The following is a 288,358-nucleotide window of genomic DNA, read 5'->3' on the forward strand; positions in this document are numbered from 1 at the left end:
TCCCGTATTTCGTGCACAAAACATATCTCATATCTCGCAAAATTCAATCCCATATAATCCCAACTAAAGCTATAAATACTCATGTTCTCCGTGAGGCGAATAGGAAGCCAAGAATACCCAGATATTTTCTAACAGGGGCGGCCAATGAATTTAGGGGCCCTGTTCCGAATATTAAGTTGAGGCCCTAAACTAAAATTAAATTACCATTTATTTGAGGATTAACCCAAAATTATTGTTCACCGTTCATCGAGCTCATAGTAATTGACGATCGTCGTACATTTATACGAAGTAAAAGAAAAAAAAAAGAAAAACAATAAAATTTTGAAAAAAAAATGTTAACAAATATGAAAAAAGGGAAATGCTAAGATATATTTTCAATTTGTCATTCTTAAGACGAATATATAAAACGTGTCAAGTAATATACCACTTGTATGGTCGTATGGACAAGACAAATATTTTCTTAAGCCCTAGATATCATACTTTTGTCTCATTTAGCATATTTATTACTCGTATTAAGCTTAAGACAAATACTTCCGTCTTAAATAAGAATTTATAACATATTTTAGACATATGTAAAACACAAATTATCAAATAATATGGTTTTACAACATGAAACAGTCGACTTTTATAAAATAACTGCTCATTTAGTTTTAATAAATGAGTTATCTTTTAATACAACAAAACTGTCTCATAATACAAACCCTCTCATACAATAATTATTGTAAAATGTTTAAAGATAAAGATTTGAATGTCACAAGAAAAGAACCACGGATGTAAAATTGCCTTTTAAATACTCTTGAGTCTCTGAGTGATGTGTACTAGTGCGTACTTTTACTGTGAAGTTACCAATTAAATAACAAAAAAAATACAAAAAATTTGGGGAAACAAATAAAGTGTAGACTGTTGACGTATATAGCACACTCTATATTGTTTGCACAGGCCTTAGAAAAATATGGACTGGGCTAAGAATTTTGAGGCCCTATTTTTCTTTGGGCCCCGGTGCAGATAACTGAATTGCACTATGTCTTGACCGCCCCTGTTTTCTAGATATTGAGCAATATAGAGTGACGATTTGAGACCTAATTGGGTCGTGAGAACCGTAGGAGACTGTACCTGGACGGAGTGTTAGTACACGGTCGAGTAAGGGCGAGTTTGTGGCGGATCCTGAGGTGCGACAATCCGAAGTTCCGACTACAAATTCCGGGCAGTAATTAAGTTCTCTCTACCTCTCTTGTATTCAATTTATGGTTCATTTTCGTTGATTAATTTTAGTATTGGAATCGTTTGTTGTTTATTGTTAATCTTTCAGTTATTTGTATCCGAAATTTTACTCGTTCTTAATTGAAAGTTGCAATTTCAGTTTGTAATTTGTTATCTTATTATGGCCTGAGATTGTTAACTATGCTAATTGTGTGATTCTGGCTTAGTTCGAGTTACATAATCCGAGTAGCAATTAGTTTAGATTAATCTCTGCAATTGGGGCTTGTTTAAGTTAGGAGTAAATTTTGGTCAGTTAATCTTTAGGTAGTGACGACACTGAAGGGATTAATTGGGTTAATGACGTCTTCTTGATTCGATAATGCTTCTATTCCGGTCTTTTGTAGGGTGAGACAAACTTACATTGGTTGGTTAGTTTAGAACTGGTCTAGGCTTAGTTCAGGTCGGTTGTAATCTAAGAGAGGATAGGGAGTTATTGTTATCTTTAATTCCGCAATTAATCTATAAATAAACTCGAGATTTGACGTAAACAATAATCGGTTCACAAACTAGAATTACCAGTAGAATATGTGCTTAATGGGGTATTTAACTTCGCGTCTAGTTTTAGTATTTAGTCCTGTTAGTTTAGTTCAAAACTACAAACAAACTCCCCCTAATCGTACATAATGTTAATAGCCGTAAATATGTAAAATAAATGGTATATATGTAAGTTAGTGAATAAAAGTACTCAATAGTTAATTAGTTTTTCCAGTCTCTCCGTGGGATCGACCCTACTTATCCTTTCCTATGTTTATATTTTTGAGGTTAAGATATGTTTATAAATTATTAATTTATATACGCTAAACGACACGTATCATTTATACAAGTCGAATCGCCCTCATCAAGACTTGAAAATATAGCCACAATCACTAGTGCATCCCAAGCAACGTCGGGCCAAAAAAACTAGTATGTTGAAAATTTTGTGGTTTTTTTAATGAACCCATATTGGTTAGTTAATTGTATGATACTTCTATATTACTACATTCAGGTACAACTAGATGAATCGAGCAACATTTATCTACCGACTAATGAACCCTCTTCAACCTAGGCCACCTCTATCAATTCCACACTACGGATTATCTTTTGGTTGATGTGATCAGGTTGATGACACTTTCGGCAAATCCTCGAGCCCTTGACCTTAATAGCAGTAATTGAAAACAAAGACAAAGGCAAAGGGAGAAAACGTGTACTTCAAAGAGCTACACTTGACATTATTGTTGTCCTAGCATTAACACCTTTGAAACATTGCAATTTAATCATGTTGAGCTCACAAATGCGATTGATGCACTACTTTTGTTCTTTTATTTATTATTAAGTGCTGCATAATGGCCAAATGCCTAATGAAATAGTTAACCTAGGCCTAATGCACTGCAGGTCTGCAGTACTGCACTGGCTCAAAATCTTGTTCAAATTGATTAACATTGTGAAGATTTTAAAATCTCAGCTCCGTAAAATTTCGGCTCAAGCTTGTACAAAGAGAATGAATTGAAAACATTACGAGCTCATGTGTACTATTGGAGTATATTGACGGTATGTCGGTAGATATTAGTGCCCCTTCATGAATCAATGTGTCCCTTGGTGAAAATATAACTACCTCTTGTATTGTGTAGTATATAGATAAATTATGCAATTCATTAATAATATTTACACTTGTATAATTTACATTTGTGTAATTTATCATGTACTGTCACAACAGAAGATCACAACCACAAGAGCACAGAAACGAAAACAGGTCGAAATGCAGAAATTAGCAGTAGCAGTAATGTAAAAACAACATACTAATAAAAAATCAAAACTTTTTATACGGAGACAGAGCTTATCTCAGATCAAGCCCTCTGCATTTTGGAGTCATCATTCATGTCACTTCACTCCTTGATTGATAAGATGAGTATATATTCATCTCCTCTGTGTACTCAGCCGCCTAATGAACTTGATTATCAAACTCTTCATCATCATGGACAAACGGCAAACCGACATCGCCTACTAATGACCATCATCTTTCTCTACTTTGGGTATTCTAGGCGCTTGAACCCAACCCCCATCAATAGAATCAGGAACTCCACCATCATCCATAAAATCCCCAACCCTTTTGACCTTCAACTCGGTAGGCTCAATCGGGTATTTCCCTGAAAAACACGCGTAAAATAATAATAATAATAAATTTTTCAAACTATCAACATGTAAAAAGGCGAGTGAATCACACCCAATAAAATCCCTAATCTCCTCCATATTCATCCTATTAGAAATAAGCTCCTCAGAGCTAGGAGTATCCACTCCATAATCAAAGTGTCTTCTTACAGCCAAGGCACTCTCACAAAAAGAGAGAGGAGACAAGGCAAAAGACTACGCTGTCTTCCCATTTCACCTCTCATGAAAGATTTTGTGAGAGGAAATGGTCAGATAAATCGCGAAAGCTCGTGACGGATATCGCCGTCTTCAATGAGATTTTGTGCTCCATAATAACCACAACCAATGATAGGTGAGTGACATGCCTAAAACATCGCTATAATTACTAGTTAATACTAATTATAATTATAAAACAAGTAGGTAGCAAGTAATGGGATCGAACCCAAGAGAAAGGGGGTTCGCAATGGTGTAATCAAAAGAGGAATTAGAACAATTGTAACAAATTAACAACAAGTATGTAAATAAAAGGGGGAGTTGGTTTGGTTTGGTTTTCTAGCAACAAATTGGAATTCAAATAAGAGTAACAAGCAAGTAAGCAATTGAAGATGATTATCAAATATGAGAGGAAACTTAACCCAACCCAATTAGTGAACCACTTTGGTCGATCCTAGACACAATTAATCCCTTAATTATATTTTATCACCTTATTGTGAAGATTACTCTCCTAAATCTCCTTAATAATGGTTAAATGACAAGGAAATCAAACTTAATCAATTAACCCAACTTATCAATCCTACCAAGTAGAAATCACATACATTGATTAAATTAATAAGAAGATAAAAGCATGAGAGATTCAATAAGGGTAATTAGACACAATGAAAACACGATTAATACCTAATTACAAGTTAATCTTTTACTAGATGATTAAGCCAAGACGAAATCACATTCATTAGCATAATAACAAGGTGTTGCAAAAATGAGATTACAAGGAAATCACACTTAATAATCCCAACAACAATAAATTAAGGAACTTGATTTAATTAAGCAACAAGGAAATCACACTTAATTACTCAAATCAAACAAGGTTTCCAAAATTCAAACAATAAACACAAAAGATTAACAATAATAATAACAATTAGGGAAAGATTAGAGTGTCTTACAACCAAAGTTTACACCTTTTGGATTGGATTAAGAGAGGAGATTAGTTCTCCATAATAGATCTAAAAATTCAATTAAGATGATATATCCCCAATTACAACTTGATTAACAAAATAAAGCATAAGATGATGAATCCCTAATGATATTCACCTATATATAGTCCTATGTTAAAGAGGAAATGATGGGCTTAAGTTGGATGGAAGTCCGTAATCAAAACGCGTAATCCCCAGAAAAGCGCATGGTGCGCCTTATTGCTTTGGGAAAGGCGCACGGTGCGCCTTTTGTGCTGAACTCCGCCTTGAATATTTTCCTTTGCTTCTTCTCTTGGATGGTTCCTTCGTTGATCTCTTGTAGCTTTTGCTTCCAGACTTCCTTTGGGACTTAGAACCACCCAGAATTTCCTCTAAAACATGATCAAATCCTCCTTAATAACTTAACACTCGAAATTGGTTAATAAAGACATAAGTCAAGAAAAACCGCTCCCTAATGTCGCTTTATTATGCACAAAATGGACTAATTAGATGGTAAAGATGTGAGCTTATCAAATACCCCACACTTGAGCCTTTGCTCGTCCCGAGCAAACTATCAACAACTCAATCTATCAATGTAAAGACTCACAAGGAAAGCATGGGGTGGCTCACAAGGCAATGCTCTCTTCTCTCACACCCAAACCTTCTTTTATCACCCTCATCATTTTACCTCATGGTCACTATTCCGTCTTAACATGTTCCACAATAAGATAAGTGACCTAAATCCTCCATAAAGAGTCGCTCTTCACTCACGCGCCCTCCTTATACCTTCCCTCTTCTAAAATTTTTTCCTAAATCCACCAATTCAACCTTCACATTTCCTTCACAACTCATCACCATTCTACTTATTAATCCTCCTTATCACTCCACTTGGTTCAACACAAGGTCACCATACTCATCATAGCATCTCCTGGCTCAACAAGTAGGCAAACCTCAATTTCCTCCACATTTCACACAATTCCAACAATTAACAAATCAATTTCCTCAACAAAACCATCAATGCATACAACAAGCCAAAGCAATCCAACTTCTTTCACCAAGTATACCAAGCACTAGTTACAAGTAAGCTTACAAATCCCCTTCCTAGTCTTGGCACACTTCTAACCTACCCTTCCAACCTTCTTTGTCACCTCTACTTATGTCACCAACATCATGTAGGAAGTAGTAAAATATGTGACACGAAATCAATATTTCATCATTTTTCTTTTTCATTCCTTTTTCCTAGCTCTCTCATTTTGCCTAAACTGCCCTTTCGGGTTTTCAGTTTAGCTTTCTCCTCACTTCTACTCTCGTGGCTCGCACTCATTTCTTCATTTTGCCCGGAGTGCCCTTTCAGGTTTTCACTCCGACCTCGACCATTTTCCCATTTTTGCCTAGGATGCCCTTTCGGGTTTTCATCCTAGCCGGGTTCCTTTTTTTTTTTTTTTTTTTTTTTTTTTTTTTTTTTTGAAATGAAGTACAATGCATGAAATGAAATATATTACAATTTCCCAACTCGTGCCCACCCCACACTTTGTTTTTCACTTTGTCCTCAAAGTGAAGGTGAACACTCAATTTTGCTTTCAAGAATGTGAACTTAAGGCACTTCCACTACCCGGGTGTCCTCTTCCTCTTCTTCCTTGTCTTCAGTTTGAGAAACGTGTCATTGTGGCATTGTTTTCTTCCACACGAGCTTGATCATAGCCTTGATATGTTTGAAGGAAGTTTTGAAGATGAAGATTGTTGAGAGCCACCAACATATCAAAGTTAGCTCGTTGGACATAGCGTTGTTCTTCCAAGTCTTCTTGATATTGTTGGTAGCGTTGCTCATGAATGTTCCATCTTACATTGGTCTCTTTCCTCAATTGGGTCACATTTTGATTAAGGGTGGTCAATTGAGAATCAACTACCACTCGCCATTGGTGAAAATCAAAAGGCATCTCCGGTTGTTGGGAAGAGAATGGAGGAGGTGGTTGTTGTTGTTCTTGTTGGACATTTGGCATTGGTTGATCAAAGGAAGCTCCACCAAATGGCATTCCACCATAAGGTAATGCTCCACCAAATTGTGGAATTTCCACCCCACCTTCACCCTCTCTCACTCCCACTTCCGAGTCAAGATATGCTCGGTCAATGCACAAGGAAACAAAATCGTCATCCGGAGGCATGTAGAAATCGGAGGCTATCCCCCCCCCCCCCAAAGGAGAGTCATGGGGATGGGGAAGGTACATGTACCGCTTAGCCTTGAAGACTCCACCCATTTTCCATATGACTTGGAGGGGGTGTTTCTCCAAAATTTCAATCATACCCATTTTCTCATAGCATCGGGCATCCATCAATCTACTCCCACAAGTGCCGAAGTGCCCTCCATAAGTGGGACCTCCAACTCACAAACTGTAAATACCTCATTTCTGCACCTCCCGCAAGCCACTCGGTGATGATTGGGCCGCATGTTTGGTACGCGGAACTATTTATGACAATTCGTAAGTTTATCGTCAAGTGATAGCTCAAATATACTTGTGTCTACCCCCTTGGTCGTCATCTACACGCCGTTACAGTTGTTTTGACAGTAGTTAGAGTACATTTGGAGTCCGGGTCAAAAATCGTCTTCATTTTCTAATAACCGTTTAAAATGTTGAGTCAAAATATTCTGGAATGTTCCGGATATTTCTATTCCATATTTCAATCTTTTAATCTTTTGGCAAAATATTTCCCGAAATTATATTTTGAACAATAAGGAAGTTGAGATCTACCGCAATTCCATAACAGAAACGCGGAAAATCTTTCTTCTGCAGGAGGAAACTCATGGGGAAAGGACGCAGCACCTGCTGTGCCTCTTCCAAGAGCCGCAGTGGTTGCTGCGCCTCTTCCCCATTTCCTTTCTGTGTATTTTAAGATCTTTTCGAGATTTGTTTCCAAAGTTTTATCGAAACCCTAATTCCTCCGTGTGATTAGTATAAATAGGGACTTCGTTCCCCATATTTCTCACGCGAGTGTCCGCCCTTCTCTTCTCTCTTTGCATTCTAAGACCGTGCTCTTTGCTTATTGGCGTCTACGTGCTTGAACTTTCGACCACGTAAGCTCGGTTCCTTCTGAGTACCAGCCTCGTTTTGCATGACCGACCAATTTGACCAACTCCACTCAATCAACTTAATCAATTTAGTTTAATTCCTCTTACGAGGGCACTTTCGTCGTACATTCGAGTCGAGCAATCACTAATCGTTAACTTAGTCAATCTCGTTTCGTCAAACATGTAAGTCTGAGGGTGCAAATCCCATCTTTTATTATTGTATTTTTCTTTTGTACTGAAATTATTGTAAGATTTACGTCGAAAGCATATTTAAAACCGATTTATAAAACCTTTTATTCAAACCTTTTTACGGATTAACGGGAGACAGATGTCGAGAAGAAACGCAAAGAATCGCCGCACCTCTTCGAAGAGCCGCAAAGATCTCGCCGCGCCTCTTCAGAGGCATCGCCGCATTCTCGCTTTTCTTCTTCTTCCTTCGTCCTCTGTTAACTCGTCTACTTTCTTTCGTCTTTTCTTATTTTTCCTTTATTTCGTTCGTATACTAATTTTAATACATAGTTCATTAATAATTTATCACTCTTAATTTCCGACTTAAATCCCTTATAATTAATATTTGCGGGTTTTCGTCATTAAAATCAAATCCGGGTTTTAGAGATTCGATTCATCCATATCAAGTCTCTGGAATTCCACCTTTGTATATGTTCGTCTGTTCTTTATCACTTAATAATTTGTAAATAAACCTAATTCAATCGTATTAACAAACCTAATTAATTTTTTTTTAATAAACTTAGTTCATAATTAATTTGTAATTAGTCTTTAATTTATTCTAATTAATTTGAGTCCGTCCTTTATTGTTTTTATGACCCTCTCATATGTAAATAACCTGTTAAATTACTTATACCCGAGTCAAATATCAATAATCAATCATTAAATTACCAAAGAACATTATTGATATGTTCGGCTTCTTTTTCACAAGCCTTAACTCACCTTAGAATGTAGCGGTGACCACTGCGCCTCTTCCAAGGGACGCAGCTCTGCTGCGCCTGTTCCGGGTTGAGTTCTGTCTCTGAACTTTCGTTGTTGCTTTGACCTAGTTCATTAGTTTACGTATTAATCAATTATTACCTATATTATCATTACTAATCTGTTCGTTTTCTACCCTTAACTTATTTTTCTTCTTTTTCTCAAATTATCCGTTTTAAATGTACTTTTGACATAAATCATTAATCATTGTAATTATTGTAATTTTAATTATCGTATTTCATTTATTATACTCTTTGTTATCATTTGTTTGCCTCCACATGTAATCAACCTTAATTTCTACTTTGACCCATTGTTTGCTAAATTATATGATTCACCGACGTAGTTAACTCTCACATGCTAGGATTAAAACGTTGGATGTTGCATTGCATGCATATAATCGACAACATATCAAGTATAGATGATTTTCCCTAATCATTAGTGGAGGCCGCTATCGAGGCGGGCGGGACTAGGTGTTCGATCAAAAGAGCTTCCTAATACGTACCCTCACCCCTTACTCCAGATCTCTGTGAACATCCATGTTCATTGACATCCACGAGAGTCATTCTAGACATAGAATGCTATTGGTAACGAGTTCTTAGTGTTCATGTCTTGACATGACACGAGGTATTCGAACGGTTTCCAATTTTCCACAATAAATTGGTGGCGCCTCCACAAATGCAAACGATTGTTTTCCCAAGCGACCCCGTGGCCCCCCCGTGTCCACAGTTTGGCGACTCCGCTGGGGAGTAATACACTTACGTGTTGCCAAGGGTGAAATTTGAACAAGGTTAGAGAATAGTTTATATGAGACAGTTGTCGGTTTTCATTACTCGGTCTTCTTATATCGTTTTATTCGGCCTTCCTAGGCCCAACCCAACCCATTCGACCAATCGTCCCGTCTGGACGGTCCAAATTCTTATCTTGGCCTAAGGATGGATAGCGATTGACGTCAACCATACCATGATGCTTACTCATGTTTGTATCAAGGGCCTTCACTACTCGAGGGAATGGACTAGGAATCGGCCTTACTCCTGTTTGGTACGAGCCTCTCCACAGACCCCGGGTTTGATTGCTCGGTATGGCAACCCACCCTTTAAGCCAAAACCCTTTAAATGCACTCAGCATACCGTTATAATGCCTGTTTAAATGCTTGTATCATATGTGATCACCATTTATAAACTAAACCATGACGAATTTTGTAAAATCAAAACCTCTTTTAAAACATAAATATTTTCGAAAAAAGGCCTAAATTAGCGCAAAACCAGTCAAAACTCGGTCCAAAAAGCGAGTCAAAATTCGGGCCTCAAAGCCCATTTCAAAGCCTCACTTCGAGTCCACTCCTACAACTACACTATAGTTGACTAGGACCAACATTTCAAAACTTTGTCATTTTCAAACCTCACTTACACAAGTGGCACACTCCCACTTCACAGTTCGAGTCTTTTCTTTGAGTAAGTGTGCTAGAATGGTCGATCGTGTTTTGATTCGTCGTCAATCTCCTATCTAGTTTCCAAGATGCCCGGAACTAGTCACGCAAGTGTCAATGGACAACCACCGAATGGTAATGATCTGATCCTAGCTGCACTCGCTCGTCTCCAAACAAATCAAGAACAAGCTAATGAACGCCTTAATGCCATCGAGAACCGAATTGTTGCGGTAGAAACTTGTTGGGGCTGGTGTCCTTTACAGTTAGTGCAAGGACTTATAAATCTCTAAAAGGATCAAAGGGTATACTTTTGTATTATAATCAGTTGGTCCACGTTTATCAATAACGGTTGGCTTGCTAGATAAGTTTGACGTTATTGTCATACAGATGGCGGTGATCAACTGGTCCCTAAAAGTCACACCTATAGGATACGTTTGAGAGATGTGACGGTATGAAAATACAGTCATGTTGATGCCAATAATTGACTAAGCAGTTAGTCCGAGTTATTTGACTAGTAATTAGTCAAAATGCGATGTTGAGATATTTTATTTAATACAGATTAAATAAAATGGGTTAAGGCGAATTAAACAGTTAATTCGTAAATTAAATATAAACGATTATATTTAATTAATGTATATTGAATTAATTATACAATATTGTCTTTGTCGGACATGTATTAATATTTCAACTAACCCGAGTTATTAGTTGATGTTTTAATAACCGATAACCGATGACGATTTATAATAAAACCGCGTCATATACATTTAGCATTTTACGAGCCGGACCACGAGTTAAAATTAAGAGGAAGTGGAAGCCCACTTCCCCATGTAGGGCTCGGCTGGCCGAATGAAAGAAACAAAAAGGAGAGCTTCTCCTCTTTGTAACCGAATTTCATTTGCAAAACAAAATTAGGGTTTTGAGAAAAATTCTTTCTCAAAATTCAGATCTCACATCTAAAGAAAACTCACATCAAGTTCTCTCAATATTGCAAGGCAATTAGAGAACACATTTCTAGCACAAGGGCATATTCTCAGATGATCTTGGGTGCAACGATTAGGAGGAGGTCTACTTTGATCTCTCATTGCCGAATTGCACTAGGACCGAAGGTTAATTCTTGTGCTTTATCGTTTTTCATTGTTTTTCGTTTATGACAATAAATCACGTATTAAATTTGCGTTATAGTCCTATAATTTAAGGGTTTTATACGGATATTACCCCACAAAACTAGACTACCTCCTGTAGAAGATGACATTCCCAGCCAATGTGTGAATAACAACCTTCCACCGTATGTTGGACAACCAGAAACCAACCCTCCAGTAGGTCTTACTGAAGCTGAGAAGCGACTCCAATACTTGGAGGAACAATTGATGTACCTCAAAGGAGATGATATTTATAGAGAGAACAATTGCAAGTATGAGGTCGTGAGTGCCAAATTACCAACCAACTTCAACATGACTGATATCCCAAAATTCAAGGGACATGAAAACCCCTTTAACCACATTCGTGCTTTCAAAGACTACATGTCTATCAAAGGCATCAAACCCGAGATGTTCTTAAGGATCTTTCCTTTATCTCTCGACACCATCCCTAAGCCATTGTTCTATTCCTTAGAGCACAAAAAAATTGCCACCTGGGATGACGCCACGATCGAGTTCGCTAAACAATACGTGGATAACGCCGAAATCCAAGTCAATATGCGCACTTTAGAGGTTCTTACCCAGAATGAGAAAGAAGGTTTCACCGACTTCCTAAGTAGGTGGAGGAAGACTAGTACCCAACTTGTCGAACGTCCAGATGAAGCTACTCTCGTGGAAAAATTCGTGGACAACTTGAAGCCCATTTATGCAAGTCACTTGAGGTGCCAAAACATTAAGACCTTCAAGGATTTAACTGTACTAGGGACAAGAATTGAAGATGACATCCGTAAAGGACTCTTGTCCAAAACGGTAGGTCGGGGATATCAAGGCTTAACAAGTCGTTCTTACGGCTCTACTAGCAAGACTGATGAGGTTAACCTTCTCGAATCATCAAAGAAAAATAACCCACAATGGCCACAAAGGAAATTCACGAACATTGGCGATACATACTCCAATGCTTTGAAGAGATTGATGAAACAGGGTAAGCTCCAACCCATAGGGCCTACACCTGATCCAGAAAAGAAGTCCAAGTGCTGGGACGAGAATTCGTACTGTGAATATCATAGAGGGAAGGGACACAATACAGAAAAATATTACAAGCTAAGACATGTACTTCAGGACATGATTGAAGACGGTCGCCTACCAATACCGCCTGGAGGTAAGCCTAACAATACTCAGAATCCTCTTGGAGTTCTGATGATTACAAGTGACGAATCTACCTTAGATTACTCACATCTTATCTCCCCAAAAGAGGAGGTAATCAACGGGATATGGACAGATAGCGAGGAAGACGTCTACCTCCAGGATCTTCCCTTAATCAAAGAAGCCGAAAGCATCATAGATGAGATCATTTCCACGCTAGGCACCGCAACAAATTCGAATCAGCAAAAAGGATGGAGAAAGTTGATTAAATGGACCAATAACCAAGGAAGACTCTTCAAGCTCACCACTGGAGAAGGAGAGATGTTCAAAGGAGAACCAGAAGACAACTAATTCGAGTCAGAGTCAGAGTCGGAATCAGAGTCGGAGTCTAGAGAAGTCCCTAGAGAGTCTCCTCCTGTCGTCATTCCCACTCCCCTTGTTTCTCCTAGCATAACATCAAGTAGTAACAGTAGTTTGGGAAATGTCCCGACAGCTGTCCCTTTGCCGCCACTGACTGCTGAACAGATGGCTTCTTTATTTCAACTCTTTTCAAATTTTAATATGAATAAATCAGATTCTGCTTACTCTTTGTGTTATTCTGAATGCAATTCTGTTTACGATGATAATGAGGATGACCCAGACCCAGACTCAATCGAACTACCTCCATACATAGCTAAAGAAATACTACAAGAGGGGGAAGGGGTACCAGTTATAGAGAACACTGAACCCATCAACGTAGGAACCGAACTAGAACCCTAAGAACTTAGGATAGGGACAACCATGAGCCCCACTGAAAGGGCCAATTTATAGATCTCCTACACGAGTTCAAAGACGTTTTTGCTTGGTCCTACAAAAACATGCCAGGGATCGACAAGGATATTGCCGAACACAGAATTCCAATCAAACCAGATTTCAAACCTGTAAAACAGAAGCTTCGTCGAATGAGGACGAAATGGGCTCTTAAGATCAAAGAAGAAGTCGATAAGCAATTCAAAGCCGGGTTCATCAAAGTTTCCGAGTACTCAGACTGGGTAGCCAACATAATACCCGTGCCCAAAAAGGATGAGAGAATTCGTGTTTGTGTTGATTTCAGAGACTTGAACAAAGCGAGTCCCAAAGATGACTTTCCTCTACCACATATCGACATATTGGTGGATAATACAGCAGATCACGCGTTGTTGTCCTTCATGGATGGGTATGCAGGATATAATCAGATAAAAATGGCCATAGAAGACATGCATAAGACTGCCTTTGTTACTCAATGGGGTACCTATTGCTATACTATTATGCCATTTGGGTTAATCAATGCTGGAGCTACATATCAACGCACCGCAACTACACTCCTACATGACATGATGCATAAAGAAGTCGAGGTGTATGTAGACGATATGATTGTCAAGTCCAAGGATAGAGAGGGGCACATTAATAACCTTCGCAAGTTCTTCTTAAGACTACGAAAGTACAACTTGAGGCTCAACCCTCAGAAATGCGTATTTGGAGTGACATCAGGCAAGCTTCTGGGATATGTCGTCAGTTAACGAGGGATATAAATTGACCCTTCCAAAATCAAAGCTCTAATTGAAATGCCACAGCCTCAGACAAAGAAGGAGATTAGAGGATTTTTAGGCAAGGTGCAATATATCAGTCGATTCATATCGAAACTCACCATGATCTGTGAACCCATCTTCAAAAAGCTGAAGTAAACAGATCACACCATGTGGGATGACGACTGTCAAAAGGCGTTCGACAAAATCAAGGAGATACTAGCCAAACCGCCAGTGCTCATGCCTCCCCAACGAGATCAACCTCTTGGTTTTTTATCTCATAGTAACCGAAACAGCCATGGGGGCTATGCTAGCACAAACCGTTGGGAAAGAAGAAAGAGCTATCTACTACCTTGGTAAGAAGTTCTTGGAGTATGAATGCAAGTACACACCACTCGAAAAGACATGCCTCGCTCTTGTGTGGGCAACGAAGAAACTACGCCATTACATGCTTAGCTATCCAGTCAAGGTTTACTCAAAAATGGATCCTGTCAAGTACCTCTTCGAAAAACCCGTTCTCAATGGACGCTTAGCAAGATGGACCTTGATGGTCTCAGAGTTAGACCTCAAGTATGTACCTCTGAAAGTCATAAAAGGGCATGCCGTCGCCGAATTCTTCGCAGAAAATCCCATCAACGATACCCAAACAATAGATACCTGGTCGTTTCCAGATGAGGATATACTCCAAACTGATGTAGACTCCTGGGACCTTTATTTTGATGGAGCGTCAAACCTAAGAGGATTTGGAATAGGAGTGTTGCTCATTTCTCCTGAAGGTGAGCATACACCACTCTCTGTCAAGCTCGACTTCGAGGTGACAAATAACGCAGCAGAATACAAAGCTTGCCTCATTGGGCTACAAGCGGCAGTAGGCTTAGGCATCAAGAAACTTCGAGTACATGGAGATTCATCCCTGATCATCAACCAAATTACGGGGTCTTGGAAAATTTGATGTGAAAGTCTAGCACCCTATCAGGCCAGAATAGACCAAGTTGCCCAATTCTTTAATTAAGTGACTTATCTACACCTACCTCGAGAAGAGAATCAATTTGCAGATGCTCTTGCAAAACTTGCATCTTTGATTAATATGCCAGATGATATGGCAGAAATGCCTTTATGCATCAAACGACGATCAGAACCAGCTTATGTGCACCAAATCACAGACGAAGAAGAAAACCCAGAGGAGCCCTGGTTCCAAGCAATTCTAAACTTAAAGCTCAATGACACCTATCCACCAGATATGGATAAAAGAGGACAACATGCTATACGCTTACTAGCCTCCCAATACGTCCTCATGCAAGGAGAACTGTATAAAAGAACACCTCTTGATGTAGTCTTGCGTTGCCTTGATCGTTCACAGGCACAGAAAGTGATGGAAGAAGTTCATGATGGAGAATGTGGCCCTCACATGAGTGGACCAATGATGGCAAAGAAAATCACGCGTTTGGGATATTACTGGACCACAATGGAATCTGATTGCATCAAATATGTCAGACATTGTCACAACTGCCAAATCTTCGGGAATGTGCAACACGTCCCTCCTTCATTACTCTACACCATGACATCTCCTTGGCCATTTTATGCTTGGGGGATCGACATCATTGGGAAGATCACCCCAACCGGAACAGGAGGTCACTTTTTCATTTTGGTGGCAATCGATTATTTTACCAAATGGGTAGAAGCAGCGTCCTACACTAGTCTCACAGCCAAAAACGTGGCAAAGTTCATACAAACCAATATCATCAGTCGATATGGTTGCCCACATGAGATCATCAGTGACAATGGATCACATTTCCAGGCTGAGACTGAACAATTGCTAGCCAAGTACAATATCAAACACCACCATTCCTCGCCATACAGACCATAAACTAATGGTGCGGTAGAGGCAGCCAACAAGAACGTTGTCACCATCCTCACGAAAATGATTGAGAATTATCGAGATTGGCCAAGTAAGATACCATTTGCCTTATGGGGATATCGCACATCCGTTAGGACACCCACTAGGGCTACTCCTTTCTATTTGACTTACGGCATGGACGCCGTGCAACCAGTTGAACTGGAAATCCCATCCTTGCGTATTCTACTCAAAAGTCAAATCCCAGAAGCTGATTGGAAGAGAGATAGATAGGAAGAACTCGTCCTCTTGGATGAACGGAGATTGCGTGCATTACACAATGTGCAAACATATCAGGCACGTATCAAACGAGCCTTCAACAAAAGGGTTAAGCCTAGAAACATCCAAGAAGGAGACTTAGTCCTCAAATTAGTCAGAGCTCTTTTACCTGTCGATCCACGAGGCAAGTTCAAACCCAACTGGGCCGGACCATTCTTGGTCAAGTCCATACTCCCGGGGAGTGCGGTTAGAACACAGACCTAGATGGGAATGAATTTGCCAACCCAACTAACCTCGACCAACTGAAACGATATTATGCCTAGAAATGCGCCTCGCGTGACACTACGTGTCACTCATGCGGCACGAAATAAAAAACGGCTCATGGCCCCACTGAAATAAAGCTTGTGTCACTTTGCTCTTGCATTCTGACAATTCGTCATCCTCATATCATCAAATAAATTGAATTGTGCTTTAGGAGTAAGTAAAGCTCATGCTCATTTCTAGTTCGTTACAAGCTCTTGCTTAGAACAATTATTCTTTTACATTTACTCGAACTACGCGCAAGGATTTGATTTCATTTTCAAAATGAATACGTAGGCAATCCTTCACGGGATACAACCATTATTTTAAATGTAAATAGAAGGACATTTGCATGTGCATTTGGAATTCGACAAGAATAATAAATGAAAATCACAATGGTTTCATAACTAATTAATCTTTTATTCATTTACTTCCATAAATAATAATAGTACGCCACATAATATAAAAATGCTAAAATAAATAGGCTAGGATTCTAAAAATCCCACCATGCATTACAAATGATAATAATAATAAATAATACTACGACTTAGGCTATTCTTCCATCTTCCCCTTGCCTTTGTCATTTTTGTCATATTTCTTATCTTGGCCACGAGCCGGGCGCTCCTGTGTTATCTCGGACCTAATCACCAACGGTCTCTCTCGCGGTCTAGCCTTACCATTTCGATCAACCACCATTTCGACGGCAGGAGAAGTCTTCGGTTTCTTTGATGGATGAACAACTCGGAATCCGACTTCTTCCTCTCCCTCGGTCAAATACTTCTCTTTCTCCTTTGCTACATCACGAATCTTGTAATCAACGGGCTCGCACTTCCTTAGCCTCTCACGCTCCTTAGGAGTAGTAGCCTTCCTCCACTGCAAGTAGGAATCCGATACCCATAATGAACTAACCGAAGAGTTTAGGAACCACATGTTTCTCTGAGCCCATTTGAGAGCCCACTCTCTACGACTCTCTGCGGTAAGTGCCACTGCAGTCTGAGGAACAGTATCGAGCTTAGGAATCTTCTGTTTTAAGCCAACCTGCCTCATCAGTCTCTCCGGGAAGATGCATATCATGAATTCCAAGCCAGGAATACGCACCGATCGAGTAGGATCCAAAGACGATACTCCAAGTAACTGATCTGAGATGCCACCATGGCACAATCCATCTGATCAAGGGACCATCCTCATTCTTCAACTTGTTCTCCCAATAGTTGCAAACCCGGGTGAAGTCCACCATATAAAGTTTGGTCCTCATTGCAATCGACCGAGCATGGTACGCAGGAACATTTAACTGGGGGCTCAATCAACCGCAGGCGCTCCATGAGCCAAACCTACCAAGGTAGGAATTAGTATCCAACAAAAAAAAAAAAAAACAAAGCAAAAAAAAAGAAAAAAAAAGCAAAAAAAAAAAACGAAACAAAAAAAAGAAGAAGAGAAAAAAAAGGTTGCACTTTTTACCTGCAGAATGATAGGACTTCCTAAGTAAGGGAGGTCGCAGTTAGCTTTCCTGTTATCCAATCCCAATATGATCTCCCCTAAGCATAGACAAGTTGGGCTCCTGCGCAGCTCCATTTGCTTAACCAAGCTCAGATAACGGGGAGCACCTCTCATCTCCTCATCAACATGCCCTTGGAGGACATAACCATGCAATAGGCAAAACTGGAATGCCCTACGCCTCGCAACATAAGAAATCGAAGGGTCTACCCTGTTTATAAATCAATCAATGAAATCAAGCATTCAGACTCCTTTTGAGGTCACAAGAAGGTGAACCTCAGCTTTAGTGAGTCTAAGCAAGTCTCTAAACTTGTTTTTGTACCCTTGAGAGCTAGAAGGTATAGCAGCCATATGTTCAGGGTCCCAACCACCAATTGCAGCAATTTTTTCAGGAAAAGGACAGATATCACCTCCAGGGAAGGCAAACACGTGGAAATTAGGGTCCCAATATTCGAGACAAGCATCCAAGAGCGGTTTCACAACCTTCACCAATTTCAAGCTCAAAATTGACCCCAAATTGAAAGCACCCATATCATGCTTCTCGACATTTGTAAATTCGTTTGTCCATTCTTTGAGACGGTTTTCCAAGGCATCCATAATGTGTAAATTTTTCTATAATTGAAGAGTTTTTATGTAATAGACGGAAGAAATATGGAAGAATTGTGTGAATAAAAACTCCATCGACGTCTATATTTATACTAAAAGTTGTTTCCTAAAACCTGTCAGAACAGACAAGCTTGGGTGCTGCGCCTCTTCGAAGGGTCGCAGCTCATGCTGCGCCTCTTCCTCAGAGGGTTTCTGTGGTTTTTCCGCGTTGGATCTTTCCTAATTCCTTTAAACATAATTTCCTATTCGTATAGGTTATTATTTTTGGTAATTTCGTCAAATTACCATATTTTTATGTTTCCTAATCTTACGGGTACGCTTTTCGAGGCGAAATCGACATTTTCGTAAAATAAGCACTCTTACCCATTTCTTTTTATTTTCTTTTTTTGGGGGAATCATTTCACTCCCATTTCACATTTCATTTCAAACTTATACGTTTCTTTTTTTAGTTTTTTTAGGGGGTAGCCCTCCCTACCGTCCGGTCATTTTCGGCATTTGCATTTTCAGGTCTTTTCTTTGTTTTGCGCTAGTTAGGCCATGTGTACAAAAACGTGTTTTATGTGCAATTTCTATGTAAATTTCGGCAGCATGACGGCGTAAACCGTCATCTACCAAACCTGTTCAAAGCTAACCTACAGGTACAAACAAGACAACCCAGCAGCGAAGGCACTCAGGCCGCCATATATACAATCAAAAGGTCATATGTGCATCAAACTGGGGGCTCTTGCCCGAAACAAAGTCCAAAAGTCCAAAAGTCCAAAATGAAAGTCCTAAAATGTACAAAATGTGTGCGGTACAGCCGACAACAGAAGCAATAAAAAACAAAAGCAACTACTACGGGTCGCCACCTAGCTCGGTAACTTTCACCTCGAGATCAGCAATCTCGGCGTTTCAGACCTCCAACTCCCTCATCAGGCGAGCCGTCTCCTCCTGGGACCGCGGTAGCTCACGCTCCAGGTCGCGCTCCCTCTACAAATGACAGAGAAATGACTCATGTCAATCATTTCAAATGCAAATAAAGATTCAAAATTCAAAAATGAAGTAAACGAAGGGTTCGTACCTGTCGTCCTCGACCGCCAGCAAGTGCCTCGATGGCAGTAGCCCAAAGCCGGTTGCCTACCCTCCACAAAGCCACGAACAGGGATGGCGCCACCTGTATTTAAAAGATTCTCAGTAAATGGACAAAAATGGACAAATGTATTCTTATACAAAAGCTAACTGAGTTGGGAACTTACCCTCCGAATCAAATGCTGCCACTCATCCAGGCCAGCATCTGTCACCGCCTCGCCAAAGTCACGAAGCTCGGAGATCATCGTCATCCCCGCCGCGTCAGTGTACTCGAGGGTCTCAGGGTACGCTGGGGGCTCGTCGCCCGCCTCCTCAACCTCCTGCAAAAATTCAAATGGTTTCTTTATTCGATGATCATTCATCATTTCAACAAATCAACTCGTAAGGGAAAAACGAAGCACTTACCACGACCGGCCAGTACGCTAGCCTCCGGCGAGTGAACGCAGAGTAATCCTCGCCAGGAAGAAGGAGAGCGTCGCCACCGACGTATGCCAGGTCAGCCTCCCTCTCAGCCTCGGAAGGCTCCCTAAACATCGTCTAAGGAGGATCGATGGGAACCGTGAAGACATCACGAGAGCACTGACGAGTCAAACGCTCGCCCAAGTACCACACTGGACCCATCGACATCCTTAGCAGCAACCGGCTCGAGCTCCTAGGTCGAAGGACCTTAGCCACGAAAGGAGGAGCGCCAGCATAGTCCGCCCAAGGCCTGGGCTTCCACTGAGACAAGAAAACAAGAGGTCATTCCTATGATCGTTTCTAAAAAGTGATGAATAAGTAAGTAAAAAGAAAGTGATTAAGAAATACTCACGTCACTCAGCTTCAGGGCATTCACGCCCTGTCGACAGACATCGTAAGAAGAGCGCTGGCTCTTCCTACGACACATCACCCAATCCCTCACAACGGGATAAGCTCTCGCCCCCGGCTCCGTCCTCTTGGGCGCAAAGCCCGGAAAGTAGAAGTACACCCATGCCTACAAAACAAGATAATCAATGACGATCTTTCGCGATTCGACAAGAAGAAAGAAATGATCTTTCATGATACAAAATGAAGGTTTGTACCTCCAACAGCAGTCCAGGGCCAACAGTGGCAGGAGAAGTCCCCTTCTCCAGCAGCTCAGGACAAACCATGGCCCTCATGTAGCGAGTGAGGACCGCAAAGTCAGGAGTGACCCAGTCCCAACGACCTAGGTCACTCAAGTTAGAAAGGAAGGGAAGAAGCTTCCTCGATAGCCTCTCCTCATTGTCTCCAAGGTAGAGTGAAAACAAGAACCACCAGAGCCACAGACGAGCTCTCTGCTCCGCAGTGCAAGGAGGAGGAGCCTCCTCCCTCCCGTCAATCATCACCACCGTCGGGATCCGACCAGCAAAGTAATACCTGACGTAAGTGCTCGACACTAACCCGAGAACCGTAGCAGCACTCGCCGCTAGGTTCCAGCCGATCAACCTCCTAGCCTCGGCCGAGTCCACCCTCATGGCCGTCGACGGCCACACCACAACCTCTGCTCCACACGGCAAACCAGTAATCATGCCGTAGTCCTCCAACGTGACCCCAACCTCGCCGAAAGGCATGTGAAAGGTCGAGGTCGTGTCCCAGAATCGATCAAGAAAGGCTCGAATCAAGCTAATGTTAGCCCGAAGCTTCCTCTCCTTGATCTTCCTCCACACTCCCACCAAGGCTCCAAAAGCTCCAAGCTTGATGATGGCCTGCTCCTCTGCCGACAGAGTCCTGTAAGCCTCCATCATCGTCGTGTAGCCAGAATAGGACTTCATGTTCCCGACCTCCTATTTTGATTCAATGCAAAGCTATCTTTAGCTCGAGTGAAAGAAAAATGAAATGACAAATGAATGACAAAAGAAAGATGATGAAAGAATGATGAATTCGAGATTTACCAAGCTCTTCACCGTCCTATAAGACAGGCGACTCTCCGCTGCCCAGATGAGATGTCGGCTATCCCATCTCTCAGCCCACTCAGGTGCTCCTCTCAGCTGACGACCACCTCGTCCGACGTTGGCCCGTCTCAGGGCCTCCTCTCAGCAACCTCCTCCTCGGCGGCCTCCTCCTCGGCAGCCACCGCAGCAAAAGCCTCCTCTAACGCCTCCTCAAACGTAAGAGAAGGGTCAAAACCAACATCCACGTCCTTGGGAGCTCTCCCTGACGTAGAAGCCTCATCACCTGCAAAATTAGAGTGAATTAGGCCGCGTCAAGTGACGGCGAGCCTTAGTCAAAGGATTTTCAAGCTTTCAAGATCCGAAATCGCTCTTTTCTCGCCATTTTTGGCCGTTTCTCTCGAAACCTAACCACTCATGTGGTAATATGGGTCGAGTCAAGTCTAAGTTCAAGCCTAATCATGGGTTTAAGTTGAAATTTCGGCAGCATTTCGTTATAACGGCGATTATGCCCTATAAAAGTGTCCTGAAAAAGCCGTCGCAAATCAAAAATCTGAGATGGTAGGAAGTTTACCCATCACACAAGGATTCCAAATATCAAGTTTTGTCACAAATGGGCAATCCTAATGCTATTTTCGAAGCAATTTACGACACAGATGTGAAACCGTCTCAATTCTACTCAAATGCTCAATGCTCGATGAAAATTCGAAATGAACGCATGGTTATGATCCTTATGCTACAAATTATCCATTTCTAAAGTCAATTTCACAAGAGAGATTCATTTGGGGGAAAAGCCCCAAATTTTCGACAATTAGGGTTGAAAACCCCAAATTTGTGGACTCAAATTAAGCAAATGCGAATGTTTAATGCGAGAATAGGACACATACCTCGATTAGGCATAATTAATGCAAGATTTTGATCAAATTTTGGCGAAATATCGACGGAATTTGAGAGGCTTTTTGACGAATTTGTGTTTTGTTATTAGGAAACAATACACGGTTCTGTCGAGTTTTTACTCGGACAGGGACGAACCCAAGAAAGGACGCAGCAGGTGCTGCGCCTCTTCCAAGAGTCGTAGCTCTTGCCGCGCCTCTTTGTGGACGTGGGCCCACGGGGTCGCTTGGGAGGAAAAGCGAGCAAGCTTTTGCATTTGTGAAGTCGCCACCAATTTATTGTGGAAAATTGGAAACCGTTCGAATACCTTGTGTCATGTCAAGACACAAAGTAGTGACGTGAACACCAAGAACTCGTTACCCTTAGCATTCTATGTCTAGAATGACTCTCGTGGATGCCAATGAACACGGATGTTCACAGAGATCTAGAGTAAGGGGTGAGGGTAGTATTAGGAAGCTCTTTTGATCGAACACCTAATCCCGCCCGCCTCGATAGCGGCCTCTACTAATGATTAGGGAAAATTGTATATACTCGATATGTTGTCGGTTATATGCATGCAATGCAACATCCAATAGATTAATCCTAACATGTGAGAATTTAGACTAAGTCGGTAAACACGTAATTTAACATGCATTAATGTCGAGGTAGAGATTTAGGTTAATTGAATGTGAGAGCAAACAAACAATAAATAATGAAGAATAGAATAAAATACAATAAAGAAAATTACAATAATTACAACGGGTTAATTGATCTACGTCAAAAATACATTTAAAACTGATAATTTGGGAAAAGAAAGAATAAATAAATAGACGAATAGGTTATTATGTGATAATACGAATAATAGTTAATTAAAACGTAATTAATAAACTAGGTCAAAGCAGAAACGGGAGTTCAGGGACAGAACTCAACCCAGAACAGGCGCAACAGAGCTGCGTCCTTTGGAAGAGGCGCAGCAGTTGCTGCGTCTATTCCTGAGTTTAGTTCTGGCTGTGAAGCCGGAATTGCTTGTTGTTAATCTTCGTTGGTAATTTTAATGCTTGATTATTGATAGTTGACTCCGATAGAAGTTATTTAGCGTATTATTTACATATGATTGAGTCATAAAAACAATAAAACATGGATAGAACTAATTAGAACGAATTATTTACAAGATTAAAAGATTAATTATGAGAATTAATGATACAAATTAAACTAACTAATCGAATTAATTATTGAACAGGTTATTAATGACGAACTAATGATAGCGACGATAAACAAAACGATGAAAATATATTAATGATGAATTCCAGAGACTCAATATGGATAAATCGAACCTCTAAAAACCCGAATTGATTTTATGACGAAAACCCGTAAATATGAATTATAAGGGATTTAAGTCGGGATTTTGAAAGATGAATTAATTACTAATGATTAATGATTTACATGTTAAAATTATCATGCTAAAAATATCGTGTTAATGAAAAATGAACAATTGAAAACAAAGACAAAAACAAACAGACAAACAAAAGACGAAGGAAGAAGAAAGGATGCAGGAACTGCGGCAGCCTCAGGAAGAGGCGCAGCAGTTGCTGCGTCCTTTCTCGACGGTTGTCTCCTGATAATCCGTAAAAAGGATTTAAAGTAAGGTTTTATAAATTGGTTTTAAGTGTATTTTCAACATAAATCTTACAATAATGATTACAAAATAAAATAGGGATTTACACCCTCAGACTTACATGTTTGACGAAACGAGATTGACTAAGTTAACGTTTAGTGATGCTCGACTCGAATGAACAGTAAAAGTGCTCTCTAAGAGGAAAACGAACAAAGTTGATTAAGTTGATTGATGTAGAGTTGGTCAAATTGGTCGGTCATGCAAAAGGAGGCTGGTACTCAAGAAGATCCGAGCATACGTGGTCGAAAGTTCAAGCACGTAGACACCAAAAAGTAAGAGCGTGGTCTTAGAATGCAAAGGGAGAAGAGAAGGGGGGGCACTCGCGTGAGAAATATGAGGACCGAAGGTCTCTATTTATACTAATCACACAGAGGCATTAGGGTTTCGGAGAAACTTTGGAAGTGAATCTCGAAAAGATTTGAAAACACGCAGAAAAGAACTGGGGAAGAGGCGCAACAGCTACTGCGTCTCTTGGAAGAGGCGCAGCATCTGCTGCGTCCTTTCCCAAGTGGTTTCCTCATGCGGGAGAAAGATTTCCGCGTTTCAATTATGGAATTGCGGTTTGATCTCAATTTCCTTAATATTTTTTATAATATTTCCGGGATATAATTTGCCAAAGAGATTAAAAGATTGAAAATATGGAATAGAAGTATCCGGAACATTCCAGAATATTCCGACTCGGCATTTTAAAACGGTTATTAGAAAATGAAGACGGGTTTTGACCCGGACTCCAAATGTACTCTAATTACTGCCAAAACGACCGTATCGGCGCGTAGATGACAACTATGAGGTAGACACAAGTGTTTGAGCTATCACTTGATGATAAACTTACGAACTATCATAAATCGTTTCCCGTACCAAACATGCGGCCCAATCATCACCGGGTGGCTTGTGGGAGGTGCAGAAATGAGGTATCTACAGAGCCCCCACTTTGACTGAGGCTTGAACAAGGCGAAAGTCAAAGTATAGCCATCAGGTCAATCGAAGATTATAACCTGACGACTATGGCGACGCGAGACGGCTCAAGGGGTCTGAGCCAATGACCTGTCATCGGGAACATTTTATAGTCTGTCGACTTCCGGGGAGGGTCGTTTAAAGTCCATTAGACTATGTAAGGAAGCTCCCCGGCCATAAGAAGAGACCATACCTGAGATTCCTTGAGACTCCAAAGGAAGGCAAAACGTGAAATCGAAGAGGCAGTAGGACGTCGGCAGGAACTGCTGGGGAAATCTGCTCGGGTCGGTTCTCAAACATCTCAAGGTGTTGAGAGGGACAATTGGTTGTTCGGAACTCTCGCTGGGGGAATGTAATCGAGACTGATATCCACGTCTTGAGAGGGACGATTGTTTGTCCAGAACTCTCGATGGGGAACACAATAGAGGTGTGTCGAAACACTCGTCAGATGGTACTCGCTCGTTGTGGCAAGCGAGGTCTTGATAACGTACCGCGACAGTTCGCAGTCGGTTTGAAAATACGGGTCCGGATGAAGGATAACATCAAATGGACCAAATATATGGTATATGGCATTGAGGAAGAGGCGCACCAAAAATGGCCCACAAATAACGAACTTATGACGAATCTTCGAAAATTAATTTGGAGGGAAACTGAGGAAGAGGCGCAGCAAGAGCTGTGTCTCTTGGAAGAGGCGCAACACCTGCTGCGTCTTCTCCTGAGCGTGGCTCTGTCTGGGTAAAAATTCGATAAAACACGAGTTTTGTTCATAATTTCGAAACACAAATTCATCAAATACTCTCAAATTTCAACCATTTCTCGCCAAAATTTGATCAAAAGCTTGCATTTGCCATGACTAATCAAGGTATGTGTATTATCTTTGCATTAATCTTTCGCATTTGATCAATTTGGATCGACAAATTATGGTTTCCAACCCTAAAAATGTCGAAAATTTGGGGCTTTTCCCCCAAATGATTTTGCCTTGCAAAATTGACTTTGTATATGGATAATTGGCAATATAAGGATCATAACCATATGTTCATTTTGAATTTTCATTGAGTTTTGAGCATTTGAGTGAAATTGAGACGGTCTCACAGCTGAACCGTAAACTGCTTCGAAAATAGCCTTAGGATTGCCTGTTTGTGATGAAACTTGATTTTTAAAATCCTTGTATGATGGGTAAACTTCCTACCATTTCGTAATTTTGATTTGTGACGGCTTTTTCAGGACACTTTTCTAGGGCATAATCATCGTTAAAACGAAATGCTGTCGAAATTCTGACTCGAATACCATGACTAGGATTCAATTTAGACTTGACTTGACCCATATCACCATATGAGCGGTCGGGTTTTTGGGAAAGAGGCCAAAGATGGCGAGAAAAGAGCGATTTCGGAGCTTTGAAAGCACGAAAATCCTCTAACTAAGGCTTGTCGTCATTTGACGCGGCCTAAATTCACTTTAATTTTGTAGGTGATGAGGCTTCTACGTCAGGGAAGGGTCCCATGGATGTGGACACGGCTCTTGACCCTTCTCTTACGCTTGAAAAGGCGTTAGAGCAGGCTTTCACTGCTGCAGTGGCAACTACTGAGGACGAGGTCGTCGAGGAGGAGGTTGTTGAGGAGGAGGAGGCCCCGAGGCGAGCCAACGCCGGACGAGGTGGTCACTAGCTGAGGGGAGCACCCGAGTGGGCTGAGAGCTGGGACAGCAGACACCTCATCTGGGCTGCGGAGGGTCACTTGTCCTACAACACGGTGAAGAGGTTGGTAATTTGAACTCATCACTCTTCCATTTATCTTCTTCTATTCTTATTTGCTATTCCTTTTCTCTTTCATTCGAGATAAAGATAGCTCTTGCTTTGAATCCAAATAGGAGGCCGGAAACATCAGGTCTTTCTCGGGCTATATGACGATGATGGAGTCTTACGGGAAGTTGTCGTCGGAGGAGCGGGCCATCATTGAGCAGGGAGCGTTTGGTGCCTTGGTACAAGCTTGGAGGGACATCAAGGGAAGGAAGATTCGGGCTAACCTTAGCCTGGTTCGAGCTTTCCTTGATCGGTTTTGGGACACGACCTCTACTGTTCACATGCCTTTTGGCGAGGTTGGGGTCACGTTGGAGGATTACGGCATAATTTCTGGCTTGGCGTGTGGGACTGAGGCTGTGGTGTGGCCGGAGACATCCATGAGGGTGGACTCGGCTGAGGCTAGAAGCTTGATCGGTTGGAATCTGATGCCGAAGGCTGCTGCGGTTCCCGGGTTGGTGCCTAGTTCCTATGTTCGGGATTACTTTGCTGGGAAGAGACCGGCGATGGTGGTGATCGATGGGAGGGAGACGGCTCCTTCTCCTGGCACTACCGAGCAGAGAGGTCGTTTGTGGCTCTGGTGGTTCTTGTCTTTGATCTACCTCAGAGACAAGGGAGAGAGGCTGTCGACGAAGCTTCTTCCCTTCCTTTCTGACCTGAGTGGCCTAGGCCGTTGGGACTGGGTCACTGCTGGTTTTGCGGTCCTCATTCGCTATATGAGGGCCATGGTTCATCCAGAGTTGATAGAGAAGGGGATTTCTCCTGCCACTGTTGGCCCTAGACTGTTGCTGGATGTACGAATCTTTCATTTCGTATCATGAAAGATCATTTCCTTTTCGAATCACGAAAGATCATTATTGATTATCTTGTCTTGCAGGCGTGTGTGTACTCCTACTTCCCGAGTCTCGCGCCCAAGAGGACAGAGCCAGTGGAGAGAGCCTATCCCGTTGTGAGGGATTGGGTGATGTGTCGCATGAAGAGCTAGCATTCGTTTCACGACGTCTGTCAACGGGACGTGCCTTCGACTCATCCTTCGTTGCCTGCTTCTTCATTGCTTTCTTTTAGAACTAATCATAAGAATGACTTCTTGTTTACTTTTCATAGTGGGTGCCCAGGCCTTGGGCGGACTACACTGGCGTCCCTCCTTTTGTGGCTGAGGTCCTTCGACCCAAGAGCTTGAGCCGGTTGCTGCTGAGGACGTCGATGGGTCCCGTGTGGTACTTGGGCGAGCGCTTGACTCGTCAGTGCTCTCGTGATGTCCTGACGGCCCCCATCGATCCTCCTTGGACGATGTTCAGGGAGCCTTCGGATGCTGAGAGGGAGGCAGACTTGGAAGACGTTGGTGGCGACGCCCTCCTTCTTCCTGGTGAGGACTACTTAACGTTCCTTTACCAGAGGTTAGCGTACTGGCCAGTTGTGGTAAGTGCTTTATTCTTTTTCGATTGACATGAAAACATGATGAATGATCATCAATTAATGAAAACCATTTGAATCTTTGCAGGAAGTTGAGGTGGCGGGCATCGAGCCCCCAGTGTACCCCGAGACCCTCGATTACACTGATGCGACGGGGATGACGACGATCTTCGAGCTTCGCGACTTTGATGCGGCGATGAGAGATGCTGGTCTAGACGAGTGGCAGCATCTGATTCGAAGGGTATGCTCCCCAATTTAATCAGCTTTTGTATAAGAATACACTTGTTTAAACTTATCCCATTATTGAGAATCCTTGTTTATTGAAATGTAGGATGTGCCATCCCGGTTCGTGGCTTTGTGGAGGGTAGCCAACCGGCTACGGGTTACTGCCATCGAGGCACTTGCTGGCGGTCGAGGACGTCAGGTATGAACCTTCCGTTTACTTCATTTTTGAATTTTCTAACTTTCTTTATGTTTGAAATGATTGACATGAGCCAATTCTTGTTGTTTGCAGAGGGAGCGTGACTTGGAGCGAGAGCTAGCTCAGTCCCGAGAGGAGACAACTCGCCTGCTGAGGGAGCTAGAGGTCCGCGACGCCGAGATTGTTGCTCTCGAGGCGAGAGTTACCGAGTTGGGTGGCGACCAGCAGTAGTTTGTTGCTTTTTGGCGTTTTTGTTGTTGGCTGTACTTCACAGACTTTTGTACATTTAAGGACCTTCAGTTTGCACTTTTGGAATTATTTCGAGCTCGAGCCCCCAGTTTGGTGTACATATACCTTTTGGTTGTATATATGATGGCCTGAGTGCCTTTGCTATTGGGTTGTTTGTTTGTACCTGCAGGTTAGCTTTGAACAGGTTTGATAGATAACGGTTTATGCCGCCATGCTGCCGACATTTACAGAGAAATTGCACATAAAACACATATTTGTACACATGGTCTAAATTAGCGCAAGACAAAGACTCGAGAAAATGCAAAAAAATTATAAAAAATGACCGGACAGTAGGGAGGGTTACCCCCTAAAAAAAGACGAAAATAGAAACATATAAGTTTGAAATGTGATATGAAACGGGAGTGAAATGATTCCCCAAAAAAGAAAATTAAAAAGAAAATAAGTAATTAAATTGGTGAAATGATTCCCCAAAAAACAAAATTAAAAAAATGGGTAAGTGTGCTGAAATGACGAAAATGTCGATGTCGCCTCAAAATGCGTGCCCGTGGAATTAGGAAACTTGAAAACATGGTAATTTGACGGAATTACCAAAAATAATAACCCATGCGAATAGGAAATTATGCTTTAAGGATTTAGGAAATATTTAACGCGGAAAATCACAGAAGTACAGCTGAGGAAGAGGCGCAGCAGGAGCTGCGTCTCTTTGAAGAGGCGCAGCAAATGCTGCGCCCTTTCCTAAGTGTGTCCGTCCTGACAGATTTTAGGAAACAACTTTTAGTATAAATATAGACGTCGATGGAGGTTTTATTCACATAATATTTCCGTCTTTCTCCGTCGTATTACATAAAAACTCTCTAATTAGTTATATACCATGAATACTTTAGAAATCCGTCTCAAAGAATGGACAAACGAGTTCTCAAATGTAGAGAAACATGATATGTGCCTACAACTTTGGATAAATTTTGAGCTTGAAGCTAATTAAGGTTGTTAAACCGTTCTTGGATGCCTGTCTCGAGTATTGGGACCTGAACTATCACGTATTTGCCTTTCCTGGAGGCGATATCTGCCCATTCCCTGAAGAAATTGCTGCAATTGGTGGTTGGGACCCGGAACATTTACCTGCTATACCCTCTACTTCTCAAGGGTATAAAAACAAATTTAGGGATTTGCTTGGATTGACAAGAGATGAGGTTGACCGTCTTGTGATCTCAAAAGGAGTCTGAATGCTGGATTTCATTGATCGATTCATAAATAGGGCAGATCCTACTATCTCCTATGTTGCGAGGCGGAGGGCATTCGGGTTTTGCCTATTGCATGTTTATGTCCTTCAAGGGCATGTTAATGAGGATATGAGAGGTGACCCTCGCTATTTGAGCCTAGTTGAGCAAATGGAGCTGCGCAGGAGCCCAGCTTGCCTATGTTTAGGAGAGATCCTGTTGGGGTTAGATAACAGGAAAGCCAACCGTGACCTTCCTTATTTGGGAAGTCCCATCATTTTGCAGGTAAAAGAACACATTTTTCTTTCTTTCTTTTTTCGTTTTTTTATTTTCGTTTTTTTTTTTTGTTTTTTTTTTGTTTTTCGAATACTAATACCTGCTTTTGGTAGGTTTGGCTTATGGAGCACTTACGATTGATCGAGCCCCCAGTTAATGTTCCTGCTTATCATGCTCGCTCAATTGCAATGAGGACTAGACATTACATGGTGGACTTTACTCGAGTCTACAACTACTGGGAGAACAAGATGAAGAGCGAGGATGGTCCCTTGATTAGATGGATCGTACCACGGTGGCATCTTAAGTCTGTTACTGGAGTATCATCCTTGGACCCTACCCGATCTGTGCGCATTCCTGGCTTGGAATTCATGGTATGCATCTTCCCAGAGAGGCTGATGAGGCAGGTTGGATTGAAGCAGACGATTCCGAAGCTTGATACTGTTCCTCAGACTGCCATGGCGCTTACTACTGAGTGCCGAAGAGAGTGGGCCCTCAAATGGGCTCAAAGAAACACGTGGTTCCTAAACTCTTCTGTTAGTACACTATGGGTATCAGATTCCTACTTGCAGTGGAGGAAAGCTACTACTCATAAGGAGCACGAGAGACTAAGGAAACACGAGCCTGTTGACTACAAGGTTCGTGATGTAGAGAAGGAGAAAGAGAAGCACTTGACCGAGGGAGAGGTAGAAGCCGGATTTCGAGTTGTTCATCCATCGAAGAAACCAAAGACCTCTCATGTCGTGGAAAAGGTGGTAGATAAGAATGGCAAGGCTAGACCACGAGAGAGACCGTTGGTGATTAGGTTTGAGATAGCACAGGAGCGTCCGGCTCGTGGTCGAGACAAGAAATATGATAAGAATGACAAAGGCAAAGGGAAAATGGAAGAATAGCCTAAATCTTTGATATTATTTATTATTATTATTATTATTATCATTTGCAATATGGTGAGGTTTTTAGAATCCTAGCCTATTTATTTTAGCATTTATTTAGTATATGGCATATTATTATTATTATGGAAAGAAATGAAATAAAAGGTTAAATGGTTATGAAACCGTTGTGATTTTCTTTCTATTATTCTTGTCGAATTCGAAATGCATACGCAAATGTCCTTCTATTTACATTAATAAAATAATGAGTTGTATCCTGTGAAGGATTGCCTACGTATTCATTTTAAAAAAAAAATGAAATCAAACCCTTGCGCGTAGTTCAAGTAGATGTAAAAGAATAATTGTTCTAAGCAAGAGCTTGTAATGAACTAGAAAATAAGCATGAGCTTTACTTACTCTTAAAGCACAATTCAGTTTATTTGATGATATGAGGATGACGATTTGTCAAAATGCAAGAGCAAGGTAACATTAGCTTATTTCAGCTGGCCAGGGGCCGTTTATATTCCGTGCCACAGGGGCGACACGTGAGGTTACGCGAGGCGCGTTTTGTTCCTATTCTAGGCATAGTAACGTTTTAGTTGGTCGAGGTTTGTTAGGTTGGGGAATTAATTCCCATCTAAGTCTGTGATCCTAACCGCACCCCCCGGGAGTATGGATTTGACCATAAACGGTCCGGCTCAGTTGGGTTTAAACTTTCCTCGCGGATCGACAGGTAAAAGAGCTCTAACTGATTTGAGAACCAAGTCTCCTTCTTTGATGTTCCTTGGCTTAACCCTTTTGTTGAAGGCTCGTTTGATACGTGCCTGATACGTTTGCACATTATGTAATGCGCGCAATCTACGTTCATCCAGGAGGATGAGTTCTTCATACCAATCACTCTTCCAATCGGCTTCCGGGATTTGACTTTCGAGTAAAATACGCAAGGATAGTATTTCGAGCTAGACTGGTTGAACGACATCCATGCCATAGGTCAAATATAAAGGGGTGGCCCCATTGGGCGTCCTAACAGATGTGCGATATCGCCATAAGGCAAATGGTATCTTGCTTGGCCAATCTCGATAATTGTCAATCATTTTCTTGAGGATTGTGAAAACGTTTTTGTTTGCTGCCTCTACTGCACCATTAGTTTGTGGCCTATATGGCGAGGAATGGTGATGTTTGATCTTGTATTTGGCTAGCAATTGCTCAGTCTCGGCCTGAAAATGGGATCCATTATCACTGATGATCTCATGTGGGCAACCGTATCAACAAATGATATTAGTTTATATGAATTTTGCCACGTTCTTGGCTATGAGACTAGTATAAGAAGTCGCTTCTACCCATTTGGTGAAATAGTCGATAGCCAAAATGAAACAGTGACCTTCTGTTCCGGCTGGGGTGATCTTTCCGATGATGTCAATTCCCCAAGCAGAAAAAGGCCAAGGAGATGTCATGGTGTAGAGTAATGAAGGAGGGACATGTTGCACATTCCCGAAAATTTGGCAGTTATGACAATGTCTGACATACTTGATGCAATCGGATTCCATTGTGGTCCAATAGTATCCTAAACGCGTGATTTTCTTTGCCATCATTGGTCCACTCATGTGAGGGCCACATTCTCCATCATGGATTTCTTCCATCACTTTCCGTGCCTGTGAATGATCATGGCAGCGTGGGATTACGCCAAGAGGTATTCTTTTATATAATTCTCCTTGCATGAGGACATATTGGGAAGCTAGTAGGCGTATAGCATGTTGTTCCTTTTTGTTCATATCTGGTGGATAGGTGCCATTGAGTTTGAAGTTCAGGATTGCTTGGAACCAAGGTTCCCCTAGGTTTTCTTCTTCATCTGTAATTTGGTGCACATAAGCCGGTTCTGACCGTCGTTCGATGCATAAAGGCATTTCTACCATATTATCCGGCATGTTATTCAAAGATGCAAGTTTTGCAAGAGCATCTGCAAATTGATTCTCTTCTCGAGGTAAGTGTAGGTAGGTTACTTGATCGAAGAATTGGGCAACTTGGTCTATCCTTGCTTGATAGGGTGCTAGGCTTTCACACCGAATTTTCCAAGATCCCATAATTTGGTTGATGATCAAAGATGAATCTCCATGTACCCGAAGATTCTTGATGCCTAAACCTACTGCTGCTTGTAGTCCAATGAGGCAAGCCTCATATTCTGCCGCATTGTTTGTCACCTCGAAGTCGAGTTTGACAGAGAGTGGTGTATGCTCGCCTTCAGGAGAAATGAGCAACACTCATATTCCGAATCCTCTTAAGTTCGACGCTCCATCAAAATAGAGGTCCAAGGAGTCTACATCTGTTTGGAGTATATCCTCATCTGGAAATGACCAGGTGTCTATTGTTTGCGCATCATTGATGGGATTTTCTGCGAAGAACTCGACGACGGCGCGCCCTTTTATAACTTTCAGAGGCACATACTTGAGATCGAACTCTGAGAGCATCAAAGTCCATCTTGCTAGGTGCCCATTGAGAACGGGTTTCTTGAAGAGGTATTTGATAGGACCCATTTTGGAGTATATTTTGGCGGAGTAGCTGAGCATGTAATGGCGTAGCTTCTTTGTTGCCCACACAAGAGCGAGGCATGTCTTCTCGAGTGGTGTGTATTTGCACTCGTACTCCAAGAATTTCTTATTGAGGTAGTAGATAACCCTTTCTTCTTTTCCAACTGTTTGGGCCAGCATGGCACCCATGGCTGTTTCAGTTACCGTGAGATATAAACCAAGAGGTTGATCTCGTTGGGGTGGCATGAGCACTGGTGGTTTGGCTAGTATCTCCTTGATTCGGTCGAATGCCTTTTGACAGTTATCATCCCACATGATGTGATCCGTTTTCTTTAGCTTTTTGAAGATAGGTTCACAGATCATGGTTAGTTTCGATATGAATCGACTTATGTACTGCACCTTACCCAAGAATCCTCTAACTTCCTTCTCTGTTTGAGGTTGCGGCATTTCGATTAGAGATTTGATATTGGAAGGGTCTATTTCTATACCTCGTTGGCTAACAATGTATCCCAGGAGCATGCCGGATGCTACCCCGTATGCACACTTCTGAGGATTGAGCCTCATGTTGCACCTTCGTAATCTGGAGAAGAATTTGAGAAGGTTCGCAATGTGCCCCTCTCTGTCCTTGGACTTGACAATCATGTCATCTACGTATACCTGAAATTCTTTATGCATCATGTCATGCAAGAGTGTAGTTGCGGTGCGTTGATATGTAGCTCCGGCATTGATTAACCCAAACGGCATGACCGTGTAACAATAGGTACCCCATTGAGTTACGAAGGCGGTCTTATGCATATCTTCTATGGCCATCTTGATTTGGTTATACCCTGCATATCCGTCCATGAAGGATAGCAATGCGTGATCCACTGTATTATCCACCAATATGTCAATATGTGGTAGAGGAAAGTCATCCTTGGGACTTGCTTTGTTTAAGTCTCTGAAATCAACACAAACACGGATTCTCCCATCCTTTTTGGGTACGGGTACTATGTTGGCTACCAGTCTGAATACTCGGAAACTTTGATGAACCCGACTTTGAATTGCTTATCGACTTCTTCTTTGATCTTAAGATCCCATTCTGTCCTCATTCGACGAAGCTTCTGTTTTACGGGCTTGAAACCTGGTTTGATTGGGATTCTGTGCTCTGCGATATCCCTGTCGATCCTTGGCATGTCTTTGTAGGACCAAACAAAAATGTCCTTGAACTCGTGTACGAGGTCTATGAAACTGGCCCTCTCGGCGGGGCTTAAGGTCGTCCCTATCCTAAGTTCTTGGGGTTCTAGTTCAGTTCCTACGTTGATGGGTTTAGTGTTTTCTATAACTGGTCCCCCTTCTCCCTCTTGTAATATTTCTTTGGCTATGTAGGGAGGTATTTCGATTGAGTCTGGGTCTGGGTTACCCTCGTTATCATCGTAAACAGAATTGCATTCAGAATAACACAAAGAGTAAGCAGAACCTGATTTATTCATATTAAAATTTGAGAAAAGTTGAAACAAAGAAGCCATCTATTCGGTAGTCAGTGGCGGTAAAGGGACAGCTTTTGGGACATTTCCCGAACTACTGTTAGTATTTGATGCTAAGCTAGGAGAGACAAGGGGAGTGTGAGTGACGACAGGAGGAGACTCACTAGGGACTTCTCTAAACTCTGACTCTGACTCTGACTCTGACTCTGACTTGAATTCATCGTCTTCTGGTTCTCCTTTGAACATCTCTCCTTCTCCCGTAGTGAGCTTGAAGAGTCTTCCTTGGTTGTTTGTCCACTTGATCGACTTTCTCCATCCTTTATGTTGATTCGAGCTAGTTTCTGTGATAAATGTGGTAGGGTTGAAGTGATCGTCTTGAAGTATCATGGTAACGATCTCGTCCTGCGCGGCTCTACCAAATCGATCTTCCCCAAACAGTAAGCTAACAGCTTGCTCGTCTAAACAAGGTGCTTGACGAGTTTTGACGGTAGGAACCATTTCTCTGGGAATAAAGTAGCAATCGTGAAAGATCTCGATTCCAGCCAGTTGCTTTCCTATGTAGTGCCAAGGCTCGGGAAACCCATGGAAGAGTTCTTGGCTTCCCTCCCTAACGAAGTATCCATTTAGGGTAGGGAGATAGGGTCGTATTTGGATTCCCACGTTCTTGCGGTTTTGGAATTGAGTGAGCATTTCTAGGGCTTCCTCCTTGGTGGGTTTTTATCCTAGTCTTAGTGGTATCCTTTGTGAATTGCCTTCTTTGTTGGGTGTAAAGGTGTTTCTTTGGATAGGATTCAAAGGCATTCCCGGGAAGTATCCCTGAGATTTGAGTATGTGGCTGACCACTAAATTGGCGTAAGGATTGAAAAACAAGGGTGTCAACTCGCTTTCTATGACGCTTATGCTATGAAAGCCCCCAAGTTCATGTACTAGATCCGCGAGTACTTGGTTACTTGATCTCTTTTCTATTACCGCTTTGATGGGTGACGAAGTGATCGTCACCACTTTCCCATCTAGTGGGATCTTGATTTTCTGGTGGAGAGTGGATGTTACTGCTTTGGAAGCGTGAATCCAAGGTCTTCCCAGAAGTATATTAAAGGATGCTTCAATGTCTACTATTTGGAAGTTAACTTTTCGTTCAATCGGCCCTGTGGCTATGGTAAGGTTAACTAGTCCTACCACTTTTCGTCGTGTACCATCATATGCGCGAACACCTTGGTTGGTAGGGGTCCAATCCGACTCTTTCATGCCTAATTTGTATGCCGCTTTTAATGGTATGACGTTGACTGCTGAGCCATCATCTACCAAAGTCATTGGCACATTCTTCTTCAAGCAAATGATAGTGATGTAAAGAGCCAAGTTGTGATTAGCGCCAAAAGGTGGTAAATCTTCATCCGAGAAAGTAACAAGGTTACTTAGCTTAGGTGACTCTTGGAAGACCAAGTTGACCACGTCATCGGGTGTGTAGTTATGTGCCACATTTAGTTTGGCCAAGGCTTGCAGTAAAGCTTGGCGATGTGGGAACGAGCTTGCAACTAGTTGCCAGACTGAAAGATCAGCCTTTGTCTTCTGTAGTTGCTTTAACAAATGGTCAGTAGAGGTATCTTCGTTATCATTTGGCGTGGCAACGTTGGTATTGGTGATTGGACCAATGGCTATGGGCCCATTTTGAGAAACATTTTGGTATGGACTCCCTGAACGAGTAAGATGGTCCACATCTTGATCCTCACTGTTTTGGACTATTTCCTCACTGACTTTAACAAGGTAGTGTTCAGTGAGGTATTCATCCTCATCATCGTCGGCCCATATTCTATTGACAGTAGCAAGTTCTCTCAATCTCATAATTTCGGCCTCCAATTGGATGATTTGGTCGATTAGTTCATCAACCACGGCTATTACTTCTTGCATTGTAGCATTTCGAGAGAGATTTAGTGGCGCACGTTCTTCGTGTGTTGCACTTGGATCACGTAAGGTTGCCACTACGCTTTCTAATTCTCAGACTTGCCTATTTACACTCTTTGCCCATGCTATAAAGTCAGTGATGGTAGGGGAAATGGTAGAGTAGTTCCCTTCTTCTTCTATTGCATAGATCTCATCTTCGAATGGAGAAATGAGGTGTGAACAATCTAAGGTAGATTCATCACTTGTAATAATCAGAACTCCAAGAGGATTCTGAGTATTGTTAGGTTTACCTCCATGCGGTATTAGTAGGCGACCGTCTTCAATCATGTCTTGAAGCACATGTTTTAGCTTGTAAAATTTTTCTGTATCGTGTCCCTTACCTCTATGATATTCGCAGTACGAATTCTCGTCCCAGGACTTGGATTTCTTTTCTGGTTTAGGTGTAGGGCCTATGGGTTGAAGCTTACCCTGGTTCATCAATCTCTTCAGAGTGTTGGAGTAGGTATCCCCAATATTTGTGAACTTTCTTTGTGGGATACTCTTATTTGATGGTTCAAGAAGGTTAACCTCATCAGTCTTGCTAGTAGAGCCGTAAGAACGACTTGTTGAACCTTGATATCCATGACCTACCGTTTTGGACAAGAGCCCTTTACGGATGTCATCTTCTATCCTTGTTCCTAGTACGGTTAAGTACTTGAAGGTCTTAATGTTTTGGTATCTAAAATGATTTGCATAAATGGGCTTTAAATTGTCCACAAACTTTTCAACGAGGGTAGCTTCATCTGGACGCTCGACAAGTTGGGTACTAGTCTTCCTCCACTTACTTAGGAAGTCGGTGAAGCCTTCTTTATCGTTTTGGGTAAGAACCTCTAAGGTGCGCATATTGACTTGGATCTCGGCATTATCCGCATATTGCTTAGCAAACTCGATCGCGGCATCATCCCAAGTGGCAATCTTCTTGCGCTCTAGAGAATAAAACCATTGTTTAGGAATGGTGTTGAGAGATGAAGGAAAGATACTTAGGAACATCTGGGGTTTAATGCCTTTGATAGACATGTAATCCTTGAAAGCACGGATATGGTTCAAAGGGTTTTCGTGTCCCTTGAATTTCGGGATATCCGTCATGTTGAAGTTGGTTGGCAATTTGGAGCTCACGGCCTCATACTTGCGATTGTTTTCCCTATAGATATCATCCCCTTTGATAAACATCAGTTGTTCCTCCAAGTATTGGAGTCGCTTCTCAGTTGAAGTCGGAGCTATGGGAGGGTTGACCTCTTGTGCTCCCACAAAAGGTGGTGGATTTTCATGCGCGAAGTCATTCATAAAATCATGAAGTATTTCATTTCCTGCAGGAGGCAACCTAGTTTCTACAGCAACAATTCGGCCCTCGATTGTGTTGAGGCGATTATTCACTTGGTCTTGGCTAGTTTGGAAACGAGCGAGCGTGGCTAGGATTAGATCATTACCATTCGGTGGTTGTCCATTGACACTTGCGTGACTCATTCCAGGCATCTTGAAAACTGGATAAGAGATCGACGACGAATCAAAACACGATCGACCATTCTAGCACACTTAATCAAAGAAAAGGTTTGACTTGTGAAGTGGGAGTGTGCCATTTGTGTTAAGTGAGGTTTGAAGAAATGACAAGGTTTGGAAATATTGGTCCTAGTCAACTATAGTGTAGTTGTAGGAGTGGACTCGAAGCGAGTTTTTAAAATCGGCTTTGAGGCCCGAATTTTGACTCGACAATTGGACAGAGTTTCGGCTAGTTTTGCGCTAATATTGGCCTATTTTTTCGAAAATTTGCATTTTAAAAGAGATTTTGGTTTTACAAAATTCGTCATGGTTTCGTTTAGAAAATGGTGATCACATATAGTACAAGCATTTATACGGGCATTATAACGGGATGGTGAGTGCATTTAAAAGGGTTTTGGTTTAAAGGGCGGGTTGCCATACCGAACAATCAAACCTGGGGTCTGTGGAGAGGCTCGTACCAAACAGGAGTGAGGCCGATTCCTAGTCAATTTCCTCAAGTAGTGAAAGTCCTTAATACAAACAAGAGTAAGTACCATGGTATGGTTGACGTCAATCGCTATCCATCCTTAGGCCCAAATAAGAATTTCGACCGTCTAGATGGGACGATTGGTCGAATAGGTTGGGTTGGGCCTAGGAAGGCCGAATAAACGATCTAGGAAGACCGAGTTATGAAAACCAACAACTGTCTTGTATAAACTATTCCCTAACCTTGTTCAAGTTTCACCCTAGCTACACGTAAGTGTATTAATCCCCAGCGGAGTCGCCAAACTGTGGACGCGGGCCCACGGGGGTCGCTCGGGAGGAAAAGCGAGCAAGCTTTTGCATTTGTGGAGTCGCCACCAATTTATTGTGGAAAATTGGAAACCGTTCGAATACCTTGTGTCATGTCAAGACACAAAGTAGTGACATGAACACCAAGAACTCGTTACCCTTAGCATTCTATGTCTAGAATGACTCTCGTGGATGCCAATGAACACGGATGTTCACAGAGATCTGGAGTAAGGGGTGAGGGTACGTATTAGGAAGCTCTTTTGATCGAACACCTAATCCCGCCCGCCTCGATAGCGGCCTCTACTAATGATTAGGGAAAATTGTCTATACTCGATATGTTGTCGGTTATATGCATGCAATGCAACATCCAATAGATTAATCCTAACATGTGAGAATTTAGACTAAGTCGGTAAACACGTAATTTAACATGCATTAATGTCGAGGTAGAGATTTAGGTTAATTTCATGTGAGAGCATACAAACAATAAATAATAAAGAAGAAAATAAAATACAATAAAGAAAATTACAATAATTACAACGGGTTAATTGATCTACGTCGAAAATACATTTAAAACGGATAATTTGGGAAAAGAAAGAATAAATAAATAGACGAATAGGTTATTAGGTGATAATACGAATAATAGTTAATTAAAACGTAATTAATAAACTAGGTCAAAGCAGAAACGGGAGTTCAGGGACATAACTCAACCCGGAACAGGCGCACCAGAGCTGCGTCCTTTGGAAGAGGCGCAGCAGTTGCTGCGTCTGTTCCTGAGTTCAGTTCTGGCTGTGAAGCCGGAATTGCGTGTTGTTAATCTTCGTGGGTGATTTTAATGCTTGATTATTGATAGTTGATGTAACACCCCGATTTATGAAGGAGCCTTTAGCAAGACATTCCCTAATAAACCGAACTATTACCATCTCGGTTTCACGAGGTAGTGAATAACAAATTAAACTCCAAGGCAAATTATATAATTACTTTAACTTAATTATTACAAAACCTCTTTTACATCAAATTACAAAGAACTAACATAAATGAAAGTGAAAGTCTTCTAAATGATGATCTAGCTACTAAGTCTTTTGATCCAGTGTCTCACGCCCATCAAGCTCCCGTCCTATCTCCTAAACCTGTCAAGTCTGCTCGCCAATATTTGGGTCATCACAGGTGTTCACGAATACACAGGGTCAACCACGAGGTTGAGTAGGGTAATACAATGCAACAAGTATGTATGATATGCTTGCTCCTCCATCACCACCACCATCTCATCGCGACTCATAACCCGTACAACCCAGCCATACCGATCCCCGGTAGACTATATATCGACCGTAGCCGATCTGCCAGCTCGCAGGTGAGGACACCAGGGCAAGTCCTGCAGAGCCCGCCTGGGCCTTATCACAACATCATCATTACCACACCACGTCACCACAACCTCCTCCATCTCCAATGCATATGAATGCTCAAGAAATTAATGCAACACAATATGTATATCATTGGACTGGTAAATCATAAAATCATGCCGGTTACCGAATGTTGTGATAATATACTCAATACGATTAATTCAGTCAAGCACATTCCAGGATATGAATCATAACATGAATCAACAACCACGAATCAAGTCAACGTTCACAGTTTGGTCATATGAAACACAAACAAGTCAACACAATTCAACAACAACGATAATAAGTCAAGTGTATTTCCCTACCTTTTCGCAATCCAAGCACGCACAAGCAATCAGTTATGATCCTTCACATATCCATCACCTACATAACATAATTATGTATAATTACCACCTACTCAGTCAATTAATCATGCACATAACCTAGACTCATCATAACTTAGTAGGAATATCAACTTAAGGAACAAACACGATTTTTCCTGATTTTTCAGCACATGACAGACTCGGAATAAAATACATAACTAATTCCAGAAAAATCAAATTGATACAAGGCCAATTGGATTGGAACCCCATGAGGCTTAGCTACAAATTATATCCAACGTGTTTTTCTCGAATTTCAAACTTATCAAGGGTTTTCAGACTGATTTCCAAAAACTGACAGAAACCGTCGCATAAAAAGTATTAATTCATAAAACGCGTTTAAAACATCATTTTGCAGTAATTCCAAATCCTATTATCATCTAGACTATACAAAGATGATGTATGAAGAAGCCTCATAACTGAATCGACATAAAAATTAGGGTTTCAAATCATTTTCCACAACCAAATCAGATTCGCGGACTTTTCAGCGACATGTTCATAAATAAATCACCTAGGACAAACCATAAAGAATTTGACTATGAGATTTTATATGCATAAACTATACATCAAATAAACAGGACTCTCTTTTCAAACTTTTTGAAGACGAACACTTTAAAACAGTATAAACAATGGAATGAAATTGACTTACAAACTGGGAAATCGAATTAGGTTGAAATCGATGAGAAATCTTCAATCAAATGAAAGGCTCGACAATTCTTCTTCTTCTCCCTCTCTCTAGGTTTAGAAATGGTTTTATGAATGATAAAATGAAATTAGAAATGACTCAACTGTTAAAAGAGGGGAAAGGGAGAGCGGCTCTTAGATTAGGTTTAGGGTAAATGATGGTTACATGTTCCGGGTAAGGCAAATGGTTTAAACGGGTATGGTAATTGGGTAAATGTAGATGGGTAGATGGGTGATACGATTCTTGACCCAAAAGACAAAATGTGATGTAGCCCGACTCAACATATACGATATAAACCCGACTTAATAACATTCACGATATTACGATGCAACCAATATGAAATGTATAATAACTAATATATAATAATATCCGTTTACTCGATTATATAAAATATGGGGTATTACAGTTGACTCGGATAGAAGTTATTTAGCGTATTATTTACGTATGATTGAGTCATAAAAACAATAAAACATGGATAGAACTAATTAGAACGAATTATTTACAAGATTAATAGATTAATTATGAGAATTAATGATACAAATTAAACTAACTAATCGAATTAATTATTAAACAGGTTATTAATGACGAACTAATGATAGCGCGATAAACAAAAGATGAAAATATATCAATGATGAATTCCAGAGACTCAATATGGATAAATCGAACCTCTAAAAACCCGAATTGATTTTATGACGAAAACCCGCAAATATGAATTATAAGGCATTTAAGTCGGGATTTTAAAAGATGAATTAATTACTAATGATTAATGATTTACATGTTAAAATTATGATGCTAAAAATATCATGTTAATGAACAATGAACAATTGAAAACAAAGACGAAAACGAACAGACAAACAAAAGACGAAGGAAGAATAAAGGAAGCAGGAACTGCGGCAGCCTCAGGAAGAGGCGCAACAGTTGCTGCGTCCTTTCTCGACGTTTGTCTCCTGATAATCCGTAAAAAGGATTTAAAGTAAGGTTTTATAAATCAGTTTTAAGTGTTTTTCGACATAAATCTTACAAAAATGATTACAAAAAATAAAGAACAATAATAAAATAGGGATTTACACCCTCAGACTTACAAGTTTGAAAAAATGAGATTGACTAAGTTAACGTTTAGTGATGCTCGACTCGAATGTACGACGAAAGTGCCCTCTAAGACGAAAACGAACAAAGTTGATTAAGTTGATTGATGTGGAGTTGGTCAAATTGGTCGGTCATGCAAAACGAGGCTGGTACTCAGAAAGATCCGAGCTTACGTGGTCGAAAGTTCAAGCACGTAGACGCCAAAAAGCAAGAGAGTGGTCTTAGAATGCAAAGGGAGAAGAGAAGGGCGTGTTGGAATATGTGTCCTCCGACAATAATGCGATCACAACTGTCGATCATGATGATCACATGTTTAAATCTTATTTTAAAAATACATGTGGGATGTAATATTTTACAGTCAACTGGTCCACACATATCGGTAATGATTGGCTGACTAGAGTTTGACATTACTGTCGTGCGACGGTGGTGATCAGTTGATCCCCTTAGGTCATACCTAAAGGGTAACACTCTTAATTGATTATTTAATTGATCGTATGTCGATATGGGTTAGTTAAATTGCTTAAAATTGACGGACGATTTTGTGAGTATTATTGACGTATCTTATTGTAATTCGATTTAATAAGATACGGTCTAAGTAATCAAATTGTTTTATTACTTAGATAAAATTATTGTTTACGAAACTATTGAAACTGAATGAATAATTCATTATAAATACAAGACGTTGTGATTTATAATTGATAAACCGTTTTGGTACAAGTAATTATGAATTACTAAGTCGATTTTGTACATGACGTATTTTTATTAATACGTTGATTTTTAATATGTTAAAAATACATGACAATTTCACATGACTAGTAACATGTGACAATTGACAAATAACAAATATAAAATGGACCTCCCATTTTATGTAAGTGACGAAAATTGGAGGGAGTATTAGGTTTAAATTGTGTTAATTATATTTAAGTGGAAAGCATGATGATTGCAACCTAATATAGCCATGCATACCTATTCTTTCTTGGGTAGAATAACAAGCTCATGCATTGGCTCTACTCTCCCTATGCCAACCGGTTTTTGGAGGTCTAAAATGCCAATTGTTTTTCCTCTAATCATTCACTTCTACATAACATAATTTCTAGTGTAAGAAATTATAAAAACTCTCTCTATCTCTTATGAAAATTAGAGAAATAAAATCTCCAAAAATCCTTCCTCTTGGCCGAAATTACAAGAGACAAAAACAAATGTTTTGGGTCAATTTTTAGTAAGATTAATATTGTTCTAGTTCTAATAATATTAGTCTTTTAAGAGGTTACCTTGGGTATTCACTTTTGGGAGGGATTCTTCTTTGGATCCTTTGTCCATCCATATAAGGAAAGCTCAAGAACAAGTGAGAAGGAGAACTCATTTGTGCCCAAAATCCGAAACTCCCATAGTAAGAAAGATGATTTCTTCTCTATTCTTATTCAAGTTTGCATGCATAAGATCTAGTTTTAATTTTATGACTAAATTAAAATGTGACATATATGAATATGTTAAATAATGAGATTAATATTAAACTAACAAGCGATATCATGAGTCTTAGGTTGTTTGCATGCAAATCGGTTTATAGTTTTTCCGAGTAATATGATTAACATACAAAACAAATTAAATTGGTTTTATGAAGATAAACCTTAAAATAAATTTGCATGTTAAAAGTTTCTAGTCCTAAGTGATTTTTAGGACATTTTGGTTTGTTTATGGATTTTATTGTTCATTTTATATAATATTGGCATTAAAATGTGATTTTTATGATAAAAATGTCATTTTTGGACGAAAAATAGCTAAACTTTGATTTTTTCAGTGGTTTTGGATATGTTTTCACATATATTATCTACTGATGGCCTGTAAATTTTCATGATAAAATGAGTTGTATTGCTCAAAATATGGATTTTTCAAGTTAAAATCGTATTTAAATGGGTAAATAGGTTAATATGAGTTATATTTCGAATCTGGTCATGGAAATATAGTATGTTGTCACATGTAATTTTACAAGATGTGTGTAAAATATTTGGCTATAATGAAGTCTTAATGCATGATTTATGAATTTTTGATGAAAAATCACATAAATAGTGACTAAAATTAGTAATGCTAAAACATACTTCATCACTTAAGGAAAAACGTCACATGTTGCATTTTATCATATATTTCAGATCTAAAAGTGAAAAGTTGATAAAAATATTTTTCTCATATTTTTATGGTCATATTTGTTAAAACCGATAAACCGCAACAATGTTTTTCTCGATAAATTTTCGAAATTTTTAACCTAAGTTTTTGAACATTATGAGTGTCATGGTATTTTTTCAAAATGTTCATGAGTTTAAATTTCAAATTTTGAAATTATTTGAAATTTTTATGATTTAATTTGAAGTTTATAGCATAATTTTGTATTTTAGGTCCATTTATGAACAATATTTAGAAAACAAGTTTAATTATTGTCAAAATGTTAGTAGAGACTAATTTTGAGTCCTAAGATGGTTAGGGTAATTAACTTGTACATAAATATGAATTTATGTAATTATTGTGATTTTTAAAAGAGTTAAATCACGCAAATCCGTAAAAACCGATTAATATACGATATTGGCTCTTTAAAGGCGATTTAGCATAAAATTGAGCATGTTCATACATATTATAATGCTTTATTTTATTTATGATTGTCATATTTTAATTTTATGTAATTTTTGAATTATGTAATTTTACTTAGTATGGCCTTAGTTTTAATTGATATTACCCGAAATGTATGGGAATATCGATTCGGTTGTAATTTATTGTGATCTCGTATCACTGTTTTGTAATTTAATAGATTTATTTTATTTTAATTACAAATGTATAATAGGAAATTAAGTAATTCATTTTATAATTTAATTATTCCGGAGTTCCTTGAAGACGGTGCCACTCAAGAAGGCGATCCATTAAAGAAAATGTTGCCTTGAAATGCGTGCCAAGACCGAAGTTCAAGGGACCAAAGGAGTTGGTTTCCGAATTTGTAATATTTATTATATTTACTATTTTAGAAAGGCCATACTAGGATTTTATTTATGCTTTGCATTTTATTTATATGTTGCATGCATCGCTAAATCGCCAAAACTAAAACATGCATTATCATTTAATCGAGTAAATCGACCGTGTCAATTACAATTATCGTAGTTCACCGCTTTAGTTCACTTAAAACATGATAAATAATAAATTGACATGACCTCTCGCTAAAATAAACAATTGAGACTTAGCCTTACCAAAAATTAGAAACCATGAAAACCTATTTCGTGAGGGAGTGCACTCGGCTTTACAGGGTACAAACCTTGCTACGTAGGAGAAGTGGGTGATAAATGTCTACCCACCGAATTTATAAAGATGAGGGTTGTATTCGGCTTTACCGATGCCCAAGTTGATGTAAATTTGGATCATGGACACATTTATTCGAAATTTGGGTTGAACTCAACGAAAGTATTCTCGACGGTTGACGGTGTTTCGGGCTAAAGATAAATTATAATGTAAATTTATCGACCAAGAGTTCTAAGAGTAGAATCGATTAAAGAGTTAATCCACCGAGTTATATTGATAAGGGTTGTATCCGGCTTTACCGATGCCTAAGTTAATATGAATTTGGGTCTTGGAATCATTTATCAAGTTGGGTAGAGGTCACTAGATAAATGCAATAAAACTTGTTTAAATAAAAAATTACGAGTATTATTATTATTTTAAAAACGACAAATGTTTTATTCCTTCTATTTTGTTTTGTAGACCACTTTTATTTCTCATAACAAATGGCCGCACCAAACACCAACGCCGCACCTCTCACTAATATTTCATGGCTCCGATCCTTCATGGATCGTTGTAAACTTGAAAAGAATGGGTCAAATTTCTCCGATTGGGATGCCCAACTCAAATTAGCCGCCCAATGTGACGACAAGCTTCGTTACCTAACCGAGGCCTCTCCACCCGAACCTAATGCTAGGTTGAGTGCCGCCACTAGGGAAGCATATGAGGCTTACCACAAAGAGTCCGCCGCTATGAAAAATGTGTTGATTTTTGCTATGGAGGCGGATCTCAAAAGGAGAGCCTTTAAAATGGGCACCGCTTATGAAATCTATTCCAAACTTGTGACAATGTTTTCGCAAGCACCGAGGATCGTCCAATATGAGGCGGCCTCGGCATTCTTTGATCTCGATTTTAAGGAGGGCCAAAAGGTTAGCCCTCACGTGCTCAAATTGTCGGAGTTAGTCGAGACATTGAAACTTCAAAAGGTTGAAATCCCCAAAGAGCTCATTGTAGATAGGATTCTACACTCCTTATCCAAAGTCAAAGCGTATGTTCAATTTCGGGTGAATTTTAACATGCAAGACAAGGACGTGTCTCTTGAAGAGTTGCACAAGTTACTTGTGCAAACCGAAAGAGACATGGGGTTAAATGTTAACCCACCTAAGGATGTGCTTAATATAAGTGCTAAGAGCAAAGGGAAGTTCAAAAAGAATGGGAAAAAGGGTAAGAGGCAAGCTCCCATGTCCACCAAGGCTAAGACTTTTGAAGCTAGCACTTCCAAACAAACAAGGGTCCTCTTGACAAATGCCATTATTGTAATGGTGTTGCACATTGGAAGAGGAATTGTTCCAAGTACCTTGGTGACATCAAAGCTAGAAAAATCACTCCAGTAGGTAAATGACTATCCTTTCTTTTATGTTTCTAATTCAACTATGGTATTTTGATACAAAGTTGTGATAATGTATCCCCTTTTTATTGTAAATAGGGCCTCCTCCAAGCAAAGACAAAGGAAAGGAAAAGCAAGCTTGAGAAATCATCAAGGAGCTAGGAGTAGCTACCAATGAAGCTTGGCTTTTTTTATTATTGTCTTATTTTAAGTTGTATTTCGGATTTTTAAAACTATTTTGATTTCCGTGTTCGACATGGAAATGGTTGATCCTTTCTAAACAACGGTTGTATTTTGGATCATGGTGGTTTGGTTTGCAACCCAAGTCACCCCTTTTATCGTATTTCTTTGTTCTAAAAATTCATCTTTATATGCTTGCACATAGAAACATATGATCATCTACTTAAAGTGATCCAATAGACAACTATAATGATGGGATTCATTATATGTCCACAAGCTTAAGGCTTGTGTAAGATCAATTATAAAGTGATGTTGAATTGATGAACTCTCCTAAAGAAATGTCAATTACCAAGTACACTCATCAAATTTAAAATCTATTAGTCAATCTATGAGATAGTCCTCCTTCTACTTCAAAATTATTATTTGTGTCTCATAAGCTATCTTTGAATATCTAGTGTATTTATTCTAAAGATAGAGTGGGAGAAAAATGAAGAGACACAAAGAATACAAAGAATAATTTGTATGCTTGAGCAAATGAGATCTACGAAAGAAAGAATGATTTGTATACCTAAATTGATAGTATACATGAATAGATGAGATCTATGGTCTCGAATATATGAGATCTACATGACAAAAGAGACCAAGTGAAGTAATCAAAAGAATATGTTCTTAAGATAACTACACGAGGAGACCAAAAGAAAGTTTTGAAAGGAAATGACTAAAGAAAAGTGTCAACAAGAGATTTTGTTAGTTTATGAACTACATATGAATAAGAGTTTCAATATTGATATTTACTTAAGAGCCTAAATGAAACAAAGTTGCATCCTTGAATATAAATGAGATTTATGCTTAAAAGTTACAAAGAAAGATATGCCGATATCTACAAAAGCTAAGTTAATTGTTAACCACGCAAGTGTCATTACTTAACCTCATTATGAAAATGAAATGGTTAAACCTTCTTCCGAAAAGGGTATTTTGAGAAGGACATATATTAAATGGGATTTCACTTTTAAATAATGAGATTGCTACGCATCATCATAAAAATGAATGAGTTAGAGATTAAAATCTCTTTCCATAAGTTTAAGACTGAAACCTTTTCAAAATAGGTATTTTGAAAGGATATGTTGGGAACATATATGGTTTTAATCTTAATAACTTGGCAAAGCAAAATGTATTTCAATTCTTGAAATGTTTCGATTGAGAAGTCAATTACGAAACATGTGGAATTGAGTGGGAGTTTGAAATTATCATGTGAAGACATGAAATTTAGTGGGAGCAATCATCTTGTAAAATTTATAACTCATTACTCATTGAGAATGACGAGCTAGTACTACCTTTCACAAAGAAGTATTTGAGTTTTCAATTCTGGATGAAAATGGACTATGATGAATCCAATCACATCATGGGATGTTGGATAGGTATTGAGATATATACATCAAATCAACGAGAAACGTAGGTTATTCATGTCGATGAAAATGGAATTACCATAAGCAATCATGGTCATTCATTGAACCTAAGAATGGTTGATCACATGATTAAAGATTACTAATGTTTCCGCCATTAGAATAATCATGCACATGTCCAATAATGAATCATATGCTTAAGAGCATGATGAGTCATTGATAAGACAGAGAAGAATCGTCATGAATTCTCGAGGAGAACTAATGAGCTATTCTAGCGTTTAACAGAACACTCTATTATGTGACAAGAAGTTGCACATATTGAAGTTTTCAAAAACCATATAAGGATTTATAAAGATCCTAAGCTAATTAAACTTAATGAGAAATACGAAGTTGGAAAGATACTTAGTTATAGTAAGAAGTTACTCAAAACTAGTATTTTCTAATATGCTAGGACTTATGAGAAGTGCTAGGCTAATCATCTTGTAAATTGTCGCAAGACCCTACAAAACGTATACCTAGTGCATTGCGAGTTGGTAGAACACTTGACCAGTGCAAGTTATATCATCCACCACAATTCGTTGGTTATGTGATAAACAACAAGAAAGTTCTTTCAAGATAAAGAACCTAAACCTAGGTTGGGAACCTAGATGTGTACTTGGTAAGGTTCATGCTATGTGAGACAAACATGAAAATAAAGGAAAATGCAATTCAAGAGTTTGAACACATGGACACATGGTATGTTAAACTCATGTTGCAAACGACTAGTGTTTACACACTTACGATATACATCACAAGGTTGTAATATGGTATTGACTACCCGAATGTGATGTCGACATTCGTCGTTTGAGTTATTATTAACTCACCTTATACTTTGTTACATCCAAACGGGTTGTAGAGACAATTGAACCCCGTTAAAGTGAACACGGATTAGCATTGTATTCGCCCATAGTCACTTACATGAGGTGATGTCGCGAAGTGACTAGAGTGTGATGCGATTGATGGCAAGTTCAAGTGCCATGGAGTCATGTGAGATGACTAGTCGATCACATAGGCAGACTGTTAGGAACACTTTGTTGGGCCTTATGACCGCTTATAGAGTTCTGGCAAATTTATATAGCATGGTCGTGGCGAGAGCTACTATAGTATTCTAATTAGTTGATTCTTTTGACTAAAGACTGTTCGCCTAAGGTGGCACAGTTTCAGATTAACTTTGATTTATGTTACTACGACCTTCGTAAATGGGGTCAAATGGGCATATTTTGGGTTATGATGGCTGTGGCTAGTCGAAGGGAATAAGTGCGATAGGAATTATCCACCCCTTTTCAGGGTTATAACAATATCTCAGGGCCACTCGAGGAGTAATGAACTGGAAATGCGTGGCCACGCTAGGAAGGTATCTATGGTAGAAAATTCCGGTCAATCAGTTATTCTCCAGATCGAGGAAACCACTCTCGATATGATCACTTGCAAGTACGACCTGAAAGACACCTTGCATTGAGTGAGAGATAGTAATAGGACAAGAGAATTGGTGACGCACACTTGTCGAGGACAAGTGGGAGATTGTTGGAATATGTGTCCTCCGACAATAATGCGATCACAACTGTCGATCATGATGATCACATGTTTAAATCTCATTTTAAGAATACATGTGGGATGTAATATTTTACAGTCAACTGGTCCACACAAATCGGTAATGATTGGCTGACTAGAGTTTGACATTACTGTCGTGTGACGGTGGTGATCAGTTGATCCCCTCAGGTCATACCTAAAGGGTAACACTCTTAATTGATTATTTAATTGATCGTATGTCGATACGGGTTAATTAAATTGCTTAAAATTGACGGACGATTTTGTGAGTATTATTGACGTATCATATTGTAATTCGATTAAATAAGATACGGTCTAAGTAATCAAATTGTTTTATTACTTAGATAAAATTATTGTTTACGAAACGATTGAAACTGAATGAATAATTCATTATAAATACAAGACGTTATGATTTATAATTCATAAACCATTTTGGTACAAGTAATTATGAATTACTAAGTAGATTTTGTACATGACGCATTTTTATTAATACGTTGATTTTTAATATGTTAAAAATACATGACAATTTTACATGACTAGTAACATGTGACAATTGACAAATGACAAATATAAAATGGACCTCCCATTTTATGTAAGTGCCAAAAATTGGAGGGAGTATTAGGTTTAAATTGTGTTAATTATGTTTAAGTGGAAAGCATGATGATTGCAACCTAATATAGCCATGCATACCTATTCTTTCTTGGGTAGAATAACAAGCTCATGCATTGGCTCTACTCTCCCTATGCCAACCGGTTTTTGAAGGTCTAAAATGCCAATTGTTTTTCCTATAATCATTCACTTCTACACAACATAATTTCTAGTGTAAGAAATTATAAAAACTCTCTCTATCTCTTATGAAAATTAGAGAAATAAAATCTCCAAAAATCCTTCCTCTTGGCCGAAATTACAAGAGACAAAAACAAATGTTTTGGGTCAATTTTTAGTAAGATTAATATTGTTCTAGTTCTAATAATATTAGTCTTTTAAGAGGTTACCTTGGGTATTCACTTTTGGGAGGGATTCTTCTTTGGATCCTTTGTTCATCCATATAAGGAAGGCTCAAGAACAAGTGAGAAGGAGAACTCATTTGTGCCCAAAATCCAAAACTCCCATAGTAAGAAAGACGATTTCTTCTCTATTCTTATTCAAGTTTGCATGCATAAGATCTAGTTTTAATTTTATGACTAAACTAAAATGTCACATATATGAATATGTTAAATAATGAGATTAATATTAAACTAACAGGGCTGACAGTCGCGTGCGAAATATGAGGACCGAAGGTCTCTATTTATACTAATCACACGGAGGCATTAGGGTTTCGGAGAAACTTTGGAAGTGAATCTCGAAAAGATTTTAAAACACGCAGAAAGGAACTGGGGAAGAGGCGCAGCAGCTACTGCGTCTCTTGGAAGAGGCGCAACAGCTACTGCATCTCTTGGAAGAGGCGCAGCACCTGCTGCGTCCTTTCCCAAGTGGATTCCTCCCGTGGAAGAAAGATTTCCGCGTTTCTATTATGGAATTGCGGTTTGATCTCAATTTCTTTAATATTTTATATAACTTTTCCGGGATATAATTTGCCAAATAGATTAAAAGATTGAAAATATGGAATAGAAGTATCCGGAATATTCCAGAATATTCCGACTCGGCATTTTAAAACGGTTATTAGAAAATGAAGACGGTTCTTGACCCGGACTCCAAATGTACTCTAATTACTGCAAAAACGACCGTATCGGCGCGTAGATGACAACTATGAGGTAGACACAAGTGTTTGAGCTATCACTTGACGATAAACTTACGAACTGTCATAAATCGTTCCGCGTACCAAATATGCGGCCCAATCATCACCGGGTGGCTTGCGGGAGGTGCAGAAATGAGGTATCTACTCTCTTCCTCAGCTTCCCTCCAATTCGATTTTCAAAAATTCATTACAAGTTCGTTATTCGTGGGCCCATCTTTGGTGCGCCTCTTCTCCAACGCCATATATCGTATATTTGGTCCATTTGATGTTTATTCTTAGTCCGGACCCGTACTTCCGAGTAGACTGTGAATTGTCGCAGTACTTTATCAAGACTTCGCTTGCAATAACGAGCGGATTTTCTCTGACAGGTGTTTCGACACGCCTCAATTAATCCCCCAGCGAGAGTTCATGACAGCCGATTGTTCCTCTCGAGACATGGAGATTTAACCTCAAGTTTTGCCGAAGTTCGCTTGAGACCGACGCAAGCGGATTCCACCCAGCAGTTCAACCAACGTCCTGCTACCCCTTCAACATTACGTTTTATTTCCCCTCAAAGAAAGAAGTCTTAGGTATGATCTCTTCTTATGGCTGGCGAGCCTCCTTACGTAGTCTAATGGACTTTAAACGACCCTCCCCAATAGTCGACAGACTCTAAAATGTTCCCGACGACAGGTCCTTGACTCAGACCCTTGAGCCGCCTCGCGTCGCCATAGTCGTCTGGTTGTAATCTTCGATTGACCTGATGGCTATACTTTGACTTTCGCCTTGTCCAAGCCTCAGTCAAAGTGGGGGCTCTGTAGATACCTCATTTCTGCACCTCCCGCAAGCCACCCGGTGATGATTGGGCCGCATGTTTGGTACGCGGAACGATTTATGACAATTCATAAGTTTATCGTCAAGTGATAGCTCAAATACTTGTGTCTACCCCCTTGGCCGTCATCTACGCGCCGTTACAATCGTTTTGACAGTAATTAGAGTACATTTGGAGTCCGGGTCAAAAACCGTCTTCATTTTCTAATAACCGTTTAAAATGTTAAGTCAGAATATTCTGGAATGTTCCGGATATTTCTATTCTATATTTCAATATTTTAATCTTTTGGCAAAATATTTCCCGAAATTATATTTTAAACAATAAGGAAGTTGAGATCTATCGCAATTCTATAACAAAAACGCGGAAAATCTTTCTTCCGCAGGAGGAAACTCCTGGGGAAAGGACGCAACACCTGCCACGCCTCTTCCAAGAGCCGCAGTGGTTGCTGCGCTTCTTCCCCAGCTCATTTCTGCGTATTTTAAGATCTTTTCGAGATTTGTTTCCAAAGTTTTACCGAAACCCTAATTCCTCCGTGTGATTAGTATAAATAGGGACCTTCGTTCCTCATATTTCTCACGCGACTATGCGCCCTTTTCTTCTCCCTTTGCATTCTAAGACTGTGCTCTTTGCTTATTGGCGTCTACGTGCTTGAACTTTCGACCACGTAAGCTCCGATACTTTTGAGTACCAGCCTCGTTTTGCATGACCGACCAATTTGACCAACTCCACTCAATCAACTTAATCACTTTAGTTTAATTCCTCTTACGAGGGCACTTTTGTCGTACATTCGAGTCGAGCAATCACTAATCGTTAACTTAGTCAATCTCGTTTCGTCAAATATGTAAGTCTGAGGGTGTAAATCCCATCTTTTGTTATTGTATTTTTCTTTTGTACTCAAATTATTGTAAGATTTATGTCGAAAGCAAATTTAAAACCGATCTATAAAACCTTTTATTCAAACCTTTTTACGGATTAATGGGAGACAGATGTCGAGAAGAAACGCAGCAACTGCTGCGCCTCTTCGAAGAGCCATAGCATCTGCTGCGCCTCTTCCTGAGGCTGCCGCAGTTCCTGCTTTTCTTCTTCTTCCTTCGTCCTCTGTTAACTCGTCTACTTTCTTTCGTCTTTTCTTATTTTTCCTTTATTTCGTTCGTATACTAATTTTAATACATAGTTCATTAATAATTTATCACTCTTAATTTCCGACTTAAAGCCCTTATAATTAATATTTGCGGGTTTTCGTCATTAAAATCAAATCCGGCTTTTAGATATTCGATTCATCCATATCAAGTCTCTGGAATTCACCTTTGTATATTTTCGTCTGTTCTTTACCACTTAATAATTTGTAAATAAACCTAATTCAATCGTATTAACAAACCTAATTAATTTGTTTTAATAAACTTAGTTCATAATTAATTTGTAATTAGTCTTTAATTCATTCTAATTAATTTGAGTCCGTCCTTATTGTTTTTATGACCCTCTCATATGTAAATAACCTGTTAAATTACTTCTACCCGAGTCAAGTATCAATAATCAATCATTAAGTTACCAACGAACATTAACGATATGCAGTTCCGGCTTCACAGCCCGAACTCACCTCAGGAACAGACGCAGTGACCACTACGCCTCTTCCAAGGGACGCAGCTCTGCTGCGACTGTTCCGGGTTGAGTTCTGTCTCTGAACTTCCGTTGTTGCTTTGACCTAGTTCATTAGTTTACGTATTAATCAACTATTACCCGTATTATCATTACTAATCTGTTCGTTTTCTACCCTTAACTTATTTTTCTCAAATTGTCCGTTTTAAATGTACTTTTGACGTAAATCATTAATCATTGTAATTATTGTAATTTTAATTATCGTATTTCATTTATTATACTCTTTATTATCGTTTGTTTGCCTCCACATGTAATCAACCTTAATTTCTACTTTGATCCATTGTTTGCTAAATTATATGATTCACCGACGTAGTTAACTCTCACATGCTAGGATTAAAACGTTGGATGTTGCATTGCATGCATATAATCGACAACATATCAAGTATAGATGATTTTCCCTAATCATTAGTATAGGCCGCTGTCGAGGCAGGCGGGATTAGGTGTTCGATCAAAAGAGCTTCCTAATACGTACCCTCACCCCTTACTCCAGATCTCTGTGAACGTCCGTGTTCATTGGCATCCACGAGAGTCATTCTGGACATAGAATGCTAAGGGTAACGAGTACTTAGTGTTCATGTCACTACTTTATGTCTTGACATGACACGAGGTATTCGAACGGTTTCCAATTTTCCACAATAAATTGGTGGCGACTCCACAAATGCAAACGCTTGTTTTCCCAAGCGACCCCGTGGGCCCCCCGTGTCCACACAAACCAACTTCTCAATCATTCCACCAATATAGATAGTGTCCGTGGGATTCTTTTGAAGGTCTAAGCATCCTTCAACAAATAAGACGACCCAATCCGGAACCCCACTCCCCTTCGGAGTCATTGCCCACAAACATTGCAAATTTGATACGGTCATCTTTGTGGGTTCGGTTTGCGCAAGGTAGTTTGTGTTTATGTAGCGACTCACGTTCCGAAGTACGGGATAAGGAATATTGGTGTTCTTACTATTCTTATCATTAGCATCGCCCGTGATAGCTAGCCAAAAGGCATTCATCCCGACTTTGTTATTGGGAATTGGTTCGGGAAGTTTGGTGATGTGAAGAGCTTTCCTTATTTGATCATAAGTCATTGTGTGAAGTGTTTTACAAGCCCGGGATTTGATGCCCGGAACTTGATTCCTCCCTAACATGACTTTCTCTAAAGAGGCAAGGAACTCAAGTGTTGTGCTCCTCCTAGTGACTATATCCTCATCAATACAAGTTTTCAACCCAACCTTTTCCAATAAAAGCCTTGTCATAGGTAACATACTCAAGTCCCGAAGGGTGTCAGCATAAAGGAATCTAGTGACCACAACCGAGGCCTTAGAGTCAAGTGCTTTAAAGTTTGTAAGAGCCTTTCCCGACAACCCCTTCCGACCTAAGTACTCTTGAGGTTGTTGAGAACTCGGGGCTCTTTTCGTCCCCCTTGACGAAGAAGCCTCAGATCCCTTTGTTTTCATCATACCGACTCAAATATTTTTCAGAAAACACAAGCTTTTGACAAGAATTTTGGTTGGGGAATTTCAACAAACACCTAGTATGCACTACTTTGAATAGAGTGCTAACTAGTTATTTTCTATGGTAAATTCACCCCACAAGTTTAAAAAATGATTAAGAACTTATAACAACAACAATTTGATAACAAATTCCGAAATTTTCGAATCTTTGAATTGACAAGAATAAGAATAAGGTGTTATACCTCCCTTTGATCCTTGTGGTTGTTATTGAATGATGATATTGTTGAAATAACGCCCCAATAAGCTCCCTACCCCAATTGCAAACCACAATCCTTCACAAAATTGGATGAAATCGAAACCCTAGGGCGAATTTCGAGTGACCTATGCAACGATTTTTTGCAAATTCTCGCCTAAATAGATGTTGAATTAAGCTTGTTGATGATTCCTTGATGATTTTGTGCTTGAATTTGTTGATTTTGATGGAGATTTGAAGGAGGTAGAGAGATTAGGGTTTGGGTGTGAGTTGGGGAAGATGAATATGTGAAGAAATGGGGAAGAACAACTGAGAGTATCGTGTTTTCTGAAAATTTGACGGGTATTTTGGGAAAAAGCGCACGGTGCGCTTTTGGGGGTGAGAAAGGCGCACGGTGCGCCTTTTGTGCTGAAGTGCGACTTTTCTCATCTCCAATTTTTCCATACTTGGCCAATTTTTTTAGCTCTCATGCTTCCATTCTTCACTTAATCACCTTGGGTTGGTAACCTACACACTAAAACACGCATTAACCTATTCTAAAATGACATGAACGGTAATTAAAATGCAAGCAAATTAATTTAAAATGCAATTAATTTAAATATGCAAATACAGAATTAAAATGCAATGAAATGCGATATATAAATATGCAAGGGAAATAAATATTTACAAAGGGTTTCCGTTTATTTAACGTCGATGGCTCGACAAGGTTACGAGTTCCAATTAATCTTCATAAATAGGATTATCGAGGTGTAGCGTTACCACTTCACCCACTTTAATACCTTCATAATAGGGCTTGAGTCGTTGCCCATTCACCTTGAGCTCCCTTCCGGTCTTGCGACATTTGATGTCAATTGCTCCATAGGCATACACTTTAACCACTTCGTAAGGCCCCATCCACCTTGAACTCAATTTTCCCGAAAATAAGCGGAAACGACTTTGAAAAAGCAAGACACTTTGGCCCACCTCAAAAGTCTTCCGAAAGATCATATTATCATGCCAAGCTTGAGTCCTTGTTTTGTAAATTGTCGCATTCTCATAAGCATCATTACGGATTTCCTCAAGCTCTTGAAGTTGGAGCTTTCTATGCAATCCCGCCTCATCAATTTGCAAATTAAAAGATTTAATGCCCAATATGCCTTATGTTCAACTTCCACGGGCAAGTGACAAGGTTTACCAAAGATCAAGCGGTAGGGAGATATACCAATTGGTGTTTTGTATGCCGTCCTATATGCCCACAAAGCATCTTCCAATCTACCGCTTCAATCTTTTCTATCGGGATTGATGGTCTTTTCAAAAATAGCTTTAATCTCCCTATTTGAAACTTCGGCTTGGTTGTTGGTTTGAGGGTGATAAGCCGTGAACACCTTGTGAAGAACCCTGTATTTCTTTAACAAATCACCAATTACCTTATTGCAAAAGTGCGTGCCTCGGTCACTAATCAAAGCTTTAGGAAATCCGAAATGGGAAAGGATGTTTGTAACATCCCCATACACCAAGGTGCCTTACCAAGACCACCCTAGTACATAGAGATGCTACCATCTCGATTACCCGAGGCATGGTAATCAAAGTAGACCATAAAGAAACGTATTTTAAATAAAAAAGTTTAATGTGCGTACATCACAAAATAAAATTGAAATGTAATACCCTGTCTCAAAACTGAAAACCAACTGAAATAAAACTGTCTTAACAAAATACATCGGAAGACTAAGACTCGACATGTGATGACTCCATCCCCAGGTAGATCCCGCGCGTACTCCAAAGTAAAACCTGTTAATCAACTGCTCATCATCCTCGAATAGATCACCACAATTTTTAAAACATTTAAACGGGGCCAGTTACTGAATAAATAAGATAAGCAATAACAACAACAGCATCCAAGTACACAATCACATTCCTCCAACTCCATCTCATCACCAATCATCTGACTACACACTAAAGTGTGTAGTCCTGCCAAAATATCCATCGCAACAGATATTTCCACACCGCCGCTGGGGGACCGCAGCCTTGCCCACCTAAGCCCCACTCAACACCATAGATGGAATAACCTCTGTCCATTAGTGTGCACATCCCCTTGTGATGGGAACCACAAGGGGCGAATCAAGGGCCTGGAGCCACTCCCGCAAGTGACTCAACTCAGCCGAGGGCGCACCTCGCGAACCGCTGAAAATTACAACCAAAACCACAATACCAATACAACACGCCAATTCCAATTAACAATAACACTAATCATGCCAACATCACAATTATGCCATATTATACTTATTTAAACAGTCAACTAAGTAGGGAGATCCTACCTTTTCGCAATCCACTATAACTGCAGCCAAATATACAATTGTACAAGAGTACCACATCGTCACCTACAACAACAATCAACAACTATACATCATAATCCGATTTTTACCCAGAACCCCTAAATCACCCAATTAGGGTTTAACGAATATTAACAAACTAACATAAAAACAACAAAAAAATCCTACCAAAGATGGTGGACGCAACGGTATGGAAATCCCCAAAAGTTAAGAACTCTAGCCCTTGATTTGATATGAAAGAGAGGAGAGAATCGAACGTCGTAATGTTTTTATTTGAGAAAGCTTTGGGAATGAAAAGTAAAGCAAAAAGAATTGACGACTCAAGTTATAAATACCTCTCCGTCCTTTATTATCAAACCGGACGAAAAACCCGTAAAACACAAGCACTCGATTGAGTAACTAATGTACTTGATCGAGTACCGCCTACTCGTTCGAGCTGCCTCCACTCGATCGAGTACATTTAAAGCAGAACGTACTCCAGATTTTGTAAACGACTTATTCGACAGAGTACCCAACAGCTCAAATATCTAAGGTACTAGCTTAAGACCCGTGCAAATTGCACGGGCATATTTAGATGATATATAAAACAAATCTTCTAAATTTTAGTTACAAATATTGTATAAGTTTGAGTATATAACATCTTTATACAAATGATTGAGAATTCAGAACTATATGAGGGAGCCATAACATTAATTATAATAATTTTATTTTATAATGAGTAAACTAATCGCCGTAACAAAATTATCAAACAAAAAAACCCTTGAACTTTTGAAAACTTTTGAAGTCATTAAATCACCATTATATGTAGAGGCATCCTTATACTCGTGTGTTGAATACTTTGTGCCATGTTTAATTTATGAAAATTTCTAACATGTGCCCTAATGAGTTAATTAGAAAAAATTTGTTGAGAATATTTCACTAAGACCATCTACAACAACAAAAACATCTATGTCTATAAATGATATTTTTAGACTCATCATCCCACAACAACAATAACATTTTATCACAAGATGACTTTTTGTCTAACTCATCCAAAGTTGATGAGTTTGACAATGAGTTTGGCATACAATTTTGGATTTTTTTGGGAGTATTTTATTCTCTTTGGTGGGCCCAATTCAATGGTTATTGGGTGAAATTTTTGAGAAAAACTTATTGTTGTTGTATAAAGTTTTTGAAAAAAAAATCATTTTAGGATAAAATGTGGTGGATGACTTGAGGACCCACAAAAAACAACAAAAAGTATTTGTTGTTGTGGATGGTCTAAATATGGTTTAAGTGTAAGTTTGTACATGTATTTTTCATGCTTTATTCTCAACAAACTTTCTCTAATTAACTTATTAACATGTGAACTAAGGGCACATGTTAGAAAAACCCTTAATTTATACCCGTATGACTATGTCTTACGGCCCAAGCATTCATATGACCAGCATGCTAAAGAAATAACAATAGGTCTATCCACTAAATAATGTATATATACTTCTTTCTCCTTTACATATTCGTCAATATGACTCATGGTCAAAAATCAAAGTAATTATAGATAAATTACATCTTGTACACAAAACTAAAATACAATGAAGAGATGAAAAGTGAGAGTACATCTGGAGGAACATATTCTTGTAAATTATCAGCCACATCTTCTAGGATTTAAGCGCGACAAACTCCTATCTCTGTTGTGCACGGAACTTGATCAGTTGGTCATGATCGATATAATGTTACATTTACACCCAAGAGAATTCTCTATATTGAACTCTAAACTAAACTCTTGTAGTCCAGTTTGACAGGTTCCCCATCCTTGTGACGGCTTGCTTATTTGCTACTAACATGGCTTACTTATTACTACTCCGTAAAAGGTAACTGATTTGGTTTTAATCACAAATAATCAGTACATTAAGGGCATGGGGAGATATCTGATAATGTCAAACAATCACAATACATAAGAAAAATTAGACTAACTAATGTGAAGTAAATGTATATATATTGTATATATATTATATAACATATATAAAAGATTATTTGCCAATCAATCATTGATAGCTTTTCTTTCTTAACATTTGAATGTACGCACGTGGAATACTACATTGAGTTCATATTTTCATTACAACAATTCAATCAAGATGGATACTACTCAACAATCATCTTTTGACTAAAATACGCAATGAATTTTGGGAGCAATAACATAAAAAAAGAAACTAAGAAAATTACTTCTCCCGTCACGGTCATTTGTTTGCTTTAAAGAATAAAAAAGGCAAACAAATGATTGAGACAACGGGAGTAAATATTAGAGTTTTAAAACTATATTTAGAACCCCGTAGGAAGACCTTCTTGTTATCATGCCTAACAATTAGATGACGTTAAGGCTCTGACTAAAGCAAGAACCATAAAACTATAAATGACTTAAATGTGTGATTTAAAAAAGGAACAAAACAGAAGATGAATTACCTGCTGAAGTTTGTGTAATCTCAGTAGCAGCCATGGGAATGTAAAAACTGAGATGAAATACTTAGCTCCCTCTGATCGATATATAAATGGAACTAAAATAATAACAATGTACATCAAAATGTGTAAGTTCATGGACGATAACCATGTTGAAGAATTGAACGATACAACTCGGGGGTGACCCATTCCAATATAACACCTAAATCCATAAACCAAAAGACGATAATAATTCAAAGTTATAATGCAACTAGCTTAGCACCCGTGCAAAATTGCACGGGCATATATAAAAAAGATTTTATAATTTTATATTTATATAATTGTAGTAGCTTGAGTGTATAACATTTTATGCAAACGATCTACATTAGATAAATATATATTTATTCTAAATCAAGACAATAACTATAATGGACAAATGCAAACAAATATTTTTCTAACACCAACTCTCCTATAGGACCGTCCAATAGCATAGGACTGACCCAAAAGGAGAAAAACCCAAAGTTAACATATAATTACATTCATATTTCATTTTTATTTTGATTACCCAATATCTTATAATGAATACCGACATATTTAAATATGCAAGTTATCAAGATAAAATATTATATTACCAAAATAAACAATTTTTTTACACATTTATTAACTTACTTAGTTGGGCTTTGTGCCATTAGGCTAGTCTTTTACTAAAAATGGTCTTATAGAACAATTTGTGTTCTTCTAAAGTCACCATGTTATGCTTACACTCATGTTAAATATCATGTTTGTATATGTGTCTACTGTCTAGCATCGTTGATACATGTATTAATAAGCCACAAGTCCACAACGTCATCATGCCTCTGCTCCATGTATCTCATATCATGTTGTTGATTTCAAAATTGTGAATCTACTTGTGAAGTTCTAAAAATAAAGAGAAAATGCACATGGTGCCCTTGAGGTTTGCCCTTTTACACGATATACCCAAAATTTTGATCCGGAAAACTTTAAGAGATTATAACTCGTGTTTAAGAAATCGAAATGTGACGAGGTTTTTTTTCAAATCGATCGTCTTTTCGAGAACTACGATTTGAAAAAAAAAATCAAATTTGTAATTCGTTACCAAGAGATATGGTTGCTCAAAGTTAGTTCGGTCAAAAAAACTTTGACATACTAAAACTCCTAGCCACGGGATCCAAATACGACTAATTTTTTTTCCAAATCGTAGTTCTCGAAAAGACGATCGATATGAAAAAAAAACCCGTCACATTTTGATTTTTTAAACACGAATTATGACCTCTTAAGGTTTTCCGGATCAAAATTTTGGGTATATCGTGCAAAATGGCAAACCTCAAGGGCACCATGTGCATTCTCCCAAAAATAAATGTGTGAAAAATAGGGCAAAAATAAGGAGGATTTCGCCTAGGAGACATAAATAGAAATGAAAGGACTCCCATCACCGATAATGTGCGCGACCCACCACCCTCCTAACGCCATCAGTCCACCACACTATGACCCATCTCTCACACTCCCTCTGTCGCGCGGTCCACCATCACTCGACCACCCTAACAAAACCCCGCCTCTACCATAAGCTGGTCTTCACAACCCGTGTGTTCCAATCATTTGTTTATGAGAAGTATTTTAATGAAAGATAAATAAAAATATTACTATTGTACAAAAATGGATTATATAAATAAATGGTTGTGATAATAATCTTATAAAAAAATTTATGAATTGTATGTGTAATCGAGTGATTTCGTAAACAACTCGTTAGAAACTTATTCGGTTAGTTTCTTGTAAGGTTGTAAAATGGATCTATTAGTACATATACACAATTTTTTTTGAAAAATGGATCTATTAGTAGAAATATATAATGACTTGTTCAAATGAAAAATACTCTCTCCATACCACACTAATGGTAACATGGACTCACTTTTCTCCTCACAAAAAGTGGTCCATGTTACCATTGGTGTGGTATGAAGGGAGTAAGTTATTAGAAAATTTCGTTTTTCAATTTTAGGTAGGACCACAATACACAAAAAATTGGAAAAATAATTAACTCAATTTTCGTTGAACTATCGCTAATCATTGTGTTTAAGCAATAAAAAAAATGCAAGAATCACAACAAAGAATAACCTGCTAAGTTGATATAATTACACAAATTCTTGATTAAGACTGATATATCCGTCTTAAACTTAAAACGGGTCAAGTAGTTAAAATAAAATAAAAGTAAAATATATGGGAAAAAATAACAAATTTGTTTTTATGAATATGGAAAATGATACTTAACCCATTTAAATGTTAAAAGGAGTACAAAATTAATATGAAGCACATTTGTATAAAATTTGGAGTCGAAAATATTTAGCTAGTGCCTAGTGGACAAATCTAGGTGGCTGAAGGGATAGGACACGCGTGTAGATCAATGTTGGGCCGCTCAACTGCAACAGTAGAGTCCAATAGTCCATAAGGAATAGTGCAGACTGCTTTGGCGGGAATAGAATGCACCATGTTAAGACACGTGTCCAATGGTTTTTCTATTATAGTTATATATAGATATGATAATCAAATTAAGCATAAAAAGTTGCCACTTGAGAGTTACAATTCATTCTTAAATATCCACATATGAAAGTTGTGATAAGAACTTCGACCAAAGATGAAACTAATTGAGTAGACATAGAGGCTAGAGAAGATTACCAACAAAGGGGCAAAAAAATTCTAAAATTTGAGTAGAGAAATCTAAATTTCGTGAGAATAGTTCTGAGACGGAGAGTGAGAAATATGGGCTGCGCCACGCCACACCGCTGCGACGAAGAAAGACACATCTAGACGCCAGTGTATAAATCTTTTGTGAAATAAATCGAAGATAGTTTGGAGAAATTACCTCAAATAACACCGTCATTTTGAAATTGCATCAACTACGGAGTATTATTTATAAAAGATCACAGATACTAATCACTTCTTTAATTATAGCTTGTAATTTATAGCAACTTGGTAAAGTCGTTGCTAATTGCTTCCTCAACCAATAAATCGTAAGGAGTAGTAAAATCTGAAGGATCCAGATGACAGGGAGATGGGAGGAAGAATATGAAGAGGATAGAAACAATTGAATGAATGATGTGTGATGGAGAAGAGGGAGCGATGATAGCAGGATAAAAATAAGAAAAACCTTAAGCGTCATATCTTTAGGGTTAAGAGGAATGTTTAGTATAGAAATTTAGAAAATATGTTTTAGGGTTTGTAGAGTGATGACGGCTAATTAGTCAGTAAAGAAAATGTTTTTAGGGTTGTGTGGAGTGAGCGGGAAAAAAATTAACGTGAGAGTGACATGTGTCATAGGATGATGTCAGCGGTTATTTTTTTATAGTTTTAATATAGATTACAATGTTAGACTTGATGAATTTACTAACGACCTTTGCATCATCGGTCTTGGTGGCCTTAGCCTCCACCCACTTAGAGACCTAACCCACCGCCAAGAGAATGTAAGTATACCCATTAGACACGGGAAATGGCCCAATGAAGTCAATACCCCACACATCAAAGATTTCATAATAGAGCAAGGGGTTTTGAGGCATTTCTCCCCTCTTTGAAATGTTGCCCATCTGTTTGCATCTATCATAAGCTTTCACCAAGGTGTGTGCATCTCTAAAAAGCGTTGGCCAAAAGAATCCACTTTTCAACACCTTCTTAGCCGAAACTGGTAAGAAACATCAATAAATAAAACAACCGTCTATATGTCCAAACCGAAACTCACAAGAAATAGCAGTAAACAAAACAACAATCTATAAAACTGGTATACACTTTCGAAAACTCGTCTTATAAGTATCCCGCCTACTCCACCACAACCGATGACGGCATCGTAATACCATTACCAACAGCCACACCACATCGCGAAAGTACCCGCATCGTAACACTGAGTACCGTGCCTGGATCGCACCCGAAACACAACAACCACATCATCTCAAAACTAGACTCTCGACGCAACAATCATCACATGACTCCTCCAACCGCCATTACCCTTTCTAAAAACCGTCCTATTAGGTTACCATACACAACATATAACACAGAACACTCATATAACAACATTATGACTATCACACTATACCACTGCTCGTGAGGTCCGATCCTCACAAACACTTACACATATCATAGACCCATAATCAAATCTAACTAGCCAATCCTGATCACGTAAGTTACCACCTGATAAAGGTTACCTCTCGCCCGAGCTTAACTCGTATGCCCCTCATAACACATTCTCCCATTCGCATAACTATCATCTCCTGACAAATGTAACCATACCATTAATACCCAACTACTAACAGACGCCTTCCATATCCACATCTTATACTCCCTCGGAACCATATATTCCAATCCGGCCTCCACAAAATCAACCTCTCTAGGACGGCTATCTTCTCTATTTAACGTCATCCTTAACTACTAGTGTTAACATCACGACACCACCATCTTTTGTATAAAAAATCTCTTACACTCACCTCTAAACATAACAGTTCATTTCTATTTCGGTTAACATCCCAATTAACAAACAACAAATCTGTCAACAAAATTTACCTCAGCATTCATTCCAATTCTATCCTTAATTGTATCGTCACCTAACTAACATGTAGTCCTGAAATTCCTATATAACCATTAACTGACACCCTCATGATAATATCATACATCTCGACGATTCCTTACTTCCATATCGCATAACTCCGGTCAACATTCTCTTAGTTTACTCCCCTCATTCGTTTCCCTTTACACTCAACAAAATCAATTAACAATTTCAGCTCCTTATTCCTACTACCTAACTCTTTAGTGCTCCGATTACCTTCTCATTGCTCGAAAACTCAAATTCCCTTAATTCATATCAGTACCTTCTCACTCTTTCTTACCATGGGTCCTCTCTCATCATGCTACTCACTCACACTTGCCACCAATCAGTCCACACAATCAACGTTTACTCTTCAATTAATTGCATCTCCCTTTTACATCTCTAGAAACAAAAATTCGTTTCATACCGTTAATTGCCCAAGGAAATTACACACTAGGCTCAGCTCTTAATAATCCAATTTCCCAAACCCGGCCACTATCTACACATCGCGGTATAACTCGATCTAAGCTCACTATACACCATCCGTTTCCATCCCTCTAAAACGACCTTCCATCACATATATCCTTTGTAATACCCCGTATTTTATAGCTCTAATTTTATAGCTCTTAATAATAAAATATTATTACTATCGTAAATTAGATATAATTATATAAACGTATGATATTTAATATTCGTAAATTAGAAATAATTTTACATATATATATATATATATATATATGTATATATACGGTATTTAATAATTACGATAAGTGCTTGATAATTAAGATAACTGTGTTTAATATATATTACGCTTTTTCGTAATGAGTTCGTTAAATGATAAAATGAGTTGGTGTTGGGAATGAGGGTATGAACCGTATAATAACTAGGTAGACCGAGTATTTTACGAGATCAATTACAAGTTTTACGAGGTTTGAATGTAGCAGTTTACGAAGCATAAGAATCAACGATTCATTGAACCTTATAATGATAATTACAAGGTTAATTTATAGTCATTCCCCACTTACCTTTTCAACATCCATTCAACATATTATTTTCTGAAATTTTGAGGAGATAAAGAGGGAGAAAGCTAGGACTTTGAGGCGGGAATTATTCGAGGTACGATTATACATCGTTTATCGATTTTATAAACTAGTTATCGCTCACCTACCTTAGACTCGACCAAACCTAGACCTAGGCTGACTCGAGTGACCTGACCCAGACCCTAGGCTAAGTAGTAACCACCCTTGACCACCCTGACCAACCCTTGACTGGTGTCGTCCACCGTGGAGATGGTGGTTTGATTGAAAATAGGGGTATACACGGGTGGTAAAGGGGAGCATTCAATCGGGTTTTGAACCATGGTTAGGGGTTCGTCTGATCTGGGTTTATGGGTAGTGGTTAGAGGGGAGGAGTTGACCAAGATGGTGGCAATGGTGGTCGGTGGTGGCAAAGTGCGCCACCACGGTGGTTGGATCAGGGACGCGAAAACAAGGGTGGTGAACCCGTTTTTAATACCCATTTTGAATACCGACTTGACTAGGGCATGGTGGGTTGGAACCTGGTGGTTGAGTCGACTTCGGGGAGTGTGTCACGGTGGTCGTTGGTAGTGGGTTGTGGTGATGGTGGCCGGAAAACAGAAAACAGGGGAGCACTAGTGCGAGTGTGAAGACGATATTAGGGAGGAAGTTGTGGCGTTTACAGGGGACTTCAGAGAAGGACGTGACCACCCCTGGAACCACCATGAGTTGGCGGTGACGAAGGTGGTGGCCAGAGGTGGTGGGGTTCAGTGTAGTGGTTGGTGTCGGGTTTAGAAGGGGGTGTGGTTGTGAGAGGGCGTTTGTTTAAGGGGGTTTAAACCATGGTGGTTGTGCACGGTTATTGGAGTCGACGAGGTTGGTGGTGTCAGGAGGGGTCCACTGTGGTGCAAGGGGGCTGCCACGGTGGAGTTGGTGGCTGTCGAGGGTGGGAATGGTGGTGGTTGGGTTGTTTAAGGGACACGGGTGGTAGGTGGTTATATCGTTTTATCGTTATATCGTTGTTTCGTAATTCGTTATTTGTAATTATAATATAATAAGTCCTAATTCCATAATTTGTAAATAATAAACTATTTAATTCGCAACTCGTATTTCTTAATTCGTAATTTTCATAATCATAGGATAATTATTAATAATGAATATTATTAATATTATTTTTGAAGAAAGGATATTTTTATAACGATGCGTTTTACGAGCATTAAGAATAAAGATAATAAGTTGCGATAAATGGTGTTTTAATAAATAATACGAATAATATATTTAATAATAATATTACTGTTTTAGGTGACGATTTTGAAGTGGAGTATTTCTAATGCGATAATTTCAGTCAAGATTTGCTTATTTCGAGGTAGGATAATTAATCTGTTTTTCTTATAATTGTCCCATTTGGATGCTATGTTGTTGGGTGCATTATTATATGAACTATGACATATTTGAGTTGTAAATTGTTATTACATTCATAAGCATGGTTTATACACTTGTTATCGGTTTGGTATATGATTTAAGTTATGATATGAGATGCATTCATGTGCATGGCATATGCATTTTAGGTTGGATATCAGTTGGATATCGGTTGGATATCTGTGATTGTGATTTAAAGGCCCATGCTAGTTCTGCAGACCTGTCTCCGGATAACCTCAGCTGTTAAGCTGGTTTCTCGATAATGATCGAGGTGTACCCGGCCAGGGATTGGCGGGTGGGTGTTTCGGGTGATGAGCTCAGTAGAAGGCCATGACAATTATTGCATACTCATACATTTTGCATATTTGTTAATTGTTGATTATTTATCCTCCTCAATCGTGAGGTTGACCGTGTATTCGTTTGACACCTGTGATGATCCGTAATGGGGAGCAGAATTGGCAGGTAACCGATGAGACAGATGAGAGCATGGGATGACGTGAGGACTTGGAAAGACCGACCTAGAAATAGATCACTTATTTAGAAGTCTTCAGTTGTATTTTACTTTCGCTGTTTTAATACTTTGAGAATTTATGTTGTAAAAAATTTTATAATTTAAATAAATACTATGTTTCATTCACTTTGATTATCTACTACCTCGGTTATTCCGGGATGATAACACTCTCAATTATCGGGAAGTTCTAGTACTGACTCTTGGATAAATGGGGGTGTTACAAAGTGGCATCAGAGAGAACGATCCTCTGGCCTAAAACAAATGAATCTAATGAAATTAAGATGCGTCTAAATAAAATGAACGCCGGGTAGAAATTGTTACGAGCCCCTCAGAGTGCAGTTAAGAAGCTAGCCTTAATTCGTACTAGTGACTCTTTCGGTTTTGAACCGGTTCCCTTGAGCGATATTTGAAGAGTGGGGTAATAGTTGATTGTCTTATAATAATTGTTATCTTTAATATTGCTTTTGGTTATGACGACATAACTTTTTTTCTTAAGTAGGATAGAATGAGATGTAATTGCTGCAGGAGTTGGGTAATTATGACCCAATATGGATGATTGTATGAAATGCGTGAAATAAAGGGATTTACTGTTGCATGTTATTCAATAAATATGAGAAAGTTTGCAATCGTTGTGTATTAATCAATTAAATGTTGAATTATTGTTGAAATTGTAGCATTATATCTAAGTGATATGCGGTTATGTGATCCCTAAACCATGTGAATTAATGTGTTTTGCAATAGAGATATGGGGAGTACGAAATTAAGTTATGATAGTGTAGATACCTCATTTCTGCACCTCCCGCAAGCCACCCGCTAATGATTGGGCCGCATGTTTGGTACGCGGAACGATTTATGACAGTCGTAAGTTTATCGTCAAATGATAGTGATGTGACTCATTTTAGAACCTTGCATTTTCATGGCAAAATGGAGCTAAATTGATCGAATCTAATGACCAAGCATCAAAGTGAAGACAAGACTAGAAGGCCTATGTAAATAATGAAGTAAATGGGCAATGATGAGAATATCCATGCATCTCCAACAAGATCCTTGATGATTGTTGGAGAAAGAAAAGAAGACAAGCTGACTGGCTAACAATCCAGGCGTCGCAGTGCACGGGACGAGCGTCCTGGCCTGCTACAATCCGAGCGTCCCGTGGCCAAGACGCTCGTCCTGGTCCCTCTCAATCCGAGCGTCGCCCTAACCAATCTGCTCGGGTTCCTCTCCAGTGCAGACCGTCCCTCAGCCAAGCCGCTCGGGACGAGCGTATTCCATGAAGACCACCAAAACGGATATGCGTATCTCCTTCGAGAGGAGCACTTCCTCAACTTTTCTTAAGGGTCTTAATCGTCATTTAAGCCCTTAGTAACCCTAGTTTATGTACCTAATCCTTACTATAAATACCCCATTGTACTGATTAGATTGCCATGTCCTTCATATACTCTTTTTATGTTATTCTAGTCTCATCTTCATCTTGTAATCAACTCTTAATTAAGCATTAATACAAATCTCATTTCCTTAATTTCTCTATTGTTCATCATTTATTTTGGGTAATTGAAGATTATTTAGGTATTATTTGGAGGATTGACAACCTTCCATCAATCATCAAGTACTTCTATTATTCTTTGCTTATTATTTTGGAATCATCATTAGGTATAATTCTCTTAATCCCTTTTTAATTATTGTTAATCATCTTCATTTATTCATCATGTTTTGTCTTGCTAGTATGATTGACAACCTTGTTAGCATGTTAAACTTGATAATGAGTGAGTAGTCATCTTAACTAGGGTTAATGGGCAATTAAGGGAAACCAACATGGGGGATGATTCATGCTTAATCTAATATGTTCACATAATTTATTTACTTGCTTGTTGTGATCTCAACTTATGCACATGTTGTTGGGGCTGGTGTCCTCTACAGTTAGTGCAATAACATTTAAATCTCTAAAAGGATCAAAGGGTATACTTTTGTATTATTATCAATTGGTCCACGTTTATCAATAACGGTTGGCTTGCTAGATAAGTTTGACGTTATTGTCATACTGATGGCGGTGATCAACTGGTCCCTAAAAGTCACACCTATAGGATACGTTTGAGAGATGTGACGGTATGAAAATACAGTCATGTTGATGCCTAATTTGACTAAGCAGTTAGTCGGAATTATTGACTAATAATTAGTCAAACGCGATGTTGAGATAATTATTTAATACGGATTAAATAATAATGGCTAAGACGAATTAAGCGGTTATTTCGTAAATTAAATATAAACGATTATATTTAATTGATGTATATTGAATTAATTATACAATATTGTCTTTGTCGGACATGTATTAATATTTCGACTAATCCATGTTACTAGTCGATGTTTTAATAACCGATAACCGATGACGATTTATAATAAAACCCGTCATATACATTTTAGCGAAATCGAGTCGGACCACGAGTTAAAAATAAGGAGAAAGTGGAAAGCCCACTTCCCCCTTCATGAAACTCACGGCCGAATGAAGGAACAAAAGGAGAGCTTCTCCTCTTTTTGCCCTAACTCATTTTCATTTGAAAGAAAATTAGATTTTTGAGAGCATTCTTCTCTGAAAACCCTAGATCTCACATCTAGCAAAAATTCACACAAAACTCTCTCAATATTGCAAGTCAATTAGAGAGTATTTCTAGCACAAGGGGCATAGTCTCAGACGGTCTTGGGTGCAACGATTAGGAGGAAATCTACTTTGATTTCTGTTCTTAGGCCGCATTTCAAAGGACCCGAGGTTGATTCTTGTTCTTTATCGTTTCTCTATTGTTTTTCGTTTATGACCATAAATCGCATGTTAAATTTACGTTATAGTCCTAAAATTTAAGGGTTTTATACGGATATTACCCCACAAGTGGTATCAGAGCGAGGCCACGTAAATTTTTCTTTGTGATTTTCATTAAACGAATTGAATCGATAATTTTTTTTGCATAAAAATCCGTGCGGCTGCATTTTTTTTGCCTCGGCAGTTTTTTTTTAGCCCAGCTGGTTTTGTTTTTTTTTTTTTTTTTTATGCATTGGAAGCCGTGCCACACGGCTTATTGCTGATCAGTCTCAATCGTCTGATTTTGTTTTTTGATTTGTTCTTTGCATATTGTTATTTTAAACGATAATCATAGCAATATGTTAAAGATTTGTCTTTTGTAATTTTTGTTTTAATACGGATTATGTTCAAATTGCAATTGATTTTGTAAAATCGACTTTGTTTGGCCTGATATGGCTCACGGCTTGAGGTATTCATTAAAAAAAAAAAAATTTTTTTTGGGGATGCTCTCGGTCAGGCCGTGAGATAAAAGAAAAAAAAAATTGTGTTTTTGTTTTTTTTGGTGCTCTCGGCATTTGCAGCTGAATTTTTTTTTTTTTTTTTTTTTTTCGTTTTTTGGCCATAACATATGCATAATACGGATTGTATGCATTCGCTTGATAGTGAAACGGTTCACTCACGTACCATTTAGTTATTTTAAAGCGATTTAAAGTAACGGATTATCATGGATTAAAATTAAGTTGGTTAAAGCGGTTTTGTCACATAATTTTAATTATTAAAGGTGGTTTGGATAAATTTAACATAATTACGGAATTATGTCACGAATAAATTTTTTGTAGTTGATGCATTTTTATTTATCGTTATTTTGAATGCCTTGAATGTTTTAATTACGTATTTAATTTTTACAAACGATTGTAACTTAGTGTGGCCATAGTAGAACGTGTTACCGTAATGATGGAACACGGTCTTGGTTGTATTTTGAGATCTCGCATCTCCATTTTGATTTTTCCTTGTAATTACAGTTTTAATTTAGAATGTAAATAGGTTTATTTTTGTAAATTTTAATTGTAATTTTGAGAAGACCAAAGATGGAGATCGGATGCTCACTCCCGCTGCATGGACAAAGATGGAACATCAAGACAAGCTTCTCGGGTCCAACGGTGGATTCCAAAGTTGTATTATGTTCTTTTTACTAGGATAGGCCACACTAGGACTTTTATTTACGTTTTGCATTCTTTTATTTATTTTATCGTAACGATAGATTGCATCATATTCCGCCTAAAACCAAACCACCTAATAATTACATGAAAACTGACTCATATAGAGGTCACGCGTTAGTTTTCTATGATATACAGATATCACACGTTTTTTATATATAAGCCATCACCTAAATTAATTCATTCACGCAATGCTAGTTTTTCGTTCACTTAAAATGAATTAAAACTAAGTTGATGGGATCTTCCTCGTATAACCAAAAATTGAGAATAGTCTTTATAGGTCAAACTCCAATGAATCCCTTCTTCGTCGGTAGGCATAATATGACCCCTTCTACGTCGGGTAAGTTGGAACTGATTGACCTATTTTATCTCAACACTATGGTCACTCGTACGATCCTGTGATTATGGTGGACTATAGATAGGATTTACGGAAATCTATCGACCAAGAGTTCTAACGATAGAACTAGCTAAACAGTTGGCTTATCGATTTACGGAAATTGAGTCTTGGGATCACTTGTATAATTCTTGAGGGAGATCAATTATGCAAGTGCAATAAGTCTACACGATCAAAATGAATTTTAAATAGACTTAAATCACCTCTATGAGTTGCTTATTTCGTTTTGTTTTTCCTTTCTTTTTCAGTGTAGATCACGATCACTTAAACCGCTAATAACAAAATGGCTGGCCGTGCTGACGACCCAATGCCAAGTGCCACATTGGACCGTGAGTCCTGGCTTCGGATCTTCATGAATCAGATGAATCACCAACTCGATCAAGAATGATGGATCAAACTTCGCGGACCGGGAGGCGGCATTACGGAAATCTTTGCCGCTGTTGCCGTTGACGGAAGCTCAAATATCCGACAGAGCCCATCCCGTCAAACCAGGCCCCACGGTGGAGCTAACGAGATCGCCAAGTATAACGATTTCGTCATGGAAGCGGGTGCGATTAAAAACGTACTCATTTTTGCAATGGAATCCAATTTGCAGAAACGCTTCATAGCCCAAGGTGCAAACAAGATTTTCACCACGCTCACTAAGGAATTCTCGAAAGCACCGAGAATCGTGACCTATGAGCATACCACTCGCTTCTTTGATGCGAGACTCCAGAAGGGCCAACCGGTTAGCCCACACATTCTCAGCATGATTGAGAATGTCGAGAGACTGGAGGCGCTTGATTGTAAAATCAGCGAGAACATCGTGATTGACCGCATGCTTCATTCACTCCACGATGGTTTTGCGCTCTTTAGAGCGAATTACTATATGAATGATTTGAAGAAAAGTCCTCATGAACTACACTCCCTACTCATACAGACCGAGAAGGATATGAAGTTTAGTGGGAGCTTGAAACAGGATGTTCTCGTTGTGTCAAACAAGGGCAAGGGTAAGGGAAAAGCTCAGGCAGACCTAGCAGTAGGTAAACCGAAGTTTAAGAAGTTGGGATCAGGTAAGAGTGGGCCTGGTGAGTCGAGCAACTCATCAGGCACGACAAAGAGCAAGACCGAAAACATGAAATGCCATCACTGCCACAAGACTGGGCATTGGAGGCGTACATGTCCTGTTTACCATGAGGACATAAAAGCAGGCCGCGTTAAACCTGTTGGTATGTCTTCTTCCTCTTCTACTTTTATTCATATGATTGAGATTAACCACGCAAGTTACGGAACTTGGGTACTAGATCTCGGTTGTGGTTCTCATCTCGTGTAATCATGTGCGGGGCTCGAAACATCGAACCCCTCGTAAAGGGTGAGGTGGACTGCGTGTCGGGAATGGAGCACGAGTGGCTGCCGTCTCGAGAGGAACATACGTGATCCAGCTTCCTAGCGGATTTGAGTTATTTTTATATAACCGCTATTATGTACCCAGTCTTTCTAAAAACATTATTTCGGCCGCACTTGACAAACTTGGTTTTTCATTTGTAATAGAGAATAATACTTGCATTTTCTCATTACACGATATGATTTATGGCAAGGCAGTCTCCATGAATGGAATTTATGTTTTAGATCGGACCACTGAAATATTGCACGTAATGAATAAGAAGTTAAAGGTTGGTGACAAAGATCAAACGTATCTATGGCACTGCCGTATGGGACACATTAATGAGAAACGCGTAAAACAGCTCATAAAGAATGGAGCTATCTCGGCCTTTGATTTTCAATCATTTGGCACGTGTGAATCATGTCTCATTGGTAAGATGACTCGAATGTCCTTCAAAGGTGTTGGAATGCGCGCTGCTGACCTATTAGGACTCATACATACGGATGTGTGTGGACTTATGTCAATCACCGCACGAGAAGGCTATAGGTATTTCATCACTTTCACGGATGATATAAGTAGATATGGCTATGTCTACTTAATGAAGCACAAAAGTGAATCCTTTGAGAAATTCAATGAATACCAGAATCGGGTACAGAACCTACAGGGTAGAAAGATTAAAACACTGCGCTCAGACCGTGGTGGCGAGTATCTTTCTCACGAGTTTGATCAACACCTCAAAGACTGTGGGATTGCCTTGCAGTTAACTCCACCTGGAACACCTCAGTTGAATGGTGTGTCCGAACGGAGAAATCGAACACTACTTGATATGGTTCGATCCATGATGAGTCACACCGTGTTGCCTCATTGTGGGGTTATGCTCTTCGTCATTTGCTCTAATACTTAACCGAAGTCCGTCTAAAGCTGTTGACAAGGCTCCATATGAACTATGGAAGGGAACGGTCCCTAACTTGTCCTTTATACGGGTTTGGGGCTGCGAGGCTTATGTCAAGTGGAGACACGAGGATAAGCTCGGCCCGCGATCGGTCAAGACATACTTTATAGGTTATCCTAAAGGAACACTTGGTCATTACTTTTATTCGCCAACCGAACAACGTGTATTTGTTGCGGCTAGTGCGACATTCTTAGAGAAGGAGTTTCTCGAGAATGCAAAGAGTGATAGAACCTTCGAGCCGTCGAAGATTCCGAACCAAATACCGAGCAACCATTGGAGGAACCAGTTCCTTCAATCCCACTGCGTGTTAATATTCCCGAGGAACCTAGGAGGTCGGGAAGAGTCTCTATTCCTCCGGACAGATACATTGGTATGGTCGAGGAACATGACATAGATGACATTCTACTCTTAACGAGTAGTGAACCCGCAACCTATAAAGGTGCCATGACTAGTTCTGACTCAAAGCTATGGCTTGAGGCCATGCAATCCGAGATGGACTCCATGTATGAGAACAACGTATGGGATCTTGTTGACTTACCTGCTAAGGTTCGTCCCCTTCAATACAAATGGCTTTACAAGATAAAGCATTCTGTGGAAGGTCAACAAGATATCTAAAAAGCACGACTAGTTGCTAAAGGTTTCACCCAAGTGCCAGGTTTGCACTACGATGAAATATTTGTACCCGTAGTCATGCTGCGTTCCATTCGGATTATCTTAGCGATTGCCGCTTTTCATGACTATGAAATTTGGCAGATGGATGTGAAAACCGCCTTCTTAAACAGTTTTTTGGAGGAAGAGTTGTACATGGTACAACCCGAAGGTTTCATCGATCCTGAACATCCTAAGAAAGTATGCAAGCTTAAGCGTTCCATTTATGGACTTAAGCAAGCTTCTAGGAGTTGGAACCATCGTTTCGACCAAGTGATAAAAGAAAATGGATTTACTCGATCGGTCGAGGAACCATGTCTATATATCAAGTCGAGTGGGAGCAAGATTGTCTTCCTAATATTGTATGTCGATGACATACTCCTGATTGGGAATGACATACCTCTCTTAACTTCGGTGAAAGTATGGTTGAAAAACCATTTCCGGATGAAAGATCTGGGTGAGGCACAAAGAATTTTGGGCATCCGTATCTATCGAGATAGATCACGTCGGATGTTATCTCTCGGTCAGGAGTCTTATATAGACAAGATTCTAGAGAGATTCAAAGCATGACTAACTCAAAAAGGGGTTCCTTCCTATGGCTCCCGGTGGGTGCATTTGAGCAAGTCTCGAGGCACCGAGAGACAGGAAGAGAAAGAGCGCATGACACGGATTCCTTATGCCTCGGCTATAGGATCAATCATGTATGCCATGATATGCACACGTCCGGACGTGGCATATGCATTGAGTATGACAAGTCGATTCCAACAACATCCAGGTGAATCACATTGGATGGTGTCAAGAACATTCTTAAGTACCTACGGAGGACTAAAGATTGGGCATTGACTTATGGAGGCGAAAAAAAGCTATGCGAACCGATTCTGTGAGATGCTAGCTTCCAAACGGATCAAGATGACTCGAAATCTCGATCCGGATTCGTTTTTACTCTTAATAGCGCTGATCACTGGAAGAGTTCCAAACAAAGTGTTACAAACAGATTCTACGATCAATCCGAGTACTATGCCGCGTCCGAAGCTCGCAAAGGAAGCGAGATATGGATGCGTCAATTCTTACAAGGACTATCTCGTAGTGCCTAGTTCGAATGACCCGATCACCATCTATTGCGACAATAGAGGTGCCATCTTCCAAGCTAAGGAGCCTAAGTCTAGCAACAAGTCTAGACATGTACAACGGAAAGCTCATCTAATCCGAGATTACGTGGAGCAAAAGGAGGTAGTGATAGAAAAGATTGCTACAGATGATAACATAGCAGATCCTCTCACTAAACCATTACGACAAGATAAGCATGAAGGGCATGTTAATTCCATGGGAATTAAACGTGTTCTGAGTTGTAGTACTCTTTTATGGATTAGATTCATTCTCTTTTGTACTCTATACGACATCATCGTTTTGATATTTATATATTTTGTTTTTCATGTGGATTTGTACGACAATTTTGAACACCACAAAGTGAACTGAACAAACATTATATTTTTGGTCCTTAATTGCCCACGTGAGCTGATAACTCTGGCAATTATTTTGTGACGTTGGTTGATGGTGGGTTCAACGAGCCATAAGTCAAAAGGTTGGTGACCAATCACGAGAGGCGAGTTATACGGATATCTCGTAGGACACATTGTGACATCGACATGGAGTCCTAAATGTTTTATAACATTCGGTGCCAGGTCGTGGATAGGACCTCCATGGTGATCCTAAGAGTCGATTCTTTTGACTATCAACTGTCTCTTGAGACTAAGGCAGATTTTGGGTGACTTTGGTTTCTTTCTCACGGTCATCCGTGAATCGGGGTCAAGTAGATTTTTCGGGTCATTTCATGTTTGTGCTTAGATCGGCGGAGTCGAGTTGAAGGAAATATTCAGCTTCTATCGTGTACTCGATATTTCTCGGGGCCACTCGAGGAGTCAGAATCGAAATGCATGGCCATGCTCGAATACGAATTCGTTTTATCAGTTGAGTTACTCTCTAGTCGGGAAACCACGCTTGATCTGGATCGATTGTAAAATACGACCTTTGCGGATCCGGATCCGCAAATTGTTTTACATTGAGTGGGAGAAATTTTAAATGAATATGAGAATCGGTTATCGCACATACACTTGTACGGACAAGTGGGAGTTTGTTGGAGCCGTGTCCTCCGGTTAGTGCGGATAACGTTATTGCACATACACTTGTACGGACAAGTGGGAGCTTGTTGGGTGGTGTCCTCTACGATTAGTGCAATAACATTTAAATCTCTAAAAGGATCAAAGGGTATACTTTTGTATTATTATCGGTTGGTCCACGTTTATCAATAACGGTTGGCTTGCTAGATAAGTTTGACGTTATTGTCATGCAGATGGCGGTGATCAAAGGTCCCTAAAAGTCACACCTATAGGATACGTTTGAGAGATGTGACGGTATGAAAATACAGTCATGTTGATGACTAATTTGACTAAGCGGTTAGTCGGAGTTATTGACTAATAATTAGTCAAACGCGATGTTGAGATAATTATTTAATACGGATTAAATAATAATGGCTAAGACGAATTAAGCGGTTATTTCGTAAATTAAATATAAACGATTATATTTAATTGATGTATATTGAATTAATTATACAATATTGTCTTTGTCGGACATGTATTAATATTTCGACTAATCCATGTTACTAGTCGATGTTTTAATAACCGATAACCGATGACGATTTATAATAAAACCCGTCATATACATTTTAGCGAAATCGAGTCGGACCACGAGTTAAAAATAAGGAGAAAGTGGAAAGCCCACTTCCCCCTTCATGAAACTCACGGCCGAATGAAGGAACAAAAGGAGAGCTTCTCCTCTTTTTGCCCTAACTCATTTTCATTTGAAAGAAAATTAAGTTTTTGAAAGCATTCTTCTCTGAAAAACCTAGATCTCACATCTAGCAAAAATTCACACAAAACTCTCTCAATATTGCAAGTCAATTAGAGAGTATTTCTAGCACAAGGGGCATAGTCTCAGACGGTCTTGGGTGCAACGATTAGGAGGAAATATACTTTGATTTCTGTTCTTAGGCCGCATTTCAAAGGACCCGAGGTTGATTCTTGTTCTTTATCGTTTCTCTATTGTTTTTCGTTTATGACCATAAATCGCATGTTAAATTTACGTTATAGTCCTAAAATTTAAGGGTTTTATAAGGATATTACCCCACACATGTTATGTTTGATGAAATGCGAGCCTATGAATCCTTGCATTTTTTACCCATCACTTACCTTTTCAATGAGAGTTGTAAGACATAAACCAACTCGAGTCTCATTAGACCATGCATATAGTTGAGTAGGGAGGATTAAGTCGACTTGTAGGTGTTGTATAATCTAATCGATTCTGCTCCGGGACCCAAACCTTCCTAGGATTGTTAGATATAAACCAACTCGATCGTATCACAGCAATAATTGTTTGCTTATAATTTGAGAATATGTTTGTATGATCGATTCCCATGTATCCCCTATGAACCCATGACACCCTAGTGCTTTTAATCAATTGTTTACATCTCATTTTAATCATCTTGCTTGTTTATTTACATTGTTATTTAGTTTAGTGATCTCTTATCTCAACCCAAATTGTGACACCCTTAGACACGACCATTTGCAATCAAAAATCCTACATCAATACCCATCCCTTGGGATCCAACCTTAAATTAACTCTTTACTAATAGTAGAGTAGTTTGTGAAGTTATAAATATTGTTTTGGTCTAAGTAACTTTTGACGACGAGTGACAAAACCGACGAGCCAAAAATGGCGCAGTTGACGGTGTTAACTTGATTTGATTTTCTTTGATTGTTTTTAGTTGTGTCTTTCTCTACCTTGGAGAAGTAAAACTCCTTAAGGTTTGTTCTAATTGTTTTCAAGTTGTTTGATATTTTTCATGTCTAGGAGATCACAAGGTAACTTGTTACCCATTGATCTTGAAATTGAAAGGACTTTGACCAACAATAGAAGACTTTCTAGAAATACTATGAGAGGTATTGGTGAGATTATGGATATTCAACCAAATAATATTGAGTTCATCAACCCTTTTTCAAGAAAAGGAGAGGAGAACCTAACACAAAATCAACCCCAAAATCAACCCACAATGCCTAAATTTTCATCACATTCCGTACCAACCGAGGAGAACCTACCAAATGGTACTCCGACACCACAACATTTGACCGGTAATTTCATTGCAAAATCCGCATTTATCCAATTAGTCGAAAGAAGCCAATTTGGGGGGATGCCCAGTGAAGACCCTCATTCTCATATGGAGACTTTTTGTGATTATTGTGATGCGATTTCTCAAACCGGAGTTACTCAAGACCAAATTCGATGGGTCTTATTTCCTTATTCTTTGATTGGTACCGCGAAACAATGGTTAAAGGGCCTTGATAAGGCTACTCTTGGTATTGACTCTTGGAAGAAATTGGCACTTGCTTTCTACAAAAAATTCTATCCTCCGGAAAAGACTAACATGCTAAGAGACCAAATCACGGGATTAAAACAAAGGGATGAAGAATCTTTGTATGAAGCTTGGGAGCGATTTAAAGGAACTTGTCGCTCATGTCCTCATCACGGACTTAGCGAGTGGTTCTTGGTACAACAATTTTAGAATGTTCTATATGAAGACTCCCGGAACATTCTCAATATGGGATCAAATGATATGTTTACCGAAGTTGATGATAATCAAACATGGAACAAGATTGAGGAAATGGCGGTCCATAACTCACAATATAGTAGACCTCGGAAGGCTTGTAGAGGAGGAAAGCATGAAGTTCACTCTATTACTCAAATGGGCGCTCAACTCAGTGCTCATATTGATACCATTAATTTGAAGTTTGAGAAGGCTATGGCTAAACTTGAAGAAGCCTCCAAATCTAAGCAACATGTGAATGCCATGGTGGCATCTTCATCAATTCCAAGTGGAGTATGTGAGAGTTGTGGAACTTTGGGGCATGACCAAAGTGAATGTAGGGGAACAAGTGAACAAGTGAATGCTTTCCAAGCATACAAGAGTGGTACCCCTTATTCCAACTATTACAATGAAAACACCAAATTCCATCCCAACCTCTCATACAAAAGCCAAAATGTTCAAAACCCTCAACCAACATACACCCCACCTCTAATGAGAAACCAAGCTCAAAGACCCTTTTACAACCAAAACCAAGGTTACCAAAATCAAACTCCACACAATCAAACAAATGACCAAGGTTTTGATGTTAAAAAAGCGGTCCTCCAAATGCAAAAGAACCAACAAGAGTTTTTCACTCAAATGCAAAAGGATAGCCAAGCATAAGACATCACCATTAACAACATACTAGTTCACACAAAGATGTTGGAGACCCAAATGTTTCAATTGGCATCTTCAAGTTCACAAAAACAAAAGGGGCAATTACCACCTCAAGGTAATCCCCCAAGACAAGAATAGGTGAGTGTCATCCATTTGAGGAGTGGTACAAGGTATGAAGGGCCGAAGAGGCCCGTTGATGAAGATGTTGTGAATGCTAGTGACAAGGAAAGAGTTGTTGAAAACTCTAAAGAAGAAGAACCCACCATTCAAGAAGTTTCAAAGGAGAATGAAGAGAAGGCTAAAGAGAAGGAGCCTATTGTGATTAGACTTCCTTTTCCAAGTCGTCAAGCTAAGCCTAAGTTTGATGACCAACTTGGAAAATTCATGGAGATTGTAAAAAACTTGGAAGTCTCAATTCCATTTACGGAATTAATCAATCACGTTCCGGCCTATGCAAAGTATATGAAAGATATTCTTACGAAGAAGAAATCCATCCGGAAGCTTGAGACTATTGGTTTCACTAAGGTGAGTAATGCCATCCTACAAGGAAGTTCACCTCCAAAACTAAAGGATCCGGGAAGTTTCTCTATTCCATGTACCATTGGCGACACCACGATCAACAAAGCTTTATGTGACCTTGGGGCAAGTGTTAGCGTTATGCCATATTCGGTAAGCAAGAGGCTAGGAATGGGACAACTCAAGTGCACTAATATCACACTTCAAATGGCGGATCAATCTAAGAAGACACCTTTAGGGGTATGGGAATATGTGCCCGTAAGAATTGGCAAATTCTTCATCCCGGTGGATTTCGTTATTGTTGACATGGAAGAAGACTCCAACATTCCTATTATATTAGGAAGACTTTTCTTGCACACCGCGGGAGCGGTGATCGATGTAAAACATGGAGAGCTCACCCTTCAAGTGGGAGATGAAACCATCACTTTCAATCTTGACAAGACAATGAGAGCTCCCCGATTACATGAGCCATGTTTTATGGTTGATCACTATAGCCGGCAAGATAATAGGAAGAAGTTGGAATTTCAATGGAAGAAGAAAGTGGATGATGCTCCAACAAAAGAATAAGGAAATTGTAACAAAGAGAGCTTGCAAAGCTCACCCATGACAAGTGAAGAAGAAGGCTTCATTGGCCAAGATAAGAAAGAAGGAGAGTTGTCTTCATCAACTCATGACATTTTTTAGTGATGACATAGACGAATTATGCGGTCTTTGGGATGATGAGTTTGAAGGGATATTCAATCCCTATATCGGTAATGCTATGACCCAAGACCACCATGAAGAACAACAAATACAAAGGTCTATTGAAGATCTTTATCATGACAATGAACAAGCTTTCGACTACTTCTTCAAGGTGTTGAGTAACATCAACAACACCTTGAACATGCCCCCTTGACATCTCATTATCGAATGAGAGTTTGGTGGAGTCCTCCATAAACCACTACTTGTAAATATTCTAAATCCCTAACTTGCATTTTAATTATTGTATTGCATTTTTGTCAACTTTGGATTTAAATTTCTATGCCTTGATCAAGATTTTCATCATTTTTGAGAGAAATAAGGGAGGGACTCAATTGTTTATTGATGTGTAGTGTTTTGCCTTAGTGTGGGGATAGCATTTTCCTAGGATATCCAAGCCTTTGTAGTACCCCCACAACGAAGCCACAAGAAATAAAGGGTAAAAATGACACGGGTTAAGAAGCACCCACGGATGGACCTGAATCCGTGTGGCAGAGGGACAATCCGAGCGACCCAATGAGAATCCGCTTGTCTTGAAGAAAACCCGAGCGTCCAGGGACAAACACGCTCGTCTTGAGAATCTGGGAAAAGCAACTTTTGGGTCTGACTGAGAATCCGAGCGTCCTACCAGAGAATCCGCTCGTCTCAGCCTGGATGGTCGCCCCAGAGGAAATCTGCTCGTCTTTTCACAGGCAATTTTTGGGATTTCTCCCTGGAAAGGAATCCGAGCGTCTCCAACTTAGGACGCTCGTCCCAGCTCAAGAATCCGCTCGTCTTGCTGATAAGACGCTCGTCCCCAGCGCATTTTTCCTGAACCAATTCTGCGGCAAAAGACGCTCGTCCCGACGCCAGGCTGCGCGTATTCCCTCTGGTTTTCAAATCCAACGGGTCTTAAAAACCCCCTTTCCGCAATTCATTTTCATTCATTCAAACATAAACAATACCCCAAAACCCCAAAACCCTCATTCTCTCCATCAACCTACAACAAATTTCTCAACCAAAATCAACCAAATCAAATCCAAACTTCCTCAAAACAAAATTAAATCACTCCTTTACCAACAACAAGTGATTAAAACACCAACATCTTCAAGGTTTGAGTCGATTTTTGGGATACAAGGCAACATTCAAATATCCTAAATCGATTTGGGTATTACTAGAAATTGAAGATTTCAAGCTTTCTTTGGTGTTACCAAGTAAAGGAGCATGGCAAGAACAAAAGGTGGAAGTAAGGCACCCCAAAAGAAGAACCTCTCTAAGAGACAACAAGCTCTTCAAGCTATTCAAGCATCAAAGGCATTGGTAGTTCATAATGCAAGGTTGGAAATTCAAGAGCAAGATCCTCCTATGGAAGCTACTATTTCTACTACTCCGGTTGTTGAACAACTAACCGATTATCCGGAGGTAATTTTCACTTCCGACTCCCATAGGAAGAAATTTATTTCCTTTGCTAAGAAAACTATCTTGCCCACCAAGTTCATTTGTCAAGAGACCTTGTCGAAATTGGGTGTCCTAGAACAAACAAAGACCTTTTTCGAGTCTATGGGATTGAGTACATTGTTTAATATGCAAGAGTTGACTTACTCATCCCTCACCTTAGAGTTCTTAAGCTCTTTGAAAGTTACCAAGGTGGAGGCTCTAAGGAATATTGAATTTCGGCTCGAGAATGTTGATAGGAAATTGTCTTTTGAAGAGTTTGGTAAAGTCTTTGGCCTTAGCAATAACCCGACCTACACAAAGAAACCTACCAAGTATGATCCCGCTCCCTTATGGAAAGCTATTACCGGTAGAGAGTTTACATCTTATCATGATTGTCGTGCTCTTTTTGTCCATCATCCGGGTATAAGAATATGGCACAAAGTTGTTTGGCATACTTTGATTGCTAGGAAGGGAACGAACCATTCCACCGAAATTGAATTTATTCTTCTAGAGTCGACCTTGAACATTGGAAGAGCGTTCACCAAAAAGTACAACATTCTTCAACTTTTGATTGAGAGGTGGCTCAATGTTGATTGTGGCAAAGAAGGCATGGCCTTTATTGTTAATGGTGGGTTAGTAACTTATTTGGCAAAACACTTCAACCGGAACGTCAACAAGGATAACACCTATAAACCGGTTAAGGGAGGCCATATCATTGATCTAGCCACCATGGTTCAAAAATTTAAATGGGTCACGAATGATACTCTTGATGACAAATTTGGGTGGTTAACAAAAGATGCTAAATCCTTCACATTGCCAAGCAAGATTTACCGATTGAATGTTCATAGGCCCAACTACCTTCTCCCACTCTCCGAGGAAGCCGAGTTTATTATACAACACCAAGGGGAAGACATTGCCGAGCCCTCCTCCTCCCATATCACCCCACCTTACCCATTCACCTACCATGAATTTCAACCCGAAAATGTTAAGGCGGGGAATGACTACTTGACCTCTTGATGAAAGAAATGCACAAGAAAGCTTATGAGGATAGAGTCAATGCTTATAAAGCACAATATCCGCCTCTCCTACATCTTGCTAGGCAAGGACTTCTTGACCCATCTTGTCCTTTTCCTAGTTGGGCGGATAAGAAAACCTTCTTTCCTAGTGCTTCTAGAGGTGGTAACTTGGGTGAAGAGGAGATGGTTGTTGATGAGAGTGGTGAGCAAGAAGGTGAAGAAGAAGAAGAGAATGAAGAAGAAGAGGGAAGTTCAAGTGCAAGTGAAGATAACTCCGGCTCTATGGAGGTTGATGATGATGATTCAAGTGAAGTTGGTGATGATGATGGAGATGATAGTGATGACGCCATGGGCGAAGATTGAGGTTTGTCTATTTCTCTTGTTTTCCTTATAATTTTATCTTGATCATGATTTGTGGAGTCCTAGCATCATCTAGAGGACTCACACCTCGGTCACATTGAGGTGTTCATTTTATTGTTCCCATATTGAAAATCGAAAATGACAAATGTAATTTCATGGATATCATTTTTATGCATGAACTCTCCCAATTTTTGACATTAGAAATAATGTCTATTTTGGTTTGGGGAAGTTTATGCATATGCATTGGGAGCTAATCTAAATTATGCTCTCCAACATAACAAAAAAAAACCATACATCATATAGCATAGCTTAATTTGCATTCACTCTTTTTTATATGTCATATAATTTGCATTTAGCTTAGAAATCATGCATTTTCATATAGATTACATAATTTCCTATCGTATTGGCCATTGAGGACAATGTCCATACTAGTGTGGGGATGGGAAATTCTAACTTGACTTTTTAAACAAAAATATAAAAAATTTGAAAAATTTCGAAAAATGCATAAAAATTTGAAAAACTAAAAAATCCAAAAACACGTTCATTTTCTTTGTAGTGTAGTCTTGTATATATTAGTTTGTATATATTGTGTTTGTTCATCCTTTTCACATTGATCGACTACGCCACATCCGAGATATGAGGATATAGAAGATCGCATGGTATGATCTTTCCAATCTCCTTTTTCCCCTTTATGTTAATGACTATGTGGCTTTATTTTGATTGATGCGGTATAAACAATGTGAAATTAGGATTACATCTAGATTATTTGGCATACTAGTTGGTAGAAGCATATGCATTAGGTTGTATATATGGTAGTTGCATCATGGCATATAGTTGCATTTAGGAAAAAATTTGTGAAACCGTCTATTTGGGAAGCTTGACAAGTGTATATAAGGCCCTTGTAGATGCTTTTTCTTCTTAAGACTTTGCTTGTTAGAATACTTGTAAAACACCCTAGGATGTATCATGCTAGTATCCTTTGACCCATGGATTAAGGCCTAGTCAAAAGTACCTTGTGGTGTGATAACTCCTTGGCTACCGTTTATTCCAAGGTGACCCTTGAAACCATGCAACCATCTTCCACATTCTACCATATTTTGTCATCAAAGGGAATGGGCACAAAAATTGTTCAAAAATTTGAGTTCAAGAAATGAAATGAAAAGTTGAAAAAGTTTGCAAAGTGTATCAAATGAAAAGAGGAGCAAAAATAGACTCCTAAAGCTTCAAATATAAGCCCCCTCACTACAAATGGGGCAGCTTTGAAAACGTTCAAACAGAAATGCAACGAAAAGTTGAAAGTTGTCAAGTATTGAAATGCCAAACATCAAAAGAAATGGCAAAAAGAAAGTGTTCTCAAATGACAAATGCCACAAATTGGGGGGAAAAACAACAACAAAAGCAAACTCTCATATGAAACTCAAATTCTATTGATCCCTTTTCCATCGAATCCACTTTTGTGCATGCTAGAGAGGGGATGACCCTTCTTCTTGTCTAGGCAAGAAGAGGAATTCCGCGATCCACCAGTGTTTCTAACACCATAGGGAGTCTATTCATGACGAAAACATTTAACGATTGAGGACAAAGGTAACCTAGCTTGACACAACTTGGTGGTGATTTATTGGTATCCTTCTAGGCTTAGTAGTTTGAAGAAACCGTATCTATAATGGAATATGTACCCTTGAATTGCTTCCCCTTTAGATAATTTCCGCCACTTAGATGAGGAAAGTGGCTATTCATTTTTGTAGATGCATCCATTACTTGATTTTGTGTGCTTTAATGTTTGGATGTGTCGTCATTTTGGCAAGACCCACCTTGCCTTGCAAGAAGGCATCTTACCTCATGGTTGTCTTGTTGTGATTTGAAGGGGCGGAGTGAGACCCGCTAATTGTCTCATATCGGCTATATTAGTAGGTTAGTTTAAATAAAGGTCCTAGTTTTTGTCACCTCTTTACTCGGGACAAGCAAAGGTTCGGTTTGGAGATATTTTTTTTTTGCAAAAGATTATCATTTCATTTCCATAAAGAAAAGAAATTACAAGTTTTTTTGCAGAAATATCACACTAACAAACAGCTTAAGCCTAAGACCCAAGCAAACCATGCTCTAACAATGAGCACAAACAATGAGCAAACTAAGAACAAAGCCTATCAACAAAAGTAGAAAATCGAGGATTCATATACAATCTCACTGCAACAATGTACTTAACTCTAGTGACCACTGTCTGAACAGTACACTCCTGATGCTTGAATATTCGCCCATTCCTCTCCATCCAAATACCATAAATGGCTGCAGCAAGAGTCATTCTAAACCAAGCTGCAACCCAACCAACCTGGGAACTAGAAGCATAACTCCATTTCATATTCTTAATCAAATCAGAGTTTCTGACGGACAAATGCTGCCACTGTTGCAAAGCTGTCCAGACTGCCAGAGAAAAGGAGCATCTGAAAAACAAATGCTGGTGAGTTTCCAAATCTTGCTTACAAAGACTGCATCTATTGACAAGTTGGAAGCCCCTAAGCTGCAAGTTATCCACCGTTGCCAACTTTCCTTGAGCAGCAAGAATGGCTGTAACTCTATGGCTAGGGACTATTCTCTAATGAAAAAAGACTGAATACCAATCCTCCTGATGTGGTGCTTCAAGCAAATACTCATAAATTTGGCTTGTAAGAAGTTTACCACCTTTAACCCAAGAGTCAAGCAGACCTTTGGCTACCTGGCTAGAACCTGCTTTAGTAAGAAATACATCCCTAGCAGCCAAAATACCCTTGAAGCTAGAAGAAAACTGATCTTTGGAGGCAAGGGACCAGATGGAATTAGTTTGCAAGACATACTCTTTATGCCATTTTACCCACAGACTAGTAGGACCATTAGAGAACTTCCAGATCCATTGAAGAAACAAGGCAATATTCCACATTTGCACATTCTTGATGTTAAATCCACCTCTATTCCAAGGAGCACAAATATGAGTCCGGCTTTTAAACTGCATCTTTCTCTTCCCATCCTTAATGCCCCAGAAAAAATTCCTACTTAAATGATTAATCTGCTATAGCACAGTTTTAGGAAGCAGAACACTTGAACACCAAAAGTTCTCAAGACCAAAAATGACAGCATAAAGTAGTTGAGCCTTACCAGCATAAGTAAGAGACTTGACTGACCAATGCTGCAACTTAGTCTGAATCTTTATGATCAAAGAATCATATACACTCACCGAGTATCTAGAAGAACCTAGAGGCAAACCCAAATAACGAAAACGAAAACTTCCTTCAGAAAAACCAGTAGTAGTCAGAATAGCTTCTCTAACCTCCTCAGCAACTCCCCCAAAATATATATTAGTTTTCTCCACATTAGCATTGAGATCAGAGACAGAAGCAAAGGAAGTCAAGGCTTGCTGAACAGCCAACACAGAAGGCACATCCCCACGAACAAACACCATTAAATCATCAGCAAAAATAAGATGAGTCAGGCTCAACTTACTACATTTAGGATGGAAAGAAACCAAAGGTTGTTGGCAAAGAACTCTTAGAGATCTGGATAAGATTTCCATGCTAAGAACAAAAAGATATGGGGAGAGAGGATCCCCCTGTCGAAGTCCACCCTTACCAGAAAAAAAGCCAAAAAGACCCCCATTAAGCTTCAAAGAATACCAGGTCCCAGTGATACAGCCAAGGATCCATTTAATGAAATGCCGAGGAAACCCAAACTCCTTTAACATGTCTGCAACAAAGCTCCATTGCAAAGAATCAAAAGCTTTCTTAATGTCCACTTTAATGAGACATCTAGGAGAAATGGATTTCTTATTGTAGCCTTTAACCAAAGCTTGGGAAAGAAAGATATTCTCATGTAAGTTTGGGGATATTTGATGTGACTCATTTTAGAGCATATTTAGTCCCCGAATTAGCCTCGTTCCTATGCTTTTTAGTGCATAATTGGGTCATTTACTATCTTTAATCTTTCGTTTTGCATATTGTTTGAGGGTTTTGATCCCTTGGTAGGAAAGGAGTAAGAACCTTGCATTTTCATGACAAAATGGAGTTAAATTGATCGAATTAATAACCAAGCATCAAAGTGAAGACAAGACTAGAAGGCCTATGTAAATAATGAAGTAAATAGGCAATGATGAGAAGATCCTTGCATCTCCAACAAGATCCTTGAGGATTGTTGGAGAAAGAAAAAAAGAGAAGCTGACTGGCTAACAATCCGGGCGTCGCAGTGCACGGGACGAGCGTCCTGGCCTGCTACAATCCGAGCGTCCCGTAGCTAAGACGCTCGTCCTGGTCCCTCTTAATCCGAGCGTCGCCCTCACCAATCCGCTCGGATTCCTCTCCAGTGCAGCCGTCCCACAGCCAAGCCGCTCGGGACGAGCGTACTCCATGAAGACCACAAAAACGGATATGCTCATCCCCTTCGAGAGGAGCACTTTCTCAACTTTTCTTAAGGGTCTTAATCATCATTTAAGCCCTTTGTAACCCTAATTTATGTACCTAATCCTTAGTATAAATACCCCATTACACTAATTAGATTGTCATGTCCTTCATATACTCTTTTTATGTTATTCTAATCTCATCTTAATCTTGTAATCAACTTTTAATTAAGCATTAATACAAATCTCATTTCCTTAATTTCTCTATTGTTCATCATTTATTTTCGGTAATTGAAGATTATTTGGGTATTATTTGGAGGATTGACAACCTTCCATCAATCATCAAGTACTTCTATTATTCATTGCTTATTATTTTGGAATCATCATTAGGTATAATTCTCTTAATCCCTTTTTAATTATTGTTAATCATCATCATCATTTATTCATCATGTTTTGTCTTGCTAGAATGATTGGCAACCTTGTTAGCATGTTAAACTTGATAATGAGTGAGTAGTCATCTTAACTAGGGTTAATGGGTAATTAAGGGAAACCAACATGGGGGATGATTCATGCTTAATCTAATATGTTCACATAATTTATTTGCTTGCTTGTTGTGATCTCAATTTATGCACATGTTATGTTTGATGAAATGCGAGCCTATGAATCCTTGCATTTTTTACCCATCACTTACCTTTTCAATTAGACTTGTAAGACATAAACCAACTCGAGTCTCATTAGACCATGCATATAGTTGAGTAGGGAGGATTAAGTCGACTTGTAGGTGTTGTACAATCTAATCGATTCGGCTCCGGGACCCAAACCTTCCTAGGATTGTAAGATATAAACCAACTCGATCCTATCACAACAATAATTGCTTGCTTATAATTTGAGAATATGTTTGTATGATCAATTCCCATGTATCCCCTATGAACCTATGACACCCTAGTGCTTTTAATCAATCGTTTACATCTCATTTTAATCATCATGCTTGTTTATTGACATTGTTATTTAGTTTAGTGAACTCTTATCTCAACCCAAATTGTGACACCCTTAGACACAACCATTTGCAATCGAAAATCCTACATCAATACCCGTCCCTTGGCATCCGACCTTTACTTACCTCTTTACTAATAGTAGAGTAGTTTGTGAGGTTATAAATATTGTTTTGGTCTAGGTAACTTTTGACGACGAGTAACAAAACCGATGAGCCAGATAGCTCAAATACTTTTGTCTACCCCTTGGTTGTGATCTACGCGCCGAGACGGTCATTTTGACAGTAATTAGAGTTCATTTGGAGTCCGGGTCAAAAACCGCTTCATTTTCTAATAAACCGTTTAAAACGCCGAGTCGGAATGTCCTAGAATATTCCAGATATTTATTCTATAATTTAATTTTATATCCTTTTGGTAAAATATATCCCGAAAATCTTATTTTAAGGAATAAGGAAGTCGAGATCTACCGCAATTCCATAAAAGAAACGCGGAAATCTTTCTTCCGCAGGAGGAAACCTCTGGGGATAGGACGCAGCACCTGTTGCGCCTCTTCCTAGAGTCGCAGCAGCTGTTGCGCCTCTTCCCCAGCTCTTTTATGCGTATTTTCATATTTTTTTCGAGATTTGTTTCCAAAGTTTGAGTCATTCCATAATTCCTCCGTGTGATTAGTATAAATAGGGACCTTCGTTCCACATATTTCTCACGCGAGTGTCCGCCCTTATCTTCTCCCTTTGCATTCTAAGACCGTGCCCTAAGCTTATTGACGTCTACATGCTTGATCAATCGACCACGTAAGCTCGGATCCTTCTGAGTACCAGTCACGTTGTATGACCGACCAATTTGACCAACTACACCTCAATTAATCAATCAATTTAATCTAAATCCTCTTACGAGGACACTTTCTTCATACATTCGAGTCGAGCAATCACTATACGTTAGCTTAGTTAATCTCGTTTCATCAAACATGTAAGTTTGAGGGTGTAAATCCCATCTTTTATTATTGTATTTTATTTTGGTACCAATTATTGTAAGATTTACGTCAAAAGTATACTTAAAACCGATTTCTAAATTCCTTTTGTTAAACTGTTTTTAACAATTGACAGTTGGCAGATGTCGAGAAGAAACATAGCAACTGCTGCGCCTCTTCGAAGAGTCATAGCATCTGCTGCGCCTCTTCCAGAGGCTGCCGCAGTTCTTGCTTTTCTTCTTCTTCCTCGCCTCTCTGTTAATCCGTCATCTTTTGTTTTCTTTTTCTTATTTTCTTCTCTTCCATTCGTATATAATAATTTTAACACGTATTCTTAATAATTATCGCCTTTAATTCCGACTTAAATCCTTATAATCGATATTTGCGGGGTTTCGTCATTAAATCAAACCCAGATTTTTAGAAACTCGATTCATTCATATCAAGTTTCTGAAGTTCGCCTTTGTACATATTTTTACCGTTTATTTCTAGTTTGTCTAATTCGTTTTCGTCTCTATAAGTAACCCTAATTAATTTGTAATTAATTTGTAATTAATTTTTAATCCGTGTTAATTCGTTCTAATTCGTTTAATTCGTTTTTCTCTCTTTTATGACCAAATTCATATGTAAATAATACGCTAAATCACTTTCATCTGAGTCAAATATCCATAATCAACCATTAAATACACCAACGAAAATTAACAATTCGCAGTTCTGACTTCACAGCCAGAACTCACCCCGGGAACAGACGCAGTGACCACTGCGCCTCTTCCAAGGATGCAGCATTGCTGCGCCTGTTCCGAGTTGAGTTCTGTCTCTGAACTTCCGTTCTTACTTTTACCTAATTCATTAGTTTACGTATTAATTGACTATTAACCGTAGTATCACTCCTAATCTGCCCGTGTTTTCTACCGTAATTTATTTTCTCTTGAATTTTTCTCAAATTATTCATCTTAAATGTATTTTTGACGTAAATCAATTAATTCGTTGTAATTATTGTAATTTTAATTATTTCATTTATTTATTTATTGTATTGGATGATTTATTTATTTGTTTTCACATGTAATTAATTCTAAACCCTACTTTGACATAATTGAATGCTAAATTATACGTTCATTGACTTAGTATTATTTCACATGCTAGGATTAATCTGTGGATGTTGCATTGCATGCATATAATCGACAACATATCGAGTACAAACGATTTCCCTAATTATTAGTAGAGGCCGCTATCGAGGCGGGCGGGATTAGGTGTTCATTCAAAGGACTTCCTAATACGTACCCTCACCCCTTACTCCAGATCTCTGTGAACATCCGTGTTCATTGGTATCCACGAGAGTCATTCTAGACATAGAATGCTAAGGGTAACGAGTTCTTAGTATCTATGTCACTACTTTGTGTCTTGACATGACGCAAAGTATTCAAACGGTTTCCAATTTTCCACAATAAATTGGTGGCGACTCCAAAAATGCAAACGCTAGTTTCCCAAGTGCCCTCGTGGGCCCCCCAAGTCCACACTTTGGCGACTCCGCTGGGGAGTAATACACTTACGTGTTGCCAAGGGTGAAACTTGAACAAGCTTAGGTAATAGTTTATATGAGACAGTTGTCGGTTTTCATTACTTGGCCTTCCTCGGTCGTTTTATTCGGCCTTCCTAGGCCCAAGCCAACCCATTCGACCAATCGTCCCGTCTGGATGGTCCAAATTCTTATCTGGGCCTAAGGATAGATAGTGATTGACGTCAACCATACCGTGATGCTTACTCATGTTTGTATCAAAGGCTTTCACTACTTGAGGAAATGGACTAGGAACCGACCTTACTAATGTTTGGCACGGACCTCTCCACAGACCAGGGTTTCATTGCTCGGTATGGCAACCCACCCTTTTAAGCCAAAACCCTTCTAAATGTACTCAGCATACCGTTATAATGCCTGTATGAATGCTTGTATCATATGTGATCACCATTTTGTAAACAAAACCATGACGAAATTTTAAAATCAAGACCTTTTTTTAAAAAATAAACACTTTCAAAAATGGCCAAAATTAACGCAAAACGAGTCGAAACTCTGTCCAAATCTCCAATCAAAATTCGGGCCTCAAAACCCATTTCAAAACCTCACTTCGAGTCAGCACTCCTACAACTACACTACAGTTGTCTAGGACAAACATTTCAAACCTTTATCACTTTCAAACGCCACTTAACACAAGTGGCACACTCGCACTTCACAAGTCGCGTCTTTTCTTTGAGTAAGTGGGCTAGAATGGTCGATCGTGTTTTGATTCATCGTCGATCTCTTATCCAGTTTCCAAGATGCCTGAAACTAGTACCACAAGTGCTAGTGGTCAACCCCCAAATGGTAATGATCAAATCCTAGCTGCGCTCGCGCGTCTCCAAACAAGCCAAGAACAAGCCTATGATCGCCTCAACGCTATTTAAGGCTGAATTGTTGTTGTAGAAACTAGACTCCCTCCTGTAGAACACGATATTCCTCGCGAAGTTGTGCATGATAACCTTCTACCCTTTGTTAGACAAAAAGAAACCAACCCTCCAATAGGTCTTACTGAAGCTGAAAAGCGACTCCAATACTTGGAGGAGCAACTAATGTACCATAAGGGAGATGACATCTACAGAGAGAATAATCGCAAGTATGAGGCCGTGAATGCTTAATTACCAACCAACTTCAACATGAGTGACATCCCGAAATTCAAGGGGCATGAAAACCCTTTGAACCACATTCGTGCTTTCAAAGACTACATGTCTATCAAAGGCATCAGACCTGAGATGTTCTTAAGGATCTTTCCTTCATCTCTCGACACCATTCCTAAGCAATGGTTCTACTCTCTGGAGCACAAGAAGATTGCCACTTTGGATGACACCGCAATTGAATTCACTAAATAATACGCGGATAATGCTGAAATCCAAGTCAACATGCGCACTCTAGAGGTTCTTACCCAAAATGAAAAAGAAGGCTTCACCGACTTCCTAAGTAGGTGGAGGAAGACTAGCACACATTTAGTTGAACGTCCGGATGAAGTACCCTTGTGGAAAAGTTCGTGGATAACTTGAGACCTATTTATGCAAACCACTTAAGGTACCAAAACATAAAGACCTTCAAAGATCTAACCGTGCTAGGGACGAGAATTGAAGATGACATCCGTAAAGGGCTCTTGTCCAAAACGGTAGGTCATGGATATCATGGCTCAACGACTCGTTCTTATGGCTCTACTAGCAAGACTGGTGAGGTTAACCTTCTCGAATCATCAAAGAAGAATAACCCACAAAGGAAGTTCACAAACATTGGCGATACATGTAACACTACGGATTTTTATAAGTTAAGTACTCGACCGAGTAGTGCCTACTCGGCCGAGTAATGTTAAAAGTGTATTCTGTTTAGCTTCTGCCGAGGAATACTCGGCCGAGTATGAGGAATACTCGACCGAGTAGAGGATACTCGGCCGAGTATGCTCTATACTCGACCGAGTACCCGGTCCGTCGAGTATTATTTTTACAATTTACAAAGGGAATGGTTAGGGCGTTATATATTACGATAAACAGTTTCTATTTACAATTTACAAAACCTAAAACATCCTACGACGCTCTAATCATCTCTGAATCTCTCCTTTGGGTGATCATAGCAATTGTATTCTTTCCTTTGATTCATCTTCGGTAAGTCCCCATCCTTATATTCAATGATTGATATTTAGGGTTTGTCTTTGATCATGAATTGGGGAAATGGGGTTTTGCGTTAGTGATTGGAATCATGTAATTGTTGTTGTAGGTGACGATGTGGTATTTGTTATGCATTTGTATGGTTGATTGCAGCGTAAGCGGATTGCTAAAAGGTAGGGTTTCTCCTACTCAAGATCTTGTTAATTGATTGAGATTGCATATGTTCATAATTGTTGTTTATCTGCGATCATCGGAGGATGGGTGTTGTGGAGACGGTGTTGGTGTGGTTGTGTTGTGACGGTTGTGGTGTTGTGACACTGTGATGTGTGTGTGTGTGATTGTGGTGGAGTCACTTGCGGGAGTGGCTTCACACCTTAGTTCGCCCTCCGTGGAACCCGTCACGGGAGGGGATGTGCACATTAAGGGACAGGGATTGTTAGTCGCTCATTGATGAGCCGGACTAGGTGGGGATGGGTGCGGTCACCCATGGCTGGCGGCGAGGATTACCTGTTGCGATGGGTAATCTGGCAGGGCTACACACTTCGGTGTGTAGTCGGTTACTGTGTGAGATCGATGATCAGCTGGTGGTATTGTTTGTTGTCTTAGATTGATTGAGTAGTACTGACCCCGTTGTTGTTGTTTTGTAAAACCTGCGGTGATCCATGGGGGGATGGTGAGCAGATTTGACAGGTATTGCTTTTGGTGAGCTTGGGCGGTCATGGGGAAGTCGTCATCACCAGTTGTAGTATCACAGTCACGAGTCTTAGCTATGATTTTGTAGTTGTCCTCAGTTGTATTCACTTTATTGGTTTTGGTTTGGATTTGAATTGTTGTAAACATTAATACTTTACAGTACTTCTAATAAATGTGTTTAGGACGGACGCTTTTGATCTATACTAACCTCGGGCAACCGAGATGGTAACAGCCTTTCATGCTTGGGTAGTCCTGGTAAGGTACCTTGGTATGAGGGGGTGTTACAAAGTGGTATCAGAGCCGACGATTCCGGCACCTAAAACTAATGAACTCAATGAACTTAGGGAGTCTAAATAAAATGAACCCGGGGAGAGTTGTTTGGAGCTACCGCAAAGACTTGGGAGACGTCCCGGAGTCGCACTAAGGCCCTTACGATCTCAAGCCGGTCACATGGGGGAAAACTGTTATATGTTTGAGTTATGTGTGTTTGATATCTATAGTTTGAATCTGGTGCATGGTTGGATTAAATGATGAAAGAAGTGGAATGTGATAGTTGTTGAAAGATGTATCGATGATTTGTTGATGTTGAAACTTTGAGCATGGAATATGTTGGCATGTTAAGTGTTGGAACATGGTAAAATATGAAAGGTGAATTGTGAGTTTGTATACGATATATCTTGAACATGAAATATGTTGAGCATGTTACCTGTTTAATACGTGGCTTTCAAAAGGGTAGTGGTACATGTGTATACGATCATGATAATGATAGTGTTTTATTTGTTGGTATAAGCATGTGATTAAGGTCGAGCGTCTATATACCTAAATGTCGTGTTTAATTTTCATGTGAGAATGATAAAAGTTCATCCATGTACTGGTATTTAGAAGTATTAAGTTGTTTTTGTTGCCTTATGCATGTTCAAGTTGTTTTGGCATTAGAAAGCTTGATTTATCTGAATACCGATTACGGAAGGGTTGTCTTAAAACTGTTATAAGTCGCGTTCGAGAAATGATATTGCTGTGATTCCAAGTTGAGGTGATAGCTTGTCCTCTTACGATTCTAACAATAGGTCACACGCCCAGAATGACCAAGTAACGAGTGAGATATGACTGTTTTACGAAAACTGGACGGTCTGAGAATGCGCTTATACTCGACCGAGTAGTCCCTACTCGGCCGAGTGTCTTTTATACTCGACCGAGTATTCCATATTCGGCCGAGTAATCTCTCCGTGATAATACTTTGTTTAGCGTCCTGAGTCGTGGACTCGGCCGAGTAGTCTTATACTCGACCGAGTAAGGTCTACTCGGCCGAGTATTCCCAATACTCGACCAAGTAATCCTTCTGCGGCAATTGAGTTGCTTCTGGAGTCGAAAACTCGACCTAGTAATATAGTTACTCGACCGAGTACCTTGTACTCGACCTAGTATGTTATGTACTCGACCCGAGTACCTCGTTGGGCGGCCACTTTGAGTCGGTGGCTATGTTCTTACTTTTGTTTTGAGTCGGTGGCTATGTTTTTACTCTTGTTTTGAGCCGGTGGCTATGTTTTTCATTGTTTTGAGTCGTAGGGTATATACACATGTATGTTTTGAGTCTTAACGCATTCTTTTATATGTGAGACGGTCTTGATACGTAAGTTACCGGAAGGTATGACATGGAGAATGATGGCTTATGAGGGACATGTGTTGGGTAAGGAAGACATGTGTTAATGTGGTTGTGAAGGATAGTGGAAAAAGAAAAGGGAAGAATGATGAGCTAATCGAGGTAAAGAGCATGTTTTGTGAGATACGATGAGTGATATAGTCGTGTATTGAGTAGTATAAAAGTAAGTGTGACATTTCGGGATGTGTAAGGACTTATAGAGGGAGACGGTTAGCATTGTGTTGCTTAAGGATATATGCAATGAAGGGTTGCTTTAGAGGGATGGAGAAGAGGGGTATATAGTGAACTTAGATAGAGTTATGTCGCGACGTGGATTTGTAGATAGTGACCAAGTTTGGGAATTTGGAATTTTCACGATGTGAGCCTAGTGAGTAATTCTTTGGGCAACTAACGGTATGAGATGAATTTTGGTTTCCTAGTGATGTAAAAAGGGAGATGCAATTGTTTGAACTTTAAACGTTGATTTTATGGATAGATTAGTGACAATTGGGAGTTATAGTATAATGAGAGAAGACCCATGGTAAGAAAGAGTGAGACGATATCGACATAAAATAATGGGATTTGAGTTTGGAGCAATGTGAAGGTAACCGGAGCACTAGAGAGTTAGATAGAAATAATGAAGAGTTGAATTATTAAGGGAGTTTGTCGAGGGTAAAAGAAAAGAATAAGGGGAGTAAAACTAGGAACATGTTCACCGAGGTTATGTGATATAAAAGTAAGGAATCGTAGAGATGTATGATACTATCATGAGGATTTGAGTTTACAGTTATATAGAAGTTCCGAACAACATGATAATCACGAGTTTCGAGGAATTAAAGAAAGCAAAAGTTGGGTAAAGAATTTGCACGATATGAGATTTTGGTGGTGAGTCGGGTGACGATACAATTACGGATGGAATTGGAAATAGTGTTGAGGTAATTTTTGTTGATATATTTGATGTTTGTTGTTTGGGATGAGAACCAAAGGGAGGAAAAGGATTGTTATATTAAGAAGTGATAGTAAGAGAGTAGTCACATGAAAAATGTTGGTGTCATAGTCTTGTCACTAGTGGTTGAGGATGATGTTATTTTGGGGAAGTTAGTTGTTCTAATGAGGTTGATTTTGTGAAGGTGATTAATGTTTGGTTATGAGGGAGTTTAAGGTATGGATATATGAGGTATTCGTTGGTAGTTGGGTACAGATGATATGGCTACGTTCGACGGGTGGTGATAATTGTGTGTAAACGAAGATATGTTATGAAGGGCACCTGAGTTAAGTCTGGATAAGATATATTCATTGTCAAGTGGTAACTTACGTGATCAGGATTGACTAGTTGGATGTGATTATGGGTCTATGATGTGTATAAATGTTTGTGTGAGGTTCTAACCTCACGAGAAGCGGTAGGGTGTGATAGTCTTTAAGTTGTTATATGAATGGTTGTGATAGATGTTGGGTACGACAATCTAATGGAATGAGGTTCAAAAGGTAATAATTCGGTTGATCTGGCATGGATAGTTAAAATCGTATGTGTATTGATGATACATGTTTATTCCGTGAAAAGGTATGGATGATAGGCATGAGATTCTTGTATGTTTATTCCGTATAATATGTTGTGTTATAATCTAGTAAAACGGTTTTGAAAGAGTTTTCTTGTTCGAAATGTCATACTGAGTCAGTGTTTATGGGAATTATATGTGGGTGTGATGTTTATCGATGTGGGTGTTGTGCCTCGGGTGGTGATCCGGGCACGGTACTTTGTGTTGTGATGCGGGCATTTTCGCACTGCCGGTGCGGTTTATTCTTTGGCGGTGTTCTGGCCGTCACCGATTGTGGTGGAGTATACGGGCGGTTACGATTTGAGTTTTGGAAAGTACAGACCCGGTTATGCATAGATTGTTGTTTTGTTGCTGTTGTTTCTTGTGAATTTCGGTTAGACATGTAGACCGTTGTTTTGTTTGTTGATGTTTCTTACCAGTTTCAGTTTGGGAATGAGGGTAGAGTATGATATGAAAGAGAGTTGTATATGTTTTCGTTGTTATCATGGTATAGTGATATTGTGTTGATGGGACACAGTTGTGATAGGTTGTCACAGTAATTTTGATCTTGTTCTAGATGAGGCTTTGGTAGGCATGGTAATGGCAAGTGATTCGTAGAACATGTGTGGTAATGATCTGATATATGCAGATGGTTCATAATCCTTTGTTGAGACAGTGAGTGTAGGGTGTTGGGTATTTAGGGTCGTGTTAAGTTATGTATGAGTCTTGCGGTAATGAAAGAAAAGAACTTGAGGATCTAGTGTGAGTGTACGTAACAAGTGTGGATCGTGAATTATGCTTTTGGCGATAAGAGTTTTATATAGTTTATATAGAGAGGTATGTCGTGTTGCGGTAATGTGGAAGAGTTAGAGTGTTTGTTATGATCAGGATTGTGTGGCATTGGTTAGATGGAGTGCAGAATGAGTTGAGGTATGAGAACTGTTTAAGTAAGAGAGCCTTGGATATAGTAAGTGTTAGATTATAAGTGGGTATATTTCACATGTGGTGGTGATGAAAATAATGAGAGGTATAGCTAAAGATCTAGTATTAGTGAGTTACGAGGACGTAACATGTGTCTTAAGAGGAGTAGGATACGGCAAAGAGCGTTTGAGGGTTGTGCATGTCGTAATATTATTGGACGTAGAGTGTTGGTGTAGCATAAGGAATGGATGGGTACATATAGTGGTTGATAGTGTTAAAAGGCCATGGCTATGCTTGTAGTAGTTCGATGTTTAGGAGTGTGAGAATTTTTGATAGTGTTGATAAAAGTGGATGATGATATTTATGAGTTCGAGAGTTTTGGCAGCTGGATGATGATGTGGATGAGTGTGAGTAAACTTCGAGGACGAAGTTCCTTTTAAGAGTGGTAGAATGTAACATTCCGTTTTGATGATTGATCTTCTTTTGTGGATTGAGTGCTATTGAGTGTTATGGAAGTAATACAAGGTTGGCAACATTATATTGTGGTTATTGGGTAATGTTATGGAGTCAGTATTGAGAGCCTATGCTATAGTTGAGACGATATCGTGAGCCATGTTGTAGAAGGAAGAGTGGTTTGTGGAGTTGGTGTTAAGTGTCCATGTTTTATAGGTTGGGTTGGAACTTCGCGGTCGTGTTTCGTTTTGTTTGTTGTTTTGCTTTGAGTCGGGATAATGATTTTGTGGTGACTTGTATAGTTCCTTGGTGTTGTTATATGTGGTTGGTATAGTCTTGTGGCGTAGTGTTGTGCTTTGTTTTATAGTAGAGTGTGAACTTCGGGACGAAGTTCTTTTTAAGGGGGGAAGATTGTAACACTACGGATTTTTATAAGTTAAGTACTCAACCGAGTAGTGCCTACTCGGCCGAGTAATGTTAAAAGTGTATTCTGTTTGGCTTCTGCCGAGGAATACTCGGCCGAGTATGAGGAATACTCGACCGAGTAGAGGATACTCGGCCGAGTATGCTCTATACTCGACCGAGTACCCGGTCCGTCGAGTATTATTTTTACAATTTACAAAGGGAATGGTTAGGGCGTTATATATTACGATAAACAGTTTCTATTTACAATTTACAAAACCTAAAACATCCTACGACGCTCTAATCATCTCTGAATCTCTCCTTTGGGTGATCATAGCAATTGTATTCTTTCCTTTGATTCATCTTCGGTAAGTCCCCATCCTTATATTCAATGATTGATATTTAGGGTTTGTCTTTGATCATGAATTGGGGGAAATGGGGTTTTGCAGTTAGTGATTGGAATCATGTAATTGTTGTTGTAGGTGACGATGTGGTATTTGTTATGCATTTGTATGGTTGATTGCAGCGTAAGCGGATTGCGAAAAGGTAGGGTTTCTCCTACTCAGTACTGTTAATTGATTGAGATTGCATATGTTCATAATTGTTGTTATCTGCTGATCATCGGAGGATGGGTGTTGTGGAGACGGTGTTGGTGTGGTTGTGTTGTGACGGTTGTGGTGTTGTGACAATTTGTGATCGTGTGTGTGTGATTGTGGTGGAGTCACTTGCGGGAGTGGCTTCACACCCTAGTTCGCCCTCCGTGGAACCCGTCACGGGAGGGGATGTGCACATTAAGGGACAGGGATTGTTAGTCGCTCATTGATGAGCTGGACTAGGTGGGGATGGGCTGCGGTCACCCACTGGCGGCGAGGATTACCTGTTGCGATGGGTAATTGGCGGGGCTACACACTTCGGTGTGTAGTCGATTCTTCGTGTGAGATCGATGATCACTGGTGGTATTGTTTGTTGTCTTAGATTGATTGAGTAATCTGACCCGTTGTTGTTGTTTTGTAAAACCTGCGGTGATCCATTCGGGGATGGTGAGCAGATTTGACAGGTATTGCTTTTGGTGAGCTTGGGCGGTCATGGGGAAGTCGTCATCACCAGTTGTAGTATCACAGTCACGAGTCTTAGCTATGATTTTGTAGTTGTCCTCAGTTGTATTCACTTTATTGGTTTTGGTTTGGATTTGAATTGTTGTAAACATTAATACTTTACAGTACTTCTAATAAATGTGTTTAGGACGGACGCTTTTGATCTATACTAACCTCGGGCAACCGAGATGGTAACAGCCTTTCATGCTTGGGTAGTCCTGGTAAGGTACCTTGGTATGAGGGGGTGTTACAATACATACACCAATGCTCTGAAAAGGTTGATGAAACAAGGTAAGCTCCAACCCATAGGACCTACACCTGACCCAGAAAATAAGTCCAAGTTCTAGGACGAAAATGCATACTGCGAATATCATAGAGGTAAGGGACATGATACAGAGAAATGCTTCAAGCTAAAACATGTCCTTCGGGACATGATCGAAGATGGTCGTTTACCTATACCTCATGGAGGTAAGCCTAACAATACTCAGAATCCTCTTGGAGTTCTGATGATTACAGATGAAGAATCCACCTTGGATTGTTCACACCTCATTTCTCCAATCGAAGACGAGATTCATGCATTAGAAGATGAGGGGAGTTACTCAACTATTTCGCCTACCATCACCGATTTTATTGCATGGGCAAAGAGTGTAAGTAGGCAAGTTTCAGAACTGGAAGATGTAGTAGCATCCCTTCGCAATCCAAGCACCATACCCAAGGAGAGCGTGCCAATAAATCTGTCTCAAAATTTTACAATGCAAGAGATAATCGTCGTAGTTGACAGTCTAGTCGACCAAATAATCACTTTAGAAGCTGAGATCATCAGATTGAGGGAGCTTACTAACGTCAACAGATTATGGGCCGATGACGATGAAGATGAATACCTCACTGAACACTATCTAGTCAAGGTTAGTGAGGATATAGTCAAAGCTAGCAAAGATCAAGATATAGACCACCTTATTCGTTCAGGGCGTCCATATCAAAATGTTTCTCAAAACGGTCCTATAACTAATGGTCCAGTTACTAACACCAATGTCATCACACCAAATGATGGCGACGATACATCTACTGACCACTTGCTAAAGCAACTACAGAAGACAAAGGCTGATCTTTCAGTCTGGCAATTAGTGGCAAGTTCATTTCCTCATCACCAAGCTTCACTGCAAGCTTTGGCTAAATTAAACGTGGCACATAACTCTACGCCTGACGACGTAGTCAACTTGGTCTTCCAAGATTCAACTAAGCTAAGTAACCCAGTTACTTTCTCAGATGAGGATTTGCCTCCTTTCGGCGCCAGTCACAACCTAGCTCTGTACATTACCGTCATATGCTTAAAGAAGAACGTGCCAATGACATTGATAGACGATGGCTCCGCAGTCAATGTCATACCATTGAAAACGGCGTACAAATTGGGCATGAGAGAATCAGATTGGAGTCCTACAAACCAAGGTGTTCGAGCATACAATGGAACACGGCGTAAAGTGGTAGGACTAGTCAACCTCACCATAGCCACAGGGCCGATTGAGCGAAAGGTTAACTTTCAAATAGTAGATATCGAAGCATCGTTAAATATACTTCTGGGAAGGCCTTGGATTCACGCTTCCAAAGCAGTAACATCCACCTTGCACCAAAAAATCAAGATCCCACTAGATGGTAAATTAGTGACGATCACTTTGTCACCTATTAAGGCAGTGATAGAGAAAATGTCAAGCAACCAAGTAATCACAGATCCAGTATACGTGCTTGGGGGCTTTCATAGCATAAACCATGTAGAGAGTGAACTGACACCTCTATACTTCGATCCATACTCCAATTTAGTGGTCAACCACATACTTAAGTCTCAGGGATACTTCCCGGGAATGCCACTAAATCTTGCCAAGAAGAATACCTTTGCACCTTACAATGAAGGAAACTCCCAAAGGATACCATTGGGATTGGGATACAAACCCACGAAAGAAGAAGCTTTGGAGATGCTCACTCAATTTCAAAATCGTAAGAACAAGGGAATCCAAATGCGACCCTACCTCCCTACCCTAAATGGATACTTCGTTAGAGAAGGGAATCAAGAATACTTTCACGGGTTTCCCGAACCTTGGCACTATAAAGGAACGCTACTAGATTGAATCGAGATCTTTCACGATTGCTACTTCATTCCTTCAGAAACGGTTCCTACCGTCAAAACACGTCAAGCACCTTGCTTAGACGAACAGGCTGTTAGTCTTCTGTTTGGGGAGGACCGATTTGTTAGAGCTGCACAGGATGAGATCATTACCATGATACTTAAGGATGACCATTTTAATCCTACAGTGTTAATCACCGAAACCAGTTTGAGTCAGCAGAAAGGATGGTGAAAGTCGATCAAGTGGACGAACAACCAAGGAAAGCTCTTCAAAGTCACCACTAGAGAAGGAGAGATATTCAAAGGAGAACCTGAAGACACCGAATTCGAGTCAGAGTCGGAGTCGGAATTGGAATCTGAGTCTGAGTCTAGAGAAGTCCCTAGAGAGTCTCCTCCTGTCGTCACTCCCAATCCCCTTGTTTCTCCTAGCATAGCATCAAGTAGTAACAGTAGCTCGGGAAATGCCCCAGCAACTGTCCCTTTACCGCCGTTGACTAATGAACAGATGGCTTCTTTGTTTCAACTCTTTTCAAAATTTAATATGAATACATCAGATTCTACATACTCTTTGTGTTATTCTGAATGCAATTCTATTTACGATGATAATGAGGATGATCTTGACCCAGACTCAATCAAATTACCTCCCTACATAGCTAAAGTAATATTACAAGAGGGGGAAGGGGCACCAGTTATAGAGAACACCAAACCCATCAACGTAGGAATCAAACTAGAACCCCAAGAACTTAGGATAGGGACGACCTTAAACCCAATTGAAAGGGCCGATTTCATAGACCTTCTACACGAGTACAAGGACGTTTTTGCTTGGTCCCACAAAGACATGCCAGGAATCGACAGGATATTGCAGAACACAGAATTCCAATCAAACCAGGTTTCAAACCTGTAAAGCAGAAGCTTCGCCGAATGAGGACCGAATGGGCTCTTAAAATCAAAGAGGAAGTCGATAAACAAATCAAAGCCGGGTTCATCAATGTTTCCGAGTATTCAGACTGGGTGGCTAACATAGTACCCGTACCCAAAAAGGATGGGCGAATCCGAGTTTGTGTTGATTTCAGAGACTTAAACAAAGCAAGTCCCAAGGACGATTTCCCTCTACCACACATCGACATATTAGTAGACAATATAGCAGACCACGCGTTGTTGTCCTTCATGGACGGGTATGCGGGGTATAATCAGATTAAAATGGCCATATAAGTCATGCATAAGACTGCCTTCATCACTCAATGGGGCACCTATTGCTATACTGTTATGCCATTCGGGCTAATAAATGATAGAGCTACATATCAACGAATTGCGACCACATTGCTACATGGCATGATACATAAAGAAGTAGAAGTGTACGTTGATGATATGATTGTCAAGTCTAAGGATAGGAAGGGGAACATTGACAACCTTCGTAAATTCTTCCTAAGATTGCGAAAGTACAACATGAGGCTCAATCCCCAGAAATGTGCGTTCGGGGTAACATCAGTCAAACTCCTGGGATATGTCGTCAGTCAAAGAGGAATAGAAATTGATCCATCCAAGATCAAGGCTTTAATCGAAATGCCACAACCTCAAACAGAGAAGGAGGTAGAGGATTCCTAGGCAAGGTGAAATATATAAGCCGATTGATATCGAAGCTTACTATGATCTACGAACCCATTTTCAAAAAGCTCAAGAAAATAGATCATACCATATGGGACGACGATTGCCAAAAAGCATTTGACAGAATTAAGGAGGTACTAGCCAAATACAAGATCAAACACCACTATTCCTCGCCAGTAAGTAAAGCTCATGCTTATTTTCTAGTTCACTACAAGCTCTTGCTTAGAACAATTATTCTTTTACATTTACTCGAACTACACGCAAGGGTTTGATTTCATTTTTTTTTAAATGAAAACGTAGGCAATCCTTTACAGGATACAACCCATTATTTTAAATATAAATAGAAGGGCATTTGCATTTGCATGTGAAATTCGACAAGAATAATAAAAGAAAAATCACAATAGTAATAATACGCCACATAATATAAAATGCTGAAAAATAAATGCTAGGCTAGGATTCTAAAACCCCCGCCATTTGTTACAAATAATAATAATAATAAATAGTACTACGACTAAGACTACTCTTCCATTTTTCCTTTGCCTTTGTCATTTCTATCATACTTATTCTCTCGACCACGAGCCGGGCGCTCTTGTGCTATCTTTGACCTAATCACTAAAGGTCTCTCTCGCGGTCTAGCCTTACCATTTTGATCCACCACCATCTCTGCTGCAGGAGCGGTCTTCGGTTTCTTCAACGGATTAAAGACTCGGAATCCGGCCTCTTCCTCCTCTTCAGTCAAGTATTTATGGTTCTCCTTTGCTACTTCGCGAATCATATAGTCAACAGGCTCGTGCTTCCTCAATTTCTCATGCTCTTCAGGAGTGCCAGCTTTCCTCCATTGCAAGTATAAATCAGATACCCATAAGGAGCCAATAGGAGAAAGTATGAACCACTTGTTCCTTTGAGCCCACTTGAGGGCCCACTCTCGACGAATCTCTGTAGTATGTACCAATGCAGACTCAGGAACGGTGTCAAGCTTTGGAATCTTCTGCTTAAGGCTTACTTGCCACATAAATCTTTCCAGGAAGATGCAAATCATGAATTCCAAGCTAGGGATGCGAACTGACCGAGTCGGATCTAAAGATGAAACTCCGGTGACTTACCTGAGATGCCACCATGGCACAATCCATCGGATCAAGGGGCCTCCTTCATTCTTCAACTTGTTCTCCCAATAGTTGCAAACCCGAGTGAAGTCCACCATGTAGAGCCTGGTTCTCATCGCAATTGACCGAGCATGGTCACCTGGCACATTAACTGGGGGCTCGATCAACCGCAGACGCTCCATAAGCCAAACCTGCAAAGAAGACGGGAATTAATGCCCATATGGCCAACCAAAAAGAAACACAAAAAAAAAACAAAAAAAAAAAAAAACGGTTGGCACATGTATATAAAAAAAGAAGAAAGCGGGTTCTTACCTGCAAAATGATAGGACTTCCCAGATAAGGAAGCTCGCGGTTGGCTTTTCTGTTGTCCAGCCCCAGAATGATCTCTCCTAAACAAAGGTATGCTGGGCTCTTGCGCAGCTCCATTTGTTCAACTAAGCTCAAGAAACGAGGATCCCCTCTCATCTCCTTGTCAACATGCCCTTGAAGGACATAACAATGAAGTAGACAAAACCCGAACGCCCTGCGTCTCGCAACATAGGAAATAGAAGGGTCTTCCCTGTTTATGAATCGGTCAATGAAATCAAACATACAGATCCCTTTTGAGGTCACAATACGATCAACCTCAGCCTTAGCCAGTCCCAGCAAGTCTCTAAATTTACCCTTATACCCTTGAGTGCTAAAAGGTATAGTGGGTGCATTTTCTGGATCCCATCCTCCAATAGCAGCTATTTCCTCCGGGAAAGGACAAATATCACCTCCAGGAAAGGCGAACTCATGGAAATTTGGATCCCAATATTCAAGACAAGCATCCAAGAAAAGCACCCATGTCATGCTTCTCGACATTTGCGAACTCGTTCGTCCACTCCTTGAGACGGTTTTCAAAGGCATCCATAATTTTGAAATTTTTTAAGAAGATAGGAGAGTTTTTATGAGATAGACGGAAGAAAGATGGAGGAATTATGAGAATATAAGCTTCCCGACGTCTCTATTTATACTAAAAGTTGTTTCCTAATTTCCGTCAGGTCTGACCAGCTGAGGAAGTGGCGCAGCATCTGCTGCGCCTCTTCCCGAGGCTGATTTCCATGATTTTCAGCTTTGGATCTTTCCTAACTTATTTTGACTATAATTTCCTATTCTATTGGTTATTATTTTGGTAATTCCGTCAAATTACCAAATTTTATGTTTCCTAATTTTCCGGGCACGCTTTTCGAGACGAAATCGACATTTTTGCCAAACGCGCACACTTACCCATTTCATTTTATTTTCTTTTTTAGGGGAATCATTTCACTCCTCATTTCACATTTCATATCAAACTTATACATTTCTTTTTACGTTTTTTTTCGGGGGTAGCGCTCCCTACCGTCCGGTCATTTTTACCCATTTTTTTTGGGCATCTTTTGTCATTTTCGCTTATTTCTGGGCAATTTTTCGCATTTTCAGGTCATTTTGCTCATTTACGGGCACTTTTTTTGCTTTTATGGTAAATTCACCCCACAAGTTTAAAAAATGATTAAGAACTTATAACAACAACAATTTGATAACAAATTCCGAAATTTTCGAATCTTTGAATTGACAAGAATAAGAATAAGGTGTTATACCTCCCTTTGATCCTTGTGGTTGTTATTAAATGATGATATTGTTGAAATAACGCCCCAATAAGCTCCTTTACCCATTTACAAACCACAATCCTTCACAAAATTAGATGAAATCGAAACCCTAGGGCGAATTTCGAGTGACCTATGCAACGATTTTCTGCAAATTCTCGCCTAAATAGATGTTGAATTAAGCTTGTTGATGATTCCTTGATGATTTTATACTTGAATTTGTTGATTTTGATGGAGATTTGAAGGAGGTAGAGAGATTAGGGTTTGGGTGTGAGTTGGGGAAGATGAATATGTGAAGAAATGCGGAAGAACAAATGAGAGTATCGTGTTTTCTTTAAATTTGACGGGTATTTTGGGAAAAAGCGCACGGTGCGCTTTTGGAGGTGAGAAAGGCGCACGGTGCGCCTTTTGTGCTGAAGTGTGTCTTTTCTCATCTCCAATTCTTCCATACTTGGCCAATTTTTTTAGCTCTGATGCTTCCATTCTTCACTTAATCACCTTGGGTTGGTAACCTACACACTAAAACACGCATTAACCTATTCTAAAATGACATGAACGGTAATTAAAATGCAAGCAAATTAATTTAAAATGCAATTAATTTAAATATGCAAATACAGAATTAAAATGCAATTGAATGCGATATATAAATATGCCAGGGAAATAAATATTTACAAAGGGTTTCCGTTTATTTAACGTCGATGGCTCGACAAGGTTACGAGTTCCAATTAATCTTCATAAATAGGATTATAGAGGCATAGAATTACCACTTCACCCACTTTAATACCTTCATAATAGGGCTTAAGTCGTTGCCCATTCACCTTGAGCACCCTTCCGGTCTTGCGACATTTGATGTCAATTGCTCCATAGGCATACACTTTAACCACTTCGTAAGGCCCCATCCACCTTGACTTCAATTTTCCCGAAAATAAGCGGAACCGACTTTGAAAAAGCAAGACACTTTGGCCCACCTCAAAAGTCTTCCGAAAGATCATATTATCATGCCAAGCTTGAGTCCTTGTTTTGTAAATTGTCGCATTCTCATAAGCATCATTACGGATTTCCTCAAGCTCTTGAAGTTGGAGCTTTCTATGCAATCCCGCCTCATCAATTTGCAAATTAAAAGATTTAATGCCCAATATGCCTTATGTTCAACTTCCACGGGCAAGTGACAAGGTTTACGAAAGATCAACCGGTAGGGAGATATACCAATTGGTGTTTTGTATGCCGTCCTATATGCCCACAAAGCATCTTCCAATGTACCGCTTCAATCTTTTCTATCGGGATTGATGGTCTTTTCAAAAATAGTTTTAATCTCCCTATTTGAAACTTTGGCTTGACTGTTGGTTTGAGGGTGATAAGCCGTGAACACCTTATGAAGAACCCTGTATTTCTTTAACAAATCACCAATAACCTTATTGCAAAAGTGCGTGCCTCAGTCACTAATCAAAGCTTTAGGAAATCCGAAACGGGAAAGGATGTTTGTTACACCCCCATACACCAAGGTGCCTTACCAAGACCACCCTAGTACATAGACATGCTACCATCTCGATTACCCGAGGCATGGTAATCAAAGTAGACCATAAAGAAACGTACTTTAAATAAATAATTTTAATGTGTGTACATCACAAAACAAAATTGAAATGTAATACACTGTCTCAAAACTGAAAACCAACTGAAATAAAACTGTCTTAACAAAATACAGCGGAAGACTAAGACTCGACATGTGATGACTCCATCCCCAGGTAGATCCCATGCGTACTCTAAAGTAAAACCTGTTATTCAACTGCTCATCATCCTCGAATAGATCACCACAATTTTCAAAACATTTAAACGGGGCCAGTTACTGAATAAATAAGATAAGCAATAACAACAACAACATCCAAGTACACAATCACATTCCTCCAACTCCATCTCATCACAATCATCTGACTACACACTAAAGTGTGTAGCCCTGCCAGAATATCCATCGCAACAGATATTTCCATACCGCCAGTGGGGGACCGCAGCCTTGCCCACCTAAGCCCCACTCAACACCATAGAGCGAATAACCCATGTCCATTAGTGTGCACATCCCCTTGTGATGGGAACCACCAGGGGCGAATCAAGGGCCTGAAGCCACTCCCGCAAGTGACTCAACTCAGCCGAGGGCGCACCTCGCGAATCGCAGAAAATTACAACCAAAACCACAATACCAATACAACACGCCAATTCCAATTAACAATAACACTAATCATGCCAACATCACAACCATGCTATCTTATACTTATTTAAACAGTCAACTAAGTAGGGAAACCCTACCTTTTCGCAATCCACTATAACTGCACCCAAATATACAATTGTACAAGAGTACCACATCGTCACCTACAACAACAATCAACAACTATACATCATAATCCGATTTTTACCCAGAACCCCTAAATCACCCAATTAGGGTTTAACGAATATTAACAAACTAACATAAAAACAACAAAAAAATCCTACCAAAAGATGGGGGACGCAACGGTATGGAAATTCCCAAAAGTTAAGAACTCTACCCCTTGATTTTATAGCAAGGAGAGGAGAGAATCGAACGTCATAATGTTTTTATTTGAGAAAGATTTGGGAATAAAAAGTAAAGCAAAAAGAATTGACGACTCAAGTTATAAATACCTCTCCCTCCTTTATTATCAAACCGGACGAAAAACCCGTAAAACACAAGCACTCGATTGAGTAACTAATGTACTTGATCGAGTACCGCCTACTCGTTCGAGCTGCCTCCACTCGATCGAGTACATTCAAAGCAGAATGTACTCCAGAATTTGTAAACGACTTACTCGACAAAGTACCCAACAGCTCAAATATCTAAGGTATTACAATGTTAGACTTGATGAATTCACTAACGACCTTTGCATCATCGGTCTTGGTGGCCTTAGCCTCCACCCACGTAGAGACGTAGTCCACCGCCAAGAGAATGTAAGTATACCCATTAGACACGGGAAATGGCCCCATGAAGTCAATACCCCACACATCAAATATTTCACAATAGAGCAAAGGGTTTTAAGGCATTTCTCCCCTCCTTGAAATGTTGCCCATCTGTTTGCATCTATCATAAGCTTTCACCAAGGCGTGTGCATCTCTAAAAAGTGTTGGCCAAAATAATCCACTTTTCAACACCTTCTTAGCCGAAACTGGTAAGAAACATCAATAAACAAAACAACCGTCTATATGTCCAAATCGAAACTCACAAGAAATAGCAGTAAACAAAACAATAATCTATATAACTGGTATACACTTTCGAAAACTCGTCTTATAAGTATCCCGCCTACTCCACCACAACCAATGACGGCATCGTAATACCATTACCAACAGCCACACCACAGCGCGAAAGTACCCGCATCGTAACACTGAGTACCGTGCCTGGATCGCACCCGGAACACAACAACCACATTACCTCAAAACTAGACTATCGACGCAATAATCATCACATGACTCCTCCAACCGCCATTACCCTTTCTAAAAACCGTCCTATTAGGTTACCATACACAACATATAACACGGAACACTCATATAACAACTTTATGACTATGACACTATACCACTACTCGTGAGGTCCGATCCTCACAAACACTTACACATATCATAGACCCATAATCGAATCTAACTAGCCAATCCTGATCACGTAAGTTACCACCTAATAAAGGTTACCTCTCGCCCGAGCTTAACTCGTATGCCCCTCATAACACATTCTCCCATTCGCATAACTATCATCTCCTGACAAATGTAACCATACCATTAATACCCAACTACTAACAGACGCCTTCTATATCCACATCTTATACTCCCTCGCAACCATATATTCCAATCTGGCCTCCAAAAAATCAACCTCTCTAGGACGGATATCTTCTCTATTTAACGTCATCCTTAACTACTAGTGTTAACATCACGACACCACCATCTTTCGTATAAAAAAGCTCTTACACTCACCTCTAAACATAACAGTTCATTTCTATTTCGGTTAACATCCCAATTAACAAACAACAAATATGTCAACAAAATTTACCTCAGCATTCATTCCAATTCTATCCTTAATTTTATCGTCACCTAACTCACCACCAAAATCTCATATCGTGCAAATACTCTACCAACCTTTTACTCCCTTTAATTCCTCGAAACTCATGAACTAACATGTCGTCCTGAAATTCCTATATAACCATTAACTCACACCCTCATGATAATATCATACATCTCGACGATTCCTTACTTCCATATTGCATAACTCCGGTCAACATTCTCTTAGTTTACTCCCCTCATTCGTTTCCCTTTACACTCAACAAAATCAATTAACAATTTCAACTCCTTATTCCTACTACCTAACTCTTTAGTGCTCTGGTTACCTTCTCATTGCTCGAAAACTCAAATTCCCTTAATTCATATCAGTACCTTCTAACTCTTTCTTACCATAGGTCCTCTCTCATCATGCTACTCACTCACACTTGCCACCAGTCAGTCCACACAATCAATGTTTACTCTTCAATTAATTGCATCTCCCTTTTACATCTCTAGAAACAAAAATTCGTTTTATATCGTTAATTGCCCAAGGAAATTACACACTAGGCTCACCTCTTGACAACCAATTTCCCAAACCCGGCCACTATCTACACATCGCGGCATAACTCGATCTAAGCTCACTATACACCATCCGTTTCCATCCCTCTAAAACGACCTTCCATAACATATATCCTTTGTAATACCCCGTATTTTATAGCTCTAATTTTATAGCTCATAATAATAAAATATTATTACTATCGTAAATTAGATATAATTATATAAATGTATGATATTTAATATTCGTAAATTAGAAATAATTTTACATATATATATATATATATATATATATATATATATATATATACGATATTTAATAATTACGATAAGTGCTAGATAATTAAGATAACTGTGTTTAATATATATTACGCTTTTTCGTAATGAGTTCGTTAAATGATAAAATGAGTCGGTGTTGGGAATGAGGGTATGAACCGTATAATACCTAGGTAGACCGAGTATTTTACTAGGTCAATTAAAAGTTTTACGAGGTTTGAATGTATCAATTTACGAGGCATAAGAATCAACCATTCATTGAACCTTATAATGATAATTACAAGGTTAATTTGTAGTCATTCCCCACCTACCTTTTCAACATCCATTCCACATATTATTTTCTGAAATTTTGAGGAGATAAAGAGGGAGAAATCTATGACTTTGAGGCGGTAATTATTCGAGGTACGATTATACATCGTTTATCGTTTTTATAAACTAGTTATCGCTCACCTACCTTAGCCTTGACCAAACCTAGACCTAGGCTGACTCGAGTGACCTGACCCAGACCCTAGGCTAAGTAGGAACCACCCTTGACCACCCTGACCAACCCTTGACTGGTGTCGTCCACCGTGGAGGTGGTGGTTTGATTGAAAATAGGGGTATACACGGGTGGTAAATGGGAGCATTCAATCGGGTTTTGAACCATGGTTTGGGGTTCGTCTGACCTGGGTTTATGGGTAGTGGTTGTAGGGGAGGAGTCGACCAAGATGGTGGCAATGGTGGTCGGTGGTGGCAAAGTGTGCCACCACGGTGGTTGGATTTGGGACGCGAAAACAGGGGTGCTGAACCCGTTTTTAATACCCATTTTGAATACCGACTTGACTAGGGCATGGTGGGTTGGAACCTGGTGGTTGAGTCAACTTCGGGGAGTATGTCACGGTGGTCGTTGTTAGTGGGTTGTGGTGATGATGGCCGGAAAACAGAAAACAGGGGAGCACTAGTGCGAGTGTGAAGACGATATTAGGGAGGAAGTTGTGGCGTTTACAGGGGAGTTCAGAGGGGAGTTCAGAGGAGGACGTGACCACCCCTGGAACAACCATGAGTCGGTGGTGACGAAGGTGGTGGCCAGAGGTGGTGGGGTTTAGTGTAGTGGTTGGTGTCGGGTTTAGAAGGGGGTGCGGTTGTGAGAGGGTGTTTGTTTAAGGGGGTATAAACCATGGTGGTTATGCACGATGGTTGGAGTCGACGGGGTTGGTGGTGTCAGGAGGGGTCCACCGTGGTGCAAGGAGGCTGCCACGGTGGAGTTGGTGGCTGTCGAGGATGGGAATGGTGGTGGTTGGGTTGTTTAAGGGACACAGGTGGTAGGTGGTTATATCGTTTTATCGTTATATCGTTGTTTCGTAATTCGTTATTTGTAATTATAATATAATAAGTCGTAATTCCATAATTTGTAAATAATAAACTATTTAATTCGCAACTCGTATTTCTTAATTCGTAATTTTCACAATCATAGGATAATTATTAATAATGAATATTATTAATATTATTTTTGAAGACGGGATATTTTTATAACGATGCGTTTTACGAGTATTAAGAATAAAGATAATAAGTTGCGATAAATGGTGTTTTAATAAATAATACGAATAATATATTTAATAATAATATTACTGTTTTAGGTGACGATTTTGAAGTGGAGTATTTCTAATGCGATAATTTCAGTCAAGACTTGCTTATTTCGAGGTAGGAAAATTAATCTGTTTTTCTTATAATTGTCCCATTTGGATGCTATGTTGTTGGGTGCATTATTATATGAACTATGACATGTTTGAGTTGTAAATTGTTATAACATTCATAAGCATGGTTTATACACTTGTTATCGGTTTGGTATATGATTTAAGTTATGATATGATGATGCATTCATGTGCATGGCATATGCATTTTAGGTTGGATATCAGTTTGATATCGGTTGGATATCTGTGATTGTGATTTAAAGGCCCAGGCTAGTTCTGCAGACCTGTCTCCGGATAACCTCAGCTGTTAAGCTGGTTTCTCGATAATGATCGAGGTGTACCCGGCCAGGGATTGGCGGGTGGGTGTTTCGGGTGATGAGCTCAGTAGAAGGCCATGTCAATTATTGCATACTCATACATTTTGCATATTTGTTAATTGTTGATTATTTATCCTCCTCACTCGTGAGGTTGACCGTGTATTTGTTTGACACCTGTGATGATCCGTAATGGGGAGCAGAATTGGCAGGTAACCGATGAGACAGATGAGAGCATGGGATGGCGTGAGGACTTGGAAAGACCGACCTTGAAATAGATCACTTATTTAGAAGTCTTCAGTTGTATTTTACTTTCGCTGTTTTAATACTTTGAGAATTTATGTTGTAACAAATTTTATAATTTAAATAAATACTATGTTTCATTCAGTTTGATTATCTACTACCTCGGTTATTCCGGGATGATAACACTCTTAATTATCGGGAAGTTCTAGTACAGATTCTTAAATAAATGGGGGTGTTACAAAGTGGTATCAGAGAGAACGATCCTCTGGCCTAAAACAAATGAATCTAATGAAATTAGGATGCGTCTAAATAAAATGAACCCCGAGTAGAAACTGTTAGGAGCCCCTCAGAGTGCGGTTAAGAAGCTAGCCTTAATTCGTACTAGTGGCTCTCTCGGTTTTGAACCGGTTCCCTTGAGCGATATTTGAAGAGTGGGGTAATAGTTGATTGTCTTATAATAATTGTTATCTTTAATATTGCTTGTGGTTATGAGGACATAACTTTGTTTCTTAAGGAGGATAGAATGAGATGTAATTGCTGCAGGAGTTGGGTAATTATGACCCAATATGGATGATTGTATGGAATGCGTGAAATAAAGGGATTTATTGTTGCATGTTATTCAATAAATATGATAAAGTTTGCAATCGTTGTGTATTAATCAATTAAATGTTGAATTATTGTTGAAATTGTAGCATTATATCTAAGTGATATGCGGTTATGTGATCCCTAAACCATGTGAATTAATGTGTTTTGCAATAGAGATATGGGGAGTACCAAATTAAGTTATGATAGTGTAAATACCTCATTTCTGCACCTCCCGCAAGCCACCCGGTGATGATTGGGCCGCATGTTTGGTACGCGGAACGATTTATGACAGTCGTAAGTTTATCGTCAAGTGATAGTGATGTGACTCATTTTAGAGCATATTTAGTCCCCGAATTAGCCTCGTTCCGATGCTTTTTAGTGCATAATTGGGTCATTTACTATCTTTAGTCTTTCATTTTGCATATTCTTTGAGGTTTTGATCCCTTGGTAGGAAAGGAGTAAGAACCTTGCATTTTCATGGCAAAATGGAGCTAAATTGATTGAATCTAATGACCAAGCATCAAAGTGAAGACAAGACTAGAAGACCTATGTAAATAATGAAGTAAATGGACAATGATGAGAAGATCCTTGCATATCCAACAAGATCCTTGAGGATTGTTGGAGAAAGAAAAGAAGACAAGCTGACTGGCTAACAATCCGGGCGTCTCAGTGCACGGGACGAGCGTCCTGGCCTGCTACAATCCTAGCGTCCCGTGGCCAAGACGCTCGTCCTGGTCCCTCTCAATCCGAGCGTCGCCCTCACCAATCTGGTCGGATTCCTCTCCAGTACAGACCGTCCCTCAGCCAAGCCGCTCGGGACGAGTGTCTTCCATGAAGACCACCAAAACGGATATGCGCATCTCCTTCGAGAGGAGCACTTCCTCAACTTTTCTTAAGGGTCTTAATCGTCATTTAAGCCCCTAGTAACCTTAATTTATGTACCTAATCCTTAGTATAAATACCCCATTGTACTAATTAGATTGTCATGTCCTTCATATACTCTTTTTATGTTATTCTAGTCTCATCTTAATCTTGTAATCAACTCTTAATTAAGCATTAATACAAATCTCATTTCCTTAATTTCTTTATTGTTCATCATTTATTTTGGGTAATTGAAGATTATTTAGGTATTATTTGGAGGATTGACAACCTTCCATCAATCATCAAGTACTTCTATTATTCTTTGCTTATTATTTTGGAATCATCATTAGGTATAATTCTCTTAATCCCTTTTTAATTATTGTTAATCATCTTCATTTATTCATCATATTTTGTCTTGCTAGTATGATTGACAACCTTGTTAGCATGTTAAACTTGATAATGAGTGAGTAGTCATCTTAACTAGGGTTAATGGGTAATTAAGGGAAACCAACATGGGAGATGATTCATGCTTAATCTAATATGTTCACATAATTTATTTACTTGCTTGTTGTGATCTCAACTTATGCACATGTTATGTTTGATGAAATGCGAGCCTATGAATCCTTGCATTTTTTACCCATCACTTACCTTTTCAATGAGACTTGTAAGACATAAAGCAACTCGAGTCTCATTAGACCATGCATATAGTTGAGTAGGGAGGATTAAGTTGACTTGTAGGTGTTGTACAATCTAATCGATTCGGCTCCGGGACCCAAACCTTCCTAGGATTGTAAGATATAAACCAACTCGATCCTATCACAACAATAATTGCTTGCTTATAATTTGAGAATATGTTTGTATGATCGATTCCCATGTATCCCCTATGAACCCATGACACCCTAGTGCTTTTAATCATTCGTTTACATCTCATTTTAATCATCTTGCTTGTTTATTTACATTGTTATTTAGTTTAGTGATCTCTTATCTCAACCCAAATTGTGACACTCTTAGACACGACCATTTGCAATCAAAAATCCTACATCAATACCCATCCCTTGGGATCCGACCTTTACTTACCTCTTTACTAATAGTAGAGTAGTTTGTGAAGTTATAAATATTGTTTTGGTCTAGGTAACTTTTGACGACGAGTAACAAAACCGACGAGCCAAAAATGGCGCCGTTGCCGGGGACGGTGTTAACTTGATTTGATTTTCTTTGATTGTTTTTAGTTGTGTATTTCTCTACCTTAGGGAAGTAAAACTCCTCAAGATTTGTTTTAATTGTTTTCAAGTTGTTTGATATTTTGCATGTCTAGGAGATCACAAGGTAACTTGTTACCCATTGATCTTGAAATTGAAAGGACTTTGACCAACAATAGATGACTTGCTAGAAATACTGTGAGAGGTATTTGTGAGATTATTGATATTCAACCAAACAATATTGAGTTCATCAACCCTTTTTTAATAAAAGGAGAGGAGAACCCAACACAAAATCAACCACAAAATCAACCCACAATGCCTAAATTTTCATCACATTCCGTACCAACCGAGGAGAACCTACAAAATGGTACTCCGACACCACAACATTTGACCGGTAATTTCATTGCAAAATCCGCATTTATCCAATTAGTCGAAAGAAGCCAATTTGGGGGGATGCCTAGTGAAGACCCTCATTCTCATATGGACACTTTTTGTGACTATTGTGATGCGATTTCTCAAACCGGAGTTACTCAAGACCAAATTTGATGCGTCTTATTTCCTTATTCTTTGATTGGTACCGCGAAACAATGGTTAAGGGGCGTTGGTAAGGCTACTCTTGGTATTGACTCTTGGAAGAAATTGGCACTTGCTTTCTACAAAAAATTCTATCCTCCGAAAAGACTAACATGCAAATAGCCCAAATCACGGGATTCAAACAAAGGCTTGAAGAATCTTTGTATGAAGCTTGGGAGCGATTCAAAGGAACTTGTCGCTCATGTCCTCATCACGGACTTAGCGAGTGGTTCTTGGTACAACAACTTTAGAATGGTCTATATGAAGACTCCCGAAACATTCTCAATATGGGATCAAATGGTATGTTTACCGAAGTTGATGATAATCAAACATGGAACAAGATTGAGGAAATGGCGGTCCATAACTCACAATATAGTAGACCTCAGAAGGCTACTAGAGGAGGAAAGCATGAAGTTGACTCTATTACTCAAATGGGCGCTCAACTTAGTGCTCATATTGATACCATTAATTTTAAGTTTGAAAAGGCTATGGCTAAACTTGAAGAAGCCTCCAAATCTAAGCAACATGTGAATGCCATGGTGGCATCTTCATCAATTCCAAGTGGAGTATGTGAGAGTTGTGGAACTTTGGGGCATGACCAAAGTGAATGTAGGGGAACAAGTGAATGCTTTCCAAGCATACAAGAGTGGTACCCCTTATTCCAACTATTACAATGAAAACACCAAATTCCATCCCAACCTCTCATACAAAAGCCAAAATGTTCAAAACCCTCAACCAACATACACCCCACCTCCAATGACAAACCAGGCTCAAAGACCCTTTTACAACCAAAACCAAGGTTACCAAAATCAAACTCCATACAATCAAACAAATGACCAAGGTTTTGATGTTCAAAAAGCGGTCCTCCAAATGCAAAAGAACCAACAAGAGTTTTTCACTCAAATGCAAAAGGATAGCCAAGCATAAGACATCACCATTAACAACATACTAGCTCACACAAAGATGTTGGAGACCCAAATGTTTCAATTGGCATCTTCAAGTTCACAAAGACAAAAGGGGCAATTACCACCTCAAGGTAATCCCCCAAGACAAGAATCTGTGAGTACCATCCATTTGAGGAGTGGTACAAGGTATGAAGGGCCGAAGAGGCCCGTTGATGAAGATGCTGTGAATGCTAGTGACAAGGAAAGAGTTGTTGAAAACTCTAAAGAAGAATAACCCACCGTTCAAGAAGTTTCAAAAAAGAATGAAGAGAAGGCTAAAGAGAAGGAGCCTATTGTGATTAGACTTCCTTTTCCAAGTCGTCAAGCTAAGCCTAAGTTTGATGACCATTTACGGAATTAATCAATCACGTTCCGGCCTATGCAAAGTATATGAAAGATATTCTTGCGAAGAAGAAATACATCCGAAAGCTTGAGACTATTGGTTTCACTAAGGTGAGTAGTGCCATCCTACAAGGAAGTTCACCTCCATAACTAAAGGATCCGGGAAGTTTCTCCATTCCATGTACCATTGGCGACACCACGATCAACAAAGCTTTATGTGACCTTGGGGCAAGTGTTAGCGTCATGCCATATTCGGTAAGCAAGAGGCTAGGAATGGGACAACTCAAGTGCACTAATATCACACTTCAAATGGCAGATCGATCTACGAAGACACCTTTAGGGGTATGGGAAGATGTGCCCGTAAGAATTGACAAATTCTTCATCCTAGTGGATTTCGTTATTGTTGACATGGAAGAAGACTCTAACATTCCTATTATCTTAGGAAGACCTTTCTTGCACCCTGCGGGAGCGGTGATCGATGTAAAACATGGAGAGCTCACCCTTCAAGTGGGAGATGAAACCATCACTTTCAATCTTGACAAGACAATGAGAGGTCCCCGATTACATGAGCCATGTTTTATGGTTGATCACTATAGCCGGCAAGATAATAGGAAGAAGTTAGAATTTTATTGGAAGAAGAAAGTGGATGATGCTCCATCAAAAGAATAAGGAAATTGCAACAAAGAGAGCTTGAAAAGCTCACCCATGACAAGTGAAGAAGAAGGCCTCATTGGCCAAGATAAGAAAGAAGGAAAGTTGTCTTCATCAACTCATGACATTTTTAGTGATCAAGTAGATGAAGTATGCGGTCTTTGGGATGATGAGTTTGAAGGGATATTCAATCCCTATATCGGTAATGCTATGACCCAAGACCACCATGAAGAACAACAAATGCAAAGGTCTATTGAAGATCTTTATCATGACAATGAACAAGCTTTTGACTACTTCTTCAAGGTCTTGAGTAACATCAACAACACCTTGAACATGCCCCCTTGACATCTCATTATCGAATGAGAGTTTGGTGGAGTCCTCCCTAAACCACCACTTGTAAATATTCTAACTCCCTAACTTGAATTTTAATTATTGTATTGCATTTTTGTCAATTTTGGATTTAAATTTCTATGCCTTGATCAAGATTTTCATCATTTTTGAGAGAAATAAGGGAGGGACTCAATTGTTTATTGATGTGTAGTGTTTTGCCTTAGTGTTGGGATAGCATTTGCCTAGGCTATCCAAGCCTTTGTAGTACCTCCACAACGAATACCACAAGAAATAAATGGTAAAAATGACACGGGTTACGAAGCACCCACGGATGGACCTGAATCCGTGTGGCAGAGGGACAATCCGAGCGACCCGACGAGAATCCGCTTATTCTGAAGAAAACCCGAGCGTCCAGGGACAAAGACGCTCGTCTTGAGAATATGGGAAAAGCAACATTTGGGTCTGATTGAGAATCCGAGCTTCCTACCAGAGAATCCGCTCGTCTCAGCCTGGATGGTCGTCCCAGAAGAAATCCGCTCGTCTTTTCACTGGCAATTTTTGGGATTTCTCCCTGGAAAGGAATCCGAGCGTCTCCAACTTAGGACGCTCGTCCTAGCTCAAGAATCCGCTCGTCTTGTTGATAAGACGCTTGTCCCTAGCGCATTTTTCCTGAACCTATTCTGCGCAAAAGACGCTCGTCCCGACGCCAGGCCGTGCGTATCCCCTCTGGTTTTCAAATCCAATGGGTCTTAAAAACCCCCTTTCCCCAACTCATTTTCATTCATTCAAACATAAACACTACCTCAAAACCCCAAAACCCTCATTCTCTCCATCAACCAACAACAAATTTCTCAACCAAAATCAACCAAATCAAATCCAAACTTCCTCAAAAAAAAGTTAAATCACTCCTTTACCAACAACAAGTGATTAAAACACCAACATCTTCAAGGTTTGAGTCGATTTTTGGGATACAAGGCAACATTCAAATATCCTAAATCGATTTGGGTATTACTAGAAATTGAAGATTTCAAGCTTTCTTTGGTGTTACCAAGTAAAGGAGCATGGCAAGAACAAAAGGTGGAAATAAGGCACCCCAAAAGAAGAACCTTTCTAAGAGACAACAAGCTCTTCAAGCTATTCAAGCATCAAAGGCATTGGTAGTTCATAATGCAAGGTTGGAAATTCAAGAGCAAGATCCTCCTATGGAAGCTACTACTTCTACTACTCCGGTTGTTGAACAAATAATCGATTATCCGGAGGTAATTTTCACTTCCGACTCCCATAGGAAGAAATTTATTTCCTTTGCTAAGAAAACTATCTTGCCCACCAAGTTCATTTGTCAAGAGACCTTGTCGAAATTGGGTGTCCTAGAACAAACAAAGACCTTTTTCGAGTCTATGGGATTGAGTACTTTGTTTAATATGCAAGAGTTGACTTACTCATCCCTCACCTTAGAGTTCTTAAGCTCTTTGAATGTTACCAAGGTGGAGGCTATAAGGAATATTGAATTCCGGCTCGAGAATGTTGATAGGAAATTGTCTTTTGAAGAGTTTGGTAAAGTCTTTGGCCTTAGCAATGACCCGACCTAAACAAAGAAACCTACCAAGTATGATCCCGCTCCCTTATGGAAAGCTATTACCGGTAGAGAGTTTACATCTTATCATGATTGTCGTTCTCTTTTTGTCCATCATCCGGGTATAAGAATATGGCACAAAGTTGTTGGGCATACTTTGATTGCTAGGAAGGGAATGAACCATTTCACCGAACTTGAATTTATTCTTCTCGAGTCGACCGTGAACATTGGAAGAGCGTTCACCAAAAAGTACAACATTCTTCAACTTTTGATTGAGAGGTGGCTCAATGTTGATTGTGGCAAAGAAGGTATGGCCTTTATTGTTAATGGTGGGTTAGTAACTTATTTGGCAAAACACGTCAACCGGAACGTCAATAAGGATAACACCTATAAACCGGTTAAGGGAGGCTATATCATTGATCTAGCCACCATGGTTCAAAAATTCAAATTGGTCACGAATGATACTCTTGATGACAAATTTGGGTGGTTAACAAAAGATGCTAAATCCTTCACATTGCCAAGCAAGATTTACCGATTGAATGTTCATAGGCCCAACTACCTTCTCCCACTCTCCGAGGAAGCCGAGTTTATTATACAACACCAAGGGGAAGACATTGCCGAGCCCTCCTCCTCCATTATCACCTCACCTTACCCATTCACCTACCATGAATTTCAACCCGAAAATGTTAAGGCGGGGAATGACTACTTGACTCTCTTGATGAAAGAAATGCACAAGCAAGCTTATGAGGATAGAGTCAATGCTTATAAAGCACAATATCCGCCTCTCCTACATCTTGCTAGGCAGGGACTTCTTGACCCATCTTGTCCTTTTCCTAGTTGGGCAGATAAGGAAACCTTCTTTCCTAGTGCTTCTAGAGGTGGTAACTTGGGTGAAGAGGAGATGGTTGTTGATGAGAGTGGTGAGCAAGAAGGTGAAGAAGAAGAAGAGAATGAAGACGAAGAGGGAAGTTCAAGTGCAAGTGAAGATAACTCCGGCTCTATGGAGGTTGATGATGATGATTCAAGCGAAGTTGGTGATGATGAGGGAGATGATAGTGATGACGCCATGGGCGAAGATTGAGGTTTGTCTATTTCTCTTGTTTTCCTTATAATTTTATCTTGATCATGATTTGTGGAGTCCTAGTATAATTTAAAGGACTCACACCTCGGTCACATTGAGGTGTTCATTTTATTGTTCCCATATTCAAAATCCAAAATGACAAATGTAATTTCATGCATAGCATTTTTATGCATGAACTCCCCCAATTTTTGACATTAGAAATAGTGTCTATTTTGGTTTGGGGAAGTTTATGCATATGCATTGGGAGCTAATCTAAATTATGCTCTCCAACATAACAAAAAAAAACCATGCATCATATAGCATAGCTTAATTTGCATTCACTCTTGTTTATATGTCATATAATTTGCATTTAGCTTAGAAATCATGCATTTTCATATAGATTGCATAATTTCCTATCGTATTGGCCATTGAGGATAATGCCCATACTAGTGTGGGGATGGGAAATTCTAACTTGACTTTTTAAACAAAAATAAAAAAAGTTTGAAAAATTTCGAAAAATGCATAAAAATTTGAAAAATTAAAAAACTCAAAAACACGTTCATTTCCTTTGTAGTGTAGTCTTGTATATATTAGTTTGTATATATTGTGTTTCTTCATCCTTTTCACATTGATCGACTACGCCACATCCGAGACATGAGGATATAGAAGACCGCATGGTATGATCTTTCCAATCTCCTTTTTCCCCTTTATGTTAATGACTATGTGGCTTTATTTTGATTGATGCGGTATAAACAATGTGAAATTAGGATTGCATCTAGATTATTTGGCATACTAGTTGGTAGAAGCATATGCATTAGGTTGTATATATGTTAGTTGCATCATGGCATATAGTTGCATTTAGGAAATTTTTTGTGAACCCGTCTATTTGGGAAGCTTGACAAGTGTATATAAGGCCCTTGTAGATGTTTTTTCTTCTTAAGACTTTGCTTGTTAGAATACTTGTAAAACACCCTAGGATGTGTCATGCTAGTATCCTTTGACCCATGGATTAAGGCCTAGTCAAAAGTACCTTGTGGTGTGATAACTCCTTGGCTACCGTTTATTCCAAGGTGACCCTTGAAACCATGCAACCATCTTCCACATTCTACCATATTTTGTCATCAAAGGGAATGGGCACAAAAATTGTTCAAAAATTTGAGTTCAAGAAATGAATTGATTTGAAAAAGTTTGCAAATTGTATGAAATGAAAAGAGGAGCAAAAATAGACTCCTAAAGCTTCAAATATAAGCACCCTCACTACAAATGGGGCAACTTTGAAAACGTTCAAAAAGAAATGCAAAGAAAAGTTGAAAGTTGTCAAGTATTGAAATGCCAAACATCAAAAGAAATGGCAAAAAGAAAGTGTTCTCAAATGACAAATGCCACAAATTTGGGGAAAAAACAACAACAAAAGCAAACTCTCATATGAAACTGAAATTCTATTGATCCCTTTTCCATTGAATCCACTTTTGTGCATGGTAGAGAGGGGACGACCCTTCTTCTTGTCTAGGCAAGAAGGGGAATTCCGCGATCCTCCAGTGTTTCTAACACCATAGGGAGTCTATTCTTGACAAAAGCATTTAACGATTGAGGACAAAGGTAATCTAGCTTGACATAACTTGGTGGTGATTTATTGGTATCCTTCTAGGCTTAGTAGTTTGAAGAAACCGTATCTATAATGGAATGTGTACCCTTGAATTGCTTCCCCTTTAAATAATTTCCGCCACTTAGATGAGGAAAGTGGCTATTCATTTTTGTAGATGCATCCATTACTTGATTTTGTGTGCTTTAATGTTTGGATGTATCGCCATTTTGGCAAGACCCACCTTGCCTTGCAGATAGGCATCTTACCTCATGGTTGTCTTGTTGTGAGTTGAAGAGGCGAAGTGAGACCCGCTAATTGTCTCACATCGGCTATATTAGTAGGTTAGTTTAAATAAAGGTCCTAGTTTTTGTCACCTCTTTACTCGGGACGAGGAAAGGTTCGGTTTGGGGATATTTGATGTGACTCATTTTAGAGCATATTTAGTCCCCGAATTAGCCTCGTTCCTATGCTTTTTAGTGCATAATTGGCTCATTTACTATCTTTTGTCTTTCGTTTTGCATATTATTTGAGGTTTTGATCCCTTGGTAGGAAAGGAGTAAGAACCTTGCATTTTCATGGCAAAATGGAGCTAAATTGATCGAATTAATGACCAAGCATCAAAGTGAAGACAAGACTAGAAGGCCTATGTAAATAATGAAGTAAATGGGCAATGATGAGAAGATCCTTGCATCTCCAACAAGATCCTTGAGGATTGTTGGAGAAAGAAAAGAAGAGAATTTGACTGGCTAACAATCCGGGCGTCGCAGTGCATGGGACGAGCGTCCTGGCCTGTTACAATCCGACCGTCCCGTGGCTAAGACGCTCGTCCTGGTCCCTCTCAATCCGAGCGTTGCCCTCACCAATCCGCTCGGATTCCTCTCCAGTGCAGACCGTCCCTCAGCCAAGCCGCTCGGGACGAGCGTATTCCATGAAGACCACCAAAACGCATATGCGCATCTCCTTCGAGAGGAGCACTTCCTCAACTTTTCTTAAGGGCCTTAATCATTATTTAAGCCCTTAGTAACCCTAATTTATGTACCTAATCCTTAGTATAAATACCCCATTATACTAATTAGATTGTCATGTCCTTCATATACTCTTTTTATGTTATTCTAATCTCATCTTAATCTGGTAATCAACTTTTAATTAAGCATTAATACAAATCTCATTTCCTTAATTTCTCTATTATTCATCATTTATTTTGGGTAATTGAAGATTATTTGGGTATTATTTGGAGGATTGACAACCTTCCATCAATCATCAAGTACTTCTATTATTCTTTGCTTATTATTTTGGAATCATCATTAGGTATAATTCTCTTAATCCCTTTTTAATTATTGTTAATCATCTTTATTTATGCATCTTGTTTTGTCTGGCTAGTATGATTGACAACCTTGTTAGCATGTTAAACTTGATAATGAGTGAGTAGTCATCTTAACTAGGGTTAATGGGTAATTAAGGGAAACCAACATGGGGGATGATTCATGCTTAATCTAATATATTCACATAATTTATTTGCTTACTTGTTGTGATCTCAATTTATGCACATGTTATGTTTGATGAAATGCGAGCCTATGAATCCTTGCATTTTTTACCCATCACTTACCTTTTCAATTAGACTTGTAAGACATAAACCAACTCGAGTCTCATTAGACCATGCATATAGTTGAGTGGGGAGGATTAAGTCGACTTGTAGGTGTTGTACAATCTAATCGATTCGGCTCCGGGACCCAAACCTTCCTAGGATTGTAAGATATAAACCAACTCGATCCTATCACAATAATAATTGCTTGCTTATAATTTGAGAATATGTTTGTATGATCAATTCCCATATATCCCCTATGAACCCATGACACCCTAGTGCTTTTAATCAATCGTTTACATCTCATTTTAATCATCATGCTTGTTTATTTACATTGTTATTTAGTTTAGTGATCTCTTATCTCAACCCAAATTATGACACCCTTAGACACGACCATTTGCAATCGAAAATCCTACATCAATACCCGTCCCTTGGCATCCGACCTTTACTTACCTCTTTACTAATAGTAGAGTAGTTTGTGAGGTTATAAATATTGTTTTGGTCTAGGTAACTTTTGACGACGAGTAACAAAACCGATGAGCCAGATAGCTCAAATACTTGTGTCTATCCCTTGGCATCATCTACGCACCGATACGGTCATTTTGACAGTAATTAGAGTTCATTTGGAGTCCGGGTCAAAAACCGCTTCATTTTCTAATAAACCGTTTAAAATGCCGAGTCGGAATGTCCTAAGCTTATTGACGTCTATTTTAAGGAATAAGGAAGTCGAGATCTACCGCAATTCCATAAAAGAAACGCGGAAATCTTTCTTCCGCAGGAGGAAACCTCTGGGGAAAGGACGCAGCACCTGTTGCGCCTCTTCCCCAGCTCTTTTATGCGTATTTTCATATTTTTTTCGAGATTTGTTTCCAAAGTTTGAGTAATTCCATAATTCCTCCGTGTGATTAGTATAAATAGGGACCTTCGTTCCACATATTTCTCACGCGAGTGTCCGCTCTTCTCTTCTCCCTTTGCATTCTAAGACCGTGCTCTAAGCTTATTGACGTCTATATGCTTGATCAATCGACCACGTAAGCTCGGATCCTTCTGAGTACCAGTCACGTTGTATGACCGACCAATTTGACCAACTACACCTCAATTAATCAATCAATTTAATCTAAATCCTCTTACGAGGACACTTTCTTCATACATTCGAGTCGAACAATCACTATACGTTAGCTTAGTTAATCTCGTTTCATCAAACATGTAAGTCTGAGGGTGTAAATCCCATCTTTTATTATTGTATTTTATTTTTGTACCAATTAATGTAAGATTTACGTCAAAAGTATACTTAAAACCGATTTCTAAAACGCTTTTGTTAAACTGTTTTTAACAATTGACAGTTGGCAGACGTCGAGAAGAAACGCAACAACTGCTGCGCCTCTTCGAAGAGTCACAGCATCTGCTGCGCCTCTTTCAGAGGTTGCCGCAGTTCCTGATTTTCTTCTTCTTCCTCGCCTCTCTGTTAATCCATCATCTTTTGTTTTCTTTTTCTTATTTTCTTCTCTTCCATTCGTATATAATAATTTTAACACGTATTCTTAATAATTATCGCCTTTAATGCCGACTTAAATCCCTTATAATCGATATTTGCGGGTTTTCGTCATTAAATCAAACCCGGATTTTTAGAAACTCGATTCATTCATATCAAGTTTCTGAAGTTCGCCTTTGTACATATTTTTACCGTTTATTTCTAGTTTGTCTAATTCGTTTCCGTCTCTATAAGTAACCCTAATTAATTTGTAATTAATATTTAATCCGTGTTAATTAGTTCTAATTTGTTTTAATTTGTTTTTCTCTCTTTTATGACCAAATTCATATGTAAATAATACGCTAAATAACTTTCATCCGAGTCAAATATCCATAATCAACCATTAAATACACCAACGAAAATTTACAATTCGCAGTTCTGACCACTGCGCCTCTTCCAAGGGACGCAACATTGCTGCGCCTGTTCGGGGTTGAGTTCTGTCTCTGAACTTCCGTTCTTACTTTGACCTAATTCACTAGTTTACGTATTAATTGACTATTAACCGTAGTATCGCTCCTAATCTGCCCGTGTTTTCTAACCTAATTTATTTTCTCTTGTATTTTTCTCAAATTATCCGTCTTAAATGTATTTTTGACGTAAATCAATTAATTCGTTGTAATTATTGTAATTTTAATTATTGCATTTATTTATTTATTGTATTGGATGATTTATTTATTTGTTTTCACATGTAATTAATTTTAAATCCTACTTCGATATAATTGAATGCTAAATTACACGTTCATCGACTTAAGTATTAATTCACATGCTAGGATTAATCTGTGGATGTTGCATTGCATGCATATAATCGACAAAATATCGAGTACAAATGATTTCCCTAATCATTAGTAGAGGCCGCTATCGAGGCGGGCGGGATTAGGTGTTCATTAAAAGGACTTCCTAATACGTACCCTCACCCCTTACTCCAGATCTCTGTGAACATCCGTGTTCATTGGTATCCACGAGAGTCATTCTAGACATAGAATGCTAAGAGTAACGAGTTCTTAGTGTCTATGTCACTACTTTGTGTCTTGACATGACGCGAAGTATTCAAACTGTTTCCAATTTTCCACAATAAATTGGTGGCGACTCCACAAATGCAAACGCTAGTTTCCCAAGTGCCCCCGTGGCCCCCCCGTGTCCACACTTTGGTGACTCCGCTGGGGAGTAATACACTTACGTGTTGCCAAGGGTGAAACTTGAACAGGGTTAGGTAATAGTTTATATGAGACAGTTGTCGGTTTTCATTACTCGGCCTTCTTAGGTCGTTTTATTCGGCCTTCCTAGGCTCAAGCCAATCCATTCGACCAATCGTCCCGTCTAGATGGTCCAAATTCTTATCTGGGCCTAAGGATAGATAGTGATTGACGTCAACCATACCGTGATGCTTACTCATATTTGTATCAAAGGCTTTCAATACTCGAGGAAATGGACTAGGAACCGACCTTACTCATGTTTGGCACGGACCTCTCCACAGACTAGGGTTTGATTGCTCGGTATGGCAACCCACCCTTTTAAGCCAAAACCCTTCTAAATGTACTCAGCATACCGTTATAATGCCTGTATGAATGCTTGTATCATATGTGATCACCATTTTGTAAACAAAACCATGACGAAATTTTAAAATCAAGACCTTTTTTTAAAAAATAAACACTTTCAAAAATGGCCAAAATTAACGCAAAACGAGTCGAAACTCTGTCCAAATCTCCAATCAAAATTCGGGCCTCAAAACCCATTTCAACACCTCACTTCGAGTCACCACTCCTACAACTACACTACAGTTGTCTAGGACAAACATTTCAAACCTTTGTCACTTTCAAACCCCACTTAACACAAGTGGCACACTCCAACTTCACAAGTCGCGTCTTTTCTTTGACTAAGTGAGCTAGAATGGTCGATCGTGTTTTGATTCATCGTCGATGTCTTATCCAGTTTCCAAGATGCCCGAAACTAGTACCACAAGTGCTAGTGGTCAACCCCCAAATGGTAATGATCAAATCCTAGCTGCGCTTGCGCGTCTCCAAACAAGCCAAGACCTAGCCTATGATCGCCTCAACGCTATTCAAGGCTGAATTGTTGCCGTAGAAACTAGACTCCCTCCTGCAGAAGACGATATTCCTAGCGAGGTTGTGCATGATAACCTTCTACCCTTTATTAGACAACAAGAAACCAACCCTCCAATAGGTCTTACTGAAGCTGAAAAGTGACTCCAATACTTGGAGGAGCAACTAATGTACCTTAAGGGAGATGACATCTACAGGGAGAATAATCGCAAGTATGAGGTCGTGAATGCTCAATTACCAACCAACTTCAACATGAGTGACATCTCGAAATTCAAGGGGCATGAAAACCCTTTGAACTACATTCGTGCTTTCAAAGACTACATGTCTATCAAAGGCATCAGACCTGAGATGTTCTTAAGGATCTTTCCTTCATCTCTCGACACCATTCCTGAGCAATGGTTCTACTCTTTGGAGCACAAGAAGATTGCCACTTTGGATGACGCCGCAATTGAATTCACTAAACAATACGCGGATAATGCTGAAATCCAAGTCAACATGCGCAATCTAGAGGTTCTTACCCAAAATGAAAAAGAAGGCTTCACCGACTTCCTAAGTAGGTGGAGGAAGACTAGCACACAATTAGTTGAACGTCCGGATGAAGTACCCTTATGGAAAAGTTCGTGGATAACTTGAGACCTATTTATGCAAACAGCTTAAGGTACCAAAACATAAAGACCTTTAAAGATCTAACCGTGCTAGGGACGAGAATTGAAGATGACATCCGTAAAGGGCTCTTGTCCAAAACGGTAGGTCGTGGATATCATGGCTCAACGACTCGTTCTTATGGCTCTACTAGCAAAACTGATGAGGTTAACCTTCTCGAATCATCAAAGAAGAATAACCCACAAAGGAAGTTCACAAACATTGGCGATACATACACCAATGCTCTGAAAAGGTTGATGAAACAGGGTAAGCTCCAACCCATAGGACCTACACTTGACCCAGAAAAGAAGTCCAAGTTCTAGGACGAAAATGCATACTGTGAATATCATAGAGGTAAGGGACATGATACAGAGAAATGCTTCAAGCTAAAACATGTCCTTCAGGACATGATCGAAGATGGTCGCTTACCTATACCTCATGGAGGTAAGCCTAACAATACTCAGAATCCTCTTGGAGTTCTGATGATTACAGATGAAGAATCCACCTTGGATTTTTCACACCTCATTTCTCCAATCGAAGACGAGATTCAGGCATTACAAGATGAGGGGAGTTACTCAACCATTTCGCCTATCATCACCGATTTTATTGCATGGGCAAAGAGTGTAAGTAGGCAAGTTTCAGAACTGGAAGATGTAGTAGCATCCCTCCGCAATCCAAGCACCATACCCAAGGACAGTGTGCCACTAAATCTGTCTCAAAATTTTACAATGCAAGAGATAATCGTCGTAGTTGACAGTCTAGTCGACCAAATAATCACTTTAGAAGCTGAGATCATCAGATTGAGGGAGCTTACTAACGTCAACGGAATATGGGCTGATGACGATGAAGATGAATACCTCACTGAACACTATCTAGTTAAGGTTAGTGAGGATATAGTCAAAGCTAGCAAAGATCAAGATATAGACCACCTTATTCGTTCAGGGCGTCCATATCAAAATGTTTCTCAAAACGGTCCTATAACTAATGGTCCAGTTACTAACACCAATGTCATCACACCAAATGATGGCGACGATACATCTACTGACAACTTGTTAAAGCAACTAAAGAAGACAAAGGCTGATCTTTTAGTCTGGCAACTAGTGGCAAGTTCATTTCCTCATCACCAAGCTTTACTGCAAGCCTTGGCTAAATTAAACGTGGCACACAACTCTACGCCTGACGACGTAGTCAACTTGGTCTTCCAAGATTTAACTAAGCTAAGTAACCCAGTTACTTTAACAGATGAGGATTTGCGTCCTTTCGGCGCCAGTCACATCCTAGCTCTGTACATTACCGTCATATGCTTAAAGAAAAACGTGTCAATGACATTGACAGACGATGGCTCCGTAGTCAATGTCATACCATTGAAAACGGCGTACAAATTGGGCATGAAAGAATAAGATTGGACTCCTACAAACCAAGGTGTTCGAGCATACGATGGAACACGGCGTAAAGTGGTAGGACTAGTCAACCTCACCATAGCCACATGGCCGATTGAGCGAAAGGTTAACTTTCAAATAGTAGATATTGAAGCATCGTTCAACATACTTCTGGAAAGGCCTTTGATTCACGCTTCCAAAGCAATAACATCCACCTTGCACCAAAAAATCAAGATCCCACTAGATGGCAAATTAGTGACGATCACTTCATCACCTATCGAGGCAGTGATAGAGAAGATGTCAAGCAACCAAGTAATTACAGATCCAGTATACGAGGTTGAGGGCTTTCATAGCATAAACCGTGTAGAGAGTGAACTGGCACCTCTATACTTCGATCCATACTCCAATTTAGTGGTCAACCACATACTTAAGTCTCAGGGATACTTCCCGGGAATGCCACTAAATCCTGCCAAGAAGAATACCTTTGCACCTTAAAAAGAAGGAAACTCCCAAAGGATACCATTGGGATTGGGATACAAACCCACGAAAGAAGAAGCTTTAGAGATGCTCACTCAATTTCAAAATCGTAAGAACAAGGGAATCCAAATGCGACCCTACCTCCCTACCCTAAATGGATACTTCGTTAGAGAAGGGAATCAAGAATACTTTCACGGGTTTTCCGAACCTTGGCACTATAAAGGAACACTACTAGCTTGAATCGAGATCTTTCACGATTGCTACTTCATTCCTTCAGAAACGGTTCCTACCGTCAAAACACGTCAAGCACCTTGCTTAGACGAACAGGCTGTTAGTCTTCTGTTTGGGGAGGACCGATTTGTTAGAGCTGCACAGGATGAGATCATTACCATGATACTTCAGGATGACCATTTTAACCCTACAATGTTAATCACCGAAACCAGTTCGAATCAGCAGAAAGGATGGAGAAAGTCGATCAAGTGGACGAACAACCAAGGAAAGCTCTTCAAAGTCACCACTGCAGAAGGAGAGATATTCAAAGGAGAACCTGAATACACCGAATTCGAGTCGGAGTCGGAATCAGAGTCTGAGTCTAGAGAAGTCCCTAGAGAGTATCCTCTTGTCGTCACTCCCAATCCCCTTGTTTCTCCTAGCATAGCATCGAGTAGTAACAGTAGCTCAGGAAATGCCCCAGCAGCTGTCCCTTTACCGCCGCTAACTACTGAACAGATGGCTTCTTTGTTTCAACTCTTTTCAAAATTTAATATGAATAAATCAGATTCTACTTACTCTTTGTGTTATTCTGAATGCAATTCTATTTACGATGATAATGAGGATGATCCTGACCCAGACTCAATCAAATTACCTCCCTACATAGCTAAAGAAATATTACAAGAGGGGGAAGGGGCACCAGTTATACAGAACACCAAACCCATCAACGTAGGAATCAAACTAGAACCCCAAGAACTTAGGATAGGGACGACCTTAAACCCAACTGAAAGGGCCGATTTCATAGACCTTCTTCACGAGTTCAAGGACATTTTTGCTTGGTCCTACAAAGACATGCCAGGAATCGACAGGGATATTGTAGAACACAGAATTCCAATCAAACCAGGTTTCAAACCTGTAAATCAGAAGCTTCGCTGAATGAGGACCGAATGGGCTCTTAAAATCAAAGAGGAAGTCAATAAACAATTCAAAGCCGGGTTCATCAAAGTTTCCGAGTATTTAGACTGGGTGGCTAACATAGTACCCGTACCCAAAAAGGATGGGTGAATCCGAGTTTGTGTTGATTTCAGAGACTTAAACAAAGCAAGTCCCAAGGAGGATTCCCCTCCACCACACATCGACATATTGGTAGACAATATAGCAGACCACGCGTTGTTGTCCTTCATGGACGGGTATGCAGGGTATAATCAGATCAAAATGGCCATATAAGACATGCATAAGACCGCCTTCGTCACTCAATGGGCATCTATTGCTATACTATTATGCCATTCGGGCTAATAAATGCTAGAGCTACATATCAACGAACTGCGACCACATTGCTACATGACATGATGCATAAAGAAGTAGAAGTGTACGTTGATGATATGATTGTCAAGTCCAAGTATAGTATGGGGCACATTGGCAACCTTCGTAAATTCTTCCCAAGATTGCGAAAGTACAACATGAGGCTCAATCCCCAGAAATGTGCGTTCGGGGTAACATTAGTCAAAATCCTGGGATATGTCGTTAGTCAAAGAGGAATAGAAATTGATCCATCCAAGATCAAGGCTTTAATGGAAATGCCACAACCTCAAACAGAGAAGGAGGTAGAGGATTCCTAGGCAAGGTGCAATATATAAGCCGATTCATATCGAAGCTTACTATGATCTGCGAACCCATTTTCAAAAAGCTCAAAAAAATAGATCATACCATATGGGACGACGATTGCCAAAAAGCATTTGACAGAATTAAGGAGATACTAGCCAAATTCAAGATCAAGCACCACTATTCCTCGCCATAGAGACCTCAAACTAATGGCGCGGTAGAGGCAGCTAAAAACAATGTCGTCACTATCCTCAAGAAAATGATCGACAATTATCGCGATTGGCCCAGCAAAATACCATTCGCTTTGTTGGATTATCGCACATCAGTTACGACGCCCACTGGGGCTACTCCTTTCTACTTGACATACAGCATGGAAGCTGTATAAACAGTTGAACTAGAAATCCCATCCTTACGCGTTCTGCTCAAAAGTCAAATTCCAGAAGCTGATTGGAAAAGGAACAGATATGAAGAACTCATCCTCTTGGATGAACGTAGATTGGGCGCATTGCATAATGTGCAAACGTATCAGGCACGTATCAAACGAGCCTTCAATAAACGGGTAAGCCCAAAAACATCAAAGAAGGAGACTTAGTCCTCAAATCAGTCAGAGCTCTACTACCTGTCGATCCACGTGAACAATTTAAACCAACCTGGGCTGGACCATTCTTAGTCAAGTCCATACTCTCTGGGGGTGCGGTTAGGATTATAGACCTAGATGGGAATGAATTTTCTAACCCAACCAACCTCGATCAACTGAAACGATATTATGCCTAGTGTAAGACAAGACAGGCGCCTCGCATAACACCTACGTGCCGCTCTTACGACATGAAATAAAAATGGCCCTTGGCTTGCTGAAATAAAGCTCATGTCACTTTGCTCTTGTATTTTGACAATTCGTCATCCTCATATCATCAAATAAATCGAGTTGTATTTTAGGAGTAAGTAAAGCTCATGCTTATTTTCTAGTTCACTACAAGCTCTTGCTTAGAACAATTATTCTTTTACATTTACTCGAACTACACGCAAGGGTTTGATTTCATTTTTTTTTAAATGAATACGTAGGCAATCCTTTTTAGGATACAGCCCATTATTTTAAATGTAAATAGAAGGGCATTTGCATTTGCATGTGAAATTCGACAAAAATAATAAAATAAAAATCACAATAGTTTCATTAACTAATTAATCTTTTATTCATTTGTTCCATAAATAATAATAATACGCCACATAATATAAAATGCTGAAAAATAAATGCTAGGCTAGGATTCTAAAAACCCCGCCATTTATTACAAATAATAATAATAATAAATAGTACTACGACTAAGACTACTCTTCCATTTTTCCTTTGCCTTTGTCATTTCTATCTTAATTCTTGTCTCGACCACGAGCCGGGCGCTCTTGTGCTATCTCTGACCTAATCACCAAAGGTCTTTCTCGCGGTCTAGCCTTACCATTTCGATCCACCACCATCTCTGCGGCAGGAGCGGTCTTTGGTTTCTTCAACGGATGAACGACTCGGAATCCGGCCTCTTCCTCCTCTTCAGTCAAGTATTTATGGTTCTCCTTTGCTACTTCGCAAATCTTATAGTCAACAGGCTCGTGCTTCCTCAATTTCTCACGCTCTTCAGGAGTGCCAGCTTTCCTCCATTGCAAGTATAAATCAGATACCCATAAGGAGCCAATAGGAGAAAGTATGAACCACATGTTCCTTTGAGCCCACTTGAGGGCCCACTCTCGACGAATCTCTGTAGTATGTGCCAATGCAGTCTGAGGAACGGTGTCAAGCTTTGGAATCTTCTGCTTAAGGCCTACTTGCCTCATCAATCTTTCCAGGAAGATGCAAATCATGAATTCCAAGCTAGGGATGCGAACTGACCGAGTCGGATCTAAAGATGAAACTCCGGTGACTGACCTGAGATGCCACCATGGCACAATCCATCGGATCAAGGGGCCTCCTTCATTCTTCAACTTGTTCTCCCAATAGTTGCAAACCCGAGTGAAGTCCACCATGGAAAGCCTGGTTCTCATCGCAATTGACCGAGCATGGTATCCTGGCACATTAACTGGGGGCTCGATCAACCGCAGACGCTCCATAAGCCAAACCTGCAAAGAAGATGGGAATTAATGCCCATATGGCCAACCAAAAAGAAACACAAAAAAAACAAAAAAAAAACGGTTGGCACATGTATATAAAAAAAGATGAAAGCGGGTTCTTACCTGCAAAATGATAGGACTTCCCAGATAAGGAAGCTCGCGGTTGGCTTTTATGTTGTCCAGCCCCAGAATGATCTATCCTAAACAAAGGCATGTTGGGCTCTTGCGCAGCTCCATTTGTTCCACTAAGCTCAAGAAACGAGGATCCGCTCTCATCTCCTTGTCAACATGCCCTTGAAGGATATAACAGTGAAGTAGACAAAACCCGAACGCCCTGCGTCTCGCAACATAGGAAATAGAAGGGTCTTCCCTGTTTATGAATTTTTCAATGGAATCAAACATACGGACCCCTTTCGAGGTCACAAGACGGTCAACCTCAGCCTTAGCCAGTCCCAGCAAGTCTCTAAATTTACCCTTATACCCTTGAGTGCTAAAAGGTATAATGGGTGCATTTTCTGGATCCCATCCTCCAATAGCACTTATTTGCTCTGGGAAAGGACAAATATCGCCTCCAGGAAAGGCGAACTCATGGAAATTTGGATCCCAATATTCAAGACAAGCATCCAAGAAAGGTTTCACAATTTTCACCAATTTGAGACTCAAGAGTGATCCCAAATTAAAAGCACCCATGTCATGTTTCTCGACATTTGTGAACTCGTTCGTCCACTCCTTGAGACGGTTTTCAAAGGCATCCATAATTTTGAAATATTTTATGAAGATAGGAGAGTTTTTATGAGATAGACGGAACAAAGATGGAGGAATTATGAGAATAAAAGCTTCCCAACGTCTCTATTTATACTAAAAGCTGTTTTCTAATTTCCGTCAGGTCTGACCAGCTGAGGAAGTGGTGCAGCATCTGCTTCGCCTCTTCGAAGAGTCGCAGCTCTTGCTGCGCCTCTTCCCCAGGCTGATTTCCGTGATTTTCAGGTTTGGATCTTTCCTAATTTATTTTGGCTATAATTTCCTATTCCTATAGGTTATTATTTTGGTAATTCCGTCAAATTATCAAATTTTATGTTTCCTAATTTTCCGGGCACGCTTTTCGAGACGAAATCGACATTTTTGCCAAACGCGCACACTTACCCATTTCATTTTATTTTCTTTTTTAGGCGAATCATTTCACTCCTCATTTCACATTTCATATCAAACTTATACATTTCTTTTTACGTTTTTTTTCGGGGGTAGCCCTCCTTACCGTCCGGTCATTTTTACCCATTTTTTTGGGCACCTTTTGTCATTCTCGCTCATTTCTGGGCAATTTTTCGCATTTTCAGGTCATTTTGCTCATTTACGGGCACTTTTTTGCTTTTTTTTTCTCATTTTGCACTAATTTAAGTCACGTGTATATTACGTGTTCTACGTGTAAATTCTGTGTAAATTCCGGCAGCATGACGGCATAAACCGTCATCTACCAAACCTGTTTTCTAAACTAACCTGCAGGAACAACAAACAACCCAGCAGCGAAGGCACTCAAGCCGTCATATATACAACCAAAAATGCAATATGTACATCAAACTGGGGGCTCTCGCCCAAAACAGGTCCGAAAGTACAAAACAAATTCCAAAATGTACAAAGTATATACAAGACAACCAACAGCAAAAGAAAGGGAAAAGCAGCTACTCCTGGTCGCCACTCAGCTCGGCTACGGTCGCCTCGAGGGCAGCGATTTCAGCATCCCTAACCTCCAACTCCTTCAACAGGCGTGCTGTCTCTTCTTGGGACTGTGCCAGCTCGCGCTCCAGGTCTCGCTCCCTCTGCAATTGATAAAGAAATGCCTCATTTCAATCATTTCATTCAACCATTTCAAACAAACACGAGAAATTGCAACAAAATTCAAAGTAAAGAGAATGAGGGGTTCATACCTGTCGTCCTCGACCACCTTCAAGCGCCTCGATGGCCGTGGCCCGTAGCCGGTTGGCCACCCTCCACAACGCCACATGCTGAGATGACACCACCTGCATTTCAATAAACAAAAGGTTTTCAAAAAGAACGAATGCATTCTTATGCAATGAAAACAGCAAAAGACAGTTGAAGCTGGGGGCTCACCCTCCTCAATAAATGCTGTCACTCCTCCAGGCCAGCATCCATCACCTCCTCACCGAAGTCACGGATCTCGGAGATCGTCGTCATCCCCGCCGTGTCGATGTACTCAAGGGTCTCTGGGTACGCTGAGGGCTCGACGCCCGCCACCTCGATCTCCTGCAAAGTTCAAATGAGTTCTTTAATCGACGATCATTGGTCAGTTTGTCAAATCAATTAAAAAAAGGGAGGAAAAATACTTACCATGATCGGCCAGTACGCCGGCCTCTGCCGAACAAAAAGAGAGTACTCTTTAACAGGAAGGAGAAGAGCGTCACCACCAACGTCCACCAAATCAGCCTCTCTCTCAGCGTCCGAAGGCTCCCTAAACATCATCCGGGGAGGATCAACGGGAACCGTGAAAGTGTCACGAGAGCACTGACGAGTCAAACACTCGCCCAGGTACCACACTGGTCTCATGGACGTCCACAGCAGCAACCGACTTGAGCTCCTAGGTCGAATGACCTCAGCCACGAAGGTCGGAGTGTTAGGGTAGTCCACCCAGGGTCTAGGCACCCACTAAAACAAGTAAACAAAAGGTCATTCCTATGATCCGCTCTAAGCGGGAAAGGGGGGGGGGGGTCATTCCTATGAATACTCCTAAATGAAAATAACGATGAAGAAAGGTAGTTGAAGATACTTTCGTCGCTCAACTTCAGGGCGTTCACGCCCCGTCGACAAATATCGTAAGAAGAGCGTTGGCTCTTCCTACGGCACACGCCCCAGTCCCTCATGACTGGGTAAGCTCTCGGCTCAGGCTCCGTCCTCTTGGGTGCGAAGCCCGGAAAGTAGGAGTACACCCATGCCTGCAAAACAAGACAATCGATAATGATCTTTCACAATTCAATAGCGAAGAAGAAGTAATGATCTTTCATGATGCAATAAAGGTTCATACCTCCAACAACAGTCCAGGACCGACAGTAGCAGGAGAAGTCCCCTTCTCCATCAGCTCAGGACAAACCATGGCCCTCATGTAGCGAGTGAGGACCGCAAAGCCAGGAGTGATCCAGTCCCACCGACCCAGGTCACTCAAGTCAGAAAGGAACGGAAGAAGCTTCGTCGACAGCCTGTCCCCCTTGTCTCCGAGGTAAAGCGAAGATAAGAACCACCAGAGCCACAGGCGAGCCCTCTGCTCTGCAGTACAAGCAGGAGGAGCCACCTTCCTCCCATCCATCATTACCGTCGCCGGGGTCCTACCCGCAAAGTAGTCCCTGACGTAAGTACTCGGCACCAACCCGGGAACGGTGGCAGCACCCGCTGCCAGGTTCCAACCGATCAGCCTCCTCGCCTCGGCCGAGTCCACTCTCATGGCCGTCGACGACCACACCATAGCCTCCTCTCCATACGGTAGACCAGAAATCATACCGTAGTCCTCCAGAGTGACCCCGACCTCTCCGATAGGCATGTGAAAGGTCGAGGTCGTATCCCAGTACCGATTGAGGAAAGCTAGAACCAGGCAAAGGTTAGCCCGAATATTCCTCTCCTTGATCGCCCTCCACGCTCCCACCAAAGCTTCGAAGGATCCCAGCTCGATGATGGCCTTCTCCTACTCTGTTAGTCTCTCGTAGGCCTCCATCATCGTCGTATAGCCAGAAAAAGACCTCATGTTCCCGGCCTCCTGTATCCATTCGATGCAAAGCTATCTTTAGCACAAAGAAAAAGAGAAACGAAACGACAAGTGAATAAGGAAAGGTGAAAAGGAAATGGCAAGTTCGAAATTTACAAAACTCCTCGCCGTCCTGTAAGAAAGGTGGCTCTCTCCTGCCCAAATGAGATGTCGACCATCCCATTTCTCAGCCCACTCAGGTGCCCCCACTAGCTGGCGACCACCTCGTCCGACGTTGGCCCGCCTCGGGACCTCCTCGACAACCTCCTCGAAAACCTCCTCGACCACCTCCTCTAGAACGAGAGAAGGGTCGACGTCGAAGTCCACGTCCATGGGAGCCCTCCTCGACGTAGAAGCAACATCGCCTGCAAAATCAAAGTAAATTAGGCCGCATCAAATGACGACAAGCCTCGGTGAGGGTTTGTTCCAAGCCTTTTTAGCCCCGAAAATGGCCTTTTCTCGCCATCTTTGGCCATTTCTCTCAAAACTCGACCATTCTTGTGATAAATTGGGTCAAGTCTAAGTCCAAGCCTAGTCACGGGTTTGAGTCGAAAATTCGGCAGCATATCGTTATAGTGGCGATTATGCCCTAAAAAGTTTCCTGATGAAAATCAAATTTCATCGAAAATCTGAAGTAGTAGGAAGTTTATCCGTTACACAAAGATTCCAAAAATCAAATTTCATCAAAAATGGGCAATCCTAAGGCCATTTTCGAAGCAATTTTCGAAACAGCTGAGAAACCGTCTCAATTTCACTCAAATGCTCATCACTTGACGAAAATTCAAAAAGAATACATGGTTATGTTCCTAACATTGCCAATTATCAATTTCTAATGTCAATTTTACAAGGCAAATTCATTTGGGGAAAATCCCCAAATTTTTCAAAATTTTGGGTTAAAAACCCTAATTTTTTCCAATCAAAATCAAGCAAATACAGATATTAAAGCGAAAATGAAACACATACCTCGATTAGTCATGATTAATGGAATGATTTGATCAAATTTTGACGGATTTTGGTTGGAATTTGAGAGAGTTTGAGAAAGAATTGCGTTTTGTTATTATAAAACACAACTTCTGTCGAGTTTTTACTCAGACAGGGATGAACTAGGGAAAGGACGCAGCACCTGCTGCGCCTCTTCCAAGAGTCGCAGCTCTTACTGTGCCTCTTCCCCAGCTTCACTTCAGCTCAATTTTCAAAAGTTCGTTATAAGTTCGTTATTTGTGGGCCCATCTTTGGTGCGCCCCTTCTCCAACACCATATATCATATATTTGGTCTATTGGGCATTAATTTTTGTCCGGACTAGTATTTTATCTTCGAGCAGACTGCGAACCGTCGCAGTATTGTATCTTCAAGTAGACTGTGAGCGTCACAGTATTTTATCTCATAGCAAGGATCTTCCAGTAAGGACTTTGCTTGCAGCAACAAGCGAATTTCCGAGGGTGTTTCGACAAGCCCTAATCAATACCCTATTATTTTCCCAGCGAGAGTTCATGACAGCCGATTGTACTTCTCGATGGATAAAGTTCGCTTGAGACCGACGCAAGAATATCTCCCCAGCAGTTCCTACCGACGTTCTGCTGTCCTCAATATTATTCGTTCCAAGAAAGAAGTCTCAGGTATGGTTTCTTCTTATAGCTGGCGAGCCTCCTTACGTAGTCTAATGGACTTTAAACGACCCTCCCCGATAGTCGACAGACTCTAAAATGTTCCCGACGACAGGTCCTTGGCTCAGACCCCTTGAGCCGCCTGGCGTCGCCATAGTCGTCAGGTTGTAATCTTCGATTGACCTGATGGCTATACTTTGAATTTCGCCTTGTCCAAGCCCGAGTCAAAGTGGGGGCTCTGTAGATACCTCATTTCTGCACCTCCCGCAAGCCACCCGGTGATGATTGAGCCGCATGTTTGGTACGCGAAATTATTTATAACAGTTTATAAGTTAATCGTCAAGTGATAGCTCAAATACATGTGTCTACCCCTTGGTCGTCATCTACGCGCCGATATGGTAGTTTTGACAGTAATTAGAGTTCATTTGGAGTTCGGTCAAAAACCGCTTCATTTTTTAAAAGACCGTTTAAAATGCCGAGTCGGAATGTCCTAGATATTCCAGATATTTATTCCATAATTTAATTTATATCCTTTTGGTAAAATATATCCCGAAAATCTTATTTTAAGGAATAAGGAAGTCGAGATCTACCGCAATTCCATAAAAGAAACGCGGAAATCTTTCTTCCGCAAAAGGAAACCTCTAGGGAAGGGACGAAGCACCTGTTGCGCCTCTTCCCCAACTCTTTTCTGCGTATTTTCAGATTTTTTTCGAGATTTTTTTCCAAAGTTTGAGTCATTCCATAATTCCTCCGTGTGATTAGTATAAATAGGGACCTTTGTCCACATATTTCTCACGCGAGTGTCCGCCCTTCTCTTCTCCCTTTGCATTCTAAGACCGTGCTCTAAGCTTATTGACGTCTACGTGCTTGATCAATCGACCACGTAAGCTCGGATCCTTCTGAGTACCAGTCACGTTGTCTTAGTTAATATCGTTTCGTCAAACATGTAAGTCTGAGGGTGTAAATCCCATCTTTTATTATGGTATTTTATTTTTGTACAAATTAATGTAAGATTTACGTCAAAAATATACTTAAAACCGATTTCTAAAACCCTTTTGTTAAACTGTTTTTACGAATTGACAGTTGGCAGACGTCGAGAAGAGTCGCAGCATCTGCTGCGCCTCTTCTAGAGGCTGCCGCAGTTCCTGTTTTTCTTCTCCTTCCTCGCCTCTCTGTTAATCCATCCTCCTTTGTTTTCTTGTTCTTATTTTCTGCTCTTCCATTCGTATATAATAATTTTAACACGTATTCTTAATAGTTATCGCCTTTAATTCCGACTTAAATCCAATATTTGTGGGTTTTCGTCATTAAATCAAACCCGGATTTTTAGAAACTCGATTCATTCATTTCAAGTTTCTGAAGTTCGCCTTTGTACATATTTTTACCGTTTATTTCAATGTTTTTCTCATTTGTTTCCGTCTCTATAAGTAACCCTAATTAATTTGTAATTAATTTGTAATTAGTTTTAATCCGTATTAATTCATTCTAATTCGTTTTAATTCATTTTTATCTCTTTTATGACCAAATTCATATGTAAATAATACGCTAAGTCACTTTCATCCGAGTCAAATATCTATAATCAACCATTAAATACACCAACGAACATTAACAATTCGCAGTTCTAACTTCACAGCCAGAACTCACCTCAGGAACAGACGCAGTGACCACTGCGCCTCTTCCAAGGGACGCAGCATTGCTGCGCCTGTTCTGGGTTGAGTTCTGTCTCTGAACTTCCGTTCTTGCTTTGACCTAATTCATTAGTTTACGTATTAATTGACTATTAACCGTAGTATCACTCCTAATCTGCCCGTGTTTTCTAACCTAATTTATTTTCTCTTGTATTTTTCTCAAATTATCCGTCTTAAATGTATTTTTGACGTAAATCAATTAATTCGTTGTAATTATTGTAATTTTAATTATTGCATTTATTTATTTATTGTATTGGATGATTTATTTATTTGTTTTCACATGTAATTAATTCTAAACCCTTCTTCGACATAATTGAATGCTAAATTACATGTTCACCGACTAAGTATTAATTCACATGCTAGGATTAATCTATGGATGTTGGATTGCATGCATATAATCGACAAAATATCGAGTACAAACGATTTCCCTAATCATTAGTAGAGGCCGCTATCGAGGTGGGCGGGATTAGGTGTTCATTAAAAGGACTTCCTAATACGTACCCTCACCCCTTACTCCAGATCTCTGTGAACATCCGTGTTCATTGGCATCCACGAGAGGCATTTTAGACATAGAATGCTAAGGGTAATGACTTCTTAGTGTCTATGTCACTACTTTGTGTCTTGACATGACGCGAAGTATTCAAACGGTTTCCAATTTTCCACAATAAATTGGTGGCGACTCCACAAATGCAAACGCTTGTTTACCAAGCGCCCCGTGCCCCCCCCCCCCGTGTCCACAGATAGTTAAGATGGGTAATTGGTTTAGTCGGGAGTGTACTAGTGCGATAAGCGAGAATTCTCAGAAATTTAGCCATGTTTGTTTTGGTTGCCATTCATTGCCTATGAGTTATCCTAACACGAAATGTTTATGGATGAAAGCCTTATGAGTTAGGTTTCGTTTAGCGTTAGTTTCATGCTTATCGGATATACGGTTTAGAAGTAATAAATATTTTAGTAGGCAGTGATCAGAAAGTTACTGTGCAGTTGCGTTTTCGACCATCGGTTTTCTAAAAATTCGCATTTAATTTGTGTTCAAAATTTTTGAGTAGTTCCAACTCCATTGATCAGTATATTTATGTAGGTTTTCAAATTGATGAGCTATGAAAATTATTAACGTTTTAATGTCTAATGGTAATTTTTGCAAAGTGTCCAAAGTTTCTCACCAAATGCAGTTACATTTCTGTTTAGACCAATGAAGTTGTAAAAATCTCTAAAAATCGAAATTTTGAGTTTTAGGCCTCAATCTTTTTCTCATGCGTTGTTAACTCTTTTTATTTTGTAAAATGTATAACGAATCAAGATTTATTTGAGCGATTTTTTATTCTTGATTTTTGGAAGTTACAACATGAATTATGACTTTGAAAATGTAAATTTTATATTAAGTTTTCATACAATAGTTTTATCATTTCATGAACCTTACTAATGTGACCTTATAATGTTCTTATATGATGATAGTAGCATGTTCACTTGATATGTGTCTTGACAAGTGGTAGAATGAAAGTTTTAGCCGATAACATTGTTGTCATGATAGCATGAGTAAAGAGGGAATGGCCTAATATGACTCTTAATTGAAAAAGAGGTGAAATATTGTATACGAGTCTAATTGTTTGCGTAATTCATATGTCCAACATGCTGTGATATCTCTTGTGTGTTCATCATAATTGTAGTGGTCGGATATTGTGGACATGGCCCACCTGCGAGCCCACTTCGATCTGTGGACGTGCATCAGTCTTTTTAAAAGCCACGCTCGGCGACGTAAAAATGCTTTCGACCGGATCGTTTTAGATCGGTCGGTTTTGTCTCGGTAAGGGTCTCGAAACGATTAGAGATGTTCGGAGTCGCCACCAAGCATTATAACTCGGTCAAATCGAAGCACAAAGCAGCGCTTGACATAGGTACTAAAGATAAGAAAATCGTCCCTCTTTAGCATCCTATCACTAGAATGACTCTCGTACGCCCTGGATAAGGTCGAAATCCACTTTATACCTCGAAATCCACTTTATACCTCGGTCAAATCGAAGCACAAAGCAGCGTTTGACATAGGTACTAAAGATAAAGAAATCGTCCCTCTTTAGCATCCTATCTCTAGAATGACTCTCGTACGCCCTGGATAAGGTCGTCCACTATCCAAAGTTTCTGAGTAAGAGGTGAAGGTACGTATTGGGAAGCCCTTTAATCAGACACCCAATCCCGCCCGCGGTAGCGGCCTCTACTGATCGATCTTGGTTGGTTGAATGCAAAAATTGATAAACCGGTTTAAATGCATGAATGCGCATCCAATAATTTAAACCTAACATGTGAGAGCTTTCTAAGTCAGTTGATTTAATCCAAGTATCAAGTGTAAGATGTCGAGTTGGATTAATGATTGATTTGCATGCAAGACGGGAATTAAACATCCATTTACCAAATTAGGTTTATGGTGCATAACGTGATCCATTTCTCTTAGTAAGGCATTTTGCAAATGTGATTTTGAATAAGCAAATAGTCATCTGATCCGTCCTATATCCGGGCTAACTGGAGTCGGGATCGTCCTAGACGAGTGCTAGAAAGGGAACAGGCCCTGTATTAGACGGCTACATGAGGCGCGAGCCAGCCGGCGGTACAAGGGATCTCCCTTGGTTTTGAAAATAAGAATGGAAAGGCCTATTTTAGGCGCGGGTCAACCTACAGTTATATGCCGTATTCTGGCCATTTAAAAAACGTTATAAAACGTGTTGAAAAATGGGTATTTGAACCCGATTTGATTTGAAAGGGTTGTTTGGACCGCGTTTGTTGATTTGAAGAACTAGACTCGAATAATCATCATTATTTTGACGATATTCGGTGTCGGATTCGACTTGACAAGCTTGACATGAATAGTTTTGAAAGCAATTATGAACTAATTGTTTTAAGTTCATTTGAATGTAATTAGTCGATACTCATCATCGTACCCGGGTTAAAATCCTGCATGGTATGTAGAACAAAGGATGACTTTGTGTTGGTGACTAATATGTTTATTTTGAAAATGTAAAGAAATGATGAAAGGCTTTAAAATACCTCCTAAAAATTTAATAAAAGGCTTTAAAATACCTTTTAAATGTTATTAACCAAATATTATCACCGAAACACGGATTTGACCGTCATGGTATGAGGAACCAAGGGTGAAAAATGTTTTATGGTTAAAACTAATGAAAAAAATAAAAGGGGTTTGAAAATATTTGAAATGGTAAAAACCGATTACAAATATGAAGATGAATTAAAGGGGAAAGACGAGAACAAACACGGTTGTGTTCTGACCTGGACACCCCATTGAGGCGCGGGCAAGCCGGCGAACCAAGTGGCTTCTGTCTCAGGCCAAAAATTAGTTTCGGCTCGTTTATTCCATGTTTTGGTTCATGTTATGCATGTTTTAGCATGTTATAGTCATGAAACAAATAAAAACATGATAAAAAGGGGATTTTTACACCCTCATACATACATGTTTGGTTATGGCGAGTGACCGACGTAAGTGTAACAACTCGTTTGATCGGAAAAAACTCGGTTTAAAACCGTTTTGGTAAGAAAAAATAGTGTTTTAAGATTAGTGACGGTGTAGTGGTCGAAGTGGTCGGTCAAGTGATTTAATGCACGATGACGGTACCAAACAATGTGTAAGGCTTGTATTTACGATCGGTAGGTCGTAAATAGGCGTCGGATTGTGACTTAAGAAATCGAGTCGAGAATTTTAAGGGAGAAAAGAGGAGGCGGACACTCACGTAAGTTCTCAAATGGGGCCATTTGAGGGGTATTTATAGGAAAATGAGCGGTTGTGTGAGTTTTGAGCGACGTGGCCACTTGGGCTGCTCAAAGAGGCGCGATCCACGTCGCGGGTCTTCGAGTTGTCTTGTCGCTTTCACACAAGAGCAATTATGATTTGTTCTATCCTAGGATTTGTAGTCATATGTTTGGTACTTGACCATATATAAATCCAGGAAATCTTAGCATAGAAGGTTTTGAATGTTTGTTTTTTGTGGTTGACTCGGTTTGACTCGTTGTTGGAGTCGGGATTTGAATTTTTGAGTCGGTTTTTCGTCCGGTGTCGATTTTCATTCTAGTTAGTGTCATTGCGACCCCGTCGTCGTGCATTAAACACTCCAGGTATTTTTAAAATGTTTTATTTTCGAAATTGTTTTAAGTTTTCCGACGTAAAGTTGTACACAAATTGTCGATCAAACGCCGCGATTCCAAAACATGTTATAGTCCGATAATCATCGGGTGTTTGTTGGAGTCTCAGCGGATACTGGGTATCTATAGATATATGTGTATATATACCTATATCGTCGTATCTTATTAAAGTTAGTGGCAGTTAACGCAACCTTCGGATATTTTAATATATGTTTTCTTGATTGTTACTATCATTATTTCCTTTTGCGAAAATAGTATGTGCTATGCATGTTGGTGAAAAGTATGGAATTGCACCTTGATTGTTGGATGATGTCAATTTATTTTTTTTCCGCATGAATGTATTAGGTTGGTTTCTTATTATTGTCTCGTTGTTTCCGCATGACTATTGAATCTATATAATATTGTATGATTAGAGGCATGAGTAAATCATAATTAATGACAGAAGATGTGACGGTATGCATGATATTTAATCAGTTATGATAAGGGTAATTTATTACTTCTGTGTTGGAAATAGTTATGTTAGTATTTGGTTATAGTTGAGTATGGTAGTAAGTGTTGTTCATTTTAATTGGTTACGAGGACGTACCCCTTTTTTAGGGGGATAGAATGTGACACCCTGTGTTATGATTTATGATAATTGTGTATTAATTGATGTAATCTGTATGTAACCGAAATATTATTAAATTGGATTGTTAAGTTGAGCTTAATGATGTTGAGTTGAGCTTAGCCATTGAATTGATTTTATTAGTTAAAGAAGTTGAGTTGAGTTTAGTTATTGAGATGACTCGATTGTTGAGTTCATTGAGTAATAAATCGAGTAGAGTTCGTTGCGCTGAGATAGAGAATACGATGGTGTATGGAGTGGGGCTTCGGCTACCATGGAATTGGAGCTTCGGCAAGTGGCTTCGGCCGGTGTGTGTGGTTATTAGTGTTTTTGGGCGAACTTCGGGACGAAGTTTATTTTAAGGGGGGAAGACTGTAATACCCCGTATTTTATACCTCGTAATAATAAAATATTATTACTATCGTAAATTAGATATAATTATATATATGTATGATATTTAATATTCGTAAATAAGATATAATTTTATATATATTTATATATATATATATATATATACATATATATATACATATATATATATATATATATATATACATATATATATATATATATATATACATATATATATATATATACATATATACGGTATTTAATAATTACGATAAGTGGTCGATAATTAAAATAACTGTGTTTAATATATATTACGCTTTTATCGTAACGAGTTCGTTCAATTATAAACTGACTCGGTGTTGGGAATGAAGGTATGAACCATATAATACCTAGGTAGACCGAGTATTATTTTACGAGGTCAATTACAAGTTTTACATGGTTTGAATGTACCAATTTACGAGGCATAAGAATCAACGATTCATTGAACATTATAATGATAATTACAAGGTTAATTTATAGTCATTCTCCACCTACCTTTTCAACACCCATTCCACATATTATTTTCTGAAATTTTGAGGAGAGAAAGAGGGAGAAAGCTAGGGCTTTGAGGCGGGAATTATTCGAGGTACGATTATACATCGCTTATCGTTTTTATAAACTAGTTATCGCTCACCTACCTTAGAATCGACCAAACCTAGACCTAGTCTGACTCGAGTGACTTGACCCAGACCCTAGGCTAAGTAGGAACCACCCTTGACCACCCTGACCAACCCTTGACCGGTGTCGGCCACCGTGGAGGTGGTGGTTTGATTGAAAACAGGGGTATACACGGGTGATAAAGGGGAGCATTCAATCGGGTTTTGAACCATAGTTAGGGTTCGTCTGACCTGGGTTTGTGGGTAGTGGTTGTAGGGGAGTAGTCGAACAAGATGGTGGCAGGTGGTGGTCGGTGGTGGCAAAGTGTGCCACCACGGTGGTTGGACTAGGGATGCGAAAACAGGGGTGCTGAACCCATTTTTAATACCCATTTTGAATACCGTAGATACCTCTTTTCTGCACCTCCCGCCAACCACCCAGTGATGATTGGGCAGCATGTTTGATACGCGGAACGATTTTATGACATTTTATAAGTTCATCTACAAGGGATAGCTCAAACACTCGTGCCAACCTCATGGTCATCATCTACGCACCGATACGATCGTTTTGACAGTAATTAGAGTTCATTTGGAGTCCGGGTCAAAAACCGTTTCATTTTCTAAAAACCGTTTAAATGCCGAGTCGGAATGTTCCGGAATGTTCTAGAATTCACTGGATATTTATTCCTAATTAAATTTAATATTTTTTTAAGGAAATATCTTCCGTATATTGTATTTCATGGAATAAGAAAGTGTATATCTACCGAAATTTCATAAAGAAAGCGGAAATCTTTCTTGCTGAGGAGGAAACCTCTGGGGAAATGACGCAGCAGGTGCTGCGCCTCTTCCAAGAGCCGTAGTGGTTGATGCGCCTCTTCCCCAGCCCACTTTTCCCGCTTTCCAGAATATTTCCGAGATTTGTTTCGTATCCGTGTCATTCCTAAACTCCTTCGTGTGTTTAGTATATATAGAGACCTTCGGTCTCCATATTTGGCACGCGAGTGTTCCGCCCCTTCTTTCTCTCTCTTTGCATTCTGGACCACGCTTTTGCTTTCGACGCCTACGTGCTTGATCAATCGACCACGTAAGCTCAGATCATTCTGAGTCCCAGTCATGTTGCATAGACCGACCAATTTGACCAACTCCACTTAATCAATCTAATCAATCTTTTAAATCCTTTAACAAGGGCACTTTCCATGCATATTCGAGTCGAACAATCACTAAACAATAACTTTAGTCAACTTCGTTTTGTCAAACATGTAAGTCTGAGGGTCTAAAATCCTATTTTATTTATTGTACTTTTATTTTGTATCACTAATGTAAAGTCTATATCAAAAGCACGTTCAAAACCGTCTTAAAAACCTTCCTTTAAAACCGTATTTACAAAACAGCAAAGGTCTGGCGTCGAGAAGAAACGCAGCAGCAACTGCGCCTCTTTGAAGGGTCGCAGCATCTGCTGCGCCTCTTCTTGAGGCTGCCGCTGCTCCTGCTCTTCTTCTTCCTCGACCTTCTGCAAATTTTCTCTTTCTCTTATTTTCTTCATTTCTTTTGTTCGTATCAGTATATAATCATATCTTAATAAATCTTTTTCAAATCATAATGTATAATTCGACTTAAATCCCTTATAATTCAATATTTGCGGGTTTTCGTCATCTTATTCAAACCCGGATTTTAAAGGCTATATTTGTTCATATCGATTCTCTGGAATTCGTCTTTTGTACATGATTTTCTTTATCTAATTTCATTTCAATTTCATTTTCAAGTTCAAAGTTTGGATCTTTATCAAATCCGAGTTCGTCATAAACATATAAATCGCTGTAAATTCTCATCCTTAATTTGTTTTATGACGGTTTCAGATGTATGTAATTAATTAAATCACTTCCACTTGAGTCTAATATCAATAATCGACCTTAAAATTACCAATGAACATTAACAATCCGCGGTTCTGACTTCGCAGACTGAGCCCAGCTCAAGAATAGAGGCAGGAAGTGTTGTGCCTCTTCCAAGGGACGTAGCAGATGTTGCGCCTGTTCTGGGTTGGCTTCTGTCCCTGAACTCTTTCTCGCTCTGACATAGCTCATAATTACGTATTAAATCAACTATTAATCATATTATCACCTCTAATATGACGTATTTTCGTACTTTTGTTTCTAATTTTATTTTCCTTTCTTCTTCGAAACCTCGTTTTGTGCGTGCTTTTGACGTAGATCAAATAATCATTGTAGTTTTTGTAATTTTAATTATTGTATTTATTTATCGTATTTATTTTTATTGTGTATGATTTATATACTTGGTTTTCACCTGCAATTGAATCTAACTTTCAACTTTGACTAAATTATTTGTTAAACTCACGTGTTCAACGACATAGTCTAATTTCACATGCTAGGATTAATCTATGTTTGTTGCATTGCATGCATTACAATGACGACATATCAAGTATGAACGATTTCCCTAATCATTAGTAGAGGCCGCTATCGAGGCGGGCGGGATTAGGTGTTCGAATTAAAGAGCTTCCTAATATGTACCCTCACCCCTTACTCCAGTTATCTCTAGACATCCGTGTCCATTGGCATCTTCGAGAGTCATTCTAGACATAGAATGCTAAGGGTAACGAGTTCTTAGTGTTCATGTCATTACTTTGTGTCTTGACATGGCACGAGGTATTCGAACGGTTTCCAATTTTTCCATAATAAATTGGTGGCGACTCCACAAATGCAGGCTTATTCAACCTTTCACCGGTTTCAATGCCTCACCAATCGGTAACGGCCCATGATATGCTTTGGCAAACCCAAGGTTCCGTGGGAGAAGTGCCGCCGCCTCGAGACCAACGCGCGGGTGCGCGCGGCGCGGGTGGCCCATGTCCACAGTTTGGCGACTCCGCTGGGGATGATACACTTACGTGTTACCCAGGTTAAAACTTGAACAAGGTTAGAGAATAGTTTATACGAGACAGTTGTCGGTTTTCATGACTCGACCTTCTTAGGTCATTTTATTCGGCCTTCCTAGGCTTAACCCAACCTATTCGACCAATCGTCCCGTCTGGACGGTCCAAATTCTTATCTGGGCCTAAAGATGGATAGCGATTGACGTCAACCATACCGTGGTACATACTCATGTTTGTAGCAAGAGCTTTCACTACTCGAGGAAATGGACTAGGAACCGACCTTACTCATGTTTGGCACGGACCTCTCCACAGACCAGGGTTTGATTGCTTGGTATGGCAGCCCACCTTTTAAGCCAAAACCCTTTAAATGCACTAAGCATACCATTATACTGCCCATATATATGTTTGTATCATATACGTGATCACCATTTTGTAAACAAAACCATGACGAAATTTTGTAAAATAAAATCCTTTTCAAAATGTAAATTTTCGAAATGGCCTAAAATAGCGCAAAATAAAGCCGAAACTCTGCCCAAATATCCAGTCAAACTTCGGACCTCAAACCCATTTCAAAACCCACTTCGAGTCAGCATTCCTACAACTACACTACAATTGTCTAGGACAAACATTTCAAAATTTGTCATTTTCAAAATCCCACTTGACACGGTGGTATACGCCCACTTCACGAGTCGAGTCCTTTTTGAATAAGTGTGCAAAAATCCGAAAAAAAAACCAAAAAAAAAAAACGTTTTAAATAAAAATTATTTTCAAACCAAGTAAATGTAAATATGTAAATTCAATTGGGCTAAGTTAGAGTCAAAGTTCAAACTGATTATGTCCTAGTCGGAACTCTGTCAGGTTATAAACCCGTCTTCCGTTACATTTTGGGTCTTTTCAAATTCGAGTTAAGTCCTAAGGTGTCACGCCGTCATTTTGGACCCCCTACCCCAATTCAGTCATGATCTAAACATTTCCACACCTCGAGTCACACACTTGAGGCTAACACGTCGAGTCGTTCCAAAATTCGTCTCTCGAATTCTCCTAATGACACGTTCGGGACACTCATACCCGAACCTCGAGTCAAGTCTATCTTAAAACACACGACTTAGAATCAACAAATGTCATCAATCCCGTCAATAAGGTCAACCATATAAGGGTCACTCCGGCAAACTCAACACTCGAGTCTAAATTAAAGTCAAGCACCGTGAATCCAAAGACAAGAAGTCGCTCACGAAATTTCACGAATTCACGAGTCAAGTCTAGATTTGTCGTCTTATCCTCATGATTCCTTGTCCCTTCCTGTGTTTGTTGCTTATTGCCTTAGTATGCGTGATCCCATGTCGAATCGAGTTGTAATGCGCGTCATTTCTGTCGAGTAGGAATCCAGCAAGTTCCTTCAGTCAGCAAAGTCACGAATCAGCTCAAGCCACAATCACCGTGTCTCTCCAAGACGTTTATGCCATGGTCCTACGAGTTCAAGCTACAGTGGAAAATTTGAGTATTTGAGTCATCACCCTTGAGAATGGAATGGTGGAAAAGAACACGCCACCTGGAGAAACCTCTAGCCTAGGTCATCCAAAATTCACCTCTTGCAATAATTGTCGCCCTAGAAAGCCGAAAACAACAGAAAGGAAACCTGGGAGTCATCAAAGGGTGTTTTCTAATTTTGGCATGTCTTATGCCAAGGCTTTGAAGAGACTCTCTGCCCAAGGTAAGCTACATCCAATAGGTCCGGCTCCGGATCCACCTTTAGAGAGGCAGGTGAACCTCTGGAAGGGCAACAAGTACTGCCTATATCACCAAGGTAGAGGCCATGATATTGCAGAGTGTTTTCTCGTGAAACACACCATCCAAAATATGATCGAAGAGGGCAAGCTTCCCGTGCCACTTTCTGTCGAGCAATTCGAGAGGATCAACCCTCTTGGGTCTAACAACACTAAACATCATGAAGAATCATCCCTCAATCCTCGTGACGATGAAGAGATCAACATGCTTGAGGAAGACGATATTCAAAGTGGAATGCTCATGCTTTTCATTGCCTTCCAACAATAAATTTTCCAAGTTAGAAGAAGCCATTGATAACTTAAACTCTCGGCTTTCCAATATGGAAAACCAGTTTGCTGAAATGGGTAAGAATCTTGATTCCCAACCTCTCAAGATGAAAAGTATCCAGATAAACCCTCAACCTGACAGTCCTAAAGCAACAAGTGAGCAATCTATTTGTTGTTCTTCTCGTCCAAGAATCAAAATCAACAAAGGCAACCTCATGGAGCCTTCGTCAAATAAACCTAACAATTCTCTAAGCTCATTCACAAAGGTTTCCGATAAGAAGGATACACCTCCTAAAAAATTTACCAACATTGGTATTACATACACTAATGCTGTTCAGAGACTCATGGAGCAACGGATGTTGAAGCCTATCGGTCCTACACCAGATCCAAAAAAGAAGTCTAGGTTTTGGAATATTAATGCCCATTGCCAGTATCACAGGGGCAAAGGACACAATACTGAGATGTGCTATAAGCTCAAGCATGCGATCCAGGATATGATTGAAAGTGGGAAACTGTCCCTCTCAACTTTAAACCGACAAGGGAGCTTAGGCAATCCTTATAGATATACCACTTATCAGGAAACTCTTCTTGACTGTTATCCTTCCAGTGTTCCCAATAATGAGGACGAGGTGCTCAAATGGGTGAATGCTCAAAGTCAGATGCCAAAGCCAATTACTGGAAGAGAAAATGTTCAAGCAAGGCTGATGATTAGGAGTCTAGATCTGGGATCGAGTCAAAGTCCAAGTCTACGTCCGAGTCTTAGGCTTTCTTTCCCATAATTGTTCTAGTATCTTTCTTTGTGTCCATTTCCATTCCTAGTGATAACCTGGGGGCTGTCCCACGAGTCACATGTCTTCTCGAGTCTATGGTAAATATATTCATTTTAATAAAAGTACACTTTTCAATCCACATATTCTATCCTATTCTTTTTCTTTACGTTTTCCTGTGATAACAAGATTTGATTTGAGACATTTTTAAAACAAACAACACACGTTAGTCGATGTGAGTACACTTAAACGATGTTCCGTTCTAAGTTGTAGAGGACCTGAAACTCTGTGTTCATTCCTGACCTATTCCATGTCTGGCAATAGAAGCCCTTCCTATACCCCAGTTTAGGACGAGCCTATCTCAAGATATTCTAGGACGAATCCAGACCATCTCCCTTGTTAACGATCCATGACGGAAGGCAAGCCCATTCCCCACAATAAACAACCTGTTACTAAAGACAAACCCGTTTCACACCAAAGGTGCTAGTCTGACCCAAATCCATGGTAGCAAGCAGATCCGAGACGATACAAGCCATGATCAAAGACAAAGACTCAAGGCTGAAGTTATGCAAGCAAATCCAAGATGATACGAGTCATGATCAAAGACAATGGCTCAATCAAGAGAAACTGGTGTCAATATCCAAGGTCGCGGTTATGCCCGTAATCCAAGACAAAATAGTCAAAGGCTCAATCTAGCAATGTCGATATCCAAAGTCAAAGTTATCTTCGAAAACTTGAATCAAGAATCTGAGCAAAAAGCCGAGATATATTCCAGACCAAGAATCTGAGTCTGAATCAAGAACGAGTATGAAATCAAATGCTGAACGGAATAATGCTGAATTCTATATAGAATTAAGACATCAATGAAGATGATCAGCTAGCACCCTTACTTAGCCTTTCACACATCACACACCCTAAGTCCTTCTCGAGGCCGTTACAGGGAGATAGTTAGGAATTTTGAGAATCCACTCAAGCTTGTCAAATATACCCATCCTTTAGGGCCAAGACATGGAAACTTGAACCCACGTCATTTTAACTTACCTTTATGTGCTCAGGCTACATCAAGCCAAGAGACTCCATTTTCAAGCCATATTACAAGCCATAATCCCATAAAGCCTTAACACCACAAAATCGAGCTCCAGAGATGTATTCATCAAAGCCTCTTATTTCCAAGCTCCACATTAAAAATATCCAATCCAGTTTCACCTTGACCCAGGCACGGAGTCTTCAAATACTTTGCTATCTAGAACGGGAAATACCAATATCATCCTTACGGTCCACTTTTAGGTGTGCTCACACGACAAGGAAATTTTTACAAACTTAATTATACCTCTTTGGTTTATGATCAGAGAGAGTTATCTCAAATCGATTCTTCGAGTCACCAGAGGAATATACCCTTGTGACCAATGCACTTTAAGGCCTTAACAGCATAGCTTAGGCACACACCTGAACTACGATCTGGTTTGATTTCACTCCACGTGAATACGTAGGCAGTCCTCAAGGACAGAACCATCCCAACCATCAAATTTCAACCTCAATTATCGACACCCATTTTATGACCATCCCTTTCAATTATCAACCTTCCAACCATAATTTCCATTTATACCTCTTTACTGAGGGCTCTTTTTTGTCACCCAGTCTCCTTTTTACCAAATTCTAGAGTCATCTTCTCATCCTGGGGGCTTCTCTTCCGAGATACCACCCTTCCTTTACTCATCTCTTATTTTAAGTCAAACTAGTGCTTGGTCCGGACAATTGCAAGGTCTAGATCGATTCTCCAAGTTGTCGTGCCTCAAAAGGGGTCTCTTTTACGGCAGACGATGTCAAAAGATGTCCAAGTAGACAGATGATCCGTGGCTCATGCCTTGCCTTTATATGCTGTTATCATTATTGCAATTTTTCTAATTTCGGAACTGATACGCATTGTCACCCACACTTGTCTAGGGGTTGCTTATACTTAAGCAAAGTCAATCAATGTCATCCCTGTGTCACGTCAAATCTAAGTCAGTGTTACGTCAGTCTGTCGTCTTGCATCCTAGTGAGTCGATGTCGTTTCAAGTCATGCGTCTAAAGCCCATTGAATGTGTATAACGCATTACAAGCAACAAATTTCACCTTTATTTAAACAATTTTATAAAGAAAATTTTTTTGCAAAACCTCTATGCTTCCTCATTTAAGGTCTATGTGCTGATTGCTTATGTGCATATGTGTTTATGTGTTGTTTGCCTATTAGATTGCATTCTTGTGTGGCTACTAACCATATAGATAGTCAAGAAGCATAGCTCGCTCCAAGTGGGGGATTCGCCCAAGTCTTCATTCTTCCCAACGGCGGTCAAGATATTCCCTAGCAGTCTTCATAGTGATGCTCAAGGTTTCTTCCATGGTGATCAAGATGTTCCTAATCATCGATGTGTTCCTCAGCGATGCCAAGGGTGCGTCGTTGTCGATACCTTTATTTTCCTCAGCGGTGCCAAGGGCGCGTCGTTGTCGATTAGACACCTTTTCCTCAACGATGCTAAGGACGTGTCGTTGTTGATACCTTTATTCTCCCCAGCGGTGCCAAGGGTACGCCATTGTCGACCCAACGTATGATTCAACCCCGACAGAGTCATCGATATGTTCCCCAGCAAGAGTTATGATTCGACCCCGACAGAGTCATTGATATGTTACCCAACGAGAGTTATGATTCGACCCCGACAGAGTCATTGATGTGACCATAATTTGAGCATATTTAGTCCCCGAATTAGCCTTGTTCCCATGCTTTTTAGTGCATATTTGGGTCATTTATTATCGTTAGTCCTTTGTTTTGCATATTCTTTGAGGTTTTGATCCCTTGGTAGGAAAGGTGTGCAAACCTTGCATTTTCATGGCAAAATGGAGCTAAATTGATTGAATTCAATGACCAAGCATCAAAGAGAAGACAAGACTAGAAGGCCTTTGTACATACTATAGTAGATGGGAAATGATGAGAAAAGATCCTTGCATCCCCGAGGAAATCCCCAAGAATTTTATGAAGAGAAAGGAAGAAAAGAAGAAAGGAAAAAGCTGACAGAGAATCCGAGCGGATTGCCCATAATCCGCCCGTCCAGCACAAGCAATCCGAGCGTCTTCCTCAGATGGACGCCCGCCCAGAACCACCACAATCCGCCCGTCCACCCCAACAATCCGCTCGTCCAAAAGACCCATAATCCGCCCGTCCCGTGCCCTGGACGCTCGGATTGTGTGACAGCTAATCCGTCTTCTACTTGTTCAATGAAGGATGCGCATATTTTTCAAAGACCGGCGAAAAGGAGACCGGAGTCTCTCTTGAGACCGGCGATTCCTCAAGGACTTAATCGTCATTTAAGCCCTTAGTAAACCCTAATTTATGTACCTAATCCCCACTATAAATACCGCATTAGTCTAATTAGGTTATCATGTTCTTCTTAGCAATCTCTAGTGTAGTTTATATCAATCAAATCTCTCTTTAATATTGTAATCAACATTTAATCAAGTTTTAATACAAATCTCATTTCCTTAATCTCTCTATTATTAATCTTTCATTTTGGGTAATTGAAGATTATTTGGGTTATTATTGGGAGATTGACAACCTTCAAATCAATCATCAAGTACTTCTATTATTCTTTGCTTTATTATTGGAATCATTAGTAGGTATAATTCTCTTAATCCCTTATTAATTATTGTTAATCATCTTCATTTATTCATCATGTTTTAATTTGTTGGTATGATTGACAACCTTGCTAGCATGTTCAACATGATAATGAGTTAGTAGTTTCCTTAGCTAGGGTTAATGGGTAATTAGGGGAAACCAACATGGGGGATGATTCATGCTTAAATTAATATGTTTTCATAGTGTATTTGCTTGCTTGTTGTGATCTCAACTTATGCACATGTTATGTTTGATGAAATGCGAGCCTATGAATCCTTGCATTTTTTACCCTTCACCTATCTTTTCAATGAGACTTGTATGACATAAACCAACTCGAGTCTCATTAGACCATGCATAGAGTTGAGTAGGGAAGATTAAGTTGACTTGTAGGTGTTTTACAATCTAATCGATTTGGCTCCGGGACCCAAACTTTCCTAGGATTGTAAGATATAAACCAACTCGATCCATCACAACAATAATTGCTTGCTTATAATTTGAGAATATGTTTGTATGATCAATTCCCATGAATCCCCTATGACCCCATGACACCCTAGTGCCTTTTATCAATTGTTTACATCCCTTTTTAATCATCTTGCTTGTTTACTTTTATTGCTATTTAGTTTAGTGATCTTCTACTTCAAACCCCAAATTGTGACACCCCTAGACACCACTAGTTGCAATTGAAAATCTCATATCAATTGCCGTCCCTTGGGATCCGACATTTACTTGCCTCTTTACTAATTGTAGAGTTGTTTGTGGAGTTATAAATTGTGTTTTGGTCTAGGTGCTCCTAACGACAAGTACCGAAAACTAAACCTCCAAGAGGTACCGACCAAAAATGGCGCCGTTACCGGGGACGGTGTTAACTTGATTTAGATTTTCTTAAATTGTTATTAGTTGTGTCTTTCTTTGCCTTGGGGAAGTAAAACTCCTCAAGGTTTGTTCTAATTATTTTCGAGTTGTTTGATATTTTGCATGTCTAGAAGATCACAAGGTAACTTGTTACCCTTTGATCTCGAAATTGAAATGACTTTGACAAACAATAGAAGACTTGCTAGGCGAACTTTGAGAGGTATTGGTGAGGTTGTAGATATTCAACCAAACACTATTGAGTTCATCAAACCTTTTGCAAGAGAAGGTGAGGAGAACCCAACACAAAATCCAACACAAAATCAACCCACAATGCCTAAATTTTCATCACATTCCGTACCAACCGAGGAGAACCTACCCAATGGTACTCCCACGCCACAACATTTAACCGGAAATTTCATTGATAAATCCGCATTTATCCAATTAGTCGAAAGAAGCCAATTTGGGGGGATGCCTAGTGAAGACCCTCACTCTCACATGGAGACTTTTTGTGACTATTGTGATGCGATTTCTCAAACTGGTGTAACTCAAGACCAAATTCGATGGGTCTTATTTCCTTTTTCTTTAATTGGCACCGCAAAACAATGGTTGAAAGCCTTGATAAGGCTACTCTCGGAATTGACTCTTGGAAGAAATTGGCTCTAGCTTTCTACAAAAAGTTCTACCCACCGGAAAAGACTAACATGCTAAGAGCTCAAATTACAGGCTTTAAGCAAAGAGATGAAGAATCCTTGTATGAAGCTTGGGAGCGATTCAAGGGAATTTGTCGCTCATGTCCTCATCATGGACTTAGCGAGTGGTTCTTGGTACAACAATTTTGGAACGGTCTTTATGAAGACTCAAGAAACATTCTAAACATGGGATCAAATGGTATGTTCACCGAAGTTGATGACAATCAAACTTAGAACAAGATTGAGGAAATGGCGGTCCATAATTCACAATATAGTAGACCTCGCAAGGCTACTAGAGGAGGAAAGCATGAAGTGGGCTCCATTACTCAATTGGGTGCTCAACTTAGTGCTCACATTGATACCATCAATTTGAAGTTCGAAAAAGCTATGGCTAGACTTGAAGAAGCCTCAAAATCGCCAAAGCAACATGTTAATGCCATGACGGCATCTTCATCAATCCCAAGTGGGATATGTGAGAATTGTGGAACTTTGGGACATGACCAAAGTGAATGTAGGGGAACAAATGAACAAGTGAATGATTTTCAAGCATACAAGAGTGGTACCCCTTATTCAAATTATTACAATGAAAACACAAAATTCCACCCAAATCTCTCATACAAAAGCTAAAATGTTCAAAACCCTCAACCAACATACACCCCACCTCCCATGAGAAACCAAAATCAAAGACCCTTTTACAACCAAAACCAAGGTTACCAAAATCAAACTCCATACAATCAACAAAATGACCAAGGTTTTGATGTTCAAAAAGCGGTCCTCCAAATGCAAAAAAAATCAACTAGAGTTTTTCACTCAAAAGCAAAAGGATAGTCAAGCAAAGGAAATCACCATCAACAACATCCTAGCCCACACCAAAATGTTGGAAACCCAATTGACTCAACTAGCATCTTCAAGCTCACAAAGACAAAAGGGGCAATTACCACCTCAAAGTAATCCCCCGAGACATGAAACGGTTAGTGACATTTACTTGAGGAGTGGTACGAGATATGAAGCACCGGAGAAGCAAGTTGAGGATGAAGTGGTGGAAGCTAGTGACAAAGAAGAAGTTGTGCAAAACTCCAAGGATGGAGAACCATCAAAAGAAGAAGTTTCAAAGAAAAGTGAAGACAAGGCTAAGGAGAAGGAACCCATTGTGATTAGACTTCCTTTTCCAAGTCGTCAAGCTAAGCCCAAATTTGATGACCAACTTGGAAAATTTAAGGAGATTGTGAAGAATTTGGAAGTCTCGATTCCTTTCACGGAATTAATCAATCACGTGCCGGCCTATGCAAAGTACATGAAAGACATCCTTACGAAGAAGAAGTCGATCCGGAAGCTTGAGACTATCGCCTTCACTAAGGTGAGTAGTGCAATAATTCAAGGGAGTTCACCCCCAAAACTTAAAGATCCGGGAAGCTTCTCAATACCGTGTACCATTGGCGACACCACGATCAACAAAGCCCTATGTGATCTAGGGGATAGTGTGAGTGTTATGCCGTACTCGGTGAGTAAAAGGTTAGGGATGGGAGAGCTTAAATGCACCAATATCACACTCCAAATGGCCGATAGATCGACGGAGACACCATTAGGGATATAGGAAGATGTTCCCGTAAGAGTTGGGAAATTTTTCATCCCGGTGGACTTTGTCATTGTTGACATGGAAGAAGACTCCAATATTCCAATCATTCTAGGTAGACCTTTCTTGCACACCGCGGGTGCGGTGATAGATGTGAAGCATGGAGAGCTCACTCTAGAAGTAGGAGATGAAAGCATAACTTTCAATCTTGACAAAACCATGAGAGCTCCCCGTTTGCATGAACCATGTTTTATGGTTGATCATTATAGCCGGAAGGATGAGAGGAAGAAGTCGGAATTCCAATGGAAAAAGAATGTTGATGATGCTCCATTCAAAGAGCAAGTGAATTGTAACAAAGAGAGCTTGAAAAGCTCACCCATGACAAGTGAAGAGGATGGCCTCATTGGCCAAAACAAGAAAGGAGAAGAGTTGCCTCTATCAACTCAAGAGATCTTTAGTGACCAAGTAGATGAAGTTTGTGGTCTTTGGGACGATGATTTTGAAGAGATTTTCAATCCCTATATTGGTAATGCTATCGATCAAGACCAACATGAAGGACAACAAGTGCAAAGATCTATTGAGGATCTTTATCATGACAATGAACAAGCTTTTGACTACTTCTTCAAGGTGTTGAGTAACATCAACAACACCTTGGACATGCCCCCATGACATCTCACCAAGGATGAGAGTTTGGTGGAGTCCTCTCCAAACCACAATTTATAAATATTTCTAACTCCCTAACTTACATTTTAATTCTTACATTGCATTTTTGTCATTTTTGGATTTTTATGCCTTGATCAAGATATTTATCATTTTTGAGAGAAGTGAGGGAGGGACTAATGATTTTATTGATGTGTAGTGCTTTAGCTTACTGTGGGGATAGCAATTGCCTAGGCTATTCATGCCTTCGTAGTGCCCTTACAATCAAGAACACGGGATTTGAAGAATGAAAATGACACGGGATATGCAAGTGCACGGATGGAACTGAATCCGGGTAGACCAGGTGGAATACGAGCGTCCTTATGGGTAATCCGCTCATCTTATGGGAATCCGAGCGTCTGTGGAAGAATCCGTCCGTCCAAATGAGCTGCAAAATTGAAAATTTTGGTCTGTTAGAGAATCCGAGCGTCCCAGCTGAGAAGACGCTCGTCTAAAAGAATCCGCTCGTCTTTGCAAAAAGACGCTCGTCTTTTGCCAGTGCAGATTAAGAAAATTCGCTGTAACAGAATCCGCTCGTCTTCACTGAAAGACGCTCGTCTTTAGGCGAGGTTTCCTGAAGCCAAATTGAGCAGAATCCGAGCGTCCCAACATGAATCCGCTCGTCTTCCGCCTGCAGTTTTGAAAATTTCGGGTGTTTTAAATACTCCTTCCCACATTCATTCATTCATTCAAACATTCAAACACTACCCAAAAACCCCAAAACCCTCATCTTCTCCATCACCAAAAACAAAATTTCCTCAACCAAATTCAACAAAATCAAATCCTAACTTCCTTCCAACAACAATTAATCACTCCTTTTACAATAATAATCAATCCAAGTACCAAAATCTTCAACCTTTGAGTCTATTTTTGAAATACAAAGGCAAATTCTTTCATCTTAAAATCGATTTGGGTATAATTGGAAATTGAAGATTTTCAATCTTTTCTTGATATAATCATCAATGGCAAGAACAAAAGGAGCAACAAAGGCCCTCAAGGCAAAGGCACCCTCAAAAAGGCAACAATGCCTTCAAGCAAAGAAAGCTTCAATGGCTATGGTGGTTGCTAGTGCAAACTTGGAAGTTCAACAACAACAAGATCCTCCCTTGGAAGCAACAACATCAACAACTCCGGAAATCGCTCAATTACCCAACTATCCGGAGGTAATTTTCATTTCTAACTCCCATAGGGATACATTTGCCAAGTATGCTAAGAAAGCCATTCTACCCACCAAATTCATATGTGAAGATGCCTTGAACAAATTGGGTGTCCTTGAACAAACAAAAGCCTTCTTTGAAGCCATGGGGTTGGGAAAATTGTTCACTACAAGAGAATTGACATACCCCTCCCTTACCTTGGAATTCTTAAGTTCATTGAAAGTGACTAAGGTAGAGACTAGAACATACATCGAGTTTCGCCTTGCCAATGTGAATAGGCGCATCACCTTTGATGTTTTGAGTAAAGCATTAGGCCTTAGTGATACACCTTATTATCATAAGATGCCCGAAAAATATGACCCCGCTCCTCTTTGGGAAGCAATTTCCGGGAAGAAATTTGTGAGCTTTCATGCTTGTCGTGCTCTATTAGTCCACCATCCGGGCATTAGATTGTAACACAAGGTCATCGGGAATACTATAATTGCAAGAAAAGACACTAACCACTTTACCAAGCTCGATTGTGTTCTACTTGAGTCGGCCTTAAATGTCGGAAGGGAATTCACTAAGCCTTATAATGCTCTAAGGCTTTTGGTGGAAAGATGGCTCAATGTTGATTGTGGCAAGGAAGGCACCGCTTTTATCGTAAATGGAGGTCTAGTTACTCTCTTGGCCAAGCACTTTGACGCAAATTTCAACAAGGATAACACCTATGTGGCGATCAAAGGGGGTCATCTCATTGACATGGACACCATGATTCACAAGTACAAGTGGGTCAAGCATAACTCTCTTGACACCAACTATGGGTGGCTAACCAATGATGCTAGATCTTTCACCTTGCCTTCCAAGATATGCCGCTTGAGTGCTCATCAAACAAACTACCTACTTCCACTCTCAAACGGCGCCGAGTCCGTCAACAAAGGGGCGAGATGGAAGAGCCCTCCTCCTCCATTGTCACACCACCCTATCCATCCAAATATCAAGAGTTCAAACCCAAAGATGTTGAAGTGGGCAATGACTACATGACTAATTATGCAAGAGATGCATAAACAAGCTTACAATAATCGCGTAGATGCATACTTGGCCCAATATCCACCCCTCCTTCATTTAGCTAGCCAAGGACTACTTGATCCTTCATGTCCTTTTCCTAGTTGGGCGGATAGGGAAGTCTTCTTTCCAAGCACATCTAGGGGTGAAAGATCGGGTGAAGATGAGAATGTCGATGATGAGGTTGTTGATGATGAGGGCATTGATGAAGAGGTAGATGAAGAAGAAGAGGCTAATGAAGATGATGAAGGAAGTGAACAAGGAAGTAAAGAGGGGAGTGGAGATGAGTCCGCTTTTATGGAGGAAAATGATGACAATGATACTATGGTGGAGGACTAGCAAGCTTTGGAGGCTCCTACCCTCTTGAGGTTTGTCTACTTATTTCTTTGTTTTATTTATTTTATCTTGATCATAGTTTGGAGAGTCCTAGCAACATGAGGACTAACACCTCGGTCCCATTGAGGTGTTCTTCTTTTATTGTTCCCGTTTAAAAAATCCAAAATGACAACATTTAGTTTCATGCATTGCATCTTGTGTGTATGAACTACCCCAACATTTAAGACATTATAAATAATGTCTATCTCGGTTTGGGGAAGTACATGCATACGCAACGGGAGGTAATCTAAATTACGCTCTCCGTCATAAACAAAAACCCATGCATCATGTAGTGTAGATTAGTATAGCTTGCATTTAGTATAGAATTCATGCATCATACTTGCATAATTTCCTATTATTTTGGTCATTGAGGACAATGCCCATATTAGTGTGGGGATGGGAAATTCTAACTCAACTTTTATTCAAAAAATCAAAAAAAAATCAAAAATATTGAAAAATTGAAAAATTTGAAAATCCAAAAACAAGTTCATTTCCTTTGTAGTGTATACTTGTATATATTGTTGTATATATTGTGTTTGTTCTATCCTTGTTCACATTGATCGACTACGCGACATCCGAGACATGAGGATATTGAAGACCGCATGGTATGATCTTTCCAATCTCCTTTTTCCTCTCTATGTTAATGACTATGTGGCTTTATTTTGATTGATGTGGTATAACAATGTGAATTTAGGACTTGCATTTAGATTATTTGGCATATTAGTTGGTATAATCATATGCATTAGGATGTATAAATGTTAGTTGCATCATGGCATGTAGTTGCATGTTAGAAAATTTTGCGAAACCGTCTACTTGGGAAGCTTGACAAGTGTATATAGGCCCTAGTAGATGCTCTTTCTTCTTAAGACTTTGTTTGTTAGAATACTTGTAAAATACCCTAGGACGTGTCATGCTAGTATCCTTTGACCCATGGATTAAGGCCTAGTTAAGAGTACCTTGTGGTGTGATAACTCATTGGCTACCGTTTATTCCAAGGTGACCCTTGAAACCATGCATCCATCATCCATGTTCTACCACATTTTTATCATCAAAGGGAATGGGCACAAAAAGAAATTGTTCAAATTTGAGTTCAATGAAATGAAAAGTGAAAGAAAGTTTGCAAAATGCATCAAATGAAAAGAGGAGAAAAAATTGACTCCTAAAGCTTCAAATATAAGGCACCCTCACTACATATGGGGTGACTTTGAGAATGTTCAAAAAGAAATGAAAAAAGTTGAAAAGTTATCAGTATTGAAATGCCAAACATCAAAAGAAATGGCAAAAGAAAGTGTTCTCAAATGTTATATGCCACAAGAAATTGGGGGGGGGAAACAAACAACAAAAGCAAACTCCCAAAATGAAACTCAAATACTATCGATCCCTTTATCCATCGTATCCATTTTTGTGCATGGTAGAGAGGGGACGACCCTTCTTCTTGTCTAGGCAAGAAGGGGAATTCCGCGATCCTCCAGTGTTTCTAACACCATAGGGAGTCTATTCTTGACAAAAGCATTTAACAATTGAGGACAAAGGTACCCTAGCTTGACACAACTTGGAGGTGATTTATTGGTATCCTTCTAGGCTTAGTAGTTTGAAGAAATTGCATCTTTGAAGGAGTATGTACCCTTGAATTGTTCCCCTTTAGATAATTTCCGCCACTTAGATGAGGAAAGTGGCTATTCTTTTGTAGATGCATCCATTACTTGATTTTGTGAGCTTTAATGTTTGGATGTGTCGCCATTTTGGCAAGACCCACCTTGCCTTGCAAGAAGGCATCCTACCTCATGGTTGTCTTGTTGTGAGTTGAAGGGGCGGAGTGAGACCCGCTAATTGTCTCATATCGGCTATGCTATTAGGTTAGTTTAAATAACGGTCCTAGTCTTTGTCACCTCTTTACTCGGGACGAGCAAAGGTTCACTTTGGGGATATTTGATGTGACCATAATTTGAGCATATTTAGTCCCCGAATTAGCCTTGTTCCCATGCTTTTTAGTGCATATTTGGGTCATTTATTGTCTTTAGTCCTTTGTTTTGCATATTCTTTGAGGTTTTGATCCCTTGGTAGGAAAGGTGTGCAAACCTTGCATTTTCATGGCAAAATGGAGCTAAATTAATTGAATTCAATGACCAAACATCAAAGAGAAGATAAGACTAGAAGGCCTTTGTACATACTATAGTAGATGGGCAATGATGAGAAAAGATCCTTGCATCCCCGAGGAAATCGCCAAGAATTTTATGAAGAGAAAGGAAGAAAGGAAGAAGCTGACAGAGAATCTGAGCGGATTGCCCACAATCCGCCCGTCCACCACAAGCAATCCGAGCGTCTTCCTCAGCTGGACGCCCGTCCAGAACCACCACAATCCGCCCGTCCACCCCAACAATCCGCCCGTCCAAAAGACCCACAATCCGCCAGTCCCGTGCCCTGGACGCTCGGATTGTGTGACAGCTAATCCGTCTTCTACTTGTTCAATGAAGGATGCGCATATTTTTCAAAGACCGGAGTCTCTCTTGAGACCGGCGATTCCTCAAGGACTTAATCGTCATTTAAGCCCTTAGTAAACCCTAATTTAGGTACCTAATCCCCACTATAAATACCCCATTAGTCTAATTAGGTTATCATGTTCTTCTTAGCAATCTCAAGTGTAGTTTATATCAATCAAATCTCTCTTTAATCTTGTAATAAACATTTAATAAATTTTTAATACAAATCTCATTTCCTTAATCTCTCTTTTGTTCATCTTTCATTTTGGGTAATTGAAGATTATTTGGATTATTATTGGGAGATTGACAACCTTCCAATCAATCATCAAGTACTTCTATTATTCTTTGCTTTATTATTGGAATCATTAGTAGGTATAATTCCCTTAATCGCTTTTTAATTATTGTTAATCATCTTCATTTATTCATCATGTTTTACTTTGTTGGTATGATTGACAACCTTGCTAGCATGTTCAACATGATAATGAGTGAGTAGTTTCCTTAGCTAGGGTTAATGGGTAATTAGGGGAAACCAACATGGGGGATGATTCATGCTTAAATTAATATGTTTTCATAGTTTATTTGCTTACTTGTTGTGATCTCAACTTATGCACATGTTATGTTTGATGAAATGCGAGCCTATGAATCCTTGCATTTTTTACCCATCACCTATCTTTTCAATGAGACTTGTAAGACATAAACCAACTCGAGTCTCATTAGACCATGGATATAGTTGAGTAGGGAAGATTAAGTCGACTTGTAGGTGTTGTACAATCTAATCGATTTGGCTCCGGGACCCAAACTTTCCTAGGATTGTAAGATATAAACCAACTCGATCCATCACAACAATAATTGCTTGCTTGTAATTTGAGAATATGTTTGTATGATCAATTTCCATGAATCCCCTATGACCCCATGACACCCTAGTGCCTTTTATCAATTGTTTACATCCCTTTTTAATCATCTTGCTTGTTTACTTTTATTGCTATTTAGTTTAGTGATCTTCTACTTAAAACTCCAAATTGTGACACCCCTAGACACCACTAGTTGCAATTGAAAATCTCATCTCAATTCCCATCCCTTGGGATCCGACCTTTACTTGCCTCTTTACTAATTGTAGAGTTGTTTGTGGAGTTATAAATTGTGTTTTGGTCTAGGTGCTCCTAACAACAAGTACCGAAAACTAAACCTCCAAGAGGTACCGACCAGTCATCGATATGTTCCCCAGCGAGAGTTATGATTCGACCCCGAAAGAGTCATCGATATGTTCCCCAGCGAGATTTATGATTTGACCCCAACAGGGTCATGGATATGTTCCCCAGCGAGAGTTATGATTCGACCCCGACAGAGTCATCGATATGTTCCCCAGCGAGAGTTATGATTCGACTCGGCAGAGTCATAGATATGTTCCAAAAGTATGATTCGACTCCGACAGATTCATCGATATGTTCCCCAGCGAGAGTTCGTTGCCGCTCATAGCCCACGTACTTCTCAAAAACAGAGTTTGCTTGAGGACCGACACAAGCAGATTCCCCAAGTATAATTTCTTCTCATGGCTGGGGAGTTTCCTTACGTAGTCTAATGGACTTTAAACGACCATCCTCGATAGTCTAATGGACTTTGATACGTGGAACGATTTTATGACACTTCGTAAGTTCATCGACAAGTGATAGCTCCAACACTCAAGTCAACCTCATGGTCATCAGCTACGCACCGATACGGTCGTTTTGACAGTAACTAGAGTTTATTTGGAATCCAGGTCAAAAACCGCTTCATTTTCTAAAAACCGTTCAGTGTAGTGGTTGGTGTCGGGTTTAGAAGGGGGTTCGGTTGTGAGAGGGTGTTTGTTTAAGAGGGTTTGAACCATGGTGGTTGTGCACGGTGGTTGGAGTCAACGGGGTTGGTGGTGTCACGAGGGGTCCACCTTGGTGCAAGGGGGCTGCCACGGTGGAGTTGGTAGCTGTCGAGGATGGGAATGGTGGTGGTTGGGTTGTTTAAGGGAGACGGGTGGTAGGTGGTTATATTGTTATATCGTTTTATCATTATATCGTTATTTCGTAATTCGTTATTTATAATTACAATATAATAAGTCGTAATTTTATAATTTATCAATAATAAACTATTTAATTCGCAACTCGTATTTCTTAATTCGTAATTTTCATAATCATAGGATAATTATTAATAATGAATATTATTAATATTACTTTTAAAGACGGGATGGTAGGAATTTTACTCATCATCCAAGGATCCCAAATATCAAGTTTCATCGCAAATGGGCAATCCTAAGGCTATTTTCGAAGCAATTTACGGTTTAGCTGTGAAACCGTCTCAAAATCACTCAAATGCTCAAAACTCAATGAAAATTCGAAACAAATACATTGTTATGTTCCTTATACTACCAATTATCCATTTCTAATACCAATTTGACAAGGCAAATGTATTTGGGGGAAAAGCCCCAAATTTTCGATTAATTGGGTCATAAACCCTAATTTTTTCGATCCAAAATTGAACAAATACAAAAGATTAATGCAAGAATGAGACACATACCTCGATTAGTCATGATTAATGCAAGATTTTGGATCAAACCTTGGCGGAAATGGTTAAGATTTGAGAGAGTATTGTGTGATTTGTGTTTCGAAACAAATGAAATAAACCCTCTGTTTATCGCGTTTTTACGCAGAAAATACACCCTTGGGAACAGACGCAGCAGGCGCTGCGCCTATTCCAAGAGACGCAGCTCTTGCTGCGCCTCTTCCTTATGTTCCCTCCATACGAGTTTTCAAGAATTCGTTATGAGTTCGTTATTTGTGGGCCCATCTTTGGTGCGCCTCTTCCCCGATGCTATTTTATCCTTTTGGTCCGTTTGACGATTATCTTTCGTTCCGGCCCGTATTTTTAAGCCAGCAGCAGACTATTACACGTTATTTATTGCTTCCAAGACCCTTACTTGTCACAACGAGCAGATATTCCTTCACAGGTGTTTCGACACGCCTTCATTATATTTCCCCAACGAGAGTAAGCGGATAGACTTTCCCTCTCGAGACATGGAGATTAGTTCCCGATTATGTTCCCCAACGAGAGTAAGCGGATAGACTTTCCCTCTCGAGACATGGAGATCAACATCAACCCCTATTTCTTCCGAAGTTTGTTCGAAGCTGAACACGAACAGATTTCTCCCAGCAGTTCCCGACTGTGTCCTGCCGTCTTTCCTCAGAATCATCGTTTCCTTTTAATCCTTCAGATACCCCTTTTTAGGATAAGCCGTCATATCTTCAGACACCAAGTTATCTTCATGCCCAAGAGTTTCGCCAAAGCACCTTCAGTCCCGTTTCATCCGGAAGTCTCAGGTATGGTCTCTTCTTATGGCTGGCGAGCCTCCTTACATAGTCTAATGGACTTTAAACGACCCTCCCCGATAGTCGACAGACTCTAAAATGTTCCCGACGACAGGTCCTTGGCTCAGACCCCTTGAGCCGCCTCGCATCGCCATAGTCGTCAGGTTGTAATCTTCGATTGACCTGATGGCTATACTTTGACTTTCGCCTTGTCCAAGCCTCAGTCAAAGTGGGGGCTCTATAGATACCTCATTTCTGCACCTCTCGCAAACCACCCGGTGATGATTGGGCCGCATGTTTGCTACGCGGAACGATTTATGACAGTTCGTAGTTTATCATCAAGTGATTGCTCAAATACTAATGTCTACCTCTTAGTTGTCATCTACGTGCCGATACGGTCGTTTTGACAGTAATTAGAGTACATTTGGTGTCCGGGCCTAAAACCGTCTTCATTTTCTGATAACCATTAAATCCCGAGTCAGAATGTTCTGGAATGTTCCGGATATTTCTATTCCATATTTCACAATCTTTATCCTTTGGTAAACAATTTCCCGTAATATTCACATAAGATATTAAGGAAAACCAAATTATTCCGTCCTTCTATAACTCAAACACGGAAATCTTTCTTCCGCAGGAGGAAACCTCTTGGGAACAGACGCAGCAAGTGCTGCGCCTCTTCCAAGAGACGCAGTTACTGCTGCGCCTCTTCCCTAGTCCTTTTCTGCGTATTTTTCGTATCTTTTTCATATCTTTCCGAGATTCACTTCCAAAGACTCTCCGGAACCCTAATTCCTTCACGTGATTAGTATAAATAGGAGCCTTCGCTCCTCATATTTCTCACGCGAGTGTCCGCCCTTCTCTTCTCCCTTTGCATTCTAGACCTTTGTTCTTACTTTTTGGCGTCTACATGCTTGAACATTCGACCACGTAAGCTCAGATCCTTCTGAGTACCAGCCTCGTTTGCATGACCGACCAATTTGACCAACTCCACATCAATCAACTTAATTAACTTAATTGTTTTCCTCTTACGAGGGCACTTTCGTATTTGCATTATAGTTCGAGTCGAGCATCGCTAATCGATAACTTAGTCCTTCTCGTTTCGTCAAACATGTAAGTCTGAGGGTGTAATTCTCTCTTTTTATTTATTGTTATTTATCTTTTTGTACCACTATTGTAAGGTTTATGTCGAAAATACCTCCTTAAAACCGATTTCTAAAACCGTGCTTTAAAACCTCTTTTTGCGGATTTCCAGAAGACAAACCGTCGAGAAAGAACGCAGCAACTGCTGCGCCTCTTCGAAGGAGCGCAGTTCCAGCTGCACCTCTTCGTGAGGCTGCCGCAGTTCCTGCTTCCTTTCTTCTTCCTTCGTCCTCTGTAATTCGTTCGTCTTTTTATTTGTTTCGTTTGTTTCTCGTTAATTCTTTGACATAATAGCTTATTATTTCACCTGTATATTAATTATCGTCATTAACATGTTTTATCCATCATAAATTCGACTTAAATCCCTTATAATCTCATATTTGCGGGTTTTCGTCATTAAATTCAATCCGGGTTGTAGGGATTCAATTTGTTCATATCGGGTTTCTGGGATTCGACCTTTGACATATTTCCGTCTGTTTATTGTCATATTCATCGCATGTTCATCATTAATTTGTCATTAATTCATTATGTTTAGTTTATTTCATTCACCCATGTCACTAATCAATCATTCTTCCATGTAAATAATTAATAATATTCCGTCTCATCCATGTTTATTGCTTTTATGACCGTTAATCATATGCAAATAATGTATTAATCACTTCCATCCGAGTAAATATATTAATCGATCATTAAATTCACCAATTAATATTAATGATTTGCAGTTCCGGCTTCACAGCCAGAACTCACCCTTGGAACAGACGCATCAACTGCTGCGCCTCTTCCAGAGGGCGCAGTCCTGTTGCGCCTGTTCCAGGATGATTTCTGTCTCTGAACTCCGTTGTTGCCTGACCTCGTTTACTTAGCTTACGTATAATTAACTATTATCCTTATTATCACCTTCTGACTTGTTCGTTAATTTATTCTTTATTCGTTTTTTTTCAAATTATCCGTTTTAAAGGTATTTTCGACATAAATCGCCTAATCCATTGTAATTATTGTAATTTTCATTATTGTAATTTTATTGTATTTATCATATTTCTTGCATCATTTGTATGTTTTCACATGTAATTGAGCATAAATCCCTACTTTGACCCAATTGTATGATTAAATTACGTGTCAACCGACTTAGCCTAATTCTCACATGCTAGGATTAAAACTTGGATGTTGCATTGCATGCATATAATCGACGATATATCGAGTATAGATAATTTCCCTAATCATTAGTAGAGGCCGCTATCGAGGCGGGCGGGATTAGGTGTTCGATCAAAAGACCTTCCTAATACGTACCCTCACCCCTTACTCCAGATCTCTGTGAACATCCGTGTTCATTGGCATCCACGAGAGTCATTCTAGACATAGAATGCTAAGGGTAACGATTGCTTGGTGTTCATGTCTCTACTTTGTGTCTTGACATGACACGAGGTATTTGAACGGTTCCAATTTCCCATAAAAATTGGTGGCGACTCCAACAAAAATGCAAACGCTTGTTCTCTTCCTCCCAAGCGCACCCGTGGGCCCCCCGCTGTCCACATGTTGTTGGGTGCATTATTATATGAACTATGGCATGTTTGAGTTGTAAATTGTTATTACATTCATAAGCATGGTTTATACACTTGTAATCGGTTTGGTATATGATTTAAGTTATGATATGATGATGCATTCATGTGCATGGCATATGTATTTTAGGTTGGATATCAGTTGGATATCGGTTGGATATCTGTGATTGTGATTTAAAGGCCCGGGCTGGTTCTGCAGACTTGTCTCCAGATAACCTCAGCTGTTAAGCTGGTTTCTCGATAATGATCGAGGTGTACCCGGCCAGGGATTGGCGGGTGGGTGTTTCGGGTGATTTTCTCAGTAGAAGGCCATGGCAATTTCATACTCATATATTTTGCATATTTGTTAATTGTTGATTATTTATCCTACTCAACCGTGAGGTTGACCGTGTATTCGTTTGACACCTATGATGATCCGTAATGGGGAGCAGAATTGGTAGGTAACCAATGAGACAGATAAGAGCATGGGATGACGTGAGGACTTGGAAAGACCGACCTAGAAATAGATCACTTATTTAGAAGTCTTCAGATGTATTTTACTTTCGCTGTTTTAATACTTTGAGAATTTATGTTGTAACAAATTTTATAATTTAAATAAATACTGTGTTTCATTCACTTTGATTATCTACTACCTCGGTTTTTCCGGGATGATAACACTCTCAATTATCCGGGAAGTTCTAGTACAAGCTCTTGGATAAATGGGGGTGTTACATCCTTAACCAACATAATCCTAACCATCGCCCTCCATAAATCCTTACACATCCCAAGTTCCCACTATTCACATCCTTTCCTTTCAATCTTTTCATTCTCACATTCCTCGGACTTACCTACCTCTCTAACCATGAACGATTATCACTAATCTACTTAAACCCACGACCATATCACTCACCATACCTCACCAAATGTGCTCATTGCCTCAATAAACTCGTCAATCTTCCCTTCCACTTTCCACTATCCATCAAAATCTCATATAATCCATGTCCTCCCCATCAAACTCATACCCATCATAAGGTGCTACTCCTTACATCATAAGATCTGGTAACTTACGCATCAGGACCGACACATATGTAAAACAATGCATAAAGAAGCAAAAGAACATCTTTGAAATAAATATGATATGGGACGAGGTCAAAAGATAAGCATATGACGAAAACAGGGGTTACTAGATCAAATACAGCCTACTCGATCGAGTAGGTGAAGATCAGAAGCACGCATAATAAATTACCAGGGCTAATCGATCGAGTAAGGGTTACTCGATCGAATACCCTACGCAGTTCTCAGCACCGTCCTATTTTCGTAAAACGGTCATATCTCACTCGTTTATTGTTCTTTTTGGGCATGTAACCTATCGTTAGAATTTTAAGAGAACAAGATATCACCTCCAAGTGGAATCACATCAATATCATATATGCATCTTAAGTTATCACAGTTTAAAGACAACTTCTCTATAATCGGACAACATAACTACTTGATTTTTTTCTTCCAAACAACTTAAACAACAACAAAGCAAACAAAATCAACTCGATACTCGTAAAACCATTATCCCTAACCACATGTTACTATCTACAAAAGACAAACAATAACATCCATCATACTCATATAATATTCAACTTACCAATCATGTACTACCCGCATGCTTACTTAGTATAACTTCAACACATAACAAGATATATATACATACCATCATATCCTCTTAATATCACATGTTACTAATATGAACCAAACAATAAGCATCAATCATCACTAACATATTCCTCATCATACTTCACATACTTCTATCATTCCATCCAATTCAACCACATACTTCATCCAACACATATACTTTAAAGACAATAAACAATTAGCGATCCTATGACACACCCATAGTGACCGGTTCTAAGTTGTAGAGCGAGTTCGTGACTTTAAGACATATCCCAAGCCTTTGCATTAACTCCTAACACCTTCTACCCGGGTTCATTTTAATTTGACTCTCTACATTCATTAGATTCATTGGTTACAGGTTCCAAAATCTTCGCTCTGATACCACTTTTTAACACCCACATACACCAAGGTGCCTTACCAAGACCACCCTAGTACATGGAGATGCTACCATCTCGGTTACCCGAGGCATAGTAATCAAAGTAAACCATAAAGAAACGTACTTTAAGTAATAAAGTTTAATGTGCGTACATCACAAACCAAAACTGAAATGTAATACACTGTCTCAAAACTGAAAACCAACTGAAATAAAATTGTCTTAACAAAACACATCGGAAGACTAAGACTCGATATGTGATGACTCCATCCCCAGGTAGATCCCGCACGTACTCCAAAGTAAACCTGTTAATCAACTGCTCACCATCCCTGAATGGATTACCACAATTTTTAAAACATTTAAATAGGGTCAGTTACTGAATAAATAAGATAAGCAATAACACTAACAACATCCGAGTACACAATCACATTCCTCCAACTCCATCTCATCACCAATCATCTGACTACACACTAAAGTGTGTAGCCCTGCCAGAATATCCATCGCAACAGATATTTCCACACCGCTAGTGGGGGACCGCAGCCTTGCCCACCTAAGCCCCGCTCAACACCATAAAGTGAATAACTCATGTCCATTAATGTGCACATCCCCTTGTGATGGGAACCACAAGGGGAAAATCAAGGGCATGAAGCCACTCCCGCAAGTGACTTAACTCAGCCGAGGTCGTACCTCGCGAACCACAGAAAATTACAACCAAAACCACAATACCAATACAACACGCCAATTCCAATTAACAATAACAGTAATCATGCCAACATCACAATCATGCCATCTTATAATTATTTAAACAGTCAACTGAGTAGGGAAACCCTACATTTTCGCAATCCGCTATAACTGCAGCCAAAAATTCAAATGTACAAGAGTACCACATCGTCACCTACAACAACAATCAACAACTATACATCATAATACGATTTCTACCCAGAACCCCCAAATCACCCAATTAGGGTTTAACCAATATAAACAAACTGACATAAAAACAACATAGAAATCGTACCCAAAAGATGACGGACGCAACGGTATGAAAATCCCCAAAAGTTAAGAACTCTAGCCCTTGATTTGATAGCAAAGAGAGGAGAGAATCGAACGTCGTAATGTTTTTCTTTGATAAAGCTTTGGGAATGAAAAGTAAAGTAAAAAGAATTGACGACTCAAGTTATAAATACCTCTCCGTCCTTTATTATCAAACCGGACGAAAAACCCGTAAAACACAGGCACTCGATCGAGTAATTGACGTACTCGATCGAGTACCGCCTACTCGATCGAGTTGCCTCCACTCGATCGAGTACATTCAAAGCAGAATGTACTCCAGAATATGTAAATGACTTATTCGACAGAGTAAGTCCTACTCGATAGAGTACCCAACCAGGGGCGGACCCATGATTTTTCGTTTTATGTACCTCATTTTTGCACTTAGTACTTTAGAAACTTTTGGCACTCGCGACCGGGGATGTATTATGTCACTATACACCAATGATACATTGCTACACTTGAAAAGTTTACGTTTATAGGCTAGAGCACAAATTCTAAAATAAGACGGTCTCATACTCAGAGACGGTTCATTTTTATTAAAAAAAATATTCATTTATTATTATCAATAAAAGAGTGAATTTTTTGCAAATTGACCGTCTTACCGTATAATACCGTCTCAAATAATAATAGTTATTACACCGTAATATTTTGTACTAGCAAATATCACACTTTTTTTTTCCTGATTCAATGTTTATTAAGTTTGTAACTATAATTGCCTTTTTGGGATTTGTAAATGGTCATTAATGACTATGAATTTTTGAGAAAAAATACAGCTTTGGAAACTAAAGATTATTTCTATTAATATGTAAGTTTTTTGTCTTTCTAGAAATTAATCTTCTCCCTTTGAAAAAGAAGAGTTATACTGTATTACGCAAGATAGACCATAGAAATTTGGTGTAGCACTTTTTTCTTTTCCTCTGCAAATTGTTTGGCTATGGTGTAGCAAGTGCTACCAAGGCTAAAGGTGGGTCCGCCCCTGTACCCAACAGCTCAAATATCTAAGGTATTACAATGTTAGACTTGATGATGAATTCACTAACGACCTTTGCATCATCGGTCTTGGTGGCCTTAGCCTTCACCAACTTAAAACGTAATTCATCGCCAAGAGAATGTAAGTATACCCATTAGACACGGGAAATGGCCCCATGAAGTCAATAGCCCACACATGAATGATTTCACAATAGAGCAAGGGGTTTTGAGGCATTTCTCCCTTCTTTGAAATGTTGCCCATCCGTTGGCATCTATCACAAGCTTTCACCAAGGTGTGTGCATCTCTAAAAAGTGTTGGCCAAAAGAATCTACTTTCCAACACCTTCTTAGCCGTTTTCTTGGCCCCAAAGTGACCCCACATGCATATTCGTGGCAAAAACGGAGAATGGACATAATTTCAGTATCCGGCACACACCTCCTTACTACTTGATCGACACAAAATTTCCACAAATAGGGATCATCCCACACATAGTACTTGGAATCACTCTTGACTTTGTCTTTTTGATTACGAGTAGAACCCAAGGAAAACTTGTTCATGACCAAGTAATTCACTATGTGTGCATACCAAGGTTTGGTAGATATCAAAGCAGGAAGGGAGTCATCCGGGAAGGTCTCCTTTATTGGAACTTGTGGTACCAAGGAGGAATCTTCTAGGACGATCCTACTAAGGTGATCCGCCACCGTGTTAGCGGAGCCTTCCTTATCTTTAATTTCAATATCAAATTCACTTAAAAGCAATACCCACCGCATTAAACGGAGCTTAGATTCCTTCTTGGAGGCAAGGTGCCTCAAGGCCATATGATCGGTGAAAATGATGGTTTTGGCTCCTAGGATGTAAGAGCGAAACTTCTCTAGTGTAAATACTACCGCAAGGAACTCTTTTTCGGTGGTAGTATATTTCCTTTGAGCTTCATTCATTAGAGTAGAAGCATATTAGATGACATAAGGTAACTTCCCTACCCTTTGGTCTAAAACCGCGCCAAGGGTATCGTTGCTTGCATCCACCATTATTTCAAACGGCTCGTTCCAATTAGGTGCTTGAATTATGGGTGCCCTAATCAACTTTTCCTTAAGCTTATCAAAGGCTTCCTTGCATTCTTTGCTCATGACAAACTCACTTTCCTTTTGAAGAAGCCTGCACACACTACGCCAAATCTGGTAATCAATAAGGAGCGTATCACAACGGTTTAATGCATTTAATAACGACACTTAGATTACCGTTTTCCAAATATTGGCGGAAACCTAGACCGCGGTAATGAGAATAACGGTTTCCCACGAAAACCATTGTTATTATAATGTGACAACGGCTACTTAACAAACCGTTATTAAAACAATAAACGGTTTCCAAAAGCTCGTTACAAAATCTCTTTTATCAACGGTTGTTAGACAACCGTTACCAGTTTAAGAAAATGGTATTTCGAAAACCGTTACTAAATTAACACCAGCAACGGTTTGTGGTACCCGTTGTTATGTTATAAATATGGATTTCTTGTAACCGTTATTATTTTCAATTATGAAAGAACGGTTTTTCAATTCAACCGTTGTCACTATTTGATTAGATTTCTCAGTTTGACCACTGCATGCAAAACTTTATCAGAACTTTAATAAATATTCAATTTGACCAAAATAATTCTATAAATATGTCTTCATAATGTTTTAGGTCAAAATCTAAATTATCAAACATTTACTCTTTAATTTCTCTCTAAATTTTTCTCTAAAAAAATATGACTGGTGTATCAGAGCTACAATCATATTCTCGTTACGCACAACCTTTTACTGCCATGATAGTTTTCGCCAGGCAAGAAAATTAGGGGCTAGATTTGCGGGGGAAGATGCGGGGAAAGAGGACTTCTATTCGGATGCTAGACAAAAAGGCCCTTATCTATGGGTTGCGACCCATGTTGATCATTTTCTGCTGAAACATTACAGGAGGCATCCCATTCTTGCCCCCGTGCCTATGTCATGGGAGAAAGAGGCCATTCCATCTGCATTGCCCGCTGATGATGAAGAGTTGATCTACGACTTGATCTATGCCGAAATTAGGCATGAAGACTATCCTAATACTTCATCAGATTCTAATTAAGTCTTTAATTATTATCTGGCATTATGAGTTGTATTTGGATTATGGTGATTCTTTGAATTAAAGTTTAATTATTTATGTTATTTGTTACTTTTTTTGTTACCCCATTCCTGGAATTCAGAGACAATATCACCAGAAAAATTCTTGTGTCCTCCGGGAGTATGGTACTCCTTATACTCAAAGGCAATCCACTAAATAAAATATTATAATGACTAACTTTCTACTTATAATAATAAAAAAGAATGGAAACGGTATAATAAGATAATAAGAATTGGAACCGTTATAATAATAATTAATAAGACAAAATGATAACGGTTCTTTGTTAAGCCGTTATCATATTACATATATCAACAACGGTTATTTTAAAACCATTGTCATATTACACCAATTAACAACGTTTTTTCTTAAAACCGTTGTGATTTTAGTTTACCAATGCATGCCCTATTATTATTGGTTGTTTGACCATTATTCAGCTCATGCATGCATGCACAATTACAATGGTTCTTATAAGAACTATCTTAGATTATGCAGCTCTAAAAATAAATGAAATTTCAAAGGTATTAATAATAGAATGACTGATGGTGAACAAGTCATCTTTGCTGTCATCGCCATCATTAATCTTTATAACTTAAAAAAGGTAATCTCATTTTCATAGCTACTGGCTTATATAGGGGTCGTACTTGGATGATTGATGGTGAAATTGGCGATCCCATTTATAATGATGGAATTGCTGAATTTTACAATTTCGTTAGTGAAAATTTTGATCTCCACTCATCAATCCCCTGCCCTTGTAATATATGTGGTTGTAATACTACGGATTTATGAGTCTCTGGGTACTCTATCGACTAGGCCTTACTCTGTCGAGTAAGGATGTGTTACATTTTAAAATAGTTTCTGACCTGTTGGGTACTCGATCGAGTAACGTTGATACTCGATCGAGTAAGGGGGCACTCGATCGAGTACCTCAGCTACTCGATCGAGTAGCGGTTTCTGGGATGATTTGTCGGGTTTTGTTAATAATGCGATTAAGTATATAATAACTTCCGTCTCTTTTCTTTAAACACTTTTAAAACCTAATTACTTTCAAAAAGAGAAATCAAACTACGTTCTTCGCATCAATCGCATTGTTGGCAAATCCCGGAGCTTGGAAGGTCGGATTTTACCTTTCTTTATACCGTTGTGATCCTTGCGTCGAGGGTAAGATCTACGTATCGTTTTTATAGTATTTCGTTAAAGTTGGTTAAACCCTAATAATGGGATTTGGGGGTTTTGTTGTATTTTGTGATTGGTAGTGATTATATGTTTGTATGTTAGGAGGAGGATTCGTAGAGGAGGCTTTTTTATATCAGCTGTGAGACCGTCTGATTGTGTTGTGCTTTCCAGGTAGGGTTTCCCTACTCAGTATTAGTCCCATAATGTGTTGTGGTGTTTTGTGGTTGTTGAATATTATCATACTCGTATTGTGACGATTGCTGGATTTGGTTGCTGATAGTAGTTGTGATTGTTTGTATATGTCTGTGTTCTTCGGGGTGCGTCCCTGGCTGAGTGGAGTCACTTGCGGGAGTGGCTTCACGCCCATGATTCACCTTCTGTGGAACCATGATGTGACCATAATTAGCGCATATTTAGTCCCCGAATTAGCCTTGTTCCCATGCTTTTTAGTGCATATTTGGGTCATTTATTGTCTTTAGTTCTTTGTTTTGCATATTCTTTGAGATTTTGATCCCTTGGTAGGAAAGGAGTGCAAATGTTGCATTTTCATGGCAAAACGAGACTAAATTGATTGAATTCAATGACCAAGCATCAAGAAGAGACAAGATTAGAAGGCCTTTGTACATATTATAGTAGATGAGCAATGTTGAGAAAGGATCCTTGAGTCCCCAAGGAAATCCCCAAGGATTTTGTGAAGAAAAGAAGAAGAAATGTTGCTGAGGTACAATCCGTGCGGTTTCTCCACAATCCGCCCGTCCTCCACAAGCACAATCCGTGCGTTTTCCTCCAAAGACGCCCGGGTTAGCAGCCACCAGAATCCGCCCGGATTCCTCCAAAGACACCCGTGTTCCACCGCCAGAATCCGCCCGTCCCGACTCCAAAACGCACGGATTGCAGTACAGCGAAATTTCGTCTTCTCCAAGCTACAAAGAAAGAAGCCCTTCCTTCGAAAAATACCGGCTCCTCCCTGCTCAATCTAAAAAGTGTAATTACTAGTTTAGCCTTTAGTTAACCCTAATGCATCCACCTAATTTCCACTATAAATACCCCATTAGTCTAATTAGAAGAGCATGTTCTTCTTATCAATAATTAGAGTAGTTAATATCAATCAAATCTCTCTTTAGTATTGTAATCAACAATTAATCAAGTTCTAATACAAGTTTTATTTCCTTAATCTCTCTTTTGTTCATCCTTTATTTTGGGTAATTGAAGATTATTTGGGTTATTATTGGGAGATTGACAACCTCTCAATCAAGCATCAAGTACTTCTTTTATTCTTTGCTTTATTATTGGAATCATTAGTAGGTATAATTCTCTTAATCCCTCTTTAATTATTGTTAATTACTTTCATTTATTCATCATGTTTCATTTTGTTGGTATGATTGACAACCTTGCTAGCATGATCAACATGATAATGAGTGAGTAGTGACCTAGCTAGGGTTAATGGGTAATTAGGGGAAACCAACATGGGGAATGATTCATGCTTAAATTAATATGCTTTCATGGTTTATTTGCTTGCTTGTTTTGATCTCAACTCATGCACATGTTATGTTTGATGAAATGTGAGCCTATGAATCCTTGCATTTTTTACCCATCGCCTATCTTTTCAATGAGACTTGTAAGACATAAACCAACTCGAGTCTCATTAGACCATGCATGTTGTTGAGTAGGGAAGACTAAGTCAACTTGTAGGTGTTGTACAATCTAATCGATTCGGCTCCGGGACCCAAACTTTCCTAGGATTGTAAAATATAACCCAACTCAATCCATCACAATAATAATTGCTTGCTTATAATTTGAGAACATGTTTGTATGATCAATTCCCAAGATTCCCCTATGACCCCATGACACCCTAGTGCTTTTATCAATTGTTTACAACCTTTTTAATTCATCTTACTTATTTACTTTCTTTGCTATTTAGTTTAGTGACCTTCTACATCAACCCAAATTGTGACACCCCTAAGACACCACTAGTTTCAATAGAAATCTCATCTCAATTCCCGTCCCTTGGGATCCGACCTTTACTTGCCTCTTTACTAATTGTAGAGTTGTTTGTGAAGCTATAAATTGTGTTTTGATTCGGACGTGACCCAACGACAACACCTATTCAATTGTGAACATGAAACGGCCGATCAAAAATGGCGCCGTTGCCGGGGACGGTGTTTACTTGATTTAGATTTTCTTTTATTGTTATTAGTTGTGTCTTTCTTTGCCTTGGGGAAGTAAAACTCCTCAAGGTTTGTTCTAATTGTTTTCGAGTTGTTTGATATTTTGCATGTCTAGAAGGTCACAAGGTGATTTGTTACCTTTTGACCGTGAAATTGAAAGAACCTTGACAAACAATAGGAGATTTGCTAGGAGGAATTTGAGAGGTATTAGTGAGGTTGTTCAACCAACTATTGAGTTCATCAACCCTTTTGCAAGAGAAGGTGAGGAGAACCCATCACAAAATACCACCCAAAATCAACCTACAATGCCTAAGTTTTCATCGCATTCCGTACCCACCGAGGAGAACCTACCCAATGGTACTCCCACACCACAACATCTAACCGCAAATTTTATTGCCAAATCCGACTTTATCCAATTAGTCGAAAGGAGCCAATTTGGGGGGATGCCTAGTGAAGACCCTCATTCTCATATGGAAACCTTTTGTGACTATTGTGATGCGATTTCTCAAACCGGTGTGACTCAAGACCAAATTCGATGGGTCTTATTTCCTTTTTCTCTAATCGGCACCGCGAAACAATGGTTGAAGGGCCTTGATAAGGCCACTCTCGGAATAGATTCTTGGAAGAAGTTGGCTCTAGCTTTCTACAAAAAGTTCTACCCACCGGAAAAGACTAACATGGTAAGAGCTCAAATTACGGGTTTTAAGCAAAGGGATGAAGAATCTTTGTATGAAGCTTGGGAGCGGTTTAAGGGAATTTGTCGCTCATGTCCTCACCCTGGACTTAGCGAATGGTTCTTGGTACAACAATTTTGGAACGGTTTATATGAAGATTCAAGGAACATTCTCAACATGGGATCAAATGGAATGTTCACCGAAGTTGATGACAATCAAACATGGAACAAGATTGAGGAAATGGCGGTCCATAACTCACAATATAGTAGACCTCACAAGGCTACTAGAGGAGGAAGGCATGAAGTGGACTCCGTTACTCAATTGGGTGCTCAACTTAGTGCTCACATTGACACAATCAATTTGAAGTTTGAACAAGCTATGGCTAGACTTGAAGAAGCCTCAAAATCACCAAAGCATCATGTTAATGCCATGACGGCATCCTCATCAATCCCAAGTGGGATATGTGAGAATTGTGGAACTTTGGGACACGACAAAAGTGAATGTAGGGGAACAAATGAACAAGTAAATGCTTTCCAAGCATACAAGAGTGGTACCCCTTATTCCAATTATTACAATGAAAACACCAAATTCCATCCAAATCTCTCATACAAAAGCCAAAATGTTCAAAACCCTCAAACAACTTACACCCCACCTCTCATGAGAAACCAAAATCAAAGACCCTTTTACAACCAAAACCAAGGTTACCAAAATCAAAATCTATACAATCACCAAAATGACCAAGGTTTTGATGTTCAAAAAGCGGTCCTCCAAATGCAAAAGAATCAACAAGAGTTTTTCACTCAAATGCAAAAAGATGGTCAAGCAAAGGAAACCACCATCAACAACATTCTAGCTCACACCAAGATGTTGGAAACACAATTGACTAGACTAGCATCTTCAAGCTCACAAAGACAAAAGGGGCAATTACCACCTCAAAGTAATCCTCCAAGACATGAAACGGTTAGTGCCATTCACTTGAGAAGTGGTACAAGGTATGAAGCACCGAAGAAGCAAGTTGAGGATGAAGTTGTGGAAGCTAGAGATAAGGAAGAAATTGTGCAAAACTCCAAAGATAGAGAATCATCAAAAGAAGAAATTTCAAAGAAAAATGAAGACAAGGTCAAGGAGAAGGAGCCCATTGTGATTAGACTTCCTTTTCCAAGTCGTCAAGCCAAGCCCAAATTTGATGACCAACTTGGAAAGTTTATGGAAATTGTGAAGAATTTGGAAGTCTCAATTCCTTTCACGGAATTAATCAATCACGTGCCGGCCTATGCGAAATACATGAAAGACATCCTTTCAAAGAAGAAGTCGATCCGAAAACTTGAGACTATCGCCTTCACTAAGGTGAGTAGTGCAATACTTCAAGGGAGTTCACCTCCAAAACTAAAGGATCTGGGAAGCTTCTCAATACCGTGTACCATTGGCGACACCACGATCAACAAAGCCTTATGTGATCTAGGGGCTAGTGTGAGTGTTATGCCGTACTCGGTAAGTAAAAGGTTGGGATGGGAGAGCTTAAATGCACCAATATCACACTCCAAATGGCCGAGAGATCGACGAAGACACCATTAGGGATATGGGAAGATGTCCCCGTGCGAATTGGGAAGTTTTTCATCCCGGTGGACTTTGTCATTGTTGATATGGAGGAAGACTCCAACATTCCAATCATTCTTGGAAGACCCTTCTTACACACCGCGGTTGCGGTGATTGATGTAAAACATGGTGAGCTCACTCTAGAAGTGGGAGATGAGAGTATATCTTTTAATCTTGACAAGACTATGAGAGCTCCCCGTTTACATGAACCGTGTTTTATGATCGATCATTATAGTCGGAAGGATGAAAGGAAGAAGTCGGAACTCCAATGGAAGAAGAAAATTGAAGATGCTCCAATCAAAGAGCAAGTGAATTGTGACAAAGAGAGCTTGCAAAGCTCATCAAAGACAAGCAATGAAGAAGATGGCCACATTGGCCAAGAAAAGGAAATGGGAAAGTTGTCTCCATCAAATCAAGAGTTTTTCAATGATCAACTTAATGAAGTTTGTGGTCTTTGGGACGACGAATTTGAAGGGATTTTTAATCCCTACATTGGTAATGCCATCGATCAAGACCGACAACAAGGGCCAAGGTCTATTGAAGACCTCTACCATGATAATGAAGAAGCTTTTGATTACTTTTTCAAGGTGTTGAGCAACATCAACAACACCTTGAACATGCCCCCTTGACATCTCATCAAGAATGAGAGTTTGGTGGAGTCCTCCCTAAACCACCATTTGTAAATATTTCTAACTCCCTAACTTGCATTTCAATTCTTGTATTGCATTTTTGTTATTTTTGGATTTTTATACTTTGATCAAGATAATTATCATGTTTGAGAGACGTGAGGGAGGGATTAATAATTTCAATTAATGTGTAGTGCTTTAGCTTAGTGTGGGGATGACAATTGCCTAGGCTATCCATGCCTTAGTAGTGCCCCCACGATGAAGAACACGAGATATGAAGAATAATGGAAGAATAACAAGAGATATGCGTTGTACACGGATGGAACTGAATCCGGGTACAAAGGGGATGAATCCGAGCGGATTCAGGAGAATCCGCCCGTTTTCAAGCAATCCGGGCGTGTTGGGTAGAAGACGCACGTCCTGAAATGAGCTGACGTTTTGAAATTTTTTACTGTCAGCGAATTCGGGCGTCCTACATCCTAATCCGCCCGTCTTCAAAAAAGCCGCCCGTCCCGAAAGGAAGACGCCCGTCTTCTTGGCCGAGGAAAACAAGAAAAATTCCTGGACTGAAATCCGCCCGTCTTCTACAGAAGACGCCCGTCCCGTGTTTTCAAATCCGAGCGTCTTCCCTTAAAAACGCCCGTCTTTAGGCGAGTTTTTCCCAACCCAGAAAAGGTAGAATCCGCCCGTCCCGAGCAGAAACCGCACGGATTGCCCCTGCAGTTCGAATTTTTTCGGGCTTTATAAAACCCCTCCCACATTCATTTCTTCATTCCTTCATTCATAACACTACTCAAAACCCTCAAAACCCTCATCCTCTCCATCACAAAAACAAAATTCCTCAACTACATTCACCAAAATCAAATCAAAACATCCTTTAAATAACAAATCAATCACTCCTTTTTCAATAAAAATCAAAACCAAGCACAAAATCTTCAACCTTTGAGTCGATTTTTGAATTCATAAAGGCAAAGCCTTTCATCTTTAAATCGATTTGGGTGCACTAGAAATTGAAGATTTTTCACTCTTTCTTGGTTAATTCATCAATGGCAAGGACTAAGGGAGCAACAAAGGCACCAAAGGCAAAGACACTTTCATTAAGGCAAAAGACTCTTCAAGCAAAGAAAGCATTGGCAATGGTGGTAGCAAACCCAAACTTGGAAGTGCAACAACAACAACAACCTCCCATGGGTGCAACAACATCTACTACTCCGGAAATTGATCAACTTGCAAACTATCCAGAGGTAACTTTCATTTCCAAAACCCATAGGGACACTTTTGCTAAGTTTGCTAGAAAATCATTTCAATCCACCAAGTTTATTTGTGAAGATACCTTAAATAAGTTGGGTGTCCTTGAGCAAACTAGAACCTTTTTCAAAGCCATGGGGTTGGAGAAATTGTTTGAATCAAAAGAATTGACATACCCCTCCCTTGCCTTAGAATTTTTGAGTTCTTTGAAAGTTAACAAGGTTGAGACTATGGAGAACCTCGAGTTTCGTCTAGCTAATGTTAGTAGGCGCATCTCCTTTAAGGAATTGGGTGAAGCTTTGGGTCTTAGTGATGAACCGAGTTATTTTAAGAATGTTGGCAAATATGACCCCGACCCTCTTTGGGAGGTGATTTCCGGAAGGAAATTTGAAGAGTTTCATGCGAGTCGTGCTCTTTTAGTCCACCATCCGGGCATAAGAGTATGGCACAAGGTCGTAGGGAACACCATCAATGCAAGAAAAGACACCAACCATTTCACCAAACTCGATTTTGTTTTTCTTGAGTCGGCTTTGAACGTTGGTAGGAAATTCACCAAGCCTTTTAACTTTCTAAGGCTCTTGGTGGATAGATGGTTAAATATTGATTGTGGGAAGAAAGGCACTACCGTTATTGTGAATGGAGGCCTAGTCACTATCCTAGCTAAATACTTTGATCCTAACTTCAACAAATATAACAAGTATGAGGCGAAAGAAGGTGGTCATCTCGTTGATTTGCATACTATGAAACACAAGTACAAGTGGGTTGCCCATAACCCTCTTGACACCAAGTATGGATGGCTCACTAGTGAGGCTAGTTCTTTCACTTTGCCTTCAAAGATTTGTCGATTGAGTGTCCACCAGACCAATTATCTACTTCCCCTTTCAAAAGAAGCCGAGTATATTATCCAACAACAAAAGGGTGAACTTGAAATACCCTCCTCTTCCATTGTCACCCCACCTTACCCTTTTGAGTACCAAGAGTTCAAGCCGGAAGGTATTGAAGCAAGAAATGATTATTTGACTCTTCTCATGCAAGCAATGCACAAGCAAACCTTTGAGGATCGGAAAAATGCTTACTTAGCTCAATATCCACCCCTCTTGCACTTAGCTAGGCAAGGACTACTTGACCCATCATGTCCTTTGCCTAGTTGGGCGGATAAGGAAGTCCTATTTCCGAGTTCATCTAGGGTTGTTCCGGGTGATAATGAGGTTGTTGGTAATGAAGAAGTTGATGATAACATTGATGAAGAAGCTAGTGAAGAAGGAGAAGAGGATGATGAGCAAGGTGAAGAAGAAGGTGAAGAAGCAAGTGAAGACGAAAGTGGCAATGAGACCACTTCTAATGAGGAAGATGATGATAGTGATGATATGATGGAAGATTAGCAAGCTTTGGAGAATCCAACCCTCTCAAGGTTTGTCTATTTCTCTCTTTGTTCTATTTATTTATTTTTCTTGATCATTGTTGGAGTAGTCCTAGCACCATTGAGGACTCACACCTCGGTACTTTTTGAGGTGTTCTCATTTTATTGTTCCCACTTTCAAAATCCAAAATGACAAATTAGTTTCATGCATTGCATAGTGTGTGCATGAACTACACCCATCCTTGGACATTAGCAATAATGTCTAGATCAGTTTGGGGAAGTTAATGCATACACAACGGGAGGTAATCTAAATTATCCTCTCCGTCATAAACAAAAACCATGCATCATGTAGTGTAGACTAGTGTAGCTTGCATTTAGTGTAGAAATCATGCATCATGTTTGCATAATTTCCCATCATTTTGGCCATTGAGGACAATGCCCATATTAGTGTGGGGATGGGGAATTCTAACTTAACTTTTATTCAAAAATCCAAAAAAATTGAAAAATTTCGAAAAACCATAAAAATTTGAAAATTGAAAAAACCCAAAAACATGTTTATTCCTTTTGTAGTGGAGTTATATTGTATATATTGTAGATATTGTGTTTGTTCTATCCTTGTTCACATTGATTGACTACGCCACATCCGAGACATGAGGATCATGAAGACCGCATGGTATGATCTTTCCAATCTCCTTTTTCCTCTTTATGTTAATGACTATGTGGCTTTATTTTGATTGATGCGGTATAACAATGTGAATGTAGGACTTGCATTTAGTTTATATGTCATATTAGTTGATAGAATCACTTACATTAGGATGTATATATTAGTTGCATCATTGCATGTAGTTGCATTTAGATAAAACATTTTGAAAAGTGCCTAATTGAGAACTTTGACAAGAGGAACTAAGCCATTACAAATACTTTTTCAACTTAAGACTTTGCCTACTAGAATGGTTGTAAAACACCCTAGATAGTGTCATACTAGTGACTTTTGACCCATGACCCAAAGCCTAGTCAAGGGTTTGCATGTGAGTCACCTATCCAACCCCGTGATGCGATGTGGACTTGGTTAACTTGTCTAGGTGACCTTGATTGACCTTGTGGTAAGGCAACCCAAAAATATTTTCTATCAATAAAGCTTGAAGTGCTCATTTCGAAGAATTTTGTCATGTGGAAGTAATTTATTGCCAAGGAAACCTCAAATGTTATGAAATGTTAAAATGTTGAGAAATTTAATTGTTTTGATGGAGGCGTACCACTTCGATGTGCTTTGGAGCGGGATCCATTGAATTTGGCCCCCACACGGTTGTGAATTCGGCCGCCCAGAGACAGAGTGACTATCACCCCAAAACCCTATTGTCTAGAGGTTAACCGGTTGCCTAATAAGCAATTGGCGAAAGCAAAGGACACTAGCCCGGAAGGGACAAATCCCATCTTAAATTTTTGAAATGTGAAAGTTGAATGAGGTCAATTTTTGAATACTAGTCATGTCCACCCGTTGTGGATAAAGATTTGAGCATTTCATTCCCAAAAAGCCTTTTTGTCAAGCCACTTTGTCGAGCTTGGACGATCCATGACCTTTACTATTGTAGAGAATTCGAGACTGGTCATGTCATATGCTACTAGCATCATAGGGATCATCATTCCACCACCATCCGATCGCCCTTGACGAAAGCATTTGGAAATTGAGGACGAAAGTAGTCTAGTTTAACACCATTTGGAGGTGATTTAGTACCATCCTCTTAGCCTTAGTAATTTGTTGAACTAGTATTTGTGAAGGATTACATGCTCTTAAATTTGTTCCTCTTTAGTGCCTCCGCCACTTGATGAGGAAGTGGCTATTCCTTTTGTAGATGCATCCATTATTTGATTTTGTGTGCTTAATGTTTGGATGTGTCGCCATTTTGGCAAGACTCACCTTGCCTTGCAAGAAGGCATCCTACCTCATGGTTGTCTTGTTGTGAGTTGAAGGGGCGGAGTGAGACCCGCTAATTGTCTCATATCGGCTATGTTATTAGGTTAGTTTAAATAATGGTCCTAGTCTTTGTCACCTCTTTACTCGGGACGAGCAAAGGTAAGGTTTGGGGATATTTGATGTGACCATAATTAGCGCATATTTAGCCCCCGAATTAGCCTTGTTCCCATGCTTTTTAGTGCATATTTGGGTCATTTATTATCTTTAGTTCTTTGTTTTGCATATTCTTTGAGATTTTGATCCCTTGGTAGGAAAGGAGTGCAAATCTTGCATTTTCATAGCAAAACGAGACTAAATTGATTGAATTCAATGACCAAGCATCAAGGAGAGACAAGATTAGAAGGCCTTTTTACATATTATAGTAGATGAGCAATGTTGAGAAAGGATCCTTGAGTCCCCAAGGAAATCCCCAAGGATTTTGTGAAGAAAAGAAGAAGAAATGTTGCTGAGGTACAATCCGTGCGGTTTCTCCACAATCCGCCCGTCCTCCACAAGCACAATCCGTGCGTTTTCCTCCAAAGACGCCCGGGTTAGCAGCCACCAGAATCCGCCCGGATTCCTCCAAAGACACCCGTGTTCCACCGCCAGAATCCGCCCGTCCCGACTCCAAAACGCACGGATTCCAGTACAGCGAAATTTCGTCTTCTCCAAGCTACAAAGAAAGAAGCCCTTCCTTCGAAAAAAATACCGGCTCCTTCCTCGCTCAATCTAAAAGTGTAATTACTAGTTTAGCCTTTAGTTAACCCTAATGCATCCACCTAATTTCCACTATAAATACCCCATTAGTCTAATTAGAAGAGCATGTTCTTCTTATCAATAATTAGAGTAGTTAATATCAATCAAATCTCTCTTTAGTATTGTAATCAACAATTAATCAAGTTCTAATACAAGTTTTATTTCCTTAATCTCTCTTTTGTTCATCCTTTATTTTGGGTAATTGAAGATTATTTGGGTTATTATTGGGAGATTGACAACCTCTCAATCAAGCATCAAGGACTTCTTTTATTCTTTGTTTTATTATTGGAATCATTAGTAGGTATAATTCTCTTAATCCCTCTTTAATTATTGTTAATTACTTTCATTTATTCATCATGTTTCATTTTGTTGGTATGATTGACAACCTTGCTAGCATGATCAACATGATAATGAGTGAGTAGTGACCTAGCTAGGGTTAATGGGTAATTAGGGGAAACCAACATGGGGAATGATTCATGCTTAAATTAATATGCTTTCATGGTTTATTTGCTTGCTTGTTTTGATCTCAACTCATGCACATGTTATGTTTGATGAAATGTGAGCCTATGAATCCTTGCATTTTTTACCCATCACCTATCTTTTCAATGAGACTTGTAAGACATAAACCAACTCGAGTCTCATTAGACCATGCATGTTGTTGAGTAGGGAAGACTAAGTCGACTTGTAGGTGTTGTACAATCTAATCGATTCGGCTCCGGGACCCAAACTTTCCTAGGATTGTAAGATATAACCCAACTCAATCCATCACAACAATAATTGCTTGCTTATAATTTGAGAACATGTTTGTATGATCAATTCCCATGATTCCCCTATGACCCCATGACACCCTAGTGCTTTTTATCAATTGTTTACAACCCTTTTAATTCATCTTACTTATTTACTTTCTTTGCTATTTAGTTTAGTGACCTTCTACATCAACCCAAATTGTGACACCCCTAAGACACCACTAGTTTCAATAGAAATCTCATCTCAATTCCCGTCCCTTGGGATCCGACCTTTACTTGCCTCTTTACTAATTGTAGAGTTGTTTTTGAAGCTATAAATTGTGTTTTGATTCGGACGTGACCCAACGACAACACCTATTCAATTGTGAACACGAAACGGACCGATCAAACCCGCCACAGAAGGGATGTGCACATTAATGGATTTGGGTTTATCGCCCGATGGAGATGAGCGGGGCTTAGGTGGGAACGGCTGCGGTCCCCCACTAGCGGCGAGGAGTGACTTGTTGCGATGGGCACTCTGGCAGGGCTACACACTTTAGTGTGTAGTCAGGATTGTAGAGTTGGGTTTGGAGTTCGGAGAATATCTGTGATGATCGAGCTGTTTGTTTTACTGTGTTGTTGGTTTATATAAATTGTGTGATTAGTACTGACCCCGTTTAATGTTTTAAAAACTGTGGTGATCCATTCGGGGATGGTGAGCAGTTATTGAGCAGGTATGAGTCAAGTTACTGGGATAGCTGGGATCTGCCACCGTCTTATGATAGAAGTCTTCCGCTGTAGCTTTAGTAGTTTAATAAACATTTCAGTTAGCTAAGTAGACAGTTGGTTTTGAGAACTTGTATTCGTATTTTGGTATTTGGGTTGGATTGTAACCTTTCACTAAAGTTATACTATTTTAAATGTTGTTTCGTTATTGTCTGATGATTATCATTGCTTCGGGTAACCGAGATGGTAGCATCCTTATAACTGAGTGGTCCTGGTAAGGCACTTGGACTATGGGAGTGTTACAAAATGGTATCAGAGCGACGATCCTGAAACCTGTAACCAATGAATCTAATGAACATAGGAAGTCAATTAAAATGAATCTGAGGTAAAGGTTGTAGGAGCTAATGCAAAGGCTTGGGAGACGTCCTAAAGTCGCAAACTCGCCCTACAATTTTGAACCGGTCACATGGGGGGTATATGTCAAGGTTGTATGTGATGCTTGTTAGCTTGTATGTGGATGTGGTGATGTATGTTGTAATTGTCGGATGTTTGGAGTAGAAGGTCGAGTTTGTGAATGAAAGGTTGGTGAAGTATATAGAACTGTTGTCTGAATAAGAAGCATGTTGGATGTTTACTATGTGGCGTTTGATAATATGATATAGTTGTGTTGTTGATCATATGAAAAGCTTGGTAGAATTGCATGCTTAACTATATTATAATGTTGAGTTTATAATGTTGCATAGTATGTTGGGATATGTGAGATAACATGCGGGTAGTATATACGAGTCAGCATGACTCGATCGAGTAAGGGGGTACTCGATCGAGTAGGTGAGGTACTCGTTCGAGTGGGTCTGACTCGATCGAGTGGGTATTTGGCGTTTTTACAACCAGAATCGTGTTTTTGGGCACTCGATCGAGTACATAGGGCACTCGATGTGCTACTCGGTCGAGTATGTTAGAGATCAGAAGGTCTGTTTGGGGTCTGATGTCGGGGCACTCGATCGAGTATGGTGGGCACTCGATCGAGTAGCCGCTACTCGATCGAGTAGGTTTAGGCACTCGATCGAGTGTGTTCTGGGCAATCTGCTTTCGTGTTTTGAGGTTTTAGTGCGTATGTTTATATCTACCCTTTCTTATATAGTTTCAAGATGCCTCCCAAGAGAAACGCTTTGTATGCGAGAGCTGAGACCATGAACATAGATGATATCGTTAAGATGTTGGAGCACCAGGATGCTCTTACCGAGGCCTTAAAGAAAGTGGGAAAGGATAAGGAGGTTGATCACTCTAAGATCAGCCTTTATATAGCGAGGTTTAACCCAAAATAGTACAAGGGAACCGGGGAACCAAACCTTCTTGACAACTGGCATCGTGAGATGGAGAATATACTAGACCTGGTTCACTCTCCTGATGAGATGAGAGTAGAACAAGCTGCGTTCTACCTGAGGGAAGCAGCTGGCGAGTGGTGGGATAAGGTGAAGGTGAGTGCTAGGGAGATGTATGCGAACCAGGGCTTACCTGCTATACCTTGGGAAGAGTTTTAGAGGGCTATGAGGAAAGAGTTTGTACCGGAACATGTGAGGAGCAAGTTGAGAGAAGAGTTTGATGGGTTTAAGATGACATCTGATATGTCGGTGTCTGAGTACTACAAGCAGTTTAATGAGAAGTCTAGGTATGCTGAGGATATGGGTTTGAGTGAGGAGAACCTGGCGCTGAGGTTTGAGAGGGGGTTGAACCCTAAGATCATGGATAAGCTACCCGTGGGAGTCCTTACTGATGTTAAGGAAGCTTATGAGAGGGCTGGGAGAGCTAAGAGGTTGGTGGAGATGGCTCAGGAGAGAGTGGGTGAGAAAAGAAAGGCTGAGAGTGAGGGTGGTGGCCAATCTAGTCACAACAAAGGCAACCACAATCAAGCTAGAGGGTTTTCTGCTGGATCAAGGTTCAGTGTTGGGGCTTCCTTTAGGCGTGGCCGTGTGAGTAGTAGTGGTAGTTGGGGAATGACTTGCTTTGGCTGTGGCGGTATAGGCCACAAGAGACATGAGTGCACGAGTATGCCTGGGGCTTTTCAGGGATCGGCTCGGGGGAGCTATTCTCAGGGACCTATACAGAGTTATGCGAGCAATAGACCGTCTGGGTCATTGTCTAACCGGGGAAGTCAGAGCTATCAGGGTGGAGGTAACCGCAATGGCGGTAATTCCTATAAGAAACCAGCTACGAACAACAACAACAATCAGGGGTCGGGTGCTAAGTCGGCCACATCAGCCAGTACTGTCCAGGGAGGTGGACATAAGACTAGTGGAAAGCTGTTCATGGTGGACAAGAAAGCAGCTGAGGATGATGCACATGTTATCACTGGTACTTTTCTTGTTAACGGTATTCATACCTTTGTTTTGTTTAATTCGGGGGCGTCTCAGTCGTTTGTATCTTCGAGTCATGTTAAACAATTGGGTTTGAGGGTGTATGAGTCTGTAAGCGAGAAAGTTTTTATACCTTCGGGTGAGTCTGTATCATGTGGGAGGTTGTATAGAGATGTGCCTATGATAGTTGGGCAAGTTGATCTACCTGTAGACTTGCTAGAGTTTCCTTTTGACGATTTTGAGATGATAGTCGGGATGGATTGGCTGGGAAAGTATAAAGCTAAGATAGACTGTCATTAAAAGAAAGTGTCTTTGAGAGGTCCTAAGGGTGTTAGTGTGTCTTATCGTGGGTTTCTGGTCAAACCCAAAGTTAAGTTGATTGCAGCTGTTACCTTGAAGTCTTATCTGAGGAAGGGATGTCCTTTGATCTTGTGCCATGTGAGAGATGACCGGATAGGGAGTCCGACGATTGATCGATACAGTGGTGGGAGAGTTTGCAGATGTTTTTCCAGAGGAGATTCCGGGGTTGCCACCGAAGAGGGAGATAGATTTCACAGTTGAGTTGAAACCGGGGACGGGGCCAATCTCTAAGGCGTCGTACCGGATGGGTCCTAAAGAGATGGAGGAGCTCGGGAAACAGTTAGATGATCTGATAGAGAAAGGATACATTAGACCTAGTGTATCGCCGTGGGCAGCACCAGTTCTTTTTGTGAAGAAGAAAGATGGGAGTTTGAGGTTGTGCATAGATTACAGAGAGCTGAACCGAGTGACGGTGAAGAACAAGTATCCTTTGCCAAGGATAGATGACCTGTCTGATCAGTTGAGTGGCGCATCAGTCTTTTCCAAGATTAATTTGAGGTCGGGGTACCATCAGGTGAAGATTAGAGAGGTGGACATACCAAAGACAACTTTCACGTCGAGGTATGGCCATTATGAGTATGTGGTGATGCCGTTTGGGTTATCTAATGCGCCGGCTGTGTTTATGGATTTGATGAACAGAATCTTCAGACAGTTTTTGGACAAGTTTGTGGTGGCGTTTATCGATGACATCTTAGTCTACTCCAAGACTAAGGAGGAGCATGAGGAGCATCTGAGGATTGTGTTGCAGACTTTGAGGGAGCACGAGTTATATGCTAAGCTGTCCAAGTATGAGTTCTGGTTAGAGAAAGTTGCTTTTCTGGGGCATGTGATCTCTAAGGAGGGAGTAGTTGTGGATCCAGCAAAGATTGAGGCAGTGACAAAGTGGGAAGCGCCAAAGAATGTTGCTGAGATCAGGAGTTTCTTGGGTTTAGCTGGATACTAGAGACGGTTCGTGAAAGATTTCTCCAAGATAGTTAGACCTATGATAGCTTTCATGAGGAAAGAGAACAGGTTTCATTGGGATGAGAGTTATGACACGGCGTTCCAAACATTAAAGGAGCGTTTGACCACAGCTCCTATCTTAGCATTGCCTGAAAGGATCGAGAACTTTGAGGTTTATACAGATGCCTCAAAGAATGGGTTGGGATGTGTGTTGATGCAGAACGGTAAGGTGATTGCCTATGCTTCTAGGCAATTGAAGCCGTATGAGGAGAACTACCCTACACATGATCTGGAGTTGGATGCAGTGGTGTTTGCTCTCAAGATTTGGAGACATTACCTTTATGGGGCGACCTTTAAGGTATTTTCGGATCACAAGAGTCTCAAGTACATCTTCACTCAGAAGGAGTTGAATATGAGACAGAGGAGGTGGATGGAGCTGATTGGCGATTATGACATGGATATTATCTACCATGAAGGGAAAGCCAATGTTGTTGCAGATGCTTTGAGTAGGAAGAGTGTGCATTCTTTGTGTACAGCTCTAGCTTTGATGAGGTTGAGAGATGAGGTGGGGAGGTTTGGGATACATATAATGCAGAGAGGGGATGTTGTGGGAGATTTGACAGTACAGCCTGATCTTTATGATGATATTCGAGGTAAACAGGCGTTGGATCCTAAGATGGTTGAGTGGAGAGCTGGAGTAGAGAAAGGGACAGTGTCTCGATTTTCTATTCATACAGATGGTAATTTGAGGTTTGATGGGAGGTGGTGTGTCCCTAATGATGAGGAGCTGAAAAAGACAATCATGACAGAGGCACATTGTACACCGTATTCAGTACATCCAGGTGGTGACAAGCTATACAAGGATTTAAAGAACACATTTTGGTGGCCTGGGATGAAGAAAGAAACAGCTGAGTTTGTGGCCCGTTGTTTGACATGCCAGAGAGTTAAAGGGGAACAACGACGACCACAAGGTAAGATTCAGTCTTTAGAGGTACCTGAGTGGAAGTAGGAATCCATTTCTATGGATTTTATCGTGGGTTTGCCAAAGAGTCAACAGGGTAACAACATGATATGGGTAATAGTGGATCAACTGACCAAGTCAGCTCACTTTGTGCCAATGAAAGATACATGGACTAAAGCACAATTATCTATGGCTTATCGAAACAATGTGCTCAAGTTACATGGAGTCCCTAAGGACATAGTGTCTGATAGAGATGCGAGATTTATCTCAAGGTTTTGGAAAGAGTTGCAGGAATCTTTGGGAACAACTTTGAAGATGAGTACAAAGATTTCATCCCGCGATGCAGTGGTCGGGACCGAGAGAACGATCAAGACTCTTGAGGATATGTTACGAGCTTCTGTGATGGATTTTGGTGGTAGCTGGGAACAGAGGTTGGACTTGATAGAGTTTTCTTACAACAACAGCTATCACACTAGTATTGGCATGGCACCATTTGAGGCTTTGTATGGGAGGAGATGTAGGAGTCCGATTTGTTGGGACGACAGTGCTGAGGCAGTAGTTCTAGGACCATAGATGGTACATGAGATGGTTGAACAGATTAAGATGATCAGGGAATGGATGAGAGCATCTCAGGATAGGCAAAAGAGTTATGCAGATCTACATCGCCGGGATATAGAGTTTCAGGTTGGGGACAAGGTTCTTCTTAAAGTGTCTCCTATGTGTGGGGTTATGAGATTTGGGAAGAAAGGCAAGCTAAGTCAGAAGTTCATCGGGCCTTATAAAATCTTAGAGCGGGTTGGAGAAGTTGCATATCGCCTGGCTTTACCAGCTGCGTTAGAGAGAGTGCATAATGTGTTTCATGTATCGCAGCTGCGGAAGTATGTGAGTGATCCATCACATGTGTTAGATGCAGAGAGCATAGAGCTAGATGAGTCTTTATCATATCTTGAGGTCCCTAAGCAGATTCTTGACCGGAAGGTTAGGAAGACTAGAAGTGGTGAGACAGTTTTGCTTAAGATCCTTTGGTCTAACCACGAGACTGAGGAAGCTACATGGGAGGCAGAGGAGGCCATGAGAGAGTGTTACCCTTTCCTTTTTGATCAGGTATGTATGGTTACGGGGACGTAACCTTGTTTCTTTTAGGGGGGGTAGGAGATGATCGCGAAGAGTTTTTAAGAGTTTTTATACTCTTTTTATGTTCTGTCGGTATGTTTGTTGTGGTTGAGTCGGGTTGAGTTTGGGTTAGTAACATGTATTATGTTGAGTTTTGTTTTGATTGTTGAGTCGGGAGTGTTGTAGTGTGTGTCTTTGTTTTGTTGTGGTTTGAACTTCGGGACGAAGTTCTTTTTAAGGAGGGAAGACTGTAATACTACGGATTTATGAGTCTTTGGGTACTCTATCGAGTAGGCCTTACTCTGTCGAGTAAGGATGTGTTACGTTTTAAAATAGTTTCTGACCTGTTGGGTACTCGATCGAGTAACGTTGATACTCGATCGAGTAAGGGGGCACTCGATCGAGTACCTCAGCTACTCGATCGAGTAGCCGGTTTACGGGGGATGATTTATCGGGTTTTGTTAATAATGCGATTAAGTATATAATAACTTCCGTCGCTTTTCTTTAAACACTTTTAAAACCTAATTACTTTCAAAAAGAGAAATCAAACTACGTTCTTCGCATCAATCGCATTGTTGGCAAATCCCGGAGCTTGGAAGGTCGGATTTTACCTTTCTTTGTACCGTTGTGATCCTTGCGTCGAGGGTAAGATCTACGTACCATTTTTATAGTATTTCGTTAGAGTTGGTTAAACCCTAATAATGGGATTTGGGGGTTTTGTTGTATTTTGTGATTGATAGTGATTATATGTTTGTATGTTAGGAGGAGGATTCGTAGAGGAGGCTTTTTGATATCAGCTGTGAGACCGTCTGATTGTGTTGTGCTTTCCAGGTAGGGTTTCCCTACTCAGTGTTAGTCCCATAATGTGTTGTGGTGTTTTGTGGTTGTTGAATATTATCATACTCGTATTGTGATGATTGCTGGATTTGGTTGCTGATAGTAGTTGTGATTGTTTGTATCTGTCTGTGTTCTTTGGGTGCGTCCCTGGGCCGAGTGGAGTCACTTGCGGGAGTGGCTTCACGCCCATGATTCGCCTTCTGTGGAACCCGCCACAGAAGGGATGTGCACATTAATGGATTTGGGTTTTTCGCTCGATGGAGATGGGCGGGGCTTAGGTGGGAACGGCTGCGGTCCCGCGGCGGCGAGGAGTGACTGTTGCGATGGGCACTGGGCGGGGCTACGCACTTTAGTGTGTAGTCGGGATTGTGGAGTTGGGTTTGGAGTTCGGAGAATATCCGTGATGATAGAGTGTTTGTTTTCTTGTGTTGTTGGTTTATATAAATTGTGTGATTAGTACTGACCCCATTTAATGTTTTAAAAACTGTGGTGATCCATTCGGGGATGGTGAGCAGTTATTGAGCAGGTATGAGTCGAGTTACTGGGATAGCTGGGATGTGCCACCGTCTGATGATAGATGTCTTCCGATGTAGCTTTAGTAGTTTAATAAACATTTCAGTTAGCTCAGTAGACAGTTGGTTTTGAGAACTTGTATTCGTCTTTTGGTATTTGGGTTGGATTGTAACCTTTCACTAAAGTTATACTATTTTAAATGTTGTTTCGTTATTGTCTGATGATTATCATTGCCTAGGGTAATCGAGATGGTAGCATCCTTATAACTGAGTGGTCCTGGTAAGGCAGTTGGAGTATGGGGGTGTTACAGTGGTAATATTAGGGTTTTGCCTATCCCGGATGTCAAAATACACTTAGAAAAGAATAGTTTCAATAGAGATTATAGGCGTTGGATTTTTCATGGAGAATTAGAGGATGAGGATAGGGAATCTGATGTAGAGGTAAATAATAATACACCTGAAGCTGCTAGTTTAGATATAGAGGATGGGGGATATGATGTGTGTGTAAACAATCGTTCACCTACACCTGAAGTTGTTTTAGGTGAGAAGTTTGCTGAAGATGATGGATTCGATGATTTTGAAGCTAGCGGTGATTGGGAAATAAATGCTGATGATTTAATTGAGAAGTTGAGTCAATCTGAAATGCCTTTATTTACTGGTTGTAAGAAGTATACCAAATTGTCCGCGGTGGTAAAGTTATATAACTTTAAGGGAGTAAATGGGTGGAGTGATAAGAGTTTTATGGATCTTCTAGCTTTGCTATGTGACATGCTTCCTGACGGTAATATTCTTCAGAGTCAGACATACGAGGCTAAAAAAATAATTAGAGAATTGGGCATGGAATATGAGAAAATACATGCTTATCCTAATGACTGCATATTGTACCGTAAGGATTATGAGAAATTATCATATTGTCCGCGCTGCTCTGTATGGCGATAAGACTAAGGAAGGGATCCCAGCTAAGGTGTTGTGGTATTTTCCAATAATACCAAGATTCATAAGGATTTATTTGAATGAAGAAGATGAAAGAATGTTGACTTGTCATAATAGTGGAAGGATTGAAGATGGAAAGTTAAGACACCCAGCGGATGGTCAACAGTGGAAAGAGTTTGACGCTAAATATCCTGACTTCGCCAAAGAAGCAAGGAACTTGCGTCTAGCGCTCTTCACAGATGGAATGAATCCTCACGGAGACATGAGTACCCAACACCGTACTTGGCCAGTTGTGTTGGCCATCTATAATTTACTCCCATGAGTTTGCATGAAACGGAAGTATCTGATGTTGTCTTTGTTGATATCTGGCCCTCGACAACCTGAAAATGACATAGATGTATATTTGGAACCACTTCTAGATGATCTGAAGATTCTGTGGGAAAGAGGGATACCGGTGTTTGATGGTTATAAGAAGGAAAGTTTCAATCTGAGAGCTATGTTATTGTGTACAATAACTAACTTTTCGTCGTACGACGATCTTTCTGGACATACTATACATGGGAAAAAGGCTTGCCCATTGTGTGGGGGGGGGGGATGTTGAATCAGAATATTTGAAGCATTCTCGCAAGCATGTGTATAGGGGAAATCGTCGATGGTTATGCCGTGATCATCATTATCGTAAGCTTTATAAGGCGTTAAATGGGTGTCCTGAGCAACGTGGGAGTCCTCAGATTTTGAATGGTCATGAAGTGTATAAGAAAGTGAAAGATATTGAGATAATGTATGGGAAGAACGGACTTAAGTTGTCTACTCGTGGTTATAAAAAAAATCTACATTTTTTACCAAACTTCCGTACTGGCGTGACCTCCCGGTTAGACATTGCCTAGATTTTATACACATTGAAAAGAACGTTTGTGATGATATAATCAGTACTCTACTGAATGTTCCGGGTAGGACAAAAGACAACAAGGCAGTTAGGGATGATATAGTTGAGATGGGTATTAGGCCCGAGCTGGCATCTAAAACAAAAGGAAATCGGACTTTTTTGCCGCCTGCAGCTCATACTCTTTCAAAAAAGGAGAAAAAAAAGTTTTGTGAATGCTTGCATGGTATTAAGGTGCCAGAGGGCTATTCGTCTAATATTAGAAGCCTTGTTTCGTTGCAGGACCTACAACTTACTGGTTTAAAGTCACATGACTGTCATATATTGATGCAACAACTATTAGCTGTGGCCGATCGTTCCATTCTACCTCCAAAGGTTCGACATGCTACAATTAAATTTTACTATTTCTTCAAATCAATCAACAGTAAAATCATTGATCCCGATGAAGCGGAAACTTTGTAGGACACCCTCGTCACCAGTCTTTGTCATTTTGAAATGTATTTTCCTCCTTCATTTTTCACTATCATGGTTCATTTGACTGTCCACCTAGTCCAGGAGGTTTTGTATCTCGGGCCAGTGTATTTGAGATATCAGTACCCATTCGAACGATTGATGAAAGTTTACAAGGATTACACATATAATAGGTATCGTCCAGAGGGGTGTATTGCTGAGCGAGCAATTATCGATGAAGCTCTTTCGTATTGTTAGGCGTACCTCTCCTTGGATAAGTTAATTGGAGCTCCTACGAATCCTCATAGTGACTGGATAAATAGAAAAGGTGTAAGGGGTCGTGCTTCCAAGGATATGTCATCTGACATGCGATATAGAGCTCATACATACGTTCTTTTTAACGATGATCATGTCCAACCTTACAGTATGGAACACCAGCGTTACCTTAAGGGAAAACGCCCTCATAAGAACGAAAGGTGGTATGCAAATGAGCATTACAAGCAATTTAATGACTGGTTTAAGGATATTATTTACGATTATGACAACCAAATTGATGATTGCTCACCCAGCCTACGACATCTCGCTTTCGGTCCTGATGCTTGTGTAACTTTTTATAGCGGGTATGCGATCAATGGGTACACTTTCTACACCCGCATTCAAGATGAGGCGAGCACAATGCAAAACAGTGGAGTTTGCGTAGATTCTGAGGCAATATACTTTGCTAGTTCAAAGGATAAAAATCATATTTTGGGTACAATGCAATATTATGGAGTTATTTAAGAGATATTGGTTTTAGACTACATGGATTTTGAGATACCTCTATTTCGGTGCAAGTGGGTTGACAACAACAATGGTGTTAGAAAGGATGATTTAGGATTCACATTAGTAAATTTTAACAAAGTTGGAAACAAGGACGGTCCTTTTATATTAGCGTCACAAGCAAAACAAGTGTTTTATGTTACCGATCCTGTGGATAAGAAGTGGTCAGTTGTTCTATCTTGCCATCGCCGAATTCCAGATGATGAAGACGTCGAATTTGAAGGACTTGAGCACAGTGCTATATCGCAATTTGGTAATGATGTTGAAAATGTTAACATTCCAAACATATATACACGAGATGATCATGATGAAGGTATTTAAGTTAATGAAGAGACTAGCAAATCCAAAAAACGTTCCCGACAGCCACGAAAATATCAGCAATCCAAACAAGATATTTTGCGTCATGTGTAATTATTGTCTTGCTGTTATATATCAAACTGTTGTTGTAAACTTTTCTGCTGTTGCAGCGGGCGGGTTAGGGAAAAATCGTATCAAATGATGCTTTATTTCTTGGTGGTAAAATCAAACAAAATGAAATATAAAATACAACTGTTATACCTAAACCGTTGTTCAAGATGTGTACAGTTATAACGGTTTAGTCCGTTGTTATCTATATAAAAATGATGTTTTATTTCTTGGCGGTAAAATCAAACAAAATGAAAAGCTTTAAGACAACGGTTATTTCTAACCCGTTTTAGATGATACTAATCAATAACGGTTTCAAACAAAACTGGTGTTTGTTTGGAAGCAAAATAAAACGGTTTTTCTTATACCGTGTTTATTAGTTTCCATTAAACAAGGTCTTGCAAGTGTTGTATTATTCACACATATATACTCTGAGCTTCCCCTCCTCCACATAATATCCTCAAACACTGAGCTTCCCCTCAACCACCAACCTACCCCATCGCGTCGCAGTCATCGTCATCATCGCCATTGCCGCCGCCAGATCTATCTGGATTATCCACTTTAAATAAGTAATAAACCCTCCTCTCTAGAGATTTGTTTGTTATTATAAGTATGCATTGTTATTATTTGTTTATTAATTTCTGCTTTAGATATGGTCGAAAAACGGAAAAGAAACGATGGAAATGCGTCAGGCGACGACTAAAGTGATCAGAATAATTTGCAACACACTGCAGGTCGAATGCGCCACAGGGTTTCCCTAGAAGCAATAAATTCAAAGATACCTAATCCTTTACAATGGGATAAAGATACGGGGCTGCCATATGGTGAGAATGTCGGGTATTTTGCGAGTTGGATTAGTTGTTGTGTAAGACAGTATGTGCCTCTCAGTTTGCCGCGTATCAGTGAACTGGGTAAAATACGGAACACCATGCTAATAAACAGAATAAAGTTATGTATATACAATAATAAATGCTTTAGCTGAAATTAAGTTACTACTTGATTTGTGTATTAACCGAAACACTTGTACCAACTATGCTCATCATATATGCAGTTAGCTTACGTTGTCCCCGAAAAGTATGATAAGTACCTAAAAAAAAGACAGGGGAAGCCCTCAGATCTTGGAAGTTAAAGATTGCTGAGAACCACTTGTTCAACAAGGAAACCGGGGAGATGAACAAGAAACCACCAAAAAAGAAGTATTCGTATATCAGTCAGGACCATTCGGATAGCTATATCGCTTATAGGTAGTCTGACAAGTTTAAGGTAACTTCATAATAATAAGTAAATAAGTATACTTAGATTAGTGTTTGGTCATGCTTACATTTCTCGATACAATTTATTTGTTGAAGGCTATGAGTGAGAGGGACAAGGCGAACATTTCAAAGAAAAAGACCGTCTTTTACGGCTCCCGGGGTGGTTATAGATTGATTAAGATGAAACTTGTAAAAAACATAATTCTTATAGTATTAGACTATTAGGTGTTTTAGTCGGATGTTATATATGTTCATAGTAATCATACATATTTTGAGAGGATATCAATGTGATGAATGAATTGTAGGCAAAGCTTAGAAAATTCAGTCGTCATGACCCTTGGGTAGAAGGTCACACTCCTAATAATGAAAAGACGGAAACTGAATATGATAAGGACATCAAAGAGAAAATTGTAAGTTTGAATAAATATATCACTCCTACCACTGGTGGTCGGAGTTATATAATTGTGAGTTGCTTAATGTTTTTGTGTGTATGTAGAGGATCTTTGAGAAGGAGGTACAGAAAGGAAAATGGAAGCCTCAAGGATGTGATGACATTCTTGCTAGGGCAATTGGCAAAGCAGAGCATCCAGGTCGTGTGACAGGGGTATCGACGAATGTTGGTATCACTAAGTATTTTGGAAAAACTCCTCGAAGGATGATGAGTAGCGATGATTCCAAGAAGGTAATCATATAAATACTGTATTTGATTCAACATAATTTATAACTATATATGCTGACATTAATTTCTACTACACTACAGAAAATGGCCAGGTTGATGCTGAGAATGTTGGAAACTGGGGGTAAAGCCATCGGAAGAAGAGTTGGATATGGTTCAAGAAGTCATTAAGGAAGCAGCGTAGGAGGAGAATGAGGAGGAGGAGAAGGAGGAGGAGGAGGAGGAGGAGGAGGAGGAGGAGGAGGAGGAGGAGGAAGAAAAAGAGGTAATAATATTTATGTCTTATATACAGTGTGTTATATGATTTGGAAAATCAGTACGTGTTATGTGGACAACTGTTAATGTACAGAAGGAAGCCGAGGAGACATGACAAGGGAGAAGGAAATGGCAAAGGAGACTGAGGTGGGAGCCGAGGATCGATATCAGGCAGTTGAAGAGGAAGAGAAATCCAGGAAGGCCGTGACATAGGATGAGGTGGAGGTAGTTGATGATCAGATGTTCTTCTCAACACCGAAAAAGGTAATAGCCGCTAGTTTATAATTATTCATATCATACACGTTTTTTACTTATGAAATTTATTAAAGGTAGTGAATGTATGTGTACTAATTAATTAAAGTTGTCGTGAAGGGCGATTTCAAGGTGGCTTGTCGTCTGTTGTATTTATAGGGGAAACAAAAAGTTGTTGTTGCCAGGGAATACGTGTTCAATTACGATCGGATTCAACAAGTTAAGGTTCATGGTATACCTCTTCGTGAGAAATGCAAGAAAGTGGAAGTGTCCTAATTATATAAAGATGAGTATGGGGAAGTAAAAGTACCATTTCCTAATGAGGAGGTCACTTATTTGAAAGAAGCACTAAGCTCTTATGTGCAATGGCCTGACAACCTCATCAATGTTGTCATCCCCGAGGTACCTATATGCAGACGTTAATTATTAGTTGTTCTTTAAATATATTAGGGTACGAATATTAACATATCGTAAGTACTTTAATCTTTACATTTGCAGAAGTTAAGCTAAGCCATGGCGGCAGCTAAAGCAATTACTACTACGTCAACGGACAAAGTAACCGAAAGGACTACGTCTTCCCCCCAAAAACAAAACCACCGGACATACAATATAAGACAGCTACGAAAGTTGTTGTAGTCAAGCCTGCTTATGATTCTTATTATGAATCGTGTGAATATAAGGAAAAAAAATGAAAAATACTTCCCTGAAGGCTTTGCATAACCTAGCTGTAAAGAGGTCTGAGGGGATGTAGTCATGATTAACATTGAAGAGGAAATTACGGGCACAGCTGATATAGCCGTACTAGACCCGAAGCAACTGATGGAATTTGTCGACCTTGACAATTTAGATGTTGTTCACATTTTGATTTGGATGAAGTTATAAAACTATTTAGTCATTTCCATTTACGAATAATGATGTTTGTTTAAATTATTAATTACAATAACATTCTTCGTTCCATGTGGCGTAATAAGTACCTAAATAATCAGATCGCTGAGTGGAAGGTCCCAATTCACGCCTACGGGTTCTTGAGTCCTAAGGCCTTCTCTGTGCACAGAGTTTCATACGAAGAACAAATCAATAGTATCGCTCGTCGGTTAATGTCGACCAAAAAATTATGGCTTGCCCCTTACAATGAGAATATGTATGTATATTACGTGATTATTGTAATGAATCACGGTTCCATAAATTTTTTATTAACATGTTTAAATGCGTGTAAATGAACTAACAGTTCAATGTCCCAAATTGAATAGGAAGCATTGGGTGCTACTGGCAATCAAAGTGGAAACAAAAACAGTGTATTGGATTAACTCTCGCGAAGGCAAACCCTCTGACAGTTATGTAAATATGATAACTGAGTAAGTTTACAACCTTCAATAATGTCATTTGTTATTGTATGACTTGAGCCATATATATGCAAATAATAATGGCATGTGTGTATATTTATGAATCAGTGTTTTTGAAGCAAAAAAAAGAATATGTCCACTTGGGAAACATGAAAGCAACACTGTTCCCAATTTTATCACGCCATTAGTAAGTGTATTCTTAATAATTACTCGTATCATTTAATTTATGTTTATGTGAGAGGTTGATTATCTAATTCAGCTGATTTGTGTGTGATTTATATAATAGTCTCCTAAAGCACCAGACGACAAAAATTGCGCCTTTTACGTTTGTCAGTCCATGTGGGAGGTTATCAACGGAAAACATTCTACCATCCGGATACGGGTTAGTGTGATTTACAAACTATTTCAGACGTAAATTGAGTTCAATTCTGTATACTTCCATGTATTATATCTATTTTGATTATGTATATTTTGAATTGTAGTTTCCACTAATACTCAACAAAGCCCCAGAATATTCGCCAGAGGATATCACCCAGCTGAGAAATATGTGGGCAAGTTATGTTGTTTTATTAGCGGAGTCTCAATAGTTTGCTCGTGCTTTATGTACGTATGTGTATATATAGAGCCATTGTGTATTGGCTTCTTTTGTTTTTTTTAGGAAGTTGTGTTTTGGCTTTTGATCATCCTGTTTGTACTGTTTTTAAACTGGGTTTAATTGATCACGGGGTGTAATATTTTGATGCAGGGTTGAATTTTTGCAGTGCACAGCTGCTGGAATGCTATTTTTCAGCAGCAACTGAAAAAATAGCATTTCAGCAGCTGCTACAAACGCTGCTGAAAAAATAGCATTTTAGCAGCTGCTAGAACAAGCTAAAATCATTTTTTTTTAAAATAATTAAAAACGATAACGGTTAAAAATAACCTGTTGCAAACAATTATTTGACAACGGTTTTATTTAGATAAATAACCGTTGACATATTTTCCTTCCCATTCAAACCGCTAAAAATATAAGATAACGACCGATAACCATTGTCGAGTTCAAAAATTTTACAAGGGTTTATTTAAGAAGAACCGTTATCAAAGTATCATCAATAAAAATAGATAACGGTTACATACCGTTGTCAATAGATAAATATAACAACGGTTTTGCATGCAATAAAACCGTTGTTAAATTTGACATTTAATTAAATAAGATAACGAAATGAACCGTTATCATATATAATATTTAACAACAGTTTTGGAACCACTAAACCGTTGTCAATAGTGAACTAGGACAACGGATTTGAAACCGTTATTAAGATTTAATAACGGTTTCATAAAAGTATACCCGTTGCCATAAAAACATATTTAACAACAGTTTTATAACGGTTCTTGAGTTGTGATAACGGTATTATAGATCCATTATTGATGTTATATAACGGTTGCGTGTTTGTACAACTGTGGTATATATTTAACAATAGTCGTTGCAATAACGGTTCTGTGTTTCTATTTAATAACGGTAATTGTATTATCTGACCGTTATTGAAGGTCTTATTTGGCGTAGTGACAACGGGGCGGCAATCTTGGAAAAGTCTTTGATAAAACGCCGGTAGAAACCGGCATGACTTAAAAAAGATCTCACTTCACGCACATTAGTAGGATAAGGCAAAGTGCGAATGGTGTCGATCTTTGCCTTACCGACCTTAATCCCTCTAGAGGATACAACATGTCCCAACACTATTCCTCCCTCAACCATGAAATGACATTTCTCATGGTTAAGTATAAGGTTGGTCTCAATGCATCGTTGGAGAACCCAAGATAGGTGACTCAAATAATCCTCAAATGATTCACCATGCACGGTGAAATCATCCATGAACACTTCAATAAAATCCTCTACATGTTCTGAGAATATACTTACCATGCATCTTTGGAACGTTTCGGGCATGTTACAAAGGCTAAAAGGCATTTTCCGGTATGCAAACGTCCCAAAGGGGGCATGTAAAAGTTGTTTTTGTTTGGTCCTAGGGCCCTATAGGGATTTGAAAATAGCCTGAGTAACCATCCAAAAAGCAATATTAAGATTTTCCCGCTAACCTTTCCAACATTTGATCCATGAAAGGAAGCGGGAAATGGTCCTTTCGAGTGACCGCATTGAGCCTACAGTAGTCGATGCAAACTCGCCACCCATTTTGAACTCAGGTGGGAACTAAGACACCATCTTGGTTTTCAACTACCGTTAGCCCGGACTTCTTTGGAACAACTTGGGTTGGACTAACCCATTGACTATCCGAGATAGGATAGATCATACCTACATGTGCAAGTTTAAGTACCTCTTTCTTGACAACCTCCATCATAGGAGGGTTCAAACGCCGTTGCGGTTGGCGAACAGGTTTGGCTTCTTCTTCTAAAAGAATCCTATGCATGCATAATGTTGGACTTATTCCCTTGATGTCGGCTATTGTCCATCCAATAGCCTCCTTGTGCTTCTTTAAGACTTGAATGAGAGAGTCTTCTTAACTACTTGAAAGTTTACTTGAAATAATAACGGGCAAAGTTTCTTCTTTCTCTAGAAAGGCATACTTCAAGTGACTTGGCAAGGGCTTTAACTCAATAATAGGGGCCTTCAGTATTGATGGAACAGGTCTCTCTTTTGGTAACTCTTCTAACAAAGAGGAACAAACGAAGCAAAAATCCTGGACAGGGAAAAAGGCGCACGATGCGCCCTTTTGGGCTGTGGGAGGCGCACGATGCGCTTTTCCTGGTGCTCTGTTTTTTGTTTCGATTTCTTCCCACTCTTCCATGAATGGGGTTGCTTCCAAGTCTTTAATAGTTTCTTGCAAATTACAAGATAAAACATACCCTACATCCTCTCCAAACATTCCATTAGTCAATGTAATATCCAAAGGATCATCCTTACATAGTTCATAGAAGGTTTGGACAATGGGTTCAAATATTTCCAAAAAACATAATGAAGAGGTCTCGGTGGGGTATTTCATTGCCTCATAGATGTTATATTTAATCTTTTGACCTTTAAATTCCATGGTAAGACACCCACTAGACACATCTATCTTAGTGTCCGAAGTCTTCATGAAAGGTCTTCCCAACAACATAGGAGTGGAACCTTTTTCGGGCTCCATCTCAATCACATAGAAATTGGCCGGGACAATCATGTCCCCCACCTTAACCAATACATCCTCAATGTTGCCTTTGGGGTAGATGTTGGATCTATCGGCTATGGAAATAACAACATGAGTCGGTTTCAAAGGCCCTAACTTAAGAGACTCATAAAGATAATGAGGTAAAACATTGATAAAAGCACCCAAATTAAGCATGGCTCTTTGGCACTCTAATTCACCAATCTTGCAAGGGATGCTGAACATGCCCAGATCACCACACTTTTTGTGGTAAAAGCTTTTGAAACATAGACGAGACATGTTCACTAGCCCTCACTTTCTTTATGCTCATTGCCTTGTTGGTCCTCTTTGTAGTGCACAATTCTTTCAAAAATTTAGCATGTTTCAGCACACTACTAAGAAAGTCAAGAATTGGGATTTTTACCTCCACTTTACGAAAGATGTCGTAAAGGCTTGAAGTCTTCTTATCCATTACCCTTGTGTCATTCAAAGCACTTGGAAAGGGAGCTTGTGGCTCGTATTCCGGAAGTGGTTCATCAATCCTCAATTTCTGGGTGTAGATGCTCTATCATGATCCACCACCACTTCAATTTCATCCTCAACTACATCCTCCAATTCATGGACAACCGAAAGTGGCTTTGATGTCTTAGGAGCCTTGGGTGCCTCTACCAACTCCCTACCATTCCTCAAGGAAACTGCTTGTGCTTGTTCCTTGGTGGGTGGAGGAATGGTATGAGAAAGGAGGCTCCCTCCTTAAGTAGGTAGTTTAGTGAGTGTGATGAGAATTTGACCCACTTGAGTCTCAAGGTTACCAATCCTAGAGTCGGTGAGCCAGTTTTGTTGAAGCATGGCGGTTTAAAAATCTTTGGTATTGGCTAGAAAAACTTGGGTATTGGCTTGTAAGGCTTGGGTGTCTTTTTGCATTGCCACTTGATTCATGGCAAGTGTTTTCATCATATCCTCCAAGCAATTTTGTAATTGATTTTGATTTTGATTTGGCTTTTGCAATGAAGAGTTTGATGGTCCTCTTTGGTTTTGGTTTTGGTTTTGGTTTCCACCCCACCCAAGATTAGGATGAGTTTTCCACCCCTCATTGTAAGTATTGGAATAGGGGTTAAATTTCCTGAACCCAAGAGCCTTCACCGCTTTATTTCCTTCTTCCATTTTCAAAGATGGACACCCATCGGTGGGATGGGTTGGATCATTACAAAGGCCACAAAATTTCACATGAGATGTACTCACACCTCCTTTTGCAAGTTCCTTAACCAAGTTGGTAAGAAAATCAACTTTGTCTTCCATGTGGTTGGAGTTTTGCTTTGAAGAAGATGATACACTTGCCTTCTTGATTCTCCTTCCAAAACTCCTAAAGCTTCCCACTAGCCTTTCAATCAAATCATTTGCTTTTTGGACCGACATGTACTCAATTCCACCTTGGGTGGCAGCCTTAATCATTCTAGCATCATCTTCAAGAAGTCCACCACAAAAGTTTAAGAGCAAGTCATGATCGATGTAACCATGGTATGGGCAACTAGCAAGTAGTTGCTTGAATCTCTCCCAATACTCATATAGGTTTTCCCCATCCATTTGCTCCACATTACTTATATCCTTCTTGAGTTGAGAGGAGAGACTCGCGGAAAAGTATTTCTCCATGAAGGCTTTCTTCATATGGTTCCATGTGGTAATGCTTCCGGTGGGAAGGTAATAGAGTCAATCATTCGCCGTATCCTTTAGTGAGAAAGGAAAAGCTCTCAATTGGAGTTGCTCATCGGTGACTCCATTGGGTTTCATGCTAGAACACACCACATGGAACTTGTTCAAGTGCTTGTTGGGATCCTCCGTACTTATCCCATGGAATTGTGGCAATTGATGGATGAGCCCGGATTTGAGCTCAAAGGTAGCATTCTCCGCTAGAGGCGGAAAAGAGATACACAAAGGAAATTGTGTAAGGTCCGGAGCGGTGAGCTCCTTGATAGTCCTTGCCCTTGGACGTTCATGGTCCTCGGCATCTCCCATGATGATGTTTATGGATTGTATATCATTTTCTATAACAAAAACGGTGTTGTTGGAAGAAGAAGAAGAATGGTTATCTTCCTCTTGGTCTTGTTGGTTTACGGAATTGATTTATTGAATAACCGGAGGTTCTCTTCTTATATCTCCTCCTAGCCAAGTAAGAGTCCTTTGAATTTTCGGGTCGTAGGGAAGCAAGGTTTCACTTGAATTCCTAGTATGAACCATAAAAGGATCTACACAAGAATCAAACGATCAAAAGTCTCTCACAACCAAATCTACAAAACACAATTTAGCTACTAGAAACACTAATGCAAGTAACTTGACGAAATTATTCTAAAAACAAAATTAAAAACACTTTAGCAAAACTGTTACCTTCCCTAGCAATAGCGCCAAAATTTGACACGCCTAAAACGTCGCTAAAAAAGACGGCCAAATTAACAATTTATATACCGTAATACGTACTAATTAATACTAATTATAAAACAAGTAAGTAGCAAGTAATGGGATCGAACCCAAGAGAAGGGGGGTTTGCAATGGTGTAATCAAAAGAGAAATTAGAACAATTGTAACAAATTAACAACAAGTATGTAAATAAAAAGAGGGGAGTTAATTTGGTTTGGTTTTCATGCAACAAAATGGAATTCAAATAAGAGTAACAAGTAAGTAAGCAATTGAAGATGATTATCAAATATGAGAGGAAACTTAACCCAACCCAATTAGTGAACCACTTTGGTCGATCCTAGACACAATCAATCCTTTAATTATAAATTATCACCTTATTGTGAAGATTACTCTCCTATATCTCCTTAATAATGGTTAAATGACAAGGAAATCACACTTAATCAATTAACCCAACTTATCAATCCTACCAAGTAGAAATCACATACATTGGTTAAATTAATAAGAAGATAAAAGCATGAGAGATTCAATAAGGGTAATTAGACACAATGAAAACACGATTAATGCCTAATTACAAGTTAATCGTTTACTTGATGATTAAGCCAAGAAGAAATCACATTCATTAGCATAATAACAAGGTGTTGCAAAGATGGGATTACAAGGAAATCACACTTAATAATCCCAACAACAATAAATTAAGGAACTTGATTTAATTAAGCAACAAGGAAATCACACTTAATTACTCAAATCAAACAAGGTTTCCAAAATTCAAACAATAAACACAAAGGATTAACAATAATAATAACAATTAGGGAAGGATTAGGGTGTCTTACAACCAAAGTTTACACCTTTTGGATTGGATTAAGAGAGGATATTAGTTCTCCATAATAAATCTAAAAATCCAATTAAGATGATATATCCCCAATTACAACTTGATTAACAAAATAAAGCATAAGATGATGAATCCCTAATGGTATTCACCAATATATAGTCCTAGGTTAAAGAGGAAATGGTGGGCTTAAGTTGGATGAAAGCCCGTAATCAAAACGCGTAATTCCAGAAAAGCGCATGATGCGCCTTATTGCTTTGGGAAATGCGCACGGTGCGCCTTTTGTGCTGAACTCCGCCTTGAATATTTTCCTTTGCTTCTTCTCTTGGATGGTTCCTTTGTTGATCTCTTGTAGCTTTCTTCCAGGCTTCCCTTGGGACTTAGAACCACCCCGAACTTCCTCTAAAACATGATCAGATCCTCCTTAATAACTCAACACTCGGAATTGGTTAATAAAAACATAAATCAAGCAAAACCGCTCCCTAATGTCGCTTTATTATGCACAAAATGGACTAATTAGATGATAATGATATGAGCTTATCAGTGGGCTAGCAATTATCATATGCACCTCCTTAGCACCCACCTCCTTAAGTAACCTAACATTTTCTGAGGATGTTGTACCCCTAACAATGGAATCATCCACAACAACAACCCTCTTACCCTTCAAAACTGCCTTAACTAGTGCCAATTTCAACTTAACACCGAAATCCCTAATCGTTTGGGATGGCTCAATAAAAGTCCTACCAACATAATGAGACCTAATTAACCTTTGTTGGGAGGGCACACCCGCCTGTTCCGCATAACCTAGGGCCGCGACCCCACCAGAGTCAGGTACAACAATAACCACATCACACTCAACAGATGCCTCGGTAGCTAAAATCTTCTCAAAGGCATGCCTCGACTCATAATAGACCTCCCAAAAACAATTGAATTAGGACAAGAAAAGTAAATAAGCTCAAAAATACATTGTTTTAGCTCGGGGTGAGACATTAGGCACGAGGTCTGAACTCCATCCTTGTCTACAACCACCATCTCACCTGGACAAACTTCACGCTTTTAAGTAGCCTCAATTAAATCAAGTGCACAAGTCTCAAATGCAAAAACGACAGCCTTATTGCTCCTCCTACCCATGACAAGGGGACGGAAGCTATGTGGGTCCCGGACAGCAACGAGCTTATCCTCAATTAAGAAGACCATGGAGTAGGCTCCCTCGAGTTGTCGGCACGCCTCCTCAATGCGAAGGAAGAAAGGGCGATGCTGGGAGATAACGATCAAATGAAGGACAACCTCAGTATCACTACTAGTATTGAAAATACTGCCATTGTCTTCTAAACTGTTGTGTGGTTTTTGGTAATTGATGAGGTTACCATTGTGGGAAACTCCAACTGAGCCGTATTTATAACCTGCTACGAAGGGTTGTATATTCTTAAGCATAGACGCTCCAACAGTGGAGTAGCGGACGTGGCTGATGGCGAAGGAGCTGGGGAGTTGGTTAAGTTTAAATTGGCTAAAAACATCTGAGACAAGGTTGACGCCGGTGATGGATTGTAAAACGCCGTCGTCATTGGCAGTGACAATACCAGCGCCTTTCTGACCGTGGTGTGGAAGGGCATGTAGGGCTAAGTAACAAAGGCGGGAGGTTTCAGGGTCGCCGTAGATACCGACGACACCGTACTCCTCCCTGGGATTATCATCGTGTATGTCATGACTGATTTGTGGTGATAATGAAAAGAAGGTGGAAATAGGAGTGTGTGAGCATTTAAGGGATTGGGAAGGGAGTTCGAGTTTGAGGGTGAAGGGACAGGGTTTAAGGAAGGTGTGGTGGCGTGACGGTGGGGGTGAGATGAAGGTGGTGGTGGTGGTGGTGGTGGATGAGTGATGATGGTGAGGGAGGGTTAGTGTTGTGGAATGGAGGCCGGTGGATGCCATTGAGGACAGAGAGATGAAGTGAGTTTATGTGGAATTGTGGGAGTATTTGGTTATGGCGGGCTAGGGTTTTTGTTGAAGGGAGGAGGAGTCAATTCTTATATCCTACCCCGTGTAGGTTGACTCCATGCTCCCTCCAACTCCCCGTCTCCCTATAACCCCACTTCTCAACTTTCTATTTTACTTTACTTTATTTTTTATCAACTTTCTATTTCTTTCTTTGTAAATCCCCTATCTACTAAAAGAATAGGTGATTGCTATCATTTTCCCGCCAAAAAGCATATTCTCAAAAAAAAGAAACTAATGATAATTATGTTAATTCACTGAATAAGAAGAGTAACACTTTAATTCATCTAATATTTACATTAAAATTAATATTTTCATCAAATTATATTATTTTTACTAAACTCTAAACTATACTTCCTCCTATTCACCATTTTCTTCCCTATTTCCTTAAACGGATTATTCAGGTTTCTTCTCCTTTCTTTTTTTTGGAAACTTTTACTCTTATTTTATTCATTCCTCTCTCCTATCACCAAACCCCACCCAACTCACAATTTCTTATTTAATTCCAAATTAACCATTCCTCTCTCCTACCACCAAACCCACACAACTCACAATTCCTTATTTAATTCCTAATTATTCATTCTTCTCTTCTATCACCAAACCCCGCGCAACTCACAATTCATACTTTACTCTCATCCTAAAAACTTGTGCCCACAACAAGGGGGAACAAAATGGTGAATAGGAGGGAGTATTATTTTAATTAAATTAAAATAAAATTGATACTCCCTCCCATCAAAACCAAAGGTAACAGTTGTTTTATCACACTTGCTGAGGCACGTTTTGCAACGTGAATATCCTTAGTTACACATTATTAAAAATTATAAAAATTTGATATTCTTATGACATTCATGACCATAAATCAAATAACATCTCACACGACTATATTGTGTCTTATAAATTAAGAATAATATCAAAGATTCCCTACGACCATGAATAGTCTAAAAAGCAAGTGATACCTTTGGTTTGGATGGGAGGGAGTATAAAACTATAAATTTCTAAATCATTTTATTGTTCTTATTATTAGATGATGAGTTGAACCATATTCTGTATAAAACGATCGTTATTAATACTTTCGTGTAAAAAAAATTTGAAAAAAAAAATATAAATTGAAACGCATTAGTTTTATGCTCTAAAATTATTTTTATTAAAATGTATTTCAACCCTTTACTCAATTCTCTTAATTAATTTTCAATTCTAGATTTTATTTGTCAAAGCAAAATACAAAGATGACAAATGTAAATAATTATAAGGTACCAATATTATATAAGTAATTTTATAAAAAAAAAATATTAAACTTTAAATACCGTGCATATAATGCACGGGGTCTAAACTAGCTATCAGTTACACCCACCCTTAATTTACTTTTGGGATATTCTCTCGTGTACCCTTCAACTTTTTCATTTTCTATGATATACCCCTCTTTTCATGCAAAAAAACTTTGACCGTCAATAACTCTTGGTTACAAGTTCAGAATACGATAAATTTTTTTTTCCAAATTGAGCGTCTTTAAGAGGTCTTCCGTTTGAAAAAAAAAATCACTGATGTCTCAACTCATAGTCGGGAATTATGGTCGGTCAAAGTTTATTCGTTAAAAAATGTTTGACAAACATAACTACCGGCTAAGAGTTCAAAAAGCGGTAAATTTTTTTTTCAAATTGAAGGCCTTGACGAGATAATTGGTTTGGAAAAAAAATTACCGTTTTCTAAACTCGTAATAGAGAATTATTGTCGGTCAAAGTTTTTTTGCGAAAAACGAGGGATACACCATAGAAAACGAAAAAGTTCAAGGGTACACGAGAGAATATCCCTTTACTTTTTTAAACTTACTCCCGCGATAAATTATTTTTTTAATAACTTACACCTAAAAACCCAAAATAATTGTTGAGGTTACATTTTGCACCCAATGATATTTTCAGGTAAAAAACTTTATGAATTGACGAATTTGTCCCCGCGTTTATAACTCTCAATTTGGTTGTGACTCTTCATTTACTTCCCCTCTTTCACTTCTTTGACCTAATTTTTCCCAAATATTTCCCCCAAAAATTCCCCCATAAAAATTCTCCCATATTTCCGTCATAATACCTTAGTTATTGAGAGATTGTTCATCTATTACCACTATCTCTCGTTTTTCAAACAAAAAACTTTGACCGACAATATCTCTCGGCTATGAATTCAGAAAATGGTAAAAAAAAATTCAAACCACTAATCTCGTAAACGCCTTGAATTTCAACAAAACAATCACCTCTTTATGAATTCATAGCCATGAGTTATGGTTGGTCAAAGTTTCTTTAACGAATAAACTTTGACTGACTATAATTTTCAACTGCAAGTTCAGAAAACGGTGAAATTTTTTCAAACTGAAGATCTCGTAAAGACGATTGATACCATTCTGTCGTGAAACCAATATGGAAACAAAATTTATAAAAACCAACTACTATGTAGCTAGTGGTCGAGATCGTTCTCAAGGATGGAGGGGATTGATACTTAGCTTGTTTAAATCCTAGTTTAGTCAAGTAGATAAAGATGGTTGTTTTCTATACTAAGTTGTAATTAAAATGAAGAAGATGCAATATTAAGCTAGCGATAAAGATGTGTAAGCAATTTATAAAACGTTAGGGTCTTTGGGTTCACCCAAGTAAGACGGATGAGAAAATGGGATCAACGAGTAATGGGTAGTGATTTGATCTGTAATACCCAGGATATTTAAGAACTTTGTTGACCGACCTTGTTGACCAAACAGACCTTAGGGATGTATGGGTGAGGGATCAGGCTTCTAACATGAGCTTTATAGGATTGTTTACTCGACCTAGCTGAGGCTACTCGGCCGAGTATCACCTATACTCGACCGAGTAGAGCCTACTCGGCCGAGTACTCCCGTACTCGACCGAGTATGGCTGCTGTCGACACGTTAATATAAAATGTAAGTTCGCGAGATTCATTTCATTTTCCCATTTCCTCGACAGTTTCTCTTTCTCTAACCCTAGCCTATCTCCCTCTCCTATCACCCCATCTCTTCACACTATAATGTATATAGCCTAAACCTCCACCATGGGAAGGACGGGATTCACTAGGGAAGGAGGACGTGTGTGGTGGTCGTCTATGTCACCGACGATGCGTATTATTAGGTAAGTCTCTGCCTTGTGTTCTTTTGGGTGATTCTTTGAGTATAGTTATGTAATATGAGGTGGCTATCATTGTTAAGATGCTTATTGGAGTCGTGCGTGGCTGTGTATGGATGTCTTACATGCTTTGCGACGAGGTAGGGTCTCCTACTCAGTTTTACTGTTAATTGTTATGGCATGATTGTTTCGTAATTATTGATAACTTCTGATCATCGGAGTATGGGCGTTGTTGTGATGGTGTTGGTGTGGAGAGGTTGTGACAGCTGTGATGTTGTGTGTTGTGATTGTGGTGGAGTCACTTGCAGGAGTGGCTTCACACCCTAGTTCGCCCTCCGTGGAACCCGCCACGGGAGGGGATGTGCACATTAAGGGACAGGGATTTGTTTTAGTCGCTCGTTGATGAGCTGGACTTGGTGGGATCGGCTGTGGTCACTAACTGGCGGCGTGGATTACCTGTTGTGATGGGTAATCTGGCAGGGCTACGCACTTCGGTGTGTAGTCGGTTACTATGTGAGATCGGGAGACCGGGAAGGGAGGATGATCATCTGTTACTTTGGTTGCTCGCCTTACATTTGTTTAGTCAGTACTGACCCTGTTGTTGTTGTTTTGTTAAACCTACGGTGATCCATTCGGGGATGGTGAGCAGTTGGCTTAGCAGGTACTGTGGATTGTGGCTGCTAGGACTGGAGGGATCGAGTCATCACGTTACCAGTCTAGAAGAGCTGTGTCATGAGTTGTTGTAGTTTTATCTTTGGTATTATGAGGTTGTATTGAGTTATATTGTATATGGTACATTAATCTTTTATAATTGTTCTTTTATTGTCTAATTTGATCTACTTCCTCGGAAAACCGAGATGGTAACACCTTCATACACTGGAATGGTCCTTGGTAAGGCGTTCTGGTGTACGGGGGTGTTACAAAGTGGTATCAGAGCCGACGATTTTGGAACCTGAACCAATGAATCTAATGAATGTAGGGTGTCAACTAAAATGAACCTGGTGTATGTGCGTTGGGAGCCCCAGCCGATGCTAGATTTTGGGTGAGAAGGCGCCCTCATTTCAAAATCATGGCCTCATCGAACTTAAGCCAGACACGGGAAAAGGGTAGCTAGTGAGAGTCGTTGATTGCTTAATGATGATTGTTGTGTACATTTATGTTTATGATAATATGTGTCAAGGTGTGTGGAAAAGTTTAGAGTAAGTGATGGAGTGGTTGCGATGTGCGACCAGAGGTAAGTTAATCAATTTGTTAAACGATGATTGCGTTGTGTAGTGATTGCTGCCTGGTAAATGTGGTTAAGGTGTATATCTTGTGAGTAGCGGAATCTGTGATTATGTGTTATAAGAGCTAAACCATGCAGGTACAGTAATTAATTGCTAAGTATGCTAAAAGGTAGGGTGTAGTCGTTTCATAGCAAAGTGAGGAATGAAGGTAGAAATGGTGATCGAATTGGTAGTGGATGTACAAAATACGTGTTGATATGTGTTTATGTAGTAGAACTAAGCTCTAATAGTGACGAGCCGGTTGCACGGAACTCCGAACGATGTTATTTATTTTGCAGGAACAATGAAAATTTATGATTTCCTCTTCACTTTTGGAAACTCGACCGAGTAGAGTACTGTACTCGACCGAGTAGACTATACTCGGCCGAGTATAAAGCTACCCGACCGAGTGTCCGTTTGGTGAAAATTATAATCGCTACTGTCCTTGAAAACTCGACCGAGCAAGAAGGATACTCGACCGAGTAGTCGACACTCGGCCGAGTATGCCCAACACTCGACCGAGTATTGCTGTAGCGGGACTAACACGGGTTATACAAAAACCCTATTTTTGTCCCATTCTTTCTAATTTCCGCCTCCCATCTTCACATCTCCTTCTCTCTAAAACTTCATACCCTTCCTTTCTCAGGCTTTTGGGGTCAATCCTTGGTGATTAATTCATTCTCCCTTGCTATAAACCAATCTAAGGTAAGGTTTTAAGTCGATTTCTCTTTTTATTTTCAAAGTTATGGTATAATTTCAGCTATACTTCGAATTCGCTTTGTGAGCATCTGAAATCGAGTATTCGTCTTACTAATTCTTGGATTTAATCGTATATAAACCTCGTGTATGCCCTTGTTTAAGAAATTTCATGGTTTAAAATTTGATTTCCATATCCTAGGGTTGATAAAAAACAAAACCCTCTTTGTTTGATGTTTATCCTTTGGTTTGAGACAGCTTAAAGCTTCTAATCATATAATTTGTAAGGTATTTGGTGGTTTTCTGATAAAATTTGTCTTAAAAGATCATTTCAAAATCTGTATACAATTGAAAACAGTCTGTCTTTTGCTATATGAGTTGTTGTGTCAATCCCCTGTTAAAACTTGTTCTTTTGCAGTATGGTGAATACCAGAGGCTTACCCAACAAAAGAACTCGTGTTAATGTCCAGCTTGAGACAGGTCAGTCAAGCCGTGAACCTGTAGTTCCACCGGTGGAGGTACATCCATCGGTAATATTCTCTGATTTCAATCATCGTAAGGCTTTTGTGGCCCTTATGCGTCGTCCATTCCGTCCCACCCGCTCTATTAATCCTGGAATTCTTGAGACTTTAGGGATCAAAGAGGACATATTTCACATCTTTCGGATTCTGGGTATGGAGGGGTTATATCACCTGAGGAAGAAATCCTACCCCCACTTGACCTTGGAGTTTTTGAGCTCCTATGTTTATGACAAAAAGGGAAAGACTGTCTCTTTTCATCTTATGAATGAGGATCATGAGCTTACCCTAGACGAGTTTGCTGACCATTTGGGTCTAAGAGGCCGAGGGGGAGGGGTACCTTAGTGATGTGGCCAAGAACAGCGGTGCACCTCTTTACCTTCCATATTTGGTAGCGGACCGCCCCTAGTGCCAGTGCCATGCTGATCAATGATGTGCAGCACGTTTCCCTTCGCATGTTTCTGAGGATGTTGACCTGTTTGCTGTACTCGAGAGACGACGTGATCAAGCTTAATTCTCACGAGGTCATGTTGCTTATGTCTTATCTTAATCTACACCGTCAGAAACCGTTCTACTACAGTGCTCCAGGGGTAGTGTGCTCTAGTCTTGAGCGCATGGCACAGTCCGATACCCGACACATTGCTTGCGGGGCCATAGTGACCCGCCTAGCTCAGCGCCTGACAGATTTTGAGGCCCCACCCCCGGAGAGGGATGAGTGTGTAGAGACTGTTCCCACCATGGACGCTCAGTACTTATGTCAGAACAGATGGTTGAGGAAGATGGATGACGGGTCTTATGCCTGGAGGGTGAGGGGATCTATGTGGATGGTGCTTCCAGACCCAGCTCGCCTCCCTGTTGTTGACCATTTGGCTGAGTGGGAGCCTTGTGCTATTCCTAGGCCTGCGCCCCAGACCTACCTGATTGACCCAAGGATCCTCTTGGACCTACCTGAGCCTGTCACCGTGCCTGAGGGGCAGCAGCAGGCACCTCCCCCACCTCGAGAGCGCCGTAGGGTAAGGCAGTCCAGGGTAGACCCGGTTGTACCTGAGCCCTCTTACTCCGCCCCTGACTTCTACCCTTACCAGTACTCGCCCTACCCCACAGTGCATGACCCCAGGATGCAGCCGAGTGACCTGGCGTAGCGGATCTCCACTACTTTGGTGCCCCGCAACATGCATGAGATGACCCTTAACCAGGGTATAGGGACACAACTAGCACAGCCTGTCTGGTGGAGGGGACCGGGAGTGGACACGGGAGTATTCCACAGCTACGAAGTTGACCCGAGTTACTGGAGACCTCCGGAGGAGACTGAGTTTGGCTGCCTTTCGGGACCGTGAGGAGCCAACTATGGCAGTCAGCTAGGAGGAGATTCATCAGCAGCAGCAGCAGGTTTTCCAGGTGTGGGCAGTTCAGGCGCAGGTACTTCTGGCGCAGGGGGTGATGATGACATGGAGGAGGGTCCTCGTTATTGACCTTGTGTTGTTAGATTGCTTGGATTGGCTTCTTTGGTGTTGGATTTATTTCTTTTGTGTTGGATTTATTACTTTATATTGGATGTTTACTTTCGGGATCTATTAGTTACTATGGATGACTGTACTTGGCCTTAAGGCCGTTACTTTTCTTTTGCCTAACTGTGGACCTCGTGGAATCGGTTATATTTCATATTGTGGTAGTATGTTTGGATGCAGGTAACACAGGATGTTGGATTGCAATTGTTGGCTCTCTGCCTGTTACAACTCGACCGAGTAGGGCTTACTCGGCCGAGTAAACCCTTATACTCGACCGAGCCGAGCTTACTCGAGCGAGTAACCATTCATACTCGGCCGAATTTTACTGTTACAGGGATCTCTTGTGATGTATGCTTATTAACTGTCAGATGTATGTGGTTGTCTACATGTTAAAGTGGGTGGGTGTTTCATAGTATCATTTAGCATAAACGGTCTATGTTGGTATGTACGTACTTGGGGTAGTATATCGATTTATGAAGATTAGACATATTATCACGGTCAACATGAAGGATCTTAACTTGGTCGTAATACTGGAGGAGTTCTTATTTAGTGTGGGAATACTAAAACATAGTAAGAACGTGTCGTAACTGCCCCGAGTCGTGTACATTTGCATGTTGATGATTCAATGCAATCTATCGTAACTTCCATGTTTGGTTACAGTTATAATCGGCCCAACTGGATAAATGAACCTGGTGGTCGGTACATGTCTAACATAAAGGCTAACGAATAAAGTGTTATCATTTGTTAAACTCACCGCTGGATCTATATAGAATACTTAATTGCTGTCACATTTTGTTGCTATGAGTCACAATCGTGTAATGTCATAGAGTAAGCTTTATAATATTAAGTAAGGTCATTTATAGTTATGGGTAATGTCACAGTTGGGACGTATGTGTTGGTTCGCGGTACGGAAAGTGTTTAGCGGTGAACTTCGGGGACAAAGTTCCTTTAAGAGGGGAAGAGTAATGTCGCGGAAATAAATGTTTAATTATGTCTATAATATTTGGAATCACGTGTATAGTATGTATGTTAGTATTCGGAATTGCATTAATGTTTCCTTGAAGTTGTATCCATAGTGTACTCAAGTGATATGAATGTTATAATTTGTACCTATGTTATACTGTGTATGGGTGTATGGAATGTTGTGGTTGGGTATTGTTTTGTAGTTGTGTATGGTTGCTAATTATTGTATTGCTTTTAACAAGAGAGTGCGGATGAATTCATTAATTTCCGTAAGTTATGTGTAATAGTTAGTGATTGGTATTGCTTGGAGGAATAGCTATGGTAGATAATTGTTTCATGAGTAATGTGGTGTGGCGGTAGTGTCAGAACGGTTTGAGGCCGTACACCTTTAGGTAGGTGGAGGGTGTCACAGTGCGTGACCCTGAGGTGAGCGGAGTGTGGACTGAACCGGGGACGAAGTTCTTTTTAAGGGGGAAGCGTAATACCCAGGATATTTAAGAACTCATTGTTGACCGACCTTGTTAACCAAACAGACCTTAGGGATGTATGGGTGAGGGATCAGGCTTGTAACATGAGCTTTATAGGATTGTTTACTCGACCTAGCTGAGGCTACTCGGCCGAGTATCACCTATACTCGACCGAGTAGAGCCTACTCGGCCGAGTACTCCCGTACTCGACCGAGTATGGCTGCTGTCGACACGTTAATATAAAATGCAAGTTCGCGAGATTCATTTCATTTTCCCATTTCCTCGTCAGTTTCTCTTTCTCTAACCCTAGCCTATCTCCCTCTCCTATCACCCCATATCTTCACACTCTAATGTATATAGCCTAAACCTCCACCATGGGAAGGACGGGATTCGCTAGGGAAAGAGGACGTGTGTGGTGGCCGTCTATGTCACCGCCGATGCGTATTATTAGATAAGTCTCTGCCTTGTGTTCTTTTGGGTGATTCTTTGAGTATAGTTGTGTAATAGGAGGTGGTTATCATTGTTAGGATGCTTATTGGAGTCGTGCGTAGCTGTGTATGGATGTCTTACATGCTTTGCGACGAGGTAGGGTCTCCTACTCAGTTTTACTGTTAATTGTTATGGCATGATTGTTTCGTGATTATTGGTAACTGCTGATCATCGGAGTATGGGCGTTGTTGTGACGGTGTTGGTGTGGAGAGGTTGTGACAATTGTGATGCTGTGTCTTGGATTGTGGTGGAGTCACTTGCGGGAGTGGCTTGACACCCTAGTTCGCCCTCCGTGGAACCCGCCATGAGAGGGGATGTGCACATTAAGGGACAGGAATTTGTTTTAGTCGCTCGTTGATGAGCTGGACTTGGTGGGATCGGCTGCAGTCACCTACTGGCGGCGTGGATTACCTGTTGTGATGGGTAATCTGGCAGGGCTACGCACTTCGGTGTGTAGTCGGTTACTATGTGAGATCGGGAGACCGGGGAGGGAGGATGATCAGCTGTTACTTTGGTTGCTCGCCTTACATTTGTTTATTCAGTACTTACCCCGTTGTTGTTGTTTTGTTAAACCTGCGGTGATCCATTCGGGGATGGTGAGCAGTTGGCTTAGCAGGTACTGTGGATTGTGGCTTCTAGGACTGGAGGGATCGAGTCATCACATTACCTGTCTAGAAGAGTTGTGTCATGAGATGTTGTAGTTTTATCTTTGGTATTAAGAGGTTGTATTGAGTTATTTGTATATGGTACATTAATCTTTTATAATTGTTCTTTTATTGTCTAATTTGATCTACTTCCTCGGAAAACCAAGATGGTAACACCTTCATACACTGGAATGGTCCTTGGAAAGGCGTTCTGGTGTACGGGGGTGTTACATGGTCTAGGTTTGGTCACTAATTACTTAGTCTTCCTAGAGTCTTTCACAAAGTCTTCACTTTGTTTCAAACTCTTCATACACATAGTATCAAACATCTCTTTTCATTCTCATTCAAGAGGATACTAAGCATAAATCAATAAAAGACTTGAACTTTCATACAAGCATTTCATCAAACACCTCATATGCATATGTATGAAAACCAAACAATTAAGCAAAACCCATATGTTAACTACCCATATTCAACAACCAAACCTTACCCAAGATCTCCCTAAACTATAGAGGGGACTACTCACTCATACTAGTAAGAGACATGTAAAGAAATGAAGGAACAAGCATAAACAAAACAATAAACATTATACTAATTCAAACAACAAACAAGATGAACCTTGAAATGTAAACAAAACAAGATTAAATGAAATAAGGAAGGAATTATACCAAGCAATAAGGAAATATTGAAACTTTGGATTGATTAAGGAAGAAATCCTTCAATATCTTCAATTAGAACCCAACAACTAAATGTAAACAACCCAACTAATATAAATCTAAACTATTTTATGGAGTAATTAAGACTTAATTAAGGAAAGATTAAAGTTTGATTAAGGAAAGCTGAACATACATTAGGAAATAAATTCAGATCTAGGGTAGTATTTCTAAGTGTATTGGGAGAGGAGGACATGTATATATAGTCTCTCCTCAAATTAGGTCTAAATCAAGGGAGAGGAGGAAATGCAGAATCGTGGTGCTAACCGGTTAACCGGCTACCGGCACCGAGCTTTTCTTCATTTAAAGCTTCAATCTTCAAAATCTGGCCTTTGTGTGTTCCCTACCGGCAGAGGACACATATTCTTCACTTCTCACAAGTCTTGTAATGCTGTCAGCCGGGTGCCCGGCTGCCGGTGCGCATACCGGCACCGAGTCTTTTCCTCTTTGACTCCTTTTTCTTCCTTCAAAATATTCTAAGCCATTAGGGGGGGGTTCCAAGCCGTGTGCCGGCCTACCGGCTAGGAGATCTTCTTAGCATTTCTTCCCCTCCTTCTTTCCCATGCTTGCTCCTCTTGTCTTTTCCTTGCTTACTTTCTCCGTTTTCAGCTCATTTTCTACAAAACGAGACGAATACTCAAGGTATGGGAGCAATGGCACAAAATGCAAAGTATAGGTGTGAAAACCTCAAAACGGGTCAAAATGGACGGAGAAGAAGGGGAAAACGCTATCATATAAACACATATCAACGATCAATTTGAAAAAAATAATAATCTTTTTTCTGAACTCGTAGTCGAGAGTAATTGACGGTCAAATTTTTTTCAAGAAAAGTGGGGTACACCTTAGAAAATGAAAAAGTTGAGGGATACAAAATATCCTTTTTTTTTTAAAACATAAAATTAACTCCCAATTTTAAAAAGTGGTTACAACGACTATCATAATCACTTTAAGTATTATGTAATGTTATATTCATGATATGATAATATTATATTCACTTTAAGTTTAGTGAATATGACAACGTTGTTTAATGAATATGTGTTGTATAGGGTGATATTCACAATACTCCCTCCTATTCATTCATTTTGTCCCCCTTCCATTTTGCACAAGAATTAAGAAAATCATTTTGGACCATACAAAACACTCTATTTCATTCTACCCCACATGTAATTAAATTTGGACCACACAAAAGTTACCAAAAAAGAAAGAGGGACAAAAATCCGACTAGCTTCGATAAGGAAAGAGGGACAAAATGAATGAATAGGAGGGAGTATAACACTATCATATTCACTTTCAGTTTAGTCAATATGGAAGCGTCGTTTGATGAATATATATTATATAATGTAATATTCATCGCATGGCTCTATAATAGTCATTATCAGTGTAGTGAATATGACATTGTAGTTTGATTAATATGTAGTATTATATAGTGTAATAATTAGATTGATTATGAACGTTTTATTCTATATCAAAACCGCATTATGAAATATAACTTAGGGGAATAAAAGTAATTATGTCATATGATATGAATATCTCATTATTATGAATATGTCAATTACGTGATGTGAATATGTGAGTAAAATTAAAATAAATACCAAAAATATGATCTCTACTTATAGAGCAATAAAAATTATGAATAATGGTATATTTTTTTATTATTTTTTAACTTATAAAATTTAATATTTTTATATTATTAAAAAATATTAAGGTGCATGGTATAATTTACAGAAGCGAGTGGGGGTGAAAACGAGTCGAGCCGAGCTAGAGCATAACCTTGCTCGGTTTATGCTCATAAAGCAAAATTCGAGCTTACCCGAGCCTGGAAAAATTATGCTTATTATTTAGCTTGCGAGTTTTAATGCGGGCCCGAGTTAAAATTATGCTAATTATTAAGCTTGCGAGTTTTAATGCGAGCTCGAGCTCAACTCGAGCCCATATATAATTGTTGAAATTTTTTTTTTTTTTTATCTCTTTCGATATTTTCGATAACAAGGCTAGAAGGTTATATATACAAATATTTAGAAAATCAATACGATATTTGATATGTGTGATACAAATATATAATCATAATCTTGACAAAATATTTTTAATAAAATACGAGCAATTATCTTATCTAATCACATAAGTTCGAGCCGCTCGCGAGCTGTTCGAGCCGAGCCAACGTTGGCTCGACTTGACTCGTTAATCTCTTGAGCCGAGCCGAGCTCACACGAGCCAAGCTTTGACCGAGCTTGAGCTGCTCGCGAGTTGAATTTAACCGCCTCTCACCAAGATACATTTTTGGGTTTACGGATGATCAAATCACGAGTAACGTTCCTCATTAGCTTATATTCTATTCTACTCTTTCTAAGGAGATCGTTAGTCCCCTAATTGAGCCTATTTTGCATACTATTATAACATTCTATGGCCATTTTATCCGTCAAAACCTTCCTATTTGCTTTTCTATCGCATTTCATATGTTTTGTAGAAAAGGAGATAATAAGGCGGAAATTCCCGTCTTTCGTGCATATTTGGAAGCTTATTGATGATATTAGATGGACTAGTATGAAGAGGAGGCAAGAATGATGACCAAAGATGTAGTAATAAAGTGTATATAGAAGGATCAAAGGGTTAAAAGCAAGGATGGCGAGAAGGAAGCCATTTATGAAGAAATTGCTCGGAACCCAAACCAAGAGCTGCTCCTTTGGCTCTGAAAGTATGCTAGATGGAACGGCGTCGAAAAAACAAGTGATCTAGTCTTTTGAATTACTCCAATAGGAGTCCGGATGAGAAAATGACGTCCGTTTTACAATCCGAGCTCAAACAAAGAAGTTGTTCGCCAATCCGCGCGTCCCGAGACTGAAGACGCTCGTCTTCCCCAGAAGACGCCCTTCTTCCCCACAAGACGCCCGGGCAGAACCTCCAGAAGACGCCCGTCTTCCCCACAAGACGCCCGGGCAGAAATCATCAAATCCGCCCGTCCCGTGCTAAAGACGCCCGGATTCCCAGGCAGACCCATTTCGTCTTCTTCAAGCTTCAAGGAAGGATGCACATCTTTTTCTAGAGACCGGAGTCTCCCTAGAGACCGGAGTCTTTCCAAAAACACCGGCGTTTCCTCAACAAGGAACTTAATCGTCATTTAAGCCCTTAGTGAACCCTAATTCTTACACCTAATCCCCACTATATATACCCCATTTGTAATAATCAAACCATCAAGGTTTTAGAGTAGAAAGTTTCCTTAGACTAAATCAAGCTTTCTTAGATTAGATTAGGAGTAGATTAGAATAGATTAATCTCAATCTTTCCACAAATCTCACATTAATCTCTCCTTAATTATTGTTCCAGTTTATTATTTCAAGTTCATCACTTTTGGGTAATTGAAGATTATTGGGTTATTATTGGAGGATTGACAACCCTTCATCAATTAATCAAGTTTCTTCTATTATTCTTTGCTTTATTATTTGGATCATCTCAAGTTTGGTATAATTCCTTTACTCTTTAATCTTTATTGTTCATTTCTTCATTCTATTATCATGTTTATACTTGTTGTGATTATTGACACTATTAATGACATGTTTCCCATGATAATGAGTGAGTAGTTCCTTAGCTAGGATTAGTGGGTAATTAGGGGAAACCAACATGGGATTGATTAATGCTTAATCTAATATGTTTTCATAATCAAATTGTTTGCTTGTTGTGATGTCAACTTTATGCACATGTTATGTTTGATGAAATGCTAAGCCTATGAATCCTTGCATTTACAACCATCTCTTATCTACTCAACTTGACTTGTAAGATATAAACCAACTCGAGTCTTGTTAGACCATGCATAGAAGTTGAATAGGGAGGATTAAGTCGACTTGTAGGTGTTGTACCATCCAATCGATTCGGCTCCGGGACCCAACTCTTCCTAAGAACCGTAAGATATAAACCAACTCGGTTCCTCCACAACACTAATTGCTTGATTATAATTGTAAACATGTTTGTATGGTCAAACACCATGAATCCCCTATGACCCCATGATATCCTAGCACTTTTAATCATTTGCTTACATCCTTCCTTTTATTGCTTGTTTTACTATATTATTTGCATTAGTCTAGAACACAACTACAAACCCAAACAAATTGTGACACTAGCATAAATCGAGATAAATAGACTTAAAACCCAAAGTACACCGTCCCATGGATCGACCTCGACTTACCACTAACTAGTTGTTTGTTGAGTATTATAAATGTGTTTGATTGAATGTGACCCGACGACATCACAACTCCACATCAAAAATGGCGCCGTTGCCGGGGATGGTGTTATGTGATTAAGTTCTTACTTGTTTGTCAATTTTAATTGTGCTTTAACTTTGAGGAACTTGTTCCTCAAGGTTCGTTTTTACCGTTTTCTTGTAGTTTCCAAAAATCACAAAAATATGTCTTTTAATTTCATAAAACAAAAACCTATTAAAATTTGAAAATTTCAAAAACCAAAAACATGTTCTTTAATTTAGTAGTGTAGAATTGTATATACTTGTGTTTTTGTTCTCTTCTCACATAGATACAACACTACATTTGAGGCATTAGCAAGGGAAAATGAAGACCGCTTGGTATGATCGTTCTAATCTCTATTTCCCTTCCATTTCTTTTTCATTATTCATATGAGGAGGATGGGCTTACATGTCAAGGAGGATGTGGTTTATTTTGTTGTTGCGGTTTGTGTATCTATGTGTTGTTAGGAGTTGCATTTAGTTTATATGACATACTAGTTGGTAGAAGCATATGCATTAGGATGTATAAATGTTAGTTGCATCATGGCATGTAGTTTGCATGTTAGAAAAATTTTGTGAAACCGTCTACTTGGGAAGCTTGACAAGTGTATATAGGCCCTAGTAGATGTTTTTTCTTCTTAAGACTTTGCTTGTTAGAATACTTGTAAAACACCCTAGGATGTGTCATGCTAGTATCCTTTGACCCATGGATTAAGGCCTAGTCAAGAGTACCTTGTGGTGTGATAACTCCTTGGCTACCGTTTATTCCAAGGTGACCCTTGAAACCATGCAACCATCATTCATCCATGTTCTACCACATTTTGTCATCAAAGGGAATGAGCACAAAAAAAAAGAAATTGTTCAAATTTGAGTTCAAGAAATGAAATGAAAAGTGAAAAAGTTTGCAAAATGCATCAAAAGAAAAGAGGAGTAACAAAAATGAAAACTCCTATGCTTCAAATATAAGGCACCCTCACTACATATGGGGTGACTTTGAAAATGTTCAACAAGAAAATGCAAAAAGTTGAAAAGTTGTCAAGTGTTGAAATGCCAAAAATCAAAAAGAAATGGCAAAGGAAAGTGTTCTCAAATGTTATATGCCACAAGAAATTGGGGGGAAAAACAAAAACAAAAGCAAACTCCCAAAGTGAAACTCAAATACTATCGATCCCTTTATCCATCGTATCCACTTTTGTGCATGGTAGAGCGGGGACGACCCTTCTTCTTGTCTAAGCAAGAGGGGAAATTCCGCGATCCTCCAGTGTTTCTAACACCATAGGGAGTCTATTCTTGACAAAAGCATTTAACGATTGAGGACAAAGGTACCCTAACTTGACACAACTTGAAGGTGATTTATTGGTATCCTTCTAAGCTTAGTAGTTTGAAGAAATTGCATCTATGAAGGAGTATGTACCCTTGAATTGCTTCCCTTGTAGATAATTTCCGCCACTTAGATGAGGAAAGTGGCTATTCTTTTGTAGATGCATCCATTACTTGATTTTGTGTGCTTTAATGTTTGGATGTGTCGCCATTTTGGCAAGACCCCCCTTGCCTTGCAAGAAGGCATTCTACCTTATGGTCGTCTTGTTGTGAGTTGAAGGGGCGGAGTGAGACCCGCTAATTGTCTCATATCGGTTATATTAGTAGGTTAGTTTAAATAAAGGTCTAGTTTTTGTCACCTCTTTACTCGGGACGAGTAAAGGTTCGGTTTGGGGATATTTGATGTGAACATTATTTGCGCACATTTAGTCCCCTAATTGAGCCTATTTTGCATACTATTATAACATTCTATGGCCATTTTATCCGTCAAAACCTTCCTATTTGCTTTTCTATCGCATTTCATATGTTTTGTAGAAAAGGAGATAATAAGGCGGAAATTCCCGTCTTTCGTGCATATTTGGAAGTTATTGATGATATTAGATGGACTAGTATGAACAGGAGGCAAGAATGATGACCAAAGATGTAGTAATAAAGTGTATATAGAAGGATCAAAGGGTTAAAAGCAAGGATGACGAGAAGGAAGCCATTTATGAAGAAATTGCTCGGAACCCAAACCACGAGTTGCTCCTTTGGCTCTGAAAGTATGATAGATGGAACGGCGTCGAAAAAACAAGTGATCTAGGATTTTGAATCACTCTAATAGGAGTCCGGATGAGAAAATGACGTCCGTTCTACAATCCGAGCTCAAACACAGAAGTTGTACGCCAATCCGCGCGTCCCGAGACTGAAGACGCTCGTCTTCCTCAGAAGACGCCCTTCTTCCCCACAAGAGGCCCGGGCTGAACCTCCAGAAGACGTCCGTCTTCCCCACAAGACGCCCGGGCAGAAATCACCAAATCCACCCGTCCCGTGCTAAAGACGCCCGGATTCCCAGGCAGACCCATTTCGTCTTCTTCAAGCTTCAAGGAAGGATGCACATCTTTTTCTAGAGACCGGAGTCTTTCCAAAAAGACCGGCGTTTCCTCAACAAGGGACTTAATCGTCATTTAAGCCCTTAGTTAACCCTAATTCTTACACCTAATCCCCACTATATATACCCCATTTGTAATAATCAAACCATCAAGTTTTTAGAGTAGAAAGTTTCCTTAGATTAAATCAAACTTTCTTAGATTTGATTAGGAGTAGATTAGAATAGATTAATCTCAATCTTTCCACAAATCTCACATTAATCTCTCCTTAATTATTGTTCAAGTTTATTATTTCAAGTTCATCACTTTTGGGTAATTGAAGATTATTGGGTTATTATTGGAGGATTGACAACCCTTCATCAATCAATCAAGTTTCTTCTATTATTCTTTGCTTTATTATTTGGATCATCTCAAGTTTGGTATAATTCCTTTACTCTTTAATCTTTATTGTTCATTTCTTCATTCTATTATCATGTTTATACTTGTTGTGATGATTGACACCATTAATGACATGTTTCCCATGATAATGAGTGGGTAGTTCCTTAACTAGGATTAGTGGGTAATTAGGGGAAACCAACATGAGATTGATTAATGCTTAATCTAATATGTTTTCATAATCAAATTGCTTGCTTGTTGTGATGTCAACTTTATGCACATGTTATGTTTGATGAAATGCTAAGCCTATGAATCCTTGCATTTACAACCATCTCTTATCTACTCAACTTGACTTGTAAGATATAAACCAACTCGAGTCTTGTTAGACCATGCATAGAAGTTGAATAGGGAGGATTAAGTCGACTTATAGGTGTTGTACAATCCAATCGATTCGGCTCCGGGACCCAACTCTTCCTAAGAACCGTAAGATATAAACCAACTCGGTTCCTCCACAACACTAATTGCTTGCTTATAATTGTAAACATGTTTGTATGGTCAAACACCATGAATCCCCTATAACCCCATGATATCTTAGCACTTTTAATCATTTACTTACATCCTTCCTTTTATTGCTTGTTTTACTATATTATTTGCATTAGTCTAGAACACAACTACAAACCCAAACAAATTGTGACACTAGCATAAATCGAGATAGATAGACTTAGAACCCAAAGCACACCGTCCCATGGATCGACCTCGACTTACCACTAACTAGTTGTTTGTTGAGTATTATAAATGTGTTTGATTGGATGTGACCCGACGACATCACAACTCCACATCAGTTGTCCACCTGATCTAGGCTCCAAAGCACAACTCAGAGTTAACAACTCAACTGACTTCTCATTAAATCTGTAGCTTAGCTCTTGTAATTGGACATCAATTCCAGCATAAAATAAATTTCTTTGATAATGAACTTCAACAGTATTTTGATCATGTTAACGACGAGCACGGCCTCTTCTTTCTATATAAATAGAATTCATATCGGGGAGTTCTATATTACGCCTTTCACAAAATGAGATGACTTCAGATAGAAGACAATTCCATCCATCATCCCTTAACTTTAGCAAAAGTGTCTTTGTAGTCTTAACAAGGTGCAATGAATTTATGATATCTTGTGATTTTCGTTGTAAAGCCTCGGAAAGCAAATCAGATACCTCTAAAACTTTCTTCATAAGATGCAAAATGAAGATAAATTCAAAAGAAGTCATTGTATCAAGTGCAGTAGTCGCTTGTGCATGTTCAGCGGGTGTATCTCCTTCATCAATTAGCTTATGGAAAACAGAACAAGTGGCACTAAACATTTTCATTAAGCTCGAAATAGACCTTAAATGAGAGCTCCAACGAGTATCACCTGGCCTTTGCAAATTGCTTGCCTGATTCAAACCAATCCCAGTCTCAAGTTCTCCATCTTGAATCAACATATCTATCTCATTGGAATACGCTTTTCGCAGTTCGTTAACTCACTTATAAGATGAAAGAATATGATTGACAACGAATGATAACTTGGAGAAAAATTGGAAAATTGGTACGACATCCTTTGTTGCTGCTACAAGTGCCAATTGTAAGTGATGGGCAAAACAATGAACAAAATATGCATAAGGACATTGTTCAATGACCAGTGCTTGCAACCCTTTCCAATTTCCATGCCTATTACTTGCACCATCATAACCTTGACCTCGTAAGTTTTTCAAATCAAAGTGATAATGAGAAAGAACCTCAAATATCTCTTTCTTCAAAGTCAAAGCACATGTATCATCAACATGAACAATACTAAACAAAAGTTCGTTCACTAAGCCAAAATTATTGACAAATCTCAAAATGATAGCCATTTGTTGTTTTCGAGACACATCTCCTGCTTCATCAACAATAATGCAAAAAGGGTGTCCACCAATTTCATCCCTGATTGCCTGCTTTATTTTATCCCTAAAAATTTGTAAGATTTCTATTTGTATGTCTGATGATATGTAAGAAGCATGTTGAGGAGCATTTTTTAGCAGAATGTTCTCCACATCCTTATTAAAAGACGCTTAATGCTTTAGAAGTTCCAAAAAATTTCCCCGATTACTTGAATTTTCACTCTCATCTCGACCTCTCATTGTCAATCCTTGCAGAGCTAGCCACCTCAATGCTTCAATAGAAGATGTAAGTCGCAATCTATTTTTAGCAATATCGATGGGTGTTTGTTTGGCATAAATATTAGCCAGATGTCCTTCTTGATGGAGAAAACCTTTTAGCTGTTTCTTAGCATTTTTATGAGGTGAATTTGGAGTACCCACATGAATATTATAAGCACCTTCTTTACCCATGGCATACTTCCAGTTTTTAAACCCATCGACAATAAAAACTCTATTGCTATCTGGCTAATTAAACAAAAAACACGGGAAGCAAAATGGAGCATCGTTTTCTGGGGAATATTCTAACCATGATCGAAATTTGTCGTACCATGAGGCTTGAAACCTATGACCATGGGAATCTGAGCCATATTTTGGATAGTCTTTTGGTTTATACACTGGTTGATATGGACCTTTTAAAATATAAGCTCGCCTTATTTCATTCTGTTTTTCGGGTGGATATGGACATATTTGCTTACGTTTTCCAGGATCCCGTTCCACGAGATAAGAATCGGTCTCTGGTTCCAACGATCTCATTATTTTTGTAGGTCTACTTTCATCGGCATGAGTAGTCACATTATCCTCAGTGGTTGTAGTATTTGGTGATGGTTCATTCGTCTGATTTGTCGAAGTATGGCCATTTTTTCTCTTCAAAAACTCAATTATTGTAGGAGTCTTACCCATTACAACTATAGAAAATAATATACACTAAATCAATTATCACAATTTTTAGCTAACTAAAAATAAATAAATCAAAAATAACTAGCAAGTATGGATTAATATTCTAGGCAAAGTCAAAACTCTAAGTCCTACGGTCCTACCCATTACCCAAGTCCCAACCTAATAAAGTAATAAACACATCTCGGCTCCCTCTAACCCACTAAAACACTTAAACTCATCTTTCCCAATTACTGTTTTCTACAGATCAATAAACACCTCCCCCTAACTCAAGCACCAATCTCATATTGCGAGTTATGAATTCGATTTTGTCCATCACCCAACTCAATTTCGTAGCCAATATTGTTTATTATTAAAAGTCTTATTAATTCTAAATCCTAATTTAATCAAAATTAGAAGAATTTCATTCATAAGCAGCGATCTATTGCGATTTTTCCGGCGATAGTGATGTTATCAAGGTAAGTTATCTAGAAAAATTGATCTTTTTTCTCATCCAATTTGCAGAGCTAATGGTAATAAAGAACGAATTTACAATTATTCAAGTAAATTACTTGCTTAATGAAAGAAAACAATAAATTAGGCGAGAAATTACTTGTAAGTTGTAATTGATCAATTGATCTCTGCAATCTCGATCTATCAACCGCAATCCGCAAGGCACAATCGGCAGAAACTCACGATTTGAGTTTTTTTTATAATAACTTTGGTTTTTTGTTTTACTCTGTTTTCCAATTTCCTGTAAGGCAGTAACAACTAACAATTAGTAGAATTTTTTTATCTCATAATATAGAAAGTTAATATTTTAACTATGGTAATTATATTATAGTTAATTTCTTTAGAAATTTAAGCCCTCTTTTTCGGTGATACGCAGTGCGAGAATGGAGGAGAATATCAGAAGAATCCAGAAGATCAAGGGATAATTTTTTTTTTCTTTTTGTAATTTTTTTTTTTTTTGTAATTTTTTTTTCAAAAGTCTGCTCGGGCCAGTACTGTACTTCGTCTCTGCCTTTCATGAACTTGTTTCAGTTGTCAACTTGTTAATATAGAAAAAGTTCAATGTTATCAAGTTGTTTCTATTTCCAAGTGGTCGGCAATACAGATAATTGTGTTTTTGAGATATTTCCTTTGTTTCTTTCGGGTGGGAGAAGAGATTCTAGTTTTTGTGGAATATGTGCACACACCTATGAGATATATTGATGATCCATACTTTTAACTCCGTTTATTGCTCCACTCAAAAGAAATAAGATATGTTCCTTTCGGATTAGCCACAACCAAGGTCGGTTTTATTTCTTCTCAAACAAGTATCCGCTTATGGTCACCCTATTTAGCCTTACAAGGTGGTCCTCGCTAATTCAGTGAGCGCGATCGCTAAGAGCATCCGCAAAGGTGGAAATCGACCTCTCCATATACATTCTCTCTCTCCTCATATGAGGCTCCCCATTGTTGCACCAAACTCCCCAACATTTGGGGTTCCTCTACTTTTGGAGAAGGTTGCCAAATGAAACGGTGGGCCAAGTTGCATTAAACAAATATTTGTTGAAATCAATTAAAAGCTAAAAGTAGTTCTTGGAAGCAATTTTTTTATTTTTGCACTATGAGATGACAGTGGATTAATTAGGCATTAGATTTTGCAATTCTTTCTCATGCCTAAGTTCAAGTTTAAAATATTATCTTCTTATCTTATTTTCGGAATTAATCAATTTATTAACTCAATTACTTAAAAATAAAAAATAATTAACCGTAATAAATTAATTATCAATATAACTACTCCCTCCATTCAACTTTTATCACCCCACTTCAATATAATACTTCTCTCATATATTGGAGAAGTGAATTGGAGAAGTGGGGTGATAAAAGTTGAATAGAGGGAGTAACTAATTAAAATTGTTAATTAAAATCTTAATAATCAATTTAATTAACAAATTCTAATCATCCATGTCCATTATTAAATATTAATATAGTTAGGGAGTGGGGAACCATATTGTTGTAGAGATGTAGTTATGAAATGGGGAGGGTAAATGAAAAAGTTAGTGGAAATAAGGTGGACGAATAAGAAAAGGAAAGAGAACATATGGGGAGTCTCACCTTTGCGGATGCTCTAAAGTCACCAAGTGGGAAACAAGGAGAAGGAAAAGATAAAGTACTCTTTCCGATTGCTCTGGAACAATTAGGAACGCTCGGCACCGAAATAGAGAGGAGCTGATAACTTTATTTATTTAAGATTAAATTGTATTTATTCTTGACTTCCATATGCTTGACAAATATTGTACCAAAAAAACTTTCATATTCTATTTTCTAAATAAATAACAATGTGTCCAACACAAGGCTGACACCATAAATAAATAAATAAAATAATCCAAAGTCTCTCCAATTTATTAAACGGGTTTGCTAAAGATCGCCCCTAGTTTTACTCATATCTCCCCTAAAAATTACCTTTTTGCCCTTGAATAATATAAACCCAAAAAACTTGCTTTTATATTATTTCTAATTGAATTTCGTATTTTATTAAAACCGCTTCGAAAATTAAAAACCGCTTCACCTTTTCAAATTCAGATTTTGAAAACAACAATGAAAACATCTCATTTTGACAAGAACAACAACAACACAAGAACATCACTCACCTTTACTCTCTATTTTTTTCAAAACTCAAATTTTAAAAACCGCTTCAGCATCAATAACAACGAAGACAAAACCGCTTCAAACTTCAAACGGAATTCTCCTTCATTCCTCCCAAACTACAAGAAGGTATGTGTTTTAACTTGTTTTTGTAATCCAATTAAATTGGTTTGATTAGTATAGAATAGTTTTTAGGTTGATTTCGGTATAGATTTCAGATGAATAGAGTCAAATTAGGTTTCTTTTAATTGTGTTTGATATAGTGATTGACGGGAAAAAAACAAAAAAAAAGGAAGAACAGCAAAATCGGGGACGATGAAGATGGCGTATTCGTGTGAAATAGACGAAATTTCCTGGCCAAATTCGTGTGAAATACACGAAACATCCTGGACCATTTCGTGTAAATCACACGAATGGACCTGGTAAATTTCGTGTATTTCCCACGAATGAACCTGGCCTATTTCGTGTATTTCACACGTTTATGGCTCGGTTATTTCGTTTATTTCACACGCATGGTCCATTTTTTATTTTATTTTTTAAAAAAAATCATTTTTTTTAAAATTAGATTTTTTTTTTAATTTTAATTTCGTATATTACGTTTTATATTTATAATATTACGTTTGAATTAGTTTTATATTTGTAATATTACGTTTGAATTAGTTTTATATTTTTGATATTATGTAATTATTTTCATATTAATAAATTGTTTGTTAATGCAGATAGCCGACGGTGATGAACGTCGAAACAAACTTCATGCTTCTGCTCGTCGGAAAACAATTGCATTCAAGATGGAAAATACTAGTTTTGCGTCGAAAGAAGTTTTCATTCCTTCTGAGACAGATTTCTATGAAGGTGGCGAGTACGAGCAATATCAGGAGAACTTGAGGAAGAGGTAAGAAATTATCTAGGGTCGGAAAATGAGGAGCAAGGAAATAAGGTGGGGGGAAATCAGGAGACGGGAAATCGGGTGGGGGGAAATAGGGAGGCGGGAAATGTGGAGGCTACTTCTACTTTACGTGTTATGCGGGGGATCCATGGTAGATTCGAGGTCTATGGTGAGGGGTCTAGTATTTCGATTCCTGAGCCGCGGAGGAAAGTAAGGGCTAGAGGGAAAGATACTAGTTGGATATTGACTGGCCAGCACCAGGAGGTCCATTAGTACCGGATGTGATTCTGAGTTTAGGTGGACACATATCTTATTTTTTGTGGAGTCAACCTCAGTCGGAGCGTTTCTTGACTAAATATACTAGAGAGCGATCTTTGGCCGAGCTTCGTGCATGGAATTTGTCGAAACCAGTTTGGAAGTTAGTTGAGGATTCGGGACATAGTCATTTCCCCGACATCATGCATAAACATTTGAACATGCCATTTTTGTGTGCTTTAATTGAGAGGTGGCAGCCAGATACAAACACTTTCCACATGTCATAGGGTGAGATGACAATATTACTACATGATGTGCAGGAGATTCTTGGGATCGAGATTGATGGAATTCCTTGTAGCATACCGGATGCTGATATGGCACATTCGATACTTGGCGTGTTGGAGTTGTTGGATATGACTGAGGTCCGGTTGGGAGGTTAGTGGGGACCAGATAAGGATGCAAAGATTTACAAGGGAAATTTGATTTTACAAAAAGCTTTGAAAGATTTGCTTCAGGGAGACAAGCGGGCAATGGTATCGGAGGCTCAGGGCTACTTGATGATTTTATTGAGTTCGACGTTATTTTTTCATAACTCGAGTGATAGAGAATAGGCTAACACATTCCCGATGCTTAGAAATGTTGGTAGTGCAGTGTATAGGACAAGGACTTGACAGAAATCGGGACTAATCTGGCAAGACCCAGGCACAATGTTTCAGAATGCAAAGATCTTTACAATTTCAGTAAAAAATAGTAAATGGCCTCCTAAATTCATGAAATTTTAGGACAAATTAGTTCAAAGACTAAACCAAATCTGTACTGAATTTCAGGATTTTAGCAATAATCTAAGTATTTTTAATAATTCACTGAACAGATACAAACAGACTGAGATCCTGACAGACTTGTGCAGGGTGAACTAAGGGACTATTTATTTGAAATTTGGAGAGTGAAAAGGGGATATAATTATCAAACTTATTTCCAAGCAAGCACAGGAAATCAATTTAACAATTTAGGGACTTAAACTAAACCAATTCAAGCAAGCAAAGAAATAATTCAGTAAAAGCAAACAATAAGATGTCAGACAGGTTAAGCAAGCACAAACCTGTTTGATATCCTATTACCAGGTCCTTAATCAGTATTTAAGCAAGCACAAGACACTATTAAGCCTGACTTACAACTAAGACTCAGCAAAGTAATATGATTTAGAAGTTTTGAGAGAATTCTTAAGGTTTTTCATTCATTCAAGTCTACCTCAATGCAGTGGAGGTAGAGGTCCTTATATAGGCCTCACCTTGCTTTTCTGTTACAATATAAACCCTAGAATTCTCATCTAAGGGCCAGGATTGTTTCAAAATATAAAAATTAAAGGAGTACAGATTATATGACAAATGGTCATAAGGTAAATGAAGGTAGGCTGAAGTAAAAACAAAAGGTGTGTGTGTGTGTGTGTGTGTGTGTGTGTGTGTGTGTGTGTGTGTGTTTGTGTGTGTGTGTGTGTGTGTGTGTGTGTGTGTGTGTGTGTGTGTGTGTGTGTGTGTGTGTGTGTGTGTGTGTGTGTGTGTGTGTGTGTGTTTTCCATTCTTTTTTATTATTATAAGTAGAAAGTTAGCCATTATAATATTTTATTTAGTGGTTTGCCTTTGAGTGTAAGGAGTATCATACTCCCGGAGGACACAATAATTTTTCTGGTGATATTGTCTCTGAATTCCAGGAATGGGGTAACAAAAAACGTAACAAATAACATAAATAATTAAACTTTAATTCAAAGAACCACCATAATTCAAATACAATTCATAATGCCAGATAATAATTAAAGACTTAATTATTAGAATCTGATGAAGTATTAGGATACTCTTCATGAATTTCGGTATAGATCAAGTCGTAGATCGGCTCTTTATCATCAGCGGGCAGCGCATGTGGAATGGCCTGTTTCTCCCATGACATAGGCACGGTGGCAAGAATGTGATGCCTCCTGTAATGTCTTAGCAAATGATGATCAAGATGGGTCGCAACCCATAGATAGGGGCCCTTTTGTCTAGTATCCGAATAAAAGTCCTCTTTCCCCGCAAATCTAGCTCCTAATTTTCTTGTCTGGCGAAAACTATCATGGCAGTTGGCTTCGTCAAACTCGATAAAAGCGAAGCCTACAAAACCTCGCTTATTTGTAGACACAGGGTACAGTTTTTTAACCGGAGTCATGAAGCATTTGCGTCAACCACCCAAAATCAGGGTTTAAACCCTTTCTATTCACGTCATAATGAACCGGGAGATTATGGAGAATGCAAGTAAAAGGCTGTGCGTAATGAGAACGTGATTGTAGCTCCGATACACCAGCCATATTTTATTTAGAGAGAAATTAAAGAGTAAATGTTTGATAATTTAGATTTTGACCTAAAACATTATGAAGACATATTTATAGAATTATTTTGGTCAAATCGAATATTATTGGTCAAATTGAATATTTATTAAAGTTCTGATAAAGTTTTGCATGCAGTGGTCAAACTGAGAAATCTAATCAATTAGTGACAACGGTTGAATTGAAAAACCGTTCTTTCATAATAGAAAATGATAAAGGTTACAAAAAACCCGTATCTATAACATAACAACGGGTACTACAAACCGTTGTTGGTGTTAATTTAGTAACGGTTTTCGAAATGCCGTTTTTTTAAACTGGTAATGGTTGTCTAACAACCGTTGATAAGAGTGATTTTATAACGAGCTTTTGGAAACCGTTAAACATTTTTTATAACGGTTTGTTAAGCAGCCGTTGTCACATTATAATAACAATGGTTTTCGAGAGAAACCGTTATTCTCATTAGCGCAGTCTAGGTTTCCGCCAATATTTGGAAAACGGTAATCTAAGTGTCGTTATTAAATGCATTAAACCGTTGTGATACGCTCGTTATTGATTGCCAGATTTGGCATAGTGATAAGTGCAGGATGACCACAATATTTTTTTCCTCAACTCATTCCACTCCATGTTACATTCATCAAACGTTTTAGCTTCAACAACTTTTTTCCAAGCGTCGTGTGCTAACGCTTTTCCAAAATTACCATTCTTTTTCATGTTCGTTGCTCTGGCCTCAATTGCGGTGTACACGTGAAATAGGCACAAAAAATGATGGGAAGTACGAAATACCATAGGGAGTGCAACAATTAGACCACGCTCGTGATCAGTAACTATGATTGTTGGCCTCACATCTGGTTCCAACAATGATTCTAGCCTTCTCAGAACCCACGTATACCCTTCAGTACACTCTCTCTCTTTCTCAATTAACGCGTAACCTATCAAAAACTTTTTCCAACAGGTGTGACGCCTACACATTGAACCAATATAAGACCGTACGTATTTGTCTTGTAGGTACAGTCGATTAGAACAATATTTGGCCACGCTTTAAACATCTGCACCCCCTCTGGATGAGTAAACCAAACATGTGAGTTTTTTTGTTCGAGGATTTGACATGAACTCACTAAAGTAGTTAGCTTCGTTCGCTAAATGCAACATATATTGCACACTGTTTCTCCCATCTCTATCCTCTTCACTCAATCAGGCATTCTCATTGTAAATTTGTTTCAGAACCGGAGGCGGTTGATCAGGATACATAAGCGTAAAAGTATGTCTAACCATCCCCGGTTTCACATGAGACTGTCGATACTGCTTAATCAATTCTTTCTGTTCTTCAGTAAATTTCGCTCTATGTCTATGACCTTCTAGAAACTTTCCAAACTTGTGATTGTGAACCCCGCACTTCGGAACAACAACCCACACACCTTCACCTAGCTCTTTTTATCACCCTTACTGCAAATGGACACATAAATTTTTTGGTCTTCGATTTTCTTTGCGGTTTCTCGGGATCCTTAGCCTTGCTATTGTTAGATCCGTATCGCTCACATTTCATGATTTTATACGGAGGACTCTTTTCCATGTGATACTTAGCCTTTACCAAATGAAAACCTAACCCGTATACAACTTCATCACAACGATCAATTGCTTCTTCAAATGTTTTGAACGGATATTCAAATACAAACTTATCACTGTAATCTACATCGTCTTCACTGGGATCTTCCATATTTTCCTAATTAAATTCATCAACCATTTAAAAAAACAAAAAAAAAACGAAAATATGGTCCATTCGTGTGAAATACACGAAACAAGCTTGGCCTAGACGTGTGAAATACACGAAATGACCTGGGCCTATTCGTGTAAATCACATGAGACAACCTGGGCTCATTCGTGTGGTTTACACGAATAAACCTGGGCCATTTCGTGTAAATCACACGAATGGGCCTAAGTCATTTCGTGTGGTTTACATGAATGTGCCTGGGTTGATTCGTGATTTTCATACGATTTTGCCTGGGTTATCTCGTGAATCTCACCCGAATGCATATTTTCTGGAAATTAAAAAAAAAAAATCGTGTCGTAAAAAAAAATGTTAAAATTTAGGGAAAAGTGTATAATACCTCATTGTGTTGCGTATTTTCAGCTTCTTCCTCGTAATTTCCCGTGTTATTACCGTCTCCATAACCATCTCCATAACCACTTCCATCACCGTTATCGTAACTATAATGTTGATCGTTATACCGATAATGTTGTTCGGCATTCCAATCGTTTTGATATCGATTTCCTTCTTTATTGTACGAACTTTCATTATTGTACGAATTAAAGAGATAATTAAAAAAAAAGGATTATCATCACTCATTTACGATTTACCGAAAAAAAATAATTTTAGAGAGTTAAAGTAGAGAGAAGGGCAACCTTAGAAAAAGAAATGAAAAATAGGGGCAAGGCGAGTATTTTAGGGGCGATCTTTAGTAATTTTATTATTAAACCCACTAATCGTATTTTAAGATCAAAAATTAACTAATCGTCTCGTTTCTACCAATACAACTGTATCACGTACATGATGTTTTTACCCCTCTTATTGGAGTACATTAACATCTTATTTTTTACTTTCATATGCTTGACACGTATTCTTATGAGAAGAATGAACATCCCGCAAAACGATGCAAATTGTACATAACTTGACTTCTCGTTCGTAACACAACTTCTAGAACAAAGATGATTTAGTGTACTTGTGTTAAAAAAGGTACGTAGTAGTTTTCTGCTATAAACCAAACCGAATGTCCAAAAACTTAATACGGCATATTCTTCAATGAACTGAACCAAAACTAGATACTATCAACAGTTCAGCCGAACAACAAACCTGATACATAATGATGCTAATTGCTATTTTCGGAACTCAAAAAATTAGCTCAACAAATTTCAGCAGCACCTAGATGTCATCTCTATAGAAGAAGATTTACAGCAGGAAAAAAAAAAAGGGAAAAAGGCAGTCAACGGTATTTTTCTAAGTAGAATTTGTTGGTTTTTCTTTGGGAATTTCTTCGTTTGATGCTTCTTCGTTTTCTAACATGGCCTTCCTTGCAAGCTCGTAACCTGCAAAATTCATGGCACCAAGAGGAGCCACCCAAAAGAATCTGGGTAAGGCTCCTTTGAAGAATCCCAGGGGACCTTCATGTTGGAGTATGGAAAAGGCTATCATTGATGTGGATATAGGCCGGCCATGAGGAGCTGTCATCATTCTGGTCTTTAGTACATCAAAAGGTGTGGTGATGACAGCTGCAATCCCGCCTGAGAGTGCTCCGACTGCAATCGTCTCCCATGCCTCTAGTTCCCGGCCAAGAAGGTGTTGCGCAAGCTTTCGAGAATTGGAAACAGAATGATAATCAGTAAGACATTAAATACCCAGAAAAAGCAATGTCTTGGTGGTCGTTTGGTTCATTGTAAGAATCCATAATAGCGATGAACTTTCAGTTTTCACTAAAACAGGTTGGTTGAACACTAAGTAGGAATTTACACTTCATAGGGAAGCCTTGTCGCCTAGGTAAGGATCTTCCTCCATTTGAGAGGATTTGGATTTTGGAATTTCTCGAGAGTTCCAATTCATGTGCTTGATGTCAGCCAAACAGCCTTACAATTTCTTACAATTGAAATTTCTGTGTTTTCTATGAGCAACCAAACAACCACTTAAAAGGTTTCGAACTTTATTTAAACCTAGATATCTGATTCAGGTTCCTATGGCTACTATATATGTTAAATAGAAGGTTTATTACCCTTCCCCGGTTTGTGAGAACTACATTATAAGCGTCAAGACGATCAAGCACACAAACTACTTCTTAACATGCCCATGAATTTTTGTCACGTGTATCAGCATATGTGAATGCTTCAGAACTCATCGACAATATGGTCTGAAAATAGTGCTCTTGTCGAAAAAAGATTGATCACTTTTGTCTACTAGTACAAGAAACCAAGAAGTTGTGTTGCGAGGAAATAAGAGACTTTATATAAGCTGTTAGGAAAGGGGGTTGTGAGTTTGTGACTTGTGTAAAACTGTGAAAGTAGCTATAGAAATGAATACCTTTTTGGACTCTGCATACAACCCCATGCCTGCTACATATAAAGGAACCTCTCGGCAAAGAGTTACCCCAGTCCCACGAAAGAACCCTTTGAGACCATCTTGCTGCCAAGTACCCACGATAGCCTCTCCGACATTATCAAAAAGCCCAGCTTGTAGACGCTGCTTTAGTACCTCACATGGTATCCGCGTTGCGGTGCCCAGTAATGTGCTGCAGAATGATGCTAAAGATTGGACCTGAGCAATAAATCAATATCTCTATATTAACTACCTACTCAAAACGGCAATGCAGTATTGCACTCAATTTTGGAAACCTTGACAAGGAGATATTATTCCGACCCCTTAGTCTCATCAATTTGTTTATGTTTGCTTTTGGTCAGGCGTTTTCCGCAAGAAGGCTATAACTGCTAAGGTAGTGCGCAATAATGTTGGGGATCTACCAATCACATGGATAGAACTCAACAAAGAGGGAAAAACAGTCTTGACACGAAACTTGCTAAAATAGGAAGAATTTTGTCAGACTACCTAGCATCAATCTTAGTTTGCGAATGTTTTATTTTATGTAAAACACAACCTACTATTTATCAAAGTTTGTAAAACACTACCAGAAACGAATTTCCGTTAAAAAAAAAAAAAAAAAAAGTCGAACTCTTGTCACTGACTGACAGAATCATATGACAATGAAGTTCCCCCCTTTTTGTTTACCTTTCCACTCTTGTCAACTCCTAAATTTTAATGCAATTTCTAACTTTTAACTAATGAAGGCTAACCTAACACTAAATTTATACACCACTAAATTGCTATGCCATTTCAAGGACAAGCCGACTTTCTGTATACTTTCTCGAAAGTAACTAAGAATCAGTTTTTACTTCAGTTCCATATAACCCCCTTTGTTTTATCATTCTTTTTGTTTCCTTTGATAGTGTATATCACATATCTAAGGCAAGATTTATATCTTTGAAGTAGAAACATCCACAAAAGTGAAGGGGAGCCTTGGCGCACCGGTTAAGGTGTTGCTTTGTGACCGTGAGGTCACGGGTTCAAGTCCTTGGAGCGGCCTCTTGCCAAAATGGCAAGGGAAGGCTTGCCCCAATTACACCCTTGTGGTGGGACCCTTCCCCGGACCCTCGCCTAGCGGGGATGCCATCGTGCACTGGGCTGCCCTTTTTTTTTTTTTTAGAAACATCCACAAAAGTTTTGTATGCCGTTAGGACTTAGGATTGCACAATCGCATTTCTGCATTTTTTAAGGGGTTTCTTGGTATTGCTATTGTGAGGGATTGTTAATGACAAAGGGTTGGTACTAGATAAAGGGAAAACAAATCTGGAAAGGAAAAACTGAAGAACCTGTTGATGGAGAAAAGAGTGTATTAATTGAGGGAATGTGTGTTGATAATAACGAAAACTTGGAGGGAATTAACAATAGTGGGTAGAAAAAGGAGGAAAATTAGATCTCATATACAATGCATTTGATTCCATCAGTCAATCAAGGAAGTTTAACTTTTTTGACAGAAATCTACTTTTGCAAGTGTGTAACAAACTTTGGTAAATATTAGGTAGTGTTCAGCAAAAACTAAAACTTTAGGTAGTTTTTCACAAATTGGGATATACATGTTAGGGAGGGTCTGATAAGAACTTTGAATAGGAAAGGTAAACAAATGGCACATACACATCGAAAAGGAGTGTGTAAACAAGAAGGTGAGACAGAGGTAGTACTTCCAGGAATGGGGTGCCACACGGATAGACAAGATCTTTAGAAGACAGATTGAAAGTGAAAAGTTCTTATACAAAAAAGAACAAAAATAATGAATGACAACCCCAATGTCCCAATCTTGACACATGAGTAATGTGACTTCGTATGAGTAACTCTTGCATCTCAAAATTATGTCTGAATGCACCGACGATAAAAGTTATTGCAGCTTAAATCAATAAATCTTTGAAAATATGAACAATATTACTCTTAAAATAATCCAATAAAGGTGTTCAAGAGTCGGACTGGCTCATTTTGTGGAAAATTCTAATTTCTGCTTAAAATGAAGTTTCCAATAGGCATACCCACGTCTGAGAGTCGCATGTCGGACACAGGTTTGCGGAGTTATGTGAAGATTCAGAGATACTTTACATACAAAGGCAGAAGTATGAAGGAGATCATAATGAGGAACTAAAGCAACTACGTCAATTCTGAGTTGCAATTCTAAACCACTTGCAAAACACGCTGGGAGACGTAATGCATGATACAATTATTTTACTGGTAGTGATGCAATGTTAGCTACTGTTTATCTTGAAACCTCAAGGTGATGTTTATTTATGGATAAGATAACATTATTTATACCAAGGACACCCCTTTATGGAAGGAGGGGGTTTTCTTGCCATCTTTGAGGGAGCCAAAGGTGCCATCTTAATAGAAAAAATACCTGAATTTCAGGCAGATTCGGGGCGACATTGATTAGCACAAGCTTGGTCGCCTCAAAAATCCCAGTTCGTAGTCCATGGCTGCAAATATATTGTAGAATAAGAAGCTAGGGCCAAATAATCATAAAAAGACAAGCATTGAAAGGGATCAAGGGAGACCTGGTAAACTGCCCAAGAATTGCAGGGATGGAACCCCTGTACAATGCGCGAAGTCCAATTTGAGGGACACTTGATATAACTTCAGGAAAAGAGTATGTGGATGTTTGAACTCTAAGCTGAAAAACAGATGAAAACGATTAGACTAGCCCATTCTTAGTCTAAATATGGCATTCCACAGCATTAACTAAACACTTAGTCTCTTGTGAGAAAGTCAAAACAAGACAATTGAAGCTAAAAGGTTCACTAAGATCTTTGCTAACGGTAAAATGATCACTAGCACTATAAGTGTTGGCATTAAAAGGGTTGCTAAACATATAAGGTGGTCACTTTATTTTTAAAACAAGTGGTCTAATAAAGAATTAGTATTGTATAATCATTTCACATAAGAATTTGTGTATAGTGAAGTAAAACCACATTTCTCTATTCCCTTTTCAAGTTGCACCCTCTTCCAAATGCGATGGGTCAAAACTCAAAAGGTGCAAGCAAATTGCAAAAGAAATTCAAATTATTGAATATGAAGAGTTGCCTTAATGGTGTCCACTGGGTGCAGTAAAGATGTAGATAGTCCAGAGGCAAGGCCGCCTGCCAGAGCGGATCGTAAGACATTTGCAGCAGGTATTTCCACCGGTGGTGCAACTGGAACCACAGTTGCAGCTTCAAACCACAGATTCCTGTGTCCATCCAAGGATATGCTAGTATTAGATTTCCAAAATCAAAGATTTTTGAGGGGTGGTCAACACCTGAAAATTGATTTTTTTACCAGCGAGTGTTGCCACAAAAATTCGGAAATTGAACGGTAATATTACGCAATTGATATGTAATCCTAGTTTTAACAGGGAAAAAAGGGAAAAAATAAAATAAATGCCATTATCTGTAATCAAAATTCAGATATCAGAAAAAACATCCAACTAGACACTAATGATCCTGAAATTCAACAACATTGTTTGTCAGTATGCCTGCAAGGCTTCTGCAACAAGATGGCATGATAATACTTTTCCATTTTAGAGGATACTGACTGAATACCTAGCCTACTTTGGCTTTTCCTATGTTTGGGAATTAGAATTAGAATTGAATTCCGGAACTTGGACATTTCAAGTGTTTGGAAAAACTTAGAATTTGAAATTGGAATTCGGCTCAATTCCTATTCCATTCCAACCTAGCTAAAATTTGAGACTCTGAACCACATAGTAGTTAGTCATTAATTTTATCACTATCTCATCTCCTATCTCAGACTTGTGAAATACTAGTTCATTTTTAATTAGGATTTTTAATTAAGAAGGTACTCCCTACCATTTTTCAGCTCATTGAAGCCATACAATTTCCTTAGGGTAGTGTTTGGAAACACGGAAATGATTTCATTTTCATGATTTCAATTATAGAAATCAAATATTTGAATTCAGCTCCAAATCCAATTCCAAAAATTCGTTTGGAGATCACGTGGAATTTGATTTCGGATTTCAATTTCTCAATAGTGTTTGGGAACCCATGGAATTTGAATTGGAATTGGGGGAGACAGGTATGGGTCGAGGTCACCAAATTTATTTTTATAATTTTGTTATCAGAAACAATTAAATATTGTGACAATTTATTTTTATAATTTTGTTATCAGGAACAATTAAATATTGTGACGAAAAATATTTGTGATTGGAAAAAAAAGGTCATAAATAAAAATATTACAATGAAATTTGCATCATAAAAAAAACGTAATCAAATAGTGATGGAATTGAAATGACTACTATATGGTAGAGATTTTAGAGTTCCAAATTTTAACTAGGTTGGAAATGACAGGGAATTGAGTCCAATTCCACTTCCATTTCATATTCTAAGGGTTCCCAAACGCTTGAAATGTCTCAATAACGGAATTCAATTCCAATTCTAGGTTCTCAAACATACCATAAGGTAGAGTTTAGAAACACGGAATTGATTTCATTTTCATGATTGCAATTGAAAATATTAAAATGTTCTTTGGATAGGAGTTTGAGATTTTCAAATTCTAACTATGTTAGAAATTGATATGGAATTGAGCTCAATTCCACATCATATTCAAGCCTCCATTTCATTTTCTCATCATGAATCCAAGCCATATAATCTATCTATGAAATGAAATAGTATCTCACCTAGGATCATCTTGCAGACAATCAGAAGGAAGCAGCAGCATAAAATTGCGAAAATGCCCATAAGAGATGGACCCACCAGAGTCAGCATTCAGAAATTTCATCATAGCAACAGCACTGTCTTCATTTGATGGAAGTCCAGCATTTTTTAGAGATGCTAATATTTCGCTTTTCTGAAGTGTACCAGACTTGGTCAAGCATAGAGTAGTATAGGCACGAAGAATAGTAGCTTCCCTTTGTTCCATTAGGGTCAGAAACTGTTTCCAACCAAATGATTTTGCAAACAAGTGACTTCTAGCTCGCCGTAAAAAGTCTTTTGCATATCTCCGAGGTAATTTTCTCTTTCTCATAGCAATTTCAAGATCTTCAATATTTACTTGGCCATCCCCATCTCTATCAAGCTCCTCAAAAAATTTCCTTCCTGGAAAAAAGTTCAGTTATTTCTCAAGATTTTTACTTAGTGCATCATTGTTGGGTAGAGAAAATCCAATAGACAAGTGTAGCATGGAAACGATAGTGGTAGTTTCATGGTATTAAATCAGGGTTGTTAGGCTGCATTGCAACTGTCATGTCAGAGTTTTGAAGGAGCATATTTTAAGGCAGTATTGGCTGCATTCATGGTGAAAGTGCGCAACAATCAAGATTACCAATACGTGCAACTTTGCAACATTCAAGAAAAGGCGTGTTTCGAAGGTTGTAAAAATTGTTTTCATTTTTATTTCACCACAGTGATACTCTTAAACTTATGTTACTCTAACTCAGATGTAAGTGTCGGACACGACACAGTGTGGAGTATCAGATACGGTTATTTCTGCAAAATTTTCAATTTTTTGGTCTAAAATTAAGTGTCGTGCTGTGTCGGATACTTCACTTTGGTCGCGACACGCAACCACAGTGAAGTGTCGGAGTAACACATTACACAGCCTTAACCAGTTAAAACTCAAAAATATTAATAAGACAACAAGCCACTGGTATCATGAAGTCTTGAGACCATTCCTTTTTTAAGGTTTTCTTCATAACAATGGTTTTGTCAAATCATAATTCACCAAAAAAAAAATGAACATGCTAATTCTAACTTTTCATGCCATCTCTTATATTTTTCTATATTTTTATCAAAACCTCTGCTACTTCCATGTAACTTCTAACTCATCGAAATTCAAATATATTTTCATATTATATCCTTCCTCAGTAAACAAGAACCAAATAAGCAAGGAACTGTAGGCAGTGGCAGATCTTGGACAAATTGTCATTGGGGAGGGCATAAATACAGCTAAAAGTCTAAAACTAATAATACAACACTGAGACAAGATATTCTTATCTTATTTCCAATGATGTCACCTTATAGAAAAATATATCAACAACCGACAACAAAATTATAAATCAGAAATAATAGTTTTAAGACTTAATGTGTTACTAGAGAGGGAGTACATTTTAGGAAAAAGATAATACAAATAAATAGTTAGATAATTTAAAATCCATTGTCGCATTTAATATAATGCCATTGTTTAATCTTGTATCCAATCGCAAATTGTCTTTTAGCGGTCTTAAACTCCATCCATTCCGCTAAATCTTTCCACTATTCAAATTTCTCCCGCATATTTTGAAAAGTACAAGGAAAGCATTAAAATGGGGGAAATAAAACTTACTTATTCTAGGTGTCTTATTTAGAAATTAGAATAATTTAAGCTCACCACCATTAGAAAGTAACTTTTTTTAATTAAAAAAATAGACCCAACATAATCCTTATATACATGTAAATAATGTAGCTAAGATTCATGAACTCATGAACCTTGCTTAGAGGGAAAAGAACCTTGATCGTAATAGTGATAGGAGAAAGTGGAAAAGAAATGGACTTGTCTATAAGTCCAACAATGTTTTGACATGAGCCATGAGGTAAGTAACAACTCCAGAGTTGAAGTTTTTAACAATCACCAATCACTACAGAATAATGTAGTTGGGCTAGGGGTGTGGCCCCTGCCCAAGTAAGTGAAGATCCACAGTGATTGTAGCTTGTAGGTGACCATGAACCAATTCCAGCCTATTCTCTATAACATAAATCGCTGAAGATCTGCTCTAAGCATGTCAACAATAATAATAATGATCAGTGATATTTCCATAGGTCATTAAAGCATAATTACCACGTATAGTAGTCCCCGCCCTGACAGTCTGACACCACCCTTCCCTACCTTGACACCATGTCAGAACCTCACACCCACGTTGACCCAACCAACCCCTCTCCTGACCTCCGACTAATCAGCCACCCCACTCCCCACAAACCTTCCAAACTGCCACCACCACCGTCATCCATCCCCAACCACCGTACCCCGTCTCACTCCTCACATTCGACCACCTCCATCACCGTCGGCTTTCATCTATTTTTTTTTTGCCAAGAAACGGTTGAAGGTACGATTGTCTGACAACAGGACCCGACCCCTAAAGGCCTAAACCCTTTCCAGGTTTTTCCATCGTCGTACTCAGGGGGCCGGCACTCAGGCTCAGTTTTGCTACCAGATTTCAAATCAAATGACACCCTGGTATGCTTGGTGAACCCAGATATATTATTGTCTTGTTTTATTTTGTTAATGGCATGTAGTTGTGTGTGGTAAGTGTAGATAGGTTATGGTGAGGAGTTAACTGACAATCTCACAAGTTGCAGTAGAGCGTTAGATCCAGTCTCTCATTATACACTTTTTTATTGAATTGAATTCAACCATTTCCCAAACAATACAAAGTAGTGAAAGATATGGTCCAAAATAATTAAGATGGAAAAAAGAAAAACAATGGTCTTATGAATTTTCGCAGGAGCCCACTTACATCCCCGGGTCATACTCTAGAACAGCAGAAAGAAAGAGATGCATCAGGCGGAATATGAAAGTAACATTTGAGCATAGATATATGGTCACTTTATAAAGAGGGGTTTAAGTTTCAAAAACAGCCCACTGCCAAAGCCATTTCCCAATCACAGGTATGTTTCAAACAACAGTACAGATTCCTACTTAGGGTTCAGTCCATCTCAAGTCGAAGCCCATGTTCTGACTTGATCCAGCCAAGGATATTTTTTCAGACACTCGGTTTTGGAAGCCTGGGGCTCTATACTGATAAACATTCCCTACTCATCAAGTGACCTTCTCTCCTTATCTTCACCATCCCATGGCCAATACTCATTTTGTAAAACTCTCTCTCCTCGGTCCTCACTGAATCCTAGCCACACTAAATTTCTCATAATTCTCATAAAAATCACAGCCACAAAGAACCTAGACAAAGACAGGAGAACCGCATAGTGCAAGAGAAAAAGAGGTGTAAGAGAAATGTTGGCTCATAGAGTGTCAAAAAAAAGTTGTCCAAGGTGGAAAACCCAGATAAACTTTACACTTGATACTAGAAGAACCATCATAGATTACGTTGGAAAAAGGATAGGCTACAGGCTACAACTCTATGAACAATGGAATGGTCATTTGCCACCAATAACTTGAAGACACGCTTGAGGTTATGAACACGTAAATTTACCAAGCAGCAGCAAATTGTGAGGTGGCTTGACCCTTGTGTTCCCGGAAAGTGGGTCATCGTAGAGTTTTCTTACATTGTTAAAGAAAGACTCTTCAGTCACTATTATTTTTCCCCTAAACCACTCCTAATATATTATTATTACGAACAGTATGATCCCAGCATTAAAAAAAAAAAAAAAAAACATATAACCCTTAGACAAAGATATTGTGGATCGCTAACAAAAGGTGCACATTTCGACATTACATGTGACATCAAATGCGAACATGCAACCGTCACTTATTGCATGATTTCATATTCCATGATTGATATTCCATGCTTCAATGTCTTAACACAGTACTCGTAATAGAAAACAACTGAGAAAAGAGACTAGCAAATTTACAATTCTTGCTTGAATAGTAAAACAATAGAGGAACTGAATTTAGGGGTAAAAATCCAAATAATACCTTCACCCTCGGTGTATCTGAAGAAATCCTGAACAGAAAACAGCTTTTTCTTATCAGGAATATCTTTGGCAGCACGACCAAGATGAGGCACTAGCTCAATAAGTTCTGAAATTGAGATGGTTGACAATGTTGTTTTCAAGCGCTCTACATTGGACAAGGGAATGTCAAGTAGGCCACCCGCCAACTTTTGAGGTGGTAACTCTACGGATTCTTCATTAATCCTAGACGTCTCACCATCATCCCCATCTTCATTCACGGGAGAAGCAACTCCAGCATGAGTAGATGCTACTCCACCCACCCTCGCAAAATTTAGATTCCCCAAAAAATCATTCATATATGCCTTTTTACCCTCTATGATACTGGTTACCGCTTTCCAATTATCAACGTGAATGGCTGGTGAAGGATCAGTCAATGGAGAATCATAAACTTTTTCCTCCTTTCGTTTAGCACCATGGTCAAGCTTTTGAAGATTTTGAATTAAGTGGTCAAAAATGAGACCTACTAATAGTTCAAAGCTTAGCAGTTTCCCCTCTGCCCATTTATGATCCTCAGTCGACAGCATCATAAAAAACATGCCCTTTTCTGTTTCTCCTTTCTTCAAATCACACGAAAATGCGGAGTTGGGTGGACAAGCAAATGAAGAGGGAACTTTTCCCTCATCAACGACTTTTGAGCACCGTTTTTTTCCAAAGTCAAAGGGGGCATGAAAAGCCTGGACAAAACCATCAAGGAACGTAGACCACGTTCTAGCAAACTGCATACAATTGGAACATGAGCCATCTTTTTGAGGGTAATCCCTTTCTTTTGACCGTTTTTTCATCACATTGACCTTATGATCAGAGGTCCCACATTTTGGAGACAGCACTCCCAATATCGACCTAATTGGGGTCTTTACTGACGGGCTTTTACTCCCACCCTCGCAACAAGTACAAGAGGAAGGAGTGATCCTCGACAATGACTCGTGTACCTTACAGTTCTTATTGCTGCTAATTTTACCAGAAGAATTCAAATGCCCTAACAGTTCCACATTACGGGAAACCTTGTTGGAACCCAACCAAATAGACTCAAACTCTTTGGTAGCCTTCTTGAAACCGGCTTCTAATGGCGAAAACACATCCTTAACAACTTCAATGGAATTCAATAATGATTCAACAGGGTCATTTCCAGACACCATCACTAAAACCCTTTTCACTTACTATGAAATGTCAGCAAATAAGTTGAAACAAACAAACCCAATATCAAAATCCAGGTGAAGATTTGGATACAACAACTACAAGTTTACAACCCACAAAATATAAACTACTTACCACTTGTATCCCATGATAAAGTTGTAATCTTTGCTGATAAAAAAACATGGGCAAACCTGAAATCAAAGGAAAAATTGACGAATTATTACAGAAAACTCAAAGCTGAATTATTTTCGTGAGAGAGGGAAAAAAATGAAGAAGAGCGAATTTACCTGATTCATAATTTGGGGAAAATGGATCTCTGATGATAACAATCTTTTCCAAATTAAAAAAAAAAAAAAGCCTAATGTGGAAATTAAAAAAACTGGTATTCTTTCCAACTCCTTTTTAATTTCTACATAACATTTAGAACAGTAGATAACTACAAACTGTATTTCTTTACTCAAGTGTAAAGTGTATATCTAATATCTAATATCTAATATCTAATCTATTGGTTGCAGAAGAGAATAATTATTAGTCTGGATAATTGGATACATATCAAGGTAGAGCTGACCTAAATGCCACGCAGGAGGGATATGATCATATGAGTGACCGTTCTTTCTTTATTCATTCTTTGTTTAATTAACCGAATTACTTTTGATAGGTCTCTCAAACGGTCTTTTTTTTTTTTTTTTTTTTTTTTTTTTAAGGTAAGGAAACTAGGTTGGTTTGAATCAACCCATACCATCCTTGCGGATGAGAAAGGTGAACGAAATTCGAAGAATTTTAATTCACCAAGAACCATAAATAAAAAGTGCAAGAAAGAGACTTCCCAGAAAAGACTACACTTGAAACTCCAAAAAGAAAAAAAGAAAAATCAAAATAAACAATAAGATCATCGACCACAGCTAGATACAAGAATACCCACAAGGCCACAAGTTAGCATAAAAAATGCAGCGATAAAATTCAGAGAGATTAGAAATAATCATACACATCCAAAAGTAACTTGATGCATGCTCAAGTTAAAGCTTCATGGAAAGAGATTCAATAATGTGTCAAAAGAGAGAAGCTTATAGAGATCAGATCTCCCAAAGAGAGAATTATATTTCAGATTTTTGGAAGTAATGAAAATAAATCTTTCCGAAATACTATTTTGCTAAAAATCAGTCTTATAATACTAGATTCAGAAATTTTTCCTTCTAATTTCATGAGTTAAACCTTCGTTCTTAAGAAAAATGACGGAAAAAACTCTCCTAGGCTAAGGTGGAGAGTAATTAAAGTCAAATCTTAGTGAAGGTAAACTCAAGAAAGTGTGAAAGAAATTTCTATCAAAAGAGATGAAGAAAAGGGGGAGAAGCCAAGATGAACATTCAAACCCCCAAATCTTATTTTCTGGGATTTGTGTTCTAGAGAGGATTTTCTCTCTCTAATTTTTAGAGAGAGGAGTCACCCCGTCTTTATTTTTTAATACTTCTCTCAAACGGTCTTTAAATAAGCTTATTGAGAGACGAGACTATTTTACAATGTTAAGAAAAAGTGATACTAAAGGTAATTAAATAGGTAAAAATCATGATTAAAGATAAATTGGGTACATTTATTATGAAAATAGGTACGAAATTACTATGTCACGATCAACAACAAAAGGGTCACGAAATAGAAATAAAAGGGTACGGAAGACTGGTCTCTCAATAACTTATTAAAAGACTGTTTCTCCCAAGTTTTAGTGATTACTTTTTCACATACGGTTTTTAGTTTTCACATGCCTTTTTTCATTAACTTTTAATATCATACCCTTTTTTTCTAACCTAAACAAATTAATTCTTACATGCACCTTTTCCTTAAAATCGAATCTAATTGCACAAAATTGAACAATGAATCATAATTTTTCAGTTAGTTAAGTAATTTTGTTGTTTATTAATTAATTATTAATATATTTTCTTGAAATTATTAGGTTTATGGATTAGTGAAATAGATATGTTTAGTTCTTTATCAATTAATCCGAAGAAAACTTCATAAAGAACAATTCAAAGATCGAACAAATTCAAGGTTCTTGAATCTCGACGTACTCCTGAATTGTTCGTTCATTGATTGTGATGGTGAGAAATTGTTGGTGGCGTAGTGACAGATGTGAATGGTGGCGCGGTTAGATAGTAATATATTATCAAATATCCAATGCACATACTTACTTCATTTGACAATAGCACGTGGTGCCTTCGTAAACACACTAGAGCGACTTTTTTTTCCATTGTTTCTAGTGAATAAATGTCAGTGCTATCAAAGGCAGTTTCCCATTTTCACCTTTGTGGATTCTTTCTTATTTCAAGCATAAACTTACTGTATTGTTATATGTACGTTCATTATTGGTGGTGGCGGGATGCAGCGGGTCTGATTGGTGATGGTCCGTTGGTGTTTTGACGAGAGTGTTTGGTTGTGTTTGCTTGACTAAGAAGTTGGTGGTTGTTGGTGGGTGGGGAGGAAAAGGGTGGCTCACATAATTACTCATTACACTCCTTGCGAGTTAAATACATTCATTGCCATCATAGAATTTCTTTTTTTCTAATATTGCCATTGTAGAATTTTTTTTTCTATTAGTGCCACTCTAGAATATGCCTAACTTTCCTAATTGCCATTGCTCATTTGCTTTACCTGCAATAGACGGTTGCCAAGCATTAGACTTAGGTTTTATTTATTTATTAGTGGAATCTTGTTAGCACTAGACTTAGGTTTTATTATTTAGTGGAATCTTATTAAAATTTTTGGTCAATTTGAGCAAAGAAAATGCAATGCCTCTGCTTGTAATTCCATCTTACGAAACAAACAAAAGCTCATCTCCCATGTTCTTCTTTTATTTGAATCATGAGATACTCTATTTTAGAATACTTGGAACAAAAGTGTGATTTGTGTAATGACACAAGGTGCTAGAAAGCAGATATGTACGTACAATGGTTATGACTAACATCAACTTTGTGCGAAACCTTGTCCGAATGTGTTAAAGCAACTATTTGTTGAGCCGTATAATATACGTGCATCCTCCAAAAGAGCTCTTCAAATCAACAAAAGCACAACTCATACACAAATTCTCCATAAAATTATAGACGTGAAATGAGAATGAAGTCCAACAAAAGATAATTGTCATTGCCATACTATGTTTTTTCAACTAGTTAATCACCCAAAAAAAAAGCAAGACGACATGATGTCCAACAAAAGACGATAATAAATACGAAGATTTGTCTTGTAATATCTCGATAATTCAGCTGTAAGACTATGATTTCTATAATAACTTGAAGCGGACTTGACTCGTACTTCAGTGATTTCCATCAGCGTACTACACCTGCATCAAATTGTAAGTCGATTTAAAGTACCAAAATCATTGTCGCATATATAATTCACATATTTAACCCCACAAAAAAAATATATAATTCACATTAAAAAAAAAAAAAAAAAAAAACTCACCAATTATTTTCAACTTTCACTTTCCACATGTTTTTTTGTTGTGACCAAAATCACCACATTTGCTACATCTCAATTTTCTTCCAACTTTGGTTACACTCCCATACTTGCTACTAGTTTCGCCTTCTTCCTTTCTTCTTTTATGTTGTTGTTTCCCTCTCTTCTTCTTCTTGAACTCGGGGGAAAAAACTACATCTCCTTCACTAGGTAACCACATGTTCATACCGTTTAGAGGCTCGATTGGATAGGAGTATGCTTTAATATATGATGCTACACTGTAACAATCACTCACATAATCTTCCGGATTGACCCGTGCTTCTTTTAAAGCTGTAACAGCGTGAATACATGGTATTCCAGTCAAATTCCATCCGTTGCATTCACAATGTCTCTGTAAAATATTTACCACATAACCGTCACATCCAAGCCTCACCCTATATCTCCCCACACCATTAGAAATGGCTTTCCATCCTCCGAAAGTCTCCTTTAGAGATTGTATCTTCTTTTGAACTCTAGGACACACCTTACCTTGCATTTTCTCTCCAAGTGCTCTCCTTGTTTTTATCCTTACCATTATTGTCTCCCTTATATCTTCTAACATAGTTATGATTGGTTTGTACCTTGCCTCTAACAACACGCCGTTAAAAACTTCTGCCATATTGTTGTCGACACTATCACATTGAGCATCCGGCTTGAAAAAAAATCTACACCATTTTGTAGGATTCTTGTCCAAGAGGAATTGGTGTGCCTCTGTACTAAGCTCTCTCATTTCCTTCATATTGCTGTCAAATTGATTTTTTGTGGACGACTTGGCAATTGCCCAAAAGATCTTCTTGTACAAATTACCCTTCCATCTTTTTCTCAAATTTGCGTACACATGCCTAGCACATAGTCTATGCTCAGCTTCTTTTAATAGGCCTCTTACGCACTCCACCAATCCCTAGAAAAAAATATAGTATAACTTAAACATAATATAGAAGACAGTAAGAGTTAATTAAGTAATTAATCGAAACGTTTATCCAATCAAAGTTAATAAAATACAAATATATACCTTTTGTTGGTCAGATATGATTGTCCATCCTTTACCATCACAAAGATTTAGATTATCAATGAGAAGCTTCAAAAACCAATTCCATCTATCGTAGTTCTCCCGAGGAACGACTGCCCAAGCAAATGGATACATTTGATTGTTGGCATCTCTTCCAACAGCCACCAAAACTTGACCATTCCATGGCCCCTTTAAAAAACAGCCATCAACACAAATAACTTTTCGACAAGATTCCAACATGCCTTTCTTTAAACTATCTAAACACACATATATCCCATTGAAAACTGAAGGCGCATCAGGGGTAGTTCTCTCCGTTTCAATTTTGACGGTACTTCCTTTATTGGTTCGCAATAATTCAAATCCATAATCTCTAAGCTTTCCAAATTGTTCTTTGTAATCGCCAACAATTAGGTTTAAAGCTTCTTGTTTTGCACGCATGCATAATGTCATAGTTGGTTCAATGTTAATATCTGCGTTAACATAATCTCTGAACTCTTTTAATTTCCAACTTGGACAAACCCTTAACTTTTCTACGTACCTTTTGCACAACCATCTTGCAGTGACTAATCTTGACTTTTCATTAAAATCAAATGGGAAACAAGTATGAGGAGAGGGTAATGATTTGATTTGAAAAGTTTTCTCTCCACATTTCCATGATGCCCATACTCTCCATTTACACCCTTTGCCAGTACAATGAGCTCCAATCCTATTCTTATCACTCTTATATGTCTTTATTGCATAACCATTTAAGATTTTATAATTTTGCACCGCATCAATGAACTCCGCCTTATCCGTAAATTGCAGTCCCTTTTCAAAATCAACCATCTTTGCCTCGGTCTTTGGATTAAAAGTTGGAAACTTTTGTCCCTTACTTTTCTGTTTTTTCATATCATCCTCAGAGTCGCTACTTTGTATATCAGTTAACTCGTCTGAATCCTCGTGCTCATAATTAGACATGTCATTTTCTTGACTCACTCCCACTCCGTCACAAGTAGAATTGTGTACATCACCCTTAGTCGCCTGACTCGAAACCAATTGCTCATTCCTTAACGTATCACCAACAATCTTCGTCTCCCTCTTTTTATTACTTAATTTTTGTTTCACTTGTACCAGTTCCTCATCATCATCATCAGAATACAAATCTTCATCAATAAAGTATTTCAGTTCATCATCCTCTTCGTCATCGGACCCTCTGTATTCTGTACCACGCTCTTTACCGTTTTCACCATCACAATCATCCAAAGCAAGGATACTTGTCACATGCTCAACATATAATTGTACGGAAGAATGTTGACAAAAATACAAAAGATCAAGGGTATCTATTTCACTCTTAATTTCAACAAGTCCATTGTGTAATTCATAATTAGGGTTTCTAAAAAATATTTTCTTTATTTCCTCATCCTTGTATCCTTTTGATTTCACTAAATTTCTAATATCTTCAACACTTATATAATTAAAAGGAATAGTTAAATCAACTACTTCTCCCCCTACATAAACCAAATTTGGATTCCTCACAAAATATCCCCCATAATGGAGGTAAAAGGTCATTTCTTCCATTCTAGATTTTTTAGATAAAACAAAAGAAGCAATTATAAGAGAAAGAATGGTGCGTGTACCTTCACTTGGCCAAAATCAATTGATTTAGGAATTGAAAAGAGGATTGACGCAGCATAAAATCAATTGATTAAAAATAGACAAAGGGGATTTCACAGGGCATGTAGTGTAGTATAGGTATACGCAGGATTTTTTTTTTAGGTTTTGTTTAATATTATTAATTAACATTAATAATTATAAGGTTAGATTTGGTTTACATGCTAAGTAGGTAAAAGGTTACCTAATGGCAATCAAATAAGTTAAATACATTATAGAGGAGCAATTATAGAAAAAAATAATTCATAATGGCAGTTTTAGAAAAAAAAGTATAGTATAGTGGCAACAAGAGCTTCAAACTCCACTCCTTTCTATTTCATAAATTTTTATTGTTGTCTTTATCTCTCCAACATCTGTTGAGCCGAGGTGATTTTTGAACGCTTCATATAGTTACTTTTTAATTCATATAACGAAGAAGAAAATCAATTTAATGACGAATCAACGAATAATAGCATTATCGTTACTGTAATACCCAGACATTTTGAGACGATTAAAGGAACCTTGGGAGACGTGAGAAACCCTTAGGCCCGATGAAAAGCTAGTCGAGAATGAAGGACAACTGTACAGTGGACCTAGTGTGAGCTATGCTAGACCTAGTGAGATATAGTGGACCGAGTGGAAGTTGTAGTGGACCGAGTAGGTTCCACTAGACCGAGTACACACCGTACTCGACTGAGTGAGTGACACTCGGTCGAGTTGTCCCAACACTCGGCCGAGCATGTTGTGTCAGATCTCGTCTTATATAACTCGTGATTCCTCATTTTATCAAACTCTAAATCATTTCCGTTTCTCTCTCTTTAACCTCAAACACTTTCCTCTCTCTCTAAAACCCTCTTTAACCCTCTTCCATGGAACCCAAGCTTGAAGATGTGGAGCCACTACCCTCTCCTCCACCTTTCACCTATTTTCATGGTAAGGCAAACCTTCACTGTTCTTCATCTTTTGTTTAGACTAACCTTAGATTTGGGGGTTTTGGGATGTCTTTTTAATTAGGGTTATGATTATAATTATGGGGAATTAAGGGAAGGGTTCTTACATAATAAGAGATTATGAGATGTTTTGTAATAGTATCGTATGACTTATGTAGGAGATGACGAACTAGTGAGTCGGATGCGGTTTTTCATGTTGCTCATGAAGTCTTGCTATGAGGTAGGGTTTCTGTAATACTACGGTTTTCTATGTCTATGGGTACTCTATCGAGTGGGGCTTACGCTGTCGAGTAAGTATGTTTTTATACGAAACAATAGTCTGTCTGATGGGTACTCGATCGAGTATGTGTGGCACTCGATCGAGTAAGGGGCACTCGATCGAGTAAGTTACTTACTCGATCGAGTAAGTGGTTTTACGGGTGATATTTGACGGGTTTTGTTAATAATGCGGGAATGGTATAAAAGGCTTTCGTCACTTTTCTCAAAACACTTTTACAACCTAAAAACTTTCAAGAGAAGAATTGGAGTTACGTTGAATCATCCTCGCCGCATTATTAGCAATCCCCGGAGCTAGAAGTGTCGGATTTCGTCATTCTTTATACCGTTGTGATCCTTGTGTCGAGGGTAAGCTTTACATATAACTTTTATATTATTTTGTTAATATTGGTTAAACCCTAATTGGGTGATTTGGGGGTTTTATGATTGTATGGTTAAGATAGTAATTATATGAATGTATGTATAAGAGGAGGGTTCGTAGAAGAGAGGTTTTGAGACAGCTGCTAGATCATCTGATTCTGTGACTGCTTTCCAGGTAGGGTTTCCCTACTCAGTATTAATTACATAATGTGTGGTGATTGTGCTGTAATTAGTGATTGTTGATTGATTCAGACGGTTGCTGATTTTGTGTTGTGATTACTGTTTATCTGTCTGTGATCTTCGGGGTGCGTCCCTGGCTGAGTGGAGTCACTTGCGGGAGTGCCTTCACGCCCTTGATTCGCCCTCTGTGGAACCCGCCACAGGAGGGGATGTGCACATTAATGAACATGGGTTTATCGCTCGATGGAGATGAGCGGGGCTTAGATGGGAACGGCTGCGGTCCCCCACTGGCGGTGTGGAGTATCTGTTGCGATGGGTACTCTGGCAGGGCTACACACTTTAGTGTGTAGTCAGTTGTGTGGAGATTGATTATGAAGACTGGGGTTTGTTCTGTGTTGAGCTGTTTTGGCATTTGATTTGTTGTGGCTTGTTTTTATGTAAATAGTACTGACCCCGTTTAAATGTTTTAAAAATTGTGGTGATCCATTCGGGGGTGGTGAGCAGTTATTGAGCAGGTATGAGATGATACGTATGGGATAGCTGAGATGAGTCACCACGTTGCAATTTAGAAGTCTTCCGCTGTGTTTGACGCTTGATAGTATTTTGACAGTAGACAGTTTTGAGAACTTGTATTTCTTTTTATCAGTTTTGGTTTTTGCATGTAATCACTTTAAACATTATTTTACTTTTAAGAATGTTTCGTTATTGTCTTATGATTATCATTGCCTCGGGTAACCGAGATGGTGACGTTTCCATACCTTAAGTGATCCTGGTAAGGCGCTTGGAGTATGGGGTGTCACAAAGTGGTATAAGAGCGACGATCCTGAAACCTGTAACCAATGAATCTAATGAACCTAGGGAGTCTAACTAAAATGAACCCGGGTAGGAGTTGTGGGAGCTAATGCAAAGACTTGGGAGACGTCTTAAAGCTGCGAACTCGCCCTATAATTTTGAACCGGTCACCATGGGATATGAGTCGGGATCGTTATGTGTTCGTTTTGTGAATTGTGTACCTATAAAGTGATGTGTGGCATGAATCGGTGTGATTTTGTATGTTGTTGGTTGAAAGCATGTTGAATGATAGTTGGTTTATAATGTTGATTGGAGTCGTTGGAAAAATATGTGAGAATGATGAATGATGTGGTGGAAAAAGGAAGTAGTTCATATGTGATAATATGTGATGAATAATGATGTTGCAGGATGGATGATTCATAATGTGGCATAATAGTAACATGTGAATAGGAATGTTGTGTCGTATACGTATATTTTGTTTGCGTAAAGTTGTATGATAAGTTTCTGTACTTGTCCACTATTGTTCATATGTATATGCTGTAAGAAGTGTGTAGTTGTAATGGATGAATTGGTTGGAAAAGATTAAGTAAGTAATTGCATAAGAATATGAAATTCATGTGTGGAACATGTTTATGTGGGTAGTGGATTTTATAATGTTGCAATGTTAGTAACATGTGAATAGGGGATTTTATGTCGTATATTATGTTATTGTTATACGTAAAGTTATAAAATAAAAGCATGTGGGTAAATCATGATTGACAAGTTAAATAATCTATGTGCATGATGAATGTTGTTGATTGGCTTTTGAATATAGTAACATATGATTAGGAATACTGGTTTTATGAGTTTTGGATTGGTTTTGTTTGCTTGGTTGTTGTTTAAGTTGTTTGGAAATAAAAATCAAATAGTTATGTCGTCTGATTACAGAAAAGTTGTCTTTAAACTGTTATAACTTGAGATGCATAAATGATTTTGATGTAATTCTAATTGTAGGTGATAGTTTGTTCTTTTACGATTCTAACGATAGGTCACACACCCAAAACGACCAAGAAACGAGTAAGTTATGACCGTTTTACGAAAATTGGACAGTGCTGAGAAATGCGTAGGGTACTCGATCGAGTGGCCCTTACTCGATCGAGTGCACCCCTTGTTACTCGATCGAGTAGTCCTGGTAATTTGTTTTACGTGCTTCTGACCTTCACCTACTCGATCGAGTAAGTCATTCACTCGATCGAGTGGCTTGTACTCGATCTAGTGACCCCTATTTTGGGTCATATGCTTATCTTTTGACTTCGTTGCATAATATGTTTAATTCAAAGGTGTTCTTTTGCTTCCTTATGCATTGCTTTACATGTGTGTCGGTCTTGATGCGTAAGTTACCCAATCTTATGATGTAAGGAGTGGCATCTGTGGTGAATATGAGTTCGGTGGGGAGGACATGAGTATATGCGGTTGCGATAGGTAGTGGAAAAGAAAAGGAAGATTGGTAAGGCTTATTAAGGTATGTAACATGTTTTGTGAGAAGAGATGAGTGGTATGATAGTGTGTTGAGTAATGTAAAAGTAAGTGAATATGAGAAAGGGATGATGTGAGTCTAAGGAACGTGAGAATGAAAAGATTGAAAGGAAGGATGTGGATAGTGGCAACTTGAGATGTGTAAAGAATTATGGAGGGGGATGGTTAGGAATCGTGTGGTTTAGGAATATATGTAGTGAAAGGTCGTTTTAGAGGGATTGAGAAGAGTGGTATATAGTGAACTTAATGGAGACATGTCGCGAAGTGGATTTGCAGATAGTGAGTGAGTTTGGGAACTTGCATTATCAAGAGGTGAAACTAATGTGTGATTTCCTTGGGCAAGTAACGTTATGAGAGATCAGGGTGAGTAATAGCATGAGATGGTCTGGACTGATTTATGTTAAGTGTGAGTAAGAGCAGGATAAGAAAAGATCGATGGTAAGAAAGATTGAGATGGTACTAATATGAAATGATGGAATTTGAGTTTTGGAGCAACGAAAGGGTAACTGGATTACTGAAGAGTTAGGTAGAAGGAATAAGGAGTTGAACTATTAATTGGTATTGTTGAGTGTAAAGAGAAAAGAAGGATAAAAGTAAGCTGAGAAAAATGTTGCCCGGAGTTATGTGATATAGAAGTAAGGAATCGTCGAGATTTATGATACTATCATGAGGATGTTAGTTAAGGGTTGTATAGGAGTTTCAGGACAACATGATTAGTCATGCGTTTCGGGGAATTAAGGAAAGTAAGAAGCCGGGTAAAGAATTTACACGATATGAGACCTTGGTGGTGAGTTGGGTGACGATGCAATTAAGGATGGAATTGGGAATAGTGTTGAGGTAATTTTGTTGATGGATTTGATGTTCGTTATTTGGGATGCTAACCAAAGGTAGAAAAGAAATCGTGATGTTTAGAGATGAGTGTAAAAGGTTTGTTATACGAGCAGTGGTGGTATGGTGGTGTTGTCAATAGTGGTTAAAGGTGATGATGGATAAGAACGATAACAATTCTAAAGAGGTTGATTTGGTAGAGGCCGGATTGATATGTACGTTCGTGGGGAAGTATAAGATGTGGTCTTAGGAGGCGGTTGCTAGTGGTTGAATATTAGCTGTATGGTTGTAGTTGGAAGGGGATGATGGTTATGCGAATGGAGGAATGTGTTATTGGCGAGAGGTAACCTTTATCAGGTGGTAACTTACGTAATCAAGATTGACTGGTTGGATGTGTTTATGGGTCTATGATGTGTATAAAAGTTTGTGTGAGGTTCTGACCTCACGATAAGTGGTGTGGTGTGATAGTTATAAAGTTGTTATTTGAATGTTCTATAATGCATGATGGGTACGGTAGCCTAATGGAATGATATTCAAAAGTGATAGTTTGGTTAATCTGGCATGGTTAGTTATACTTGTATGTGTATTCATGATATGTGTTTATTCCGTGAAAAGGTATGGATGATATTTATGAGATTCTTGTCTGTTTATTCTGTATAATATGTTGTGTTGTGATCTAGTAAAGCAGTTTTGAGTAAGTTTTCTTGTCCGGAAAGTTATACTGAGTCAGTGTTTATGCGAATTGTATGTGGTTGTGATGTCTATCGATGTGGTTGTTGTGTCTCGAGTGGTGATCCGGGCACGATACTTCATGTTGTGATGTAGATATTTTCGCCTGTTGGTGGCGGTGTTGCGATGCCGTCACTAGTTGTGGTGGAGTAGGCGGGATGATTATGATACGAGTTTTCAAAAGTGTGTACAAGTAATAGTTGTTTTATTTACTGTTGTTTCTTGCAAGTTTCGTTTGGACATATAGACTGTTGTTCTGTTTATTGATGTTTCTTACCAGTTTCAGCTTAGGCGTGAGGGTAGAGTATGATATGGAGGAGAGTTGTGTATGTTTCTGTTGTCGACATGTTATAGCGATATTCTGTTGATGGGACACAGTTGTGAGAGGTTGTTACAGTAATTTTGATCTTGTTTTAAGATGAGCCTTTGGTAGACATAGTAATGGCAAGTGAATGGTGGAACATGTGTTGTACTGATCTGAAAGCTGCAAGGGGTTCATAATATTTTATTGGGACAGTGAGTATAGGGTGTTGGGAATTAGTATCATGTTAAGTTGTGGATGAGTTTGTGGTAATAAAAGGAAGAACTTGAGGACCTAGTGTGAGTGTGTGTAATAATTGTAGATCGTGAGTTCTGAGTTTAGAGATAGGTGCATGTATAGAGGACTATGTCGCTTTGGCGGTAATAGGGAACAGTTGAAGTTTTGGTTAAGCTAAAGATTTTGTGGTATAGGTTAGGTGGTGTGCCGAGTGAATTGAGGTATGAGAACTGTTTATGTAAGAGAGCCTTGGATATATGAATGGTTAGTATTTAGATTATAGGCGGTTATCTTTGACAAGTGCTGGTGATGAGGATAATGAGAAGATATAGCTAAGGATTTAGTATTAGTGAGTTACGAGGACGTAACATTTGTCTTAAGAGGAGTAGGATGCAATAAAAGAGAGTTTCATGGTTGTGCGTGTAGTAGTATAATTGGAAGTAGAGTGTTGGTGTAGCATAAAATATGGATTTGTGTTGTGGTTGACTTTGTTAAAAGACCATGGTCGTGCTTGTAGTAGTGTGATGTCTAGGATGGTGAGAATATTTCGATAGTGTTGACAGTTGGATGATGATGATTATGAGTTCCATAGTTTTGGCAGCTGGATGATGATGTTTATGAGTGTGAGTAAACTTCGAGGACGAAGTTCTTTTAAGGGTGGTAGAATGTAACATTCCGTTTGATGTTTATGAGTGTCTTGATATTGGATTTTCTATTGGATAATATGTTAGTGAAACGGAACTAGCGCCGTTTGTGCAGGGTAGTTGCTAGTGTGTGGAGTTAGTGTCGAGAGAGGTTATAATGTGGTGGATATGATATCGTGAGTCATGTTGTGGGGGTAGACATAGTTGGTGGAGTTTCTGTTGGGAGTCCATGTTTGATGGGTTGGAGTTTTGTTTTGAGTTCTTATTTGCGTTGTTATGTCTTGATCGAGTTAGTATGTTTTGTTTTTGTTTATGGGTTGAACTTCGGGGATGAAATTCTTTTTAAGGAGGAAAGACTGTAATACTACAGTTTTCTATGTCTATGGGTACTCTATCGAGTGGGGCTTACTCTGTCGAGTAAGTATGTTTTTATACGAAACAGTAGTCTGTCTGATGGGTACTCGATCGAGTATGTGTGGTACTCGATCGAGTAAGGGGCACTCGATCGAGTAAGTTACTTACTCGATCGAGTAAGTGGTTTTACGGGTGATATTTGACGGGTTTTGTTAATAATGCGGGAATGGTATAAAAGGCTTTCGTCACTTTTCTCAAAACACTTTTACAACCTAAAAACTTTCAAGAGAAGAATTGGAGTTACGTTGAATCATCCTCGCCGCATTATTAGCAATCCCCGGAGCTAGAAGTGTCGGATTTCGTCATTCATTATACCGTTGTGATCCTTGTGTCGAGGGTAAGCTTTACATATAACTTTTATGTTATTTTGTTAATATTGGTTAAACCTTAATTGGGTAATTTGGGGGGTTTTATGATTGTATGGTTAAGATAGTAATTGTATGAATGTATGTATAGGAGGAGGGTTCGTAGAAGAGAGGTTTTGAGATAGCTGCTAGATCGTCTGATTCTGTGACTGCTTTCCAGGTAGGGTTTCCCTACTCAGTATTAATTACATAATGTGTGGTGATTGTACTGTAGTTAGTGATTGTTGATTGATTCAGACGGTTGTGATTTCGTATTATTGGTTGATTCAGACGGTTGTTGGTTTTGTGTTGTGATTACTGTTTATCTGTCTATGATCTTCGGGGTGCGTCCCTGGGTGAGTGGAGTGACTTGTGGGAGTGCCTTCACGCCCTTGATTCGCCCTCTGTGGAACCCGCCACAGGAGAGGATGTGCACATTAATGAACATGGGTTTATCGCTCGATGGATATGAGCGGGGCTTAGGTGGGAACGATTGCGGTCCCCCACTGGCGGTGTGGAGTATCTTTTGCGATGGGTACTCTGGCAGGGCTACACACTTTAGTGTGTAGTCAGTTGTGTGGAGATTGATTATGGAGACTGGGGTTTGTTCTGTGTTGAGTTGTTTTGGCATTTGATTTGTTGTGGCTTGTTTTTATGTAAATAGTACAGACCCCGTTTAAATGTTTTAAAAACTGTGGTGATCCATTCGGGTGTGGTGAGAAGTTATTGAGCAGGTATGAGACGATACGTATGGGATAGCTGGGATGAGTCACCACGTTGCAATTTAGAAGTCTTCCGCTGTGTCTGACGCTTGATAGTATTTTGACAGTAGACAGTTTTGAGAACTTGTATTTCTTTTTAACAATTTTGGTTTTGGCATGTAATCACTTTAAACATTATTTTACTTTTAAGTATGTTTCGTTATTGTCTTATGATTTTCATTGTCTCGGGTAACCGAGATGGTGATGTTTCCATACCTTAAGTGGTCCTGGTAAGGCACTTGGAGTATGGGGGTGTCACAGTTTCCCAACTCGGTTTTCATTATTTACATATAATTATTCGTGCCTTGTGTCGATCTTGTGTTGGTGTAATACTCCATTGAACCGAAGACGTTATTCGGATGGGGCACCTCCTTGAAGAGGTTCATTGATAGACGTAAAAATCTGACTAGTGCTTAAAGGGATTGAAAGTACTACTCTTATCAACAAAGTGCACTTTCTTTTTTCGTTATCCATGCAAAAGAACTTCACAGTTAAGCGTGCTTGGCTGGGAGAAGTCTTAGGATAGGTGACCTCCTGGGAAGGTTCCCGGGATGCGCTGAGAAAGGACAAAATGCGCTGGAAAGGACTCGTGTTGATATGTGGGCCATGTACACAGCTTGGCAAGCTACCGTGAGTGACCACTCCCGACCCTAGGTTTGGGCCGGGGTGTTACAGTTGGTTTCGTGTTAATGGTGTCGGTTTCGTATTGTTGGATGTGGTAGAGTGGTGTTGTTAGTGAGGAGATGTTTGTGGGACACCGACATTGCGCCTGAGATCGCTCCTTGTGGGGACCCACCCCCTAGGAGGATGTGTAGATTAATGGTTAAGGTTACCGGATTCGTGTTGCGCTGCGAACTCATGTAGACCGTGTTGTGATGCGGTGACCTCGGGCTGTGGTTGATGTGATCAATATTTGAGCATATTTAGTCCCCGAATTAGCCTCGTTCCTATGCTTTTTAGTGCATATTTGGGCCATTTACTATCTTTAGTCCTTTGTTTTGCATATTCTTTGAGGTTTTGTTTCCTTGGTAGGAGAGGAGTGCAAACCTTGCATTTTCATGGCAAAATAGAGCTAAATTGATCGAATCTAATGACCAAGCATCAAAAGAAAAGACAAGACTAGAAGGCATTTGTACATAATGTAGTAGATGGGCAATGATGAAGAAGATCCTTGCATCCCTGACAAAATCCCGGAGGATTGTTGGAAGAAGAAAAGAAGAAAAGGAAGCTGAGCCAGAATCCGCTCGTCCCAACCATCGGGACGACCGTCCAACAGCTCCCCAGGACGATCGTCCTTACCACCAGGCCGCCCGTCCAGCAGCTCCCCAATCCGCCTGTCCCAACCCTTGGACGCTCGGATTGTACTCCAGAGGGGCACGTCCTCTTCTTTCTTCATTTGAGATGCGCATATTTTTGGAAGACTAGCTAAAAGGAGACCCGCATCTTTTCTTGAGAGGAGCGATTCCTCAAGGACTTAATCGTCATTTATGCCCTTAGTAACCCTAATTTGTGCACCTAATCCCCACTATAAATACCCCATTAGTCTAATTAGATTATGATGTTCTTCTTATCAATCTTTAGTGTAGTTTATATTATTCTAATCTCTCTTTAATCTTGTAATCAACTTCTAATCAAATATTAATACAAATCTCATTTCCTTAATTTCTCTTTTGTTCATCTTTTATTTTGGGTAATTGAAGATAATTTGGGTTTATTGGGAGATTGACAACCTTCCATCAATCATGAAGTATTTCTATTATTCTTTGCATTATTATTTTGGAATAATCATTAGGTATAACTCTCTTAGTCCTTTTTTAATTATTGTTAATCATCTTCATTTATTATCGTGTTTTGCTTTGTTAATATGATAGACAACCTTGTTAACATGTTAAACTTGATAATGAGTGAGTAGTTTCCTTAACTAGGGTTAATGGGTAATTAGAGGAAACCAATATGGGGGATGATTCATGCTTAATTTAATATGTTTACATAATTTATTTGCTTGCTTGTTGTGATCTCAACTTATGCACATGTTATGTTTGATGAAATGTGAGCCTATGAATCCTTGCATTTTTTACCCATCACTTACCTTATCAATGAGACTTGTAAGACATAAATCAACTCGAGTCTCATTAGACCATGCATATAGTTGAGTAGGGAGGATTAAGTCGACTTGTAGGTGTTGTACAATCTAATCGATTCGGCTCCGGGACCCAAACCTTCCTAGGATTGTAAGATATAAACCAACTTGATCCTATCACAACAATAATTGCTTGCTTATAATTTAAGAATATGTTTGTATGATCAATTTCCATGAATCCCCTATGAACCCATGACACCCTAGTGCTTTTAAACAATTGTTTACATCTCATTTTAGTCATCTTGCTTGTTTACTTTAATTGTTATTTAGTTTAGTGATCTTCTTATCTCAACCCAAATTGTAACACCCCTAGACACCACTACCTGCAATCGAAAATCCTACATCAATACCGGTCCCTTGGGATCCGACCTTTAATTGCCTCTTTACTAGTAGTAGAGTTGTTTGTGAAGCTATAAATATTGTTTTGGTCTAGGTGCTCCTAACGACAAGTAACCGAAATCTAAGCTCAAAGCGGACCGACCAAAAATGGCGCCGTTGCCGGGGATGGTGTTAACTTGATTTGATTTTCTTTGATTGTTATTAGTTGTGTCTTTCTTTGCCTTGGGGAAGTAAAACTTCTCAAGGTTTGTTCTAATTATTTTCAAGTTGTTTGATATTTTGCATGTCTAGAAGATCACAAGGTAACTTGTTACCCATTGATCACGAAATTGAAAGGACTTTGACAACCAATAGAAGACTTGCTAGAAATACTTTGAGAGGTATTGGTGAGGTTGCAGATATTCAAGCAAACACTATTGAGTTCATCAACCCTTTTGCAAGAGAAGGTGAGGAGAACCCAATACAAAATCAATCACACAATCAACCCACAATGCCTAAGTTTTCATCACATTCCGTACCAACCGAGGAGAACCTACCCAATGGAACTCCCACACCACAACACTTAACCGGAAATTTTATTGCAAAATCCGCATTTATCCAATTAGTTGAAAGAAGCCAATTTGGGGGGGATGCCTAGTGAAGACTCTCATTCCCACATGGAAACTTTTTGTGACTATTGTGATGCAACTTCACAAACCGGAGTGACTCAAGACCAAATTCGATGGGTCTTATTTCCTTTTTCTCTAATTGGCACCGCAAAACAATGGTTGAAAAGCCTTGATAAGGCTACTCTTGGAATTGACTCTTGGAAGAAGTTGGCTCTAACTTTCTACAAAAAATTCTACCCTCCGGAAAAGACTAGCATGCTAAGAGCTCAAATTACGGGTTTTAAGCAAAGGGACGAAGAATCTTTGTATGAAGCTTGGGAGCGATTCAAAGGAATTTGTCGCTCATGTCCTCATCATGGACTTAGCGAGTGGTTCTTGGTACAACAATTTCGGAATGGTCTTTATGAAGACTCAAGAAACATTCTCAACATGGGATCAAATGGTATGTTCACCAAAGTTGACGTTAATCAAACTTGGAACAAGATTGAGGAAATGGCGGTCCATAATTCACAATATAGTAGACCTCGCAAGGCTACTAGAGGAGGAAAGCATGAAGTGGACTCTATTACTCAATTGGGTGCTCAACTTAGTGCTCATATTGATACCATCAACTTGAAGTTCGAGAAGGCTATGGCTAAGCTTGAAGAAGCCTCAAAATCACCAAAGCATCATGTTAATGCCATGGTGGCATCTTCATCAATTCCAAGTGGGATATGTGAGAATTGTGGAACTTTGGGACATGACCAAAGTGAATGTAGGGGAACGAATGAGCAAGTGAATGCTTTTCAAGCATATAAAAGTGGTACCCCTTATTCCAACTATTACAATGAAAACACCAAATTCCACCCAAATCTCTCATACAAAAGCCAAAATGTTCAAAACCCTCAACCAACATACACCCCACCTCCCATGAGAAACCAAAATCAAAGACCCTTTTTCAACCAAAACCAAGGTTATCAAAATCAAACTCCATACAATCAACAAAATGACCAAGGTTTTGATGTTCAAAAAGCGGCCCTCCAAATGCAAAAGAATCAACAAGAATTTTTCACTCAAATGCAAAAAGATAGCCAAGCAAAAGACATCACCATCAACAACATCCTAGCCCACACAAAAATGTTGGAAACCCAATTGACCTAACTAGCATCTTCAAACTCTCCAAGACAAAAGGGGCAATTACCACCTCAAATTAATCCCCCAAGACATGAAACGGTTAGTGCCATTCACTTGAGGAGTGGTACGAGATATGAAGGACCAAAGAAGCAAGTTGAGGATGAAGTTGTAGAAGCTAGTGACAAGGAAAGAGTTGTGCAAAACTCTAGGGAAGAAGAACCCACCAATCAAGAAGTTTTAAAGAAAAGTGAAGAAAAGGTCAAAGAGAAGGAGCCCATTGTGATTAGACTTCCATTCCCGAGTCGTCAAGCTAAGCCTAAGTTTGATGACCAACTTGGAAAATTCATGGAAATTGTGAAGAATTTAGAAGTCTTGATTCCTTTCACGGAATTGATCAATCACGTTCCGGCTTATGCAAAGTACATGAAGGACATCCTTACGAAGAAGAAATCAATCCGGAAGCTTGAGACTATTGCCTTCACTAAGGTGAGTAGTGCCATCCTTCAAGGGAGTTCACCTCCGAAACTCAAGGATCCGGGAAGCTTCTCCATTCCATGCACTATTGGTGACACTACAATCAACAAAGCTTTATGTGACCTTGGGGCAAGTGTTAGTGTCATGCCATATTCGGTTAGCAAGAGGCTAGGAATGGGAGAACTCAAATGTATCAACATCACGCTTCAAATGGCGGATAGATCAACAAAGACACCTTTAGGGGTATGGGAAGATGTTCCCGTGAGAATTGGAAAATTCTTCATCCCGGTGGATTTTGTTATTGTTGACATGGAAGAAGACTCCAACATTCCTAATATCTTAGGAAGACATTTCTTGCACACCGCGGGAGCGGTGATCGATGTGAAGCATGGAGAACTCACCCTTGAAGTGGGAGATGAAACCATCGCTTTCAATCTTGAAAATACCATGAGAGCTCCCCGATTGCATGAGCCGTGTTTTATGGTTGATCACTATAGCCGGAAGGATGATAGGAAGAAGTTGGAATTTCAATGGAAAAAGAAAGTGGATGATGCTCCATCAAAAGAGCAAGAAAATAGCAACAATGACAGCTTGAAAAGCTCACTCATGACAAGTGAAGAAGATGGCCTCATTGGCCAAGACAAGAAAGAAGGAGAGTTGTCTCTATCAACTCAAGAAATTTTTAATGATCAAGTAGATGAAGTTTGCGGTCTTTGGGATGATGAGTTCGAAGGGATATTCAATCCCTATATTGGTAATGCTATGAACCAAGACCATCATGGAGAACAACAAGTGCACAAATCTATTGAGGACCTTTATCATGATAATGAGCAAGCTTTCGACTACTTCTTCAAGGTGTTGAGTAACATCAACAACACCTTGAACATGCCCCCTTGACATCTCACATTGGATGAGAGTTTGGTGGAGTCCTCCCTAAACCACCATTTATAAATATTCTAACTCCCTAACTTGCATTTCTATTATTACATTGCATTTTTGTCATTTTTGGGTTTATATTTTTGTGCCTTGATCAAGATATTCATCATTTTGAGAGAAGTGAGGGAGGGACTTATGATTTTATTGATGTGTAGAGCTTTACCTTAGTGTGGGGATAGCAATTGCCTAGGCTATTCATGCCTTTGTAGTGCCCCTACAATGAAGAACACGAGAATTGAAGAATGAAAATGACACGGGTTATGATGTACCCACGGATGGACCTGAATCCGTGTGGTCAAGGAGGAATCCGAGCATCCAAATGGACAATCCGCTCGTCCTGAAGAACCTGAGCGTCCAAAGTCACCAGACGCTCGTCTGGTAGAGCTGCAGAATACAAAAAAACTGGTCTGTAAAAGAATCCGAGCGTCTCAGCTGAGAATCCGCTCGTCTTGTTCTGGACGGCCGTCCTACACAAAAGATGCTCGTCTTTTTAATGGCAAAAATCTGGGATTTTCTCTGTAAAGGAATCCAAGCGTCCACCCAGAAAGACGCTCGTCCCTACCCAAGGATTCCGCTCGTCTTAGAAGCAAGACGCTCGTTCTGTGGCGTCTTTTCCTGAGCCAAACATTGAAGAATCCGCCCGTCCCGATCCCTGGTCCGCTCGTCCTCCACTGCGTTTTCAAAAATAACGGTTCATTTAAACCCCCTTTTCTCCTATTCATTCTCATTTCTTCAACATACAAACACTACCCACTACCCAAAAACCCCAAAAACCCTCATCCTCTCCATCAACAAAATCAAATTTCCTCAACCAAATCAAATCCAAACTTCCTCACAACAAAAATTAATCACTCCTTTTGCAACAACAAGTGATTCAAACACCAAAATCTTCAACCTTTGAGTCGATTTTTAGGATACAAAGCAATATTCATTCATCCTAAATCGATTTGGGTATAACTAAAAATTAAATATTTCAACCTTTCATTAGTGTAATCAAGCAAAGGAGAATGGCAAGAACTAAAGGAGGTAACAAGGCACCCCCAAAGAAGACACTTTCCAAAAGGCAACTAACTCTTCAAGCAAAACAATTGTCAAAGGCTTTGGTAGTCCATGAGGCAAGGTTGGAGGTTCAACAACAACAAGATCCCCTTATGGAAGCTACAACATCAACAACTCCGGTCATTGAACAATTATCCAATTATCCGAAGGTAACTTTCACTTTCGACTCTCATAGGGAGAAATTCATTCTCTTTGCTAAGAAAACCATCATGCCTACTAAGTTTATTTGTGAAGATGCATTGTCAAAATTGGGTGTTCTTGAACAAACCAAAACCTTCTTTGAGTCTATGGGATTGGGTAAATTGTTTACAATGAAAGAATTGACATACCCCTCCCTCACCTTGGAATTTTTAAGTTCTTTGAAAGTCACAAGGGTGGAGACTCGAACCAACATCGAGTTTCGTCTTGAAAATGTTGATAGACGCATAACTTATGGCGAATTGGGTAAGATATTAGGCCTTAGTGATAACCCGAAATATACAAAGACTCCTATCAAGTATGACCCCGCTCCTCTTTGGATGGCAATTTCCGGAAAGAAATTCATGCGCTTTCATGATTGTCGTGCTCTCTTAGTCCACCATCCGGGCATTAGAGTATGGCATAAGGTCATTGGGAATACTTTGATAGCTAGAAATGGCACAAATCATCTTACCAAACTCGATTGTATTCTTCTTGAGTCGGCCTTGAACATTGGGAGGGAATTTACCAAGCCATACAATGCTCTAAGACTTCTGGTTGAACGATGGCTTAATGTCGATTGTGGCAAAGAAGGCACCGCCTTTATTGTCAATGGAGGACTAGTTACCCATTTGGCTAGGCATTTTAACCGGGATTTCAACAAAAACAACACTTATGTGCCGGTTAAAGGAGGCCATCTTGTTGATATGGACACCATGATTCACAAGTTCAAGTGGGTCAAGCATGACACTCTTGACGACAAATATGGGTGGTTAACAAATGAAGCTAGATCCTTCACCTTGCCTTCCAAAATTTGTCGCTTGAATGTTCACTGACCGAACTACCTTCTCCCACTCTCCGAAGAGACCGAGTATATCATTCAACAACAAAGGGGCGAAATTGCCGAGCCCTCCTCCTCCATTATCACCCCACCTTACCCATTTGAATACCAAGAGTTCAAACCCAAGGATGTCGAAGTGGGAAATGATTACTTGACACTACTCATGAGGGAAATGCACAAGCAAGCTTACAATGATAGAGTGGATGCTTACAAGGCCCAATATCCGCCCCTCCTACATCTAGCTAGGCAAGGACTTCTTGATCCGTCTTGTCCTTTGCGTAGTTGGGCGGATAGGGAAGTATTCTTTCCTAGCATTCCTAGTGGTGGTAGACCGGGTGGAGAGGAGATGGTTGTTGAAGAGGGTGGTGACCAAGAAGAGGTTCAAGAAGAAGAGGTTCGAGAAGAAGAAGCTCAAGAAGAGGAAGAGGAAAGTGAGGAAGAACAAGCAAGTAAAAGTGAGAGTGGACATGATTCCACATCTATGGAGGTTGATGATGCCTCAAGAGATGATGATGATGATGATAGAATGGGTGAGTATTAGCAAACTTTGGAGGCTCCTACATTCTTACACCTCCCTTATGATTTGTCTACTTCTCTTGTTTTTATTTTATCTTGATCATTTATTTTGTGGAGTCCTAGCAACATTAGAGGACTAACACCTTGGCTCCTTTAAGGTGTTCTTTATCTTTGTTCCCAACTTGTAAAATCCAAAATGACAATCTTTAGTTTCATGCATTGCATTCCATGTGCATAAACTCCCCCGAAATTCATGACGTTAGAAATAATGTCTATTTTGGTTTGGGGAAGTCCATGCATATGCATTGGGAGCTAATTTAAATTATGCTCTCCGCCATAACAAAAACACATGCATCATGTAGTGTAGCTTAGTATAGTTTGCATTTAGTTTAGAAATCATGCATACTCATTGCATAATTTCCTATCGTATTAGCCATTGAGGACAATGCCAATACTAGTGTGGGGATGGGAAATTCTAACTTGACTTTTATTCAAAATCCAAAAAAATGAAAAATTTCGAAAAATCCAAAAAAAAATGAAAAATTGAAAATCCAAAAACATGTTCATTCCTTTTTAGTATAGATTTGTATATATTGTTTTGTATATATTGTGTTTGTTCATCCTACGCCACAACCGAGACATGAAGATATTGAAGACCGCATGGTATGATCTTTCCAATCTCCTTTTTCCTCTTTATGTTAATGACTATGTGGCTTTATTTTGATTGATGCGGTATAAACAATGTGAATTTAGGACTTGCATTTAAATTATTTGGCATATTAGTTGGTAGAAGCATATGCATTAGGATGTATATATGTTAGTTGCATCATGGCATATAGTTGCATTTAGGAATTTTTTTTGTGAAATCGTGTATTTGGGAAGCTTGACAAGTGTATATAGGCTCTAGTAGATGCTTTTTCTTCTTAAGACTTTGCTTGTTAGAATACTTATAAAACACCCTAGTATGTGTCATGCTAGTATCCTTTGACCCATGGATTAAGGCCTAGTCAAGAGTACCTTGTGGTGTGATAACTCCTTGGCTACCGTTTATTCTAAGGTGACCCTTAAAACCATGCAACCATCATTCATCTATGTTCTACCATACATTTTGTCATCAAAGGGAATGGGCACAAAAATTATTCAAATTGAGTTCAAGAAATGAAATGAAAAGTCAAAAAGTTTGCAAATTGCATCAAAAGAAAAGAAGAGTAACAAAAATAAAAACTCATATGCTTCAAATATAAGGCACCCTCGTTACTAATTGGGGTGACTTTGAAAATGTTCAAAAGAAAATGCAAAAGTTGAAAAGTTGTCAAGTATTGAAATGCCAAAAATCAAAAGAAATGGCAAAAAAAGAAAAAGTGTTCTCAAATGTTATATGCCACAAGAAATTGGGGGGAAAAACAACAACAAAAGCAAACTCCCAAATGAAACTCAAACACTATTGATCCCTTTATCCATCGTATCCATTTTTGTGCATGGTAGAGAGGGGACAACCCTTCTTCTTGTCTAGGCAAGAAGAGGAATTCCGCGATCCTCCAGTGTTTCTAACACCATAGGGAGCCTATTCTTGACAAAAGCATTTAACGATTGAGGACAAAGGTACCCTAGCTTGACACAACTTGGAGGTGATTTATTGGTATCCTTCTAGGCTTAGTAGTTTGAAGAAACCATATCTATGAAGGAGTGTGTACCCTTGAATTGCTTCCCCTTTAGATAATTTCCGCCACTTAGATGAGGAAAGTGGCTATTCTTTTTGTAGATGCATCCATTACTTGATTTTGTGTGCTTTAATGATTGGATGTGTCGCCATTTTGGCAAGACCCGCCTTGCCTTGCAAGAAGGCATCCTACCTAATGGTTGTCTTGTTGTGAGTTGAAGGGGCGAAGTGAGACCCGCTAATTGTCTCATATCGGCTATATTAGTAGGATAGTTAATAAGGGTCCTCGTTTTGTCACCTCTTTACTCGGGACGAGCAAAGGTTCGGTTTGGGGATATTTGATGTGATCAATATTTGAGCATATTTAGTCCCCGAAGTAGCCTCGTTCCTATGCTTTTTAGTGCATATTTGGGTCATTTACTATCTTTAGTCCTTTGTTTTGCATATTCTTTGAGATTTTGTTTCCTTGGTAGGAGAGGAGTGCAAACCTTGCATTTTCATGGCAAAATAAAGCTAAATTGATCGAATCTAATGACCAAGCATCAAAAGAGAAGACAAGACTAGAAGGTCTTTGTACATAATGTAGTAGATGGGCAATGATGAAGAAGATCCTTGCATCCCTGACAAAATCCCGGAGGATTGTTGGAAGAAGAAAAGAAGAAAAGAAGAAAAGAAGAAAAGGAAGCTGAGCCAGAATCCGCTCATCCCAACCATCGGGACGCCCGTCCAAAAGCTCCCCAGGACGCTCGTCCTTACCACCAGGCCGCCCGTCCAGCAGCTCCCCAATCCGCCCGTCCCGACCCTTGGACGCTCGGATTGTACTCCAGAGGGGCACGTTCTCTTCTTTCTTCATTTGAGATGCGCATATTTTTGGAAGACTAGCTAAAAGGAGGCCCGCATTTTTTCTTGAGAGGAGCGATTCCTCAAGGACTTAATCGTCATTTAAGCCCTTAGTAACCCTAATTTGTGCACCTAATCCCCACTATAAATACCCCATTAGTCTAATTAGATTATGATGTTCTTCTTATCAATCTTTAGTGTAGTTTATATTATTCTAATCTCTCTTAAATCTTGTAATCAACTTCTAATCAAATATTAATACAAATCTCATTTCCTTAATTTCTTTTTTGTTCATCTTTTATTTTGGGTAATTGAAGATAATTTGGGTTTATTAGGAGACTGACAACCTTCCATCAATCATCAAGTACTTCTATTATTCTTTGCATTATTATTTTGGAATCATCATTAGGTATAACTCTCTTAATCCCTTTTTAATTATTGTTAATCATCTTCATTTATTCATCGTGTTTTGCTTTTGTTAATATGATCGACAACCTTGTTAACATGTTCAACTTGATAATGAGTGAGTAGTTTCCTTAACTAGGGTTAATGGGTAATTAGGGGAAACCAACATGGGGGATGATTCATGCTTAATTTAATATGTTCACATAATTTATTTGCTTGCTTGTTGTGATCTCAACTTATGCACATGTTATGTTTAATGAAATGCGAGCCTATGAATCCTTGCATTTTTTACCCATCACTTACCTTTTCAATGAGACTTGTAAGACATAAACCAACTCGAGTCTCATTAGACCATGCATATAGTTGAGTAGGGAGGATTAAGTCGACTTGTAGGTGTTGTATAATCTAATCGATTCGGTTCCAGGACCCAAACCTTCCTAGGATTGTAAGATATAAACCAACTAGATCCTATTACAACAATAATTGCTTGCTTATAGTTTGAGAATATGTTTGTATGATCAATTCCCATGAATCCCCTATGAACCCATGACACCCTAGTGCTTTTAATCAATTGTTTATATCTCATTTTAGTCATCTTGCTTGTTTAGTTTAATTGTTATTTAGTTTAGTGATCTTCTTATCTCAACCCAAATTGTGACACCCCTAGACACCACTACTTGTAATCGAAAATCCTACATCAATACCCGTCCCTTGGGATCCGACCTTTACTTGCCTCCTTACTAGTAGTAGAGTTATTTGTGAAGCTATAAATATTGTTTTGGTCTAGGTGCTCCTAACGACAAGTAACCGAAATCTAAGCTCAAAGCGGACCGACCATGAGTCCTCAGGGGTGCTCCCCCGGTATTATTACCATGTCTTGAGATTGTGATGAAATGGAGATGGATGTATTGGGTTTTGTGTGTCATGTGTATGGTCGTAATCTTGTGGCAGTGGCGATTATATGTATTATTGAGACTAACTTTTTGAGAGAGCCTCGATTAACTTGTCATCTATTTCCGGTTTTTCTCTAAAGTGTTGATCCATATGATATTTCGATCAAAGTCCAATTTTTATTGTAATGGTATGGATGAGGGGATGGTGAGCACGAAATGGAAGGCGCGTTGGACTTGCTTGAGAGTGGCGAGTCACCTCCATTTCGATTTGGGAGTGAGTTATCACTAGAGACTTTATATATATATATATATGCAATTTATATGTATAATATATATATATTATATATATATATATATTATATGCGGGAATATATATATATATAGAAATAGGATCTCATGCGAACTTAAAGTTGGGCAAGAATTACGAATTCGACTAAAAAAGCTAAACCATATAATAATCACGCGCGTTTGATCCATTATATTAGACCAAATGGGTGGTTAATATTAAATCCCAATCACCCCTGAGTCCCTGACTTCCAAACTTCCCTTCAACATTTCTATATTCTCTCGTCACTCCAAACACAAACCCTACCATTTTATCTACTTCTTAACGATTACGCCTAACAACGGAGCATCGAAAGTTTAACCGACTTCAAATGTGACTAATCCCCGCCCTTTTCTCACACCTCACCATTTTCCATATACATATACACCACATTACCACCCCGTTTATGGAATAAAATCACATTGATGCCTTATATGACAACATATTTCCCGTCAATAATGACACTTATAGATTTAGAATATCAAGTCAAGAGCATTTACGGTATTTATTTTTCGAAATTTCTGGTCATTGTTTGGAGATCTAATAATTAATAAACGAAATTGAATTTAAGAAAACCATATTAATGGTGTCAAGAGTTGTAGTTATGGTAATGAACCAATGGTGATGATTATGAGCATAAAGTTATCGTTAAAAGAATATAAAGCGAGAAAAATAAGAACTAGTAAGGAGGTTATACGAGGAATATTGTCGGGAAAGGAAACAATGGCGAAGGAATTGGGTTGAAGGGAAATCGTCTCGTCGGAGGTTGTATGTAGCCTCCTTTAATCGTGGTGTTTGTGAGTTTATAAAGCGGTGGTTTATGTCATTTTGTAAAAAAGCGAAATAAGAAGATATATCCTCTTATTGTTGGTGTTGGTGTTGTTGCCGAAATCGTTGGTGGCGTAAATATCTATTGTGGCATGATATGGTTAGTGGTGGTTTTCAATAAGAGGAGAAGGGTAGATCATTTTTATGGCTACTCTGGATCCGTGGTGGAGATTTTGCTCTACGACAAAAACAAAAAATGGACAAAACGGGGTGTTTATGTTAGTCGGTGGTGGTGGTGGTGGGTTGATCCGGGTGATGTCGTCACTCATCCAATCAAACACATTTATAATACTCAACAAACAACTAGTTAGCGGTAAGTCAAGGTCGATCCATGGGACGGTGTGCTTTGGGTTCTAAGTCTATCTATCTCAATTTATGCTAGTGTCACAATTGATGGGGTTTGTAGTTGTGTCTAGACTAATGCAAGCAATAAAGTAGAACGAGCAATAAAAGGAAAGATGTAAACAATTGATTAAAAGTGCTAGGATATCATGGGGTCATGGGGAATTCATGGTGTTGATCATACAAACATGTTTACAAGGTTGCAAGCAATTAATGTTGTGGAGGAACCGAGTTGGGTTATATCTTACGGTTCTTAGGAAGAGTTGGGTCCCGGAGCCGAATCGGTTAGATTGTACAACACCTACAAGTCGACTTACTTTCCTCCTAATTAACTTCTATGCATGGTCTAACAAGACTCGAGTTGGTTTATATCTTACGAGTCAAGTTGAGTAGATAAGAGATGGTAAAAATGCAAGGATTCATAGGCTTAGCATTTCATCAAACATAACATGTGCATAAAGTTGACATCACAACAAGCAAGCAATTTAATCATGTGAACATATTAGATTAAGCATGAATCAATCTCCATGTTTGTTTCCCTTAATTACCTACTAATCCTAGCTAAATAAACTACTCACTCATTATCATGGGAAACATGTCATTAATGGTGTCAATCATCACAACAAGTATAAACATGATAATAGAATGAAGAAATGAACAATAAAGATTAAAGAGTAAAGGAATTATACCAACTTAAGATGATCCAAATAATAAAGCAAGAATAATAGAAGAAACTTGATTGATTGATGGAAGGTTGTCAATCTCCCAATAATAACCCAATAATCTTCAATTATCCAATAATAAACTTGAATAATAAACTTGAACAATAATTAAGGAGAGATTAATGTGTGGCTTGTGGAAAGATTAAAGAGTAATCTATTCTAATCTACTCCTAATCTAATCTAAGAGAGGATTTTTCTAGCTAAAAACCACACACTTGATTAATTTACAAAATGGGATATTTATATGTGGAAATTAGGTGGATGCATTAGGGTTAACTAAGGGCTAAACTAGTAATTACACTTTTTAGATTGAGCAAGGAGGAGCCGGTATTTCTCGAAGGAAGGGCTTCTCTCTTTGTAGGTTGGAGAAGACGAAATTATGCTGTGAAGAAATCCGTGCGTATTGGGGTCGGGACGGGCAGATTCTGCTGATGGAAGACGAGCGGATTCGAGGGAATCCGGCGGATTCTCAGCGGGCAATCCGAGCGTCTTTGGAGGAAATCCGCTCGGATTGTGTTGTGAGGAGACGGGCGGATTGGAGACAATCCGCTCGGATTGTTCTTCAGCAATAATTCTTCTTCTTTTCTTCCCTTTTGTTCACTTTCTTTTTATTCTTGTGGGATTGGTCTTTAGTCCTTGCTTCCTCTTCATACTAGTCCATCTAGTATCATCAATAAGCTTCCAAATATGCACGAAAGACGGGAATTTCCACCTTATTATCTCCTTTTCTACAAAACATATGAAATGCGATAGAAAAGCAAATAGGAAGGTTTTTACGGATAAAATGGCCATAGAATGTTATAATAGTATGCAAAATAGGCTCAATTAGGGGACTACATGTGCGCAAATAACGGTCACATCAAATATCCCCAAACCGAACCTTTACTCGTCCCGAGTAAAGAGGTGACAAAACTAGACCTTTATTTAAACTAACCTAATAACATAGCCGATATGAGACAATTAGCGGGTCTCACTCCGCCCCTTCAACTCACAACAAGACAACCATGAGGTAGGATGCCTTCTTGCAAGGCAAGGTGGGGCTTGCCAAAATGGCGATACATCCAAACATTAAAGCACACAAAACAAGTAATGGATGCATCTACAAAAGAATAGCCACTTTCCTCATCTAAGTGGCGGAAATTATCTACAAGGGAAGCAATTCAAGGGTACACACTCCTTCATAGATACAATTTCTTCAAACTACTAAGCCTAGAAGGATACCAATAAATCACCTCCAAAATGTGTCAAGCTAGGGTACCTTTGCCCTCAATCGTTAAATGCTTTTGTCAAGAGTAGACTCCCTATGGTGTTAGAAACACTGGAGGATCGCGGAATTCCCCCTCTTGCCTAGACAAGAAGAAGGGTCGTCCCCTCTCTACCATACACAAAAATGGATACGATGGATAAAGGGATCAATAAAATTTGAGTTTCATTTGGGAGTTTGCTTTTGTTTTTGTTTTTCCCCCCAATTTCATGTGGCATATAACATTTGAGAACACTTTCTTTTGCCATTTCTTTTCATTTTTGGCTTTTCAACACTTGACAACTTTTCACTTTTCTTTTGAACATTTTCAAAGTCACCCCATATGTAGTGAGGGTGGCTTATATTTGAAGCTTTAGGAGTTCTATTTTTGCTCCTCTTTTTATTTGATGCATTTTTTGAAAACTTTCTTTCACTTTTCATTTCATTGAACTCAAATTGATTTCTTTTTGTGCCCATTCCCTTTGATGACAAAAATGTGGTAGAACATGGATGATGGATGCATGGTTTCAAGGGTCACCTTGGAATAAACGGTAGCCAAGGAGTTATCACACCACAAGGTACTCTTGACTAGGCCTTAATCCATGGGTCAAAGGATACTAGCATGACACATCCTAGGGTGTTTTACAAGTATTCTAACAAGCAAAGTCTTAAGAATAAAAAGCATCTACTAGGGCCTATATACACTAGTCAAGCTTCCCAAGTAGACGGTTTCGCAAAATTTTTTCTAACATGCAAACTACATGCCATGATGCAACTAACATATATACATCCTAATGCAAATGATTCTACCAACTAATATGCCATATAGGCCCTGTTCTTTCTGGCTTATTTTCACCTACTTGATTGATTCAGCTCGATTGATTCGATCGGCTCAGCTCGATTGATTGACTCCATTGATTGATTGATTGATTGACTCCATTGATTGATTATTCAGCTCGGCTCCATTCATTGATTGATTCAGCTCCATTAAGTTCAGCTCATTTCAGTCTTACTCATCTTAAATTTAATAGTTATTATTAATTTTGTTATCAATAATACTATTTTTTTTAATATTATTCTTTATTATTATTATTATTATTATTATTATTATTATTATTATTATTATTATTATTATTATTATTATTATAGAAGGATGCGCGCAGCTTTCATTAAAACAAAAATAAAAGTTTACATGAAATTGGTGGGGAGCCGTGAAACAATCTGAGCTCCCACACCCTTAGCAATAGCAAAGCTAAGTCTAGTAAAAATGTAAGCGGGCAACCCGAGCCCCCGCATCCGAGATCGAGAATTTCGGATCCGCTTGAGCAAGGCAACAAGATCCGAACCCAGCTCCCTAGTGAAGAGAAAGAGAAAGGAAGGAAACCATAACCCGCTACCGCGCACAAATCCCCATACTTAGCACACTTTATTCGAAAGCAAAGATCAAGAACAACCCGGCCCTAAGCACAAAATCTGCCAACCCAGTCCGAGTCAAAGGTGAAGAACCCGTCAGTCGACGCACACATCACGCCCCTGTCCCAAGAATAAAGCAATAAATCCGCAGGACGAAGAGAGCCACCATACCCATCAACCAAACCGATATCAACCTCCTTCCCGCAAAGAATACCGGATCTATAGCGGATGTCGAAAAGGGTGTCCTGGACAAGGTTATGCCGATGTTTAACACCCACACTACCAAGACAAGAAACAGCGTGGTCCCCAAAAAAACATCCCCAAAGAAAAACCCGAGAGCAAGCGGGACGGGGCCTAGATACCGTGAATAACGGAACACCCAGGACGATACCCCAAAGACACTCCGGTAAGTCCTCCCATTCATAGTCCGCCCCAACCCCGAGATAGGAACCGCACGTAACCAATCGGAGGAGTGAGAACCTGCTGAGCGCCATAAGGCAAGCTGGGCGCGGTGTTAAGGAGAAAACGGACTCTGACGAGGCAATGAAGAACCGTCGTGAAATAAATGTCCGCCAATTTCTTCATAAGTTTGGGGCGGCAATTTCACTAGGGTGACCTAATATATCGAGAACCTGTAGTCGCATGATAAACACTGCGCGGCATCATCAAAGGCGGGGCCGGCAGCTACAATACGGAAAGGGCCGAGGAGCTTAGCCCGCAAACCAACAGACCGCAAGCGGGACGCAATAAAAGCATAAAATAAAACATCTCCCGCCGCATAGACACCAAGACCACCAAGATGAAAAGGGAAAGTAGCAAGGCGCCACCGCCAATCCCCAAAACCCGGCCCGACGCGGTGACAATACGTTCAAGCTAGAACGAAGAGCGGCATCAAAAGGAAGATGGACAGACCCAAAAACACTAGGGGAGCAAGTACGAAGGGAGAAGTAGAGCTTAGAGATACCAATACAAGCTCGA

General features: G+C 39.3%; 3 protein-coding genes, 1 long non-coding RNA gene, 5 other non-coding genes and 1 pseudogene across 11 annotated transcripts; 1 reads left to right on the forward strand and 9 right to left on the reverse strand.

Moving 5' to 3' along the window:
• Positions 1 to 2,942: 2,942 nt before the first annotated feature.
• LOC141619876 (amidophosphoribosyltransferase, chloroplastic-like) lies at positions 2,943 to 215,776 on the reverse strand (annotated as a pseudogene).
• On the reverse strand, positions 80,578 to 80,684 carry LOC141624539 (small nucleolar RNA R71). The gene has a single exon (XR_012534345.1). It is a non-coding gene; the product is annotated as a small nucleolar RNA R71 (small nucleolar RNA).
• Positions 101,301 to 102,312, forward strand: LOC141621757 (uncharacterized). The gene is made up of 2 exons (XR_012532646.1): positions 101,301 to 101,610; positions 102,113 to 102,312. It is a non-coding gene; the product is annotated as an uncharacterized LOC141621757 (long non-coding RNA).
• LOC141625094 (small nucleolar RNA R71) lies at positions 119,005 to 119,111 on the reverse strand. Its single transcript, XR_012534890.1, has one exon. It is a non-coding gene; the product is annotated as a small nucleolar RNA R71 (small nucleolar RNA).
• On the reverse strand, positions 160,626 to 160,732 carry LOC141624483 (small nucleolar RNA R71). The gene has a single exon (XR_012534289.1). It is a non-coding gene; the product is annotated as a small nucleolar RNA R71 (small nucleolar RNA).
• Positions 184,161 to 184,267, reverse strand: LOC141624794 (small nucleolar RNA R71). Its single transcript, XR_012534598.1, has one exon. It is a non-coding gene; the product is annotated as a small nucleolar RNA R71 (small nucleolar RNA).
• An 18,454-nt stretch (positions 215,777 to 234,230) lies between the features above and the next one.
• On the reverse strand, positions 234,231 to 234,716 carry LOC141619877 (uncharacterized). Its single transcript, XM_074436897.1, has one exon. It carries the CDS (start codon positions 234,714 to 234,716, stop codon positions 234,231 to 234,233), a length of 486 nt encoding a protein of 161 aa, XP_074292998.1.
• A 39-nt stretch (positions 234,717 to 234,755) lies between these two features.
• On the reverse strand, positions 234,756 to 236,090 carry LOC141619878 (uncharacterized). Its single transcript, XM_074436898.1, has 3 exons — positions 235,886 to 236,090; positions 235,361 to 235,651; positions 234,756 to 235,249 (listed from the first exon to the last, which is right to left on the reverse strand). Exons 1-3 carry the CDS (start codon positions 236,088 to 236,090, stop codon positions 234,756 to 234,758), a joined length of 990 nt encoding a protein of 329 aa, XP_074292999.1.
• Positions 236,091 to 244,943: 8,853 nt separating this feature from the next.
• LOC141623883 (calcium-dependent mitochondrial ATP-magnesium/phosphate carrier protein 1-like) lies at positions 244,944 to 256,680 on the reverse strand. 3 transcript variants are annotated; one of them, XM_074440044.1, is made up of 9 exons: positions 256,345 to 256,680; positions 256,193 to 256,248; positions 254,886 to 255,639; positions 250,939 to 251,356; positions 249,348 to 249,492; positions 248,822 to 248,937; positions 248,665 to 248,743; positions 246,255 to 246,488; positions 244,944 to 245,534 (listed from the first exon to the last, which is right to left on the reverse strand). In XM_074440044.1, exons 2-9 carry the CDS (start codon positions 256,238 to 256,240, stop codon positions 245,184 to 245,186), a joined length of 2,145 nt encoding a protein of 714 aa, XP_074296145.1. In that variant the 5' UTR covers positions 256,241 to 256,248; positions 256,345 to 256,680; the 3' UTR covers positions 244,944 to 245,183. The 3 variants fall into 3 exon arrangements, with proteins under 3 accessions (XP_074296145.1, XP_074296143.1, XP_074296144.1); XM_074440042.1 differs by having other exon boundaries at positions 254,886 to 256,080; XM_074440043.1 differs by lacking the exons at positions 256,193 to 256,248; positions 256,345 to 256,680 and having other exon boundaries at positions 254,886 to 256,191.
• A 17,168-nt stretch (positions 256,681 to 273,848) lies between these two features.
• Positions 273,849 to 273,955, reverse strand: LOC141624216 (small nucleolar RNA R71). Its single transcript, XR_012534027.1, has one exon. It is a non-coding gene; the product is annotated as a small nucleolar RNA R71 (small nucleolar RNA).
• Between the last annotated feature and the right edge of the window lie 14,403 nt (positions 273,956 to 288,358).

This window comes from Silene latifolia, chromosome X (genome assembly GCF_048544455.1).
Source record: "Silene latifolia isolate original U9 population chromosome X, ASM4854445v1, whole genome shotgun sequence".
NCBI lineage: Eukaryota > Viridiplantae > Streptophyta > Magnoliopsida > Caryophyllales > Caryophyllaceae > Silene > Silene latifolia.

Coding starts and splice junctions, on each gene's coding strand:
- LOC141619878 (XM_074436898.1), bottom strand. CDS start 236,090: ATGGGTAAGACTCCTACAATAATTGAGTTTTTGAAGAGAAAAAATGGC. Junction 235,652..235,885: donor GGAACGGGATCCTGGAAAAC/GTAAGCAAATAT, acceptor TTAATTAGCCAG/ATAGCAATAGAGTTTTTATT. Junction 235,250..235,360: donor AGATGAGAGTGAAAATTCAA/GTAATCGGGGAA, acceptor ACATATCATCAG/ACATACAAATAGAAATCTTA.
- LOC141619877 (XM_074436897.1), bottom strand. CDS start 234,716: ATGTTGATTCAAGATGGAGAACTTGAGACTGGGATTGGTTTGAATCAG.
- LOC141623883 (XM_074440042.1), bottom strand. CDS start 256,059: ATGGTGTCTGGAAATGACCCTGTTGAATCATTATTGAATTCCATTGAA. Junction 248,744..248,821: donor ATTCTTGGGCAGTTTACCAG/GTCTCCCTTGAT, acceptor ATATATTTGCAG/CCATGGACTACGAACTGGGA. Junction 245,535..246,254: donor TGTATGCAGAGTCCAAAAAG/GTATTCATTTCT, acceptor AATTCTCGAAAG/CTTGCGCAACACCTTCTTGG.